This window comes from Clarias gariepinus, chromosome 23 (genome assembly GCF_024256425.1).
Source record: "Clarias gariepinus isolate MV-2021 ecotype Netherlands chromosome 23, CGAR_prim_01v2, whole genome shotgun sequence".
Classification (NCBI taxonomy): Eukaryota; Metazoa; Chordata; class Actinopteri; order Siluriformes; family Clariidae; genus Clarias; species Clarias gariepinus.
Genome location: NC_071122.1, coordinates 13,217,030 through 13,429,952, shown reverse-complemented (window position 1 = coordinate 13,429,952; position 212,923 = coordinate 13,217,030). Strand labels below are relative to the sequence as shown.

At 36.3% G+C, this 212,923-nt stretch overlaps 7 protein-coding genes across 13 annotated transcripts; 3 read left to right on the top strand and 4 right to left on the bottom strand.

Annotated features, from left to right (window-relative positions):
- Positions 1-1,689: 1,689 nt before the first annotated feature.
- vgll4b (vestigial-like family member 4b) lies at positions 1,690-34,426 on the bottom strand. Of its 2 annotated transcripts, XM_053484185.1 has the most exons (6): positions 34,271-34,426; positions 32,602-32,738; positions 10,063-10,246; positions 3,854-4,043; positions 3,469-3,583; positions 1,690-2,630 (listed from the first exon to the last, which is right to left on the bottom strand). In XM_053484185.1, the coding sequence occupies exons 2-6, from the start codon at positions 32,663-32,665 to the stop codon at positions 2,386-2,388; spliced, it is 798 nt and encodes a 265-aa protein (XP_053340160.1). In that variant the 5' UTR covers positions 32,666-32,738; positions 34,271-34,426; the 3' UTR covers positions 1,690-2,385. The 2 variants fall into 2 exon arrangements, with proteins under 2 accessions (XP_053340160.1, XP_053340159.1); XM_053484184.1 differs by lacking the exons at positions 32,602-32,738; positions 34,271-34,426 and adding an exon at positions 15,945-16,324.
- Positions 34,427-36,081: 1,655 nt separating this feature from the next.
- Positions 36,082-47,838, bottom strand: tamm41 (TAM41 mitochondrial translocator assembly and maintenance homolog). Of its 2 annotated transcripts, XM_053484180.1 has the most exons (8): positions 47,325-47,838; positions 47,054-47,236; positions 46,683-46,775; positions 45,023-45,173; positions 44,369-44,514; positions 43,085-43,250; positions 36,410-36,472; positions 36,082-36,308 (listed from the first exon to the last, which is right to left on the bottom strand). In XM_053484180.1, exons 1-8 carry the CDS (start codon positions 47,460-47,462, stop codon positions 36,235-36,237), a joined length of 1,014 nt encoding a protein of 337 aa, XP_053340155.1. In that variant the 5' UTR covers positions 47,463-47,838; the 3' UTR covers positions 36,082-36,234. The 2 variants fall into 2 exon arrangements, with proteins under 2 accessions (XP_053340155.1, XP_053340157.1); XM_053484182.1 differs by lacking the exons at positions 47,054-47,236; positions 47,325-47,838 and adding an exon at positions 46,916-46,992.
- Positions 47,839-65,058: 17,220 nt separating this feature from the next.
- On the top strand, positions 65,059-130,904 carry syn2b (synapsin IIb). The gene is made up of 13 exons (XM_053484488.1): positions 65,059-65,637; positions 99,718-99,775; positions 103,866-103,957; positions 107,426-107,582; positions 108,312-108,401; positions 116,488-116,550; positions 118,607-118,749; positions 119,303-119,377; positions 121,371-121,473; positions 124,793-124,945; positions 125,303-125,369; positions 129,204-129,780; positions 129,938-130,904. Exons 1-13 carry the CDS (start codon positions 65,273-65,275, stop codon positions 130,065-130,067), a joined length of 2,073 nt encoding a protein of 690 aa, XP_053340463.1. The 5' UTR covers positions 65,059-65,272; the 3' UTR covers positions 130,068-130,904.
- On the bottom strand, positions 108,407-115,774 carry LOC128511569 (metalloproteinase inhibitor 3-like). Its single transcript, XM_053484489.1, has 5 exons — positions 115,568-115,774; positions 112,001-112,095; positions 111,490-111,604; positions 111,084-111,205; positions 108,407-109,496 (listed from the first exon to the last, which is right to left on the bottom strand). The coding sequence occupies exons 1-5, from the start codon at positions 115,692-115,694 to the stop codon at positions 109,353-109,355; spliced, it is 603 nt and encodes a 200-aa protein (XP_053340464.1). The 5' UTR covers positions 115,695-115,774; the 3' UTR covers positions 108,407-109,352.
- A 13,001-nt stretch (positions 130,905-143,905) lies between the features above and the next one.
- Positions 143,906-179,678, top strand: pparg (peroxisome proliferator-activated receptor gamma). 5 transcript variants are annotated; one of them, XM_053483728.1, is made up of 7 exons: positions 143,906-144,097; positions 163,622-164,188; positions 164,745-164,914; positions 168,007-168,145; positions 172,627-172,826; positions 176,440-176,926; positions 178,805-179,678. In XM_053483728.1, exons 2-7 carry the CDS (start codon positions 163,624-163,626, stop codon positions 179,050-179,052), a joined length of 1,809 nt encoding a protein of 602 aa, XP_053339703.1. In that variant the 5' UTR covers positions 143,906-144,097; positions 163,622-163,623; the 3' UTR covers positions 179,053-179,678. The 5 variants fall into 5 exon arrangements, with proteins under 5 accessions (XP_053339703.1, XP_053339699.1, XP_053339702.1 ...); XM_053483724.1 differs by lacking the exon at positions 143,906-144,097 and adding an exon at positions 147,231-147,317; XM_053483727.1 differs by lacking the exon at positions 143,906-144,097 and adding an exon at positions 152,657-152,680.
- A 6,095-nt stretch (positions 179,679-185,773) lies between these two features.
- Positions 185,774-208,174, top strand: tsen2 (TSEN2 tRNA splicing endonuclease subunit). Its single transcript, XM_053483489.1, has 11 exons — positions 185,774-186,067; positions 193,025-193,091; positions 193,221-193,260; positions 196,057-196,582; positions 200,423-200,497; positions 203,335-203,385; positions 204,526-204,664; positions 205,618-205,654; positions 207,667-207,778; positions 207,865-207,954; positions 208,046-208,174. The coding sequence occupies exons 1-11, from the start codon at positions 185,882-185,884 to the stop codon at positions 208,103-208,105; spliced, it is 1,383 nt and encodes a 460-aa protein (XP_053339464.1). The 5' UTR covers positions 185,774-185,881; the 3' UTR covers positions 208,106-208,174.
- A 1,005-nt stretch (positions 208,175-209,179) lies between these two features.
- Positions 209,180-212,402, bottom strand: mkrn2os.2 (MKRN2 opposite strand, tandem duplicate 2). Its single transcript, XM_053484598.1, has 4 exons — positions 212,200-212,402; positions 212,073-212,122; positions 209,572-209,740; positions 209,180-209,426 (listed from the first exon to the last, which is right to left on the bottom strand). The coding sequence occupies exons 1-4, from the start codon at positions 212,400-212,402 to the stop codon at positions 209,180-209,182; spliced, it is 669 nt and encodes a 222-aa protein (XP_053340573.1).
- Between the last annotated feature and the right edge of the window lie 521 nt (positions 212,403-212,923).

The following is a 212,923-nucleotide window of genomic DNA, read 5'->3' as shown; positions in this document are numbered from 1 at the left end:
GAGGTCTACGAATGAAAAAGATCAACTTTTTTCTTCTTCAAAAAAGCATGATTACAATAAATGACAGGGAAAACAAATTAAATAGCTACATAATCATTAACAAATTAATTGTTCCTCAAAAAATACCTACGATTCTTTTTCTCTGTACATTCACTACGCACAGCGTAATGATGGTCTTATAGTTACCTTTTTTTTTCTTTTCTTTTTTTTTATGTGATTTACCTACATCATGTAAGGTAAATGTATGTCAAAAAGAGAAAGTGAATTTCCTACCTATTAATCCGGTAGTGAAATGTGTGAAGATTGACCTCGGTACACTTTGCTGTTCCGTCTTCGCAGTCCATGCACAAACAGGACATGACGGCCTGATGCAGCGTGTGATTTTTCTCACGTATATGTACAAGGTGAAAGAAGAGTCTTATTTATAGAGTTCGTTACTAAACATGATATTTTGAGATCAGTAATGACGCCAGACTGGCAGCAAGCTCTCCGAATTCGTTCAACGGTTTTGCTGGGAACTGACGGAATGTAAGGACAAGCTTAAGATGAGAGACACCTCTGTCTAAGCGTCAACTTTCTACCGATTAGTAGCTTCGCTCAAAATGAAAGCTGAAAGTGAGACCTGTACTAAGTTCCCTGCGGGAGGAATGTCTTTCACCTTGGTACAGGCTAGAAGTTGAAATAAAACAAAATGTTTAGGGAAAAAAAAAAAAAAAAAACAGACTAAATAGCTGCAGCCAAAATTTAACAGGTTAAAAAAAAAAAAAAGAAAAGAAAAAAAAAAGTATAGCTCTCAATATTTTCAGCAGATTGTCAACCTTAAGCTCTAAGCTGACCTTTCTGTAGCTGCAAATGTTTCAGTCATGCAAAAAAAAAAAAAAAAAAAAAACAGCATCCTGTACCACGGATTAATATCATAAACATCCACTGTATATATAATTGGCCTGTCCGGAGGCTGTCCTCTGTATCTGGCTTCTACCAAAATTGTATATTGAATAAAAAATTATAATATGGAGTACAACTGTACCAGCAGTAAGTTTATCTAGAATTGTTACTGACAAAAATAAACTACAATCTGAGGAAAAGGTTACTAATATTACGAATGAAATGTCTACATGATAATAGATACCAGCTATTAAAACAAAAGTTAGAAATCATGCAACGATAAGCAATAGTTTACCCTCAAAACCTTAGCTACTCTACTGAAACCACAGTGCTTGGAGGGGGAGAAAAAACAAAACAAATGCCCAAAATTTAACTCAACATGTTAACAGTTGTTAGCACACATGGAAAAGAGATGAAAAATATAAACACATCCCCTTTCCCCTTCCAAAGACTCTACGTCTTTTATGACGTAAAACTTCACCCGTCATGCCAACTGTGGTTAAACAATTTGGCCAAAAGAGAGTCACTCGCTCACCTTCTACAGTATATCCCTTTACCTTGTATTCAGGGTTACGGGGGCCTGGAGCCTATCTCAGGAGGCTAAGAACAAAAGGCAGGGTACACATCCATCGCAAGGCATACACACATACACACTACGGGCAATTTGGGAACGCCAATTAGCCTAACCTGCATATCTCTGGACTGTAGGAGGAAACCGGAGTACCCGGAGGAAACCCACCAAGCACGGAGAGAACATGCAAACTCCCCGCACACAGAGACTGGAATCGAACCTGGCCGGGAATCGAACCTGGACCCTGGAGTTGCAAGGCGACAGTGCTAACCACTACACCACTGTGCCGCCCAAAAGAGTCACTTAATAGTTAATAGTGCAAAAGACTTTCCGTCAAGGTTCCGCATAGAAAAACAAGGCAGCATGAGAGGGGAGAGCTGGTGGCAGTTTTACTAATCAAAATCTCTTCTCAGGATTAGGATGTCTCGATTAAAAAAAACTAACAAACAAACAAAAATTGCCTTTCTTAAAGGTATTCAGAAATTTTAGTAGAAACATAAACCCTCATGGCATCTCGCCTCTTTCCCAAGTGTACAAACAGAGAGATCATCCTTGAAAAGATGTCTGGCTATTTAAAAACACTACAGGTATAAAATATGGTGCGAGACAACCAGAGTGTTCAGGTGTGAAGTAAGAAAACTGGACAATGACTTTGCATCAGAGGTTTCTTTGGTATCTGAGGCAGGTGGTTAGGATGCTAGCTGACTCTCCTCAAAACCAAAATCACATCCTTTTTCCTCATTCTTTTTTCTTGTGGGCCTCCAAGCTAACTTTTTAAAAAAGAAAAGAAAACAAACAAACAAATGAGAAACCTGTCAGTTTATGTACACGGCTATATGCTGACGCCCAAAGCGAAGCTGAATCATGCACGGTCACTTTGAGAGGAAGCAGTTTGGGAGGAGAGCGGGATGCACAGCTGGTCCTCTATTTCAGGAAACTAAGGATGGAGAGTGATTGATGTTGACCATGTGAGCCGTAGGTGATGAGTCGGGGCTTCCAGTGGAGCTTCCCTTAGCTTTGATTTGGAGCCAGGTTTCTCCCAGCGCCTTGGTGAAGTGATCGTCCACAGACCCGGTGATGGACACAGAGTTGGTGACTGGCTCCGGCTCTCTGTAGTTTTTCCCAAGGCTGCGGCGGAAATGCTCCTCGATCACAGGGTCACATGCTGCATTTGCTAAAACAGGGAAAAGAATGGCGATTGATTAAAATGACGTGAACTTGAGAGTCAGTTGATTATAACTGGACTAAATGAGTCTACTTTAGATTTATCACACATCATAACGTCACACACACCCTCTGCGACAACCTGCAACAGCTCACACAGGTGGTGTAAGGAGTTTAAGACTTGGCTTAGAGATGACTGGAACAATTTCTATATAATTTATAAAGATGTTCTCTAGATTTACGAGACAGGTTTAAAACCTTTGTGATACTTTCTGAATTTCTGGCATTTACAACCAAGTAGGTGTTATACTCATTTTCAAAGTCCCTGTGCTGAGAGATGAATAGAAACAAGATTTATAAATCCCTGTTAAAGTTAAGAGCGCACATGAATGGATGGCCAAGTTAATAAAATGACAAAAAAAGAGGACAGGAAAGCTTTGCGGTTACATAAGCCCTTCTGGAGTAAATTACACTGTGTTCAGAAAAGAACTGCAGGCTCCCAACAGAGAAATGAAACCTTATTTCCCATGACCCCATGCTCACATTCTCCCAGTTTACTGGAATCTAGAAATCTGTTGTAAACACAGTACCAAGCACAATCTCTTCTTGAGCTGTTTTTAATGACCTTTGATGCACTTGGAGTTGGGATGCAGCGTCCACATTCACCAAAGTGCTTTCCTGCAATGACTATAGTGGAGTTTCTTTCAAGCTTGCTTAACAAAAATACCTTGATGGAAACAGCATTTCATGAACCTCCAAAACGTGGATAACGCCACCCAGGTGTCCATGTAAGGTGTACAGTTTGACAGTGGATTAAGCAGATAATAAAGACTTCATAGTGTACTCACAGTTAGAAGGTCTCCTGTAGTTTGAAGGCGAGCAGCCGTTGTGAGAGACAGTGCAGTGAGAGAGGTTACAGTTACGGTTGTTCGCAGGGGCACATGTGATCACCGAGGGCCGATTCTGCATACAGAAATAAAAATAATAAAAGTCATGTCATAACAGATACCAGCACTAGAGTTCTGTTGTATTTAGGTAAGGTTACTAGCCAATGATAGATTTTTGATAGACTTCAAAACAATTATTAGTAATGATGATCAATGTCCATTTACAAATGACATGTATTTACTGATCAAAAGTAGAAGTGGGAAAAATACAATACACGTTTTAGCAAGCAAACAAAACAATAAATGGTTCAGCTATGGCTTTGTATATACCAGTTGTGGAATTTACCTGCTGCCGCTCAATGGGACTGGCGCTCGGTGAGGTGGGGACCTTGGGGCTGTTTTTGGTGAGTGCGAGTGGCTGCTCCATGGCCAGGTTTGGCATGTGTGTGTAAAGGTGGGCGGCGTGCAGGCGCTCAATGGGGCTGCGGCTCCGTTCACGAGGCTCCCTGCGGTAATCACCATTTGTGGGCTTTCCTCTGAAATGAGAAATAGGGCGCAAAATTGGCACTGCTATTAATACTGCCACTTAGGCACTGGTACTTTATTAATACTGGAAATAGTGCTTTCAGTGGGGAGTTGGCAGGCTGTGGGCTCATTCCAAGTTTGTATGCCACCTACTGAAATATCTTGCATACATTCACCTAAATATAACTACCTTTCCATGACCACCAAGCTCATTTCAGTTCGCTTACAGAATTAAGAGCCTGTCCTTATCAGCTCTGATAAGGGCCGAGTCTACTCACCGGGTTCCTTTCGTTGGTCTTAAAAACAGAAGGAAAAAAAATGCTTCTATATTTCATTCATTTCGGACCATCATAATGGCTTGTTCCCAAAACAAACTTTCCTGTCCAATCCTGTTCATGGCTTCTTTTCCTGAAAGAACTGACACGTGTGGCGTTTTGGGTTTCAGTCCTTCCAGAAGAGATCATTTCACGCTGCCAACCAAGCTGAGGCCCAGAGAAGGGACCGAATGACTTGTGTACACTTCACAGGAAGAGAACCTAATACCCCTTAGTGAGCACAGAACAGGCCTAGACAACAGGACGGAAACAGGGGGAGGACACTTTGGCTTTAATTAGGTGGCAGTAGATTCAGGAAGTGATGCTTTTAATTTAGAATTTAGGGGGAACATTACCAATATTTGAAAGAAAGGATTTGTGTAAAATATAAATGTATAAATCAACAGATGTGTAATTGTCTGACAACATATGGCATACTGTAAACTGCATAATTTTAACTCCCTCGACATCTCTTTATACGCATATAAACAAAGCTCCAGCAGCTTTTGGTCCTGTCACATTCAGCAATGACTTCTTTAGGGCCATAGGGTCACTGCATATATAAAATGTTGGCGGTGATGCTTGAAATGGTCTGTTCCTTAGCAACTAAGCTGGCAAGAAAAGCACCTGCGAGTCCACTGTTGTGTCGGCCGGAAACGTCTTTCCCCAACAACACAAAAAAAAGGCAAGTGCTTTTAGTTCATGAATTAAATCTGCTTGCAAGTAACACACACACACACACACACACACACACACACTATTCCACTTTAGCTATTCTGAATGTTCCTCTAAACAGAGGCAACTATTTTTCTAAACAGAGGTTTCCAAAAACTAATTATACAGGTCACGGCAGTTTAGACTTTCCAGAGGAGCCAGAAAAAAACAGGCCTGGGCTCAAAATGCAACAGCAGAGTAGAACACAAATGCTGAGTTTTTATCTTTGGCCCTTACTCCCAGGTATAAAAATAAACTGCCGAAATATTTCTGAGCAGATAAGATGCAGGTGAAATGTAGCATCTTGCATGTGTTTAAAAATAACTGACAACATTTATTTAAAAAAAAAAAAAAAAAAAAAAAAAGACCACTAGAATTATCAATTACTGCTAAGGAATAAATCAGAAAAACCTGAAAGCCTCTCTAACAATGGTTTCAAGACCCTCTAAGTGTAAACACACAGGATCTTTCCAACTCACTGATCTTGTTCTTTTCATGAGAATCTCCTGGGAGCAGACAAAACAAAAAGTACATTCAGTTGTCTCCCTTCCTTTCTGAAGTTCGAACCATGAGCACTGAATAACACAGTGTAGAGAGGATTAGAAATGCTTTTCCAAACCAAAGCTAAATCTCTAGTGTCCTTGTCCCTCAGCAATGAAACAAGTTTGAATTGGAACAACGTCTGAATTGATTCCTGGCTAAAATCCTCAGTCAGAAGCAATATTTCAGCCCGTCCTTTCTAAAGCTAGGCATCTCTAAATTGTTAAAAGATGGGTGGTTTTTAAATGCCTGATTTACTAAATGAGCTCAGGCTGTTATTCTTATTGTACAATCACACTTGTTACTCTTATTGTACAATAGTTACCATTGTGACCGGGCCAAGATATGATTTGTATATCTCTGATGAATCCTTTCACACAGTGTGTACTTTATTAAACTGCTTTCTTCTGTTTGAATGTTTTTGTAAATTGCTCTAGATAAGAACATCTGCCAAATGACTCAACCCAAGTGTAGTGCTATTACACACAAAGGAAAAAGAAAGGAGTCATATTTACTTCACATGACCCTTTCATCTGTTTTGATTAAGTAAGGCACAGAAAGGAGGTGGTGCTTGCCCAACTTTAATCTCTGCCAAAAAGCATGAACACAACCCAGTGTCCTCCCACAAGAAAGCCTTGGGGCCCTGGAACTTGGCAGGCAATCGAGTGCAAAAGAAATAAATAACCAGGGCAAGGGGCATCACAAGTAACGTTTAGGGCCTGTAAGAACTATATAATTAATCAGTCATTAGGTGAGTCTCAAAAGGTGCAAACACAGAGATTATAGGAAGACGTCTAGCATAAAAGTCAAAAACCAAATAAGAGCTGTGGTCTAAGCGTAGGCACATCATGGCACATATCCAACTCTTCCTTCTTTTTTGTCTTTACAAGGTCCCGGGTTATAAACAGTATACAATTAGTGGGAATAAGTTGTGGTGTCTTAAACTGGTTATTCAAAGGCGTCCATTAATTTTAGAATCGGAGCAAAACCGCAGTGCATAAAATAATCAGATATTATCTCAGCTACAGTATTTAAACTCTTCCAATCTTCCATTTAACGCATGCTTTATTATCACTTTAAAAAAACAGCCCTTGAGTAAAAATCCAAAAGCAAGAACTCGAGCAGCCTCCTGAGGGACGTGATGATAATCCATAAGAATTCAGATGTAAAAAAGAATTCAGATGTTTTTATGATTCAGATGAATCTTGATCTGAGAAGGTCTGTGAGCCTACTGAGGTATTCAGCCTACTCAAGGTTCTCTAGAGGTGTTGTAGAGGTACACTGGGAAAGAAAACTGAGGAGACATTCATACAACAGTATTTGGGTAGCACAGTGGGAGAAAGAAGAAGAAGAAAATGCGTCAGTACAATCATAAGAGTATTGTAAATGTCTTTCCTTTTTTTTGTCGGTAGAATCCCAACCCTAGAGATACAGGAAACATCTGGGACGAATCAAGACGAAGAAGGCAGAACCACAGGATACAAACACAGCCTTGCACAAAGCAGAGATCTGGAAATCAAACTCCAACTGATGTAGGCATCAGATGAACACTGTTTCCCATCAGCCATTCTACAACTGACAAACCTGGAATTGTGTGCTGACTGGGTACAGTAACAGAGGCCTATAAAATGGTTTAGGAGACAAAGCACTAAATCTTTACTACTGTTGGTAGCATTATGTTAATTGGAGCTACCATGTGCCAAAGACTGATAAAAGAATACACACAACAGTTTTAAAAGATCTAGATATTAAGCCAAAAAGCCTGTAACAAACACTCGTAGTATTCACTGTTTTCCCTCAAATTGTGATTGATAATTTCTTTTATATGCAAGTTAAATGTAACCAACACTGACTGGTTCTGCATTTCATTAGATCATACACTGTCAGATTTTATAAACTACTTGGCCAAACTACTGCATGACCACATTTTCTGCTGTAGAATTTGTTCCTTTACCTTCACAAAAAGTTAAAACTGATTTATGCTGTCAGTCCCTCAGTGCGCGTACACCATGCCGAAATCGGCAGCTAACAATGATTTCATCAACCCAAACCACTATGGTGCTGGCTCTTCTCCACTCCCCATTTGGCTGGCTCCAGAGCATGAGAAATACTCGCTCTGAAATTTCCCAGCAGGCAGCTGAGGGCTTCCACGGCCCAGTCCTGGCTAAGAAAAAAACCTTTACGACAGCACGCTTCACTTTTTTCTTTTTTTTTTTCTTTTTTATACGACTTAAGGATAAAGCTGATTTTCATGCCTTCTTTCATTTTTATTCTGCTAAAAACATCCAAAACATTAGATCACTATTATATTTAAAAACTATGTTTCAGGTTCATTGGCTTTAATCGCATTAAAGGCTCTTTATAAGACGCTTGTTATGAAACTAATCCTGAACCATATATAACACACACAGAGTTTGTGGGCTGGAGGCTGTGTTTTAAGTGGACTGCGCTATGATTGAGGGACTTTTCCCTGCAGCAGAGGGACAGGCCAGAGCAGGCTTCCAGTACACAGTGGGTCCACAGGATAAGGGCGCCTTTGTTTTCAGCTCGGCAGTGAAAATGAGAAAATGGCCCCCGTCTGACTTTACTTTCAGTAATTCTGCAAAGGGATCTGCTGTGTATATTCTCCCTGACTTTTGAATTCTACAAGACAATTAATATTTTACAATTTGTCCTGCAATGTCTCCTCAGTGTGGTTGGATAATGTGGACTATTACTGAATTACAAAACTGAAAAAAAAATATATAAATTCGATATCGGACTGTCCAGAACAAATGAAACCAGTCTAATAAGTGTTTAAAATACAAACTGAAGGGTGAACAAAAGAAGCTAGTTAGGAAAATAACTAACTACCCCAAAGCCCCCCCCCGCCAACAACTCTAACTCTTGCTTCGCCTTGCTGCTGGGCTTGCCCTTCCTCCTAGCACACAATAACAGAAACCTGAGCTGCCTTCCTTGTTGCCTCAAGCCCATGGTGTCAGGTGTCAGAGACATACTACTCATAAATAAGGAGACTGTGAAAGAATATGGCCCATAGAAAAAGGTGAAATTCTCAAACTTGAAAAGGCACACAGAAATTAATTTCCCTAACTTTGTCTGCGCTGAGATCACAAACTAGATTAGCAGTAAACATTTCTACAGAATTGAGATAAACAAGTTTGAGAATCCTACTTCTTTTTCTTTTATACTCGGTCAGCAAGAGAGACCACAAGAAACAGAAGCAGTGTTCAGAACTCAGAACAATGCTCCTTTCAAAACTTTTGAAACAGCGACAAATCATATTTATTCATAAGCCACTGTGGCTTTGCTGAGATGTGCAGTTTTGCACACGTGCTTTATGCTCGGGCTTTAGAAAAATACCCTGCCATATTTCAAACCCACTTAAGGTGCGCATCAACAGGGACTAATTTATGCTGGGTATAAATAATTTTTTTTTTTTATTATTTTTAGCCTGGGCATTATATTGGTGAGTTTGGCAAACTCTAATATAATGGGAAGAGCCTTGCAAGTATTGCTTATTTTGGTTTATACAACCAGGAAATCATGAACCATAAGGGTATTAAAGGGACTGGTATCAGGCCTGAGCCTGAGTAACAGCAGACAGCAGCATACATGAACATGAATAAAATAAATAAATAAAAAGAAAAAAAAAACGATTTTTCAAGCCGAGACCTTTTCTCCAGCATGAGCACGGCGGTTAATTCTGCTCCAAATTTTATCCATGCACTCACTGTAAAGAACATGAGTTATCTATATGCACAATAATTAAACTAAAACTGTATTATTGACATGTGGTTTAAGAGGTTGTTGTTTAATACTTGAAAAATGAATAAAAGTCCTGACCAATTTAAAACACACCTCATTTGAAAAGTGCACGCAGAAGTGTTTAGCCATGCTGAGAATGCACCAACTGTGAGACCCTTAAGGCTCTAAGTGTTTCTGTTGTTCTCCTTCTCACACTTGTGCCCTAGTTTGTGGTACACAGATCTGCCTCGCACCGCAATGCGTTATTTGACACTAAACTGTCATGTCTTGTGTCTCATGACTGGATGTTGCTGTTCCAAAGCTGAGCAGAAATGTGAGGAATGTGTGTGTGCTGCACCACAACAGAACAGAGACACGCCACAAATGGGCCACGTGTTCCACTTATGCGCCTAGAATGAGAAGAATTCAAAAGCAGCAGCAGCAGTGATGCCATCCTTCAGTCCTTTCCCAAGCTGCTTTTCTTTTGCCTTGTCCTTTTTTCAAGGCAACAACATCGGCAACATTAACATTTACTAGTCTAGAAAATAAGACTAGTAACTCAAAGCATGACTTTAGGTTGGTGGGTAGCAGTTTTTGAAATTTAAATGCTAGAAAGTATTTATTACAGTCTGAAGACTTCAGAACCTGATGTGAATGTAAGCTAGTGTGTGCAAGCACTGAGAAAAATCAGTAGGTACTATCACAAGGTTTCACGTACAGGTGTGTAGCGAACAGGCGGCTCATCTTGGCCATGTGCTCATTGTTGGGGTCCATGCTGTCATCGTTCAGGTCAATGCTGTGTTTCCGCTTGCTGGGGCTGATGGGAGGAGGAGCTGTCCTGTGGTTATTGACTGGAGAAGATACTGGCTGCATTCTGGACTCTCCACGCAGCGCTGCCTCGCCTGCACACACAAAACACACAACATATCTGCTATTAATACATTACAATCTGTGGCCTTTGGGTAATAGCTCTGGAAAAACTTACTGTCTATTGTAAAATTGATGTTAGCCTCAATTTTTTAAGATGTACACATATATATAAATAAATAGAAGGTTCCTGAGTGGCACATCAAAGTTGTACTTTCGATCTGAACTTGACCACCAGGGTGAAGATAAGCATAACATTATGCTTCTTTAAAAAAAAAAAAAAAAACTAATTTTAAAGCATCTTCGATTTTAGATCTGAATAGCGACAGAGCTGAATTACTGGCATTTCACAGGCATTTGAGAGGAAAGCTGCCGAGACCCAGGGCTGCATATTTACAGCACAGTGTGTGGGAGGAGAGCAGGAAAATTACAACTGGCAGTGTGGAGCAACTGGGACTTTCCACTTGGGATGAGGTTAGCTCAACTCAGAATCAACTTTTTATAAGATTTACTGAGCAAAATCCAAGTTCAACAGGCCTATTCTGAGAAACCCTTGGTCTTAGATAGCAGTCTGCTATTTCCCCCTAATTTTTCTGCTCTTTGCTGAGCTCTGATGTGTATCATTCAAATGATGCATAATCTAAAAACATTCTCCAGACTTTTCTACCGTAAGTGGTTGAGGGCAAAATAAATAAATAAATCTGCATCATGCGGAGGTGCACCACAAGGCCTCTCCCACAACGAGTGCCCTATTTTCCTGACTGGCATGTTACGGCTCGTCTGTCCCTGCTCCATGGCAACAGGAATGACATCATTGTTTTTTTGGCAGAAGTCAGGAGTGGGTAATAGAGAAAAGACAGCGAGCTCATATGAGGCTTAGAGAGACCCTTGACACATGATAGCTTATTTGCATTCGCCTCCAGAGAAGCTTTTCAATAGGAGGTGGGGAGCTGGGCGGTGTCACGGGCTATTGTGATATTGCAGAGTGATCCATTAAGACCGAATTACAGTTTACAATTTGACTCATGGGTGAGGGAACAGGGAAGAAGATATTTCACACTTTTTCATTTACCTGATGGTGGCCTTTGAAAAATCCAGGTTTAGACTGTAGGGTCTTCTAGTCTTTATAATAAAAAGATTGATCATGACAGGATCTTCCATTTGGTAATACAAGAACCGATCAAGAAGCTTTGAATGTTTCATTAAATTTGCTTAAAAAAATCTATTGAGCAAATTTAATGAGTTATACTTCAGCTTTTTGTTTTGTGAATAAACTAGCTTTTTAAGTGCTTTATTCATCTCTACCAAGCATTATACAGTAATCTACCCTGGGAGTCATAAAATATCCCTATCAGTGTCAGAGGAGATGCGTTCAACCTCTGATCTGCTGAAAGGCGCTCATTAGGAGCACAAATGATCAAAGCCAAGCACTTCTAAAGACTTCAAACGTCAGGTCAGGATGGGATTTTGTTACACAAGTGATCCAACCAGCCCCCACCATCACAGTTACCACACACCTACACACACGCACAGCTTTAGAAAGTAGAAAAGAAGTTAAGCCTTCTCTTGGTGAACATAGTGAGAGGGAACAGAGACACCTTAAGTTCTGAAACATAAGTGGGTGGGTCTGCAGAGGGGGATGACGTCTAACTCCTAGATCATACTATAAAAGTTTCCAGATAATATTTCCCTTTTGCCTGAAATCTGACCTGCCCTCACAGCCAGGCCACTGCTACCCATTCACACAACCAACAACAATCAAAGGTCTTTATGTCTGAAATAAAGACCTGGAGTGAGTGCAAAAATGGGAGTCCTGGCAGGGGTGGGTCGTGCGTATCACCTGTTAGCTTTGTCGCCTTTGTTCAGCAGAAAAAGTGACAGTCAGCAATTCAGTCCGAAACAATTGGGCTTTGGTGAGCATAAGCTCCGCTTGCTGGCATACAACCCTAGCACCACATGAATTTAGTCTGCTGGGTTGCAGCTATTAAATCATAAAACCAAAAGGATCAAGACATAGCGCTTTCTTAGACACTAAACTTTAATTATGCTCTAAATTACTTCATAACTTTATCTTATCTCAGCAAAAAATAAAACCCATGTCTATGGGAATATATTAACCTCTGCATTAATAAACTACAAGTAGCATTAACAAGTACCACCTTTAAATGAAAGAAAAACATCTACAACAAGTAAACAAACAATCACACCATGAACTAATGTTTAATTCTATTTGTAAGTGAAATTAAACTCACAGTTGTGTTGCTCTGTCATTTGACGTGCAACAAGTTTAAACAAATCAATTACAAGAGCTGGCTGCGCTGAACTTAAACCCAAGATCGAACCAAGATAATGTATTACACACGTGTAATACCCTTACACTAATGATTACTGGCATGCCGCTGCACCTTGCAAATGTGTGTATATTACTGCTGTACACGTGCCTGCTCATAGTCATTGTGATTTTTACAGACACCATAAACACAAATGTACCTTTCATTTACAGATACTATTAGCTCTTGCAGCTTAGCTGAAAAGAACTGTTAGCCAGCTGCACACTATGTCAGAAGTGCTTATTCCTATTAAAAACCAACAACTTACTATTAAAAACCAACAAAATACTGACAAGCCTGGCAGGTCTCATCACAATCAATCAGCTTGTGCGCTATTGAAGTCTTGAGCAATTGCCATCTTTTTCACAGTGCTAAATCTGCCTTACAATCAGTTCATATTCTCATAAAATACTAAATCTAGAATCTATACATTGTTTAAAAAAAATTCTGGCAGATAGCTGATGCTGATTATTCGGGCTGCGGGGTCAAGAAGTTTCACAGGCCATACTGACATAAAACATGCAATAACAAACACACAGGAAGTCTAGGTTTTGCTTCATTGACATTTTAGTGGAAGCAAATCCAAAAGGCTGCTGCTAAGGAACAGATTAAGCAGTGCTAGTTTATGAATGCTGAACAAGCCAACAGACACATCGACATGCACTTCCAGTTCTTGGTGCACAAATACTTAGCATGCAGGCAGACCTATTTTAAGGGATGATGCAGTGCTCTGGGTGCACTGGAAGCTACAGTAGGTATAGCTGTGAGCTCTGGTGATTCTTTGGAATGCAACAAAAATAGCTGGAAAGTCTGCCATGCTGCAGCAAGGGAAAAGGGCCGTGACTGTGTATTTACATCCCCTGTCACTGGGTCACGTGATGCACCAACTTTACACACCATGCAAAGCTGTTCGAGCTGGACCCAGTGAACAGAATCTACATTCACGATCCAGCCTCATACTTTAGTAGCCAGACGTCTCATAGAGATATCTCAAAACAAGGATGAGTCATCAGCCGAGGAAGAAGCAGAAGCAGTTTCTTAATCATGAAGACAATTAAAGTCAGTAAGACGCCATAAAACTCAAACCAACCAGTACTATCAAATACACCAACCAGTTTATGTCGAGCTGACACACTTCGTCAAAGTGACTTACAAAGTGTGTCATGTTTCAATGCATCACAGAGTTTAGGATGAAGATTATTTTACAAGTGACCCAAAGTTGCTCTAGAGCAGTCCTAGGATTTGACCTTGCAAACTTCTGGTCATTGGTAAAGTCGGTACAACTGCCAGGCCTGCTTTCTTTTCAGGCGCTTAGAATAAAAAAGGTCACTGAGTACATCCAACTCTAAACCTGGGTACTATAAAGAGACATCATCAGTACTAGTCTGAGGATAATAAAACATTGTAGGAAGTATACAAATAAATTTTTAGACATCCAACTTTTCTCAAAGTATTAGAATATTACTATGTACTTTGGCAACAAACCTTAATATGGTCTATTTTAACTAGAAAGCAGCATGGTAAAGTCTGCCATCCTTCTTGCAAGAAGCAAGCCATATTTTGGTCACCAGATGAGCACAACATAAACATTTTAAACAAACCTTCAATGCATCACTATGAGTGTTCCAATCTTTTTCCCCCCTCATTCGGTGGCCTGCCCAGTGTCCCGTGTATGGCTCTGTTTAATTTCAGAATTTAAGGCTACAGTCTGGGAGCTGCAGAAGCCTCTGGGTCACGTTTATGTTCAAGTGAGGGCTGACAGCAGGAGTCTGGTACTGCATGTTACGCTATTAGGGGGGCTATACTGTTAGCCCGAGTGTGTCTTTTCCAGACACACTCGGTCTAACATCACACATGCCATGACTTTCTGACATGACATTTAGTTTGTGAATTTCAGTGCAAAAAATCTAAACAAATAAACTCCCATAATATCCCTTGGAACAATTTTACTTAATTTTAATTAAAACTATAAGGCTGAAATATTAATTGTCATTACGACAATTAATTTTAAAACTGCCCTTTCCATAAAGGACACTCAGCTGTTCTTATGCTGCCTTTTGAGCAAAGATGATTGGCAATTTCCTCATGGATGGACCACAAGAACATAAACAATATTTTGAAGTGTCCATGTTGACAGTATTGTGCCTGGTAAATATCCCAATAATGTTTATGCATACATTAGCTCTAAACTAACTAACAGGAAGAAAAATTATTGCTTTTAAAATTATAAGTTTTAAGTTAGCCAAGCCCCTGTAGCCCAAAGCAGGGAACAAAAAAGAAAAATCTATGAGTTCTGTAAACACGCACAAATGTGTCTCGGTGCTGATAAAGAGCAGCGTGTGTTGTGGATTTTACAGACATCTGTGAATGTCGCAGTTTCAAAACAGGAAGGATGTGGCAGGGAAACTGATCAACATCTGCACCATTAGACAGAGAATGTTACACTCTGGAAAACTGAGTGACTGCATTACATTCTGACCGACAACAATGCTGTGATTATACAGATCTGAGGAGGTTTAAAAACAAAACAAAAACAAACAAACAAAAAAACAGTCAATACAAGGTAGTAAGTACAACAAAAGTTTTATCAGGTGCGTAAAATATAAAATAATGATCTTGTTTGGGTGTTTAATAAACCATATAAATACCAAGGTAAAAAGTTCATAATGGAAGGAAAAAAAACTTTTCCCTGCAATATCATGGTGATCAATTTGTTGTTGTTTTTTTCCCTACCATATTGGACATTTTACTTTGGCATCTATTTGGCTTTTGAAGGACACAGATTACCATATTTTGCAGTAAAACATTCCTGATTGTTTTGTAACAATCAGGAATGTTTTACGGTAAAAGATGGCATATCATGAGCTTATGGTGGGTCACAATTCAATCAGAACACAAAAGCAAATGTAAGCAAAATTAAAAAGTGACTTATAGTATAGTACAGAAAAGAGGCTTAGAACATGAACACATTATTTTAACTACTGTACAGAGACCCACAGAGACACTACAGTAATGAAGACAATAATAACAGCTCTGGTGCTTTATTTTACTCAGTCTGTATTACTGCCGTGCTTTATTTCTGTAGCACCCTATACTCTTACTATTACTATTACTCTCCATCACTATGTGCTCTGGTTACAGTAACGGTACTTTAATAAGCTCACGGAGTAACTTTACCACTTTTTATCATTTCCTAATCCACGCGTGACCTAATGTGCTTCTAAAAGAACAACAAACCCGCGCTTTTATACATTATGACTGTTGTATAATGCTGTACTGTACTGGTATTAAGTTAGGTTTCTACTTTTGACTGACCGAGTTGTACAAGACTGTAAGAGCTCCAGGATAAACTGGACACAATAACAAAGCATTAAGAAACAAAACAATAAGAAGTCAACGTTACCGTCGTAGCATAAAATGCCAATGTTGTTGTTCATTTTGTCCAAGTACTGATAGTTCAACAGGTCCATCTTGGTAAATAGCATTTATCAAACCAACAGGGGGGAAAAACGCCAAAGTCGCTCTCCAACCGAGCTTAAAAAAGGCCCAGCCTTAAAAAAAAACTCCTCTCAAATATAACTTCAACCCGTCTAGGGTCGAAAACTTTACCACGAGAAATTATTCACACGACTGTCGAAATAATAGAAAGAATAGGTGAAAGTTTTAAACCCTTAAAATTAATTGTTTAGTGTCGAAAAAAATAGAAAATATAAAGAAAAAGCAGCGGATCGCGTCAGTTCTCCTCACAGCCCCGCTGTAAGTCAACTGCACACACTGACGCGGGCGCGCGCGCACGCTTCCCTCTCAACCGACCGACTCGGACACTGCGCATGCGCGCTACATCACCAAACACCTCAAAGGGTACTACGCACGCGCGCTACATCCCTCCTTCTTCCCGAGCGAAGGCTAAATCCCAAACTGCACAAAAGTGGCAGAAATAACTGAACTCAGTGAAACAGGAAAATAAAATAAAAACACTCTATATAGTGGTGCACTATTTGACCATGATAACAAGACATGAAAAAAAAATAATAAAAAGAATAAATAAATTAAAAAAGGACACGGACACAAACACTCATTTACCTCAGAGTGTACACCTGTTAAAAGCATAATATTCTCACCCTGCATGTCAAAAATACAGTATGTTTCCACTGAGAGAATTTAATACTAAACAATGCCAATAAACAGTAATCACACAGCTGTGCATAGTGAAAATAAATATGCTATTTAGATATGCTTAATAAGGTTATGTTAGCTTATTACTCTTTTTCATTTTTTAAAATGTCAAATTTCTAAAGCTATTCATTCAAATAAAAGTTTCCCAAACAAATTTTAACAGAAGTAAAATACAAAGAAATCAAGCTGTACGTGTTTACTATCAAGCCTCTAGTGCCCCCTTGTGGTTAACACGCTGTATTAAGTCAGCCCAATCAGAGCAGGATAATTGTAAAAAAAAATATATATATATAAAATTTAATCATGCCGCATTTTCACTTTGTTACATTCGTATTGCCCTATGCATGGTAAATAATGTACAATGTATCCTGTATAATGTACAAAAACAAATAAAATATGACTGCTTGAATTTGTCTTATTTGTGCACAAACTCAAAATTAGACAAGAAAGTTCCTTTATAATTAAATCGATGCTGTAATGACAAAAAAAAAATACAATACTGAGGCAATACAAACACCAGAACGAAGCAAAAACGAACCCTTAATGAAGTGTTTTTCCAGCCTCCTTGTGGGCTGTGATGGTACTGCAGATGCAGATCATTTTACAGTAAGAAGAGAAAAATCCTTTCACATATACATTACAACACAATTAAATGCTCTATTCGCATCAATTCGTCTTCTTACATTTTTTACTGTTTTCATAGAGAATCAACTATGAACATCGTTTCAGATAATCAGGTTTAACAGTTAATTATTTGTGCTTTATGTTTTTTTTATTTGTTGCTTTACATGTACTGTACTGGATTATTACATTGCATTGAACATAGAATTTTGTTCTGTTCATGAAATAATATACGATTATTGTATAGTGTTTGAGAATAATGTGCATTGATCAGATATGTGATTAAATGTTCGAGTAGCCCACAGGAGCTGTCCAAATTACAAATTGAGCCGTGTCCTACTTAAGTTTGGTAATGGCCGACATGAAGACATGACATTTAAAAATCTGAACACAGATGGTTGTCAGTCAAACCAGCAAGATGACTACATATCGCACTATACTACTGTATTATGCCTAGGGTGTGTCCATGCAGTGTTTTTGAAGCATGAGGATAAACTGTCATATTATGCCTTTCTAATTGTGCTGTGTAGTCGTTATTACATGCTTGACCGGTTAAGCTGAAAGAAGTAAAAATCTGGGTGTTACACAATTATTAAAATGCGCATGTAACTAGCAGGCTTGTAGCAATCCACAAACATAATAAACAACAAATGTATTACAAATTAATATTATTATCATTATTTTTTTACTTTTACTGTCAAAATCCCATAAAATGTAATAGATTTGCCACAAACGTAATAGCAGCTGCTGGGTTAATATAATACTTGTAAGCTATCTAAATAAACTTGTAAAAGCTACTCTGACAGATAATAATCAAAAACTGAAATCACACTTTACTGAACAATGAAAAAAATGGATCACCAAAGGAGTAAGCATATCGTGCCTATTCTAAAGTTACTATATATTAATATGGTCAATCATTGGTAGTTATTAAATAATTCTATTAAATGATAAAGCACTAATCTTTTAAAGCATGTTCTTAGGGGAGAAAAATCAGTAGTCCAGGTGCTCAGAAAGGGGCAGATTTTATGTTCAGGCTATTCTTTTTATTTTGCAGTTACCCTGTGAACAAGTGCAACCTAAAATAAATGGCTTTATTTTGCATATGATACAATACATGTTTAAACTTCATGAGCTTGGTATGACAGTGGTGAGGCGTACCACTATTATGTAACTACAGTATAACAGCTTTTTCCAAACATCATGACCTGCTGCACCACATACTGTACATATAAGCCAAGATGCAACATGGCCGACGGTCGAACATATTTACTAGGTTTACTAGACGCATTAATTAGCATGCACAGATGACAGAAGATCTGTTCAGAACCTGCACTGAGACTAAGCAAAATAAAGTATAGTGTGGAACCGTTGCGTAACTTTCTTGCTTACTACATGCAGTTGCCTCGAGGTTAAACATATCTAGAGAAAACAACAACGCTAGCCAGAATGAACTATTATCTTACATGTGGTGCCAGGACAAAACATCGAATCTCATGGCCTAAACTTGCAGATGTTATGTGGAGGGTGTGTAAAGCTGGTATGCATGGGGCATATTATGCTTAACCTCCACTTCAATAGGAACACCTGTATCCCTGCAAATTTATGCAGTTAACTAAGCAGCAGCACATCAGACCTACATACATGTCAAGAGTTAAATTAATATAAATTAAAGTTTAACAATTAAGTTCACACATCAAAAATGAAAAAAATTAAGAAAAAGAGCGCTGTTTGTGACTTTCATCATGGCATAGTTGTTGGTAACTGAAGGACTGGTTTGAGTATTTCAAATACTGTTGAGCTTCTGGAATTTTCACATACAACAATCGTTAGAAAAACACAACAGTGAAGGAAAAAACATCCAGTTATTGGCATGTCTGTGGCTGAAAACACCTTGTTAATAAAAAAATTTTAAAAAAGAATGCCCGGGCTGGTTTGGGGTGATAGCAACTTGGGTAACCGATAACGAAGTTACAAAGTAGAATTTTCAACCCCCGGCCTAAGGGCCTGATATACATAAATGGGTACAATGGAGCTATATAGTGGTGAAACGCAGTGATATACTCTCCGTATATCAGTGTGATGCGGTCTTAGGCATGACTTGGATGTGATATTGCTCCACTAGAAGCATTTGTTTGTTCATTTAACTAGTTATTGTCCTTCTTAGCATCCTTTCGCACCTGGTGGAAGTGACTAACAGTATTATGGGTAATGTCGAAAACTTTTTAAATGAAACCGAAAAAAATGTTGTACGCAACTTTTCTTTATTCTGACACTTACAGTATTTTAAGCAGATGTTTATTTAGAAGATTCAACCTGCACTCACATGAACCAGGAAGTAGCTAAATTACCCTCCTGATAATTTAATTCCATTTGAAACTTTACACCCGGTTAACCTTTAACTGCCTTGGTGTAATCTCAGGCACAGTGAAGACCAAAAAAGAACCAAAGCGGATTTATTCAAACCAATGCCACGCCTTTCATATGACCTCTCTCATCACCGGGATTACAGCTCTGTCTGTAACTTGGCTTTCAATGGCAAAGGGGATTAAAGGTCTATTCACCCCAAGGCTGTAACCCCCCCTGCACAGTCCTCCCTACATCCCTGTCAGTTTGAAGGAAAACGCTCCTCATTGGCTTCAGAGAACCATTGTGTCGAGTTTCACAAACCCAGCACAAAGGCCACACCGGGTGTGAACAGTGGCTTCATTCAATAAACTGCTTAATCCATTGTCTTCAATCGTGGGGATTTCCCCCCTTGAATGCAGCAGCGGACCAAGGCTGGAGCTTTCTCTCTTTCAAGAAGGACTACTATACACACCAAGTCCAGCTACTAAATTATGGTTAACCAACTCCAATGGCTAAATTATATATTTGAAAAAAAGAAAGAGCATATTATCCAACTGAAACACACAACTATTCCGAGCAAGAGGATTTGATGGGATGCAGTAATTTCAGTGCACATTACTTATTCCCACCCTGTTCTCTGCTCTTGGTCCAAAGCTTATAACGACACTTATGGCAATAATCTGGGATAAAAATCAAGGCTGTAATTTTTTCATGGGAAAACTTTGTCTGCTAATTCATTATCAACCATAGCCTAATGATGCAACAATTATACTGTCACTAATTCTACATTAACAATTTAAGTCCACTGCAATTACTCTCTTCATTGTTCCACGTTAAGTAAATAGGCATAGATAACGTGTATATAAAACAGGTCAAGCCATCATTAAATAGATTATATGGTACATAAAAAGACCCATGCAGTATAGTGCTTCTTTTCAGCTGCAGCTTTAGTCTGTCGTTACGTAAGCACTAAGATTATGCACACGCTTAGTCTACTTCAGAAATAGTGTAGGTCATATTATCGCGCGATCTGTTTGTGTAAATTTAGCCAAGAGTTTATAGGGATCCTCTTCATACAGTGTGAAGCAATAACATTTTAATTGCCTGCTAAAATCACACAGTATAAACCTGGCCTCAGGGGGAATTTCTGTTGATAATGATGGCACTGAACACTGGACATTGAGCAAAAACAGGTAGCTGATTTCATGGCTAACTGTAATCTCTTGTCTTCTTACGAAACAAATGGATACATCACGTGTTTAAGCAATTTCTCTCTGAGATACAACAAACAAACAAACAAAAATTCATTTGTGTAAATTCACAGCTATATGTATTGCATCTACTATTACACATCACTGCTGGTGTTGGAAACGTCAACAAACTGAAGTCACAACACTCATGCCATTTCAATTCACAACTCTTTCCACGCTTTCTCTTGTCTGACTACATACCAAGGAGTTTTGCACCAATATACATGCTGGTGAGGCAAAAATGCAGTCAGAAAGGACACAATAAGTCATATTTACTGTTTTTCTGACTTTAAGTAACTGGATGCATTTTCAAACAGTAACGTAAGTGTGAGTAAAGCAAAACACTGCTGAATGATTTAAATTTTGATTGCTTCAAAGACATTGATATTAATACAGTGGGGCAAAAAGTTTTAGTCAGCCACCAATTGTGCAAGTTCCCACTTAAAAAGGTGAAAGTGGCCTGTGATTTTCATCATACGTATACCTCAACTATGAGAAACAAAATAAGAAAAGAAAAATCCAAAAAATCACATTGTAGGATTTTTAGAGAATTTATTTGCAAATGATGGTGGAAAATAAGTATTTGGTCAATAACAAACAAGCAAGATTTCTGGTTCTCGCAGACCTGTAACTGCTTCTTTAAGAGGCTCCTCTGTCATCCTCTCTTTTTTTTTTTTTTGAAAAAACAACTTTTTTCTCATAAATCTATGAGAAGCAGGTGCAGATCATGACAGATGATCAGACCAGTGATTAGTATACTGATGTTGCTAAATGAACAGATGAGAGGGGAAATGAGGCTGCTGCTGAGGTTGTTACATAAACAATCCATTTTTAAATGGTATATTTAGACACTTTACAGTCGTGCATTGTAACATTGCAACACTGCAAAAACGTGCAACTATTCCTTACATCTTTTATAAAAATCAGTGTACTTGGGTCTTGACACAACTAAGACTGACATCTTGGTGCTTTCAACAAACTACTGTTACAATTCATAGCAAAAAAAATATAACATTCTTTTTTTTTAATAGCTTCACATCTGGATTACATGTATCCTCCTACAGTATCTTTATGTTGTTTATGTTTATACTTCTCATATCACAATGATAATCATGATTTACAAAGTACCACATTTGTGAACATTTTCCTGTATCTGTTCTCATTGGGCAACAATACATAAACTATTTTATTTACTTAATAGATGTGCTTGCGAATTTTGGAATTAAATAAAATTTTACATTTACTGAGAAGTGCGTGGAATGAAGGTGTGAAATCATGTTTATTAAGTAGATTTCAATTACTCATAAGCGCATATTAAAAATTATAAAGCGTCATGACCTGTTGAATTGTGAGATAAAGTAATGATTTTTTCAAGGTCAATTTTCGTATACAGTAATTTTACAATGCTTTTTTCCATTCAAATTTCAACGTGGCATATACAGTATTCTCTAAAAAATTATTCTCTAATAAAAACAAAGCCTATATGCTACATCAAGCTGGTCCAAATATACTTGAGAAAACTCCCCAAAATAATTCACTAGTTTTTAAGTGACGCATGCACAAACAGGCAGACAGACAAACAAAATTTCCAAAACAATCTTGATGTGTTCTATTACTCAATTTACACCTAAACAAATTTTTTTTCGCAAATGTCATTAACTTGGTTTAACGGTTTTATTATAGGTATAGAAGAAGATTTGACGGATTGTATCAGTTTGTAGATGTAAATGCATACTACTTTAAAGTCCAGTGTTCCACCAGTTTCTGTTCAAAGACTATTTAAATTATGACACAAGGTAAAGATGACACACAGAAGCATGTTTCAGCAAAGCCAGATTGATAGTTAAAGTTGCAAAAACATGTAAAGGATGTTCAATAGCTTTCTCTGACTTAATTCTGACAGGACAGAGACCACCTACTCCTTTCTGATTAAATAGTAACTTTGGATGTTCTTTCTGTTTCATCATATGCGTCAGTGAAAGAAGGACCTTGGTTTGATCATTGACTCCAAATCCACAAGCTCATGTAGTTAATATTCCTCCTTTCTTCTCATAAATGTTGCTAAAATATAAAATATCTACAAGTTGTTCATGCCTTTCAAGCCTTGACTTTTACCTTTTTTAACTTGCCTGAAAAACAAACTTACTTGTCTGGAATGGAAAATGTAGACCCATATAGAACAAGGATATAACTATTATTATAATTTACCATATAATTTTCAAGAAACAAGTGGCTGGGATGCTCCTAACAAACATTGTCCCTAGTAAGCAGACCATGCAAACCTATCATGTTAGATTTTTTTTTTTTACATTAGCTACAGTACCATGTGCTTATTACATGATGGAAGATGGCAGAGGTGGGAGATATGGACAAAATAAAAAACATGATCATGATGAATTTTTCTTGCTTGATATCCATGATTATCACAAAATACATGAAGATTACACAACACCATCAGAACTCAGTTTTTTTCTTTTGAGTATTTTCCTAAATAATACAGAACATTTAAAATATTAAACAATGTTTTTTTATCATACCATAATACACAATATATACAAATACAGGGTGCTAACTATAACACAAAACTACATCATGGAATCCTTATTTCTCCACTGAAATGTTTCTATAGCCATGAAATAAGTTACACGTTTCCACCTTTGACACTGGCAAGTAAGAGACAGCACAATGTTTTAAATAGTCCTATTTTTCTTTTTAAACAATTTCTCCACTTTTTCTACTTTGACAGTCTAATGTGTTTCATGCTTGAACTTCCACTGGAAGACCTCTTTTTCCAAGAACCATGCCACTGAGTTTCTGTAACCATGACAACAGTAACACTGACATTGAGTCTTAGAGCATGTGCACATCATTCTCTGCTTTCAGTAATTCAGAAATGAGTTTAAGCCTCTCCACTATTTATAATTACTTTTTTTTTTTCAAATGGAATGACTTGCATTATAAGAGATGTCTGCCAACTCTACACATTTTCAGGCAAACTGTGCTTTGTCATACTTCACATTTCTGCACAAAAAGTGGTGCAGCTGTTTACATACAGTGGTGGCTGAGCTTAAAAAGTAAAAACAAAACCTGCCATACTGGCAAGGTGACCTGTGCCAGTTTATCAGCAGTTCCCTTATTGTCTGACAAGCAAATTGACTTGCCTGAGCCTGAGTCTTAGGTGCCCTAGGCAAGCAAGCAAACCCTAATGTCGAGCCCAGCTTTTATTACCAATAAACAAACAGTCTTGATATATACACTAGTATTGTAGTATGTATCCCCTTTGTCTTCTCAGTGTCACATGATCACAACTGAGCCAATGGTTCTTCTTGAACGCGCTACGGCATTAAGGGAAATCGTCTCCCATTGTGGGTATATTGTTGGATTTCCCTTTGAGTCTGGTTCCTCTCAAGGTTTTTTCCTCTTGTTGTCTTAGGGGTTTTTCTCTGGCTAGCTCTTTATGGATACACTTAAAATTTGAAATTGATATTCAGATATTTTATATATTATTTCCATTGTTTAAAACACTATATAAATGAGATGAAGCACGTCTAAAATTTGTTGAGTGCTAATACAATCAGTAGAAATAATGCATAAAAGACATTCTCCCTTTACATGCTTCTCTGGTATGTGTGTTTTTTCTCTTTTTTTTGGATTGCAGGTAATTTGGAAAGTAACTAACTAGTAAGAACAAGTTTTATCTTTTAGACAGAGTAATATAAAAAAAAGAATAAAATAAATAGGATGTATAAGAAATATCTTTAATCAACAAGTATATTAGAAGCTGGAATAGAAAACTAGAACAGCATCACCGGCATCACCTCGGGGACAAAGAAAAGATGATGGAGAATGTTTAATATTTCATATACAACAATATGACTGCTGTATTTTATAACAAACTTTCCTAGCTTCATGAGGTCAGGTGCTCCACTGTTGTGCTTAATGCCATCTTGAAATGATGTTATCTGTGGTTATGCATGTGCACAGGCAGAACAACTTTTTTGACGCAAAACATTTTTAGAAACCATCACTATAAGGGTTACTAAAGTTAAAAATAAACTGAAATAGCAAAACCATAGGCAACCACAGCACCTGTAGTGTTTACAAAAGCTGGTTAAAATAATTTTGCCTACACAAAGACGCCTTTACAAATGACTAAATAATGATTCAGAAACTCTAAAGATTATTCACTTTTGGAGTGAATTAGCCTCTTGTCTGACTGCATTTTTTCCCTGCAATATCATTTCTTTCCTTAGCACTTTTTACATTGTTTCATGTCTGTTTTATGTCTCTGAAAACCTAAGTCTGCAGGAATATAAGGAAAATTTGTAATATGCTGAAGGAGCAAAATGTTTTAGTCTTCCACCCGCTTTTGTTTTCAATTCTCAAAACATCAGATTGACAAAAACAAGCTGCTTGGAGCTATACATAAAAATATGTACTTTTAGTATATTTATTTAACTTATTTATTTAATTTATCGTATTTATATAACTCTTCTCAACAAAAATCATAGTACCTAAGATAATCACATCACTCTACTACATATCATTTCTGACACTCAAAAATCTAGACAACAACCACTGTTATTCTTTGTTCAATTTTCAAGTTTTCCTGACAAGCTGTCTTGAGAATATCAAAAATCTTTTTAATAGACTGAAAGTAATCTGTGAACTTTTGACTTAGAATCAAGTGCCTGCTATTCTCCTTTCACCTTTTAACCTCTGACATTTCCCGCCAAGACCTTAAGGCCATGGTTTGTCGAAGACGTTCGATAATCTGACATCATGTTAATGATTACTTGTTAATCAATTAATTGGTGTTGTTTACACCAATTAAAACAGTGTTACCTAATACAGTTTGTTTTGAAGCCTGTTTGGTTTTTAGGTGTTTTGTAAATATTATCTGAATCGAGGGAGCAAACATTCAGAGTCTGAGTTAAAGAATTGACACTAACCTTATTCACATGCACAAGCAGCAGGATAGTGAGTGAGCATGGTGCTAACCTGGACCTGTCTCTAAGCTAAGATTAGCTTAGCAATCTTTACTAGCAAAGCTCCGTACATGCTTGTTTATAACTTATTTGAAGATTTGGGTCTTAACAAATCCTTCGTTAATTAAAAGCTCATTGTTGATGAGAAACTTGAGGCTCCTTCTGAGGTCTTGAACATCTTTGTCTCGAGCACTAAACGTCAAATTCTTTTCCATCATGGAACAAACGTGACTCATGCCTTCATCCTGTGAACCTCCTGGCAACCTTGTTACATCACATGCATATTAACTTGCGACAAGCCAAAACATAAGAAGCTTAACACCGCACAGCAGTGAGACATGAGACTTGCACACACCTCTCACAAAAGACATGGTGAGCAATTACTGACACGTCCGTCCCCCAGGAGCTGCCGGCATGTTGGGGCAGTCCGCTGAGACGATGACAAAGAACATGCATCGGTCTTTTTTAAAGAAGGTGGAAAAAAAAAATTTCCCAGGGGCCCAAAGGTCAACTTTCTTTTTGGGTCTAGGCAACAGGTGCTTGCTGAAGCAAAGCTCTGGCCAAAAATAAATACATTTAAAAAATGCTCTGTAAAGGCATGGCGTTCCGGTTTCTGTAAGTAGCTGGGTGATTCTTAGTATCACTAGCTAGCTAACCTGTAAGATAGCTAGCTAACCTGTAAGATCTACCAAAAAGATAGTAAGCAACAAAGTCAAACACTTTTCACCGTTCACCGACAACATTTCACCAGAGTCTCATGTGCACAGTTGAAGCATGTGTATGGAGGGTGTGTGGCCACCACAAATAAATCAGTAAATGAAAAACACTGAATTGTGCTGCTGGAACTGTTTAAGTAAAACTTAAACTGAGGGTGAAATTTGCATCTGCTCATTAATAAATATTAATGATTTAACAATTATAGAAATGTAATCAATGCATTGTGCAGTTTTGCATACAGTCTTCCATGAACCACTGCATCGCACACAGCTCAGGAAGGTCTTCCTGATGCCTGATCTGTGCTTTTGAGGTAGTAGGTTGATGGTGTATCCAAATACCTGATGAACTACAGCCTCCTGCTTCTTCTTCGGTTACTTTAGAGGCTAAAGCTGGTCTAGACCAGTGGTCCTGTTGGGAGCATAATTAAGGTAAACCAAGTGTGCTGGGAAAACCCTAAACTGTTCAGGACAGCAGCTCAGAGGGACCAGAGTTCGGAACAACTGGTCCATTTTAGAAAATGTGAATTAAAATGGGATGCGAGAAAGAGCAAACACATATATGCACACACCAATAACTACATAGCAATCCCTAATCTACCAAATCCACTTTCTACATAGCATGTTAACACAATTCCCATCACCCCACTTACATTTACATTTAGGCATTTGGCAGACGCTCTTATCCAGAGCGACTTACTTTTTTTTTTTTTTTACCTTATTACACATCTGAGCAGTTGAGGGTTAAGGGCCTTGCTCAAGGGCCCAACAGTGGCAACTTGGTGGTTGTGGGGTTTGAACCTGGGATCTTCCGAACCGTAGGCCAATGCCTTAACCACTGAGCTACCCCTGGCCCTAGGACACTTCCTGGGACACTGACACTCACTAAGGAAATTAGGGACTTAAACACTAGTGGTTTACTCATATGCCCCAGAAAAAGAACTCTTAAACTGGTATCCTATTAATCAGTATATTATGTTATGTAAAATAACTCGTACTTGCTGTGCAAGTACATCACATCGTTCAGCCGAAACACCTTCAAAGATTTTTTTTTTACAGACACATCTGTCCCCCAGGAGCTACCCACGTGTTGGGGTTGGGGCAGTCCGCTGAGACGATGACAAAAGAACACGGATTGGTCTTTCTTGAAGAAGGTGGGAAAAAAAGTCTCAGAGGCTCAAAGGTCAACTTCCTGTTTGGGTCTAGGCAACAGGTGCTGTTAGAAGCAGTGTCCTAACGCAAAAAAAAACGCTCTGTAAAGGCATGGCTCTTTGTTTAACTCACCTCCTGTTGGCAAAAAGCCCTCAGTGCTGAAGGTGAAACCTGAGCCAGGAGCTCTGCTGTGTCAACACCGAGCAGATGCATGGATCTCCTTCTGTTGGCTATAAAGCAATAAGCATTTCATTGACCAAAGAATTACTTTTAGTAGTCCAGTGAGTTGAAGAATACCGAAAATGTGTCATTTGTCAAATGTCTCCATTTGTGTGTATGCCAACATTTAAAAATAAATAAATAAATAAAAAACAGGGAGAACTCATGAGCAAAAAGACTTTTCAATACCCTTAGTGATCACTACAAATCTTAAGATTATACTTTAAAATGCTAGCTAGTAAAGTTGAGGAGCAGGTTGTTTATGGCAGATGACACTCCAGACATACGGTCTGCTCCACTGCACAGAGTGTATGTGGAATCCTTGGCTTTCATGAATTAACGGGTTGAATATAAGCCATGCTGTATGCAAACAGTATCAACCGGACATGTATTACACTGGTAATAAGAATAGAAATTAGCTAGCAGCCAAAAACAAATGCTAGACAGGAGTTTAAACAGGATCCCTAGCAGTTTAGATAAAGGAAAGTTTTATTTAAATAAAACTATACAGCTTTAGAGGTAGACTCTACCTCTAATTTTATACATTAATCGCTTTCCATCCTTCTTTGCTCGTTTCTGGTAATGTAGGTACAATTAGACTCAATACATCAATTCCAACAACTAGGAAATAGCCAACAAACCTGTGATATTTCACATTCTCAATCATCTAGAGATCATGAGTTGGAATGCTATCAGATCCCATCGCCATCCCTGGTCGTGGAGTCTAAGGGTGTTTCCACATTAGGCATGATTTTGCTTTGTACTATGCCCAAAAATTATTGCTCCCCCACTGACCAGCATTTACATTCGAGCACACGTGTAATATGCTCTCTGTTCTCGGGTACACTTGCATATTTTTTACTCAATCATTATGTTACATCAAAATTTTTAAGTAATGATGTTACGAGTTTTAAGTAAACGAAACTTACTTGCATTATTGAGTAGCCTAACTCATACTATTTAACAGCAAAAATTGTTGTTGGTCTTTCGGCTGCTATCGGCAATGGGTTGCTACAGCAGACAATCCGGCCCGAAAACAAGCTTGGCACAAGTTTTACACCAGATGCCCTTCCTGACACATTTTATCTGGGCTTGGGACAGGCACATCATCCAGTTGTTGGGAATCAAACCCAGGCCTTTCCCATGGCAGGCGAAACACCTACCACTGAACAACCAGTGCCCTATTGCCTTGATGATGTCAGAAACATAATCGCTAGTCTGAAAGATTTAAAGTTGGTGGAACTTTAAGGTAACAGTTACTTAAGTACTTACAGATACTGTACTTAAAAATGTCAATTTTTTTCAGCAAACTTAAAAAGTGTAATTTCTACAAACTCATAAATACCAAAAAGTTCTAAATACTCATCAAGGTCTATTAATTTGAACTAATTGTAATTATTTAAGTTAACATACTAAATATGTTTAATTACATTGAGCATTTGGCTTTACAGTGCCGTTTGTGGCTGTATGCACCTTTGTTTGTGAGCAGCTATTAAACACAAGAAGAGAAGAGACAAGGAAGTAAACTTTCATACTATGCCTAATATAACTGGTATTTCGGGAAAAGTGTGAGGAGTAATGACCTTTGGCGTGCCTTCCTACATTGTCAACTATGGATTAATAGGTCAGTCGATGAGATTGCCATGTGCTACACGCACACTAAGATTTTAGAGGAGACAGACGGCACTGATGTCGTCACTTATAAACAGCAATCTTCTTCCTTCACCGAGAGGGCAGTTAGTGTGTTCACAGTTGCACATCTGATGTAGAACAACAGTAGTTTGAAAAGATAAAACGGCTGGGTTTAGGGGTCTCAGGGGAAGCGAGTGTTAGTCCTCCACTTCTCTTTTTGATAAGAGACCTCAGCGTAAATAAAAATAACTGGGAAAAAAACTACCAAATATTACTTAATGAAGAAACTAAGTCTCCAGCATAACCTCCACCAGATTCCAAAAGAACTCATTACTACAAACTGGTTTAAAGCAGTTGATTACCATCAGTAAATACAATCTGCCCATGTTCTGTTGCCTTTAATGGTTTTCAGTCATGGGTGGAGTAAAACCCGAGTAGCTCGAGGGATTTTTGCAGTCATTTCCAAGTCAACACCTGACTTGCATCAAAACAGCGTAACTAGTCAGAAACCGCTCCTTCCAGCTAGCTGTGTGTTCTCGCTGAATGTTGTTTCACAGCCATAGATCAGAGCCAAAAGTGAACTTGAGTGAGTCAAGGCCTCTCCCTCGAAGTGTTCCAGCAAGCGAGAGCATTCCTAAGATTTGTCTTCAAAGAAACAACAGGGAAGAGCTTCAGCTGGGCTCAGCGCACTATTGTGAAAACAGGTCAAACGCATTGTGTGAGGACAAAGGAAGGACGCACAAGCACAACAAGACTGACATCACATCAGCTCAAAACAAAAACTCAGCAGGGGGACTGTGGAGGGTGAAAACGTCCACTCTCTGGCAACTTTCAGACAACCAACAGTCAGTGAAGCAACTGGGGCGAAAAACTATCCGATCCTAACTCGGTTTCCTTTGTGTATATTTAAGACTTGTTTAAGGATTATTTTACCTTTGGGAGCTGGTAAAGAAATTAGTACAAGAGGGTCTGAGGCTTTTTTCATGTCAGTAATTTTTGTTTTAAACAGATTGTGCATGCACACATCTGAAAGACATATGTTCTATGTCAAGGTCACATGACCAGCTAATTAACCAGGCACAGTGCAATGCCTCCTCCTCCAACTGCTTATAATAAAGCTGTTATAAAATAGTATATAAGATATGCCTGCAATTTTTTGTGACATGGACATCCCACCTGTTTGTGATCTATATCCCAAAATTCATCCCATCCAAAATTCTTCATTCATATTCTAGTTAGATATTTTATACATTAATATAATCAATATATTTAACTTGTATGAAAACTGTCTGAGGAAACTGTGTTATTTATCCATCTTTGCATACTCAAACCAGCGTCTTTTTGAAAGGAAATTAATTACAGTTGTACCGCTTGGTTTATGCTTGAAATCATGTACTTTTTTTCCATCACTAGCTTGTGTACACCCAATCTCAATAATCCTAAATGCCTGTTGAGCAGGATTTGTGTCAGACTTAATCTAGGAAGGAATTTATTTGAGCGGAGAAAATGCACAGTGATTATGGAGAGATTGTTGGCTGCCGAGTGAATGAATTATTGTGCAGACTGTCTGGAGATCTGTGTGTTCTAGTTCAGATTTTAATCATGTTAGAACACTGAAAAATAAATAAATAAATATCTTCCGGTTTCCTGGTATACAATGTTCATTCTCTCACTTTTTTGCAGTTTTTAGCTAGTCCAACATTTATGTCATATTTTAGTATTTTCTTTACCATGAGGAAAAGATTAGGGAATTGTGCATGTGATATAATTTTGATGTGCCTTCCTGTACTAATAATCCAGCTAGTTCCAAAAGCAACATTATGCAAACAGAGGAGCAGACATTTCTGCACTGGTTGTAAGTAAATGGAGGGGTAAAAGAAAGCATAATAGTGCAAACAAGAGTGAGTGCAAACAGTAATATAGCCTACTGAGTAAACTGCTAAAACCAGTGTTATAAACCAGTGTTATAACTATCATAAAAATGACTTTAGAACTAGGAAAAAAAATGTAAATACAACATCAATCCATTAATTAATTTATTCATTCATTCATTAACCAGTTTACAGTTAATTTGTAGTCCATACCAGAAAGACTGGTTGTGTATTTATATGGCTTATCCTTCAATTAGACCAAATGCATCCATGTCTATTGAATGCATTGAATATACATGGAAGGTTCAAGTCAAGCCGTGACTTGTAATGAAATTTCTCATGAATGAAGGTGCAATACTGATTGATATCTACCGAAGACTTCAAGCACAGTACAATGATGAGACTCTTTCGATGATGTTTTACTCCACAGTGAAACATTTAAATGGTGCAAACGTTTTAAAGAAGTATGCCATATGTCCATGAATGAAGGCAATGGCCAAGGTGGCTCGGAACCCACTGTAATCGTCCCAGGGAGTGGAACTCTTTATCCTTGAAAATTAACAGATAACTTGTCGCCAAGTTGTACAAGAGAGGCATGTGTCTGTTGGAACTGTACACACAATCGTTCTCAAATACCACTTGCAAATTACAGAAACTCGGCTGGGAGTTATTGCCACCTCCCCTGTGCAGTCCTGACCTCAATCAAAGCCATTTCCACATGTGTGGGACATGAAAGGAGTTCCTGGGAGGCCAGCATTTCAGATGTGAAGCAGACAGTCAAATCAAACTTTCTACCATTATGGTATGCAAGCACTAGTGAAACACTGGTATAAGTGCATTAGTGTACCAGGGGATTAATACAGAGAAATAAAGAGAGCTTTTTCCCACACATTACTGTGTTCTATTTTACGGCACAATCAAAACACCACTCGTATAGTATCGAAAAAAAAAAAAAAAACATAAAAAATACCAGAAAATGCATAACATTAACTTATAAAATCGTTCCATGGCTGCGTGACATTCTGGCACTTCCTTATTCAAACGCTACATTCTAATGAATGCTGGAAGTTGTGCTGAAGCAAAACTTACGTTTTTCATCATCAGCGTGCACTAAAGATGCTGCTCTTGACAAAACGTCCAAAGGCGTTTCCATCCTCTGCGAGATGTCCCTGCTGGAAAATCTCTGATTCAGATAAATCTCTGAATCCCCATGCGTGGAAATACAGCTGAAGGAGAAAAAAAATATATATTTTTTTGTTTTCTTCATCTGGCCCACTTTTTTTTATCAGACGTGCTATGGTACACAGTCATGCAAGATGTAAACAGACCCCCATAGTTTTTGATAAAATGTATGCCACAAAATGAGTTATTAATTAATTAAGCTATTAATAAAGCTATTAATACACTGTTCAGGCTTTGTTGACTTTAAAAGTGACATCTCGTCTGGACAACAACTGAAATGGTGGTTGCCCTTGGACAGCTTTTAAAACAGCAAGAAAAGTGGCAATACATTATAGGTCAATAATGTCAGCGTGTGTTGTGTGTGTGTGTGCGCATGTCGACGAGGGAGGCTTTAAACATCAAACTGTGCGTTTGAGTTTTATGAGATGTAGAACCAAAGTTATTAATTTTAAACAATAAATTAAATAATTTTTTTACTGCTACCGGAATATCGGAATGACCTCGCAACAATGTAGAACTCACAAAGCATGCGTATTATTATTATTGGTTACAGAAACAACTGACAATAACCATAAAAAACATGTTTGTGTGATCTTACGCATCTATGCTGTTTCTTTATTTATGTGACTCTTTTTGTTTGTATAATAGGTAAAAATAAAACAAAATTCAGTTCATTATATTGCCTAGGTTGTGCTGAAATAAAGGATATGTAATTTATCTATATTGCACAATCCTGAGCCCTATATACAATACACTATAGAGCTACACTATGGTTCTGTGGAACAATAGTGGAACGAGGGATTTCAAGAATTCTAGCTATTTGTCCACAGGACAGAGTGACCACCAATCTGGGCTCGTTGAAAATGTCTAGAAGTTTCACTTTGAATCACTTTTAAACATGCATATATTTCAGTCTGAAAAGAAGGAAGCAATAGTAGCTCCTTAATAATAATGGCAACATATTTTGATGAACACAATTCAAAGCATGTGTGTGTCTGTTAAAGCTCCAAAGTACTGAAAAATTTAATATTAAATAATATTAATACTACTTAAATTTGAATCAATAGTTTGGTTAATAAGGATTTCTAACTTCATTCAGGAAAACTTTGAGAGATTTCTCAGCGCTCTTCTTGCACACACACTTTACATTCCTAAAATACCGCTGCAGTGGCTATTTACACTGCAAAGGTAACATAATAGAGCAAAAATACCCCAAGATTGCTTTCGCTATTATCAACAAACTCGTTTTTTTGGCATGTATAGACATTAACACTATTTATTATATGTTGTTCATCCTTTCAGTTACAGGATATAAACGGACATGTTTTTTTTTACACTCGCTCACGCGAAGATGCACGCGCAAAGATTTCTAACTGCCCAATTGGATTTCAAACGTAATTACTATTATTACTATTTTAAATTCGTAGCGAAAATAAAAGACGTGTTATGAATTGAAAGACAGTTTAAAAATATACACAATTTTTTCATTTTAGTATTTAATCCCCTGCCTCACTGGGGAGTCTCGAGCGCTTTACATGTAAACAAACTTCGTTTAACGTCTAGCTCAGCTACATACCACTAAGTTTGGAGCGCCACTTTGGAATTGTCCGAGACCACGAAAAGTGCTGATAATGTATTAAAAAAATTCTAAAAAGCCGAAAAAACATCCACTAGAAGTGTAAACTCCGGAAAATACAGCGGTGAGAGTTTCCAGAAGTTTCCGTGTAGAACCCCAGCGGTTGCTCAGCGCGAGCGCTCTGGAAGAATGCTAGGAATGAGGGAATTCTCTTCCTGGCAGGTGGCGCGAGCTGACATTTCTGATTGGCTGATTCCGGCCCAATGAGATCAGCATATATTATGCAAATCAACTTTTTACATCATATCCTAGTAACAGGTAGTCAGAGAGGTCACGTGTGTGTGTTGAGACGCTTACTGCTGCTTCAGATCTAGACAATAGCAATGTAGTAACATTATTAGTAAAATATCACATATCTTTTGTGGATATTCTGAGGAAAGGTCATTAGATTTCAGTCAATGTTGCCAGCAATTACACTAAATGTTGTAACAAACCAATAATAAACACACACTTCTTCACCTTCTGAGAACACATGTACAGTCCTCATTCATATACAACATTTAGCCAATCAGGCAATCGTGTGTCAGTAATGCAATGCATAAATAACATCATCCTAGTACACATCAAATGCTTTGTTTTGGCATTTTAGAAAATGTAGATATACTGTAGAATTTTCATACATAAGCTCCAAGTGGCCAGAATGGTGAGGAAAAATAGTTATATTCGGGTCTGAGGAAGTGGTTTTTGATGTTAGAAAGGATATATAAGGAGTGTGCCGTCAACCCGCTGCCACTCCCCATACTCCAACAATGCTATTAGTCTGATGATGATGCTACTAACTGTTGCATTAAGTGAGGAACGCCTGTGACAGAATTACCTGTGCAAACACCAGCCAAACAGAATTTTTATGGAAATTTCTATGGACATCATCAGGGGCCACCTTATACCATATTATCAAGTTACCCAGGTCCTGATTCAATTTGTATTGCAGTTCTATAAGTATCATGATTTTATAAAATTGCCAATTTATTTAAATGTATTTTTGTTACAATTCTAAACAAACTAATTTTAAGCAAATAATTGCCTTGATACTGCACTGCCTATAACTCAAAATGCTAAAGTCTTTAAATGTATATTTTGTAGTCACTGTGGCAATATATGATTTAATGCCACTGAACAGAACCACACTACAAAATCTGGAAAATGGAAGAATTGATTCAGTGAAGAATCTTTCTCTCTCTCTCTCTCTCTCTCTCTCTCACACACACACACACACACACACACACAGGTCAGGTGGAGTCATATCTTGGGGCAGAACAAGGGGAACCTATACAATAATGGGGATAATGTTTTGCATTGTAATGTTATGGCATATATACACAATGTTTTTCCAACAGAAACATACAGAATAGAATTAACAACAGAAAACAATAAAATTAGTGGATTAATACATTGTGGTCCATAAATATTCAGAAGAATCCGGTTTTTTTTATATATATATTTTTTTATATTTTTTGTTTGTCCTTGTACACCAACACAGTGGAACTAAAATTAAACCACACGACTGTGTAGGATTTATTATGGTCATCAGGGCAGTGGTGGCTCAGTTAGTTAGGGCTGTGGATTACTGGGTTACTGATCGGAAGGTCGGGGGTTCGAGCCCCAGCATCGCCAAGTTACCACTGTTTAGCCCTTGAGCAAGGCCCTTAACCCTATATGCTCCAGGGCTGTAAGCTGGCTGACCCCAGTTTCCTAATTGGGATATGCAAAGAAGACATTTCACTGTGCTGTAAAGTACATGTGACAAATAATTGAACATTCTTCTTTTTCTTTCTAATCATAAATAAACACCAGTTCATTTAAATACATCCAGAGTGGTATGGCATTAGGTTTGGACATAATCATGTGGTAAAATAATATCAACAAAACTCATGCAGAATGAGAGCATTCATCTTTCACTATCACTATGCCTTCTTCCTCCAGCCTTTGAGCATCTTCCGCAGCTTCTTCAAACTATATGACACTGTTTTCCTGAGTCCTTTACAAAAAAAGTCAAATATTTTAATTAGACTTGTACAGTACTAGGTTAATAAGCTGCGAATTTCACATATGCAATAACACAGCAATTAAAAGCTTTACCTGCTGTAGCAATTCCTTTGGCACTTTGACTTATGCTGGAGGTTTTCACTATCATAGAGATCCCTATAAAGACAAACAAGTAGTTGTATACATAATTTGTATTACAGGTTTATGTTCATACACATATTCTAATATGTCATGGTTTCTATGGTAACAACTCATTCACCAATTAGATGGTAGTAATAATTTTTGTGTAAAAAAATTTGGTGTTATTTCACTGAGAAACGCATATAAAATTAGTGTTATAGTGAAGTTTTATGAAAAGAAAAGGTTTATATAAAGTCTCCTGTGCCAGGATCAGGAGAGTGTTCAGGAAATGGGAGTTTACTCTGAAGTCTCAGTAATAGGATAAGATGCATTATTTTGTCTAATTAACAAAAAGAGGAAGACAAAATAACTTTTGTACCTGCTAAATAATAAATCGAAATCTGGGTATAGGTTGCACAATCACACACACTCAGTCATGCTACAGGCAATTTGGAAACACTAACTGGCCTAGGATCCATGTCTTTAGACTGAGGAGGAACACAGAACACTTGGAGGAAACCCAGCATGCACAAGAAAACTCCGCATATGCAGACCGGGGGCAAGAAACCCTCAAACCCTTCCACCCAGAGGTGCTAAGGCACTACTGTAAGTCAGGATTCTTCAACTCCAGTCCAGGAAGGACAGTTTGTAATCCACCAACATGTACACACTGAACCTAATTAACAGATTAGTTGAATCAGCTGTGTTTGCACAGAAGAGTCACCAAACTGTGGTGGACATTTGACCTCCAGGTCTGGAGGTGAATATTCCTGCACATACAATAGCTGCTGCACTGCCATGTTATACATTAATAAATACATTTAGAAACTCTAAAACGTTCATTATTTTTGCTCATACGTTTAACAGGTGAGTTTACAGGTTTTTAAATGTTCTCAGACACTCCTACTATTCTCTTGCCAGACTAACGACAAAGAGAAAATAGGGTGAGGTTTCTGAAAAACCTTGCCCTGTCTCACCAAACCGGCTCGCCTAGTCATGGACATGTAGCAAAGTGGTTTATCTGGTTAAAATACAGTGGGTCTTTGCCAAGCAAAACTATCTGCAAAGACAAGAGGAAGTCATCTTTTAAGTATATGAACATGGATGTATGTATTGTAATATTGTTTTTTGCAAAATATAAACTAATTGACCCAAATACTAATGAATCGATAGACTTTTACATTGCAGTTAAAAAAAAAAAAAAAGGGTTAAAGGATATTTTGCAAGGAAGCATGAAAATCCACTTTGGTTTGTAAAAGGTAATGTGTGCTTTAAATTCTATACTATTTCTTTCCTGTACTACAGACATAAACCAAGGGGCAACCTCAATTTCTGGAAAATAAAGCCAATGCAAAAATGCAAAAAATTGCAGTTCTCCAAATGTCCACTGGGAGCTGGCTCCAATACTGAGTCAATCCCCATGTTGTTGTTGGTCTTTCGGCTGCTCCTGGCAAGGGGTCGCCACAGCGCCACAGCGGAATACCCAGTCCGCACTACAACTTGGCACAGGTTTTTATGCCGGATGCCCTTCCTGACGCAACCCTCCCATTTTATCCGGGCTTGGGACCGGGCACTGCATCCAGTGGCTGGGGTTTGGGCACTGGCTGAAAATCCAGCGCGGGCCTTCCGCATGGCAGGCGAAACATCTACCACTGAGCCACCAGTGCCCTTACTGAGTCAATCCCCACAGACCCCCATATAAAAAAAAAACGACTTAAAAAAAGCTTGCAGCATGGTAAAATAAAGCGTTTGTCTCCATAGCTACATTTCCCATTCATGACAACTGTAAAGGGGTGATTTTTGTTATGTAACTCATCAGTTAAATTAAGCCAAAATTATATTAAGCTATTAAAAAGCTGCAATGCAGGTGTCACACTGTTACCTGTCTGCTATGCCTGCTATCAATTTAGCTAAACAGCTAATTGGAATTGTTGTAGTTTGACTTACCACAAGAAATGTTGAAGATGACATGAGACAAAGTGTAGGGTGTGAATGATGAGTTCAATCAAATGCAAAGTAATGTTAACATCTAAATTAACATTAGCCACCTCGTAGCTAAGCTACTGTACCTAGCTTGTGGTAACTGAGGTAAGTAGGCATGTTACAACTAACAGCCAGGTGCTGTTTGCTCCGCCCATTTCCCGATTTTTGGATTAATATTACCATTTATCTAGCTACAGTTACTAACATAATTGAAAACACTCAAATTGTAAACAATATCCAACAATATGATTTTAATTGACACAATTGTATAGATAAATTAAATGAATAAATAAATACCTGAAGTTGTGATGGGTACACGGTTATTTATTTAAAAAAAAAAAAAAAAAAAATCTGTCAACTTGCTGTCAAAGCACACCAAGCCAATAACTGCAATACTGTAACAGTAAAGCCTATACATATGGCATTAGATAATTAATTAACAATAACACAACAACAGTCAGTTGTTATTTTAAAACAGGAAGATCAGCTGTTCTTGTGAGAACTATTCCAGAACAGTATTGTCAAGAGCATTTGTAAAATCCATTAAGCACCATGAAACTGGCTCTCATGAAGACCTTCCCAGAAAAGCAAAACCTAAGGTACCTTTGCTGCAGAGGAAAAGTTCATTTAGAGTTACCAGCCTCTAAAACCACCATCACAGCACCTCAGATTACAGCCATTATAGAGGCTTTTCTGTGCATAAGTAAAAAATGCATCTTAATATAAACTGTTCAAAGAAGATTATTGTATATTCTGGATTCCTCCAGCATTGTTTTCAAATGTAGAAAGAAATAAAAATCAGTAAAGACCATGGGATTAGGTGGTGTGTCCAACCTTTTGACTGGTAGTGTGTACAAAGTATTTCTATATATTTTATATTTAACAACAAAAGTATTTTGGTCATCGAGTTAGATTAGATTTAGGTGTAGTGTCAGGTTATTTAGCTGCATTGACAGTTCTTCCTCACAAGAACAGTGTTACGCATATGTGAGTGTGTGTGAGTGTGTGTGAGTGTGTGTGGTTGTGTGCGTGTGCGCGTGTGTGTGCGTGCGCGAGTGTGTGTACATGTGCATGCACATCTTAACATTAGCAAAAGCACAGCTGGCTGATGATAAAACAAGCCACGGAGCTCATTAAATTTGACTCATGCGACATTTGAATTGCTTTTGATTTATGGCAATGTAACACCTGCACAGTGTAAAGACACTCAGAGCAACATCTGCCTCCTCTCTATCTCTCCGAGTTAATGCCTCCATCCTGGCAGTGATGTCAGCATTAAGGGAAAAGCAGGATGTTGGTGACAAGACACTGTAGTTTTGTATGCTTATTTTTACAGAAATATCCACACCCACTCACTTTTTCACCTTAACTTCTCCTTTCCTCCCATTTATCCTTTTTTGCCACCTTCACTTTCTCTTCACCATCACTCACTCTCTTTTCCACACCTCTCTCCCCCTCATGTTTTTCCTTCTGCCACATTTTCCAGCCTTACCTTCTTTTTTCCTCATGCACTGATTTTATCCTTTGTCTCATAGGTTTTCCCTTCCTTTCCTTTTTTTCCTTTCTTTCTCATTTTACTCAGTCATCTCCTCGTCTTTCTCCTCTCAATATATATATGCGCACTCGCACTATTCCAGTAAAGTCTGAAAGAATGCAGTCTATTAAAATGAAAAAATGTGAAACACAATCGGGAATAAAAGTAAGCACTTTCGGTGTAAGAGGGAGTGCTGTATTGCTAGATATAGCACATCTGTAATGCGGTCGTAGGCACTAGAGCATACATTTATACAACAGTTCCACAAACACCATTCATCATCAACAGATTATAATTGGTTTCTTTATTTAATTAGTTACTTTGCTCCACCAACACGCATCCTTCTGAGACTGGCATAGCCGGTGAGCGACAGTTAGCAATCTACAGTTCGTATAATTACCAAGGGTTGAAATGTTGAGATTGAGGTTGATTTATAGTCCTTTAAATCTCTTTATAGTTTCTCTTTATAGTTTCACTTATTCTGCTTTACCAGCTATTATCTCTGGTAATGTCCGGGTTCCTGGGTTGAATCCCAAATAATGATAAATGGAAAGCTACAGTAGTGCACTAGGGTTTACAATCTCGCCACACAAACAAAGTAGTGTCATTGATCAGTGGCTGAAGAGCAATTTAAAATGCAGTTGCGTGTTAGGAGCTAGTTAACTTTGTAGCCATAAATAAAAGAAAACGGATGATTCAGATGTGATTTTAATCGACCTTGAAGCATTTATTAAGTGGACAAAGTGTTTTTATTAAGATGATATAACTTTATTAGACGAGTTTTCTTTCTGAAAGTGCTTCTCTGATTGGTTTTGAATAAGGTTTTTGCCAGGCAGTTGCTCTCTCCTCACTATAACAAACCGTACCGACCTACTTTCACCCATGTTGCGACCGACGGTTACTGTAATTAACGGTTATTAAAATACCTAGAACATGAAGTCATGCATGTAGTTAGACGTCCCAGTGCTGTTACTGTCCATTATCACCACTCATGGAATGCCTCGTCTATGCAGCACCGACAGATTGCTTAGTCGGAAATAACTGCTACATAATTAAGGTTTGCACAAGCATGGCTAGGACAACGTATTTACCTAATTAACAGGTTTCTGCATTTTAGTGGACAGTAACTGCAAATAAATGTATTTTGTTGCTATAATTAAGTACTTTTTTACTATCCATACTTTACTTTAGTATTTGCATTTTCCACTACATTTCAAAGTAAATTATTGTATTTTTTACTCCACTATATTATTTCTATAACATCTGTCATTTCTTCTTATTGAGTGGGAAAAGACACCTATAAAGGTACAGTGCACGCTTTATTTTAGTTGATTTACTTTGACCGGTTAGTTAAACCTATGAGAGGTAAATAATCTAATGAATACAGAACAATTTGTATAATGAGATCAGTGCAACAGTCTGACTGGAAAAAGCCTTGACATGATTGATTTCGTCAAGTTGTGGAACAAAAGAAAGAATCCTTCTGTTCTTGTTCCCGTAAACTAATGTTAGCTTGCAGCAGCGAAATCTTTTATCATGCAAGTGTATTTAATAAATACATCAGTCTATTATAACGCATGTATCTGTCAGATACTAAGCTAAATAATTGGTACTCCTCTACGATGTAACATTAGTTACATCATGTTATGATGGTTCACATTCAGATTAAAAAGTGATTTTTATCTGACTATACTAGGGATGCATCTGCCCTTTGAAGCATCACACATGTGCACATTGATACAACTTTGCTTGAGCCACCCGGACATTACATAAAAGACAGTACATGAGTTTATGAGGCACTTATTCATTTTAAACAATGTATACAATTTTAGCAAAAACATGTGTGGGCGTTTGGTCTGGAGGACAGCAAGCAGTTAGTCTACAGTACTGTATTTGTTGAGGTCCAGAAGAAGAAAAAGCCAGACGTAGATGTTTAAGCAGCTACTATGAAATCCCTGCACTACTGGTGCTGACGGAGATCAGCGTGCGCCCCACACATGCACAGAGGCACACGAATTCTGACCTGCCTGTTCTCTTTCACGTCATATGACCACATATCAGGTATGCATTTAATCTAGGGCCACATACAAAAATTACTTGAATCCGATAAAAAAAAAAAGTATCTATTTTCATTTTATTAGCTAGCTATCTTTCTATTCCAAACTTACCAAATTAACTCTCTCAGACTGTGAGATTCACTGTTTTAACATTCATTGTTAACACTTTTGACTAGTTTTGCATGCAGCCGATTAGAGCTCTACTTTAACCAACCGCGATTACTATTTACACAAATGCAGCTTCCACAAAACGTCAAAACATCCAGTGTCTCAGTATACCTAATACACACCAAACACACAAAAAAGGAAAGTCTGGCTGTTCTCAAACCTGTTTTTTCAGAGCCACCTAAATTTCCATAGTAAAAAATGACTCACCTGCACGTTGACTGCTCATGATAATGTTTATCAGAGACTAATTTAATGACCTGAACTGAGGGTGACATCACAGCCTTTTCAGATCCAATCATGAAAGAAAAAGGGCCAAAATAAATCACACTGCTTCTTCTTTTGAGATTTGAGTAAAATTTTAAAATGCGGAAACATTTCTAAATTTACTCAAGCAGAAATGTAAATAAAACACCGCAGTACTATTTTATCTCTACGTTTGTTTAGAGGTAGGTCTCTTGCCTGCCATGCATAAGGCCCAGGTTCGATTCCCAGCCAACACTCAAACCCCAGCCACTGGATGCAGTGTCGGTCCCAAGCCCGCATAAAATGGGAGAGTGGCATCAGGAAGGGCATCTGGAATAAAACCCGTTCCAACCTTGTGTGGGGATCCGCTGTGGTGACCCCTTGGCGGGAGCAGCCGAAAGACTAACACCACACTGGATTTGTGTACTTCATCCACCACTACTGTATTTACCCAAAGATTATTTATATATAATGTGACGCAAGCAAAAAGTAATTCAAAATTAAACGATACATTTAAAAAAATAAAAATAAAAAGCTTTAGAAAAGTGTGATGCTAATTTACAGTTCTATTCTTAAGAAGAAAAAGACAAAGATATTGGGTCCACACAGATTACATCTCTGAATGGCTTATGAGCTACTAAGTCCACTGTACATATCAGTTACCTTGCTGTACAAACAGGCCACAGTCTGGGTCATGGGCGAGCTGCAGCATAATCTCCTCCACATCTTGGTTCTTTCCTGGAGGATCCGCCAGCCGTGTGATCTGCTGCTGCAGGGTGCGAGGAAGAGCCATCAGCTGGGTAAACTGGCCTTCTGGACTCTTATCCACCTACCGGAAAACAAGTTCAATTCCCACAAAAACATATATTTTTAGAAATCTATAGACATCATTATAAGTCAAAGAACATGTTTACAACTGTTAGTGGAGCGAGCTTGTTGTACTCATCAGAGCTGCTTTAATAAAAAAAGAAAGAATCATCTGACCAATCAGAATCCAAATTAAACAACACATGGGTACAAATAACTAAAATCACTTATTCAAATCAAAGGCCACGCTTTGGCAGAAACCTAAAAACTTTCCACAGATTTGTCCTGGTGGCTCCTCTTGACAATGTTTAAGCAATCCTGCATGTTCTTGGCAACCGAACGCCTGGCATGTTTAAGCAGCTCTAATGCTCTTCATATCAGGCAATTTGACTTGGCACAGACTTGTGAACAGTCAACACCACACTCAGTTATAACAGTCTACAAGGCAGATACACGCGGAGCTGTCTAAACAAGTCTCTGTCCATCAGATTCTACAAAATGAAGGCCAAAATAAGATCTAAAGTCTGACGGCAAAAAAAAAAGGAGCCAGCCACACAATAAGTCAAGATTCAGAGTTATCAGAGTTTGTATTATTCTAAGAGAATTAGGCGAGTTAAACAGGCTAGGAAAAAAAAGGCTATGTTTCAAAGAGTCAAGAATTTAACTTTAAGGAATGTGTGATGATGCATCATTCACCAAATCTGACCAGCACACAGACCACACCCCCTTCACCTCACTGAATCTGACAGGCATAGACACCACACCTCCTTGACTGAGACTGACAGGCATAGAAGCCACACCCCCTTCTCTAAATCTGACAAGCACAGAGACCACACCTCCTTGACTAAGACTGACAGGCATAGAGGCCACACCCCCTTCACTAGCAATGCATGCACCTTCATCTTTCTTACTTCTCTGCTACTCCTTTTTACCACATTTATAACATATTTTGCTTTAATGATAAGTCTTCACAAAATGACAGTCTAACATAAATGTGAAAATTATTTGCCTCAAAATAAGTTACATATGTATTCAGTATAGTAGAAATCTATCTAATGTCTCAAGATGTTACTTAATCACTAGCTCCCCCTGGTGGACAAAAACTACAAAGAAAGCCTTATAAGCTGATTCCAGTCTCACCTCCAGCCTCCCTTGCTGTGGCTTATAAACCACCTGCGGGCATTCTTGCAAAATGTTATTATACAGAATCTGGAAGTGCTCCATGTTGTCCTTCACGATGTTGGAAACTTTGGCTTTATCTTCACCTATCACCATCCTGAAATCCCCTACAAGACATCACATAATTACAGAATTAAACAGAAATGATGCTACAATTCCTAAAATTAAAGCAGGTCAGCTAAAAAAAAAAAAAAAAAAAAGACTGTATTATGGCCAGCAATTGAAAAAATAACATGAGTGCTTTAGATGGTACACGCTTCCTGGCATCAGCATGCATCAGCCAACAAAATATCTGTGACAATCCTACAACACAGACTGAAAAGAATCACCAAGCACAGTTTTCTCATTTTCTACAAGTAATTTTAAAATGCTCATCATAAGCAATCCTAATGTTATGCCACAAACATCAGCTTCCTGGATTACACTTAAATAGAAGTACTTAGACAGAAGTAATTAATCTAACCTTGTTGCTCAAGCACTAAAATGATATGAGCATGCTCGCTGTAATACAACTCCAAACTGCGATCTTAAAAAGTAATTGAATTCTTATTCGAGAAACTGAATCAAAGACTGCAGTCTGATTTAGCCAATTAATAAATGGGATATTTTTGTCACCGGAGTAGGAGAGTCCAGCGATGTTGAGGAAAAGCTCTTCCTCTGAAAAACTTTCTGGAAGCATGAGGAAGGAAGCGATCACTGCACTTTTTAGATTTGCCACCAGAGCCGCCCGCAGCTTGGCGTGCTCCTTTTGCACCAGTACACGCACCTGAGGAAAATGGAACATGGTTAAGAAGATGGATTATGTACGTGCAGGATTCAGATGCATCAGTAAATGCTAAACTACTGAGATCCCTGCTGAAAAATCCAACTCTGACTGATCAATTAGCTTCCACCAGAATGGAGCAGCAAAGCTGGCAGAACAATTTACAGACTTCTGCGATCATGATCAACATTGCACTATTTTGTTTAAACATGCATTTGGCTTATCGGATTTCTTTGATCCTTTAAGATCTTAAAATAAGATGCATAATTTTTTTTTTTTTTTTTGGGGGGGGGGGGGCAATTAAAAAAATATAAATAAAGTGTGCATGGAGTGGTGCGTGAATGTTAACCGGAGTGTGTGCCCTGTAGTGTGTAAATGCTGCCCGGGGTGTGTGACCAATAGTGTGTGACCTATAGTGTGTAAATGCTGACAAGATGGGAATAAATACAATGGTCACCTTTGGCCTCCAAGGTACCTAGTTGGACTACAGAGGTTCCTAGATAAATGGATGGAAAGGTATAAATAAATTATTTTAAAAGGTCTTCAAGTCAAACCGGGACTCTTGATTGTGCAGAATAAGAACACTGTTATGAGAGTAAAAAATACCTATAATCCCCTGCTGTACTAATGCACATATCCCAGTGTTTCCCTATTGCTTGCATACCATCAAGATAGAAAGTTTTTTTAGTATGCCAAAGCCATGAACGGACTAACTGCTTTAAATCTAAAACCCTGGATTTCTAGGAACTCCTTTAATGGCCCATACATGTAGAAAAGGCTTGGAGCGAGGTCAGGACTGTATGTGGGATGCTGCAATATCTCCCAGCTGTGTTCCTGCATTCTACTCGCTGAATATCCACAGGAACAACTGGAGTGGGCTCAGAGTCATCTCGGCCTGGGATCTTCATTCATGGATGAACTTCCTTCATTAAATGTTTGTACCATTTAAATGATTTACTGCAACTAAGAGCCTCATTACCGCACTGTGCATGAAGTCTTCTGTAAATGCCACAGGTCACAAGAAAGTCCCAATTTGACTTGAACATCCCTTGTATGATGCAGACACATAAAAATGACATTTTATGTGTTTCAAAATGTGCAAAAAACTGATGGCAAACTTAATTTATGCAATTAAAATGTAAAAATTCAAATTTAGTTTGTTACTACTTTACCCCTCTTCTTAGCTGACTCCATTACTATTCATAAACATTTTACAATTATTTTGTGCAATTTGTGCAACACATTTTTTAGTGGGGAATTTATAATGTTACACAAATTGCTTAAACATCTGTAATCATTTAAACATCCCACCTTTACACCTAGTCTATGTTTATCGTGATTCTTTTTGATGTAAAATGTACAAGTCAAACACATCTTAAAAAAAAATTAACTTGGATAAACAATATAGTTTGCTTGAACCAGCTCGGTCTGGGTTTCTTTATCTACTGTATTATTAAACTTAGCATGGATTTCAACCATCACCCTATTGAAATTAAATTGAGAAATCCTTACAGGCTTGTGCAGTCTGCCTGCTATATACATAGTTTTCCAGTGAAGCAAGTCGTCAATCAGGGTGTCAGTGCTGATGATGCCATACTTGATCAGCTGCGAGGGGGAAGAAAAAAAACAAAATTTTAACACAGTTTTAGACTCTATCTAAAGAGACGTGCTAACACTGAACATCTTAAATTTGCGAAAACAAAACTAAACAACACTCCTGCTTATTGGATCGTGCTGGTCCTCACCTGTGTTATTCTTTAAGTGCTGAATGGGTGTGTAGATGCATCAGTGTAACACTCAGGACAACACACACACATAAGCACATCAGGATTTCTGAGCAGAAAACAATGAAATGAAGAAAAGCTTTAAAATGACTTACTGACCCTTTCCTCCCAGGGCACTAGGGTGTTGTAGTACACTCCGGCTCCATACTCATTCTGAATGCTGCTGATGTGCTTTGGACCCAGATATTTGAGGAGAGAATAGTGTTTCCTATTTTCTTTTAAGTTCATGGTGTGCCAGGTGATGGGATCATCCACAGCAAACACAAAGTCCAGCATGTTATTCTGCAAACACAAAGTCATGACTTTAAATAATTTTCAGCTGATCCACCTTTAAACTCATGTGATTCCTTTCAGAATTTGAAGATCTTACCCGCATCTGACCTTTACTGGTCCCTGCCTGCTTAAACACTCCAGATCCATAGGCAAAGGCTAAGCTAATGTCTGATGGAAACTGGGACAGAATCCTCCGATAAAACACACTCGTGCTTTGTAACGACGTAAGCGCCATTTAAAGTATTTTTATTACCTAATTCTCCATGCGCTGTTTAAAAACTCTAAATTAATCTGGGTCATAGTTTTAGTTAATAACTACTTCAACCTGCACAGGTTCATATGAAGCAGCATGCTAGCTCAAGGTTCAACCCCAAATCCATTTCTGCACTGCCTTTAGTGCACTACCTAAGCTGCAGCAGCCACTACGTCATATCCTATGAAGTGACCTATTAGAGAAAGTAGAAAGCTATTTGATACCCGGCCAAATTCGTATATACTAAGTAGGTATCGAACTTAAACTGTTTATAACGTCCATAATTTATTAAAAATGAATACGTCTTTTTTGTCAGGAACAAAATGAGATTAAATCTTTTAAAACCAATAAACGTTTAAATGTATTTAGCTTTCCGTTAAAAGTCCCTATTAAACAAATAAACGTTGCTATGACATGGACTCAGGCTGTTCAGAAAAACAGACCATCGCCATCTGGCGGTTAGGAGGACACCTGCACAAATATTTATATTTTATTTAATATACTTGTATTTTTTTAATATTTAAATATATTTTTATGTTTGAAGTCAGCTAATAAAACCACCACTATTGTTTACAATTACACGATTGATTATGTATCGACTAGTTGAGTTTACATAATAATCTGTAATAATCTTAACAGTTTACCAGACCACTCTTGTTTACTCTTCATGCTAGTAAACCACTCTGCTCTTATTTAAAGACAAACTAGCATTAACGCTAAATCTTTGGGAGCTGATTTATTGTGTGTGTGTGTGTGTGTGTGTGTGTGTCTATCATTCTCCGCCAGATGGTGTTGGTGTGTAAATGTGCAATAAGTTTGTTTTACCACTAGTTTGTGTTTTTTATGCAGGAGGGCAAAACCATCATATAATGAATTCACTCTATGACTAATGACTTTGGGGAATTTGTTTGTGTTGTGGTTAATTATACAAATGAACATACATTATTGTAGAGGAGCATATTCCTTTGATCATGTTTATTAATAAAAGAAAGATGGTAATGAGTAATGACTACCATTTTTACTAGAATACAATATTGTTTGTATTATACAGAAGTTAATTTGAGTCACTAAGTTGATGAATTGTACAGATCCACATTATTGACACTGGGGCTGGGGTGTGTGTGTTCTGTGGCCGCGATTTACTAAAGCGTGGGAATGAGATGGTATGTTGTGGCCACGACTTACTAAGGCATGGGAACAAGATGCAATGTTGTGGCCACAAATTACTAACATGTGAGAAAAAATAGTACAATGCATGGCCACAAGATACTATGATGACCTAGGAACATGTGGTATCGTTCATGTCCCAGATGTTACAGGATGATTGTTATAATGTGTATCGGTACGTTAATCTACAGTATGAGGTTATTAAGTTGTGGCCACAACATAGAATCTCATGGCCATACATTATATTTTGTTCCCATACATTAGTAAGTTGTGGTCACAGCATACTATCTCATTCCCACAACTTAGTCATAATCTTGGCCATGGAATATCTTTTCCCCCCTAATGTTACCAGAGGTGCTCTGTATAATTGAGCCGTGTTGTAAGATTGCCTATATAGCCTATACCCATGATGAAACATTTCACCTTGTGTATCACTCTACTCATGTGTTTACCACACAAAACACCACTTTGGGCTTAAAATATGAAAGCTCACTTGTTGAAAATGAAAAGAAATAATGGAAGTCAATTAAATGCCCATGGTAGGCTGGTCTTGTAGCTCAGCCACTTCAAGTTTGATCCTTTCTGTATGCCGAGATGCTTTTCTGTTCACCGCAGTTGTAAACAGTGATTATTTGGTAGGCACTTTCCCTTGACCTCACTTATCGACATGATGTTTCCACCTGCACACTGGCAAAAAAAATCCCTGGAGATCAGAATACTCATACCAGACATTGTTTTTGGTCTTTCGGCAGCACCCATCAAGGGGTCGCCACAGGGGACCATCTGATCCGTACACAACTTGGCACAGGTTTTTTCGCCGGATGTCCATTCTACCGCAACCCCCTCATTTAATCTTGGGACCTGCGCTGCACACAGTGGCTGGGGGTTTGGGCATTGGTTGGAAAGTGAACCCGTGCCCTCCACATGGCTGGTGCGAAACCTACCACTGAGCCACCAATGCCCACTTATACCAGACATTCTGTTACCAAATTTCTTGCCACCATCAAAGTCATAGAGATCTCACATTTTCTTTATTCTGGTGTTTAATGTGAATATAATCTGGAGAGCTTAAGATGGTAGAGAAATAATTTATTTTCCCTGTTCTGCTGGCATATGATTGGCTGAATTTATACAGCAGGAGATCAGTAGAGCAATACAGACTTCATGAATCATGAATGCAGCTGCATATTAGCCTTTAGGGGTATGTGCATAATAATTTGCCTCACATCATTATTCTTATAGCGTTGATTAGTTGTGGTGATATAACGCCTTCTCATTTCTAATAGTTCCCCTGTCAAGCTATTGACAGATATTAGATTTTAGCTTCTGATCTAATGGCATACCAGCTGTCTCTCTGTGGTATGCATATATAATGTTTAAATGAAGGAATTAGCAGTTATACTGGAATCCTTTTTATAAATCTATTCCCTTCCCTTCAGGAATTTGCTTTTGAAATATGATATGTAAGGCATGAATGCAGAAGACCTCCGTGTTATTGAGTGCATGCAAGTCTCAGATTGTATTTGTGCTTCTGCTCTCATCACCATCACGATGCGAAAAGAGAGTGCCACTCCACTACCGGGGCTGTTGCCATGGTGATACACCTCCTATTCGGAGTTTAAAGTCTCTTCTGTGAACAGAGCTCCTTAGCTGCAACACATTTCACATCGCCAGGCTGCAGTCAGAAAACTAACTGTCAGTTTCACACCACTAAAACAGGGGATTAGGTGTTAAATAGAATGTTGCTAAGCAGAAATCATGCATGTACATATACTGTATGTGCAAATATATAATTCATGCAAAATCCTATGGGAATAATGTATACCTCTTGCTATGTTACTCAGCAGATAACAGTTCTATGATCTGTATTTTGTTTTGTCTCACACTGTAGAAGATTAGCACATTTTGTCTTCCGCTATGTTTTGCACCAAGGTTCTGGAAAAACAACATTCTGTTCCAATATATCCAAGCTACTTTATATAGAGAAATGGTAATAAAAACCCACTTGACTTAATTTGATTTAACATTAAAAACACACTTTTTTAATCTTTCTCAAATGACTGGATTTATTATTATTTAATATTATTTATTTATTATTATTTATGAGTATGATAAAAAATGAGTTTACCAAAATAAATTTTTACTTAAATATATATAAACCCTAAGATAAGTATAAGACTATACTGGTATAATACAGTGGCTTCCAAGTTACACTGGGACTTGGATTGTACAGAATAACAGAACAAAGTTATAAGACTAAATACTACACTAATGCACTTGCCTCAGCGTTTCACTAGTGCATGGATATGAGCAAAGTAGTAAGCTTTTATCAGTAAACTGGAGCCATGGCAAGGCTTCCTGCTTCACGTCTGAAATACTGGCCTCCCGAAACCCCTTTTGATGGCCTAAACATGTGAAAATGGCTTGCAGCAAAGTCAGGACTGTACAAAGGGATGTGGTAGTAACTCCAAGTCGAGTTCCTGTAATGTGCAAGTGGTGAGTGATTATGTGTACAGTTAAAAAGTTAAAAAACCATTTTCTCTCTGCTTAAGACTTAGCCTGTTCTTTGCCTACTGTGTGTGTGTCTATGTGCGCGCGCGTCATTGGACACCGTGCCACACAGACAGACAGACAGACAGACACACACACACAAACAGACCCCTCCTACTTTTACCTTCACAGACACACACACACACACACACGCTCTAATTTTATTTTCACTTTATATTTTGTGGTAATTATTTTTATGTATTTATTTTTTTGGGCTGTGGAACGAATAATTAGAGTTTCCATTATTTTTTAAGGAAAATTAAATTTGGTTTACGAGTGTTTTGAAATACAATCCCGTTTCCGGAATGAATTATGCTTGTAATCCAAGGTTCCACTGTGTGTGTGTGTGTGTGTGTGTGTATATATATATATATATATATATATACACACACACACAGTCAACAAATATATATGTATATATAGTAGCAGTCAACAAATGACTTCTACACATCCTATTCAGCAGGCATCAATTAAGCAAGTGACACCAGAGTACTGCAAATGTCTTTTAATGCTATGCCAGATCCAAAAGGTTTTGAAAAATAAAAGACATCTTGCTGTCAATCACCAAATGAAATTCAATTAAAATTTGTGGTGGTGTAGTGGTAAGCACTGGCACCTTGTACCTCCAGGGTCTGGGTTCAATTCCCGGCCAGGCTCGATTCCTGTCTTTGTGTGCATAGGGTTTGCATGTTCTCCCCATGCTTGGTGGGTTTCCTTCTACAGTCCAACGACCTGCGGATTAGGCTAATTGGCATTCCCAAAGTGTGTGTGTGTGCACCTGATGATGGATTGGCACGCCATCCAGGCTGCCCTAAGTCTCTTGGGATAGGCTCCAGGCCCCCCGCGACCCTGAAAACAGGATAAAGTGGTATAGATGATGAGTGAGAATTTTAATTTTGTGTCAATACTTTGGACACCACTGTACGTCGTAATTGTGTACTATCTGTAAATGTTCCATGCATTTCAGACTTGTTCTAGGTTAAAAATTATCTGTAAAAGTTACTGTGGCTGACCTATTACAGTATGATTTCCAAAGTGAATCTGAACGCTTAAACTTCAGTCAAATTTGTGGAAAGTGGTACACAGCTAAATAGGCTTTTAGAAACTCTGCAAAACCCATTCTTGGTTTAAAGCCCTTATAAAAGTTCCTTTCAAGTGAGCACTTTGTTTTAGCAATCAAGGTGGAACTCCACACTGTGTCTTTATGTCAAATAGTCATTTTAAAAGGTTAGAGATGCCCTGTTAGTTGAGACATATTACTGCACTTCTTTGTTGTTAATGTAATAACTTGCTGAAATGATGATAATGCTTCTCTGGATGAATAATATAAGTTATGCATGCATTTCCCCAAGTGGTTTTGCTCAGGTTTATGATACTATCTCCAGAATATTCCATTCTGTCTTTTTATTTTTGTAAGTCTTGATGAGTGCATGTGTAACCCACTAAACAGACAGGCATACTGTACAACACCGGTTAATTGCAGCTATACAGAGTGCCAAAATAAATTAAAATTGATGGTGTAAAAAAATAGATATAGTTTAATAAAATGGCAGTACGGTATAAAAAATCAAGGTATGAAAGAATGTTGAATATGTACAGGATTCATTGATTGTGCATAATAATTTTTTTTTTAAATAGTTTCTGTATGTTATTACACTTCACTGGTAATTTCTAGGTAGAAAGTTTTCTCACAACACCAGAGCCATGATCCAACTGCCTGTTTCATGTCTCATACCCTGGCCTCCCAGGAACTCCTTTAATGCCCCAAACATGTGGAAATGGCTTGAAGAGAGGTTAGGACTATACGGGATGTGTGTCTATTACTCCAAGTCGAGTTATATGTTATGTATAGAATATGTTTCCTGCTTCATCGTATGACTCAAGAACAAATAACATACCTTTAGGGACACATAGTATGTTAATCAGTTCAAGTATGCCAGTAGGGCAAATATAAAATTATATATGTGTGTGCATATAGAATGTATGATCATAAACTTAAGGAGTATAATTAACAGGTATAACCCTTGCTATAGATAAAAGTATGAATAGGTATGCAAGACATAGGATGTTTGGTATCAAATGAAAGCTCTGTGAATTAAATTAACGGTGATGTGCATAAATTCTAAGTCATATGAATCAGACTCATGTTAATACACTTTACCTAAATTACTAAAACTCCACTGAGATGGCCTTCCACATGACAGACCAAACCACAGGTTAAATGCATGCACAAAAAGGAGGAAGCTATGCCCACAACCACCTCTGATTGGGACAAACGGCTGGGGGACGTTTGTCCCAAACAGTTGGGTTTTTAATCTCATAGATTTGAGATTAAAAACCCAAAGCCCGGATTCTCCATTCTACATTCAAATTTTACGACTGTGATTCGTCATTGGTATATATATATTTCCAATTCCAGTTGCTATTTTTGGATAAACTGCTTACAGTAGGTTCCCAGTATTTTCTATGTTCCGAGTGTTCCCACTATCTATGTGTCTGTGTTTTTACATTGTCTCAATATAAATCGAACAGCTACTTAAAGTAAATTATTATCCTTGGATATTAGCTAGCTTTCTCGCAGTGCATCTATATTCCCCAGTTGCCTAGCAACAGTATTCTCACGTTTCGAACCAATTGAACACTGAGTGTACTGTGTGTTCAACTCTACTCGTTCAGATCACAAATTCATGAGTTCCATTTGCACCCACCAAGTGTTTTCACCACTGTCAATAAATCACACCATTCTGCTGGTGAGAGAAAATAGTCTCATTGGTTACTCTGGGATCTCTGTTATTTTCCTGTGATCAATGCAAATGTGTAAAGATAAGAATGCATTGAGAATTATAATAAATAAAAATCCCATGACCAATACAATAATGCAGAGGCACTGCAGAGGTTCACTTATTCAATTAGGGAAATTACTAGGACGTTTTGTACACAGACTGCTTAAAAGGATTGTTCTCAGCTGTCAGTGGTTTAGTGTAAGGATCAACCGGAATGACATTGATTTAAAAGATATTAAAGGAAATGAATCAAGGTAACAGTTGTAAATAATCTATTATCAATTGTAGTGTGTTGTTATTGGTTAAAAAAATCAATTCCTCGTAGTAAAAAGGACAAACATGTCATATGTGAAAATAATCCATTCCTGATCAGTACACTGTATTCTAACAACTCCCTCCCTACATGCTTCAGACGTTTATCCACTGGTTCCTAGTCTGAGGTGAGATTGAATTCTTGTGACCAATTGTAACATAGAAGGTGGGATTTGTCAGAAAAGATAGGAAGCCTAATCTAGCCATAAAGCTGTAAAACTTCTTTTTAATGTCTATCAGATTAAACCATTTTTCAAAAGGCAGAATGACTTTGCACATGTAAAAAACATTATATTCTGATTAAATGCTTTAAGCATGTAATTAATTAAGTTGGAATTTTTAATTAGATAGAATTCAGTCAGATTGAAGAAATATTGTCCATGTAAAATTATCTAGAGAGAAAGAAAACACATGGCAAAATGAAAATTTTAACACAATTATCTGATTACAGTGGTTAGCACTGTCACCTTGCACCTGCAGGTTCCAGGTTTGATTCCTGCCTCGGGGACTGTATGCATGGACTTTCATGTTCACCCCGTGCTTGGTGCCTTTCCTTTGCATTTCTTCCCACAGTCCAAAAACATGCAGATTAGGCTAATCCACAAATTGCCTATTGTGTGTGCATGAGCATGTAAATGTTGATTAGAGGTAAAATGGGAAGAAATACAATGGTCACCATTTTTTCAATTGAACAAGGAAGTTTAGTGCAGTAACATTTTCATAATAATTTGTCCCCTACTCAGTCATTAAAGTTACTTTTGCCCTTCAGTTTTGCTTACATTTATCTTAAAATGAACTAAGATGTTCTTTTCTCCCAGTTGTCATATGTACAGAATGTCCAGAGTTCATGAGACTCCAATTAGATTAATTTAATTTTCCAATAGATCACTATCATCAACATAAAGCAGAATTTCTAGCCAACTGAGCGCTCATAGCTAAACTTTAATCTTAAACCACTGCTAAGCTGTTCAGCCAAAATGTTCCATTCTTTTTTGTTGTTGTTGTTGAACTGAACAAATATGTTGTATACTGTGGATTTTTTATTCAGTTTTTCTAATTTGTACACCAAAAGCTGATTCTATTTGTTTAGCATCCCTCTGGTCAATTGTAGGGATAAAGTATAAAATGATTATCTCACAACACTATAAAACCACAAATATTTTTTTTTTTTGCATTGACAGCATGCCAGGGGTTGTTGCAGAGCAACCTAAACTTTAAACCTTTATACCATAAAAAAAGCTTGAGTTCAACTAGCAAAAGAGTCCATTTCCAGCATGAAAATGCTGCTGGTGTGTAGCCGACAGCCATTAGCAGCTTGGGATGTGTTATTATTATGTCACTATGGCAGCAGAACATTTTGAAGTATTTACATAATAGCCTGTACAGCAGGGGTGGCTGAAAAAGAAAAAAAAAGAGTAAAATATCATTACACAGCTGAATCAGGAAAGCAAAATAATAGCAATTCCAAGAAACTAAATAAGAGCTACATTGGTAATGCTAACAAAACATCGCCATTGCAAAGATCCCCTAAAAGGAATTTTTTGTAAAAACATTGTGGAGATGTTAATTTAGCAATGTTAGAGATGTTGGGACAACATTAATATTAGGTTGTTTTTGGAAGAATTACTTGGAGGAAACGATATTGGAACAACATTGACAATGGGATAATGGTAAATGATTGCCCCTAACACAAATCCACACCCGGTTAGAAACATAAGGGATCATTAAATATGGTCTGATCAGCATAAATGCTCCAAAAATGGCAATATTAAATATCATAAACAATATTGTTTCAAGGTTTGACGTCCTCACAGCATTATTACAACATAACTTACAGTGATCATGCAACATTAGGGCTCCTGCTGTAAGGCTACTGTATATCTTATACTGTATCTTGCATATTCATTGTATAAGAATGTACACTAGGGGTACAACTTTGTTGTAAATTAAAAAAAAAAAACTTTTTTTTTTCCACAGGATAATCTCACTCACAAACAGTACTACAGATTTACTGTATACCTAAAATCTGCTGCTGCTCTATCATAATGCCTGTTTAATCCTCATCATATTTACTGACACATTCATAATCTGCTCATATTTAACATTCTTTCAAAACAATTAATCCTGTTTGTCTTTACTTTTCTCTCAGTCACCGCCTATACCTGTATTCAGGGTTGCGGGGGTCTAAAGCCTATCCCAGGAGACTCCCCCACAAGACGGGATACACCCTGGACAGGGTGCCAATCCATTGCAGGGCACACACACATACTCATTCACACACTACAGGCAATTATGGTCCAACACCAGTAAGACTAATCTGCATGTCAGCATGAGGAACCCACCAAGCAGTGGTAGAACATGCAAACTCCATGCACACAGAGACGTGAATCAAACATGGCCGGGAATCGAACCCAGACCCTGGAGATGCAAAGCGACAGTGTTAAACCCTGCAGCCCTTTTGTTCATCTGTTACCTTCATGTAGTTTTTGTAAAGCTGCATTTTGGTTATGTCTACACAAAGAATCCAATTGCTTGTTATTATTTTTTATTCAGTCTGTTGGGAAATTCATACGCCTAAAGGTATTTAATGGCTTGCCACATTAATGGAGTACAGTTCTTAAAAACCTACACCTATTACCATGAGTGGTACAGTATGTGCTCGGAGTCTAGGATAAGACAACCTTGAAAGTAAGATTAAAGTTGTCTATATTTTAAAACCCAAAGTTGTTTGTTAATGGAGTGAAGATAAATGGAAAAGTGATGCGTGCCAGGTTAAGTTAATTCTTGGCAGTATAACGAGATATCCGACAGCAGCGGATATGTCTAGAAATGTCTAGAAGGCTTAATTGAGCTATTGATGCTATACAGCTCAAGCTGGAAACATGGAACATTATTGACCCACTTTGTTTTATTATTCATTGCATTCAGATAATTTGTTAGACCTCAAAGTCCTGCTCTTTATTTTTTCTCCATGATTGCTGCTGGGTTTGTGGCCTGATCACACACTGTTTAAGAGGAATCTGTACAATGGTATGAATTTCAATTAATCTCTTGTTCCTTGCCTCCAGATACTCAACATTGATTATGAATGCCATTACCATAATTTAAATTACACATAAAACATGTCCTGCTGTGACGTTCCTTATACAATATTGGTGGTTTGATATGAAATCCTTCAAAATCATTTTTAACAAACTCAAAGCAATCAAAGCTGACATTTTTTCCGAAACCACACAAGACTTGTTCGAGTGTAAAAGCACAACATGCTGCGCTATTTTTAACCCTGCCATAAAATATTCAGGCCAGGACGAATTTTGTATGTCAGCATGTCTGCAACTGTGACATACATCAGAGCTGAGCGCAAGCCCCTAGCTCATCACATGATTTCACATTAAGCATGCTCTAATTAAGTCAACAGAGATCTTTCCACCAGAGACGGAGACGGTACATCAGTACTGTAGGTCTTTGAAGTAGAATTTTCAGAGCACCATCGTTCCATTGATGCTAAAGTGATTTTAAATGCACCTCCATCTGCCTTTTTTTCTAGATTTTAGGTCTTTGTGTTCAATTACCATCTGCGTCACCTGTTCTCAGGTTACATTGACGTATTATGTAGAGAGAAGCGTCATCCAGAGAAAGGTAGGCCATGTTGGCCAGGAAAACCTTTATAATACTCTTCTTTTCTTGGAAATTATCTCTTTTATCGTAGATGTCACCACATCCAATCATTTAAACCAAAAGATGTAGGACAGGTTTTATACCAGATGTGTCAACCCTTCCCTTTTCTAACCGGGCTTGGGACCAACACTGCATGTACTGTAGTGGCGGGGTTGTATAGGGCACAGGATAAAGAGTATTGCCCAAGGAATGGCGACATAGCAATGACTGAGCTCAAACTCCAAACCCTTGATCAGCAACCCAGAGCCTCAAGCTCCTGAGCCACCATTGCCCCAGGAAATGCTTCAGAATACTGAACAGAAGTCCACTGATTCCCAGAAGGTAATTTTACCTTTATGAAGTGTGTTTGTGCTTTTGGCAAAACTTAATAGGAGAAAGACTTTCTCTAACACAGTCTGCATTGTCTCTCTTTAATGTCCTTGTTTTCACTCTGAATGTGTTTAAATGTGAGGTGACTATGCATCAAAATGTAGTTCAAAGTAAAAACAATGCATGTAGACACTGATCAAAATCAATTTCCATTTATATCCAACCAACTAAGAATGTGCTTCCATACAAAGAGAATATGAACTGTCGTGTCAGTCTTATGGACTTTAGATGCCTTCACAATTGAAAATAAGGAACAGGTTACACAAAGGGATAAACTGGACATGGCAGTGAGTGAGGCAGAAACATCATCATTGCATGTTATGATGTCTAGGTGACTGAACAAGATCTTTAACTTAAAAGGTGATGCAGATTGTTCTTAAATTTAAATGGCCTCATATACTTTATAACCTAGCTAATAATTTAAATCTAAGTTTTATTTGTCACATACACAATCATACCCAGTATGATATGCAGTGATATTCTGACTGTTTGTGACTTTAAAAAGAGCCAAAAAGAAGTAAGGTGACAAAATGCTAATAGGAAAGAATACAATATAATAGTTTAAAATATAAAGTCTACAATTTTGTTAGAATATAGTAAAATAAAGTACAAAGAAGATATGTAAAGAATGTAAGTAAAGTAAGAACTGTAAAAATAAATTGTATTAAGTATGTGCAATATGCAACATAACTTTAAAACAAATATTTGTTTTTTTTTTTAGTTAATATTTTTACATGCATATTGATATTTGTATATTTTATCAATATACTGCATGATTGGTATTGTGGTTCACTATAATTTTCTAAAACTAGCTTATTTCACTTTTTTTCCATATTACTGTGTCTCCAAATGCCTCAAATTTGATGTTGGAGCCCATATACTGTAACTCAATTCCAATATGGTTGCATAGTAGAATATAAAGTATGATTGAAATGTGAAAAAAATAAAAAAAAATGTATTTTCTTATGGCCTTGATATAATATTTTTAGACAAGGTTGGATGACAATAATATAAAGCATAAAATCTACTTAAAATTTTTTGTTTTGTTTTGTTTCTGTTTTTTTACTTTAAGCCTAACTTCTAAAACATAGATATTTATCTTATTCAAAGTCAAATGTACTGGACAAATGTGTTTTATTTATGAATGAGATTGAATTCAGGATATTAAAAAACAACATCATTCTTATATAATTGTTGTTATTTATTGTTGTTTTCCCTAAAGCTTTGAGTAATGATGGGAAGAGAGGTTGGGTGTCTCAGAGGAATATTAAACAGCTTTCAGTGCTTGTACCGAAACTGAGTGAACAAGTAATATTAAGAAATATGGTCCAACCATGGCATTTCTTAGGACAATTTTTCATCTTGGTCAAAAAAGTATCAGCTGTCTTTGACACAAAGAAAATATACATGAGGTAAAAGTACAAAAATGTTTTCATTTTGATTTTGTTAAGCACTTTGGTCAGCTTGCTGAGAGAAATGTGCTATATAAATAAACTTTACTTACTTACTTACTACAGTTATGAATCTCTCTTCTAATATTATTAATATTGAAGTCAAGCCATGAGACTTCAGTACTTGTTCTGTGTGATATTTTAAAGGTAAAATAGAAAATTAAAATTGTGAAAATTAAGAAAATGAAATTACAATGGGGCAAAAAAGTATTTAGTCAGCCACCAATTGTGCAATTTCTCCCAATTAAAAAGATGAGAGAGACCTGTAATTTTCATCAAAGGCATACCTCAACTATAAAAAAAATCCAGAGTTGCATTTAAAGAACACCATACCTACTGTGAAGCATGGGGGTGGAAACATCATGCTTTGGGGCTGTTTTTCTGCAAAGGGACCAAGACGACTGATCTGTGTAAAGAAAAGAATAAATGGGATCATGTATCGTGAGATTTTGAGTGAAAACCTCTTTCCATCAGCAAGGGCATTGAAGATGAAACGTGGCTGGGGCTTTCAGCATGACAATGATCCCAAACACACCGCCTGGGCAATGGAAGAGTGTGTTCGTAAGTAGCATTTTAAGGTCCTGGAGTGGCCTAGCCAGTCTCCAGATTTCAACCCCATAGAAATTCTTTGGAGGGAGTTGAAAGTCCTTGTTGCCCAGAGACAACCCCAAAACATTACTGCCCTAAAGGAGATCTGCATGGAGGAATGGGCCAAAATACCAGCAACAGTGTATGAAAACCTTGTAAAGGCTTACAGAAAACGTCTGGTATATAAAAGGGTATATAAGTATTTAGATAAAATTTTGTTATTGACCAAATACTTATTTTGCACCATAATTTGCAAATAAATTCTATAAAAATCCTACAATGTGATTTTCTGGATTTTTTTTTCCAATTTTGTCTCTCATAGTTGAGGTATACCTATGATGAAAATTACAGGCTTCTCTCATCTTTTTAAGTGGGAGAACTTGCACAATTGGTGGCTGACTAAATACTTTTTTGCCCCACTGTATAAGAAAATAAATTATATAAACCTCCTGAAGCCTTTTTACATAGGAAAATGTTAAAAATTTTAACAGATATGATCGTATGATAACTTACTGATCATTTATTCTCAGTTATGGTAAAAAAAAAAAAAATTGTTGGATTGATCTGGTATTATAAGTGAAGTCAGTCATACAGGCCAGCAGTTTAGTCTAATAGCATTTGTGTGTTTTGACAAATTTACTGAATCTGATGTGATTTCCTGAATCCTTGGCAAGGGTTACATTTCAATTTAGAATATCAGAACCTTTACAGTATACAGTGCAGGGAAAATGTCTGGATCTAAATGTATTTAAAAGTATACATTACATTAAATATAATCACTTTTGACTTCACAGCCTTTGCATATACAGTATGCTAAACAAAAGATGGTTGAACATTTCTTAAAGTATCACTATTCATGATGTTTCATGCAGAAAATATTTCCTCCTTCATTGCAACCATTATTCTGGGCCGATTCTGAGTTCAGACTCTTCAGTCTAGCACATATATATATATATATATATATATATATATATATATATATATATATATATATATATATATATATATAAAACTTCAATGCTTGCTAAAGCTTACTACACAAAACACCACAATGTTACAGGAAAAAATGGCAGATGCAGATTTAATGCACAATGAGGATGTGACTGTTTGTGTACAATTAAATCTATTACTTTCTGTAACCAGATCTTAATTACATTTTGTTTGTTTGCCTTTCACACTTCTTCATGCATTAAAAACAACGATGATGCATATAGCTGACATGATTACAGGATTGGATAACATGTATGCACGGGCATAAAAACAATAAGAGCAAAAAATATAATAATAATAATAATAACAAAGATGTATTTTTCTATCAACATGTTCACCCTGACAGAGTGATCAATATTCCTTCAAAAGGCTGTTATAAAGCTTTCATCTAGACAGACCTGGATCAAATCCAGTTTATGACAAAAATAATAAAACTCTAAAACAAAAAATAAACCCAACCCCAAAACACAGTTGTTGTTTGGTCAACTATTTTTTTTACTAGAAATATTATCATCTAATTTTAAGGCAAAAGTTCACACTGTGAAAATTATCAGCTTTCTTATGACCTTTTAGAAAGCTTCAGAAAGTTACAAAAGTGACATTTCAGTGGGAGTCACATTTATGTGATTAATAGGAGGTGTAGAAGGCCACTGAACAACATACAAATGTCTGCATGTCTTTGAGAGTATGTAGTAGGAAAAGAAATGTAAAAGTAATCAACACTTGATATAGCGCATACCTTGAACAACAAAACTAATCAAAAAATAAATAAAAAAAAACAGTTGCAGCCACTAGTAAAGCAGAATATTCATAAACACATGCAGTCAGGTAGGGCTGTGGCCCAGAGATTAAGGTTGCTAGGAAAGCAAGATCAGGACTTACAGTACCAGTGCTGCAAAGTTTATTTAAAATATATAAATTCTAGATTATATGTATACAAGTAGGCAGAATGAGAAAGGCAGAACTGACAGTGGATAGAAAAAAAAACTCAATAAGACAATATTGTAAATACACTGATCACTGTGTATGATAAGTAATCAGAAAAAAATGGATAAGTGTAAGAATTTGAGTGACTTTGACACTGGCCAAATTTGTGTTTCCAAATTAATTACAGTTTTAAATTAAAGTTTATTTTATTGAAGTTATCAACTGATCAATTATGGAGACTTGCGTGCAAAATTGCTAGCAGTTGAAAAAAGAACATCCACATTTCTGGTTTCTGTGTGGCGCCATCCACAGTAACCTTAGTGATATATAGGCAGATCATATAATAGGAAGTTACAGAGAGGAAAAAGGGTCACTATCACCATTTCTAGTACCAGTACTTCCATTACCAGTACTGCAAATTTATTATGCTGGTGTCTCACATCTGGCCACCGAACACCGGGGTGCTCATATACAAAGCATGTTTTGCTTACACACAGTGCAAAAGAACAGCTTTATAAAAGTGTCTTCTCTTTCGAACAAAATAGACGGACATTCCAGCATATAAAAACTCGACTTCTAACCTGAGGAAACATGCCGCGGTAAGTTAAGCTGTTTCATAGAATGTTGCAATGTTAGCATATATAAGTATTATAATTTAATTTTAAAATTATTATAATATAATTATTAGTAAAATTATACTATGATGTAATATATATATATATATATATATATATATATTACTACTACATTGGACTACGGTTCGGAAGATCCCAGGTTCAAACCCCACAACCATTTATGTAGAGAGAAGCGTCAATAAAAAAAAAGAAATACTGCATATATATTTACTAAATGTAAATATATATGCAGTATATATTTTAATTCCTAAAAAAAAATTCTGACATTACGATTGAAACAATAACTCAGTACTTGAGTATCTTTTCACCGAACACTTTTTTACTCTTACTTTCACTTATTTTAGATGACTACTTTTTACTTCTACTTTAGTAATATTTAAACTTAAAATTTAAGACTCTGAGTTAATAAATGCTAGTTTAAAGAATTCAGCCAGAGTTAAGGAAAGAATTATATATATATAGTTTTTTATTCATTATTATTTAAAAAAAAAAATTTTTAGAAATCGAGTACTCAAGTTGATGATTTTTATGAAAAAATTTGTAAAATTAGTTTAGCATTTTGAAATGAAGGAAAACATTTCTATGTCTGATTGGATATTGTTACAGTGTTATCAACAGTGTTAGTTTCAGGAATATGTCTGGCTTTAACATATTATTATTATTATTATTATTATTATAATTATTATTATTATTATTATGCCTGGTTTTTAGTTCTTCCACTTAAAAAAAAGTGACAAAAAAGTATTCACTAATATATATTAATGATGTGCATATTTCTTTGTTTGTCTTATTCCAAGTTAATTTCACCATAATTCTAAATAAAATACATGAGTTAGTTTTTTTTTCTTCTTCTATTACAGCGGTTAGATACATTGATGTTGCTCACTAAAAGCTTTTCTAAATCTCAGGAGGCTCTCCTTGCATGTCATTTGGAAGATTTAGACACCATTTCCATTAAAATTTTACAGTTTAAAATTTTTTCAATGTTCTTCATGTTCCAATCATCATAATTACCATTAATTACTAAACCACACTCGTAGCTAATTTACATTTAGTGAAAGCAGAGCCCATAGAGACGAAAAGCTCAAAATGATGACTAAATTTTGTATCAGTGCCTCCGCAATGCAGGTAAATTCTGCCATTTAGCCCCAGCATACATTTCTACTTATTTTTTTAAGATGCTATTTTCTTTGTGTTAATTGAGTAGCTATAGTCTTATGTAGCTTAATTAAAGTATTTCTTGTGTATTGCTTTTTTAAAGAAATTAATGTAAAACTGCAGTTGAAACAAACAAGCAATTTAATCATGGTAGCAAGTTTTATGTAATTCAACATAAAAATCGTTAGGTATATGATTTAAAGTCGATCATTGGCTGTTTACATCGCCTCAATGCAAATTTATTCAAATAAAAAAAAAGACTAAATATATTTATAATTTTTCTCAAACAAGTAGATTTTTTTGTTGTTGCAAATACCAAATTTCTTGATTGCAAACAATTTAGAAATTTAGAAATGAGGCATAATGTCTTTTTAGGAAATATGTCATAATTTTTATTTTACATGATGCTAAACTGATATCCCATTTTTTGATGCTGTATTCGGTTAAAACATGCATGTATCCTGTCAAATATCTTACTACTTATTTAGTGATTCATCAGTAATTCTTCTGTAATTGTAGTGAATATAAATGGCATGCATGAAAACTATAATTCAAGACCTGTCCACAGTCCTGGAGGTTTAAGGGGTTAATTTGTGAGTGGGCTGAATATGACACACTATGTGTGTTTCCCAGAGCTACGATGCCCAGGAGGAAGGTAGGAAGGAAGAGAGGCTCCTCCCCATAAATTTTTTATTAATCTATTCTCAAGTCCCTGGAGGTCACACTGAGGAGAAAAAAAAGGGAAAAGGGGGCTGGGGGACAGGAGAAGGGAATGCCATCGTTAATGAGTAGAGGAGGGGTAGCGCCCCCGCTTATCTATATTCATTGGAAACCCCTATTGCAAACTGCAGTACGACACAACTACGTAGGTCATGACGCAGCAGAGTACGAAGGGGAGGGGGAGAGTGTGTATGTGTGTGTGAAAAGGGAGAGGGAGGGGACGTAAGAAAGAGAGGAGGCTGAGGCAGAACACGAGCATCTCTCGCTCAGGCTGTCAGAGCTCAGGCAGGCAGAGAGCTCGAGGAAGAGGAAGCAGCATTTAGTCCTCAATACGACATCTATTTCAGTAAACCCTTGCTAGCAGGAAGTTGTATGGTATAGTGTTTCAGGAAGCCCACATACATAAACACCTGAGCAGCTCTTCATCAATCTGCACCGAGGTTTAACCTTCATCAGACGCAGCTATGAACTTCCTGCGCCGTCGCCTTTCTGACAGCAGCTTCATTGCCAACCTGCCCAATGGCTACATGACCGATCTGCAAAGGCCTGATCCTCCTCCACCTCCTCCACCCAGTGCATCTTCTCAGCAGGCTCCATCCTCTTCTCCTGGTCCAGCTACAGCTACTGCTCCACCTCCCACTGCTCCGTCTGCCTCTCCAGCCCCTGAGCGCCGGACCCAGGCTGCTCCATCCAGCTCGGGCTTCTTTAGCTCCATCACCAATGTGGTGAAGCAGACGGCAGCCTCAGCGGGATTGGTTGAGCAAAGCTCTGCTCAGTCTTCCAAGAAGTTCAAGGTGCTCCTGGTGATAGATGAACCACAGAATGAATGGTTAGTACTTCCCATACTATGTTTAGTATGCAAGGTTGGGTTTTTTGCATTCTCGTGATCTCTGCTCGTAAATGACCTTTGAGAGGGGTGAAGTGGATTAAAAGCTTTGCAGGACAAGATGGCTTCAGATGCCCTTCGGCTGTTTGCATGAAATAAGCAATATAGTTTGTAAGAATGCTCTACTTAAGCTTAACAGATAAAAATTAACTGTGATGTTACATGTTGAGAGTGATAAATCTTGTGAAAATGTAACATTTGATGATTTATTTAGTGCTTGCTTGATGGCTTTAAATGCCTCCAGGCTTTTTCAATGAAATAATCTTATAAAATTGTATGCAGGGAACTTACATTTGCTTAAATGTTGTTGCCAATAAATTCTCCTTGATTGGGTTGAAGAAAATGTAAAGAGGGGTGGGGTGGAGTAGTGGAGAGTTCACACTGAGATCAATCCTGGTCAATTGGATGCTTGTCTCTCATTGGCTGGTAGGTTATTAGAAAAACAATCTCTTGGAGCTGCTTACTATGCTGTAATTGAACTGCAGCATAGCTAAATGTGATATTACAATTAAAAAATATGTTGTCCAAGGAAGGTAACTATAACTGCACAACAAGAAACACTATGTTGTATCCTATTATTGGTGATCATTAGAAGAAAGCCAGTCATCTGTCAGTCCAAAGAAACATAAACGAATGTCTTTTCCTTTTGCCACTATTGATTTTTCCTTCATGGATAATTGTAGAGAGCTTTCTACAAGATTGATTGAGCTAGCTTGCCTGCTTTCCTGGAGTAATCTCTACTGGGGTCTTTGAAGCATCCTTTTTTAATTTTCCATTAATGAAAACTGCGTAGTGTATGCGTTTCAGTTACATTTGAATAATATGGACCTGCAATCAACATTTTTGAGTCTTGCATTTAATACAGCTGCAATTTTATAAACCTCACATGCATTTATGCTTCGATTTTCTTTTTAGGAAAGATGTTTGATCTCAACAGGTGCAAGCATGCATCTGAGTTATATTCTCAGAGAGACAGACAGAGTCTAAAGGTGCCAGAATGTTCTGGGAATAAATACTATAACACTATACATATTGACATGCCTTTTATAACCCATCATTACACCAATGCATTTATTATTATTATTATTATTATTATTATTATTATTATTTGTATTATTATTATTATTATTATTATTATTAAAATATAAATAAACAGTACTGTTTTGATTCTTATTTCAGCACAGCTCTGTGTCTGATTAGAGCTAGAAATGCTTTGATTTACTCTCCCTATAAAATGGCTCTTGGCTGGATTGCTGTGTCCATGAACATTGCCAGCAGTTTGTTTACATAACTGCAATGTCATCTCAGGATTTCAAGGTAGTAGTGCTTCTCCGATATAAGGATCCCTTTTCCATATCTACAGTCATGTTTTGATGCCACTATTTTCATTAATTTAATTCTGTACCAGGTAAAAAAAACAAAACCTCAATGGATGTTATGAGGTTTGAAGGTGAAACCTTTGCTCATTTTTTAGTCACTACCCTTGAGTACCTCCTCCATGTTGATGGAGATGGACAGGGCTCTAGAGGCTTGGTCATGTGATAAAGTGATAAAAAAAGGATACGGTGAATCATCATGCTCAGCCTGGGGCACGCTGCATCTGTGCCGACTGTGTACCGTGTGGGAGGATAAATGCACAAGCATGTGCGTGTGCGTGCGTGCGACTCTAGCCTGTGCACAAGTGCATATGAGTGGGAGGGGGGGAGGGGGGAAATCGGGAATTATTCTCTCATTTTGTGTTCATCATGTGGATTAGCCTTGACGTGAATGTTGACATGCAGTCTGCTTTTATTTGCGTCTCTTTTGGTGTACACAGGGAGCAGGTGCTGAGGAGGAGCCTGTCTACCTCAACGTATCCAATATAACATAATTCAATGAAGGGTGTTTTTTTCTTTGAATTTTATAATACCTAGCCGTAATTTTCAGACATATCATTTCTCAGCCCTATTCGTGTAAAGGTGAACGAATAGCTCCGAACTGGTTTGCTGGCTCTCAGGCTGATATTCATCTGTTTTTCCGAACATTCATCATTTCGGGAGTTGATACTTAGCCTTAATTAGTTTTTGCTCTAAATTGAGTGTGTGTGGAAAAACAAAAGAAGTCATGAACCTCATTTAGGAATGAAATGCATGAGTGATGGATGGACATTCTGTGGTTTGTCAACTGCTTTAAAACCCTTAGTAAGGCCAGGTTAGCTTTTTACTTTGTAAAATGTCCAGTTCTTAGTTGTATTCTGCATGCGTCACTACATCCAGATACATTTCTGCATCTCTATAACTCTAGTTATTGACTATATCTCCAGTCAATGGTCATTTCATCATTTCAAAAAGCATTTCAGAACAAACACAGCATACTGACAGTTTGCGACTGCTAGCCTACAACAGGCAGAAGACCACATCCTGCTCTGCAACTGACAGGCAGTGATGGGAATCTGACACTACAGTGAGCACAGTGTGGAAAGACCAGGTGATGTTCAAACCTCTCTGGAACTCCTCATCTGGCAACCCCCGATAAACCCGACATTTTATGACCTTTTCATCTCTAATTCTTTGAGTTTTGCATAGCTACATATAGCAACGCAGTCACACTTACAGCTACACCTTTATGTTTATCTGTTCTGTCCAGTATTTTAAGTTTAATGCCCATATAACATGTGATATACATAATACTTTGCCTGTGTGTGCTTTTTTTTAGAGCTTGTGTTTGACGCTTTACTGGGCAGCTCTATGTCAGTGTCTGCTACTGAAATGACTCTGTCACCTCTGATGAAAAACCTATTGTAAGAAGCTATTAAATCACCCTGTTTCTTTCACTGTTGCTACATGGAATCGAAGAAAGGAAAAGCACACTACAGCCTCCATGCTGTTAACTCTCCATAAGGGAAATAAACCAGGCACATAACATATTAAATTTATTTCAACTACCATGCGGTGACCTGACTAGGCTACATTTTACTGTATGTACTGTACTTCGACAAGAAAGTCATCACTGAAGCAAGAGGAATACAATTGGGAAGCTGAATAATGCAGATTTCTTAGATGTTTTTTGGAAGTATATTTGAGCTAGGCTGGTTCGTGCATGTTTGTCCATCAGCTTTTGAAGTCAGTGGTTATGTTTGCATGGACAATATTTTTCAAATCAACTGAAATTATCAATTACATCAATGATGATCTGATAATGTGCATTTACATTCAGAAAGGATTTAAACTTTTCTGACATGCATAAAGTTGTTCAGCCTGTTCTAAAGCATTTAATCTAACTGGAAATAAAACCAAAAAAGTATTTTCTTTAACCACAGTATAACTTTAGGTTAGGCTTCCCCTATTTTTTAGATTAATCCCACCATCTGTTATGATTGTTTACAATAATTCAGTCTCATCTATAATTGGTTAGATGTTAAATAGTGAGCCGATCAGTGCTAATTCCATATATTTTTTGCAACAAGAGAGAAATAATTAAAAAAATGACTAAAAATGTTAACATGGCTAATATTTCCCTCATAAAAAAAGGCCTACAATGACCTTCTCATTGGAGGCTGCTCCATCAGAGTTGTTTACATGATGCATTTTTATTTCCATTAGGCTCCTGTTATGATCATTATTGAAATCATGAGGCTCATGTAAATGCACTGATGTGATTCAGGTGTCACCAGCAAAAAACACTAACATAAATCAGTGATGTTTATGCTTCAACAGCATCAAGGCAATAAGGAAACATTGTTATCGATACATTAATTAACTTGTAATCAACATCATAATCCTCATCAACATCATAATCATCATTATTATCCTGATCTAAGATTTCACTGGAGACCATAATGAAGGATGTCCAATTTAAAAGACAACATAAGGACAGGCATTTCCTTAACTACTGTATCTTGATCATGAATTAACTGAAGCAGCTCTGCATGTTTCATGGCATCCCTCAAGGTTATTTCAGGGAGATGTTGTTTCAGCCGCTGTCATCTTTGGCTTGCTTGCCTGTCTCTGTACATATTCTTTCTTTTAAAGCTGCATTGTAAAAAAGTCTCTTTTTATTAGTGGTATACAAACAAATCAGAGTTTGTATAATTGCAACTTCAGGGTCCGGGTTCGATTCCTGGCTCTGGTCTGTGTGTATAGTTTGCATGTTTTCCCTGAGCTTGGTGGGTTTTCTCTAACAGTCTCTAATAGTCAAAGACATGCAAATTAGGTTAATTGGCGTTCCCGAATTGCCTTAGTGTGTATCAATTACTCTTCTGTCTAGATGTACCATATGAGTATGGATGACTTCCAAACATTTGTTGTTGTTTTTTTCTGCTAAGATAATAGCCCAAAAGGTTGCATGTTTTACCCAAAATCTAAGCAAAGATAAAATATTTAATGTATATTCCAGTGAGAACTCAGCCATGAAAAACTAACATCATTAACCTGTTTTGTCTGGAGCTCATATATCCAATCAAGCCTTTTAGCCTCATTGACATTAGTGTGAGAATGTTAAACTCTGGATGATTAAGAGTGCCACTTTTCTTAACCTTTATAGCCAAGACAAATCTGGTTAATAGCTTTAAGCTTATGCTCCATGTTCATTCCTTTTATCTTTGTGTTTATTCGTTAATCATCATCACCATGGAGATATGAAATTCTATAGAAGGTGTACAATCATAATGCTCTTTTAGATCCTATAATTACATCATGTTACATATAATGTGTTACTTCTAGTGATGTGTTTTACCCTGGCAACTATTTCTGTTATCCCCTTTTCATTGTATTATCTCATTTACAAGCATACTTGAAAGTAGGGCTGGTACTGTATACCACTAAAAGATCCAGTGATGTGGTTGTGGCAAAAATGTTACTCTGTTTCAGAAGAGTCGAAATATTGTCCTTCAGCAAGAAAAGAACAGAAAAAAACGAGAAGGAGATTGCTAAAACTATTAAAATTGGATTAGGAACTGTTAAATGCATTATTAAAACCTGAAGGATAGTGGTTAACTATCATCTTCTTTGAAGAAATGTGTTTGGGAAAAAACATTTTAAATGACTATGATGTGATTATGATGTGAACTCAAATAATAAAAAATAACAACAGTGGAAGTCACAGCTATGTTTAATAGAAAAAGTAGGAACAGAACTCAATGGATTGGAACTAAATTGCTGTGTAGTCTTAAGAAAAACGGCCTTGAAAAAAGGCCTTGATTTCGAAAAAATGGACTGTGAAGCATTAAAAAAAGGTCATATTGTCAGATCTGTCCAGATTTATCCTGTTGTGATGGGCACACCAGGGTAAGAAGAAAGGCAGCTGAAGTGGTGTACTGTATCCTTCGTGTCCAGTGCCTGCTGTACAAACCTGTGTGGGCACTGTTATCATCTTCTGTTAATTAGGTCTAGGTTCAACAACGTTGTGCCAAAACATAAGGTCAGCTAATAACCTGAATATACTAAATAACCAGGTTTTTCCAAGTTGACAATGGTAGGATGCATCAGGCTTGAATTGTGAAAGAGTGCTTCAGGAAACATGAGACATTATTTTTGGATTGGCCACAACAGAGTAAACCAGACTAAAAATCTTTGGGATATGCTAGAAAAAATATATACACAGTGGTTCGACTCTTCCATCAACAATACAAGATCTTGGTAAGAAATTAATGTAGAAGCTTATTGAAACAATGCCATGGCCATAATCAAAGCAAAAGTTGGTCACAGGAGTGTGTGACTTTCTGTTTGGCCAGTCAGGATGTATACCAGTTAGGTATTTGTAGCCTGTAAAGATCCTCAATCTTAATATTGAAAAATGAAAACCATGGAACGTGTCTTTGACCAAAACTCATATTTATCTTAAATCAAATTATCAGTGACTTGCTCGTCTGCTTTTCTAAACTGGATCTTTCTTTTTCAAAACATTGACTGCGCATATGGGCCCGAAGCTAAAAACCTCCTCAGTGTGTTAGCATATGTTGTTTTTATAGCCACTGCTGATTGTGTTTAGAACAATAACGTTCAGAGCTGTCATGTTTCTTATGCTTCAATTTTTTAAAAGGCACCCTCACCCACCCAGTTTCACCACATGCTAACAATCATCTTCAGTATCCTGGAGTTTTTGCCCCACTGAGTTAATAATTTTTTTTTTTTTTTTTAAATTGGTAAAAATAAAATTAATTAAAATTAAAATCCTAGACATCTCAGACAACCCCAGAGTTGTCTCGCATGTTCATAATAACCTAATCTTTCAGCAAATTTAGCTAAGAAAACGAGCTAACCTAGCTAGCTAGCAAACATAGCCTGTAAATTGTTGTTTTTTCAGTTATTTTAAACCAATAAAGTATATTTTTACACAGATTACTGATTTATTTGCTAACCTTTTTGCAGATCACAGATTGAAATGTAACTTTGTATTGTATACAAATCTGATCTGCCCTGCTGAAAAATTATGTTAAAAAAGCTAGTTTGTTTTAGGCTGTAGGATTACTAGCAAACTGCAGGAGGACATTATCAATGGAGTTCAATGGAGTGCTGAACCAGTATTACTCTTACACCTGAATATAAATTCTTTTTAATATATGTAACTTCCAAGATAACACTAGAAACCAGGAAGTCAAGGAGCAGGCAGTACATTCTGTGCCCTTAGTCTCCAGATGAAGGTCTGGATAAAATTTGACCTTTTGTCCTTTCTTAGTACTGGTGCAGCTTTGATCCTGAGGACACTATCATTGTTTCAAGCAGCTTTATTCCTCACCTACAGCGCACTGAGAAACACTGCCATTATTCACCAGTGGCCTTTCCTTGAAGTTGTACACATGTACACACACAAAAACATCACAATCCACAACAGTGATGGTTCATACTATAGACAGTGTATTAATTTTTTTTTTTTATCAAAAAAGTGACCATGTCACTGCAGTATATGTATGGAAATCTTTGGGACACCCTGTAATCTGGATCCATAGGCATATTTCCTTATATGAAATTTACAACTTTTCATTTTATTTCAAACTCAAGGTAGCTGTTAAACTAACAACAGAAAAATTAATAGAACCAGACCCACCACTTGACCTTTTTTCTTTGGAGTCATCTGAAATCAGTAGTTCTATTTTCCAGTTAATGGTGGCACAGTGGCTTAGTGGTTAGCACTGTCGCCTTTCACCTCCAGGGTCAGGATTCGGTTCCCGTTTCAGGTCTGTGGTCGTGGAGTTTGCATGTTCTCCCCATGCTTGGTGGGTTTTCTTTTGGTACTTTGGGTACCAAGGATATGTAGGTTAGGCTATTTGGTATTCCCAAATTGGCCGTAGTATGAAAATGACTGGCAGCCCAGCACCTTAAGTAATACCCATCTTCAGAGTGGGGAGTATCTGTCACCCGATGTGCTGGATAGTACATGGTTAGACCAAAATACCAAACACCAAATGTTCCAGTGGACAGTCATCACACTAAAGGAGGAAATCATCTTTGTGTGCAACAACATTAGTTCTGAGACATTGATAGATGTTTAGCATTCCTAAGTATACACAAATGCTGATTAGTCAGAAGCCGTCAATTAAAAAGCATTTACTCTTAAATAATTTTCCAGCCTTTTGGGGCACCCTATATATATACACACACACACACACACACACACACACACACATATATATATATATATATATATATATATATATATATATATATATATATATATATAAACAAATTAACCTGCACTTTACCTTTAAAAAGTAAAAATAAATCTCGACAGATAAGTGTTTCCGTTTATGTGCGCAGGTGCTGTGTGTGTGTGTGTGTGTAATGTGCATGCACACACACATTACCGGAAAGACCTTTTTCAAGGAACATCGCTAATGACACTCGTGTGAGCGCGTACTAACGGAATCAAACAAACAAAACAAATGAACCTGCACTTACCCTTTAAAAAAAATCGCAACAGAGCAGAGTTTCTGTATAGGGCAGAGAGTGTGTGTCTGTATGTGTGTGGGAAGCCGAGTATATGGCTGTAAAGGTGATAAAGAAAGAGAAAAAATTGATAATTCCCCTCTATTAAGACTTTCTTTTGCTTTATACGCGCGCGCACACGTGTGTTATGATAAACAGTACACGGCGCTGTACACACACATGCTTACAAACACAAAATAAATAATAAATAAATAATAATAATATATGTTTTACGCGCACACACCTGGTCACAGTGTTATAGTAAACAGTACACGTGTGCATTGATTAAACCAGTAATAAACAATGATACTTAGTACTTGTAAATCAAGACTTGCTCATTTTTCCAGTCAAAATATATATATATAGGAATCTCATTGAAATATATACACACTGTATATATTATTCACAATGTTATAGTAAGCAGTACACGCGTGCACGGTTGATTATACCCGTAAGAGACGAACACTAAGACCCAGCAGGGGAGACGATTGCGCAGCGCAAGAGAGAGAAAAACCGTTGGCTCAGTTGTGATCACGTGACGCCTGGGATCAAAACAAGAAGCGTATGCGTGAAACAGTATACTCGGTACTTGTAAACCAATACAATGCTCGTTTTTCAAGTCTCTCTCTCTCTCTCTATATATATATATATATATATATATATATATATATATATATATATAGGATACTTTATAGACAAGTGTGTGCCTTTTCTAATTATATAACTGTATATATACATAGGTACTGGTTAGGCACAATGTTCCAGGTAAATTGTATATACAGTATACTGTACGTACCTAAGACTCATATCTGATTTCTAAGTTTACATCATTCTTCCATGAAAATTTGCCAAGTTGGCATTTGGGCTAGGACTGACTGTACCTTTTAGCCCAAAGACCCCAACCAGCCTCCACCAGCAGATCAAGTCTTTCAAACAAATTAGCAGTGTTAATTCAAGCGGACTACACCTGTATTACCTGTGTCTTTAAGGTAAAAAAACACATCTACAGCCATTTTGACCTTATTCTAGATGTTAACTAAAAGGTACAAAATAAGCCAAGTGTGCATTTTTAGGTGTGTGGAATGAGCAGTGCTTGCATTATGTAGCAAACACTACGATTAATTTTGTATACCGGCAACTCAGAAAGAGAAATATACAATACTGCTTCAACAGCATTGGAACTGTCAAAAGTAACACTATATGAATATATATATATATTATCCTACACTGCAAAATAGGACCAATTAAAAATATACAGAATTATAGAGAATTTGTGGCATTGGTTAAGGACAACTCCAGATGCACCAGTTTGTTTTATAGCAGGAAACATTACAAAAATGTATATTGAAAGAAATTTAGGCATTTTGGCAAGTATTTCAATAAAATTAAATTGTATGAAATCTAAGTTTCCTCAGAATTCTGCATTTACTGTATAAGTAGTTCACTGGAATGTTTATCTGACTTCATTCGAACCTATTCCTCTTTTGTTTCTTTCCGATGGCAAACAAATAAAACCTATTTTTAACCCATGTCCCTTTACACCAACAAAGTCAAGAAAATCAATGGATTTAAACGAGTAGGTCTGTGAAGTCACAAATGTAAATTGCCTCAGCACTGATAATTGTAGGCATTTAAAGCAGATTAAGGGATATTGTGTCTAACGCTGCCATAAACTGCCAGTGCAGTAGATAAAACAGTGTAGGTGTGCTTCCATCAATCTTTCAGCACCCACACAATCAACAGCTTGCTCATGGAAAGTGGATGACACAGTGGATGACACACGAGCTGGCTTTCAGAGCCACCCATACAGTAACATATATACACAAATGCAAGGCACTGTGATGTATGTTACACCCTTAGTTCAGTTGCATATGATTTTGATAGATGCCTATGAGTTCAGTTTTTTTAATCAGATTTTGGAAAATATTTCTAAGCTACAATGTGGTTTTCTGACAGCTACAGTAAGCTTGATTCTCCTGCAAGACAGCCATTTTAATAAACAGCAGACATGTTGTACAGCCCACTGATGTTTTATTTACAGAACTATAAACCATTTACATTTACAAAGTAATGCATAGAGGGCTAAAGATGGTCTTATGGGTTTTCAGTCATTCAGCCCGGTCATAGGTGTATGCTCATCTGATGGATTTTAGTCTAGAATACCATATTCACTTCTTCAAAGTGTTCAAAGTGAAAATGCTCTTGCTTTCAATACTAAACACAGCTGTGATTTTTACTGTTCATTTTTCTTAAATGAAGCAACTTCAACAAGCATTTAAATCATTTCCAACCACATTCATTTATGATTTTTACTACATTTCTTCTGCGAATATGACAGTTCAGCATAATCCTAGGTTTAAATGTGTTAGACAGTTTAAAACCCAATTCCAATCATTTTAGCAACATCCTTAGTTGTTTTTGTTTTTTTTACTTGATGCAAGTCAATAATTTGATACTTCTGAAACACAGTATATCTTTTACTTGACACGGTTTACATCTACTTACATGGTTGTTTCTCACTGCAGTGAAAGAAATGATAAATAAATAAATAAATAAATAAACAGCTGCCAGCTGAAACAAATTAATCACTGCAGTAATTGTCTTTTACAGGCTCTTTAAGTTTTTTTTATTAAAGACTCTTAAATACTTCCTTATTTATATACTAATCTTATTTAAAATTTTGTTTAGATGGCCAACATTAAATGCAAAATTAGTCAATGGATAGGTCCCACGAAAAACAATGCTGCACTACGTTCTGACACATTTCTATAGGAACCAGCAATAATCTATTCAGCAATTTAAGCTACAGTAGTTCTTCATTGGAGAAGGTTTTCTTTTTAACTCTGGATTAGTACTTTATTAGCTAACCAGCTGACAATTTTAGATACATTTTTTAAGTATATTATAGATCTGTGCTCTTTTTATTCCTAACTATTAAATCCATCAAGCGTTCTGGGATATCTTTTTATTAAACCTAGAAATATTGCTACACAGTGTATACAACAGGTGGCACGTGGTGTAGTGGTTAGTCTGTGGAGTTTGCATGTTCTTGCTTGCGTATGTTAATTGGTGTGTGTGTGTGTGTGTGTGTGTGCTCTTTGATGGATTGGCACCCTGTCTACCCTGGCTCATGCCCTAAATCTCCTGGGGCCCCTCATGATCCTGGGGCCCCTCATGATACAGCATAAGAGATATACAGTAGAAGACGAATTAACGAATAAATAAATAAATAAATTATGTGTATACAACATTTTAGGAATTACAGACAAAAATATGTTCAAAGCCTCATAGTAACAATGATACTAAGAATCATTTGCTTAATACCATGAAAGGAACATTTATACAGTACTTTGACATCTTTTAGAATTTTTCAAGTACATTACAGCTAGGTACACTCGCAATAATCACAAAACTCATTCCACACTCATGGTAATGCACTTTGAACTGTTAACTTGACTTTTCACATTATCCTGCACATGGCCTTGCCCATGATTGGACGTGGTTGCTGTAGCAGCCACCCGCGCGAAGGGCAAATCTGCGGACAACTGTGCAGATTTATAGGCAGGCAGAGCAGCGGACAGCTGTGGTTGCTAGGCAACCCGCCATGTTGTCAATCAGAGCAAACGCGATACACCTGTCCGGCAGGTTATTTAAACCCTCAGAAACCAGCACACTATGTGTGAACATTAGATAGCACCAGGTATGAGAGCGGTGCTCGGGAAGGGAAGGGAACTGAGAAGAAAAAAAAGATTAAGAAAAAATAAAACTAAAAGATAAACAATATATCTCACTAGAGATAAAGAAAAAAAGGTCTGGAAAAGAATAAATAATAAATACGCATTTTTCCCTTTCACAAAAGAAAGGGGAGCATATATATTTAGGTTTACACGCACATGGTTCACAAGACGCTCCCCTTTAATTCATGTGTTTGAGCTCCCCTTTATAACAACATATTCAGTGGTGTCATACTGGAGAATATCCCAATTCCACTGCAATTCCATTTTATTTTATTGCATTTTTATTTTAACTGTACATAATGAAATCTTTTTTACAGATTAAAGTTTTTCTATATTTTTTTTCTATATTTCTACATTTTTTAAATCTTTTTCTCCTACAAGCAATTCACTGCATATCATACTATGTATGACTGTGTACAGTATGTAACAAATAAAATTCGAATTTGAAATTTAAATTTAAAGCAACTCTACCAAAGTGATAAGTATGTAGTTAATGTTTAAATAATTATACAAAGTTCAAATAGCACTTAAAGTGGTATTAGTATGAAAGTTGAAGCTTTGGAAGCTGAGTGTACAGATGAGGATGTGATACAGAATAACTGCTGTGTCATTCTCTTTAGGCATAGATACAACAAAGCAAAGGGTAATTTAAAATGGCACCCCTATCAGGTATTAATTTTGTGGAATTTAGCAAAGCATTGACCAACATTTCATATGAAAGGAGGTTAAACAAAAAGTAAAAAAAAAAAAAAACCCTTGGAATATTTATTTATTTTAAAGAATGATAAGTCACTCAGGTGGTTTTCTGTTATAAATGAAATAAAAGTGGGCTAAACAGACTTTGCACTCGCATGATGTGTCGACAAGCAATTAAGATTTTTTTCCTGCTCATTTGTTTTTTGACCTGTTGTGTTGCATCAGTATTTCATGCACTTAAGAACTAGCGCCATGTCTATGGTTCTTTTGGAAAGTTGATTTAAAACTGAAACCCCTCAGAGCACAATAAACAAAATTAGAACATTTAGAGCCGTATTGATTGTTCGACTCTGCTGGATAAATAATTTACTTTGCACAGATAGGTCTGCCCTCTTCTCCATCACACCTAGTGTCACTCTGTGGAATCGCCCACGGGTCAGACATCGATCGGCAAAGCAAAGAGTTGAGAAGAAAGCATGAAGGGCAGATGAACTACTGTTGCCATGTGAGATGAAGATGGCTGATAGAGCATGCATGCTCCCTGAGCAAATGTCACGCCAAACAAGCTCCAGAGGGAGAGAGATGGCAGCGTCATGGGAAGGGAGTGTTGTGAAGTGGAGTGAAGTGCAATCCTTTTTTAGCTCAATCCCTTTGGGTAGCTTGGTAATGTTGCTAGAATGATATTACTAATATGTAGTGGGATGGTTTCCATGGGTAAATGATATGAAGAAGAGGAATTACGTGACTCATACGTGACAAATAAGCTGCTTATGAAAAATTTTTCACAAACAGCGTCTTTTGTCAGAGGCCTATACTGTATTTGCTCTGCATAGTAAGCATGATAATAAGCATGATTTGCTTGATTACAGTTTCACTCGTAATGCACAATCTCATGTTTGTATGCGTTTGACTAATGCCCATTTTAATTTCAGAAGAGGAGTTGGGAGTAAATGCATGCTTCTTTCTTTGGCGCAGCTTTTAGTCACGACACAGCCACTCCCTCTGCTCTTACTGGCAAATGCAGATGAGCTCAGCTAATGCGTGTTGGTGTAACAGAATTAGGGATGCTGCATAACTAATGAGTTGTGTGCTTTTCTTTGTGGGAGTCTCTGCCAATTTGATCTCTTAAGCTCATATAGTTGAGTCCTGATCTCTGGCATTATGGGAACTCTGTCACAGGCAGCTGTGTTTTTAGCAGCGGTAGTGAAAAATAAAGATAGTGACCTTGGATGAGCTGCGAGAACGCATGCAGAGCTTTGTCTGTGCTGTTTCAATGATGAATATCTTTCTCCCCAAGCTTTTCAAGATTTGTTGTTGGGTGTGTGTATTTTTCTTTTATAGACTCTAACCTTGGGTGGATTTAGACTGAGCAAGCCTTTTCACTGCCAGATGTGTGATATGTCTTCTGATAGATAATGCTTGCATGCTAATATTCGCAAGAATATTACTCCCGAATGGCAGGAATTAGATTTGCGAAAGCCTGTTTTTGATCAAATAAAATAGTCTACCTACTCTTAACCGAATCAAAGTCGTTCAGAATCAGCTTTAAAATCTCAAAATAAAAAAACCTTTTTTATCCGGAAAGTTGGTTTTCTATTCAAGATTCCATGCGCATTTTAAGCTCCAATGCCAGCAGCACTTAAGATGGGTTTGTGAAAAGATGTCCAGGTGCACATACATTATTTATAGAACGCAAACTCATGTCTACACTCTTTCATTTTGTGTACACCTTGTACTTTCCTCCATGCATCTCTCTCTCTTTCTCTCTCTCCACTAACCAGATAATCTTCAATCAGAAAGCTATTGTTTGTTGTATGGTGATGGCACATCCTCCAATCCTTCATCAGTACCAGCAACTGGCCAAAGGTTTGGCAGTATGTTATCAGCGTATCACAGTGAAGACATTAAGCAAGTAAAGGTATAAAAAAAAAAGAAAGTAATTAGAACGTCACTGAGTGAAATAGATCAGTAATTAAAAAAAAATCTATCATGCAGATTTAAGAGTGTAGACTTTTGTACAGCCTGTGAATATCAGGTGCTATGATACTGTACAGTGCTGCATTTCACCAGTAACTGTATTAAGACATTGGAATGACCATTATACTGTAAAAAGCAAGCTAATAAGCCCATTCAGCTGCAGAAATTGCCTATATTTAATGTGAGAAACAATAACAGCCTCTAATGACTCTCTGGAGATTAGGGTATTCAACTAAAAATTGTAAAGGTTACATACAATTTCTTGCTTACCACTGTTTGAATGCATAATTATTTTGACCGTATGGCAGTAATGTTTACTTATAAATGCTTACCTATTAAGAATAATGTCCATCAATTAGGATTCGTAAAAATAATTGGTGGCAAAGCTGCGTGTATCCCTATGGAGTTTAGTTTTCTCCAAAAACAAAAGCTCAATACATATTGTTATAAAATTGCTTGTATGGTTTGGCAACATCATTTGTATGGATGTGGCAGGACTGCAATATATGATAGCAAATGAAAACATCGTTAATGATTCATATTTATTAATTTCCATTATAAGACTGAAAGTTTTTAATATACACCCTCTAACATCTCTTTCAATTGCTTTTATTTTTTATTATTGCATGTAGTATTATGGCCAATTCATGTATGAAAATGATTATTCATTCATCCAAAACCACTATTTCACAATTTGGGTCATTGAATATGCCTTTCCTCCAGGAAAGATAAAACCTGGTCATTTAGTACATTCAGGGAGCCAGCTGACTTGATTTTATTGCCACGTAACATTGCTGAGCCTAGACCAGACCAACTAAAGCAACCTCAAATCATAACACAGTCTGCAGAGCAATGCTTCATCCACTTCCCTTTTTACCCTAATGCACCCATCGCTCTAAACTCACCAGACAAGACCCTTTTTTATTGCTACAAAGTTCAATCTTTATGCCGCTAAAGCAAATTGAAGCCTTTTAGTCTAAATAGTCCCATTAACAAACAGTTTATCCTATCGCAACACAGCTGTTTAGCCCAATCCTGTGATTTTCTGACACACTGTGTGTGGAAATGCCCTTTCTTTCACTTTTAAACTGGTTATTTCTATTGTTGATTTTTTTTTTAATTCTCTTATGATGCCACCTTTAACATAAGAACTTTTAGTTTTTGAGTGCATTTGTTTTTCTATCTGTATGCAAGCTGTGTTCTAGGAACTGCCGGGGTTGCGCATATGTTGATTTAGTATTCTCTCTATGCTTTTTCATTATTCAAACTTTTTTCACTTTTTGCAAAAGGTTACAAATACTGACTTTAATAGATTCTGTTCAATCGCGCTTTATGCTTGACTGAATAGCAGCAGGGAAGAAACTAATTAAAGAGGCACAGGATCACACTGCACTGTCGTCTATCAGCTCTTAATTAAATAGTTGCAGGAAAGAAGTAGCAGACTAGTGCTTTGCTTGGAGACAGGCGCTTGCAAGTTAGAGTACACGACTGGAGGCGCCGGCTGCAAATGTTTCATTTCAGTCAATAGCATGAAATAAGTGTCATTGAGCGATAGTTATGAAATAAAAGAATTTATTTTACAATTGTGCACCCACGTGTACGTGCCTTTATTTGCTGTTTGAAATATGAACAGTGCAAAAAATCCTGATGTTTATGCATTAAATGTGTAACCTACCCAATCGATTAATATAAACATGCACTAGTAACATTTACATTTTTTCATTTAAAAGATGGATGAATACAGTAGAAACCCCAAAAATTAAAGTTTGGTAAGGGCATTAAGAACTGTCTGTACATACTGATTCATTATTACCTACTGCTTAGTTTACACTGCTTTCATTTTCACTCATTAAAGCCCTATTAAGAACTGAGAAAATCCAGTTATGTAAATATAAATTAGATGGATTAGGTGAAACAAACATTTGCTTTATTATTATTAGAAGTAGTAGTAATAGTAGAGCGACACAGTGGCTTAGTGGTTTGCACTGTTGCCTTGCACCTCCAGGGTCCAGGTTCAATTCCCACCTCAAGCTCCATGTGTGTGGAGTGTGCATGTTCTCCTTGTGCTTGGTGGTTTTCATCCGGGTACTGAGGTTTCCTCCCACAGTCTAAAGACATACAGATTAGATTAGATTGACTAATTGGTGTTTCCAAAATTGCCTGTAAGTGTGTTCATAGATCACTTACCACAAATTTACCAGCTCTAGTCAACTAGAGGTTCTACTAGAGCACGCTGCAGTTCGATGTAATGCAGCAGCATGCCCCTGGTTCTTCATGGGTTCTTGGAGGGTTTCTTGAATAATTAATGGTTCCAAATGTTTTAAAAGGGAAACCCTGTGTTTTAGGGTTCTACATAAAATCTTTAGGAGTCCCTCAGGGTACAACCAAAGAACCCTTACTGAACCCTTACTCATAAGCTTGCTGAAATAATAGTACATCTCCCTACTGCCTAATTTTGTTACATTTGTATAAAAGCAACATTTAAGTTAATTTTAGCAAATTAATTGATATTCAATTAATATATAGTTTAATTAAATAACAACCTGCTTTTAAAATGCTTCAACCTTTCAACACACTCTTATATTGACCATTTAGGCTTATCATTTATATCCAGAAGGTTTGTCAAATTGCCCATATTGGACAAAAAAAAAATCATGAAATTTTTAAATATTTTTAAATGTAAAAAAAATATTGCAAAAAGTGTTGTTAGTATGGATATAAGAAAAGATCAAAAATATCTGTGCAGCTTTGCTGGCTTCAGATCTTTCTTGTTTTATCACTGGCATTTGTGTGCAAATTTATTCTTATTCAGATGAATTCATAGCCTACAGCGCTGCCTTCCTGTGTGTCGAAGAGCCAAAACTATTCATTTTGTTAATCGCTTAAGTCAGCTTTGCCAACTGAAAACAATCTTTGTAAAGTGGAGGAAAATGTCAGCCAAGAAACTACAATGCAAGTAACAACACTTCTAACATGAAGGTCAACTGCACATTTTTAAAATGACTTGCAGTTTGTGGTGGCACTTTTGGTTGGTGCTAATTATTTGGCTAAATATGTCGTATTGGACCTCCAGGGTCTGGGTTTGATTCCCGTCTCTGTGTGCATGGAGTTGTGCATGTTCTCGTCGTGTTTGGTGGGTTTTCTTTGGGTACATCTCCCACAGTCCAAAGACCTGCAGATTAGGCTAATTGGTGTTAGTGCCTGTAGTGTGTGAATAAGTGTGTGAATGAGTGTGTGTGCCCTGCGACGGATTGCCACCCTGTCCTCACTAAGTCTCCTGGGATAGGCTCCAGGCCCCCCGTGACCCTGAATACAGGATAGAGCAGTATAGACAATGAGTAAGTGAGTTGATTAAAAGAACTACACTTAACTGAAGAACTTTAAGAACCATTACTGACATAAAGCAATTATTGGAAATGAATGAATTTTTTCTACATGAAATGTAAGAAGCCACAATTTTCCACTGCAGTGGAAGAAAATACATGATTGTAGTCTATAATTAATGTTGTTCAACAATTTTTTAGAGTTAAACTACAGTATGTGGGAATGGTTGTATAAACCAAAATGAACTAAACATTTATCGCTGATTTAAAAAAGGTTCAGGAATGCTTATTTTTTCCAATTCACATTCATAAATAGATAAATGCTAATTATCCATAAATTAGGTGCGCGCACAACAGCTGCATTGTGTTTGGTGATGTCCCCAAACTCCATAAAAAAGGGCTAAGTTCACTGAGTGAAAAGGACAAATGGCTACTAAATGCCAACAATAAATAAATAAATGAATGAATGAATGAATAAATAAATAAATGAATGAATTCGTTCCTTAATTTACTCACTCATTTAATTACTCATACACTTATTCGCTTATTTATTTAATCAATAATTTACTTACTAATTCACTAAAACAGAAGTCAAGCTTAATAATTAACAAAACTTAATAGCTCACTACATCATTTACATGTTTACTCATTCGCTCATTCAATTGTTTACTCACTCGCGCATTCATTCACTTACTTATACAATAATTTACAGTACACCTGCTAACCCATACATTTATTTACCCTTTCACTCATCTATCAACAGCAGTAATTACTAATGTACAGTAAATAAAAAAATATTTTAATAACTGTTAATAGTCAAACATGTAAAGGTCAAAATATCCCCACAGGCAATATGCTTTTAGGTTATAGATCAACTCCAGCTAATTTAATGAAAATGACACGAAATATCATCTTATAGTAAGCTGTATTATATAAGTGTAGCTTATTTAAGTTCAATATATTTATACTGTATTTTACAGTAATTCTGAGTTTTATCGAAATGGCTATTTTGTTATAAGAATATTTTTTAAAAAGCAAGATTATGTAAGTTAGATCTTTTAATCATATGCTTTTAAATGCATGTAAGTTACAGCAGCTAGATTGCCAAGGTTTAACCACATGACCTTAAATATATAATGACAAGCAATACCTATATAGCAAACATTTATTTTATTCATTTTAAGTACCTCATGATTATATAAAAAAATATCTCTGGAATAACAAGAAGAGCAATTACTTCTCTAACCATTCCCCCATCTCTGCTTTGAGGTGTCTAATAGGCTACTGTAATGCTTCCACTATATAAGCATTGGTTTACATAAGCTTGGTTTTATTCCATCCCATGCTGTTTTCGTGTTCCACAGATCCACCATGGGGGCTGGTCTTTTTTTAAACTGACCGTGTCTGTCTCTTGGAGCGATCCAAGTGAACTTTTAGGTTCCACTGATTTTTGATGCACCATCATGCCCTCTGGAGAATACTTCACACAGTGGAGAGCTTCTGAAAATAACCAATAAAGAAGAAAATGTTGTCTCACCTCGGGAAAACAAAACAATGTTTGAATATTGTTAGATTTTTTTTATATCTTTCTCCACTTTAAAAAAGGATTAAAGCATCTCAGCTAAATGGAGACGCAACTTCAAGACTATAAAAACAATCCTGTTATCTAAACTGAACCCCAATAACAGAGTTCATACAGTATAAGTGGTTATTACTTTCCCCTTGGCTTATGTAAAGTACAGTTACAAACTAAAACCACCTAATATTCAAGGCATATAGCCATCTCATCATTTGGACACTTTAGCCAAATCGCTCTGCCTAATCGGCTGAAAGCTTTGTTTCAGTCAAAGCCTGTTACTTATGTAAATGCCAAACATCAAGGTTATAGCTTTATTCAACCACTGAAGGCCAACAGAAAAAATGGCAATGCTGCCGTCCAAATTGTGGATATTAATGCCAAGAGGGCCAGATGGCACCCGCTTCAATTCATTTACCGGCGCCGCAGGTTCAATACTGTAGATATGTTTACTGGTTTGGAATTTGATGGACCTCTGAGGTTTTATTATGCCATACATCTATTCAAATGCACGTGTTTTCTTTAGATCTAATTATTGTCCTTTTATGAGATTTTATGCTGCAACAAAATAAATCAGTACGTACAGTAAATTATCTTTATTAACAGGACTAATTTTAAACTTGCCTCCAGATGCTTTGTCTACAGTGACAATGGGGAGGTTAGTACTTGCTGTTCACTCTTTTGGCAACAAGGTTCAGAATCCTAAATCTTGCAATATGATGAGCTCTCCACTTCAGATTGCCAAACTTTAAATTCCAGTTTCTGGGGGAAAAGACATTTGAGACTAGTGGTGTTCTGAAAGATTCCCACTGCAGTGATCAGTGCACTCTGTTCGCATTCTTTATACTGCTCTGCTAAAGGTTATGGTATTTCTAAAAAGGAACTACTATGCGGGCTAGCTAGCTAAGTAGCTTTTTGTTGATATTTTGCTATGTGTGTCTTGTTATTCTCTAACTCCTTGGCTTAACGTAGGCACTTGCTAGATAGACATATGGTAATTTCTGCAACACTAGCAAAGCTAGTGATAGTGAAAAATTATCCATTAACCTTGTTTTAATGGTACTAACAATTTTCATATTTGTTGGTACAAAAATAATAATCAGCTCTCACATGATGCAATAGAAAAAAGTAAATTTTTCATGTAAATGAAAAATAAGTGTCTCAGGACATCATAGGGTCATATCCAGATTATGCCTCACCATCCCTGGTTGGTATTTGTCATGTAATTGATGAGAGCTACATATTGACCACATGAATATGTTTTCTCTAACAGTTTCAAAGAAACACATTATATGAAGCATTATTACACAAAGTGCAAAAACCATGTAGGTCAAAATCATCCATGAGATATAATAGTCATTTATTCATTCATCTGTAGTGACTGCATTATCCTGACCAGGGTCATGGTGAATCCAGGACTTATCTTGAAAACACTGGATGTGTGCTTGGAATGCATAATTGATGGGACTCTGGATGATTGCAGATAATCATTCACACACTCATTTATAACGTTTTTGTTTTTGCATAACCAATCCAACTACTGGCATGCTTTTTGGAGGTGTCATACAGTAAAACTCACACACAGAGAGCATTTGTAACCCCACAAAAACAACCCAAGGTGAAAATCGAATCCCCCCCCCCTCGTTATAATCGTGTGTTTTGATATTTTTGTACCAGACTGAACTACTGTATATCTGCCAAGAACCTGCTTAAACCATGAAAGTCTTTAGAATATGATTCACATTATGTAACACTACTTCCCTGACTCAGCCTCAGTGAGTGTAATTCAGAAACATTTGCTCCTCTTCGTCTTCATGGGAGAGAAATGAGTTTTCCCCTTCAGTGGAGCTGCACACCGAGAGCTCCTTTAATGCTTTTACAGTGTTCATGAACTGAAAATGGAAATGATGGTGTAGCCATTCTTTGTCACAGCTCTGTAATAAATATCTGATGTCATCGTAATAATAAGTATGGCTGATAAAGTAATAAAGGCTGCTGATGAAGGATCGCCTGCTAGGTCTGATTTCTATTACATTTTTTTTGCTCATTTTGCAAGTGGCATAAATTAGAGTCATGCATGGTTAGGAACTGGTGAATAGCTGAAGTAAAAACAAGCATAATATTTTTTTGTGGTGGGTTATAGTTACCCAGGTTAGTCACAAAGCTTTAGGTCAGTCTATGATAAATGAAACCATTAAAGATTATTTGCAAAGGATATGCTTATACACAAATTATTAGGATAAACTGAATGAGTGTCAGATGCACATATTATTAGTCTCCTGAACATGTAAGGTAAAAGAATGGCATAATTGGCATGTTCTGTAAGGAATAACAACACATGATGCAGCATGCTATTATAGTAAAGTTAAGCTTCCATTGAGTTAAATGCATTAGTAAAAAACTGCTTATAAGCCTTTTTCCTTTCATGTCTCAGCCTATGTGCTTTAAAAACATTACCTTCTTTCCATGAGAGAAAAATGATTTTTCCCCTGCTGTCATTTTTTTTCACAGGACATGCGAACTGGATATGAAAAAGTGCCACCATTTCTTATCACATCTCTGTTGAATGTCAGATATGTCATGTCAAGTGGCTCAAAATGAAATCACTCAGCTTCCTAAAACTTATTCCCCCTTGCAAAATAGAACTGAAATGATTTGATTTATTGCCTACTGTTCACTGTTCATGAAGGATTACCTGCTCAATCCCTTTCAATAACACCAGAGAACAAATATAAACTTAATAGGCTTTAAAATGTTAAGCATTGCATGAAAAACATCATTACTTAACCATTAAGAGGAAAATAGGTCAAGGAGTAATGTGAAACTTTATGGATAAAAAGGATCATTCTTGCTTGCTATGCAAGGGATATGTACAGCATGAGGTCATACAGAGTAATTTTTGTCCTCAAATGACTTTAAGGACAAATTCCCTCTTTTTTTTCCTAGTCTTTAATTTACCATAAAGACTCTGGATAAATCTTTATATAGATTAAGGTTTAGTATAATACTGTACATAGAAAACCCTTGCTGATAATAGATTTAAAGTAGGACATAAATTGTCAAAATCATTCACATGGTGGATTCTTTTATCTAACGCAAATCGCAAATGAGGCAGGATTCATGAGCGATAGTGGTGCTGTAACACTTACATTTCCAAGAACTGACAAGAAGCAAGGGCCCGTATATACATTGCAAGGCCAAAATACGATTTCATTCAATGCCCATTGCTCTGGAATAAAACCACACGTTCTTTTCTTGAAAGCTTCAAATTCCAATCTTTATCCTCCTTAGCAAATTTAAGCCTTTTTTCTAATGACCAAAACAGTTTTGGAAAAAAAGTGTGCTTTTTAACAAAGAAACAATGCACAAACATTTTATAACAACTTGTAATACTCATTTTAAAACGGCCAAAACAATATCATCTTTGAAATATCATCTCTCCTGGTAGAAGAATATAATATAATATAACTTGTTATTAGATTAGTGTTCTCAACAAGTGCAATTATAGATCTGAACATCAGATGTATTATTCTTTAATCGGTTTGTTGTTGTTGGTAGGTTGCTTATAATATTGAATGATGTATTTATTTAAGCCATCACTTCCAGTCCTAGAGTCCAGCATAGACTTTTTTTTAATATACTTACCAAACCTTAAACGAAAAAAAGTGGTTGATCAGACAAAAAGTGTTTGATCTGTGCCCCTTCAGAACTAGAATTCATGACTTTATTGGTGAAGCAGATCCTGTAATAAACAAGGACTCCAAAGAAAACTATATTCATATAAACCTAAGCTTAGCCAGTCATCCTGTAGTGTAAAAGCATTACAAATATACAGCACATACTGTAGATGCTCTGCATGCTTCCAAAAAAAGCTTAAGGCTATTATGTGGACCACTCTACTAGCCACACTGCTGCGCATTGGATATGCTGTCCAAGGAAACATATAAAAACCAAAGGTTGGTAAATTTCTTATAGTTCTCCCCCATGGGCAAGACATTGGACTGAAGCTCTGCTAGTAAAGACTAATGTGTTGAGTGTGAATTCAAACTGTGTGGTGTGCGTTTCATTTCTGGGGGTCAGTTTCTAGCGAAAGAACAGAAGGTGTTAAAGATAAAAATGGCGTTAAATTTTTTTTTAAATGCATCCATAATTTTAAAAAATTTTAAAATACATCATAATAATAATTTTAATAATTCATAATGTGTTTGTCTTTGCAAAATGTTAAGGAAAAAAACCAGACCATCAACAAAAGAATAAAAAAAAATAAGTTGAATCCCTTTGCCTTTGGTCGATCTCAGAGAACTGACATCAATCTTTGTCTCCCCTGACAAAACAACAAGAGTACATAGTGATTCATCATGTCTCCCACCTAGCTACAGAACACTTAAGCCTGGTTTTACTTTGGTTAAAAAACGGCATTAGGAATCTTTGTGTCTTATTTTCTACAGACTGCAGGATCATTTCCTGATGGGACACACATTCTATTTCCGTTAAAGTCAGTCCACTACAGAGCTGAGCAGATGGCATTTAGACTTCATTAGTACTCTGGTCACGATGTGCTGGCGATGTGGTGAGCAGTGATTGTGCATGCATCAAGTGTTCGAGAGACAACTTAACAGATAATTGTACTAGGGCAGATTTTTCTACTCTTTCCAAGCAGGTGTCAATACCACAAAAACATTTTCCTATTAAGACAGAAAAATATATATTTTTTATTATACTGTGTGTGTGTATATATATATATATATATATATATCCCAAGCCCAGATAAAATGGAAGGGTTGCATCTGGAATTGCATAAAATTTTATCGCTGTGGCAACTCCTAAACAGTGGTAGCTAAAAGACTAACAACAACAACAATAACTATTGGTTTAGTACCACTGTTAGGGAAAGTGATGTTTCCATCGCCTTCCCTGAAGCAGCTTGTCGACAAATAAACAAGTGAATACTACAATTAGTCAAATAAAAAATAAATAAAAAAACAACGGCCTATTAAAAAAATCCACAGTACTATGTGCTTTCCTTATAATACAGCGAAAGTATATTCCTCCTCAGTATGCTCTTATTTCACCCAGTATCTGAGGAAAAGCACTATAAGCTGTCAAAAGTTGATTCCATTGCACACAGAAGTTTCTCCAGTCTACTTACAAATCTTGTGTAGAGTGGGTTTGCTGTAGTTGAAATTTGAGCATGAGTCCTAAAATTTCAATCAGAGGCAAGGTGTCTTTAACGTTTTGATGTAAAGTACATTATACAGGCGCAGATATTTGATCTTAAGTGAAAGAATAAAGGGTTACAGAGTCTTGGCTCTGTAAAAGCCATGATAGGAGAGACATCGATTTGTTCTCTTGTTCCTAGAATCATTCAGAACTGTCCTTGGAACCGTTTTGTGCAGCCAGGTTGCTCCAACTACCCCAAAAGAGGTTGTCTCAAGGGTATTTTGAGAATATTTATAAAATTAGTGTGGGTGTTGGCAAGATATATTTAAAAATATCAAGACTAACCAACCTGAAACTGAATTTCTTTTTTTTGAGTGATCGCCAATTCTGGGGTAGCAGTTCTGGGGGTCCTTTCTGATGAAAGTAGTTAGAAGAGAATGGCAAGGCTTGTTCAAGCTGACAGAATTTCCTCAAATAGTCATTTGTTATCCATGGATTGTAGAATATGTTGAACCTTAAGATAAATAGGCTACAGCAGACATTCATGTCGGGTTTCACTCCTGTCAGACAAGAAGGCATCTGCAAGTGAACTGACAGTTTCAGTTCGTAAACATATCACCTGGTTGCTTTTCCCAGTATTAAACTGTCTAGCTTTGTTGAACCTTTGTCTACTAAATGTCAGAGTGTTTAGGTGGATAGAAAAATGTATGACGTATTGAAAGCAATCTATCCAGTATATTTTTTAACCAGGGCGTTGTCTAATAGGGTTTTAAATTAAGACTGGGGAACTGACTTCCATGATTACCACAGCATTAACACAGTTTAACAACATTAACGGTATGTGTTACCAGGTAATGTGTACCACTGAAAGATTTAGTCAAGAGATGCATTAACAAAATGTGGGCAGAGCAGCTGGCTGCCAAAACTTACATTCAAAACCAGCCACAGTAGCCCTTTCAGCACTTTATCTGCTTGTGTTATTCTATCTTAAACAACATTTTGTCATTCTGAATTGCTTCTAAATTATCTTTCATTACTGTTAACTGAGGTTCATTACAGTTAACTTGAGCACGAGCTTCTGCCAACACTTTGACAGAGTCATTACTCACATCACTGCTTTATTCACGAACTACAAATCTAGCTTCTACAACAAGGCTGAAATCCAAATCCATCTCTAATCCCAGAACAAGGGCACTACATTGTGTGTAACACAAGGGAATCTACATAATGCACTAGCATTCCATTGTACACTATTTGGGATTCAACCCACAAAGGTTAGTTACCTAAAGCAGAATAAGTGGAGACATAAAGACAAACTTATAAGATTTACAGGACTGTCCTCCACCACCATGTTTTGTTCTCCCCACCTTTTGACTACATACAGTAATACCAACAAGAGTTTAAAATAACTTCACCACTGCTTAGACAGTACTACTGCTGTCCAAACATATTAAGTACTGTTACTAAAAGAAGCATCCAAAGATCTGCTTCATGAATCTGGAACATGTGCTCTTTGTGGCATGATATTCTTTATGCAGTAAACAGTATTTCCATGTCTCCTAAATGAAAAACTACAGTGTTTTAAACCCATTTATATAAAGGCATGCAATGCTGCAGTGTTTTTTTTTTTGTTTTTTTTTTACCTAAAAGTCATAACCTGTAAACAGACTTTGCATTCTTGAAGAATGTGTCTGCCAAGAGCTAACGTTAGGAGACACACTGGCAATCACCGAATTGAAGGAGCCATACTCTCAACCCACTCAACACAAGCACATAATATCATATATCCCTGAAGGCGTGTTTCCTGATTTCAAGAGATTTGCCATTATAATGTACACATCTATTTTTTTAACAAAACAAAACTTACTAACTAGAAACTTTAACTTTTTTTTTATTATTAAATAAATTCATTTTTAAGGATGGTTTAAGGCTGCTTCCTAACAAGCTGACATACTGTATGTGAAAAAAACTGTAGGCAGTCTTACTTACAATTATGAGTTAAATAAGTCAGCAGGGTTGATTTTACAGCTTTTAATACAGATTTTATTGACTAAATTTTTATTACCAGTGCATTATACATTTAAGTTGACTTTAATCAAACAGATCTGTAATGTTTATTATGTATTACTTAAAAATTGTAAGGCAGCTGACTTACAATTAACATTTTCAGATTGCACAACTGCATTTGCATTAGATAATTTTTTTATACGAGGGTTGCATTTTCTTGAATAAATAGTAAAGGAACTATGGCATAAAACCCCTTTTTGCTAGAGACAGTATTTACAGAAAAAAGTTCAAAGATCAGTTTTTGTTGCTTTTCTGGTTGTTGTTGTTTAATTCACCATACAAGTCTGTACATGGATTATATAAAATAAAATAAAAATTGGCCAAGTTCCAATCTTTTGTTCTTTCAGCTGCTGCCATTAGGGTTTGTCCCAGAGGGTCATCCAGCCTGTTCCTTAGATTTTGGCACAGGTTTTATCCCAGATGTCCATCCTGATGCCACCCTCCCACTTTTTTATCTGGGATTATGACTGGTGCCCTGCAACCATGTGCTTTTGTCAGGGCAAGAAGTCTCCCACCGATTAAGTTAAAAACTTTTATATTAATATAATTCTGCCTACAGTATAGATGATTTTATGGTTAATGAGACAAAATTATGATTTATGGTTTAATGAGACAAAAACTAAACCTCATTTTTTAACCTTCTGCTGCTTTAAAAATTTTTTATTAGGACAATAAACTGTAGAGGTAGCTTGACTGTGCCATCTGGAAAATGATAAAACCAGCAACAAAAACCTTGTAATGAGAATATGACCACCAGGAACCATTAAGGACACTATGATGTTTGAATGCTCATAATGACATGGAAGTTGCATTATACTACTGCCATTATGGATTATATTACTACCATCACTTATCTTATCTCATACACATTAGGCCACATAAACACAATCTATAGTTCTTATCAGCTTGTGTACAGATATCCTGTCCTTTAAGCTGGGACAAACTCTTCTCATCTGCTATCATTGGACATGTGCTTTTTCCCCCTCGTTAAATACCTTCTAGAATCAGCTGTGTTGTTCTGCATTATTTATATGAACTTGAACTGCGTAGTTATGGATTTCATTGGCAGTGGTGGTTGGTCTAAAGAAGGTAGCTCCTCACATAGGTTGAAATGGATCGATGAAACCAGTGACACTAAATGCACTCTTTCACCTTCTACCAACGTTAAAGTTGACTATGCTGCGATGCTAAGATTTAATTAGTAGCTTTTACAGCTGGGTTGATCATTTGTCTTTAAAGCTAAAAAATAAGTAAATGTTAGTGACAAATGCCAAACCAAATTACCACTGACTTGTTAGTGAATGTTGGACTAAGTGGACGGTTAAAAAACTTAACAGCAAAGTTAGCAAAGTTTACAAAACACTACTATGGAGCACATAGCAAATACAAAACCAATTTAAGTGGCAAATGCTAACTAAGATTACTTAAGGCTTGGTAACAAATGTAACCTCCGACTTAATGAGTTGCCATACTGTAAATCAACTCAGAATTGATAGCGAAAGCTAACCTGGTTAGCTAAATTACTTGATAGATAGTGTGATTGTTAAATGAAATTACTTGAAAGTAGGTAGCAAATCTAACCTAAATCACCCTAGATTTTAAATTACTTTAGTCTAGATAGTAAATGTTACATTAAATTCCCCTAAACTTAATTTAAAAAATCCTGTCCTACAGTACACATTTGATAGCAAGGGTTATAATACTCTAATTCACCACTAAAAACATGCAGAGTATAAATGAAGGCAATTCAGTGCTGTTCAGTGATGTTGTTTGGTAAACACAACAGACTCAGGCCAGGTGCAGAGAACATAAAGTTCCTATCAGCCGCATTTAACTTACAATGAACCTGATTTGGACATCTGGCAGACCTGCAAACAGACCAAGATGGCCCACAGAACAGATTTGTTTGGTCAGCCAAAATTAATGTCTGTGCTTGGAAGGGTTTTGGATTACATTAGCAATGATCCGACAGCAGTCCCTTACCAAGCATGTTAGTCAGAGTTGCCTCAAATGTGCCTGCCATGTCTAAGCTGAATCTATAGTCATTTAAAACTTCCAATAAAACAAGTTGTTTAGCACTATAATGGCTTTGACATTAGCAATGAGATTTGTACTTTTGGAAAAAGTGTTTCTGAGGAAGACAATATGGTTTGAGTGGTGCTGCGTGACACACAACAATGCTAACTAAGCTAACCATCACAAGAAATTTAGCCTACTGGGATGTTGGGGTTAAATTTGAACAAACTTATTTATATAGTGTGTAGTTAAGCTAAAAGCATTAGGTTATCTAAAGTTATATAAGTTGTCTGCAACTGATATTGTCTCAGTGCTCCAATGATCCTGTTCTTTCTTTCTTTATTTATTTATTTAAAAATACATGTTTTCTCGGTCTCAAAACAAATTTTGAGTAGGGATCCACATTGTCAAGCAAGCATAAGCAATCATGTCTAGCAAAAATATTTAAAATATGATCAATTATTTTCCCTCTACCATTGTCTTTTCTGTAGAATCAAAGGTGTTTTTCCTTATTTTAGTGGGTATTCACATGTTCAGGCTTGGATCAGAGAAGCTTGAGCAGCTCGGATTACACCCACAGCACACAGGTTGATTAGTGCTATCCTACAACATGGCAGGATATTGGACTCGCTTCATCAGTTCGTGTTTCCGGCGTGTTTAAGAAGTGTGTGTCAGTTTGTCCGTGTTGTAGAAAGTTACTGAGCAATAAGTGAGCCTGATTGAGTCTAATAAGAAGTCAGTATATATTAGCGTAGTGTGGTGTGGGATAGGTGTCTGTATGTGGGTGGTGTTTTTGTCTCTAACTGTGAAGTCTGGGTGTGTAAGTGTATTATGAAAAGTACAGACAGATTGTGTGTGCGTGTATGTATTCTGCAAAGCCTATCCACAGCATCCCCTTGCCCGTGTCCTAATTAGCCAGACGTGCAGGTTATATCATGCCCCATTGGCTTCACATTGCATCCTTAATTTACAATAACCAACTTAAATGTTAGCAAATAATTACATTTAGATTTACAGCTCTCTAAAATAATTTGCATCAAACTTTGCAACTTGTATTTCAGTACATGATAAATGGTCCAACTACGAAAGACACCACAACCAACAAACAAGTCAATGCAATTCAATTCAGAAATGTTTCGATATAGTACTGTGGAAAAGTTTGGAGCAATCCCACTTCATTTTTTCTCATGTCTTTAGATTTTGCTTCCAAACCCTATCTTGTATTTTTAATGTAGTCTTAAGGAATAGTTTTCCAGGCTTCATGAAAGAATTTTTGGCTCCCTTTTTTTAGTTCAGTCTCAGTTCCAGAGAAATGCTTTTGTTTATGCTACACTGTGACCAATGAATCATTCAAGCATTAAAAAAAAACTTGTTTGAGGCAGGAACCAGTGAAAAACAGATGCAGATGATGAAAGATGGTTAGATTCAAGTAAGTGGTTAGTACAGTATACTGGAAATGCTGAAAGTGGTTGGAACAGGAGAGAGGGGAAATGAGGTTGGTGCTGAGGGTGTTACATAAACAACCCATTTTAAATTTGTAGCCTGTCTGCAGTCAAACATTGGTTTCCACTTCATTAATCTACATTATCTAATTCTATTTAATGTGAAGAAATGAGGGGTGGCTCACGACTTTACCACAATAATTTATAGTATATTTGATTAAGTGATTAAACAGTCAAATGGTTCAATTGGAATTTAAATCTAAAAGAGTGCAATTACTGTAACCTTCTTGTGTTGCTCCATTTATGTTACAACAAGTGTTTTTATGCAACCATGTCTTTTGAATTCATCAAAGCAAGACAAACCAAGTTAATAGGATTTTCTGTATGATTTAATCCTTGTCTTTTAAACAGATGAGGGCATTTAGTATTTTTTTAAATAAATATGGATAGAATTGTCCAATAAACGGTTAAAAATAAAGGATTATGGGGTAAAAATTAAGGGTTAAAAAAGGGGGCTGAGTAATTTAGGTAGTGGAACAAACAGAAATTTTAAAGACATTCCCAACCAGAACAATTTATGTGCATCATATCAATTATTTATCAGAGTATTTTAAGAACAGGGTTGCACTGTGGCGCAGCAGGTTTCCCAGCTTGAGCTGTGCATTGTTTTGCATGATCTTCCTGTGTCTGCAAATGTCTCCTCCGGGTTGTCTGGTATCCTTCCATGTTGTAAACTGGTGATTAAATTGTACTTAGGTTTGTGAGTGTGTGCGCATAGTGCCCTGTAATGGACTGGCATCCTGTCCAGGGTGCATTCCCAGCTCACACCCAGTGCTACCTGGATAGGCTCTGGTTTTCTATTACTCTGACCTAGATAGAGTAGTTAATGAAAATGCCTACTTTAAATCTAATGACTTTCTTTAGACCTGCTCTTTATCACTCTGCATTTAAATAACCTGCTTTCTGCTGGTGTATCACTGCTGTTCAATTTTGTATTTTACCCTGCGCCCAAATGCACTCTAGTGGGGAAGAGGAGGTTTTTGGAAAAAAAGGTCACTCTGATTTGTTTCCAGTTTTGAGTTTTTTCATTAATTTGTTTACTGAGTCACAGATGCTTTTGTGCTCATGCCTAATCAGCCTAATGATTTTACTCGTAGAACACTGGGACACAGAGCACTGAACAACTTTCTGGTTTTATACAGCATGTAACATTAAAACACATTAATCTTAGTTTTTAACATAAACTCAAAATGAGCTCTTCTTATTCTAAGGATTTAAGGTTTGGGATATACTGTAAATCTAAGGCTTTGCCAAGTGGACTGGTCCAAATCCATGCTTAATGTATACTGTCTAATGCTATCCTATTTTATTTTATACTACCATGCACTATCCTACACTATACTACACTACATACTATAGTCAAATACTTTGTGGGTACTCAACCTGGGGTCTTCATGGATTGGACTTGTTTGTCCAACGCATTCCATGGGTGCCTAATTGGGTTGGGATCTGGGAAATTTGGAGGCTAGGTCAGCAGCCTTGGACTCATGGTGTTCTGGTTCCTTTAAATTGTGGAATGCTTTAATTTTTGGATGATTTGTGCTGCATTGGATTTCTGTGGGATTAGACTGGGTGAGCTGGCCTTTGGTCCCCGTGGGCATGGGTGAGCCTTGGGTACCAATGTCCCCGTCACCAGTTTACCTTTTATACAATTGATATATTTCATACATTAAAAGCATTAAAAGTGTTCCTTTACTAAAACAAAGTAGTCAAAACCCATTTTAGCATGACTTTCCCCCTAAGCAAGGTAGAAAAGAAATGGTTTGCCAAAAAAAAGAGGCCCGGATTAAACTCCAATGCCATAACAAGAGTTATGGAAAAATTTGCTCCAGTGGACCACTTTCTAGTTTAGCCCGCCTAGCAACTATTAAAACTAAATTTAAAATTAGTTTTTAGCCATTAGTGTGGTTGTGAATGAGAGTGTTGATTTTTAAATGGACTTTCCAGTTTAGCACACCTAACAGCTTGGTACAGTTATAGTGCAGATAAATAAATCCATTAGAGGGGACTATTTTCTTGTCTGTTTGAAAAATAAATAACTACAGTACCTTGTTCATTCCATAGGAATTTTACATACAATATTATTTATATATTTATATTTCTTATACTGTATATTATTCTAACTTTTGCTCGTACTGCAAAACTGGAGACCATCTGTGACTGTTATTCATGTTTTGACTATTATGTCATAATATTTAATATAATAATAAAATGATATAATATTTTGTACTGTAGTATTATACCCCACCATACCCAACCCCTTGTAAACTGGGAACCAGAATGGACTGGTTTGGAGTTATGGTATGAGTGTACATAAAATAGTCTATAATATTGCAATGGAACAAAAAAATCAATATAGGTTTTATAAATAGAAATCATAAAAATGGCCCAGACTGTGGTTATGCTGTTCTTCCATCCAAGCTGTCAATCTCTTCAGCTTCAATCACCCCTAGCCTTCTGGATGCATTTTTTGACTAAAGCCCTTCTTATCCAATCAGCTAAATTTATTGGTTGGCCTCCTCCAGGCATACTCTTTCCAGTATTTAATAATTGATTCATGGGATGTGCAAAGTATTGTGATATCTTTTGTAAATCTGTCCTAGACAGATTTAGACAAGACTAGACTTCGTAGCTTCTTTTTCTTCATGATGGTGTTTGTGTCATTTATATTCTCTTAGAAATTTTGGGGGAGTTTAGTATTATGGAAAATTTTGTTGAGATTCATAACCAATAATCTCAATTACCTTGACATACAGTACAGTCTCCAACAAGTCCATTTTAGTTCCAGCCTCCTACACTACGAAATGTGTGAATGTTCAAGGCACTGCACTTCATACTGTACTTACTGTGAGAAAATGTGCAAATATTTATTTATGCATTACATTTTAGCCTTAGACAGGCCTGATTTTCTATAAAGCACATTGATTATTTTGCATCTCGAATCCAACATGACATAAATCCTCCTCCGTGTTAACCCTGAAATCAAACAAATTATGTTTAAAATTAGGATGTAAATCTACATGTAAGCCAACAAAATAATAGCATTTTATGAGGCACTGTATAGGGCTTAAATTAAATGTCACTCATGCGCGCGCGCACACACAAAAACACACACACAAAACACTTGCATATACATATGAAACAGTCACACATACATACATACATATATAAATATATATATATATATATATATATATATATATATATATATATATATATATATATATATATATATACTACTAACTGCTCAAACAACTATATAGGAAATGCACATACACACAAACTCTCCGCGCACACACCATGGTAACGCATGGAGGAAATGACGTCGTACTGTAGGTGTTCCAAATGGTGGAATTTTGTAGAGCGAAATCCCCTTAACAGACATTCCCTGCACATGACGTAGGGTGTAGTGATTTCAATGTATATGGACTTGTCGACTAATTCTCCCTGATTAGTATTAGATTAGTATTAATTTAATGTATTTCATATGTAGTTGTTTAAGCAGTTAGTAGTATATATGTATGTGTGACTGTTTCATATATGTGTATGCAATTGTTTCATGTGTGTGTGCTTGAGTGAATTTTTATTTAAGCCCTATAGCATTAAGCGCCTTATAGCATTGTTTACTGTGACTTTAAATTTTTATTCCTTTTTTGGGGGTAATTTGTTTATCCACTAAAATGTTATTATGCTGCTTTTATTATTTTAATTTAACTTAGCTTTTACTAAAAATTAAAACATGAAATAAATGTTTGTGGTGCTGGCAAATTATATTTACAAATAGTTCTTGCTAGAACAATATTGTCAAGTGCATTTGCAAAACCCATCAAGCATCATGATGAACATGAAATTAAAAGGCATGTCCAAACTTTTGACTAGCGGTGTATGGGCTTTATACTGTAGTGTTAGGATTAATAAAGATTTAAATGTTAAATAGGATTCATTGATTTCAAAGACATAACTCTTATTGCTGGGAAAATTATCTTAGAATCATAAGAATGTTTTTTAATCTTGTGGTATGTTCAGTTAATGGTTTTAATTTATTATTTTCTCTCTTTTTTTTTTCAGGGCAAAACTCTTTCGTGGGAAAAAGGTCCAAGGAGAATATGACATCCGAGTGGAGCAGGTAAAGGAATTAATTTCTATCATGAAAGAATGAATCAAGATATTCGCTTATTAGCAGATTCATTAGCAGTCTCGAATAAACAATTTCTCATATTTAAAAAAAAAATTCTCATCTCAGCTGTAACCTTAAGACTGTTTTTTTTTTGTTTTTTTTCATTTCCGTAAATGTATATAATTGCAACAAAAGGTAAACGGCATAGAATCATGTTAACAAATGTCGTGGGTAGTTCCAGGAAATGGACAGCATGTGGCAAACTGCATTAAGCCATATACCCATCAGTGTTGTGTAATCCATCGTGCTGAAGCGTGTGCATCTAAAATCACCTTGAAAGCATGCGGTCTAGTAAAGACGATGAGTCATGAGTGTAAATGTGTCTGAGTGTGCATTAACTTAGAGGCTGACTCTAGCTCATGTCCTAATATAGGAACCTTGTTGCTTTAAAATAAAAGCATTTACATCAACATTATGGTTAAAAATAACACGAGGTACATGAATGTTTATATGATTTGAAATAGTACTTTTAACCATGATCACTGTGCCCTCATGCCATTAGAGGATAAAATGCAAACTGTATAAACTTTCCCAGCTGCCTAATCATTTTCAGGCTTCAAGTTAATGTTTTTCTGATATGATATTCACCCTTATTCACAGTGACACAGAATAATTATCTCAAACTACAGACTAAAGACGATAAACTGGAAATCCAGTTTCAGTCTGATCGCAAATTATATGTCTGTTGTTTCTCAATCTAGCATGGAATATAGTGATTAACAAAACGCACTTTTTACAAGGAGGGAAAAAACGGACAGGGTGAAAAACAGCATGGCTTTGAAAGAGTTATGTCACATTTCCGGCAAAAGCTATAATTAAAATGACTAACTAGTCAGTGTTTCACAACTTTGACAGAAAAAAACGAAATGTGGTAGGTGAAATTACACTTCGGGATAATGACTAATGACCTAGTAGTGATTTTTCAATATAACTCCCATATAACAAATTATGTAAGTAAAAAAAAGTTTTTCATTGCTAAGTTTATTGCTAACAGCAAAACGCAACATTTTTTTTGCGTGTGTGTGAATTAAATCATTTGTATTGAAAATTAGAGAAGAATCATTTGCCATTTGTTTTTCCTTCTAGTAGCCCTAATGCAATTTGCAGCTTCAAGAGGTTGATCAAAAATGATTGAGATCAGATTACCTATTATTCCAAATAACTGTCAAGAATTTTTGTTAAAAGTACATGATTCCATTACATGATTTACAGTATTATCTGGAGAAACAGCTTCAACCTTTTTGCCTAAAGGAAAATAATAAAGGTATGTGTGTGTAGGGGTGAGGGTGTGTAGTACTGTGCAAAAGTCCTAGGAACATGGAAATAAATGAACAAGGATGCCTAAAATAAATACATGCAATTCACTGATTAATTGATTGATCGATTGATTGATGGATTGATACATGTAATTAGTAAAACAAAGTCAGTATTTGGTTTGACAACATTTTATGGATACTTCAGTCTTAGCAATTTGTGCAGATTTATAAGCAAACTACAAAGCTAGCAACTAAGTTTTACTCAGCATCCTGCAGAGGCACTCACAGTTCTTCTGAGGACTTTAACTGGTGCACCTATGTCTTTTTTGCATGCACCCAGCAGCTTCCTTTTTTTTGTCTAAAAAGTGGTTACTTAGATAATCTTTTGCTTTTTTTTTTGGCATATAAATATTTTTCTGTAATTGGACCACCTTGCCAAAAGACAAAAGTGTTAACTAAGTAGCTTGGGGAAATAAACATAAAAATTTTGGGTCCATGGCTACGAAGGACCCCAGGCCTTAATCCAGTGGTTCTCAAACATTTTCTGTCATTCCCCATTTAAGGGGGTGGACAAATTTTTAAGCCCCACTGGTCAACAAAATGATAACGAAATCATCCAAGTTTACTATTTATTGAAATATCAATTTCTAAACCAATAAGATCTTCCTACATTGTCTTTAAGCTACATCCGCCTTAAATTATACATGTTTAAAAGCATAAACACCATTATTCTCTACGGCGCAACAAGTGATTTATGGGTCAAACTGCAGCACACCAACAAAAAGCATAGAACGATATTGATCTTCCCTTCTGTTCAGCGCCTGAAGGATCAAAAAGCAACTTTGTTACCACACTTGAAACTAGAAATGCCAGACTAGTACTGCCTGATAAAATATAACATTTTAACAAAAATACAGAAACATCAGCATACACATTGGAATAAATGAAATTACATAAATAATGCTGAATGTTTCCTTATATATTGTTCCTCTGCAATTAACATGCCGACGGTAAACCGTTATTGTTGCACTATGGTTCCACTTTTTCTCTGATGTTATTTTAATTTACTTGTATTAATAATCCATTTCTTTTAGTGTGATTGTTTAGTTTCGAGTGTCCGATCTTTATTGTCAATAAAGAAAAGCATGAATTAGAATACTGTAGGTACTTTCCTTTTATTTTCCACTAATTCTATCCCGTGTCATGTCTGTATTCCCCACTAGTGGGGCGCGCCCCACACTTTGAGAACCACTGCCTTAATTCCATTGAGAACTTGTACACAATCCGCAAGAGGTGGGTGGACGAACAAAAAGCATTGATTATGCAAGAATGGGCCGCCATCAGTTAGGATGAAAGAAGCGTAAGGATCATCAGTTTTCCAAAACATTCTGTTGCACATGGGGAGTGTAAGCTGGCCTGGTCAATAAAAGAACTACTACTGTAGCTCAAATTGAGGAAAAGGTTGATGCTGGTTCCAATAGAACGGTTTCAGAACAAACAGGTCATTACTGTTATAGTGGCAAAGGGGGAGATGTACTCAATAGTAGGCGGGTGGTCGTAATGTTATGGCTGGTATATGGAACATATGGTGTATATTCCCTGTAATAAATTGAGCATTTTGTAATTAAATAACTGCACAGGTCCATATTGCAAAATGTTTTTTGTGTGCGATTAATTGTGAAACACTACCCAGGAAATGTTGTAGTTGCTGTATTCTAAAAGATTTGTTTCCTCCAACATCCTGTTCCCTAAAAAGTTTATTGCTAACAGAAATGCAGTACAGTGGGCTTCAGAAGCATGTTTTCATCACCTTGTGTGTCTGATTTATATATATTTTATTTCTTATCTAACTGGAGCACATCAGCAATAAATGATCATCTATTAGTGTTTAGTGTTGATTATTATATTATAGTATCATTATTATTAGTGGGGTTTTTTTTTTTGTTTTCTTTCACACTCCATGCATGATTCATCCTTATACTTGGATCATTTGCAATTGTAACTCACGTCCTGTTGCTGTGCACAGTCCGACATGAATACCCTTATATTCATATTGTGCAAAATTCACATTTCAGACATTTAGAAATCATTTAGGGTCTCCAGTGTGTGTGAGTATTGTACAAGTAAAAAAAAAGAATGTGCGAGAAAAACATTGCCTGCTTAAAAAAGCCAATCAGATTCCCCCTGATGTGACCTCATAAGAATATCCCCATCTCCCAGCTTGAACAGTCTAGAACCCAATCTTTGTTGGGGTGTGGCTCTGTAGTAGACATTGCATAGAAAGTGCATTTGAAGGAGAAATGGAAAAAAGGAAGTTTAAGGTATGAAAATGAACAGTCTGTAGGGTATTTCAGCTAGATTATTAACACATACTTTGAAGGAGCTCTGTGATCTGTGTTATGTTCCTAAAGATTACTTAAAAAAAAAAAAAACAAGACCCAGATTGTAGATAATCTGCAGACTTCCTAAGAACAGCTATTCTAAGTATAATGCTACAGTATGATTCTCAGACAGAACATCCACTCAAAGCACTTGTAACTGTCTGGCTTCATACAGTTGTAGAAAAGTTATTCTTTCTTACCTCCTACAGTAACTGTTTCTGTGCCCTTCTACATCTAAATCCTTTCAATTTCTCTTTCTTATGTTGTCTCAGGGAATTTTTCAGGCTTGTTTCTTAAGGTGCTACATCCTGGTTTCTGTAAAGCTGCTTTGTTTACCATGTCTGCTCTTAAAAGTGCACACAAGTTTTCAAATAAATTGAACCGTCTCTTATCATATTTCAGGCTGAATTCTCCGAGATCAACCTTGTTGCGCATGCCAATGGGACGTGCAGCGTGGACATGCAGGTTATCAGGAATGGGACTAAAGTTGTTCGGTAGGTTGGAGCAGAACACTTATTTAAGCTAGTACGTGTGATATCAATTTTTACGCGCATTTATTTTTGAACATTAAACCTGTCCGTCTTCTGTGAGACCTGATATCATGAACGTCAGTCACATGTAAAATGATTAGAATCTTCCTGTGTGTAAAGCCTATTTGGGTTCTTCAGCATGCCAGACAGACAAAGTACAGGAAACCCAAATCACAGCTTGTTCCACACACACATACACACACACAACCATGGACCAGAATGCTTATCCACTGATGTTTCTGGTGAGGTAAGATAATTATACAGGAAACATTAACAGACTGCTTTGCACAGTTGGACATACAACCAGAACATGTTCAAGCATGTGTGAAGCTCTCTTGTGTATATCCGGATGTTTGTGAATGTTTTTTCAGTATGTGTGTACTGTATGTCTGCTTGTGAATGGTCATCTTTGTACTGTATCCATGAAAGGTAGCCTGCAGTCATTTCAATATGGAACGAAATAAAATTCAATCTTGTGGTTTAAAGTAAAACTCTGTTTTAAAGTAAACCTCCTCCCTTGATGATTTGTCTCTATAATTAACATGATTTATGTTTATAATGAATTTCTGTGCATGCCTTTCTTTTTTTTTGTAACTGCCTAAACCCACACAGGCCCAACAAACTCCACTAGTGTTCTTCTTTCTGCTTGTGCTTTTTATAAAGCTTCATTGAAATTCTATGTGCACACAGTCCTTCAAATAGGCTCAGTGTTTATTCTTTTTTATCCACATGCACAAAAGAGAAGCCAACACTTGCTCGCTGACCTGAGGAGACCTAGCTCTGTGTCTTGCTTTCTTGTTCACTTTCCTCCTACTCTCTGACACTCAATATCTCTTTCTCTATCAGTTTCTTCTCTAAAGTCTGTTAAAGGCGCATATTTATTTCCCAGGCCTCATTTTCCTCCCACTTTTCTGATCATTACAGTCTTTCTCCAATTTATTATGGTTCAGATATTGAGGGCTTTCCTAAAGGAGAACAATGATTAACATTAAATATTCTTTTAAAATGAAAGCCGACATTCTAGAAGAGCTGAGCGTAAGCATTACAGTTTAGAGTTTCATTTTTATTCTAGTTAAAAATTAATATATGGGTTGATGATTCGGGTGATTTGAGTGATACACATAAGGATATGTGTGTCAACAGTATTTTTTCCCCATAAACTGTCTAGTGGACATACATGACATGATACTAAAAAAAACTTTCTAGAAGAATAGTAGAAGTATTTCTGAAATATGCGAAATGTACACAAATCTCAAGATTAATGAGATATTCACCTTCTTTTGAATCCCAATTCTTAAAATGGATATTAAATAATTTAATCAGATTTAATGTTAACAAACTATAGTTTTGGCAAGTTAGTTAGAACTTGTTAGAATCTACTTCATGCAAGACAAAAGTACATTTTCAGCAATTGTTTACAGACAAATTAATTCACTGTAAACCAATTCCAATGGGTCAAAAAGTTTCCATACACTTACTATGCCCCTTTGTTTGACATCACAAGATAATCAAAAGGAATCAGCAAAGACCTCAAAAAAATGGTGGATCTCAACAAGTCTGGTTCATCCTTGAGAACAATTTCCAAATGTCAAATTTGTACCAATGCTATGCACGTACAGTATAAATAACATGGAACCATGAAGTCTTCCTAAGGAGATGCAGGTTTTTATACAAAATGTACAAATCAATCCCAGAAAAACAGCAAAGGATCTTGTGAAGACAATGGAGGAAACTGGGACAAAAGTATCTGTATCCACGGTAAAAGGAGACTCATATTTATGTAAACCGAACAGCTGTTCAGCAAGGAAGAAGCCACTGCTCTAAAACTAGAGGAAAAAATCCAGACAATGATCTGCAGCTGCACATAAGGACCAAGATCTAAGTATGTAGACAAATGTCATCTGATCTGATGAAACAAAAATGTAACTGTTTGACCATAATGACAAATGTTATGTCTACACGAAAAGGGGAAGTCTTGCAAGCCTAAGAACACAACTGAAACCGTGAAGCATGGCAGTGGCAGTATCATGTTGTGGGGTGCTTTGTTCAAGGAAGGACAAATAGATGGCATAATGAGAAAGAAAGATTATGTGGTTATGTTTAAGAAACACCTGAAGACATAAGTCTGGACATTAAAGCTTGGTTGCAAATGCGTCTTCCTATTAGACAATGACCCAAGCATACTTCCAAAGTTGTGTCACAATGGTAAAAATAAAAATAAATTGCAAGAATAAAAAAAAGTGCAAGCAAGGATGCCTACTGTACAAACCCAATTCCGTTACACCAGTTCTGTCAGGAACTTATTGCAACTTATTGCAAGAAACGTGTGGAAGCCTACCCAAAAGGTTTGACCTGAGTTAAACAATTTTAAAGCAGTGTTACGAAAAAACATACCAAAGTGTATCTAAACCTTTGACCTACTGGGAATGTGATAAAAGGAATAAAAGCTAAAAGAAATTTTTCTCTCTACTTTTATTCTGACTTTTCGCTTTTTTAAATTATAGTAGTGATACTATCTGACCTAAGACAAGGAATGTTTACAAGAATTAAATGTCAGGAATTTTGAAAAACAGTTATAAATATATTTGGCTAAGATGCAAGTAAACTTCAGGTTTCAACTGTACAAACTGTAACTCACAGAGAAACTAGTTGCAAGTCAGATGTTTACATACACTACTCATGCATATAAATGTCATAGCAGTATCGGGCTTTCAATAATTTCTTTAATCCTAGATAAAGGAAAAAATATTGGATTGGTAAGATTAGGTTTTAAGGTTTTTTCTATATTAAAACAGGGTCAAAGTTATAAACGTTGGGTCAAAAATATACATACACGCTTGACACAATAAATACACACTAAACGTCCGGAAAGATCTTGTGATTGTCCAAGCTAAAGGCCTCTCAACTTTCTGTTATTAATCATGATGCATTACAGCTGGCCTCCCTGTACCAATACAAACCGAGTTGGTTTGACAGCACTCATTGGATTGGCCTGGCATTAACTGGAATCTGTTAAAACATCAGTGTCTGTCTTCAATCAAGTGAGATTTACACTACCATGGACTGAAAGGCTTCTGTCTGAGAAAGAAACCCCTGATTCAAATTTTAAATCTTTAAACTCGAATAAAGTGACCACATGAATAAAATACAGCCTTCTGGGGAAAAGTTGCCTAATTGTCCTCTAACTGTTCTCTCTGTCTCTCTCTTTATTCTCTTTCGAGCTACACATTTATAACTCCTGAGTTGCCAGCGATCCTGACCTCTTCTGCCTTCTGACAATCTTGTTATTATAATTTATACATATTTACTCAAACTTCTGAATAAAAGTGAATAATTATTCATGCAGTATTTGCAGTAGTATTAATACAAAGCCTTATATTAAAACCTGAGTTAAGTGTTAAAGTGCTAATGAAACCAATGTTCCTCCTGCAGATCCTTCAAGCCTGACTTCGTACTGGTCAGACAGCATGCTTTCAGCATGGCCCAGAATGAGGACTTTCGTAATCTGATCATCGGCCTGCAATATGCCGGGATTCCCAGTGTAAATTCACTCGAGTCTATTTACAACCTCTGTGATAAGCCATGGGCGGTGAGTCTGTTTTCTACATGGATGAGTTGTCATTTTGGAAGGAAAATGTCTTTCCTTCTGCTTCTTATGCTCACTTTGAATTAGTATATTTTCAATTCGCAATATGAAGTGGTCATGTGTGTTATTTGGTGGCAGTACATCAGTAGGGAGTTTTCTTATTCATTTATACAGCCGGTATTGATTAAAAAATGATAAACAAGTTAACTAAAGTGTATACACAACTTAACTTGCAAGGTTTTAGACTGTCTATTTTTTACTTGGTGCATTTGCTAAAGTGGCTTCTTACCCACAAATGATGGCCCAAATATGTAGACATGATCAAGATTTGTCTATTTGAGACAGTTACATAAATTTAAGCAGGACACTACACAATTCTCTTTAGAGAAAAATTGCCAATGGCTTTCAACATGTTTTTTTGTCAGCTTTGCAAATGCACTAGCCCTGTCCCAGTCAACTTTAAATTATGTTAGTTAGCTGTTACGGTATAGAAATGGAAGCATCTAGGACTACAACAACTAATAAAACATTAGACAACACAACCTCAAATATAATCTATCCTTTACTGCAGTGTACAAACCGTGATCTGATGTCCTGGTGTCTACTGTATATACATTGTTTTTGGCTATGTAGTATTACATTGCTGTTGTAGCAGCAGTTACAGTGCAAAAAAGAAATTATTCATTATTTAAATAAGATTTCTGATGGAAATCTTTGTTTTTGCTCTTGCAGTTTGCTCAACTGATAAGCACCTATAAGAAGCTGGGACCTGAAAAATTTCCTCTTATTGAACAAACCTTTTACCCAAACTACAAGGACATGGTAAGTGTATTTATTCCGTTTATTCCTACAGTGAGGTGAAAAACAATACATATAGATGCATTATAACTGGTATATACATGTAGATGCATAATAACTACTAATACAGGAAATATCTATACTGTGCAGTTGACATCTAGTCATGTATAGAAAAAATATGTTTATAATACATAATTATTATAATAATAAAGTCTTTCCAAATATTTAACATAACAAATAGCTTCACACAAGAATGATTTATATTAAGTAGTTCATAAAGGAAGTAGGTTCTGTGAAAAAACAAGTAATTTTGCATAATGACTTTGTATATTTTTGTTTAATTAGAAGTGTGTGATCCATACTATTTATACCAATTTCTAAAGTATGCGTGTAGAAATTAGTATTAGTGTAAATAATTTGCATAATGGTTCAAATCCAACAGTACATCTTCATTGTATAAGGAAACTGAATAATGATTTTCTTATTTTATACAGTTTATTTATTTTTTGTTTTATATACTGTACACCCTGGCTTCTAGCAATTTAAAAGTAGCATAGTAGTTAACGTAATAACTATCCTACAGAACCAAGTTATATTTTTAAAGTCTCCTGCTGTCACATATAATGATTGAAATGCTATATGGGTAATTCTCCTGTCATCTCGAAGGGTCATTTATGAAACTCACCTTCCATAAATTTTTTTATACATTTGGTTTACCACTTTCTGAGTTCATATGAGTCCATAAACACCATAGGATGTTAATTCAACACTGGGGAATTTGCTGTATACTTGAATGCAAACCCCATTCAAGACAATTTATAAAAATCTACCATAGCCAGCATTATAAATAAGTCAGGATGACAGGTGGGGATTATTAAGAGGTTGTAGTCTAGCTTACAAACCCAATCAGCACTCACTGCATGAGCGTGTCTATGGGTTCGATTTCTCTGAGCTGTAGGACGTTGGAAGTCTTTCTCACACCATTTTGTCTATGTACCAGTTACATGTGCTGTTTGTCCGCTTGATGCACACACCTTGGAGAGTTTGAGTGCTCTCCGGAAACCATACACATTCATTTGCAGAAGTGGCATGGCAGCGGGATTTGTAACAGGAGGAAATCTGGAAATTGAAGTACAAGGTCAAGGTTGAAATTTGGTGAATCCTCATACATTTAAGTGTAATACATGTATTACATATTGTAGTTACAGTCATGTTCAAAAGTTAGTACCCCCTATTGTAGTTCATCCGCAGATGAACAACATTTTACTTTTTTTTACTGTGCCATTATTGATTTAACAAAAATGAAACAAAAAGAAAAAAAATCAGCAGGTGTGTTAACTGAAATAACGGAAAGACATAAGCAATAATTTTAGAGAAGCAATTGTTGCTGCACATCAATCTGCTCCAGACCAGAAAACTTTCAAAACTTTTATAGTGGTCTGCACACCTGCTGATGATGAATTAATCAAGGGCTCATGATTAGCAGCACCTGTCTGCAACTTACCCTCTTAAATCCCATGAAAGCAGTAAGGGAATACTTAGCGTTGCAGCATTTTCTTTTTTCTTTTTGGTTTCATTTTTGTTAAATCAATTAACACACTGCAAAGCGGGAAAGACATAAGCAATAGTTTTAGAGAAGCAATTGTTGCTGCACATCAACCTGGAAAGGGTTATAAAACCATTCCTAAGCAATTTGGAGTTCAGTGTTCTACAGTGAGAAAGATTACTCACAAGTGGAAAGCACTGAAGACAGTTGCTAATTTTCCTAGTAGTGGTCATCTTATCACATTCACCAGACCCTACAGACCCTACCCTGTTAAATGTCCATCACTGCACAATAAGAAAAAGACTGAACAAATAAGGTTTGTTTGGACGGTTTGCAGAGAGGTTCTTTTGTCTAAAAGTACATGGACGAATGTCTGAGGTTCACAGAACTGCTTCTGAACAAAGCACAAGACTTTTAGTATTTCACCTAAACACCTTAACTATTATACCCACCTTATACCCACTCTCAGGCATGTTGGCCAAGGGATGATAATTTGGGTTAGTTTTGCAGCCACAGGCCCTGGGCATCTTGCAGTCAATAAGAGGAGTCAACCATGAGCTTCTCTGTATGCCAGAGTATTTTAGAGGCAAATGTGAGGCCATCTATCTGACAGCTAAAGCTTGATCAAAATGATCAAAGGCACAACAGTAAATTAACATCAGGATGGCTGAAAAATAAAAGATTCAAGATTTTGAAAAGGCCTAGTGAAAGTGTAAACTTCAACCAAACTGAAATGGTGTGGCGAGACACTAAGAGGGCAACGCATATGCAAATTCCTAAAAACTTTAATGATCGGAAGCAATGTTGTAAAAAAGAATGGGCCACAATTTCTGGGAAAGACTGATGAAGTCATAAAAGAAACACTTACATCAGGTTATTGCAGCTAAAGGTAGATCTACAATTATCATGTTTAAAAAAAACATGATTTTTTTCTTTTTTACTTTATTTTTGTAAAATAAGTAAATAATGCAACTGTTTGGCTGAGGTTGTATTTGCCTAATATTAAGACCTGCTATGTTCAGATGATTTTTATGTTTTTACAGAAAAACACCTAAAATTAAAAGAGGGGGTACTAACTTTTGAACATGATTGTATATCCACTTTAATTCTCTTTGATATGTCATTTCCTAAAAGTCAATAACAATGTTGAAAGAACATACTTTGCATTCGCATCCTTTTTGGTATCTGTACTTGAGGTTCTTTTTCTGAGCCAACACAAGATTATCCCAACGCTCAACAATGCCACATAGTTCAACTACGACCTTTCGATGCCACATATATCCTGTGAAATAATAAAAAAAAGGAAAGAAAAAAACATATGTAATGTGCACTCACAAAAGGATTCTGGCCTTGTATAGATTTTATATATAGATATTATGTCTTTTTTTTTTAAGTGTGTGATATCGAAGAGGAGATAATTTTGAAAGGCTATTTATCACTAAGCTGAAATGTTTTCCACAAAATTGTTGTCCTTCATACATCATATATAATCGTAAGACATATGATAGATTAGAGAATAAATGAAGACTACAGTATGACTGAATACCAATGAGACTGAACCTTTACCTGAAAGCAGATATTGAACCTTGTTTTTGGCATCTAGGTTTACACCACACAAAGATTCATGGATTGAGGTGTAGATGTACTGAATAGAATCAACCTTGTCAAAGCCCTTGAACATCTGCAACAAAAAAAAAAAGAGTAAGAAAGAGAGAAAAATGAAGAAATAGAAAGGAACAATGCCTTTTCCCTTTATTTATAGATTTACTAGACAGATGGTCAAATTACCATTATTTATAGGTCAATGAAAAATCATACTGTACACTTTATTTTAATTACTATACAATGAGTTTTTTATTAGGTTATTTTTTAGGCATTTTCCATTTAAACTAAGTTAACATACTGTGTTAAGCACAATTTAACATAACGGCTTCAGCAAAAAATTGCAACATTTTATCTATTTGGAAAATGGGACAGAGGTTAAAAGCATTTTTGTGAAATGTTGCAAACTTTTAGGTGCAAAATGTATATTATTTCTTACCTACAGTATGAATTCACCAGGACAAGGACAACTTACCTTGATTAATTTAATTTTGTACTCAATTAACTTCTCCCCATGTGAGTTTTTCCTCAGAGATATAATCTTCTGTCCAATTATCTTAGCACGGATCACTAAAAAAACATGAAATTTTATTTAAAAGCTGCAGTGTAGAATGTTTTTTTTTCCTCATACATTATTTTGATCCATTCACATGCCATATGGCACAACTCTGGAGATATACAGTATCTGTCATTTCCACGCCAGTTACTTAAGGAGTTGACTTGCCAGCTTGATACCCAATTGTTATTCACACACTACAGATAGTTTTGGAACACGAGTTAATCTAATCTGCATGTCTTTGGACTGAGGGAGGAAACCTACCAACCACAGAGAGAACTCTGTGGACACTGACCCAGAATTGAACCTGCACCCTGGTCCAGATGAAAGAGACAATTCAGTAAGTGCAGAAAAATGAAAGTGCTAGAACTGAAACAGGCACAACAGCCATAGGAGCCAGGCCAGTACCCTTTATGGCTTTTGCACTATGGCCAACAGAATCAGTGATCATTATTTACAAGTACTCAATATTTTATGAGGTTATTGAAGAAGAACAGATGTAGTGAGTGTTCAGCATAGGGTTGATTATTGATGGTTCACCATGCAGGCTCATCTCATTCTCTGGTATTGGACTTGGAGCCACAAATTAATGAAGGTTACAATAGATGGCTTTTGGGGGCCAGGAGGAATCACGGACTCACTTTCTACTAATCTCCATGACTAATTGCGGGTGATAAACCCAGACATATTTGTTGTGGAGGTCTTTTGTTAGCTGGAAATCCATTAGCTGGTAACCAAGCACACAGTGACGTAGAAGTCCAGTCCCCAGTCAAAGCCAATATACATTTGACAAACCAAAAGAATGAAACAGACAAGTGCTTCAGCAATCTTAAGCCAGTGGAAAGTCTGGTTATTGTCTGGCAAGGTAGACTTCCAGAGGCTTCCAGGACTGTTGGAGTTGTAGCACTTTTGGATGAGGAAGCAGGTTGGCAGGTGGTGTTGATATTAAGAGGAAGAGGATACAATGATCCGCAGCAGGTCAGGTACAGTAATCCATCTTAGTGTTCTTAGAACCTGAACAATACCATACAGTATGAGCACGATGGTATACCTGGCTTACATTTGAGACCTCATATGACATGATTAATGAGGCTGAGGCTTCCTAAAAGATTGTAAAACAGTGAAAATTGCAGGCAGAGTCTCTGACCAATTCAGACTTTTAAACCACAAATACATTTTAGTGAAATCATGGTTTTACTGTAAAACATTACTTTTCTTGGCTTAATCATGTGTACCCATATAGGTGCCATACTGTATGCGTTCCTGCAGGTCTCTTTTTATTGCTGTTGCAGCTATGACAAATATTACACAGTATAAGTATTACAAAAGCAAAATCATATGCTAGCGTTCTTGTAGGGCAATGCCATATGCTTTCCAAATGCATCCAAGAATAATTAAGATAACACACAAAAACATTATAATTTAAAATATTACAGAAATGACAATCGCACTAGACAAATCCACGATAGCACAGAGATTCACTTGACAGTAATCACAGTGATATAAACAAACATGGAAGCCATTAAAATATGCCGTAGAAACAAGAATAAAAGGTTCATTGGAAAGTTCCAGGCTATTCAACAACAGATGATCAGATTTCAAGCCAAGGTTAAATTGTATATAATAGTGAAAACTAAGGTGGGTGGTTAAGCCTCAGGGGATGTGATGGATGTTGGCATGTTTCTGTAGCAGCTGAACTGCATTTTGCAGTGGCTGTTTCCGAATGAGGCACACACGAACTAGTGCTCTAGTTAATAACAAGTGTGCAACACGATTATTTGGAAATGTAAGAATGGGCTAGGTTACAAAATAACCTCTCATTTCATCTTATTAGATTATTAGAGAAAGCCTTGGTTTAACTTAATTTGAGTTTCAAGTAAACACTAGCTACTTTGAAATGGATTTTAGTGCATTTACCAGATTAAACCTGTCACCTATAACAGTCAACAGAAGTCAAAATGTTTATCTTGCCTTAATTAAATGTTTCAACGTTAAAGGCCTATTTTGTGTGCAAATAATTTTTTAACAAAATTCACTGACAAGATATACAGAAAATTGTGTCTTTCAGAAGTGGAAAATACTTTGCATCAATTTGCACTTACTGAACATGTAGGCATTTCAACCTAAAAGTGCAAAATACATTGTATGGTATGAAAATAGATGAAGTTACTACATATGAAAGTGACTTCAGGATGGTACACACTCAACCGTCTACACAAATAAATAAATTTATGTCACAAAATTATGTCACAGTTCCTCGGATTAAAAGCTACTATTTATATATGTTTGCAGTATGTATGTATGTTACTTTTACATTTACATTTAGGCATTTGGCGATGCTCTTATCCAGAGCAACTTGCAAAAAGTGCTTTGAAGTTTCCAGCATTGGATAGATACAGTACTTACACTGGTTTACTAGGTTACTAACTGAAGTGCCATCAGTCAAACAGTTGGGAAAGAGGATTTTATTTATTTATTTATTTTTAATAATAGGGGAGTTAGTCCAAGTACTGAAGAAATCATGGTTCATGTGCAATTCTTTTTTTTATTTTGGAAGGAAAAAAAATCTTTCTTTTCCCTAAATCCTTCTCTTGGTATGTTATAGCCTGCACAGTGACTTCTTATGTAAGTGAAGAAACAAACTGGATTAAAAAAAAAACAGGATGAGGACTGCAGAGTTCAAACGGGAAGACTTTTTTAAAACCTGTCTTTGCTTGTTCTAAAAAGGCAGCCTGAAGCTTTATAAGCTTTAATAACATATTTCATATCGGAAAAATATGATTTATTGTCCTTTTTATGTTATGAAATGTTATTACATTATACAATATGGAAGGTTTTGTATGGTAAATGGTAGTCATTTATGCTTAACCTTCATTTATGCTAAAGTTTCTCAGGGGGTTCTTTTGGTAGATTTTAGACTTTTTTTAAATATGTACTGTACATTTCTACATACTGTAGAGTAACCAAAAGTTTGCCCCTAGAAGGGTAAAGCATCGAAAACTTACTGTATTAACTACAAGTTTAATGGCAAAAGATTACAAGCTGGTGCCCAGGAATCTTTAATTAAGCATTTCTCTGTTTTTAATTTTAAAATAATGTTCTTTAAATAATGTTGTTTAATCATAGATTACAAGGGCAGCTCTTTGATAAGCAATATGTGTGTCCTAACTTAGAAAAAGTTCATCTACATATTGAAAAGTCAGAAATAATACAGTGCTGGGTTAATGGGCTAAAGACTCGTGTCTGGTTCTAAATTGTGTCTGGAAAACTGTTTCACTAAATATTTATAAAAATATATATATGAATTATCTTTTTTTAAATATTATTTTTAATAAATTATTTAAAATAATATTATTTTCAAGTTTGCGCATGTAGCAATATTCACATAATGTTTTTAAATACTATACAGTACATATAGTAATGTATCACAGTCTCAACTTGACTCAGTTCTGTGTGTGTGTGTGTTTACCCGAATGTCGCACATACCTATTTCGGAATGGCAAAAATGCCACTGCAAATGTGCTTCTCCACAGCTACATCCCTCCGTCACTGGGGTTGTTATGCCTAATGCCAGGATGATCAGCAGGAACAGTTGCACGTTTACTTGCTTCATCACTTCAGAGGTTTAAAGAAAAATAAATGGTTTTAAAGAAAACTCACACACGCACCTTCTACCAAACCTCGACTGTGGCACTTTTATGTAACACTGTGCAGCCACCCCTACCCCACCCTCTGTTATGTTGCACTCGTCTGTGCCCCTCCTACCAGATTGCCTTGTGGATTAAGAAGTTTAAAAAGAAAGAAAACAGTCATGAAAAGTCAGGAGGCAAATTATTTCCAGGAAAAACTGGTGTTTTTCCACAGGGATTGTAGGAATCGTGCCAGTTATGTTAATAATAGTGCTGTCATGATTGCTTGCTGTGGATAAATGCCTGTCTAGGGTTACAGCCATACTCAAATCCCAAAGTGGTTTAGGGGAACAGAATTTGGTAGACAGGGTCGATGTTAATAGCCTAGTTTAGTTTTTGCCTTAGCTCAGTGTTCTTTCCAACGTTGAGTTTACAAAGCAGTTCATACAGTTAGCTACCGTATACTCATTATATTACTATACATTACATAACCTGTATTAGCTTAAATGTGCAGTAATTCCCAAGTAAAGACTGGATATCAATATGGTAAATTATTATATACACTACAGATCACAAAATGACATGCTGAATGTTTTCGTATTGTATGATTTTTTTTGTTAAAAGATTATGCATTTAACTGAAAATCAACTGTAATCAATTAGTTCAAGTAAAGTTATAACTGTGCACTTACTAATGATATCACTATAATTAATGTAATGTAATAGAAACCTATAAAATAAGAAATAAATTCTTCGCCTTTGCTTATATCTGTTTCAGATCTCCATGCCAACATTCCCAGTGGTGGTGAAGATTGGACATGCCCACTCTGGCATGGGAAAGGTAGGACACCATCTTAAGAGATACCTTTTTTTAGCCCAATATTGAAATGCATTGCATGTGTTGAAATATTATTATATTAGCATGGCAAAACGAAGACACAGTTCATTTGTATGGCTTATGCATTAAAACTGTAGGTGTAACAGTAGACCACTATGCCTGCACACTGTGGTTAGGAAATCTGAAATAGTTTCACTGTTAATCTTATGATTTAACTTCATGATAAAATAGGCATTCAAGTCAAATTGGGACTATTAACTTAAATTTTAACTGAAACATATTTTTAAGAAAATTTTAAGGAAGGTTATGTCTGTGAATGAATATCTCGGCCTCTGTGGCTCTGCAATCGTTCTCATATTAACATTTAGTCAGTGGAACACATGATCTTTAATTTTGGTGGTCAACTTGTCACTTACTTGCAGAACTGTACACACAATCATTTGCCAGCACCACTTGCACATTACAGGAACTCAGCTGTGAGTTATTGCCACATCCCCTGTACAGTCTTGACCTCGATCTAAAACATTTCCACACATTTGGGCCAATGAAGGAGTTCCTGGGAGGCCAGATGCTAGGCAGGCAGCCCAATCATGGCTCTGGTGTACTGAGAATACTTTCTACCCTAATTGTAACCTACTGTACTGTACAAACATTAGTTAAAAACCTGGATAATTATATATATATTTATTATAATTATTATATAGAGAGAAATTAAAGTAGTTTTACTCTCATTACTGTGTTTTGTTTTTCTAAACAAAGTAAAGTCCCGATTTTGCTTGAACGTCCAGCGTTTTTAAGGTAGTAATAGTAATATATACATATACGTATATAGAGAGAGTATATTAGGGCTTATGAAAAAGTACAATCATTAATAAATCGACTGTTACTATTAATACATTAATATGATAAATTAAATCATAAATATACTGTATTCATGTGGTGTTTTTAAGAAGATAAATGACCCAAGAACTACAAATACATAAGTTAAGTGATACAAGCCTGTTTTAAATCTGGATTTAAAAAACATATATGTAGTTGAAAGTTTTAACTTGGTGTTAATGTTTTTAGTGTTTGGAACACTGCGAATTTAGCGGTGGCTTAACAACTCATCAATTTAGAGTTAAAACATCATTAGCAAGACTTCCTAATGCAGAACATGATAGACAAGCTTAAAGGACCGGGAAATACCCTCTGACATCCTTTTCCTGTCATAAAGACAGGTGAAAGCATTTTAAACTAGCTGAAACCAGTAAGAACTTGCTTAAAAATAGGGGATCACAAACAGACACTTGAGGGACACCATATTACTCATACAGTATATTTTAAATGGATATCTAAATGTTATCTATGTAATGATCAGCAGTTATAAATGCTGTCTAAAACAGAAACCTTGCCACAATTACCAGTCAGGCTTGAATTCGTAATATGACGCTTCTGAAATCTTAACTGAAATACACTTTATGTCCAAGCATATGTGGACACCTGTGTACTGAACATCCCATTTTGCAACCATGGGTTTGCCATCAGTTGACTATAACAGCCTCCACTCATCTGGGAAGGCTTTCCACTAGATGTATTTAGTGTAGCAGTAGGGATTTGTGCTTGCTCAGCCACAGGAGTGCAAGAGGTCAGCAATTGATGTCATGTGAGAAGAACTGGCATGAGGTTGACATTCCAATTCATGCCAAAAGTCCATACCACCTTATGCCACACGCTTTGTGTACAAGGGCACAGTCAAGCTGTAATAAGTTTGCAAATCCAATGGAATTAGTTCCAATGAAAGTGCGATTTTAAAGCTCCAGCATACAAAGACATTTTAAAGAAGTGTTTCGTGTTTTTAACTTTGTGGCAACAGATTGGATATAGCAAGCATATACAGTAGAGATGTATTGGTTAGGTGTCCATATACTTTTGTCCATATAGTGTAATCATGCTTTTTTTTCTACTTAAAAAAGGCTATTAATGTAGGTAGAAACCTTTTCTTTTAGGGTCATTGAAGTCATTATACCGTTAGGATCATTATAATTGCTATGAGACATGTATTCGGGAATTGTGACAGGTTAAAGTTGACAATCACAGCGATTTCCAAGACATTGCCAGCGTGGTGGCCATCACTCAGACCTACACGACCACAGAACCTTTCATTGATGCCAAGTATGACATCAGGGTCCAGAAGATAGGCACTGACTACAAAGCTTATATGTAAGTGTACAAATTCTCCCCCCCACAAAAAAAAATTGCATAATCCTTTCTGGTTTGTATAGCCAGTGGTTACGGTGTGCATGGTCATGATAATGATAAGGGTGATGATGATGATGATGATGATGATGATGATGATGATGATGATATGTATGCATGCTGGTGTGTGTGTTTGCAGCTCATATCCAACCCATAATGCTAATTAAGAGTCAATAATTACTACCTTTGGTTGCATTGTCTCATCTAATACCTGTACTTCTGTGAACTTTACTACTTTTGTCCACATTATCTCTTTTAATTTTTATAACCCGCTGTATTGTGCCTTTGTGGTAATGCTTATAGAAATCTCGATGCAAAGAAAACAATGCTATTAATTTACACTGACGGTGTGAAATAATAATAGTCATAATTAGTGATGGCACTCATTTTTTGGTCATTATCTTTTACACAACACATTGGCAGATACAGTATTATAAATGTGTAGAGATAATCTTTGTTTTCCGGGCAGACAGATTTTTTAAATTGCTTTATTATATCACATTTGATAAATTTACAGGCGGACCTCCATCTCTGGCAACTGGAAATCAAACATTGGCTCGGCTATGTTGGAACAAGTAGCCATGACAGACAAGTAAGTGAGCATAAAATGACACACTATAAAATTTTGAGTGTCCTTTACGTATTCCACAATGGACTACAGGGAATGTTCACCTGATTTAACTTAAAGTAATTTTTTAACTGTAGAGTGAGTATTTCCAGTCCTCTTGCTCAAATGTTTAAACAGGCAGGCTAGATAAAAAAAAAAAAAAGTACAATAAAAGTGGAAAAAATACATACATAGTATACATAATACAGAGATGCATACATTTCTGGGGCAGCTACTTTACAATACTAAATTTTGTTATTGCCTATATAGGTTTAAAAAAATTATTTAATTTTTTTAATTGCTTTCTGTATTGTTGTCATTATTATTTTATAAAAGTACAAAAAAGCAGTCTTACCACTTTTGTGACAAAAACATAATTAAGGCCTTTGTGGTTTATATGCAAAAAAAAATAATCACCAAGTCTGATTACACAAAAAAAAAATATATATATATATATATATTTTTATATATATATATATATATATATATTTTTTTTTTTTTTTTACTGGAATAAATAAGATTTGTAAATGTACATTATTCTATTCAGAGTTTAACCTAAACATATTAGTTAAAAAAAAAAAAAACTGGTCATGGTCATGATTGAGTGAAAACATTAAACATATTAAAATGACCTTTAATTTTTATATGTTTGTACATGGATCATTCTTTTCAGTGTAGACTTTGGTAGATTCTCCAAAATGCTCAGTAAAACCACCAAATTAATCTACCTATGAGACTGGACCAAGTGTATCTGACACTTCCTTTCACTACTGGTGACAGGGTTGGCACAGCAAATACCAATATTGTTTATTTCATTGCTGTTTACTGCTCTTCAATGGTATTTCTAATGTAGGAACATTTTACTTGTATTTTTCATCTTTGCTTTTACATGATTTCTTTCCATTTGCCTAATGACACTGCCTAATGATGTGGATTTTTTGCAAGTGTTAATCCTCCTGAATTACACAGCTAAAAGCATTCAGTCTTTCCTCAGGAGAGTGCAAGTTTAAATGCTGACAATGCCGCCGTACTGTATCTTTGACCATTAGTCTAGAGGCCACAATTGGTTGATCTCTTTAAGTGGGAAATGTGGCATTTCTGCAAGAAACTAATAAAAATCAACTTAGATCCCATGATAAAATAGGATAAGGAAAAAAATCTAATTAAAGACTAGATGAACAAAAGGTCACTATCAATATTATGTTGTCTTAGATAGTTATTAGCAGCTAGGTCACATATGTGAGATAGCAGACTTGTACAGTATATTTTTACTACAGTACAGTGCATAATTTCCAGAAGGGTTTTCCCCCTCATTTTTGGCAAGTTTGTCTTTAAGTAGTCTAGTCCCTGTATCTAACCAGTTTCAGAGACTCAAAGGTGAAGCAATCCTTACTTTGATGATACTATGATACTAGACCATAAATAAATCCGTTCTGTAACTGTTTTTATTTACAGTATGGGCTCAGAATTGCAATAGTATAACAGGAAATGAATTTTAGTTAACATATTGGGGCCAGGGGTAGCTCAGTGGTTAAGACGAGCTACGAACGACGGTTCAGAAGATCCCAGGTTCAAACCCCACAACCACCAAGTTGCCACTGTTGGGCCCTCGAGCAAGGCCCTTAACCCTCAACTGCTCAGATGTGTAATGAGATTAAAAAAATAATAAAAATGTAAGTCGCTCTGGATAAGAGCATCTGCCAAATGCATAAATGTAATGTAAATGTATTGAGTTGAGGTTACCAACTGATGGAGACTTGTGTACAGTACAAACCTTTCTCAGTGGTAAAGCTATTAATGCAATATCATAGCACAACAATCCATTCCCAAGCCATCTTCATGGTTTTGAAGTGGAACTTTAAACAGAACATATTGGTCCATTCTTAGCAGTAGTGAGCCGTCTGTGAAAGATTTATTCAAAGATAATTTCTGCGTATTTTGACTGACAGATCTTGGTCTCTGGTCTTTTATCCCACAGGTATAAGATGTGGGTTGACATTTGTTCAGAAATATTTGGAGGCCTGGATGTCTGTGCTGTAAAAGCCATTCATGGAAAGGATGGAAAAGATTACATTACTGAGGTAAGACAGTGTTACAAGCAGTATGGGTCAATATAATTGCAGATGGGGAAAAATGCTTTTAAATCATACAGTAGATCCTGGCCCAGGGCTAGGATGTGGAATTTATATTGCCATATTAACTGTATATGCATGAGGTGGACAACCCAAACTGTAACTTGACAAAGCCACAAAGCCAATAAAGAAAGTCCCACGATGTTCATATGTTAGTTTTGCATGAGGATTTTTAGAAGGCATACATTTCTATAAAGTGGTAAACTGGAAAAAAGTTTGGGAATAAAAAAGAATTTCAAGTTCAGTGATAAGGGTGATACTGTGTTAATAAATTATAGTTATTACTACATAAACATCCCTTTTAAAATAAGTGAACAATGGTCCCAAGGCACAAAAAAGTGAAAGCATAAACACAAAGAAGGATATTTGCTCCACTGGAAGTGCCCTAGGATAGTAAGGGATGTAAGTGATGAGCTCGAATTAACCTTGTGGCTACAAAGACCAGGAAATACAAACAAACGACATATCATTTTATGTTTTTAAGAGGGAAATGAAGAAAATTAACTGTCTGTTTTGAAGTTATTAAAGCTATTATATTGTGTTTTATTACAGGAACAGACAAAAAGTCATAAAGTCACATAATAAATATTAGCAGCCATGGATTTACTGTAATAATCGTCATTTGCCTGAGTGACTTATTGTGTTTTTTTTTTTTTTTTGTTTTGTTTTTTCTTTTGCAGCATTTAGCTTTTTGCATGTGCTTTGACCTTTCGTATGTGCTTTAGTATGTGCAGCACGTTTCTGTGAAGGTTGTGTTTTCACATTTGTATGCTCTCTGTCCCTAAAGAACATAAATTTATAGAAAATGCCATTTGATTACTATACAGCACAAGACAACATTAAACATACTGTAAATGTAGAAATGTTATTCGCGCAGTTACTATTGACCACTTGTGCAATATGGCTCCTACCAGCAGACAATTATGGAAATACATTTTCATGATAGTTTCATAGGGAAAAACTCATAAAACCTGTACAAAAACCTTTTAATCTTTCAAGCAAACTTTTTTTTTATATTGTTTCATTTTAAAATGCTGTAGGCGGTATCTGCTGTGATTAAATTAGAGACATTCCATCATGATTCCTTAAGAGGCCCTGAAAAGGAGGCCCAGTGCTTATGTAACCTCCTTCATGTGACCATGTGTGTTTATGGTCCTCTGCACTTGGCAGCTGTAAGCTGTAAAAATATACATATATATAGACGAGGGACAGTAGATTGTAGATGCTGTTGAATTATCTTAATATGGTCTTTAAATGATTAAGAAAAGCTGCTCATACTTTTCATTTTTTGCTAAATATAAATTTGGGTTTTAAAGTGTTCATTTCTGTAAATCACATTTAAAGATAAGAGGACCGAAATGTACAAAAGAATGAAGGTTGATGATATCATGATAGCTACACCATGTCACAAGGCAATTACTGTCACTAACTATTTCCAGGGATATATATGACAGCAACTTGTTTCTGCCCCTGACATGCATAATCCACAGATTTCCACCCACCATCTTTGCGACAAGGTGCAAATAGCTGTTCACAGCAAGAATTGTAGTCTTCTAACAGAACATAATGATTTTGGCACGGTACACTATTACTGCATAAGTCAGCCAGCATCGGGTAAAATCCATATCCTTGTGAATCACACACTCTGACAGATAGATGTACCTAATAAACTGGCAAAGTCAATATGGATACAGTTGAGGGCTGTACAGAAAAACATAAAATCTTTGCTAGCAATCTCATTTAGGTGATCTACAGTATTTGTCAAGTATAAATTTGCCAAGACCTAACTTATAAATAGAGACAGGTATAGACATCTCAGACTGGTTACAAGAAAAAATATTTATTCACAGTACCTTTTAAACAATAATTACATTTTTGTAATTCTTAAAATCTGATCCATGAAGCATATGTGAAGAAGGAATTTCACTGTGCTGTAATGTATATGTGACAAATAAAGGCTTAGCTTAAGTGTATAGGATAAGTGGTATAGAGAGAGTGAGTGAGAAATCCATTTAGATCAGAAAATCAAAAGGCTTTGAAATAAATAACTGGCATGAATTATTGTAATTAACTTTGCATATTATATTGTCAGTTCAGAAAACTTAATTGTATTAATATTAATAAAATTTCAATAAACAAAACTATTAAAAGAAAATACAGAGAAAAGGACAAATAAGACTAGCTAATAATCAATCCATTCTTCATGCTAAGAGACGATGCATAATAATCAGGAAGCACAGAGTGTAGCTGGAGCAGGAAAAAATCTCTAAAAGAAACAGGAAACGCATGAATTATTCTATAATTTGCGGTCATTTCACATAAGTACAAAAGTACAAAAACAATGTTCTTTCTCAATAGAACTAATAGTTGTTCAAGTTGATATAGATGAATAGTTGTGCTACTGTAGATTCAAAGCTTAAACTTTGACAAATTTTACATGAATGATTATCTACACTACTGGGTAACATAGTTCCTTATTTGGACCTATTATGTCAGTGGTAGGACTTATCTGGTTGACCACTTTGCACTTGAACTTTTTTGACCACTTTTCTTTACTGTTCAACATCATATTTGAACAAAGAATCGGTAAACTGTAACCCTGTATGTAACGGCAGTGAATTAATATAATCATTGATATCAGACAAAATATAAAAAAAAATTAAGCGAATACTTATTACAGGGTAATGAAACATATGAGAAGAATGACATAATGTGATGCTGATCACTTGGTACAAACCATTTTTCAGTTACAGGACCGGAGTTCTGTTAGTTAGTTAGTTAGTTAGTTAGTTAAGGTTTTAAAATTATTTAAATAAGAAAAAAACAATTTTAAAGTAATTGTTGTTGTAAATTTTTTTAATTCATTATTTAGAAACCAAGAAACCCTCAACTGCAAAGGTGAACAATGCAAAAAATGTCTATTTGATGACATGATGACAATTTTCAAGAAAATATATATTCATCATCAATGAACATGAAATATATCACAAATTATAGAATAACTCAAGTAAACTTTGGTAAATTTTGATTTAAACAAATTGCATTCATTATTATTATTATTATTATTATTATTATTGTTATTGTTATTATTGTTATATGATTCATTTATCTTTATATATATATCTCTGAATATCTATTTAATTTTGGCCAATCATGCTACAATAAAATGGAAGCGGATATCTAATATCAGACAACTCTTTTCTTAATTAAACTTTGTAGCAAGAAATTAATAAACAAATGTATTATCTTTTGTATTATTTATCATCAGGTGATGGGCTCATCCATGCCACTCATTGGAGACCACCAGGCAGAAGACAGGCAGCTGATAGCTGATGCTGTTCTGGCCAAAATGAACCAATCAGCAACTCGGGCACCAACAAGAGTTCAGCAACGACCTCCAGCTGCTGTCCAGCAACCACAGGTAGCAAATATAATTTATCCACTTCTAATCTCTTAATAAATGTTAAGAGCCAAACTAATTCTTATATGAGGAATTATTGGTTAAAAAGTGTTTTGTTTTGGAAAGCTACTGTTATTGCATGAATGCCTATTCTGTTTCATTAGAAAAATGCAAGAATAAATTACCACCAAGTCATCATATGCATGATAAGATACTATATAAATAGCTTTACCATTTTAAAGTGGATTGTTTGAAAACGGAAGAATATCCAGTATTCTGTACAACAGGTGCCACCTGCTGTTGAGACAGAAGGACATCCGTGTACAGTATATACCCATCAGATATTTTAGGTTGTGTATAACGTGTGTGTCTCCGCAGGGCTCTGCCGTAAAGGAAGGTCCGTCTGACCACAGCAAGCCTCTGTCCCAGCGTGTCCCTCCTCAAGGTTGTTTACAGTAAATTCTTGAATGTAATGGAGTTCCTGTAGAATCAAAATCAAAGTCCAGGCAAACAGATTTCATCCACAGCTTGTCCACACACATGTATCTGGTAGAGTCAATTTCAGATGTCAATCACTGAGTGCTAATATCAAATTCTCAAATATTCAATGCAAAGATATTGTGGCATCTCCATATGATATATGAAAATACTATATGTGATGATTGTATAAAATACTGCAAGAACTAAGCATTACTTGAATACAGTATGTGCCTTAGATTTACATTTTTCATCGATTCAAAACTTCAACAACTTCAAGGATAATTGAAGCTTAATAATGACACCCTTTCCTTTCCAATAACCGAAGAAAAGGGCTTACCTGACTTGACACAGGTTTGTTCTCTTAGCAGACTTGACATCTTGACATCACTCACGTTTCTTATGATCAGTGATGATGACAAGGGGACACTTTGCGTCCTCTAGCCAGCGTCATCTTTCTCTAAAAGCTGCTTTAATGGCCAGGAGTTCCCAGTTCCCCGTGCCATAGTTTCCCTCTGCATGCATGAGTTTAAAGGCAAAGGTATTTATTTTTTTTTAAAGCGGACGAAATTAGTGAAGGTTTGCATAAGTGATAAGCAAATAGTTGCTGTTACAGTAATTCTAACTAATTTCTGCCTTTTTTGTACTTTATTAAGTTGAAAGTGCATTCTGCATGTTGAAACCAATTATTTAAACACAGAAATGCTTATCGTTCTGGAATAATTTGGAAGGTGGGGTTGGTATTTCAAACGAGGAAAGAAATGTGTTAGTCTTTGAGATTTAAAATATCCATAAAAAGCAAAGCAGTTTTAAACCTAGCCTAGCAGACCTATATATAAATGCCAACAAAACCAATTGATTAAAAAAAAAATACAAACACAACAAGCCATGTCGGTAATGTATGCTAATACTTAAAGTGATGACAGAAAGTTTTTACACCCTTTCAGGTTTTCCACATTTTGTTATGTTTCACACTCATCTTAAAAAATCTTTCAAATCTTTTTTTTCTCGTCGTCCTACAGTACACACAATACTCATAGGACATAATTAGGAAAGGCAAACACCTGCCTCCATATACAGTATAAGGTGTTACATTAGATAGGGTATGTCAGAGTAGAAACAAATCCATGAGGTTGAGAGGATTATCTGTAGACCCGCAAGAAGAATACAGGAACATTTCTGTAACATTGAAAAAGCCCAAGATCACAGTAGCCTCCAACATTCTCGAATGAAAGAGATTGGAAGCTAATAGTCTTCCCAGATGTGTCAATTTAGCCAAACTGAGTAATTGGGCACAAAGGGGCTTGGTCAGGCAGGTACTCAAAAGTTCCTATAAAAGAGATTCCCTTGTGGAGGTGGGAGAGACTTACAGAAGGATAGACCTTACTGCAGCACTCCACCAGTCAGGCCTGCATGGTAGAGTGGCCAACAGAAGGCATTCTTAGTGGGGAACAAAGACACATGACAGCCAACTGGGAGTTTACCATAAAGCACCCGAAGGACTTTTAGACTATGAGAAGCAAAATCCTCTGATCTGATGACACAAAGATTGAACTATTCGGAAACTAGATAATCAGGCACTGTGCACCACCTTATCAAAACCATCCCTGGTGATGACATCATGCTGTGGGGATGATTTTCTACAACTGCGAATGGGAAACCAGTCAGTATATTGTAAAAATTAATGCAGATAAAATAAAGAGCCGTCCTATGTGATAACCATCTCCACAGTGCTCAAGATCTTTGACGGTTCACATTTTAATCATGACCCAAAGCATAATGAAAAGAAAAGAAAGGAGAGGATTCAGAACAGCACTGGTAAAGTCCAGCAAGAGTCCAGACCCAATAGAGCATCTCTGAATAGAATCTGAAAATGATGGTGCAGCGATGCTGCCTGATTAACCTGATTTTAAACAATTCTGGAAAGTGGAGTAGAAAAAACTTCTAAAAGAAAGGTGTGGCAAGCTTTTAGCATTATTTACAAGAAAAACTGAGGCTGTGAAAAAACATTGCAGCCAAACATGTTTTAACCAAGAACTAAGCGGTGGGACTAGATACTTACAGTATGTAAATGGGATATTTACATTTATTATTTATTTATGTGTTTATTTTGTATTTATTTATTTAAGATTAACAAAAAACTCCAGCAAAGCACTATGTGTAGAATGAAAATGAATGCGAAAAATTACAAAAAGTGGAAAAATTTTAACTTTCTGTTGGCACTCAATTACTGTGACTGTTGAAAATCTTTAAAAGTGCTACTGTGAATTATTCTCACCTAGTGTAAACATAGATGGTCTTGTGATGCAGAATGATATTCATATTTTTAACTATAATCTATATTATTTGACTGTATGGCGATGTTTAGTAAATTAACAGAGTTGCATGAGTGTCCTTCACTTCACACAATGTAACAGTAGAACTAAAAAGTGCTTATTTTGCATTTCTTTATTTCCATGTTGCATGTCTACAAGTGATGCATGTTTAACAAAGTGAAAATATTTATCAAGAAATTCTTTTATGTACTGTCGGAAATTACATTTAAAAATATTTGTGAATGTTTTCCGTAAATACAGCATGTTTTCAGTAGTCTGCAGAATCATTATTCATATGTTTAAAGCATAATTTTCACTTTAATTGGGTGAGTTTTAGTGAGTTTTCAGTCATGTGTTTATCTTTAAATCCAGTACTTGAGTCACGTACAGTACAGCTTTGACAGTACACTGCAGTTTTGATTGCACTATTATACAGCCTACTTCACCCCACCCCCCCACCCCCAGTCCAAAGTAATAAAGTTCCCCTACTACAAACTTTGTGTTATTGTATCCTATTTTATTTCATTTTCTGTTCATTACTCTCAGTTGTTCTACAGATTTTACTCTCCAGCAGGAACACATAATATTGGGATTTACTATTAGGTATATGATGATGAATATAGAATACAGACCCACAATTGATGTTGAGGTTATTTTTAGCTGAGCTAATGGCTGTAAACCAAATAGTGATACTTGGTACCATTTCCTCCATAAATTAACTACGTGTGATGCTGTTGAGTAAATATTATATGTTAAACTTTTTTTTTATTGTGATAAATATTAATAACAGATTTAACCCTTATGTTCTGTTCTCATTATAGTTCTTTTTCACAATTGATGTTGAGGTTATTTTTAACTGAGCTAATGGCTGTAAACCAAATAGTGATACTTGGTACCATTTCCTCCATTAATTAACTACATGTGTTCTTAATATATGTAGGGGTTTAATAAAACTGTATTATTTTTAATAAAAAACTAACTATTTGGCCTGGGTTAGAGGGGTAGCCTTTGTTAAGTAGTGAATGGAATATGAGGGTTAATTAAATTGCCATCTATGCCAGAGAAACATCTAAGAGATGTTTAGAAACAGGCATTATATTTGTGTCTTTTTTAAATGAAGCATGTCGTTGTTGTAGTTATTGTTGTTATTATTATTATTATTATTATTATTATTACTATTATTATTACTATTATTATTTATTTTATTTTTTTAAACCAAATTAAATCTGGAGTTTTCTTTGCATTTTCACTTTTGATAATTTTGTCTTTTTGGTTGAATAAAGCATGCAGTTTCTTTTTGGATTATTTTCTTTTGTAATTTATTAGATGTTTGTAAACATCTGTTCCTTTACTTTGGTCTAAATAAGGGGTGCTTCCTTTGTGATATAGTCAATTATCATGAGCACTTGGTGCTGGATTTAAACTACTTGTCATCTTTGAAATGTAATCTAATGTAATATGTGAGTGTGTTTTGTACTAAATTCTAGGAGCCCCAGCAAAACCCAAAGAGTCCCAACCTAAGACTCAAGAGCTTCCACCTGCATCAGCATCTAGTGCTCCAGCCCCAGAGCCTGTCTCAAAACCAACTCCTTCCCCAACTCCTCCACCTACAACCCAGCAACCCAAAGCCCATCCTCAAGCTTCACCCACTCCAGCACCTGGAAAACCAACGGATTTACCCCCAAAACCCCACATTCCAAAACCACTTCCTCCTAAGCCTGTGCCTCCAGTGCGCAGAAACTCCAAGCCACAGCTCCAGCCCAAGCCCCAGACCCCACCTACAGCAAAGGCCCAGACTAAAGTCCAGCCTGAACCAGCTGATCATGGTCAAATCCAGACCGATTCAGCTCCAGCACAGGCTCAATCCTCACCCAAAGCACCTACTAAAAACCAGTCTCCCACTAAACCACAGGTCCAGACCAAGCCTGTGCCCAAAGAGCAAGCTCAGGTCGAGGCTCCAGTTCAGAATGTAGCCCCGACTGAATCAACACCTGTGGCCCCTGCACCTGCTGCTGTAGAGAATCAACCTGCACCACAACAGAAGTCATCGCATCCCTTCTTAAAGTAAAGTTTTTATTTCATGCACTGATAGAAGCTCTTAATGTAAACTAAATGTAGACTATGTAAAGTATGTAATTAGAGAGATTACACATGATTATTCTGTTAGACAACACTTTGTCCAATCCTTTCATCTTTCCTGTTGTTTGTGTCTGTTTTTCAGTAAATCCCAGTCTCTGACCAATGCCTTCAATGCCTTTGGTGAGACCTTCCGTTCCAGCAACGAAGACGAAGCCAAGGCCGAGACCATTCGAAACCTGCGGAAGTCTTTTGCCAGCTTGTTCTCTGACTAGTGACAAGTTTATGGTTAAGAAATCTATTGGCTGTGGACTTGACTGACAAGAAGTGTGTCCTGGTCCGAGGTTAAGTCTGTGTAGCTGTAATACATTGTACCCTCCTCCCAACTCCGCTGTAAATGTTCGAATGTTAATAAGCAATTGGAGTGTGATGTACAGTGATTGTTCTGGCGAGATGGTTCTCTGAAATTTGCACTGGAATGAAAGATTTGCCATGTGTATCAGGAGGAGGCCGGCAATGTTCAGATGCGTGGTTTCGAGTAAGTGGATGTCTAAGGCAATCAAGAGAGAGAAGAGCCTGATGTGTGCTGACTTCGTCTGTTATAATACCCTTTGATGTTGTAGCCTTATTGTGAAAGTGTATTTCAGTTGCCCAAAGATAAAATATCTGTGAGTAGTTTCCCCTTGTCCCTCCCATGCAGTGTGTATATCTAGTTGATCTGTTGTAATATGAAATAGTTCAACAATACCTCGACAGGACCTTTATACAAGCACTTTCCGATCCAAGTTTCCTACAGTATGCAGTGCTTGGACGGGTCTGATTTCAATGCAGTAGTGACGTTTCAGTGGAATGCCTGATTGTTCTCGGTGTGGCTTAGGTTCCTCACGTACCGACATGTTAAATTAATCATGAGTGCCATGTAGTATCCTTACATATTGTATTGTACTGTATGTTCAGCATCTCAGGAGTTAAATTTATTTCTGGTGTCATACAGTATATTGTTCATGTTGTGTTTCCTTTGGTCTGAGTGTTACTGCTTTGCATGACTCCGTGACAGCTGTTTTTCTGTACAGGTGTCAATAAATATGTGGCACTTTATTCCACTAATTCACTGTTCTTTCGTATGTGAATGCCCATTCTAAGTCGAGTAAGATGGTTTTATCAGCATCACAAGTTTCTTTAATAATGGGAAGCTTGTTTGGTTATTATTGCTATGCACATCAGCCAAATGCAAAATCCTTTCAGACAGGACATTCATTCCAAAATCCTATGTAAAGTGTACCTATGTAAAAGAAAGGACTTTTTAAATCAGTTGTGCACCAAGCAACAGTAAAACATTGGAACCAAAATCAGGAGTGACTGCTATTTAAAAACGAGCAACTCCTGCATATTTTTCCAACCAAAGTCCTGCTTTCTTATTTTGTATAATATAAAGGTTTGTGAACTCACACATCACAACTCCCTTAGATAATCTTGTTTTGAAGAAAATGTGCCCTAAAATTCATCTCTTATTTGGGTATTTATTATGACAAATTCAAACCACAGGAAATCAATATAACAAAATGAAAGAAAACTTTCCCAAAGGGAAAGGCATCAATATTTAATCAGTTATACTTAAATATAAAAAAACATATTAATAACAAAAGTGCAATTCAAGGTTTTAATGACCTTCTCAAAATTTCTGACAATACAAATTTCGGAAATAATAGCAATCAAGGTAATAAGAATAATTTGTTATTTTATGCATTGAAATAGCTATACAGCAATCAGTATTTAGTATGAAGTCTTTTATTCTTCAAAATCTGTTATGTCCGGTTGGACTCAGAGTCAAAAATACGTCTGCAGTACTCAGGTGTCGCTTGTTCAATTAAACCCTGCTTAAGTGCTTTCTGACGATCTTGTACAGAAGATGGTTTCTTGATTCCTACTGCCTTCTTTATCATTGTTAAACAGGTGTCTATTGGGTTTAGTTCTGAGAACCTGAATTCCTTTTTCACTAGATTTTCAGTTAGTTAGTACAACTTTTCAGCCAGATAGGAAAAAAACTAGTAAGTAATATCAAAAGTTGACATGGGATTAAAAAAATGACATATACAGGCCATATACAGTATATGGTTCATTCACTCTCTTATTAATTATGAGTAATAACTTTATCCTGATCATGTTTGCAGAAGGCAGTGGTGGTTACAAGGTAAGAGAATTTACCCCAAATGGAGTGCAAGTGCATCACAGATACAATGTACACACCTTCACACGCTCATTCTTACCTTGTGGAAATTTAGTGTAACCAATTCACCAAGCCACATGTTGCAGAACAATGGGAGGAATTCACATAACTCACACAGGAAGAAGGTGTGAAACCTCACAAAAACACTAACTTACAGTAAGTTCAGGATTGAGTGCAAGACCCTGGAGCTGTGCTACCCTCTACCAGATTTTGCTGCCCTGATAAAATGCTTTTATTGCTTTTAATTGTTAGTAAGCAGAAAAACTAACATTTAGCATTAGTAAGCAGGAGGCACACGTGGACCTGATTGGAGTTATTGATACAGTGAAGTCGTGTTGTGCATTTTCCAAAAGATTGTGTTTGTTAGTATAACACACAAAACCTTGACAACCTGTAACAGCACTAATTTTAAACATACAAAGTTCTGAGAATGACACAAATATCCATTTTCGTAAGGTTTATGAAAGTGCTGCATCAGTCCTGTATCATGTCAACAGTAAAGCATCCTGAGACCATTCATGTGTGGGGTTGCTTCTCAACCAAGGGAGTGTGCTCGGTCACGAACACAAAGAATTTCACAAAAACATCTCCAAGGAGCAACTCCTCCCAACCATCCAAAAACAGTTTGGTGGCAAACAATGCTTTTTCCAGCATAATAGAGCACTTGCCATAAGGCAAAATGGATAACCAAGTGGCTCGCAGAACAAAACATTAAAAATTTTGGGTCCATGACCAGAAAACTCCCCAGACTGTAATCCCATTGAGAACTTGTGGTCAATAATGAAGAAGCCGTTGGACAACTAAAACCCACAAATTCTGACAAACTTTAGGCATTGATTATGCAAGAATGGGCTTCCATCATTTAGGATGTGGCATAGAAGTTGATTGACAGCATGCCATGAAGGTCAGCACTGCAAATATTAACTCTTTAAATAAACTTAAAATAATAATACTAATAATAATATCAATAAAAGCCTTTGACATGAATGAAATGCTTGTAATTACTGTATACATCAGTATACCATAGTAACATCTGACAGAAAGATCTAAAAACACTGGAGCGATTTTAAAGAAATGCTTTTTGAGGACTGTTACAATTAAAATATTATCCGGATTGCTGAAATAATAACACAATTTAAATATGCTAATTTCAATTTAAATATCACAGAATATGTAAAATCTGGGTTGCACGGTGGTTCACTTCCAGATTTCTGGTCGAACTCTTGTCTCTGAGTGTGGAGTTAGCATGTTGTTATTGGGCTTGGTGGGTTTCCTGCAGGTTCTCTGATTCCCTCTCACAGTCCTAAGGCACGTGGTGTAGCCTGATTGGTGGTTTAAAATTGCACCAAGTGTATTATTGGAGTTGTGGGGACGTGTGCCACTTTGTGTCTTGTGCTCCCTGGGAAAGGCTCTCTGCAACCATACACAGGATAAGTGACGTAGATAAGTGATGCATGGATAAATGTTGAATCTACAATTTAAATATGTGCTTGCTTGTGCACTGAAAAAAAAAAACTACAAATATTTATGCTGAGTTGTACTGCATAAAACATGTTTATGTCTGATAAAATAACAGCCTTATGTATTATTTTAAATAATACCAAATTAATGCCTTATAATTATAACTTACTTGCTATGTATTATATATAATGATAATATTATCAATATTCATTTTATTAGTACATTTTTTGGCTGACTCGATGGATGGATGGATGGATGGATGGATAGATAGATAAGTTATAGTTAATACTATTCAAATTTAAATGTAAATTATAATGCATACAGTATGACGGAACGGGTGTAAGGTATCCACTTAACACTCTCAGGCAGTTTTTGTAATACAAGAATAACCTCCTGAATGAGAAGAGTGCAGTTAATCTCAACAGATATCTAAACTGACTGAAAACATATTTAATAATGCTGTGTATTACAAATTTGTAGCTGTAGTAGCAAAACAGATTATGGTCCTGCCTTACAATTCCAGGCTTCAAACCTGAGCACATGCTATGTTTTTTTAACCTTCCTATCTTCCATGTTCATTAATTATTAATGAAATCTGCTTCAACAAGGATTCATTATTTTTCAGTGGGTATTCAATAAAAATATTTACGAAATGTCACTTACATTCACAGCCTTGGTATCCATTGTTAAGGTATTTTTTCTAAGCCAATGAGACTTGCATTTTCCTTCCAAACTACGCATAACCTGTTAAATCATACAGAAACAGCAGATACATTTTAGTCAAAGACTTCACAAACTGCACAAAACGAAAAAAAAAAGAAAAACCCTTTGCAACCCTTCTCTCCTGTAGCAGGAGGGGGCATTTTTCAAAGCAGTTTGGCAAAGAAATGGGGATTTTGGAATGAGGTAGGAGGATAAGAGCTAATGCGGCACACTTTAGCCATGTCATAGTCCTCTCACTAGTAAGCCTGGAGAAGCAACATCAGTCTCCCAGTGAGACGGTGACACGAAATCAATAAATGTTGGTAAACAAAAAAATCTGACACCCAAAAAAGTCTTCTAAACCCTTCTTCCTCCCCTGTGAGTTCAGTGATGAGCTGCAGTACCTCTCCCTAGCCAGCGTGATGACACCCCAGGACAATGTCAAGCTGTACTTGGAAGGAAAGACATAACATTGTCTGAGAGCAGACTCAACATGCTACAGACTCACAGATCCTAGTAATTCTGAAATAGATTCCACAGCCTGTCAATTAAACTGTACATTCAAAACCAGCAATTTAGTAGAAGACTATAACAAAGACTGACAGTCATGGTTTCTAAGTGTGTATGTAATGATAGTGGAACAATAAAGTTAAACGTTCTATTTATCGCTCAAGACTGTAAGTAGTTTTAGTATGGCCTGCATTAAGCAAAGAAAACAACTAAGAGGACTGCTACAATTACTAGAATTGGGTTACGACCTGTTTAATGCATTATTAATAAGGATAGTGCTGAACCCTTAGCTTTGTGGAAGAAACATGGGAGAAATAAAATCATGAACGGCTGTGATCTGAGATTACTTAAACTCTTAGTGAAGTTCTATTATGCAAAATGTACATCAATTTGTGCAACATGTGAGGATCATAGTGCACTATTGCGCAAGTGGAAAGATAATATCTGGGCTTCCAGGTAAGCCTTGATATATAATCCATCTAATGCCCCATTTATTTCTTCCATTATGAATTTACTTGTATGAATGAAATCTGACACCCAATAAACTCCATTGTACTTAAAAGCAAATACTAAGGTTTGTTCCTGACTTAACACCATGTTCAGATTCTTGAAATGGGATGTAGATACTCTGAGCATTGTTCACTTTGTTAAAACAACTTATGAACATCTGCAAAGAATGAAAGACTGATGTAAAAATGGATGTAAGATTGATCACAGTGGTTGTTACAGGGTCTAAATAAAACTTTTACTATACTGATCAATATATTCTTCTCTTCAATTATCTTGGTCCAGATAATTAAAAGAAGCACATTTTGTTTTTAAACACTGAGACTGCAGTGGTTAATACAGACCATAGGTTTTGAGAATTCATCTCACATGATTTATGTTATAATCTACTATTGACTGTTTGTTTGTTTGTTTGTTTGTTTGTTTGTTTGTTTGTTTGTTTGTTTGTTTGGTGGTGCAAGGGTTAAGGGGATAACCCCATAAATAGGCATTTGGGAGTTGACAAGGAACAGTCATCTAAAATACAGTCTATCCACTTGTTTGGATTAACCTTAAGCCTAAAATATTTAGATTATTAAACAATTTTATCTTTCACAAACATAACCCAAAAAATGCAAAATGCAGTTTTTGAATGATGGTTTCATTCATTAAGGGAAAATTCATTACTTCTATAGCATTTTTGTCATATTGCCAAAAAAAATCCTTGCAAATTCTCTCTCTCTTTCTCTCTCTCTCTCTCTCTCTCTCTCTGTCCTTTATGTATTCTTCTCCCTTCCTCCCTACAGACAGTTAAGAAGGAATATTACTGTACATCTTAAAATTATATGAATTGTATTGCTGGTATTACATTATCTGGTAAGTGTATATGACTATTTTATTTTGAAATTGAATTAAATAAAAGCAGGTTGTTTGACACTTCTATTCACCTTTGGTGTGTAACATTTTGGAAGACCTGTGTCTAGTACTTTTTACACTGATTTATTAATATTAGTTTTGCATTGCACTTCCAGAGTTGGGGGGCTGGAATCGGGGGTCCGGTCTGTATGCATGGAGTTTCCTTGTTCTCCCCGTGCTTGGTGGGTTTCCTCCAGGTACTCCAGTTTCCTCCTACAAAAACATGTGGTGTAAGCTGACTGGCATTTCCAAATTGCCTGTAGTATATCATAGGGTGTTTAAATACAGTATGTGCTGTTTTGCCCTGTGATGATTGGGCACCCCATCCACGATGCACCCTACCTTATTTTCTGAGTTCCATGGGATAGGCTCCAGGCACTCTGCTGCCACAGAACAGGATTATTGGATGTGATAATAAAATATAAATTGTATATATTATTAAATTTAAAAAAATATTTTTCCAACATTTATCTTGCTTTCTAGGTTTCTGTTGTTATTATTAAAATTATATTAAAAAAATTATTTTAGTTCAGAAATAAATTAACAGAAAAAGCTGTTAATTATTTGATTCGTAAAATCTGGTGTTTTGGGAGCAGAGAAAGCAGTTAAATTGTTCAGGGCCTGGAGTCAAGAACCACTGCTTTAAAAAAAAAAAATTATTAAAAAAAAAAGGATTTAGTCATTATACCAGTTCATATTTTATTGGCTTCATTGCAAAACACTATTCTAAACCAGAACTGTAAAATGACAGACATTCCTTTCAGTCCAGGTTGTTGTGTAGAGCACTCTTCTACTCTTGTAATTCACAAGTGAATAGTGCACTGTCTCTATATTGTCCGGTTAGAGAGAAAAGGGCAATTTTGAAACTGAATTAGAAATTCAGTGAGATAATCACGTAATGCACCAGCCATTAAAATAATTTGTACTGTTTGTGAAGTGGTCATTTAGGGACCTCTACTGGTATATAGCAATGCTTAGTTTTTGTCCTTCATGGTTTGTACCTAATGCTTAAACCTTTTAATTAATGTTTTACTTTTTTTACACATACGGTAGCTTTTGTTTGTCTGATCACTCCCAATGTTATAATTATAATGTTTATTTCTTCCAATCCATCTAAGGGAGTTATGACTTTTTGAATCTTTTTGAGTTTTTTTATATTTGGGTAAATAAAAGTCTAAATTCAGGGTGTTTACCAAGACTTCACATATCGGTTTACAATTCAATTGTGGAAACATTTGTGTGCAAACATGAACGAAAAAGTGTGTGTGTGAGAGAGAGAGAGAGAGAGAGAGAGATTTCCACAACAATGTTCATGTTTCCTGTCGATGAGTGAGTTCCTGCTTTGGGGAATTTAAAATTGTTGAAGCATTGGTATTGTCCCCCTTGCACCCCCTACTAGAACCACCCTTGCCAATAACACTAGATGTTTCATATCCCACTTTAGTTAAACAGAGTATTTACTGAATATACATATCAGATCGGCCATAACATTATGACCATCTAACTAATATTTAATATATCTCCAACGAAACAGTGTGTTCTAACACTTTTTGATGGGAATATTTCTATGGTAATATCTAATTAAAGCTGCAGTTTTGGAGATGCCATGACCAAGTTTTAAGACATTATAATTTGGCCCAATTTATTCATAGTCAATCAAATCCTTAAGTTTTCCCATTAATTTCTGCTTCCAACACATCAATGTTAGGGACAAAATGTGTATGTGTGTGTGTCTATATATATATATATATATATATATATATATATATATATATACTGTACACACTACCGTTCAAAAGTTTGGGGTCATTTTTTAACTCCATGATGGTTCCTGATTTTTATTTCTTTCTACATTGTAAAGGAATGCTAAAGGCGTCCAAAAAATGCTTTAATCTCCTTTGAACAGTTGATATTGAGATGTGTCTGCTACTTATGCTCTGTAAAAACTTTATAATGCCTCTAATCTACGTTGCTGTTAATTGGTCATTTTTAGGCTGAAAACTCTAAATGAACTTCTCGTCTGTGGCAGAGGTAGGTTTTGGTCTCGCCTTCCTGGGATGGCCTTCATGAGAGCCAGTTTCATTATGGTGCTTGATGGATTTTGCAAATGCACTTGACAATACTGTTCTTGCAAGAACTATCACAAAAAGGCTGACCTCTGTGTCTTAAAATAATAACTAACTGTTGTTTTTCCTGTTGTTACATAATTACCTAATCCCATATGTGTTGTATTGAAATCCTCAGTATTGTTGTAGAATGTAGAAAATAAATCACTACACAAAAACAAAGAAATTTGCAAGTGACCCCAAACTTTTGAAGGGTAGTGTGTGTATGTGTATGTGTGTGTGTGTGTGTATATATATATATATATATATATATATATATATATATATATATATACAGAGAGAGAGATCAGTTCTCAGTTCCAAATAGTTCACCACAGCTTTGCCTTTACTACAGTTTTGAATATGGTTTTATTAAGCGGCTTAGCACTTTATCAGAAGGTTGTGGGAATTGCTAGATGAAGTATGTTAATTGGAGGCACAGTAGTACAGTGGTTAGCACCTAAAGGGTCAAAGGTTCAATGCCAACCTCAGATCAGCGTGCCTAAAGTTTGCATGTTCTCCCCATGTTCAGTGGGTTTCCTTCAGCTACTTTGGTTTCCTACCACAGTCCAAAGACATGCAGAGTAAGCTAAGTGGCATTTTCAAATTTCCTGTAGTGAGTGTGTTAGTGTGTCTGTTTGTGTAGCCCACAGTGGACTGGCACCTCGTCCAGGGTGTACCCTGCCTTGACCATGGGAATAGGCTCCAGGCCCCCTGTGACCCTGCACAGGATATACAGAGTAAGAGACTATGTAAATAAGCCAATATTCTGAATGTTATTTACCAGTAGGTGGCACTAGTTGATTAGAAGATTCCTGACCACAGAAATCATTAGGAGTTTGAATGGGACTATTTTTTTTTTTTTTAAAGGTGTGTTTTTTTTTTTTTTATATATATTTTTACAAAATTGATTGATACACGTACAAAAGATTACAAAAGATTGATACACGTATTTGCACAGTAACAGATGCCAAATAATAAGACCAATACTTAAATATTTAATACTAACATTACTAAATATTTTATAATAAATTACAATTTTGCAGTCTGCATAATAATTGCAAGAATTCTTTCATCACTGGTATGTGATACATACTTTCATCACTGGAATGTTATACATTTTGGGGTATATGTATTTTGCAACTATGAATGCAATAAATATTCTTCAAATTATGATTACATTTTCTATGCATTATCAATGTACAATAAGAGCATATTTAAATAAGCACTATAAATATATTTATATTAATATCTATAGACCTATGGTTATATTATAATAATTATAATGTTATACATTTTGGGGTTAAAAATGGCTCAAAATAAAGATATCAACTAACATCCAGTCAGAATGAACTGTTTCTTAAACAGCAAATAAAACACTTCAATTAGAAATATGTAAGCTACCACATGCACAGACTGTTCACATTATTACAGTGTACAAATGTATATGTAGAGTTGTATATACAGTATATGTTATATGTATGTTATTGTATATACATTATATGTATGTTTAAATTGATCAACGTGCTGCATTGTGGTTATTATACGTAGTGTAACTATGCAATCTTTATGATATGTTCTGATTAACTAATAATGCAGAATGCAACTGAAATCCATATTGTATATACAGTAGATTGACCTGGAAACTTTTAGTCATTTTTTTCTGTTTATCACAGAGGCCGAATTAACTATAACTATCTCAAGAAGTATGAAGTATGTGTACATGTATGCTGTATGTGCTGTATGTAAATTACATGGACACATAGTCTATAAACATAAAGTATATAATGTCACCAGAAGCTGAGATTGTAAGTGTTATAACAAAGTAAGAAAATACAAAATAAATCTCTTTAGATTTTGGGTGTATATGTATATATATATATATATATTATATATATATATATATATATATATAATATACCTCAATTGTTTCCATAATTTTATAAATTATATATATATACCTCAATTGTTTCCATAATTTTATAAATTATATATATATACCTCAATTGTTTCCATAATTTTATAAATTTTATAAATATATATATATATACTTACTACGTGGCCTACAAACTTTTGCTTTTTTTATGCTGAAAAAACAACTAACAATAAATCCCAGAATAAATAAGCCCCAGAATTGGTCACACTAGTCTGAGTGCATGATTCTGGCACAGACCCTGCAGCATTGCTTCATGTTTAGGGAGGAGAAAGGTCAGGGTTGCCAGATTGTACAAGTCTCCCGTCCTGTTCATGTTTGATAAGAAACACTAGCCTTGGTGTGGGTCTTGCTCTGACTCAATTAGAAAATAGCTGAATTTAAAATTGAAACCGAAAAGGTAATTTAAGAGAAGATTGTGATACCAGATAAGGGCGACAGACGCCCCACTTGAAATGTGTTCACCCACCCTTGTCTTCCTCCTCACTTCTAGGAACCGTTTGCTATAAAACAAACAGTAAATATTGCTGAATTTTTCTTTTTTTTATGCAAATGATTCTATTAGAAAATCAAAACTAGAGTTTATAGTACAGGTTTTACTTGCATATAATTGTTTCAAAGACTCCAGGAAAACACCCTGGATGCATAGACAATTTCATATTATCTTACACCAATGTGCAATGTAGCCTAACCAATCCACTTAGTAGCATGTTTTTGAGAGGTTGGAGACAACTAGAGAACCCCTTAAGAAAACCAAAGCCAACACATCAAACTTCACAAAGGATGTGCCATGAATTGAGGTTTAAACTGGCTGTAATTCAAAAAACAGCTTTCTTTTTTTATATATATTTTCTATATAGTATAACTCATACATATAGACTTGTACGCTGGCCTCTAAATCTTATAATATATTGATATTGATATCATTAAGCTTTCTGTAAGAAAAGCAAAGTCTTCAAAAAAAAGATGCATTTGCAACCAATTTTATTAAAACAATTTTTTCAGATGTTAATTACCACCTATCTCCAGCTTTTACCTAAAATGCAACAGATTTCAATTGACGAAAGAGAGGGCTAAAACATGTTTCTTCCGAGACGCTTGACATCAGCCAGCTGCATCTTTTCAAGTTGCTGAGTCATGAGGAAAAGTGCTATACATGCTCTTCCACAGAAATGAGCTCAGAAAATCCCACAATTGCCTAGTGTCACTGTGAATGCATTTGGTTCACTATTCCACCGCCGTTCTCACCACTGGACTGGTATGGGAAGATACCAGTCTTACCGACTTCTGTTTGAAAATTGCCTTTTAGTATGGTGGACAAGGACATTGCTGGAGCTTCAGTGGAAATTAGAAAAAGAAGATGTGAGTAGATGAACAATGTTGATGCTGGTAGATGAAAGCTGTACTAAAGAAGGCATTGCTGATGGTGCATGCTTATTGCATGGCTTACTGCATGACTTACTGCACACTTTGGCATGGCTTGTTGCAGTCTTTTTGATGTTAGTTACATTTCATCTCCAGTGCTTCCTACTGTATGTTGAGACATCAATGATAAAGCAAGCTCTTACCTTCCTGCTGGTTTTTGAGAGCAATCCATCTGAACTGAACATCTTTCCACTAGCCAAGGAAGGGAAAATGGTGAAACCATTTTTCCCCAGTTAAAACTACTTGGATTAGTCAAATACTGGCACCGAGTATGTTTCCTCACTGACTCGCTAAATAACTGGTTATAGCTGTTATAACACAACAGGAAGTAACTTGTGTCACAAACGTTCCACAAACCCCATCACATTACCTCATCACTGATTATTTTTCTATAACAACACACACACACACAGTCCTACCCCTAGGTGGTTTATTCTTTACATAATACATAAAACTGAGAGAGTGATGCAAAGAGATATAGAGAGACAGACAGAGAGAGAGAGAGAGAGATAGAGAGAGAGCGTTGTGGACAGAGGACTGAAAGTTCTGTAGATATAACGTAAGTGTTAACAGGAAGTAACTTGTCTCACAGGCGTTCCGCAACCTGCATCACAGCCTTTCGCTGCTTATTATTTTTTTACAGCACACACACATAAACACACAAACACACACACACATAAACACACACACACAAGTCCAATGGATGTACAAACATGTTTTTGGGAGGGGACAAGATAACAGAATATTCAGAGTATATCCAGTGGACACAGGAGGAAACATACAAAACACAACTCCCAAACTTGGTTTCATTCTAAGTTCCCATTTTCACAATTTTTGCTACAAATCAGTACAATTTCAAAAATCAAAGACATGGATAGTTGTATGCCTAGAACACAACTTAATTGGTTGTGTCAAGTTGACTAGGAATAATTCGTAACTTGTTAACAAAAACTACAGTTATTTTAAACATGCTCAAAGGAACGCCAAATCTTTCCTGTACAGTAAGAATATTTGTGGCCTTCCATATGCAAAAAGTATTTGGCTAAACCTGTATTAATATTGTATCCAAAAACATATACTTCAATATGGAGGTGGTCCCTCCTTTGCAGCTATAACAGCTTCCACTCGCAAGACTTTGGAGGTGCCCATTAATTCTGTAGAGCATTTATGAGGTCAGGCGCTGATGTTGGATGAGAAGGCCTGGCTCACAATCTCCAGTCCAGGTCGTCCCAAATGTGCTCAGTAGGGTTGAGGTCAGGGCTCTGTGTGTTCTTCCAGTCAAGTTTTTCCACAACGAACTCATCAAACCTTATCTTTATAGTCCTTTGTTTGTGCACTGGGGTACAGTCATGTTAAAACAGAAAAGGGTCTTCTTCAACCTGTTGACATAAAGTTGGAGGCATAGCAGGTTCAAACCCCACAACCACCAAGATGCCACTGTTGGGCCCTTGAGCAAGGCCCTTAACCCTCAACTGCTTAGATGTGTAATGAGATAAAAATGTAAGTCGCTCTGGATAAGAGCGTCTGCCAAATGTAAGTGATGAAGCATTAAGATTGCCCTCTACGATGGATAAAGAGCCTTTTGAAATGCATGAATTCAATAATAAACAGGTTTGGCGTGTTAATTATAGTTTCTATATAGTATAGGTAATCATAACCGGTCAAGGACTATGACAAGCTATGGTGTGCTACAAATCACCACAGCAGCAGAAACTAAACTAAACAGTCATGCCACACGTTTATAAAGGCATGGATATACGGCATGGAAATCCTGGATTTGGAAACCGTAGCGAATCACAGCAAAACAATTTAAAAGAGGATTTTGTTGTAAATATTACTGATGGTAATGGCAAACAAATGTAAAAATGATTGCATCAGTCGAATATTAGCACCAAGTCTGCATTTGAACTTTGATAAAACGGGCACTTTTGTAATGATACCCTTGATAGACTGAGTGGTGAATGTGTTGCATTCTAGAGAAGAGCCCATCTGCTATAGTGTAAGTGTTAACAGGAAGTAACACGTCTAGCAGGTTTTCCAGAATCATCACAACATCCTCACTTTACACACACACACACACACACACACACACACAAGGTGTGTTTTTTTTTTTTTTCATAAATATATAATAATTCCTTCTTTTAAGCATCTGTTGTCTGATGTAATATTTATTGATTATGTCCTTGCTTGTATTTTTTTTTTTTTTCCTGCAGCCTAGCCGACATTCTCAGCTGGGCCACAGTGTTAATACACCCCTTGCCCTGCCTCATGATTAAACTCCAAGAACCGCCCCTGTAGGGGTTGAAAGCTGGACCCAATCTGGCAACGCGCACACAAAGCTCTGCTCTCAGCATCAGCGCAGCGCCAGCACCTGCCGATCAAACCACAGCACTTCAGCTCCACACACCGACCGGGGAAGGCTTTTAACCGCCATCACGGACTGTAACCCGGCTCCCGGAGGCGGAGGAACACCGGTGTGGAGCTCCAGCAGCGAGGCGGAGAGACCAGACAGCAGAGAGCACGTGAAGCGCACGCACGCAGGTGAGCCTTTCATTTAATTAAACGCGCGCGCGCTTGGGAGCGAGAGAGAGAGAGAGAGAGAGAGAGTGTCTTTTTTAGCTTTCTCGAACTCAAACTCTCAAAAGAAAAAAGTTTGTGTATAATGAGCTCGTGTCTGTAAACACAACTTAAACAAAACTCACCTCTTTTATCTCGTATTATTTTACAATGTGTGGCATGTTACAGGTTTATAAACGTATTATTATTATTATACCTGGATGTGTTCAATACCTCAGGGGAAGGGTGCAAGTTTTAGGAGTGATTGTAGTTGGCTTGATGTTTGGTAGCACAAACAAAGCAAAGCATAAGTAAGTGAATTCTTTAACACTGCTGTGTCCATATACTTTTATATATATATATATATATATATATATATATATATATATTACTCCTGCACATTGCATTTCTCTTATGACTCAGCAGTTTACAGATTCACACCAAGGTTATAACCTGAAGTAAATCAGTAAGTGTGTTATCTGTACACCATCCAGATATGGAGTCACTGGAGGCGATCTATTAAATCCCGAATAGTTGATCGAAGCAAAGTAGTAAGTTACGGATATTGTTTACGGACACTGTGGTCACAGCGCTAAACCTTCTCTGTAAGTGACCTGAAGGTTGCAAGTTCAAATCCCAGAATGATCAGAAAGCCACTGTTGGGCCTTTGGCCAAGACCTTTAACCCCTCGGATTGCATCAAAGAGCACGCCAGAAAGGAAACGTAACTAAAGATAATGCACGAGCGGAACGCATGATGGCTCGATCGTTATTATCATATACATCAGATTTGCAAAGTAGACCCTTTTTTTTAAAAAAAAAACCCTACGTTTTCTTAGAGGGTATGGTTTAAAATTCAATTAGCTTTGTTACACTAAGACCAAAGTTTTGTTCTGTTTATTTGTTTACAAAGGATTTAGCTAGTGCTTTGTTTCTCTTTTTTTTTTCTTTGATGGTGATGAGGTGAAGTTTACTAATTTGTTTAATTTAGCTAACACGGCTAGTTTCAAAATCCCTTATGATTTGGTAAACCTTTTAAATGGTAAAAACATTTTAAACAGCTACCATTCTGCAGGTTTGTCTTTTTTATGAGATCGTTCATGCAGGATAAAAATAGGCGTATATGTAAAGGAATATTTTTTGTACGACTCGAGACCGTGTTCTTGTTCTTGCATAAAACGTGACTCACATTTACTGGCAAGGGTGAATTCTTTACCAATATCCTAGGACAGAAAGAGTGAGTGTTGCGTTCTTGCGCTGATGCCAATACTGGGGTGATTTATTTAATCTTAAATGTCATCGTAAATGACTTTTTTTAGGCACAAGGTTTGCAAAGGTCATCCTGAAATTATCGTCATTATGTTACACGTTATGTTATGTTCACATTAGAAGGATGAAGCAAGTTCTAATTTTAACACTGAGGGCAACATAAAATTGTTGTGAATCGATAATAAATTTGCGAGGTGCTTCATGTGAGCAGTGTGTGTGTGTTTGCTAGACTTCGCGTGCCCACCCATATATCCTTTTATCAGTTTCTGATAATGTGATATGATTTTGATTGTGGATGTAATAAAAGGCAATGAACATTGCAAATCACAGCAGAAACAAAGTCACTCTTGTGAAACACACTGACAATCAGGGACCATGACACTGTTTAAAGAAATTCTTCAAAGTTTGAATTGTGAAAGCAAACAAATGAAGCAGTAGTTCATGGCGGTAATATTATCAAAGGTCATTTCTTATATGGAAGTGGTCCTTGTTTTATCAGAATTAGTAAGTGCTTCAAATCAGATCCTAATTAATATTTAGAATATGATGATATTTTGAATATGACAATGCTTAAATAGTGAGTGTTAGTAATACAGTTGGCATAGATATCATAAGTACTCTAGGTATAGTTATCATAGATAAATAGATAGATAGATACTGTTGATAGAACTTTATTGTTATTGCATAATACAGAATACAGGTACTCAGCATGTGATGTAGTTTAACCTTTACTAGAAGTGCAAATAGTAGTGTAGCTCATCAGTGCCAATATTTGGATTATATATATATATATAACCTGTACTTTTAAGTTGCACAACTTATATATATATATAGTAAATGCAGTTATTATTATATAACATAGCTGGCGATGCGAAAAAAAAAAATATCTGTGAAAACATCTGTTATGTTTTGGGCAATAATACTGTGATTATTAATTTGTGTAAAAAAATAAAAAAAAAACATTTACCTAAATGATATTTTTGCCAAATAGTCTACACATAAGTACCAGCGATTTCTATGTGTTGTCATTTTTATCTTGTAAATTCAATTAATTTTAATGAATTTATGGGTTTATTGTTATGTTTATTGTTAGGTGTGTCTGTGTGTGTTGCGTGTGAAGAAAGTCACACCATGTGGAATGAGATGGTGTAGACTAAGACGTGTATTATAATTGACATGATGGATTAGAAGATGGACTTTGCTCGGCTGTTATAAACGAGCAGTCGAGGGATCGGTGTTTACATTCGGTCACATTCTAGTACAAACCTGGCACTGCAAACAAAGCTCGAGACGCTCGTGCCGCTTGCATCAGCAGATCGGACGAACTTTCTTTGAAATTTTGAATACACGTTGGTTAAATGGCAGTACGTGGGTGGTTGTGACTTGTCAAGTGTGGCTGGCCTTTGTTATAAATAAGAGTTTCGTTGCGGGGTTATAGTGCACACTTTTAAACAAGAAAGCCTTTTTTTTCCATCGTGAAAAAAAAGAAACAGCAATAAAAAAAGCAGAAAGGGGTATAATGTCCCGCCTTTACCGTAGTGTAGAGTGTAAACAGTACTGCACTAGTTCCTGATCCCAATAGTCCCGACTGTAACACACCTTACTCGACATATCATTGGACTGATATTCAGCTGATTAAGCGGATTTGACAGTTTTGATGCTATGCGTGGCCCGATAATTGGTTTTATACCTTGATACGTAGTGCACACAATATTATTATCATGACCTTCCACAATCCTGGCACTATCCCCGTGTTCTATATGGGAGGAGGCTGCCTATGTAGGTGCCTGTTTTTCACTTGTTTGTTGCGATACCGAGACGAGGTAAGCGCTGTTCAAAGGCGGCATCATTTGTTCAGCATTTAACAAAAATAATGGCAGACCGAGCTTTCATGCCGAATTTTCAGCTAAATCAACGCCCGGTGCAGACAGGCACAGGTAATGCTTTTCAGTACTGTGTTATAGTATTATCGTTGCCAGTTTTAGGCAGTTGTTTTGTTTTGTGTTATGAGTTTATTCTCGCCGCACAGGCTTCCTTAGGAGATCAATATGGTACAGTTCTGTGTTTCTAAATACATATTTAATTATAATTCTATACGCATTTAGAATTAGCATTTTCGAAAGCCTTGAAACCTTTCGAAATCTATGAAACCTAGATGAATCTGTCAACAAGGTGCAAGATAACCTTCCCTTTAAGCGTAGTTTTTTTTTGCACTAGCGTACAAAATATCAGATGTACCCTGTATTTTGGTTGGTTTGGCAGGACCGCCAAAAAAAAGCTTGAGCCGTTTCAGTAGTACTCTGCGTTCACTAGATGACTGTGCTATATCATGCCGTAATAAAATGGTATAGACTTCAGAGACCAAAATGATCTACTTGGCGAAGATTTGTACATTTTAAATGGGAGGACTTTTGCTCCTCTCAGCAATCTTGCCCTCAGACATGAATGTTTTTACCCTACAGTCTGCACTTGGCTGCTCGCTAGTGAAGTTAGGATGCAAGATTTTATTTAAATAACCAAATTAAGTTTCTAGGAAAAAAAGGATCAGCTGTTAAAACTAATATTTTTAACAATCTGAACTATATATATATATATATATATATATATATATATATATATATATATATATATATACAGTATATATGCCAGGTTTTCAAATAAAAGTTACACAACATCTGAAATGGAAGGTATAATAATGTTTTTATAGCATTGAACATATATATACGACAGTGGCAAAGCTTATTTTCTTGTTTTGTATTTAGTGTCAGCATATTTGTTATATGTACAGAAAAACTTGCATTTTTGTTATTTTAACAACCCTCATATGTGTAATAATAATTCCAGAAATAAACTGACAGAAAAATTTGCATTTGAAAAAAAAAAATAAATAAAAAAGAAATATATATATATATATATATAGAAAAAAATACTAGAAATATATATTTGCATTGAAGGAAGGAATTTAAAAAAATATATAAGGATTAACATAAATTCTCATTTTAGTTTAATTAAACCCGCTGGGAGGCTACAGTGTCGCAACTTGCTCGTAAAAAAAAGATTTTCGGATGAGCGCAGATGTGCACCTGTGGTGTGTGGTTTCCATTCAGTGTTTGAATTTTTCCTTTTTGGGTTTTGCTGCGAGATGCAGTTCGGAGATAGACATAAATATCAGTTGTGCGTAAATAAAAGATTATCGGTTGTGTGTTGTGCAGCCGCTTGTGGGGGATTAGTAGCTGTGTGTGTGTGTTTAAACATGTTATTCCATGCTGAGATTTGTAACACGTCTAACTTTTGGATGCATTTACTAAGTGGATTGCCTACGCACGCTGCATGTTTATGGTTTAATCATTATCTGAAATTTATAAAGCGCTTCATTCAGTGTGGGGTGAATGTACTTACTAATAAGCATGCATTTGTTAATTCATTAAATCTGCATGAGCAGAGATGAAAGAAGCGCTGTAAAAGTTTATCGACTTTTATCAAAACGACTTTATGATAGTGACCTGAACGCTTTGAGGCCGTGTTAATGCACATGCTTTCGCTTCAGTTTATTTGCTACAAGTGAGTTGATAGATAGTACTACATAAAACTATACACTTAGCCTTGTCTAGTTATGGGTGACACGAAGTAAAATATCATCAGCTCTATAATAATAATACTGTTAATAATACTGATCAAAACAAGAGATTAAAATAAATTATATAGAACCTTTTAGGATGCATATGGTAATGTAGCAATTTGTTACTTTCTCATCCTTTTACTTATACTTTATAATAATAAAGAGATGTGGGACCAATTGGGAAACTCTTTATATGGTGTATTTTTAAGTTTTTTGTGTTTTTTCACTATGTATAAAAAAAATTGTTTAGTTATATATCACAATATTTTTTTTGTGGCAATACATGTAATAACTCCGAAATCTTGGCATGTTCCTTAGACTTGTAACAATCAGGACATTTATGGAAACGCGACACTTACCGAATCACAGTACAAATCGAACCAGTGCATAGGTTCTCGTCTCTACCACTTTAACCTGTATTCAGGGTCGCGAGGGGGCCTGGAACCTATCCCAGGAGACTTCGTGCACGAGGCCGGGTACACTCTTGATGGGGCCAATTCATCACAGGCGCATAGGTATCGTGATAATATTGGATTGGGTGCTCCCTGATGATTCCCATTGCTAGTGTTTTTCTACTGTATATAAACTAAGAGCACTTTAAATTAAAGTGAAAAGACCCGTCGCACTGACGCGCTAACTGGAGGTTTATTTAATTTCCATTTAAATTGCCATGTCGGCAATTGCATGCCAAAATTAATCACATCATGGGCGAAATGTAGGCATAATTCATACAGTTCTTACCAAAACACACTGATAGACTAAATTACTAAAGTCCTGTATATGCTTGTATTGACTAAATCTTTGTTTGTAAATTAGACAGTAAAAGCATTGAAAGGAGGTTCAAAAATTGAAAGAGAGATGAAAAGACCCCCCCACACACACATCTATAACATGAAAATGTCGTATCCATAAAACAAGTTTATTCTAAATCATTTATTTCAGCATGTCTACACATTTTGCTTTTTATTTAAGTCTCTTTCGTGGTGTAAGTGTAACTCTTTCTGTAATTGTGTTTAGAATTTTTAAAAGCTGTTACCATTTAATAAAACGGCGGCAAGCGGCTCAGACTTTGTAACACAGCGTTGGTCAGTGACGGAAAAATTATATATATATATATATATATATATATATATATATATATATATATATGTATATGTGTGCGTGTGTGTGTGTGTGTGTGTGTGCTCATATGGAAGGCGGTATGTGTCGACAGGAAAGCTTCAGAAATAAAAATTCTGCATTTGGGGTTTCATGTCAAGTGAAACGGATCTATAATTACATTTAGAGCGTGTAAACTATTGAACCACTATTAAAATATAGGAATGAAGGTACTAAAATGTAGAACTATTATAATGAGCATATTATTATTTGTTGTTGCAACAACCGAAAACAACCACGTGATCATCTGTATCTGTGTATCTATATCTATATTTCTTTGCCTATGTGACCTATTCATACTGTACATCATACCCAGTACACACATCTTCAAATTTTTTTATTAGTCATGTGTTTGTATAGGTAAAAAAAAAAAAAATATATATATATATATATATATATATATATATATATATATATATATATATATATATATATATATATTATTGATTTATTTATTTATTTTCTTAAGGAGAACTGTCAAATTATGGTAAATAAGAAAATGTGTCATTTTAAGAATTGCAGGAACATCTGACGAAATTTTCCCAGATTGCAACACATAAATCTGATCAACTTTTCTGTGAAAGCATTCTGTAAGGGCATTCTTGTAATAATTTAAATAAAAAATGGAAGCATACAGGTACTGTGACAGTTTTTACCATATTTTTGTCTTCTAATTCATTTCTCACCACCATGGCTTTGCTTTCAATGGTTGTCTTGAATGGTAGGTATTTAGTGCACAATATAAAAAAAATATATATTTTACCTGTTTTATCCACAGAACCGTTTGTGGTCAAAATAAAAAAAAAATCTAATTAAAGGTTTAAATAAATGTCATACGTTTATACTACTAATCCCTGACCTTTAATAATTGCAGACGCTGTGTAAAAGGTGTTTGCCATGAAAACGCCCTGTTGGTTTCTCTTCTCTTTCATTGAAATAATTATCCTAATGAACTAATTGCTATGTCCTGAAAAGAGAAGTCTGTGAATGCACATCACACATGTTGGCAGTGTGGATTAAAAGTTTTGTACACTGTTAGAAAATATTTGATGTCACAAGCGTGAAAAAAGAAAAAAAAATCACAATTGTTTTGGGTATAAATATGAATTTTGTGTGATTTTTAAAAAAAAGTTATAACTCCACCTCCCACAATTTGGGCAAAATTGATAAATCAGCCTGTAGTTGTGTTTAAGGTTTAACCATTATTAATGATATGTTGGTTAAAATATTGTGCAAACTCATGCCTTGCTTGTGAACTTGTACTGAGTCAAACGGAAAGTGGTGGCATTAAATTAGATCGAGGAAAAAAAACACAAACCTTTTGTAATCACAAAGATTGTTGAAGACTATAAGAAACATTATAAGTGATACAAAAACTTGAGTTTACAGCATCGTCAGCCTCCTCCGCTGCCATTTTCTGTCTTACTTGAGTACATGAAAACAACTCTCAGGGTACAGTTACAGTACGTTTAACCATCACCTTAACCATCTCACATCTCTGGTACAAAAAACGTTCATGCATGTTGTAAATTTTGTTATGGTATTTCTGTGATGCACCACAGAGCTTACAATACAGTAAGCAACAGAGTTTTCTTAAGGATATAACATGCTGTTTGAAAGACATCCAAATCGCATGATGTCCTATTCCACAGAGCGTATCTCGGACGTAAAGTGACGCATACTGCTGGGGCAACTGCAGAAGATTGTAAAGATTCATTTCAGGGCTTAACCATTCCCTAAAAACCCTTTTAAAGACATTCAAGCACTCAAGCTAGGAGCTTTTGTGCACAGGAAGTATCTTCATATCGCTGATCACATGACCGAAAGGAGCTGCACAATTGGTTCATCACAACGAGACGGCTTTTGCTTGAAAATCATTGAGATTTGATGTGTGCAACAGTTATATTAGTTCTATAAAATGGCATTTAATTAGGTTGGAGGTAATCGAAATTCTTCATCTTGACAGCGATCCCAACGGGACCAGGAAAATACTTGACATGTTTGCTTGCCGAATAGTACATAAGGTTTCATAAGTGGATAAGATGCATTCTCAACAGCCTGACATTTGTACAGAATTGTCGGAAATGATAGTAAACATATTTGCCGGACTTAGGGAATGTCATCTGCATCATTCAGCAAGCTGACCTTTCTCAGAGTGTTTGGACAGGAACAGCATGGCCACATGGTTTTGGTCAGCACTGTAAATCCCCTGCTGAGTGTCCCTCCTTTTTCCTGTCCACCTCGAGGAACGAGGGAAGAGCCCTTCTCTGCTACGCTAGGTTTGAGGCCACTCTGACTCGCACAAGCCCCTTCCTCATCCGCTGAGGAAGCTGAGGAAGCGCGGGAACCCTCAGGAGAGGCATCAACCATTAACTCATTCCTATTAAAAGCAATTGGGGGAAAGTTCACGTCCTCAGATATTGTGCAAGACCAAATTCCCAAGGAGCTACAAAATAAAAACCGTGGTGTCCGACACACTCTCCAGAAATGCCGTTTGAGTTGGATCCGATTGAGAATGTCCAGGTAAATACAGTAATTGCTCAACCTCTGCCTCAGTTATGTCTTTTGTATCTACTGTGTTTTAAGGTTTTCTGCCAGGCTTTGGATTTGAGAGTATGAGATCATGATTACTCATTTGCTGGAAAGATGGAGGAGTTCCTACGTACTTATGTGTATATGTATGTGTGTGTGTGTGTGTGTGTGGCGTGTGGGGTGTGAAGATGCTTTGTGGTCAAGAAGTTGCCCAGGATCTTTTGCTTGAGTTGCAGTATACATATTTCCAATCAGCTGTTGTCTTAAATTTGTGAACAACAAGGGTGCAGGCCTGGCTGCTGACATTTTATTTCCTCTTAAAATTCTTTGTTTAAAATGTTTAACTGTAATGAGATTAGATTGATTCATTCTAGAGCCCTGACCAAGGTACCTGGATTGTATGGACATACTGTACTTTTGTGCTCAAAGATATTTTGACAAAATTACCCTCGAAAATGAAATAAAATGACATGATTGTATTATCCGGCTGGGTTTTAGCTCATTTTATAGTTAGCTTAAGATGTACTCTTAATTCCTATTCACAGATCCTGTTATTCTAAGTTACCTAATGATTGTTACATTATATAAGCGCTTTACAATATAGATTAGAATTGCAATACACATTATTATCCAAATAATGTAGTTTCTTAGTTGAAATGTTGAAGGCATGTTTCTCAGTCTGGCTGGAACTTATTACTTGCAAAAATACAAAAAACTGTTTATAATTTATATATATATATATATATATATATATATATATATATATATATATATATATATATATATAAGGATAGGTATAGGGATAGTGTGGCTACTGGTAATAAATGGAAACCTATTTAAGGGATTATATTTTAGGGTATTTGCACTTGCCTATCATGTATTTGGTTGTAATATATGGGATATTCACTCCAGCTGAAATACATTTTGTTTTTAAAAGTGCTTTGGTAAGTGCTCTTTGCATGATTCGACTCTCGAGCACTCTTATGTCAAGCAGTCAGCTCTTGAGCTAAATACCCAGGCCATAATCAGCTCAACATTGTGTATCAGAAAAACAGTATCTATTTCATTACAGGAGATTTGTAAATTCAAATGCAGAAGCAACACCAGAAAGAAAAAAAAAATAAATCTGACAAGCCATCTCGTGAAGCTACTATCGGTCATTATGACTGTCATGATCATAGGACGAGAGTTCAAGACCTTAGTGGTAACACTGAAAATGTCACAGTGCAGCGAAAGCAATTTGTTACGTCAGATTTACTATATAAAATTATCCTAAGGAAGAAGTGATCCGTCCAGCTTTCCGTAAAGAGAAGTGGAAAGCAGAAAAGCAGTGAGTGAAGCAACAGGAAGTCATCTGGCTAGCCGAATCACCTTACAGCACAACCACATGATGGTTAGCTGTCTGCACTTTTGCTGAGGCCATAAAGTGTAAAAAATCAAGTTCCTGTTCAATTTGGTAGAACCACAGAAATAGCCACTCATTTGCCCAGTTGGCAAAGTTGTCTTCAGTGATTGTCACAGAGAAACCCAGTTCAGTGTCTTGGGGATCAGCGCGTGAGTTTAGGGGTGAGTAAGACTTTTAGATCCTTATCTTAGACCGATTTTAGTTTTGCTTTATGCTGTTTTTCATGCTGAGTCGATACTATCACATAGAAGAAATCAGTGGAATGAACTTTCTAATACTATTAAATCATTTTAATAGCTAATAGTGAAGCGACACGACCCAACATTTGTGTTTTTGACCACACTGAATAATGTGACACTGTGTATCTACTGTTTCTCCATGTCCAACCTGGCTTTTTTAGTGAAATAGTTTCAAAATTAAATATTTTTAAGTTGCAGATCCCAGATAACTCTTTAAGGTATTATAATAGATAATAGATCTATTAAAGATATAAATAGATATAATAGATCATTAAATACCTGCAACTAAACGCAGTAAAATTTTGATTATTAAGCGAGTTTGACATTTTCATTGCTTTAAATTTTTTTTAGCTGAGTTTGTTCTTGTTTGCTTTGGTGTGCGTCAGTTCATTTTTCTCACAGGAATTTTTTTCAGTCTTTAACATTATTCTTTAAAAATACCTGTATGCGTGTAAATTTCGATGGCTTTGTATGATCTCTGTGCTGCACCCAGACGTTTTTCTTTTCATTACAGTATTCCAAATAACTCAATGTTGGAAAATAAAGACATTAAACACATGTCCCATAAAAGTCTTTATATTTATGAACTCATGCACACTTTATATCGTAATAAGACTCTATAATGAGAATTTGTGCTTTTTATTAAAGGCAGGTCTACCCTTTGGCTGTTGGATTCGTCTTAAGCCAATATTAGGCGATGTACTGTATTTGTATGACAAATAAGTCTGTGCTACAAATGTTTAAATTATAGTACGTAAAAGAGATCATTATATAAAATATTTTAGAATAAAAATAAAATAAAAGTTAATAATAAAAATCAAATTTATTTGATTTTCATATACTTTCATTATTAAATATACAATTGTTACTACTACTACCACTACTAATACAACTACTACTAATAATAATAATAATAACTAGATATAAAATATTTTGTAAAAAAGATGAGTATTTATTAATAAATTTTTTAAATAGTAAAGTAATATTAATTAAGATATATAAATAGAAAAATATGATTATTGTGATCAATTACCATGATTTTTTTTTCATTCTTTTTTTTTGTTGGGGGGGGGAACCTATTACTGCAATAAATCATTGTGTACTGTTGTATATTAAATACATCATCCCTCTTTTTCTGCCAAAAATCAAAGATGTGTTTGATCCTATGATTAAAGTGCCGTTTAATTATACCTAATTTATTTATCAGTACCTTTAAATCCATGAATGCACAAATATCATCATCCCTCGTTAGCCGCTCATAGATCTCACCATCCTCCTCGTCTTTTGAACCCAAGAGACATTTAACTTATCTTACTTACAGTACGTGTAACTGATATACTAAGAAAAAGTTTACAGAAAAGGAAAGTGCCTGTTTCCTGATTTGTTTTAACGTCAAACTCATCAGAAAGCAGCATTTAAGAGTCTAAAGCTACATCCTAATGCCTGATACATTTCAAAACTTGGAAGTAAGATGTTTCTATCCAGCAGTTCAGCATATCATGGTTTTGATTTTAAACGAAAAATTTAAAAGGGTTTAAAATGGGTTAGATGTGTGTGTAAAAATTGTCATTATTATTAAACAAACTGAATTGTAATTTTTTTTTTTTTTACCTAAAACTCCCCGTTTTAGGTAAAAAAAAAAAAATTACAATTTAGTTTGTTTAATAATAATGACAATTTTAAGACAATTTTAAGAGTAAGACTGAGAAACGCAAAACAGAATAGGAGGTTAAATTAAGAAATCTGCTTCAGGAGTTCCCCAGTGAGACGAGACATCTTTGACTAAGTCAGACCAGAAAAAAAATCAGTTCATGTATGCCATGCTAGACAAATCCATGCCAAACAGAATGTGGTTTTAAGTCTGTGTATTATAATATCTGCATCAAAGTTATAAATGTGTGCCTAGTAAGTTCAGTAGTAGCCGTGTGGGTGGCGTGACAGCTTTATTGTCTGGGTTCGGTCTCAAAGCGAGAGGGCATGGCAGAGACAACAGCATAGGGGAAGAGTTTTTGCCACTCACGCTGGCACTGATGTCAGGAAGTCACATTTCTCTTTCTGCAGCTCGCTATGACAAAGCCCCGAGGTCATGGCCTTTTCTGATGAAAGTGTTGCTGTGACAGCGGTACTCTATAATCGTAAGTCGCGTTCTGTGTTTTTCTGAGAAACCTCTCGTTTTTTTCTCTCTCTTTTTTTTCAAGGGCAGAGTGTGTTCAATAAGAGTCAGTGTGGAAAAAAAACACTTTGATTTGAACTCATGCGCACAATATGGGCACACAAAGGTGGCTACAAAGGTTTGAACCTCCATCTTATCCAGTCCCACCTACGACCTACCAACAAGCAGTACGCAAACAAAGAAAGCCGAGGAATAAATAAGCAAAATTAAAAAGGAAGTAATACCGAGCAAAATTCAACGTCTGCCGAAGAACCCAGACAAACACGTACACAAACAAAAGCCTATATGAATAAATGACCTCAATGAGCTCAATGTGAGAGGTCTCTCAGACAGAAAGGATTTCCACAGGCATATAACACCTATTCATATAATAATTACCCTTAAGCAAACACAAATAGAAATTCTTATCATTGTGATCTTATAATGTTCTCTGGGTCAGATCATGTGATGACAGCGCATATACTACAAGTGTATCACTTTGTCTATATCTAGTCACACGTGATCCAGAGAAAGTCCTTAGATTCCTATCAGTCTCAAACCATTCTGCGAGATAGAATTGCACAACATTTAAAACAAGCAATGAAGTTGTCGTTTAGCAGCATACAGTCTTCTGTGAGAATATTGGACGCGTTTTGCCGGGGTATCATTTGAGAAATTTCACCAGGAAAGACCGGTGTGCTTATCGTTCAACTAATGAATGTGTAGATGTTGCTGAATGTCGTCAGGCAGGTTCTTCTTCTTCTTCTTCATGTGCATTCTCGATTGCTTCTTTCCATGAGACACGGAGACATCTGTAATAAGTAGCATGATTCCCAGGCAGCTACGTGCTTTTACATGATCTCTCAAGTATGACGGTTTGGTAAGTGCATTTCTTTTTTTCTTTTTTTTTTTTACTGATTCGGGTTAGTGGACATTTGTCTGAGTCTCAAATCCATTCCAGAGTAGGTTTTTGTATTCTCTGTATTTAGTGCATGAAGGTAAATAAGTTGTCTATGCACTGTCTGTCTGTTGCCATTGTTTGGCAAGTACTTGGCTCTTAAAATCCCTTCATAATTACATTTATATTCGCTCATTCGAGCGAGTCAGGTGAATTCAGGCATATCCAGCTGCTAAAGAAGAGGTTCAGGATTGAAAAAGCAAGATTGACTTTTCATCACCTGAAATGAAGCAGTTGTAATATAATTGTTGGAAGAAAAGTGTAAGACACAAGTGAATGCACAAACTAAACACACACTAACAAAGGCATACTGTAGGAATCATGTGTTACTGTGAGCTGCTGTGACTCAACATTCGTACAAAGACTACACTCTTAAAGTGGTGCCAGTGTGTGGTTTCCTAAACAACATCTCTGTGGTATGTTACACAGCTAAATAATCATTTATCCAACACAAACAGTCCTTTCCCCGTGAACATTAATTTTTCAAAGTAATTCCTCATCTCTTTGTCAGACGTACTGCTCATGGCTGGTCGGAATTGGAGCTGGAGTAGTAAAAACTGATTTTACTAAAGATCAGAAACTCGCTTTCATTATTATAAAATTTATATCAAGGAGTCTGATACAGAAAAGGGCATAAATCTATTATTATTTTTTAACAAATAGCCAGTTCTTTAAACTGAAAAGCTGTGCCTGCCTTTGGGCAATTTTTTTTTATTCTACCCACACAAAAGTTACTTCTGTGTCCTTTGTTACTTCATGTAGTTTGTGCAACTTATGTCTGCGTAATCTTTTTCATTTTTTTTTTTTTTATTTTTACCCAAACCTGCCAATTCCTAACCATAAGCCAGCTTCTCCTGGTTTTTTGACATCTAGCAACATGAAGGATGAATGAACCAAAAGTTGGCCAACTGAACTGCTGCACATCCTGCTTTACAGGGAAAAAAACGATTAACGCATTTTGTATACACAAGCTCACAGATGCCCACAATTGCCGTTTTATATCTGAGTCACCTAGACTGGTTCATTTGGCCGTCTTTGGCTGAGTGTAAAATTCAATGTTTTTAATGTAAAAATAATGACAATCAACATAATAAGTGTCAGTTGTTATTTGATTAAATTGCTGTACAACAATCAGTATTTAGTATGAACTCCTTTATTTAAAAAAAAAAAAAAGAGTCCAAAAGATGTCCGCAGTACTCTGGTGTCACTTCCTCATGCCTGCTTGATTGCTGAAGATCTTGTATAGAAGATGGTTTCTTGACTCCTACTGCCTTCTTCACCAGTTTCCTACTGGGTGTAGGACTGGAGATGACCCAGGCCATGGTTCAGGTGGCTGAATATTTCATCACATATCCCGTTTTTCTTTAGGTTTACAGCCAGATAAACTAAAACTAATTAATAGAATCATCTGATTTGTGCACAACTATAATGCATTTTGTGTTAATACTTTTGGCACCCACTGTATGCATAGCTGTATGCAAGGCATTACCGGGATTCGAACTTACATTTTCCAGACAGCAGGCTGACACTGCTCTGGTAAGACACTAAGGGTGCAATGAGTTTGCTTTTGGTATTTAAAAAATTTCTGGCCGAGAAAGTGATCCAGCTCGTTCTTGTTTGTTTTACTGGCTAATGTGTTTTACGTGACCCCTTTTAATCAGTGTTGATGACATTGAAAAAAAAGTAGAGTTAAATAAATTAATATATTGGATTAAAAATTATTAGTAAACTGGTGCTAAAGTTAGGGAGGGATGTCAATGGATGGATAATGGGTGTGTTTAATAGGGTGTGTAAATCTATAGGCAAGAAAGGAAATCAGTTTTTAGTTTTAGAATACAGTCGCTGTTGGTGGTTTAACCGCCAAGTGAAAAAAAAAAAAAACACTTCTAGCCGTTTGTTAACAGCAAATAAGGTGATATGGATGGCAATTTTTTTTTAAAACAAATTTTATTTATTTATTTATTTATTTATTTGTGTAAAAAAAAATTGTCTGGTGTGAGGTATCCACAAATGATGCAATCAGGATACGGTGACATTAGCAATGCACATTAATAACACTATATACAAAGATGTGGGAGATTTACAACTTTGAAAACAAATGAAAAATTTTTTGTTACTCCTTCGCCTGCGCTTGGCCATTATGACTCTTAGGAAATATTAATGGAAAACATTACATTTCTGTTGCAATACCGTCCCTGTGGAAAGGATTTCACATCGCACTCTGTGAGCAACTCTTTTCCATAACTTTGTTGCATGAACAGAAGCAGAGCTCTCCATAGAAAATCGTCTCCGGCCTCACGCCCTTTTTTGAAGGACACTGCAGTATAAAACGTTAAACCATGCTGTATAGGAAGGTTAGTTTGCTTAGAGACCCTGGAACCACCATTATTGTAATTACTGGCTATTCTTCTTTCTCAATTCACACTATTGTCATTAGTTAGACCTCAGTCGGTTTGAGAGCTTTAATTTAACCGCTTTTCAAACATTTACGTATGAAACTTAAGTTTGGGATTAAGGAGACATGCAAAGCTGCAAGAAGGAAAAATGCTGTACTTTTGCCAATTCGAAAAAGAATTTGATAATGTTTTGTAGCATTTACTCATACTATTAAATTGATTTTCATCTTTTTTTATTGCCATTTGGACAGCAGAAGCATTGAACTTGGCAAGGTTTAGTCATTAACTATGTCTCCTAACCAGAAAATAAATGATACCATAAAAAACCAGCAGTACATGTTCATTTAGGAAAGGAGATTAGATTGCCTAATGAACATCACTCTGTTACTGTGTTGTTGTTGTTGTTGTTGTTTTTGGTGGGGGGATTGCTAGTACCCAGTTCATACAGACAGCAAAGAAGAAGCTACTGTAATAAGCATCCATGTATAAAATTTTATGCGTACATTGCACTTGATTTAATATCTCCAAGGATATTAAGAAAAGTTTTATTGCTTTTATGAGTGTTTCTCAAGACAGAGTTACTATCCACTCCTAAGCTACGCTAATCCACAGCAAAATTATTTACTGCACCAATGTGGAGCACCTTGTCTGTGTCTTGATCATGTCTTATTTGTTACGAGACAGACTTTCATTTCTTTAATTTCAAGCTTTTTTTTAAAAACTATTATGTACATACCGAAACAAGACAACAAAGCCTAGTCTCTAACTGCAAGATCAAACCAGGACGGAACAATGAATGTCTATTGACTTTATCAGTTGTTCAGATGAGCCGCATTTACTTTGTCTCGATTTGCTCATCGTGTTTTGTTATAGTCACTTCAACACCTACACAGTAAAGTCACATAACACGAGCTAAAACGGAATCTTTCTATTTAGACAAACCTTCTTGGAAAAACAGCAAACGGAGCGAATAAAACTTCATCATTTCTTTTATCTTTTTTCATAAATTTGCTCATCCGATGATAAGCCCGTGGTTTCCGCCAGAATGTGATGACTCTAAATATCACCACTGAGATTCACTGCAGATTGAGGGAAAGGGAGGCTGTGTGTCACCAAACCAAACATCTGACTCTGTATCTTCCCTGTTTTTCTCACTGGAGCAAAAGCCCTGTGAGGAACATGTTTACTGTTTACTACTTTGCAGAGTGGATACGTTAGGGACAGAAAGTCGTGCCGGGGCTAAGAAAAGACTGTTCCTATTGCCCAGCATTTCCAAAATAAGGGTCAGCAGAAGTGTGCCCAGGTGATTCTGTGGAGATTCCATTCATCCATTCGCATTCCATTAAGGTAAAAAGGGAAAAAATAAGTCGTTGAACAGAGGATGTTTGCAGCGTATAGGTATTTTGGGAACACCGCTGGGAACCATATCAACAATTTAGCTATTTTTGGAATATTGTAGAAATCCATGGGCACTGGTTGAGTCCAGCTTGACACCTGCCCTTTTTTCCCCCCAACTTCTTACACTTTTAGACTTGGAGTACGCTCTAAATTCAGAAGACTCTAAATATGTTTGCAGCGTATGGATATTTTTGGAACTTTGCTGGGAACCATGTCAAGAATTTAGCTATTTTTGGAATGTTAAGGAAATATACTGGGCACTGTTAGAGTCCGGTTTGACACCTGGTTTGTTTTCATTTTGCCCCACTTTCACACACTATACTACTTTGGGTAGCCTCTAAAATAAAATTCCCATGCAGATAAAATGTACTGAAAAAAACTTTTTTTTTGTGCTCAATTTTATCAATCCCTAGTGGAACACACAAATGCACAGCTATCTGTTTTTGAAAGCAGTTCTTACACAACAGCTGGCTTTCATTGTGTCGAATCTTGCGGATCGATATGGAGGGATCTGGGGCAATCCTCTTTTTTTCTTTTTTTTTTACTGAAAAGGAAATGCGAATGATGTCAGACTTCGGTTTATGTTCAGCGCTGTCCTCTTTACTGTAAGTGCACTCTGGGGTTCTGTATTCAGTGCGCTGCAGTAAAACAGATTTCATGGTAGCATAAACATGACCAGAGGCTTACAGTGCTCTTAGAGAACTTTTCTTAAAATGAGCAAAAATAATGTAGAAAAAGAATAACCTGCGGAATAAGTGATATTTTAAGCCACCAGTTACAAAACAGCCCCAAAGCATCAATGATTCACCCCGTATATTTTAAAGATGGGCTCGCAAATATACTATTCTTGTATGTGCATTTTGCATGACTTTATAAATTAATAAAATTCCTCACTCTCACTCACTGAGTATACCTCTTTATCCAGTATTTAGGGTCGCAGGGACCTGGAGTCTATCCCACAAGGCTTAGGGTACACCCATGGACTGGGTGCCAATCCATCACAGGGCATACACACATATAACCACACTCATACAAATTTTACATTTAGCAGATGCTCTTATCCAGAGCAACTTACATTTTTATTACATTGTTGCTCATTTTTATTACAGTGGCAACTTGGTGGTTCTGGGGTTTGAACCTGGGATTTTCCGAACCGTAGTCCAATGCCTTAACCACTGAGCTACCTCTGGCCGTGGCTCGTGGTAGAAACCCACCAAGAATAGGGAGAACATGCAAACTTCATGCACACAGAGGCCGGGAATCGAACCCGGACCCCAGAGGTGCAAGGCAACAGGGCTAAACACTACACCACCGTGCCACCTAATAAATTATTTTTTAAATATTTAAACTGAAATTAATGTATAATGAACAACTTTACATGAGGATTTCTCAGTTTACAAGCTGGACGATACCTTCAAGGCCTCAAAATATACATTCAGACATGTGACTAAGTCACATCTGAGACACAAAGAGTTTATAATCTCCTTTTTTCAGTTTATTGCATCGTATTCTGGATGCATATTCTATTTCAACCTCTGCAGGTAAATCATTATAGCTATAAATGTTGCTTCTCACAAGCTAAGCATACATGTACAGTAATGGTTCTTCTACGGAAAGTCTGCTATAAAACAGAACGTACGAACTGGCAGAAGAACTTGACCTAAGCATTACCCTAATTGTGATGTAAGAGAAGCTTTTAGAGGTCAGTGGAAATTTGGAGGAATATCATAACGAAGTACTTCTTTGCCTTTCTTTCTTATAGTTGTTTAAATCAAGTCTTTTTCTGATTTCAGTTCTAAAGTGCTGCCCCATTCACATACGCTGTCAACATTTTACAGAATAAACGCTGACCTCTCTCTCTCTCTCTCTCTCTCTCTCTCTCTCTCTCTCTCTCTCTCTCTGTCTTTCTACACTCCACACACAGTGTTAGACCAAGGCCCTCGGTTCTTGCGTCAGTGGCAGACCTCCGGGTGTTTTCATGAGCTGCGAGGCCACTTGGGAGAGCAACAATCATCTTAAGCAACTTAGCGCTCTTCTATTTTCTTCTTTATCTTCGAGGAGACATAGGGTTAAATGATGAGCTGATTCGAAATTATAAATGTAGTTATTTGGTTAGGAGAAAATATCATTTTTTTAAATCATGTTATCTCTTAACTAAGCTGTGATGAAAAGACTAGCTTCTTAGTACAGCTTGAACCAGTATTTCTTCACTCATACTACAGCATAACTGACCTTACTAGAGTAAAAAAAAAAAAAAGAACACATGATAACTAAGAGTTCAGCGACTGGGAATAATAAGTTAGTCGAGTTCTGTTGGTACGATTTGCCTTTTGCCTCATTGCCTTTTGCCTCATTCTAAATCTGTGTATGTGTCTCTTGGGTAGATATGGTGGACACACAGACGTTTTCCTGGCCCATGGGATTTGGCCTGAGCGTTTTGGACCTGGAGGGACTTGATGAAAGCTCACACTCTCCGGACATGAAGCCTTTGTCCACGATCAGTGACTATACCCCCCTCTCAGGCATGGAGTACGCACCCAGCCTGGGCCAGAGCGAGACGACGCACATGATGGATCTGACACACATGTACAGCTACAGAGCTCACGAGAACAACTACAGACTGCAAGAGAACAGCTATAGACCGCAGGAGAACAGCTATCGGTCACAAGAGAACAACTATAGACCACAGGAGAACAGTTATCGATCACAAGAGAACAGCTATAGACCACAAGAGAACAGCTATAGCACACAAGAGACCTGCTATAGAGCACAAGGAAGCAGCTACAGAGCACAAGAAAGCGGTTATAGAGCACAAGAAAGCGGTTATAGAGCACAAGAAAGCAGCTATAGATCACAAGAAAGCAGCTACAGATCACACGATATCAGCTATAGACCACAAGAGAGCAGCTACAGAACTCAGGAAGAGAACTACAAAGTACATGAAACCCAAAGTATGAAATGTCTTCTTTTTTTTCACGATACTGTTGTGTTGTTTTTTTCTATCCAGGTCAAAAAAAAAAATGTTTTTGATTCCTCAACACAATACGTTGTTTTTGGTTATGATCTCTCTGAAAATACTTCTTAATTCTGGTCCCAGAATTAAAGAATTAATTAAAGATTTCTTTCTTGAATCTTTTATGTGCACTTTAGATATGATATGAATTATATATACAATAATATCTTGTATGATATGAGTAATCATATTGTTTTGGTAGGCCAAAATGAGCTAAAAGGTTTTCAGCAACACTGATTTTCTTTGTACATGTGTTGATAAAAGTCAGTTACTTGTAGATTTATAGTACAACTGATTTATATGTAGTGACGCACACACAAATTCTGAAATTACTTTACAACAGTAAAAGGATCTGTATTTAATTCCAATACTGAATATTGTTCGTTCGCTTTAATGCATAATCATGTTGTTTTTTAACTGCGTACATATGTTATGCCAGGTTTGTAAGACACTAATCTATTCCTCATGAAGTATCTTGCGTTCTTTTCAATCAGATTCGATTAAACTTGAGCCTGAGTCTCCACCACAATACGCAGAAAACAGCCTGACGTTCACGAAACAGCAAGAAGATCCGTCCACCTCGGTATTAAACATCGAGTGTCGAGTATGCGGGGACAAAGCTTCAGGATTCCACTACGGTGTTCATGCCTGCGAGGGATGCAAGGTACACATTTAGAATCCATTTCTGCAAATATCATGCCAGGATATACACCAGTATATACCAGTAATATACCAGGATTGTAAGCTGAAATCAAATGCCAGTTGGCATCTTAAAGCCATCACAAAAAAAAAAACTTTGGTTCACTATGATTTGAGGCAAAAGTTAAACCCACTGTTGATTTTTATTTCTATAGCTGAAACTGAAAATGTATATCAGAGATGTTTTAGACGACTAAGTAACTTTTCATACAGGATGCAAGTTTTTTTCTTCTTCTTTTTCTCGAACTCCAGACACGACTCGTGTCGTTATCTACTCATTTATCAGCAGCCAGTCCCCCAAAAATCACCCTCTTGTCATTCAGATAAATTAAGTTTCATTTCACACCCAGACATATAGACAAGGTCAAAAGGTGTCTGGATATCTTTCCTCTGTCTGTCACATGAACCACAAAAGCCCCATTGCAAGTTTCCATTCAGAGAAATACATATGGGCAGAAAGATGTGTCTGAATAAGAATAATCATGTGAGTGGGTGAACCAGACTTCTCGCTTACATTTCCATTCCACGCACACTAGACACGGGGGCTCGTTAATGTAGGCAGACAGGTAGGTGCGTGGTTTTGATGATACACCTTTAGAAAATCGAATGGTACACCAACACGAGTCTAAGTGGAATTACCCACACTTGTTCAGCATAAGGTTATACAGAAGTTAAGAGGAAATGTAAAAACAGTAGGGTCGATGAGTTGTCTATTAGGACATTACCAAGTTTAGTTATATATAATTTTTTTTTTAATTTTTAGGAGAAACCTCTAATGATTGGCATTCGGGGGAGTTTGGGGGAAGAGGTAGGGTTATGGGGGTGATTCACACTACATCTAAATTTAAGGTGTAATGAGAAAGTTCCTAAACGATTATTATCCATTTGTCTTAGCAAATAACAATGCCTCAAGTTAGGTTCAGCCAACCAGGCTAATACACAAATTGTTCTAAAATACAAAAGCCGTTTGGGGTGGATTGTTATTCGGCTCAACGTCCTATTTCTATTTATAATCTGAAATGCTGCTAAAAATAACAATAAAGTGATCAAGGGGGCAGAAGGTTTATGGAAAACATCCTCTCACATTATAATGTTTCCTAAAATTATTGTAGTCATAGTTTGACACTAATAAGGAGTGCTGTGGATTGTTTAGCGGTATTCTAATAGAAATTCCACAAAATGATGTGTAATCGTAACGCAATGTAATGTGAAAAGACGTGTTTTCATTGACAATACATAAGCATTATTCAATTTGTCATTATTTTCATTTTCATTCAGTTAGATTTCATTCCATCTGCAGTGATTAGCAGTTTTTTTTATTTGCTTATTTACTGAACAGCTACATTTCTTTCTTGCTGACCTGTAGCAGAAATTGTAGATGGAGCCCAGTATTCTGACCTTAGTAATGACGAAGTCAGATATGTGGGCCAGATATGCAGCCTCAAAATGGCTCGCTGTGCAAACTTTATAAACTTAAATAAATAATATTTAAAGCAGCCAGTGGCTGTTTACACTTCCTTGAATAATTTACACCAAACCTACAGTATAGCGTAATAATTACGTGTCGACTCACGAAACACAGGGACGAAACAAGAATTGAAGCTTGTCTGCTGTGGTTAAAGATTTACATCTAAAAATGCTTCAAAAACATTGTGGGTGATTTAGTGATTGACTCCGAATCATGAAACATAGTGTAGAGATCTACAAGTACTTTAATAATGGTAAAAAAAAAAATCCAGTGGATCTCAAAACACAGGAATGATAAGAGAGTAAAGAAATTAATCTAAAAATACTAATGTGACGCAGACCCAATTCTGGTTTCAATGATTAGTTAGATAGATGGATGGATGGATGGATGGATGGATGAATAGATAGAGACTTTAGATAGATAGAGACTTTAGATAGATAGATAGATAGATAGATAGATAGATAGATACTTTAGATAGATAGATAGATAGGCGAATGAGTTGGTTTGTACTGTAGTATGAGTAATTACGTAATGAGCCTGCCCAAAGTCCATCCAGGAGATTTTGCTGATTCCAGTTATGATAGACCCATTATCTCAGACTGAATTATGCTATCCGCTCTCTGACTGTGGGCTTAAACTTCACGTGTCCAATCTTATCCAAAAAAAGGCCTTCGACTGAAGGCCTGATAGGTGGAATCACGACATACAGTATATACAAAAGCATGTATGTATATAAGAGGAGTGTTGAAGTCAAACCAGGACCTGAGTCGAGTCCTGGTTTGAAATGAATGAAACCAATCCATATTTACTGAAGGCTTCAAGCACTGAATGGTGATAAGACTCAGTAAAACGTTACAATGGTGCAAACGGTTTAAAGAATTTGCAGGCCTCCCATTAAAAAGTCATCAAGTAGAAATGCCTGATGTTTCAAAATCAACAAATAATTTGTCGCAAAGATGCAGAAAAAATGCATCTGTCTATGGGAACTGTAAACACTATAATTCATGAACACAATTTAAACACTAAAGGAACTTGGCTGGGAGTTATTGCCACATCCCTTGTACAGTCCTGACCTCGATCTAGGCAATGTCCCACATGTTTGTGCCATTAAAGGAGTTCCTGGGAACCCAGCGTTATGAAGCAAGCCGTCTGATCATGGCTCAGGCTCTTACATACTAAAAAAAACTTTATAACTGTGTTGCCTCTTGACTTTTTGATTCTGTGTCTGTAAACCTTAATAACTCAACTTTTCCAATACTTCAGTTAACTATTATGGTGTAGTGATCCATTGTAAGGACATGTACGCTACTTGGTAACACAATGTTTATTACATTTTACCAAGTTGCCATTTAGGAGTCATTTATAAATTATAAAAAAAACACTTATTCATCATGATGTAACATTTCTTGCTGGAAAAAAAGCCAAGACCTTCTTAACAAGACAAGACTTTGCGCACATTCTTAAGTAGATTGTTTTCTTAAGTGCACAAGACAATCTGATAATTAAAATGGAGTGTGTTAAAAGTCCAGGTCACAAGTTGACAAATTGAACCTCATCAGACAGTTACTAATCTTCCCTTGTGTTCTCAGGGGTTCTTCCGCCGTACAATTCGCCTAAAGCTAGTCTACGATCATTGCGACCTGCACTGCCGCATCCACAAGAAAAGTCGCAACAAGTGCCAGTACTGCCGCTTCCAGAAGTGCCTAATGGTGGGAATGTCACACAACGGTAAGATGCGTTTTTTACAAAATTTTCTCTTTTCGCAACAAATGTCCCGCTGACCAGGCCTTAGCCTCCACCTACAGACCGCTCAATGTAGCCTGTAAAGTGTATGTAGGTGGACACAGCTATCTCATAGGTGGTGTTTACTTTGGTGTGGGTGCATTTCTGTGCACAATTTTTTTTCCGAGCTCCATGGAAAAAACAAACTCGTTTTCTTTAAAATAGACATAGCCAGAAGATTTAAAAATGCTCCTGATATTTGCTCCCTACATTTACGTAGTTATTGAATTTTGTCTGCAGCAGATAGTGGCGAGGAACGGAGATGCTTTCGTCAACCGGCTAAAGTGGCCATTTTCTGTACATTTTTACCAGCCTGTTTTTGTGCGATTGCAGTGCTAATTACATAACCTCTTCCACTGAAAATAGCCAGTTATTAGTTGTGTTGAAAGATGAAGCCCATAAAACATTGGGTTTATCCGCAGTGTATGAGCTTGAAATCAACCCCAGGCCCTCCACATGGCAGGTGATACACTAATAACAATAATAATTCTAATAAGTTTAATAATAGTAATAAAATAATACTGCTAATAAAAAGCAATGTGGAGTAGTAGATTGGTTTAGTAAAAACATAAGTACAAAAACACAGTTCTACTTCTGGAAAAAAAGAAGAAAAAAAATGAAAACACAGAGGACTATTTTGCCCCAAAAAAATGGTAAAAATTGCTAATAATGAAACACCTTGCCTAGTTTCAGCATTAGCGACGTCGCTGTTTTGGAGAAGAGCTATTCCTTTGCTGGAAAGGCCTGCTGTTTCAGAGAAAACTATTTCCGGTCGAGGCACACGCTCAAGGCATGTTGCTGTAGCAGTGAGGAGCAGCCTCCTCCTCTTGTCGCTTCCTCTTTGCGGTCGCCAGCTGCATCGAATGTGGCTTTATTGTCAGAGCGTGCAGAGCGTCTAAACGTGTGCCGCCACATGACTCTCAAACAGACATCCTTGACACGTAGCAGCCTCATTCACACCTCTGCAACCTCAAAACAAAACATTACTATTCTAATATCAGCAACAGTACTGTCAAAGCTGCCAGCAGCTAATAAAGCCCAAAAGCATCTGCTGTTGTAGTAGCTTTAGCTGACCTTAAACAATATTTTAGCTAGTTGTACTCTCTTAAAATAACGGCTTGTGTGTGTCATGTGAACATGTTTTTTGTTTTGTTTTGTTTTCTAGCTGAATTAGCGGAACATTACTATTTTGGGGATGATGGTTCTCTTTGCAGGAAGGACTCGCTTCATAAACAAACTATTTCTGATCGAGGCACTATCAAGCCGGACCAGCTAGTTAGACGTTGGTACATTAAGTTACCTAGGTAATTTAGTTAAATGGTAAATGATAGTGTTAAGTCAACATTGCATTGCAAGATTAGTGGTTGTTGCTTGTGCAACATGGGGACAATGGTCAGGGGCACCAGCAGCAACATTAATCCTGTACGCACTTTGTGTAATTGTGTCAAATCCTTTTTATATATAATTACGATCAGTTTTACATCACTGGTGGTCAGTGCACTTTTTTTTTTTTACATTTAGTTTATCTTGTGCTTTTTTTTTTTTTTTTACCTGTAGCTTTTTTTTTTTTTTTGACATTTAGCTTATCTTCAAACTTGTGGAAATAAAACACGATCTGTTGTATGCAGATTCTGCAGAGGACAATAAGAGCTGGCCTTTGAAATGCATGCAATAGGGTAATCAGTGTTTTATGTTGGGGTTGTATCGGTAACATGCAAAAGAAGTTGAATCTCTCTTGCTGTCGCTCATTCACTCACTCGCTGAATAGTCGGATGTATATGCGTTGCACCTAGACATTAAATATTTGTAATAAATACACAACGAAATACAATCCTGCCGGCACCCCTGAGACTTTTTAATAATAACCGTAACAGTTTTCATAGGGTGACACAAGTTTCGCCTATTGGATGGCGGGACCTACTGTAGCAAGAGACAAAAAAGAGGAGCCAATGATCACTAAGAGAATTTAAAACAGATTCATTATGCATTATACTGGGTAAACAATTAACAGCTACTGTAGAAGATTGCTTTCGGTATGATGATTATTGAAGGAGACGTACTTAGAGTAAATGTGTAAGTTATACATTTATATGTGGAGTACTCTGATACCTAAAACGTCTAAACAATGTATTCCAGAATAAGGATAAACTAAGCTTTTCAGACTAGCAAATACAGACTTTGGGCTATACGGTACATAATTTTGAATTACATGTTTCTTAATGGTTAAAACTTTTTTTTGTATGATGTATGTATAAAACCACTGCTGACTAATAAGATTTCCATATCTAAAACAGAAAAGCCTATCTGAGCCGGAAATATTGCAAACTAGTTCAGTTGTAAGTGCGTCTTCCATGTCAGTAGCAGCTAGCACTATATCCTGAAAAGGCTTTCCACTAGATTTTGGCTTTTCAGTCACAAAAGCACTAGTGAAGTCAGATGTTGAGGTTTGGTAAGTAGGCCTAGGGTACTACAGTTCAGTCCGAAGTGGGATTGAGGTCAGCGCTCTGTGCAGATCAAGTCAAAATCCTCCTCACCAACCTTGATGACATTGGTAACATTGAAAACAAACAAACAAAAAAAATGCTATTTAAGTTAAGGGCAGAATTATCGCTCAAGGTAACAAAAAAAAGTAATGGTAAAAATTGGTGTGTTTAGGTTAAAATCAATAAATAGAACTAGGTGCATTATAAACGTAATTTATTTTAGTATAGTTGACATAATACAGTATGTAAATGCTATACGAGGTCAGTTCACTTTGTGCACGCATTCTCGTTCTGGTACATATTTAAAGCACTTAGCTCCAGTGCGGAAAACCCTAATTCTACAACACACAGTATGAAGACCGTATAAGGTTCTGTGTTTTAAACTTTGTGATACAAGTTCAGGAAAGATCCACAAAAACAAGTGTGAAGATCATGTGTCCAAATATTTTTGGGTATTAAGTGTACCTGTCAGGCATGTCCGCTTTCTCTGTTCGTGACGTGTTTATGAGCGTGCAGAATGCAGGTGGAGCTCACAGAGAGCGACAAGGTTATCCGAGTTTATCCTTATCAGCACTTCTGCCTCTCGTTGGCTGCCTTTGTTTTCCCTTTACTCGCATCACGTGCTCGCCCTCCCTCCATCCCGCATTTCACGCCGGTTGGGTAAAATCTCATCAGACTTTTCGTTTTCTTTATCAATGATTGATGAAGGCTCAGCACTAAACGCGCCGTGTCACTGTTGCTGGCTCACTGCCGCCTGGTCGTACAGCATGAGTGATATAGGGAGGTGTTTGCAGGTTTACAAAAGGTGTGATGTCCGTGCTGACTTCTTATTAATCAGGAGACTTTTGTAACAAGTCAGGGCACATGGAGGGGGGAAAAAGCCGACATCAACTTCCTACCTTTAAAAATCTTAGATAAGTGTAAGCCACTGTTGTGTTGGCTTAAAGGCACAGAGGGCTCGACGCTTCACACGTCATCTTTTCAACCACTTTCTACCCCCAAGACAAATACTTATGTGTGGGAGAAAACCCAAATTACAGGCTTGGAAAGGCTGCATGCAGCATCTGTGTTTGTACATGTAATGAAGTTTTAATGCAAAGACTAACAGCCGTTTAAAAAGAGATTTTTTATTTATTTTGACAGAACGATATTGGTTGATTGCAAATTGGCAATAATAGTAATTATTAATTATTATTAAGTATTATTATTAGAATTAAAAAAAAACAGCTGCAGCAGGAAATGGTTCCTAAATGCCAATTCAAACTAAGGACTTTTTTATGTCCATTAAGTCCATTGTCAGACATTGTCAGAGTTATCAGTACGGTGTCACATGATTAGAGTAAATGTGTGACAGAAAATCATGGCTGTCTTTTTCGGCTCTTGCCTTTGAAACAACACCCAGTCTTAAAAGTCCCAGTACTGCGTGAGGACAAAGCAGAGATTAGCCAGGTATTGCGTCTGAACAAATCTTCAATTAGAGGCCGTATAAAGTCAAGACACCTGATACTGAGTCATCAGGTGATACTAGGCTCTCCTCTCCATGTCATCATTAATGAGAATCATATCAGCATTAAAAAATTTTTATTTTTTTTAGTTTAACCAATAAAAGGCATAAAATTTTATTTTATGTATCTGATCCTTTATAATAGTTTCAGCGTGACCCAAAGCCATTTCCAAGAGAAATCCACCACTGTAAACCCTGGAATTTTAAAAGGAATTTAAGTGGATGCAGAAAACATACTCCTCAAACAGGTCACGCTGACATTCCCCAACATGCCCACGCACCAAAAAACTAACTCCCAAATTTTTTTGTTATTATTATTATTTTTTAATGCATCCCACCCACTGATCCCTGGAGTGACCGTGTCGTAAGTTGACCATGTTGGATTTGGGATTTCAGGGAAGTTTATTTGAACATTTTTGGCCTGTATGTATTTTTCCCAGCCATTCGCTTTGGCCGCATGCCCCAGGCAGAGAAGGAGAAGCTCTTGGCTGAGGTTTCCTCCGATCTGGAGCACATGCACCCGGAGGCGGCTGACTTAAGGACCCTGGCCAAGCATCTTTACGAGAGCTATCTGAAGAACTTCCCCTTGACCAAAGCCAAGGCCAGGGCCATCCTCTCAGGGAAAACCAATGACAACGCTGTGAGTTTGCTTTTTATATACACTTTATCAAAAATTGCATTTGCTGTCAAACTGCCAACATGGTTTTATCTATTAAGTCAGTTTGTATGACCAATTCAATTGTGACAGTACATTTTAAACCAAAGCAAAACTAAATAAAGAAACCTCAAGGCAGTATAGTCACTTAGACCAGTTACAGAAGTGATAATGAGTTAAATTCCAGTTTCAGGTTTCACATAACATGGATGTGATGTTAATAGTTATGTCCTGAACTTATCATGAAAGCCAGTCTAGAACAGCATGTTTTTATTAACTTTAAGGAAGACAATCAGGTTTTCAATACATGCTGGCTTAACCTTTGAAAACATCCATAATGTCCTGGGCTGATATTCAGTTATGATTTGTTTAAAAAAAAAAAAAAAAACAGCCTTGATATACCTGTATATCTGTAATCTGAAGCTCAAATTGAACTCCTGCGTTAACACGCTTGCTGGCGACCAAATGACAAGGCTTCCTGAGTTTGCTGGCTGGGTACCTTATAATTTTAGAAGACAGCAGCACACTATAATTTTAAACGCCTGTTTTTATATATATATATATATATATATATATATATATATATATATATATATATATATTAGGTTGATGGGCTCTGAACTCAAAATGAACTACAGTGTGATTTGTACAGACTGTTTCCCACAGACTTCAACAATAAATCTGGCAACAATAACAGTAAATAGAGAGAATACAATGGAGTGCGTTCAGACATCACTGAAGAGAGCAATCAGACATTACATTTACATTTACATTTACATTCAGACATTTGGCAGACGCTCTCTTTTCCAGAACGACTTTGAAAACTGCTTTGATGTTTCCGTCATTGGACAGATCCTTACACTGGGTACCATAGTACATGCAGTACATGCAGTAACAAGCAGCATACAATAAGTCCAAAGTGGATGCCCGTTAAAATGCATAGTAAAACATGAAGGTGTTGTTGGTATGAAAAATATAAAATAAGACGTGCGTGTCTATGTATATGTACATGTATTTTCATGATTTTGAATTGTACTTTTTATTCAAAAACATGCACAAGTCTGTAAAAGTCAATACAGAGACTTTTAAATGAGGCTAACCAAGCATTAAAACCATAGAGCAAAATTTTTGTAATAACATAATACATAGCTTTCAATGCAAATCCTACATATGTAATAATTTAACTGAGACAAATTGCATGACACTTTTAATGAGAAGCAAATAGTGATGCTCTAAAAAAATCGATAGAACACTTCCAAATAAATCCAAATGTATAGAATACATTCTTACTAGTGTTTTTATTATGTTAATTTAAGCATATGGTGTAAAAAAAAATTTTTTTAATACAAGCAGGAGTTATCAGTACCAGGAGATATCAGCAAGGTTGTCAGACACTTGTTTAGACTGGAATGGACTACGATGTGAGCCGAACGATACTGAACACAGTTGTGTCGAGAATGCGGAAATATTTATGAAGGCCACAAAATAGTAAAGCTGCAAACCTGTACCGCTCTTGTTTGTAAGACTAAAACATGTTCTTACCTCTTGGCTGGGTCATGAGCTCCCCCCCGGTAAAAAAACTGTTCGTACTTTAGCAGGCCCTAACATACGCCCGTAAACCATTTTAGGACAATTTCTAATTCACTTTTACTGCCGTTATATAAAATATACAAACATGTCCACTCCTGCAAGAGCTCACACAGCATGCTCAACCCAGAGGTGATTAACTTAAGGAGAAATATGTCACCTTGGGATTTCAGACAATCAGATGCTTTTTTTTCTCTGCTTATACGAGAGTAAACACCTCAGGGATGATTTGTCTAGAATCCCAGACACCATTTCAACAACTAATCCCTACCTTGAATGCGATCGTCTGCTCTAGTTCAGGTTAGAAACCTCGCCTAATTTAGCATGCGACAGCACAGAGAGGACAAAAGGACAGTAGAATGCTGCTTGTCTTGAAGTGAAGTTACTGTAGATCTCTTAGGCAAGAGTTAAAACATAAAAGTAGTGATACGACTCTCTCGCGTCTCTGGTGTATTACTCTCGGCTTTGACAAGACTCTACATACGCATTCCGTTCCAACGTAATGTGAAATTCATCACTATAGATTTGTCTCTATAAATCTGTTTGGTGGATTTTGAAAGCTTGATAGTTGACTTTTACAGACTGATCAGCTGCTAAATTTTTATTTATACTGCAAGGGTTTTAGTTTAATGGCATAAATAAAGATGGCCATGTTTGGAAGGAAACACTGATTTATTGTCAGCGTAGCGTTCTAGCTCTCTAAAGGGAAAGAGTGAACAGAAAAAAGATTCCCTTAAGATAAATTAAAGTATGTGAATTAATGTTTTATGTCAAATTCACAGTGTATTTGAAGCATGCACGGATGTCCTTCCTGTCTCCTGTCAATACTAGTTATATATTTTACTAGTTGTAGTAAATATGGTTGGATGGATTTGGCACCTGAGTAAATTAGCGTTGCATTTAAAGGTCCAATATTTTACTTTTTCTTTAACAACACATGTCTCAGTGGTCCCCTAAGTGTGTGTTAATGTTCCAACTAATATTCCCCTCAAATTATGTTTTTTTTTTCATATCGCAAACTACATTTAGTTCACTCCTCCTTAAAATGTGTCATTTCAGTATCTATGTAAATGAGATACAGCCAAGACATGACTCGTCAGAGAGCATCAGAGATGATCAACAGGAGGGGGAGGTTATCTTCTTATATGGGGTCACGTAAGGGGAACATCTGATTAGTTTTTTAAACCTTAGCCAATGGCAAAAAAACATTTTTTTTTGTTTTTTGTACCTGCACATTAAAGACTCATCTGAATGTCTAAAAATAACTTAAAGGTGAATAGGTCCTCTTTGGAAATCTTACATGAATATACATTATTTCTATATTTTGAAACAACTATATTTTTAAAAAATAGAAAATTTTAACACAGATCATAGATATTGCAGATAATTTTATTTCAAATGTTTATTTCTAATGGTGATTAGCAAAATGATAAGCCAATAGAACAAAACAGTTTTAAGCTTAATCCCACAAAACTCCTTAAACGAGTTGACACTCTTCTGTTATTAAAAGCATTATTTTGTTTTTTTATCTGCATTTTTTTTTTTTTTTTTTTAGTTTTTTTGCTTTGGAATCCCATTACCCTTGTATTATAACATTTAATCTCAAAGTTATTTGTGATTTCTGTTTTATATATATATATATTTATACACACACACACACACACACACATCAGACATGATCAGCTATTTAGCATTATACAGTATTTTGTGAGATTTTTTATTTTTATGAACTCTTAATACCAATTTTACACAACGTTTTGACGTTTAGCATATGTCGATTTACAGATAATACTAAATTTAAAATTTAATAAATCCTAAATGCTAAATGTTTTTGTGTTATCCACATAATCCCTAAAACCAATATTGCGATTATTTCTGAAACCTATTAAATACTGAAACGTAGTTTCTTTTAGCTCACAGCTCTTGTGTTATTGACATAATACCTCATCACACAAGTGAAATTTTATGCTCATAAGCTCATAAGCTTAAAGCTGTTTCTTCTTCCCCGCAGCCATTCGTTATCCATGATATGAAGTCTCTGCTAGAGGGCGAGCAGTTCATCAACTGTCGTCAGATCCCACGGCAGGACCATCACAGGCGTCTGAACATGAGTTCAGTTCAGTCAGACCTGCAGCGTGAGGTGGAGCTGCGGTTCTTCCACAGCTGCCAATCACGCTCGGCAGAGTCGGTCAGCGAGGTCACCGAGTTTGCCAAGAGTATCCCGGGCTTCCTGAACCTCGACCTCAACGACCAGGTGACACTGCTCAAGTATGCCGTCATCGAGGTCATCATCATCATGATGGCACCCCTCATGAACAAGGATGGCACGCTGATCTCGTATGGACAGATCTTCATGACGCGCGAGTTCCTCAAGAGCCTGCGCAAGCCGTTCAGTGAGATGATGGAGCCCAAGTTTGAGTTTTCTGTCAAGTTTAACATGCTGGAGCTCGACGACAGCGACATGGCTCTCTTCTTGGCCGTCATTATTCTCAGTGGAGGTAAGGCACAAGAGCAGGAAGCAAACCTATTCAAATCCAAGGCGAGGTTTACCGTGGCGTTGCATTATGTAAATGAAGAGGTCTCAGGGACATCTTTTGGGTGTTTGCTGATTTAATAGTAAAAACAGATTGAATTATCCAGCAGCAAAACAAGAACTGATAAAAAGATTCACTTTCTTCACCTGGGTTAAATAAACAACAAGTAAAACCTCAGTAAACACATGATTCATGAGGAATTACTTAATACATGTACTTGCTTAATGTCACATGGTAACAAGAAATGGAGACGTATGACAGTTTGGTTTGTAAATAACTGTCATGCTGCTGATTATATCTTACTCAAGCCGTGTGACTAGCGCTGAGCCTGAAATCACAAGAATGACGAGCAAACGATGACAGTGCAATTAATTCCGTCTTTAAACAGCTGATTGAAGCTTAGCCTGTCTACTGCAGTAACACATTTACTTGTCATTAAACAGCATTTGGCCTAGTAAAATGAGATCCCGAAAATTTAATCAACTTGTTTTACTCTTACAGATTACCTGATATTTTTCGATGAAGGTATTAATGAACACTGGATGATAAATTTGATGTGCTTCGTCATGGGAGCCTCATTCAAACATCTTAATATTTTTATATTTATATTTTATTTAAACCTCTTTTCTGGTGAAGAATGCTTATATGAGGGATGTTCAAGTAAAACTGGGATTTGATCGGACTCTTAGCCGCAATAAAATATTTGAAAGGGGCGAACATTTTAAATGACGATCCCGGCCAAGGTTGCTCCTGAGCCCATTGCACTTATCCATTAGTGATTGGAATGCATGACTCTTGAAAACCCGATGTATAAATTATTACCAGGTTGTTGAAGAGACACATCTGACTGTGGGAACTGTACATACAATACATTTGCACATTATAGGAACTCAGCTGAGAGTTATTGCCACATCCTCTCATACACTCTTGACCTCGCGTCTCCACATGTTTGGGCCATTAAAGGAGTTCCTGGCAGACCAGCGTTTCAGGCATAAATCAGGATCCTGGCTCCGTCGTACTGAAAACTGTTTTACCTTAATGGTATAAAAGCAGTAGTGAAATGCTGCGATTAGTAATAAGTGCATTAGTGTAGCGGGGGATTATATAGAAAAATTAGGGTAGTTTTTACTCTCACAACTGTGTTCTGTTATTCTGCACAGTCAGAATCCCACTTTGACTTGAACGTACCTTTTTCTTTATTGTGCCAACAAGTACCCTGTTATCCTGTTGAAGTCTGTCAGGGCAAAAAATTTCTAAAATAAACCAAGCACACCGAGCTACCTATTTCAAAACCTGTTCTCTTTTTCGTGTGTAGTCACTCATAATCCTTCACTATTATTTGGGTAAGAAACATTTACAGTACATACCCATCATTTCACCTCAAACAGTTTCTCTTCTCAACTCCCACACATGTACAGTATGACTCAAAACATACAGCTCATACCAGTCCAGGTGACAAAAGTTTATATGGGTTGCCATTTTATTTGACCTCGTATTGAACCAGAATATGCAGATTTCTATTTGGCTGATTCTGCATATTGTTAATCATTATTGTTGCTTCTCATCTCTGCGTTAACAAGATGTCTTACAGAGTTATCGCACAGATTTATTGGTCACTGCTTTGTGGCAATTTAATAACCTGTTACCCTTGAACTTTGATTATTTTAGGTTCACACGAGAAAATTTAACCTCACTGACCTCACAAAACAAACAACAACAAAAAAAAAACTTACTAATATACAGAATAACTTGTTTAAAGTAGGAAAGTTTAGATATTCTGAACAATTGTGTAAAAATATTAAACAGTCATGTAACCTGATTACTCTGTGTTAACTCTTCCAGATCGTCCAGGCCTGCTGAATGTGAAGCCCATTGAGGATCTACAGGAGAACGTTCTTCACTCAATGGAGCTCCATCTTAAAATGAACCACCCGGACTCCCTCCATCTCTTCGCCAAAGTCCTCCAGAAGATGACTGACCTGAGGCAGATCGTATCCGACCACGTTCAGTTTATTCAGTTGCTCAAAGATTCTGATCTCAACATGTGTTTACATCCACTGCTGCAGGAGATCATGAAGGACCTGTATTAGTGTATTAGCTGAACATTTGTCATTATGCTTTGGTTTACTGCTTGATTATTTCACCCAATCTGTGAACAGTTGAGGAAGATGGAGAAATATGTGTTAGCAGTATCAGCATGGTAGACAGTGAAGGTCACTTTTTCAGTGAGTGAAATTGTGCCATAATGGAAAAGCAAATAAGTTCTAGTTTTATTGGGTTAAATATGCACAGAAGTATTTGGAGAAAAAAAAACTGCCTTTAAACCTGGATCAGAATAGTTTTTTGTTTTTTGTTTTTTTTGCCAAAGAGTGTGCGCCTTCATTTATATTATTTGCAAAGCGAGCTGGAGAGTTTGAAGAGTTAGCAATAAAAATGTGATGTGTGTTAAAGCCAGAATAAACCTAAATGATATAACATTTAAAATTCTTTGCTGACACGAACAGCTAAGAGAAATATTATCTGTGAACGTTTTTGTACAATGTTCTCACTGGGGAATTATACTTGTGAAAGCTTTAATTTTTTGATCTATAATGCCTTTTGTAAATACAATAAACAGATTTTTAATGCCAGCCTCGGTGCAGGCCCTGTCATGGCTGTTTTGCATTGAATGGTTGATGAAATGCTTGAAATTGTAAATAAATATTTTCAAATAATATCTGCCTTAGCTCTGACCCTGCTTGACGCATGTGCAAGATGTAGCATGTTGTACTAAGTCCAACTTCTCATTTTGCATTTTTTTTAAATGCCTTACTTCTGATTGTTGGACTGGCTGTCTCAGTTACACGCAAAGCCATTTCCCAGGCATTACGTCAGCCGTTTATTGTGTGTCTCTGCGAACACACCCTTTAGTGATTGCAAAATCTGACCTCCGCCGCTCCCCACAGCAGCTTCACTCACATCTGCCACTTGTACTCATAGAATTACAGCTGACAGCCTGAAAACAGATTTTATTATTATTATTTTTTAACATAATTTCTTTTCACTGATTTCTAAACTCCGTGGAGGTGTTGGGTAATATTGGAGTAACAAGTAATGGATTGTTTGCAAATGTTAGAAAAGGCTGTTCGAATCTATAGTTTGACTCTGTATGTTAAGCTCTAAGCAAACTGCATTCCTCAAAGGACAGTAGCAACGGAAAGCTTCATAAAGCAGATTATACAACAGTTAGTGCCGACTGAGTAACCTGATTGGATGAGAGACATTTGACGAGTGGTGATAATAGAGCATAGCAGCACTGCGACACTGCGGCATGACAGGTGTTCTAACAATTGTTAATTCAACTAAGAGTCGCTCGCCAGCATTAGGTTTATACAGTCCACAGTACTGGAACGAGGGGAGAGCAGTTGCCTGCCAAAACCCATGTTCAAAACCGGAAGCACTTTCAGCAAAATAAAACGCATCTGATAATGTTACGTCATCTTAAACAACACTTTGTCTCCTTAGTAATTGCTTCTAAGTTGGTCCAAAATGCCTCTGAGCCGTCGGGTTATTTTGTTTATGATTAACGCGAGCTACAAAGCTAACTAGCATCTAACACAAGGCTGAATCCTGAATCCCTCTCTAAACCCTGATTAAAGGTACTACTTGATGTGTGAAACAAGGGATTTTATACCTTAACTCACTAGTTTTCATTATACTCTGTGTTAGCTAACACGGAAGTTAGCTAATATAGTAAAGTTACCGGAAATATAAAGTAAATTTGAAGTTTCTCAGGACTGTCCAACATCTTCATAGTTTATTCTCCTTACCTTTTTTTTTTTTATATCATAGTTACACGCAAAGCCATTTCCCAGGTATTTAAAAAAGAATTTACCCATTACATACTTTACACTTACCGCCAGTCACCAGCTCAACCAGTTGCAGATTAATATCTCTTGGTGGACCAAAATAACATGTTTGTGGAACTGATATGCAGCACAACAGCACTCAGCGAACACTTTTTCAAGAACACCTGTAAACCTCCTTGTTTATACAGATATCCAATGAGCCAGTCATGCAGATACTGTATAGATCAAGAACTTCACTTAATGTTTAAATTAAACCTCAAAATGGTGGAAAAGTGTGATCTTAGTTTTGTTTGTTTTTTTACTTTGGCTGTGGCAATGAGTATTTCACGAACTGCAGATCTCCTGGGATTTTTACACACAACAGTCTCTGGAGTTTACATGCAATATTGCGAGAAAACTAAGCAAAAAAAAAACTTCCAGATGTAAAATGGTTAGCCTGCTTTAAGCTGACAGGAAGGGTATGGTAAATAACTACTTTTTACAACAATGTGAATACAAAGAAATTAGAGAATACATACACACACACACCCTGGGGTGGATGTGCTACGACAGCAGAAGACCACGTCGGGTTGTGCTACAGCCAGCCAAGAGCAGGAATGTGAGGCTGCAGGAGGTACAGCTTGACAGAAACTGGACACCAAAGACTGATTTTTAACTAGTCTTTAACCGCTCAGTTTAGAGGAGCCTGTGTCCACTGCAAAGGCCACGGCTTAGGTTATGTTTTATATTTTAGGTTATCTACTAGTTCGTAAATACAGTTGATTTAAACAGTAACACTAAACTTATTACTGATTATGTTTATGCAGAGACTTCGGTTAAAGTCCTGCCCCCCTAATTTGAAGTTAAAGATGCCTTACAAGCTTGGATTATATAATATATATATATATATATATATATATATATATATATATATATATATATATATATATATATTTACAGTGGCTCTTTGCAACTTGATCACTAGTACTTCCTTTGGACAAAAAAATTATATATATAAACTGTGTGTATATATATATATATATATATATATATATATATATATATATATATATATAATTTTTTTTTTCCAAAGGAAGTACTAGTGATCAAGTTCCAAAGAGCCACTGTTGGGATTTAGAAGAAGACAGTTAATCCTCTACAGCTCAGCTCTTTTCCTAAATTCTTCCTTGATATCACTTTGGATGAAAGCATCTGCCAAATGTCAGATCCAACAAAAAAACAATAGAACTGTAAAACAAATAAGAAATGTCTGTAACAAATTAGAACTTGTATAACGATGAGGTTATTTCATAATCTCATAAACTTGTTGAGTGAGAAGGGGTCCAGCCTATTCTCCAAAGGCCTGAGTGGGAGCACGCAGCAAACACACAGAGCTGCAGAATATTCTGGAACGAGCCCTGACGCCTGTTTTGATGATGAAGATTAAATGTGCTTTTTCGCGTTGTGTCAGCATATCCTTACTTTGTTACTACCGAGTCTCCAATGACCGACTCCTGCCAAGATCCTTTAGGGATGCTGCCAAATCCCTTCGAAAAATACATTTCCCTGCTTTAAAAGTCCGTAAAGGAACAAGGCCAAAGATGGCGTTTGGTTTAGGAAACAATACTCTTGTGCTGTTTATGGCGTCTGAAAAACAGCAGCTTTCATCAGCGCTCCAGATACTGCTTAGGAATATGAATGGGCTCGTGTGTGATGTTTGTGACAACAAAGTTGTAATATACTACTATTACAAAAAAGGCAGCTGAATGCGTAGGGGTGAAGTTATTATTGCAATAAATCATAATGGCATTAATAGCATTTAATTAGAATAATATGATTTTAATTCATTTTAATTGTCCAGTAAAATATATTTACTCATTCCAGAATTGTTTTTGGAGAAATGTATTAAATGAAATGAAATTTAAAAGAATTGTAAAAGAATTACATTACAAAGTAAATTATAAAATAAAATATTTTTTTACATTGTAATAATTAAATTAATCTGAAGTAATGCATTAAATACTTTAAATAATAGTAATACATTAAATGCATGAGGGAATTACTTTTAATAAAAAAATTGACACTAAAATTTAACTTTCTTTATTAATATTTTTTTTATGTAACATATAACTCAGTAAAAGATTGTATATTTTATTTTATTTTTCAATCAAGTGCTTCATAGATCCGTCTTTTACATATAACATAACACAAAGCAACACTTAATAAAAGTTTCAAAATGAATGAATAATCTTGATTTTTTTTTTAGGTGCTTGCGTGAGAATGGTGTACTGGTTATCTCAGGTTTTGTGACTCATGTCCTTTCTCCATAAGTTTACACCTTTTGAGATATTTTGTTTGTTGAGTTTTAACTGAAACAACGGAAATCTTCTTATCAAAAGTATTATCAAATAAATAAAAAAGAGATAAATATATCAAATAAATAATAAAAAGAGAGATAGAAAAAATGTATTATTTAAAAAAGATGTTTATGTTTATATATATATATATATATATACTGTATATATGTGTATGTATATATATATATATATATATATATATATATATATATATATATATATATATATATATACACATATATACAGTATATATATATATATATATATATATATATATATATATAAACATTCTATGATCTATTCTATTCTATGATCCGTCTCTATCAGTATTATATATAGTTACATATGTTCATATTTATAAATTAACAATATTTGTTATATAAGATAGATAGATAGATAGATAGATAGATAGATAGATAGATAGATAGATAGATAGATAAAAATGTTAATTTTTAAAAACAATTAAGACAATCCTTTCTATAAAACAAAATTCTGCACAGGTTTTCAATTTTTTTTTTTTTTTTAGCCATGAGGGGAAAAAAAGTTACTGTACTTAGATGACTGACTTTTGTGTTCTGAACTTACCGAAAGTCTGAAGAGTGTTCCAGAAATTGAAATGCACTTTAGAAAATTCTAATGTGTAAACTCACTACATCATCTAGGATCTAGAAGTATGTACTTCTGCACTTATTCTTTCCACAACTGATTGCATGTAACCACACAGTGGTTTCACACTGAAAGGCTCATGCTTCTAAAGATAACCACAATGGAAAAAAGAGATGCTGTTTAAACAAATGCTGATTACTCAGTCTTTAGACCTGATCATCAGAAATGCTTAAGGATTTTTCATTGCTCGTATCCCTGTATTCCTGACTGAATGCATCCTTTAACATATGCATAGGATGAGCACAGAATGTGAATTGCTGATTATGTCAAAGTCATAGTAAAAAGGCCTGGTCTTTGTGTTTATAATAAATTATTTGTAACCTACGATGATGCCTTGCTTTACCAAAATTTGTCTTCTTTTCACTTTTTTCAGAAATGCACACACTTACTTAAACATTTTCCTTTTTTAGCTTTAACTATGTTTCCACTTATTTCAGTGATTATACTAGTAGAGTCACAGATTGTCTACATTCTGTAGTCTGTCTGTGTGCATAATAATGTTTTTATTTAAAATTTCATTCTTTTTTTGTTGTTTGTTTTTTGTTTTTTACTGTACATGCATTTCTGTTTTTTTTGTGTCTTGTAAACACTACATATTAAAGAAGCACTTAAATTAACTCTTCATATAAACTAAATATACTTGTCAATTCTGGTAATAGATTAATATTATTAGCAATCTTTCTACATATATTTCATATATTTTTCAAATAAATTCCAACAAATGAATGCCCAACATGATGCCCACAGTATCTGACAAATCCCTTAAGACAACAGATTGGTATACAATACCCCCTACTGGCAGATTTTTCAGCTTTTCTCTAGACTATACACTGTATGCGAACATGAAAGCAATATAAAGTTCCTTTTTATACATTAACATTGCAAGGATTGTTTCTAACCCTATTATTCCTTGGATTATCATAATATTGCTGGATAGTGGCTTAGTGGTTAGCACTGTCAACTTGTACCTCCACGGTCCGGGTTTGATTCCTGCCTCGGGGTCTATGTGCAAGGAATTTGCATGTTCTCTTCATGGTTGGTGGGTTTCCTCCAGGTAGTCCAGTTTCTTCCCAGTCCAAAGACATGCAGATTAAACTAACTGGCATTCCCAACTAGCCCGTAGTGTGTGAAGGCCCATGTGAATGTTGACCGGAATTCCTTTTACGGTCGTAAAAATGGGAATAAATACAATGACCACCCTCGGCCTCCATGGTCCCTAGTTGGAGTACAGAGGTTCCTAGATAGATGGATGGAAATTATATCATCAATGTTTATTTTACAGAATACCAACCACAATTGTTTAAATAAATTATTTATTTAAAATTATAACAAATATATTTCTTAAAATGCCTTTCTTAATATTAATAATAATATATTTTATATCTTTGGGACAAAACACTTCACACTAAAACCATTCATGTTAGGACATGATAACACTTCAATAAGCTTTTCTGAAATTATATTAATTTAAAATGTAAAGATAACAAAAAACAATTCAGAATTCTAATTTTACATATTTTTATGGATTATAAAACGTTTATACTCTGGTGCTTTTCTTGTAGCTAGAAACTTCATTATTAAATGCACCGGAACTAAATAAATGAAACATTTACGGGCTCGGACTATTTTCACTGCAACACAGGAAATAACTACTGCCAGATTTCTGGCAGTATATTTATTCAGATATTTATTAATACAGGAAGAAATAGTTTTTACTTTGTAAAAAAAAAAAAAAGAAACTTGTTTTAAAATATTTTAAAGGGTGTATTTAATATCAAATGTACTTTGCTAACTCCTTCTTCTGGCTAGGTCCTAGGAAGCGCGCATGCACCGCCTTCTTTTATGAGATCGCCTAACGCTGAGCTATGATTGGCTAATATACTCACAAGGTGAACGCTGATTGGACAGTATAACTAGCAAATCTTGCCCCTAGAAATAAGGCTTTCTAGTTGGATGAGAGCGTGCTGTACTCAGGTTGCTTTGTGAATCAAAACAGCATGCTCAGTGTTTCTACCATAACAGTTATATTTTATGTTTATGCCTTAGTCAGTTGAACTGTAACTTGACTAATGGAAGCGATATTTCACGCTCCGAAACGCAGGCCAAAGGTTTATGAATCTTTTGAAGCCCCACTTCCTGTTCTGTTTTGCAAAGACTCTACACCAGAACAGCAGATAAAAATATACAAAGCTGAACTCGTACAGCAGCATGTCATAGTCAGAGAAAGCGAGCATATTCAGGCTCTTTATGAAAAGGTAAGGTTTTTTTTTTTTTTAAATAACCAGAGAAACTAATCAAAGATATCTGCTTTTAGAAGGGAGACGAGCACGTGCACAGTAAACACATTCACGTGCGTTGCCAGTGCATTAGAGAGAGGCACACTAAGGTAGATTAGATCAAGATGTTCTGCCTTATCAAACTAGGAAGGAAATATATTCACCTTTGCAGAATTATTGCACTCTTTTAATTTTAATCCCAAACGATTTTTTTGTTGTTTTCCTTTATCATGACCCATTCGAGACACCAGTAGCCCAAAGAAACTGATGACTTTAGTCAATATGCTGTTTTTTTTTTTTTTTTTAAAAAGTGTACTTTTATTACAATCCTATTGTCTCTACTCCACATAATTATATCTTGAAACAAAGCAAACAACAACAAAAAAGCATTAGTTGAAAAATTTTTCTGATAAATTTTTACGTCAATAGGTAATTTGTTTACCAAAGCCAAGGAAATTTCATATAATCTTCATTATTGCATGTATTCGGTCAAGCTGACTCCTGTGTAAATCCCACCCTGAGACTCACTACCATTTACTTCTGTCTTGCAATCAGACGCGACAGTTTCGACACAGGATCTCCGGCTTTATTTTGAGGGCAAGCCACAGAAAACCAGACTTAAAAAAGTTACATTCACAGATTTAGAAAAAGTCACATTCATTTTTTACATGTTAAACTCAACAAAGTTGTTACAAAGTGCTGTAAAATCCTACAAATGGCTGCAGAAATAATAACAGACAATAATAAAAAAATAAAATAAAATCCAAATAAAACGATAAACAAACAAAAAAGTCCAATTTTTTTTTTTAATAAAATCAGCTATAAATAAATAAATTATAAAATAAATAATAAGGGGGGGGGAAGTAATGTATTATTTGGGTTACTGGTTATGAGAAATGTATTTGTAGCATTCTGATTGTACTAGCAAAGGCAAAAAAACCAAGTAGATTAAAAATTAGAAAAATATATGGAACGCTATTTGCACAAATTAACCAATCATACCAAAAGGAAACTGTTAAAAAATGGAGTTTGTGCAAATTATGCGCTTTTATTAATTTTAAGCCATGACGTCAGTCACAACAGTGGATGGTACTGTTAACTTGCATTAGGCAAATTTTCATTGATAATTACGCACGAGGTGTGGTTCACAGCTCCCAAAAATACAAACATTACCACATAATTACCTGATTACCTAATGCTTTGTCACACAGATAAGAGTGACCTAGCACTTGATAGCTTCCTCTGATTATTTTCATAATTGTAGTAGACTTATTAACTTATTCAACAAAGACACAGGCTTTTTAAAGTGGGTTACGCAGGTAATTAGGACATTCATTTGCAGAAGGTTGATCTGTTATCAAAAATATGTGACTCATCCAAAATAAGACGAGGCAGTGGAATATGCTGTGCTTTATTCTTCAAACAATGATGTGCATGTAGTGTTAATTACACTAAAGTTTCAAGCTTTTTAATTAACAGCTGTTCCATAATTAAATTCTGCATAGTGTAAAATGGAAAGGTAGTGCACTATGTAGGGTGTGCAATCTTATGTTTCACGCACCAAGTAGTGCGTTTGATCATAGGATGAGTGGGATTTGGGATTTAGAATTACTTCGAAACAGTTACTAAGGAGACAAAGTGTTTAAGTTGACAACTTTATCAGATGTGTTTTTTGCTGAAACTGGTTCCAGGACTAGTTTTGTCCCTGGCTTTTGCACTGGCATCTGTTAGGTAACGTACCTTTTGCAGACATGCAGAAGTGGGCAAGACCATAGCAAACAGACGTCATATAGTATGAGTTCAATAATAATATGCTTTGATTTTATTTTATGAATGTACACTACCAGTCAGAAGTTTAACTCTGTATGGTCTTTCCTGATTTTTATTTCTTTATACAGTACATAATAAAAAAAAGTGCTGAAGGCTTCCAAAATAGGGCTGGGTGATTAGTCGAAAAGTAATCGAACTCGACAATTAGAACCTATAATCGATAAAAAAATTTCCAGGTCGATTATTTCGATTACTTTCCCTTTAAAAACATTACCGCGTGTGGAGTCACGTGACCCCGCTTCATTACGTTATTTCGCCAACATGTCGAGCATGGAGAGCTTAAACACTGAGACAACTGAGCAACAAGAGCAGCTTGTACCAAAGAAAAATGCAGTCTCCGTTATTTGGACACATTTTGGCTTCAGTAAGGATGACACTGAACAAAATGAAGTCAGATGTAGATACTGTAGAAAAACAGTTTCGACGCCCAAAGGTAACACCACCAGTTTGTTTTAACACTTAAAGCACAATCACGTGTTATGAGGGCAAAAAAAATAAAAAATAATAATCGTTCATTAATCGTAATCGAGTTAAAATGTTCAATTAATCGAGATTTTGATTTTAGGCCAAATCGTCCAGCCCTATTCCAAAATATGCAATAATCTCCTTTGAACAGTTGATATTTAGATGTGTCTGCTACTTATGCTCTGTAAAGCCTCATAACGGCTCTAATCTGAGTTTATGTTTAATTAGTGATTTTTGAGGCTCTAAATGAACTTCTCCTTTGCAGCAGAAGTTTTGGTCTTGCTTTCCTGGGATGGTCTTGATGAGAGCCAGTTTTATCATGGTGTTTGATGGGTTTTTGCAAATGCACTTAACGCAATAATGTTCTTGCTAGAACTATTTCAGAACAGCTGACCTTCGTGTCTGACTGTTGTTGTTACTGCTTACAGTGAGGTCATTAAGTATTTGATCACCCTGTGATTTTGCAAGTTTTATTACTTAGAAATCATGGAGGGATCTACAATTTTCAGAATGGGTGCATTTCCACTGCGAGAGACAGAATCTAAAATGAAAAATCCAGAAATCACATAGTATGATTTTTTAACAATTGATTTGTGAATTACTGTGTCAAATAAGTATTTGATCACTTACTTATCAGCCAGATTTCTGACTCTCAAAGACCTGTTATTTTGCTTTTAAATAGTCCATATGCTTCTTACGGAGCCACTTGGTTTTCCTGGCTGTGTGCTTTGGGTAATTGTCATGTTGGAAGACCCAGCCACAACCCATCTTTAATGCTCTGACTGAGGAAAGGAGGATTTTTGCCCAATATGTCACAATACATAGCCTCGTTCATCCTCTCCTTAATACAGTGCAGTCGTCCTGTCCCCTGTGCAGAAAAACACCCCCAGAGCATGATGCTTCCAGTCCCATGCTTCACTGTAGGTATGGTATTATTGGAATGTATTATTGGATCATTCTTCTTCCTCCAAACACGGCGAATGGAGTTAAGACAAAAAAGTTCTACTTTGGTCTCATCTGACCAGAGGACATTCTCCCATGACTCCTCTGGATCATCCAGATGGTCCCTGGCAAACATAAGATGGGCCTGGACATGGGCTAACTTAGGCAGGGTACCTTCCGTGCGATGCAAGATTTTAAACCATGACGTCTTAGTGTATTACTGATAGTAGCCTTGGAAACGATGGTCTCAGCTCTCTTCACGGCATTGACCAGCTCCTCCCGTGTAGTTTTGGGCTGATTCTTCACTATTCTTAGCATCATTGATACCCCATGTATCCACTTAGACTTTGACTGATTGTGGGGTGCACAGGTGTCTTTATGAGGCTTTATCAGGCTACTAATTTAGAACCAGAGTGTAGCTGGACTATTTAAAAGCAAAATAACAGTTTTTTGAGGGTCGGAAATCTGGCTGATAAGTAAGTGATCAAATACTTATTTGAAACAGTAATTCACAAATACCTTGTTAAAAAAATCATACATATGTATGTGATTTCTGGATTTTTTTTTTGTTTCTCACAGTGGAAATGCACCTGCTGACAATTGATTTTTAAGTAGGAGAACTTGCAAAATCACAGGGTGCTCAAATACTTATTGACCTCACTGTAATTCCATAATTTCATGTTATTTCTTAGTTTTCTAAAAGAAAATCCAGCATTGTTCTAGAATGTACAGTAGAAAGAAAATCACTACAATAGATGGCTAATATGATGTCATGATATATGAAGTCAAATTATACTTTTCTTATATTGTGGGTTTCTAGTTCTTTGGATTTTTCGTTACATTTTTTAAAGCACACTCAAAATATTTTAAAATACATATGTATTTTAAACTATTTCCTCATTTTTAGTTTAGTTTTAATTTTTTACACGTTTTTTTTTAAATATCAACATTATTTAAAGGTTTATGTTTAACCTATAGTCTCATACCTGCTGTACACCTGCTCGTTTATGCAGATATATTTTCAGCCAATAATGTTGCAGCAGTACAAATGCATAAAATGCATAAAATCATGTAGATGCAGGTTAAGAGCTTTACATAATCAAATCAAACAAAACATGGAGATTGGGGGAGGGTGTGAGTTCTCTGACTATAACCATGGCCTGGTTGTTTGTGGCAAATAGGCTGTTTTCCTGTAAATTTCATATGCAACGCTTTGTAGAGAATGTTGCAAAAAAAAAAACATCCTGTGTGAACAGGGTTTGCAGGCTAAAACAGTCGAGCTATAATGGGAGAATAATCAGACTGGCCTGAGCTAACAGGAAGTTTATAGTAACTCCAATAAGCACATTTTATAACGGTGGTGGGCAGAATATCAACTCAGAATGTGCTATGACTCAGACCTTGAGGTACGTGCGCTACAACATAGAAGACCACAGTGGAACCCACTTAAGTCAGCCAAAACGAGGAGTCTGACAGAAAGATACACTCATGAGCAGAGGTGCTAACAAACTATACCGTTGAGAAACAGAAAAAGATCAGGGTTCACACGCTCTTTCACACACTACGGGTAATTTGCGCACGCCAATTAACCTAACACAAATGTTTTTGGACTGTGGGAGGAAACCCACCAGCCTCTGGGAGAACATGCAAACTCCATGCACACAGAACCAGGATTCAAACCCTTGACCCTGGAGGTGCAAGGTGACAGTTCTAACCACTAATCCACCATGATGCCTAAGGTTATCCAATTGTTTTATTTTGGGATTTTTTGCACATGCGGATATCAGGCTATTTTTTGCATGTTGAAATTCACTCTCATGCAAGCAAATTTTTGTCTGCTCAAACGATTGCCTTGTGCTCACCAGGGTTGTAAGATCACACTGAAAAACTTGCATGGGCAGTACTGCAAACCTACTCAGTTCTAAATAAATTAATGGAAAAAATATACTAGTACTAGAGCTTGTGTACTGTAACTCGATTATTTATGAATAAAATTAGAGTAAGCACCTTCTCCCTTAAACAATTTTTTTTAGAAAAAAAATAAAGATCATTATGATTTATATTGCACGTTAACATTATTTAATATTTTAATCAAAATCTAATTCAAACATTGAATGTTTTTATTTAAAACCCTGAGCAAGAGTTCCTTTAAGTGTTTCTAAATCCTACAAGTACTAAAAGGAAAGCAATATTTTATGATTTTATATCTGCAGCCATGTGCAGGTGTATAGGTGTTTCTAATAAGGGATCTATAGTGTTCGTATTAAAATATCTTTGTCTTTGTATGATGATGATGATGATGTTGTTTATAAAATAAAACAAAGGCAGTAAAATGAAATCAGCTGATCGAAATCGATTGAAATTCATGCTCAATCTCGATTATCGAATCAAAAAATGGAATTGGCCAAGCGAAAAACTTGAAAACTTGCCAAGCGAAAAAAAAAACACGCTTGTTGAAGTGCTGCGAGTCAACCTAACAGCTACAAAAGCCAAAAGATAGTATGGCAACTGCAGACGCAGGAGACCCGTCAACAAAACTTGAACCCCCTCTTCATTCACTGAAGTCGCCGGTGTGGAAGTATTTTGGATTTCCAGTGAGTTATGTTGACAACGTTCGTATTGTTGACAAAAAAAAACACAGTTTGCAAGCTCTGCTATGTACGTATACCACATTATTCCACCGGCAGCACGACTAACATGGCAGGGCATCTCCGCAGGCACCACAAAAACATAGATTTGTCTGTTAAACCGACAAGTGTAACACAAACTACTCTCCCATCTTCATTTGGAATAAAACTTCCAAGTAAATCAACACGTGCAAAGGCAATTACAAGCGCGGTAGGAGTATTTATAGCCACGGACATGCGACCTTATTCAGTGGTAGAAAACTCCGGTTTTAGGCATTTAATTAGCGTGCTAGAACCGCGCTACGAAATCCCAAGTAGGACGCATCTCACAACTACGGTGATACCCTCCATGTACAATAATGTGAAGGAGAAAGTTATTGAAGGTCTTAGCAGTCCACATTTAGTAGCCTTGACTACAGATTGCTGGACCTCCAGAGCAACACAGAGCTTCATGACTGTCACAGCGCATTACATTAATGATGACTGGGAAATTCAAAATGCGAACAAAGGTCAGATATAATTATATTGCATAAAATTCTTAAAATGGCATACCTTGTGCTTTTAAATTTTTCTTTTTTAAATCGAGAATCGAATCGAACCGTGACTTTAGAATCGAAAATGTAATCGAATCAAGGTTTTGGAGGATCGTGACACCCTTAGGTAAGAGTGGTTCTGGGAATCAGTTTCACACATGAATTGTGCTCATTGAGCAGGCGATATAGTTTACATTTTTGGGTATGTTTATATGTCATCTTCAATTTGTTGATCTTTGCAGCATTAAAAAAAAATCATAAAAAATAACAGATTTTCTGTAGCACACGTCCACGAAAGTGCCTCCGTTTTAAGATATACATTATTGACGCGCAAGTTAATTGATGTGAGCGTTTGAACATTAGATGTTGATGATTTTTTTCACATAAATGTATTTTTTTAAATTATGTATAATATATACAGTACATATACTGTATGTATGTTTTTTTACTTGCAAAAAAAGTGTAACATAAACTACGCTACGTTTAAAACATAAACTAACAACGGTGCATTTCAACCATGGACCTTTGTGTCTTTTCAGGGTTATTTTGGTAAAGGAGTTCTGTCCAAAAGCCGACCACAGCACAGTATTTCTGAACGCTGGGAATGTGGGTATTATTGGAAAACTATTCACATGCTGCTTCCTGTTCATACAGAGCCTAGTCTCAAATATTAAAATACCATATGATAAAGAGTAAATGGTTTAAAATGTTTTTCCTTTTTGTCCTTTTATCCAGATGTAGGTGACAAATGTTTACCCGTCATCCCCTTTGCTAAGTAAGTAATTTAAAAAAATTGCTATTGCATTATTGTATGTCTAATTTGTTTATTCTTGAATGAATGTCATACCTCTCAATAATTTTAATGGTACACAGGTTGTTATGCCATATCCTTCGGTCAATTTTATATCATGATTGCCGCATATGGATACAGTTCCAAAAAAACAAAACATTTCTGATCATTTTAATTTTTTGCCCAGCCAAACATTTAGTGTTTACTAGCGTTATTACCTGTTGTTGATAGGTAAAAAGTTTGTAGAAATAGGTAAAAGGTTAAAGCTAAAAATAAGCTGATCAGCTTTAATGTAATCAGTGATATTTTTATTTCAGGTTGAAGCCCATGTACACGTCCTCCTGTCTTTCTGTCTCTGCCTAACTTATTAATATAAAGAAATTTTGTAAGCTTGAGTATCTTTGTACTTATTTTGTAGTCAGCCAAATACACTTAGTGTTTAAAGTAGATTACTAAATCTGGCGCATTGTTCATAACATCACTTTTACTCAACATTTTGATTTGGACACTGTCAGTTCAAGTATTTTACTCACCCATACCTCGGATTGCTGCGGATTTGTTTGCTCTAACGACCCGTGTTTTATCTCATAGTGGCGCTTCACTTCATTGCTTTAATTAGCACCACAGTTTCAGAACATATGAGACAAACTGGTTTTAATCTTCCCACAACCTTTGAAGGTTCAGTTGTCAAAAGTTACATACCTTTTTTTTGAAGTAAGCCATGCTGTGTTGTGCGTTTGTTTGTGTTTCGTGAGGTTTAGCTCGCTTTGTAGATGCTTTAAGATCGTTTCTGTGTCTTCTGCACACTGTGTATTTACGATAAGCTATCGCGTTGATTGGCTCTGTGACACGTATAGCCATGACCACTTGAAGGGCAAAAGCGCAGGTCCAAAAAAAGCACTGGCTGCGGTTACGAAATCTGGCACAAAACTGCTCGTATTGTCCCTTCTACTCCACATTTTGACTAAATAAACTCGCTTAACATATTAAAAATCACTAAAAATATGCTATGATATATAATAATAATAATAATAATAATAATAATGCACAATGGTAAATAAAAATTTTTTTCCAGTCTAGCTGTACGTTTTATTTTAATGGACTTTTGGAAAAGATAAATACATAATTTTTCGACATAATCTCTTGCTGCTCAATACACTTTGTCCATCTGTCAACAAGCATTTGTATTCCCTCATTAAAAACATGTTTTGTTAATCCGAACTGAATCTTCGTCATTGTAGGGCTGCGTTCTGCTGGACGCCAGATGGAGCATTATCAGGACTACAGGGAGGATGCTTTAACACCTCAAAACATAGTTTATGCGGAGTACCGGCAGAAGTGCGCAGACGTGAATTTTCATGCGAGGTCCTTTTTGTTTAATCCAAAGTTTAGGCTTCAGCTCTTAAATAAGCATCTCACTGTAACAAGCATTGTTGAGTGATGAACCTTTTTTCTCATAGTGTTCTAGTACTTGCCCTTAAGAATCCCAGAAAACTGTAAGCGTTAACTTTTCAGCTGATGGTTGACTTTGGGATTTTTTTTCTTGATCGTGATTGAGGATGTTTCCGTTTACTTTCAGGCTCGTAGTCATGAATCCTTGTCTCGTAATGATTCTCTTTAAGAAACTTTCACCTTCCTTAGAGTATCTGTGTTTGCAGATATCCAAATGCTTCTGTTTATGCATTCCCGTGAGTTGTTTCGGCACCAGGTCCCCCCTTAGACCACAAAAAATGAATCACTGCACGCTACTCTGCTTTCGAGCAAATCACATATGAGGCTCATCACTTTTGCTCATCACCATGGTTAGAAGTGAATGTAGCACATCATTCATCCAGAGCAGTGTCTAGGGAAACAGTAGCCTTGAACAGAAAGTGTTAATGAGAGAGTGCAGCCAACAGAGGTTTTAATACAACCAGAGTATGGATTATTTTGGACTTGCTCTCATATATCTGCAGCAATCATCATACAGTTACGCTGTGGATTGATATAGAAATATATCTTTAACAAGTTGACATGTCTCCAAATATGTGTCTGTTAATGCTCCATCTGAAAAAAAACCCCTCAAATAACACATTTTTATACTTCTACTTAATTTATTCCTCCTTAAAACGTGCCAGTTTGGTGTCGATAGAGAACAGCAGAGTTGAACAACACGTCAGAAGAGGGGAATCGTCTTATTGTCTTCTAAGAACAAAAAAAAAAGAAATGTTTAACCCCGACCACCATGATTTGTTCGTACACACATTGGCAAATCCATCTGAATGCCAATAAAAGACTATAAAGTGAATTTTAAATCTTTAAAGTTGAACATTTACAAATAACATTTACAACTCAAACAAGGGTAGAACTTGAGTTCTTTTTGTTCTTTTCACAATTTTTTTTCCTTTGATTCCTCAGCTAATTATTTCACTACACTACTTACTTCTGGTAGATTTCTTCTTAGGTTTGCTTGTTTCAGTTCCCTAAATATAAATTAAACCACCAATTTCCACACCCTTCCCTCAAAAATAGTCACTGCTATTGCTGTCCTTTATTGTTGGTTTGAATGATGACGTGGGTTGATAAAAAAGCCACATGAATTTAATTCTGGTAAGATCATGAGATCTGATATTTGTGTCAACACAATGCTAAAAAAAAGTTACATCTGTGTTAAATCGAAGCAGAAAATCATATTTGTATTGCGTAATGCTGGTAACATGAACGCTGACTTTTTTTTTTTCTTTTTTTTTGGACGTGCGTCATCACTCTGTTAAGCATTAAACCACATTATTATGTCCTCAGATACGAGCAGCATGTGAGGTGGGCCCGCTCTGCTCTCCTGGCTCAGGGACTGGATGAAGAAGCTGTCAGTCAGGTCCTGTACGAGCTGACCCATCCTCTCGAGCTAGAAAAAGAACACAACGTCTCTGAAGAATATCGGGATTTGTTAGAGAGTCCGATGCCATCTCAAGATCAGAACCAGGAGATGGAAGATGTTGCAGCTGCAGAAAGTGGAGAGGAAGAAGGATTGCCAGAGGCTAAAAGACCTCGTAGACAAGGGGATTCACGCTATGATCCTCTAGCTGAAATATATCCTGAAGAACCTGACCAAGTCGATCCAAACGTGCTCGCCAAGATCAAATGCGGACGGCATGATGACTGGATCGTTCATTGTGGGTGTCGAATAGATGCGAGTGAAATGATGAGTGGTGGGTCAGCGTCAGATACGAAGGCTTGTGCTCTGTCTGTAGCTCATGGTTATGTTTTGGTGGAGGAGCCTGAAGAAGAACCTGAAGACGGAGAGACTTATGAGGAGGACATCAAAAGTGTAAATAAAAAACCTGTTCACTTTCTTGGCTTGTCCTTTCTAGGACTCTGACCATGCTACTGAATACTGCTACAACTTTTGGTTGCTCACTACAATTTCAGAAAGTTGATGTAAACATATATTTAAACCCTATGCATAATAACTTGATGAACAAGGCTTCAGCCTTATCCATGTAGGTACTTTACCCACCTTGGAAGACATCTTGAATCGATGTCCTCCTGATTATTTAATTTTACATCCTTTACCATCTTTTAAGGATGAAAAAGTTCTTCCATCCAAATAGAGACATTTTTATTTATTTTTTTGCCTGGCCACAGATGGGTGTAGTGGTTAGCAGTGTCACCTTGCACCTTCAGGGCCAGGTTTCAATTCCTGGCCAGGGTCGATGCCCGTCTCTGTGTGCATGGGGTTTGCATGTTATTCCTGTGCTTGGTGGGTTTCCTCCCACAAAGACCTGTAGATTAGGCTAATTGGCATTTCCAAATTGTCAATATTAATTAGTCTGTCAATATGGGTGTGCCCTGCGATTGATTGGCACCCTGTCCAGTGTGTACCCTAGGATAGGCTCTAGGCCCCCCGCGACCCTGAATACAGAATAAAGCAGTATAGAAGATGAGTGAGTGAGTGAGAGGGGTCACAGATGGCATTTATGACTGGATGAAAGAGATGGCATAATTTCCTTTTTCATCAGAACAGTATTAGCCAGTGTGTGCTGTGTAGATTATAAGCTCATGTACGCAAACCAGGGCATGTACTGTAGCACTGTCCTCTGTAACTTCTTCTTATTTTTTTCCTTTAAAGTGTTAATATATTGTCTTGTTTACTTTTCTTGCATCCTAAGCTAAGGGGCAAAAAAAAGTAATAAAAGATGTGCGGTTTAAGAAATAATCAGCACCCAGGTGTCTTACCATAACGTTTTTTCCATCATATCTCCCTGGCTTAATCAGTGTTCAGTTGGCACCACTGGCTTAAATTATGTGACGAGGGTGTTCAGTTCAAACCAGGACTTTGACTAACTGAAGACAATTAAGTTCTTATTGGACTGGTTTGTTTCAAGTGTGATGTTTGCCTCCCAGGAACTCCTTTAATGGCCCAAATGTTGAAATGGCTTGGAGCGAGGTCAAGACTGTGTGGGGATTTTGCAATAACTCCCACCTAAGTTCGTATAATATACAAGTGGTGTTGATGAACGTTTGTATGTACAGTTCTCACAAACATATTTATCTTTCCTGCAAGTCCCAACAAGCCATCCGTTGATATTCAAAGTCCAGCCGTTCCACTCACTGAATGTTCTCGGGCATGACAGCAGTGTACTCACAGCAACCCCACCCAAGATCGTCATTCACAGACTCCTTAAAAAATGTTTGCACTATTCAAATGTTTTACGTGGCTAAGAGTCTCATCACCGTACTCTGCTTGAAGTCTGTAAATGTCAATACAAGAAATTTCTTCATAAATCCTGGTTTGACATGAACGCCTCGTTAACACCCATATATAGGTCCTCCCCCAACTGTTGTTACAAAGCAATTGTTCAGAATATCTTTGTATTCCATACCATTAAGATTTCCTTTTATTTTAACTGAATGTCCAAAACCTGTTCCAGCATGACAGTGCCTTTGTGCCAAGGTTGGTGTCGAAGACTTGAGTTGAGTGAATTGCTCAGATCAAACCCATTAAACACCTTAGGGATAAATTGGACCAAGAATTGAGAACTTTACAAGAGGCTTCCTTGCTAGACATTAGTGGCCAACCTCTTATGCTCTTGTTGAGGGAATAACTCAATATTAATGTTCCAGGTTTTTGGTGAATCCTTTAGTGCCCACATACTTTTGGCCATATAGTCTTTATGGGTGCATTTGAGGTTTAATATATAGAGAGGGTGTTTGTATGAGCATAGCGCTAATGTTAAAGTGCTGCATTCTTGCAGCATGTCATATGCATCTATAGTGCTTTCAGCAGCCTTCAGAAGGACGCCGGTTGGTCGAGGCAGGGAAGTGCGTTCAGTCATGTACCTGGAAATGTTGTCACAAGATGTTCTGCACATTTTGGCAACAATTTCAAAGTAGTTTTTTTTTTTTATCTTAAATGTGTAAACAGTTTTCTCCTAGCAACGGCATTCATTTCTATAATATTCTGTTCGTATTGACAATGTTTTTAGGGTGGTGCCGTAGTGTCTCATTTCTCATTGGACAGCTTTAAAAAACAACTCGAGCGAGTCGATCAGGTTTTTCTTTCACTGTATATCATGTTCGTGCCATACACAGCAACATGATTATATTATCATGTAACAGATTTACTGTAGCCTACGCAAATGTACAATGTAAGGAGCACTAGTGTACAGGCTTATAAATCACAGGTGTAGCAACGCTTTTAAACATTATAGACTACACTATTAAACCAATATTTAAAAACAGAAATGTACAGGATTGTGCAAAAGTCTCCACATAAATGCTCTAGAGTAAGTATGTCTGTAAGGGAAAAATTACAAAGCCCAGTAAACAGCAATAAGGGAGCCAAAGTCTGTATTTTGTGTGACAGCAATGTCAATGTCAGGTACAATTTGTGCAGTTTTATACCAAAATTAGCTGCTTTATGGAGCTAACCTTTAAGTTTTATGGAGAACTGTCTAAAAATTGGTTGGTTAAAGAAATGTGCTGCTTTCTTTTTATGGCATCCAAATATATTTCTTTATCTTTAAATTTTGTAGTGGAATATTGATGTTTAAACATCATATATGTTTTTGTACTTAAGTCCAAAAATAAACAAAACAAATAAAAATAAATAAATAATGCATATGAAAGTTTGCACATTAAAATTTGGCATTGTAATTGGAAGTCTAAATAGAATTTCAATTGTAGCGATCATTTATATATATATATATATATATATATATATATATATATATATATACTCAGCAAAAAAGGACCATCCTCTGACTTTAGTAAACTTAATGTGTAAATATTTGTATGAACACTAAAAGAGTCAACCATAAGACAGAAACTAAAAATGTTTCACAATGAGGCTCAAAATCAGAAGTACCAGTCAGTATCTGGTGGCCACCGGCTGCTTGAAGTACTGCAGTGCATCTCCTCCTTATGGACTGCCTATTGCGGACAGTCTGAGCACTGATGGAGGGATTGTGTGGTCCTGGTGTGACTCGGGCAGTTGTTGTGGCCATCCTGTACCTGTCACGCAGGTGTGATATTCGGATGTACCGATCCTGTGCAGGTGTTGTTACACGTGGTCTTCCACTGCGAGGATGATCAGCTGGCCTTCCTGTCTCCCTGTAGCGCTGTCTTAGGCGTCTCACAGTGCGGACATGGCGATTTATTGCTCTAGCCACATCAGCAGTCCTCATGCCTCCCTGCAGCATGCCTAATGCACGTTCACGCAGATGAGCAGGGACCCTGGGCATCTTTCTTTGGGTGTCTTTCACAGTCGGTAGACAAGTCTCTTTAGTGTCCTGCGTTTTTAGAACTGTGACCTTAAATGCCTACTTTCTGTAAGCTGTTAAGGTCTTAACGACCATTCCACAGGTGCATGTTAATTAATTAATTATGGTTAATTGAACATGCATGAAAAACATTGTTTAAACCCTTTACAATGAAGATTTGTAAAGTTATTTGGATTTTTTCAACATTATTGTTGAAATACACAGTCCTGAAAAAGGGACGTTTCTTTTTTTGCTGAGTATATAGAAAATGTTAATATGACTTGTAGAACAAAGGGAACATATAATTTTCTTAACATATAGTTGTGTTTTCCAAAGCCAATCTGACTGTTTTAATGCATGCATTTAATTGTTTACATTTTAATTTTTTAAGTATTTTTTTCTTCCAGAGCAGAAAAGGCAAATTGGTGTGCAGAATCAATCCGTTTAACATGATGGAGTATCTACAGCTCAGTTATGAAGAGGTAAGGGAATTCTCCAAAGCACAAGTTGTTGGTTTCAGAATGAGTGGTGGAGGAAAAGGTGTGTATTACACAAGTACGAAAGACTTAATGGATGGGTTAGAAAAAGCATGTTTGATGCCTGTAGCAAGGAATGTATTTTATCACCGTTAACAATGAATCAGTTACTTAACAGAATTCTAAAGTGCAAAGTTTGACTTTCGTAAGCATATATTGAAATTCCAAACTATTTTAATTTATTTTTAATTTTATTTAATCTGGTCAAATGCCAAACGTATTAACTTATTTATATTGAAACTACAATTTGTTTAGTGATTCATAGTGTTAATTTATTTGTTAATGCTCTGAAAAACAGATTTTTTTATTTTTTAATGATCTTTAAATGTAGTTTTAATAAAAATAATAAAAACATATCAATTCAGTAGTAAAGACAGCAAACGCTGGAGCCAAAGTCCGATAATGCAGCGCAGTTAAGTGACCGTTGCACCGAGTTGCGGCAAGGGCTTGCCTCTTTAGCTAGCCATCTACGAGATGAGCGTCATGGCACTGATTTAACTGTGGGCCAAAACATGAAATGTTCAAGCAGTGTGTACAGATGAGAAGCAGAGCTTTACTACATAGATTTTAGCAGTTCTGTTGTGTTGCTCTGTTATAGCAGATATGAAGTGAGGACAAACTAAAACTGGTGCCACTAAAAGTGAAAATAGACTAACATGTCGATGGTGCTACTATAAAATTATTGAAATTGGATTTTATTACAAGATAAATTTTGCATGCCATGAAATATGACATGAGATTAACATGCAAGCAATTCTGGCAGAAATTTTTCTTTATTTCCTAAATTCTTTTTTTTATATATTGTTCCAAAGTGGTTTCTGTTTAATACAAGGGCTGTATCAAAAAAAATGAAATGCAGGCATAGCTTTTTGTATGAACTCCCAGATCGTTCATATTACGCATGTGGATAGAGTAACTCTTCTTCTAGACCAAGATGCTAGCGATGTACAGTATTTGAACCCCATGCTCAGATCCTCAAAGAAAATCCTCTTTTGGTCTCCCACTGTGTGGTTTGTTGTCAATGCTGGTTTCCTCTTCTTTAAACTTCTTCATCCGTCTGTGCTGTCTTCTGTTAACACAGTAAGAAACCACCAACCACCTCAACAAAGATAAGATAAGATATCCCTTTATTCGTCTCACAGCTAGGAAATCTATTTGTTACAGCAGCGACGAAGGAATTGTGAAAATTTTGTGGGACAGTCCAGTGTATAAATACAAGAGAAAAAGTAAAGACAAAACAATAATTGCACTTTCGAACAAATTAATTGCACTAGTTTTAACAAATTGCACAGGGGCAATATTGCACAGTTGAGTGTACTACTCAACATGGTCTCTATTACAAGCCAAGTTTTGTATAAAGGAAGAGTCTGTAGTGCCAAACCTTCAGTGGAGTTTATCATAATTATACTCTTTAGTTGTACTGTAGCAGGTATACTCCTTAAGCACTGCAAGCATACTGTGGGTGTTTTTTAATCAGTATCAAGCGAATACCTGCTCAGTCTCGTTCCACCATTATCCTCACCCTTTTCAGCTTTATCTGGCTGGAAAAAGAAAGTAAGCAAGACCAACACACATGCAAAGTCGTAGCTTGACGTTTATCTTTTGTAACAAATATACCATGAAGGCAACTATTCACCTCTTATGCTTTAAAATCCTGTAACCACAAAGTGTTTACTAACTAGCTAGCATTGTTTAACAGTAAAATCAAGGAACTGGAAATATGTATCTTTGCATTATATGAAAGTACTTAAAAGAACATTCTTATGAAGAAATTATTATATTCGAATGTACTGTTTAATGTTTAACTTTTAATTCCTGCTAGCAGAACTAAGTTATAACTAACATTTTTTTTATATTCAACCATAAATGCTGGACAGGCATGCATCTTGAAACAGATTTAATTAAATTCAATTTTATTTGTGTAGCGCTTTTAACAATTGTAATAGTCGCAAAAGCAGCTTCACACAATCAAAGGAAATTTATGGAAATTTGTACTAAATGTGAAAAATGTCTATGAATCAAAACCATTAGATAATCCATGATAAGCAATCAGATGAACAAATCAACAATAGTTATATAAAATTAATTCACATAAAGGGATTCTATACAGCACTGGTTTTTCATTTATTTTTTTTGTCCTAAATTTCTTTGATCTAAAAATATTGATATTTTGCTGTGGTATTAGCGATAGAGATTATTCACAGCTGCATCTCGTTACCTCAAACTGCACCATGCTGTTCCAGCGCATTGCTATTAATACTCTGATTTGTTTTCTTATCAAGGTGGAGACGTTAAAAACTTCAGTTAAGCCATATTTTCACAGCTGGATTTGATCGAGGGAATTCAACTCCTCGAGCCAGTAGAAACAGTTAAAGAAGCCGCGAAAGTGTTCGAATGTAGCCGTTTTGTGCACTCTCTCTCTTCACAGGCTAATATTAACACAAACCTCCCTGTAGGATAAACATGGCCGGCGTTAATATTTCAGCCGATAAAGACGGATAAACCCGGTTCTATCAAGCCGCGTTTACCCAAGAGTATCGTTAAAGAGTCAGAGGGGGTCGAAGGTGATCGCATGCAGTTTTGTAAGTCGCTGTTTACAATCCCTGTGCTTTTTACCTCTCATTGGTAATTGATTACGAAGGCCATCAAGTTGAACTTCAGGCAGCGTGATCTTAGTGAACCCTTTTCCAACCACACATCCCAGCATTGTGAGAACATTTATTTTTAAGTGTTTTTTTGGCTTTTTTCCTGTATTGCTTATGCACTATATCTTTGCCTTGCAGGCTTTCTTCCTGGTTTATGCCCTCGGGTGCTTGTCAGTTTTCCATGATGGGGTATGTTTTCCTTCATTTTAGGGTACAGTATTTGCAAGTTTTTATCTAATTTTATTAAAATTTATCATCTTTTGACAGGGTCAATAATTATCTGCAACTTGGCTGTAGAATGTATTTTTATTAACTTTTAGAACAGTCAAATGCATAATTTTTCACTATAATCTCTTTACTTTTCATACACTTTGTCCATATGTCAACACAGTTGCATATTCCTTCATTGAAAATGTTTTAGGCTGAGCTACAAGCCACAAATGCAACATCATCTTCATTTCTTTATCAGATGTGAATCGTTGTCTCCAATGTGTCAGGATCAGGAGTATAGGAAGGATGCTTTAACACCACAGAACAAAGTTTTTGCAGTGTGTTGACAGTGTGGGCAGATGTGTGCAGACATTACTCTCAAGCTCCTAGTGATGTCTCATCACCAGTAATTATTCTCTTTAAGAAACTGTCACCTTCCTTAGCATATTTGTCCAAATGTTGTTTGCAGATATAATAATGCTTTTGTTTATGCTCTTCAGTGAGTTGTTTCGGCACCAGGTACACCCTCAGACCACAAAAAAAAACAAAAAAAAAACACTCACTCACACATCACTGCACTATGCTCTTCTTACGTGCAAATCACAAGTGGAACATCCATTTTTGCTTGCACCGTAGTTGCAAATGAACTGATGTAACACATTCACACCTTTACAGCAGTGACTGGGGAGACAGTAGCCTTGAACGGAAACCGCTGAAATTGCGGCCACCAGAAGTTTTATTATATCCAGAGTAAATAAATATTGAACTCACCCTCGTGTATTTTGGTTCCTATCCATTTTCGCCTACCTCACACACCGTTTCAGCCACCCAAATAAATCCACCACTTCTCTAATTAACATTGTTACTGAAGATGAAAAGCAATTCTGACCACTGTAACGAATTACTAATATCACTTTTGTTTGCCTAATGTACCAACCATCTATTATCTGCACCTACAGGAAATGTACCAGACACCTTTATCTCCCAAAAAGATATTAGGACCTTTAATGTTATATTTAGATTGTTGTCAAATATATTACATGGTACTATATTACTCAAAATTGTGTTGGCTGCAAGGTACAAAACACCTCTTGTATTCTTGTGATGTTTGTTTTTCAGGAAGCCTTGTCAGTCCTTCAGCTCTGGAGAGTGTTTTGTTCAGCACAGCCCAACTTTGAGATAACATACGCAGCCTATCACCACTTCCGTAGTAAAGGATGGGTGCCCAAGTCAGGCATTAAATACGGCACTGATTTAAGTAAGAAAGCTCAACTACACCACCTCCAAAAGCTTACATTGTTTATATGAATATTCATCCAACATATAAGGAATGAGAAAGCACAATGAGGGGGTTGTTTTAAATACTTGGAGTAATGGGAATGTTCACACAATATCAGAAAACCTTACTTCAATGAAGTCTGTGCCATAACTGAGAGGAACAGAAGCTCTATCACTGGAGAGCATTTCGAGTTCTATCTGTACAACAATCTGCTGCTGCTGCTGAATTGGGATCACAAGTTCTTCTAGTTCATTTTGAATTTTGCTAGTTTTACCACTATTAGTACTAGTTTTACTAGTTACATTTTTACTTTATTTACTTTGTAAATTATTAGAAAGCTGATTAAAAAAAAATTTTTCAAAAAAAATATTCTCATATTCTCAGTTTTCAGAATGCTGATAAGATAATGATTAATAGTTCTCCTTTAATTAAACACATGCTTAAAAAAAAGAAAAATTCGTCTTGAAAAGACGAGTCATTTCAACAAAGTTATTTTTTGCAGAAAATGCATATTGTTTTCTAATAATCAGTTAATTCATTTCTGATCATCGGTATTGGCCCTAAAAACAAAATCATATCGGTCGACCCCTAATCGATATCAATATTGTTATTATGATGTTTCATTTCCAATGTGTCCCACTTATTCTGTTCGCACAGAGTAAGAATATCCAGTTGGTGTAAGTGGAACTAGATGACAGGTGAATTATTCAGCCGGACTAAGCATTGCTTTCCTTGATCTCCTTACCTTTTCGTCTGCTGCGTTTGTGTCAGGGCCAGGAAAGTGACTCTTGGCTCTGAGTTTGGAGCATGAGACTGAAATCTTGGCACCAGAGCAGCTATGTTTCTGACATACGAGTCTGATGTTTGGAGCTGTATAGAGTTACGTCTCCTCAGTTCTGAGATTTTCCTTAACGTTTGCTTTTCTTCTGCAGTGCTGTATCGGAAGGGACCACCATTTTATCATGCAAGGTTGGTATTGGTTTGATTAATTTTAATGATCGTTGCAATAATAGCTCTTAGGCTAAACATTATCACTTTGTGCTTGGACCCCTAAGAATTACAGTAGTAGTAGAATAACATCAAGTCATCATTTTCCCTATGACCAACCCCACCACCTTTGCTGCAGCTATAAATATCAGAACTATGCTGTAGGGATAGGGGTTGCATATATTACATATTTTTTTTTATCGATTGTTGAACACCTTAGCAATTAATAATCAGTTTGTTATTAATAATAAAATAGACATTCTCTCTCATTTAAACATTTCTAGCAGCACAATCCAGTGTTTCCCATGCATTGATTTATTCATGCTGGCTCACTACAACATCAACAGTGTCCGCCGCAGATTACTTTGACATTTTTTGTTATTACAAATGGGAGAAGTCTTATTTAATTGTAAAAATGTGTTCAGCACAATGATTTATTCAGCCCCTCTCTCCCATAAGCGCACAAACCTATCTGTGAATAGCACCGCCTCTCCATGCAAACACATTAGCCAAGTTCATGAAGCGCTGACAGTCCAAACAGTAAGTTTGCCAAAAATGTTTTTACGAAAACCATAAACGGTTGTAAGACGTAACTGTGGGTAAAAAAATAAAGATGCGGGAAGGGGAAGTGTATTTTAAGCGGGCCAAATCAATCTAGAATTCATGAAAGGAAGCGTGGAAACTCTGCCCTTCAAATGAGTTATTAACAAGCATGTAAGGAGTCTAGCTAGTTAGCATAGAATTCACCTGGGTTGTCAAGGTTAGTGCAGTGTTTGTAGCTGATAGTCAATATCAACTGCCTGGAAATAAATGTTTGCTCCGTCAATCCAGATGAATATTAAAAAATCTTAATAATTAATAATTAATAATTTAGATTAATAATTATTTTTTACAAGGCTGAGGAAGCACATACAGACTGAACTGCAGGAATTAGCAAAACAGAGGTCAAAAAAAATTTGAGAATTATGACGGCATCAGAAAATATATTTCTTTTAGAATCCCAGTAAAATAATGATTAAACAATGCGAACTTACTTAGGTCGCTTAGGGTTAACTAAAAGCACTTTACACTTTTTTACACTTTATGTAAAAAAAAACAATAAAAAATAAATCTATCAGGTTTAGTTTCTTTCTATCTTCATTGAAATACCACGCAGCATCGCCTGAACTGCAAGTGCGCCCTCTTGTGGTGTGCAAGTTAATAGTGGGCAGTCTGTGGCAAAATGTGAAGCAAAACAAACATTGTTTAATAAACTTTTAATCGGTTAAATTCTTAACAGCGATTAATTGATTATTGATTAATAATCATTAACATCCATGATGGGGAAAGAAAAATGCAATCTTGCCATACAATTTTTTTTTTTTTCTTTTTTTTTTATTATTTCAGGTCATCGTATGTCATATGTAATGTCAAATTCTTTGTTTGCATAATAATAAAACTAAGTATTATCATATTAAGTGTAGACACCAAACAACAGTCCATTTAAAAAAGTTAAACTTTTAAATTTCCCATGCAGTTCAAGCGTTTATTAAAATGGCAATAATCATAATATCTGTTGAAAGGTTTTTATTAAAAGGGGAAAACCTGCCAGTGTTGTCTTCGTAAACAGATATTTTTACCCCATAATATTGACAACAGTTTGGTTGTCTCTACCCAATATTACACTACCATATGACTTTTAATGATTTTACTCCAGTTACAATATATTACTACAATATATTACTAAACCTGCTTTGCATAAAACCTCTGGAGTGAATGCATATACCAGTCAATACAGCAAAAGAGACTCATAGAATCTGCACTAAGATTAAGGCAATTAAGAATAATTCTTATAAAAAATAAAGCAACCTACCTTATTAATGCCCTTATTAATTAATAAATTAATTAATGCCCCATTTTGTTGCATGTATTTATTTTTCTGCTTATGTTGAGGTCTGTATTTGAATGTTTGTAGTACATACGGTTGTAAATTCCCTCCTGCTCTTGGTGTACAGCTACTCCGTGGTGGTGGAAAGAGAAAACGAGTTGCTCCAAGGTCCTGCTCTGAGGCCTTTTACCTGGAGAGCTTTAGCTGCTCTCTGCCGAACCACTGCTAACGTCTCAAAAGTAAACCTTTTCCCTTCCTACGCTTCTCATTAGTATTCATTAGTATATTAGGTTTGCACATTGTCATGTCCGTGTTCCATGTGTAGGAGCTGATGTTTTGCTACGTCATCGTGCCGTCGGATCTGACCAAGCAGGACATCTTCTCACCCGAGTGCCTGAGAAGGCTGAAAGTTCAGGTCAAACATTTGTCTCAGGCTGTCTTAATTAAATTTTTGTTTAATTGCATTATTTTAGCCATGTTTGACTCTGTGGGGCTTTTTATTTCAGGAGATTATTGTGAGCCGATGGATATCATCACGAGAACGAGCAGATCAGGAGGAAATCTAGAAATGATTGTGCTCTTGAGTAACATTCGGTAATAATGGGACTAATAAAAATTCTTTGCACTTTCTGTAATGCTGATTTTGTGTGTGTTTATTTCTTTGCATGAAGCATGCAACTGGTAGGCATATCTTATCATGCAAAGACAGTAAAAAGAGAAATGGGGCAAAATTTTTACATTGGTGGCCCTGCTCTTACACTACATGAGTCTGCACCTACAAACACATCCAACATCCAGTAGGTAATTTTGTCAGTTTTAATATGTGTACAAATAGTCCCCAACTTACAAACATTTAAATTACAAATTTCCGCAGATACAAACGGAACACAATCGCGGAAGTATCTCATGTGTTGTACAAAAAATAAACACTGCAGTGTTGTATACTGTACAATATTTTCACTGTGTAAGTAAATGTATAAAATGTCTAAAGTCCGGTATGTGTGTGCGAGTGCGGGAGAAATGAGTCAGCCTCGTCCGTTTGAATGAATCAGTCTGGAAGCACGCTGATACAAAATGACTGTCTTTTAAAGCTGTCCTGATGGTGAATAATCCTAAATTTGGAAAATCTTCAACAAAACGAAGTACATGGTCCAATACAGTGGAAAACTCTAAGAAAAAGTTGCATTCCGGGATTCCCCTCGCAATTTAAAACCACAGAGAAAAAAAACTTGTATTTCACGTGAGATTCGTTTCTTTAGGCACAATTTTGTTTTTTGGCCACATGATAGCAGTGTGGGGGGACTTGTCTGGACCAATCCTACTGTAAACCCAATGCTGAAAAAGGTTAATGCTGGCTATAATAGAAGATTTTAGAACATCCAGTGCATTGCAGCTTGCTGTATATTCAGACAAGAAGGTACACAGGAAGGAATAACTGTTTATTATAGCCCAAGTTTAATGCAAGATCCAAGAGTAGGTTTCTGACGTGAATCTTTATACATACTTACATATATTGTTAGTAGTTTATTAAAAGATTCAAGTCAGATTCAATAGCATCATTTCACCGATTCATAGTTTTGACTAGCATCAAGTTACATAATTGTTTTATTTTAAAGCTCAATGTCATAAACCTGAAGACTTTAACCCTCTTTATCTTCATCATTCTTTCCTTCCTGTGCATTTCTCTTTGGACTGTCCACAATGTAGAAATGGTTTTTGGAAATCTCCTGACACAGCATGGTGTACTTGGATGCTCGTTTGACCCGTGGCAGAACAAAAGTCTGAGTGAACTCGTCTTTGCTGAGCGCTCGCTTGGACTGCATGGCCAGCACACAGTTTATAAACATCAGCGTGTAGCTGTAGCAGTTGTGGTTCTCCTCATTGAAGCTGGGGAAGAAAAATAATCAGCAATAAACCAGAGCAGAGGGGCATAGGGAAAAATATCTAGTATTTTGATACACGAGAAGTTCAGGCTCTAAGAATCTTTCTGGATTATATCACATGTATCTAGATATTAAAATTAAATAATAACCTTTGCCAGAGTGGATCCCATATCTCGGCTGAGGAGAATTTTTCCAGGTACTGATCCCACTGATTGATGAGATTATACATGTCAGGCTGGACTAACATGATGCTAATGCAATGTTCCCAGCCCTCACGGTCTCTCCGCACGCCAGACTTGATGTAGTTATACACAACGCCTTCACAACAAAAAGAAAAGAAAGAGAAAGAGAAAGAGTGTTGCACTCAATTTTTTCAGACAAAATTAAAAATGCAATCTATGAGCAAGAACATTTCTGGTACAGTATGTGAGATTTGCTTCATTTGGTTTGCACTGCAGATACGAGGTAGATAGTGATTGGTCTGAAATTGGTTTGATTTATTTCATATATCATCAGATCTAATAGTTATTGTTTCTATAGTAACATTGTTTTCAGAGTTGTTTCTGGCAACAGACGGCATGTAAATTTTCTAATAAGAAATAAAAATATGTTGATATTTGATAAAGAATTTAAAATCTTTGATATGATTAAGGTTTCTGTAAGGAGAAGTTTATTGAACAGTTAAAGTAGACTTTCCAGTATCTACTATGAGGAAAGTCTTTAGAAAAGTGGAGTTTGAATAAAAGATAAAATATAGCTACTATAATAAATAAAAATTGCTGTAAATAAATAAACCATAAATAAATAGATTGCGAATGCTGTTATTGAAAACTAACCCTCTCTTGGTGTTAACAGTAACTCCCCATGACAACACAATGCATTACAACACTACAATATAGCACTGACCATTTTCTTAAAACATCATGCCTTGTTCTGTTATATTCCTTAAATGCAAATTAAATTAAAAATAATATAATACTTATAATTCTATAATATAATTATAGAATTCCACTTTACACCATGTACCTGTCAGTAAACACTTTTTCAGCAAAAAAAAATTTTAAACTTAATTTTTTTTTAAGTCACAAAAACACTAACAAAACATTAACAACTTGACTCCATAGTGGCTAAGTCTGTGATTACTATAAAGATTATGATGCAATAACTCCTTCGGCACTACAGCTTATCACATTACAATCTTCACTGTAACACCCCGGAAGGGGTGCCAATCCATCACATGCACAAACACACAGAACTAGACTAATCTGCATGTCATCGGACTGTGGGAGGAACCCAGAGTATTCAGAGGAAAATGTGCAGACTCCCGAAACAATTTTCTGTCAGGATTTATTTTTACTTGTAAAGGCGAGTGTGTGTGAAGGGGCACGGTGTCAAATTACATGCGCACACATAACGACAGGCTGATACAGAGAGGGAGAAAATGAATCTTTAACCTCTCAAATAAGACTCTCTTTTGCTGTACACGCACACACACGTGTTTTATAAGAAACGAACACAAAATAAAATGTTTAGCACACACACGAGGTCACAGTGTTATAGTAAACAGTACACATGTGTATGAATGTTAATTATATCAGTGAGAGTCACGCAACAAACCCAGCAGGGGAGACGATTACCCACCATGCGTGATGCATGATACTCGGTGCTTGTAAACCAAGACTTGCTCGTTTTTCAAGTAACAAAAAAAATTAATCTTTGCTCGCCTTGTGGAACACAACAAAAACGTGTTACTCGCAATCCGAGGTTCCACTGTACATATCTATTAACATGTAGATACATTGATCAGCCATAACACTAAACCCTTAAAACCACCTAGGATTTAGGTTCCCCTTGTGCCCCTAACAGAGCACTGACCTACTCTGACTTCACAAAACCTTAGAAGGTTTGCTGTTGTGTGTGGCACCGGGATGTTACCAGACGATCCTTCAAGTGCTGTAACTTGCAAAGTGAGGCATCCACGGATGTTTAATCAGATTGCGTTCTAGGGAACTTGAAGACCGAATCAACAACCTTGAACTCTTTGCCTGCTAAGTCCCGTATATATATATATATATATATATATATATATATATATATATATATATATATATACAGTAGCAAGCTGATGCACTGTGAGAGTTTTGATTGGATACCAAATGCTTTTTTTCAGCAATTTGTGCTACATTGGCTTTTCTGTGAATTCGGACCGGACAGACTGAACTTTGGTCTTCACAGGCATAAATGAGTCTTTGGTGCCCATGACCCCTATTATTTAATTAATTAACACAGAAACTTTCTTAATCTGTGGCGGTGGTGGTACACTTAGGCATACTTTTGTACATTTTACTTACAAATATGAATGAAGAGTACATATATAGCTTTAAGGTGCAATTATGGACATCATGTGCACATTTTCACATTCAAAGTTTAGAAAAGTAAAGATTAGACAGTAAAAGCACAGTGTCTACAGACAAGGAAAGATACAGTTTAGTGTCCTTTTTATTGGAAACAAAGATTATTTAAAACACACAAACTGATATTTTCATAATAATTCCATAAATGTGTAGTTACCATTCAGAGTACTTTCTTTAAATTTAACCTCTGGATTTTATGTTGGTTTAGATGATATAGAAAATCATGACTGACTCACCAGTCGTGTCAGTAATTCCAGTATGCAGATCTGATCCGCCATCATATTCTCTGCAAATTATTTCACATTAAAATTTTTTTATAAATAAGCAAATTAAAACCTTTGTGATAAAAGGTCAGACCTTTACCTGAGCTTGTTCTCCTCTGCTGGGGCGATCAAGAAAGCGCAGGGTGTTTTGTGCCCGTTGGTGAAGGGGTTGGGGATGCTGATGGGCGCCTCCTCCAGCCTTCTCCCGCTGAAGCTCGTGCCACACTCGGGGCATTCCTCTGGCACAAAAAAACAAAAAATATCTTTGCCACAGTGACTGAATTTGATAATGCTCTTATCCATTGAAGATGAGCATTGGGAGCGTCTAACTGCTCACTCTGCTCTCCCGCACCTTCCGCTTCATTCTGGCAGCTTGTCTGCGGCAGAAATGGAGGCCAACAGGTGTGTTTCAGCAGTCTGACGTCTACTGATCATTTGTAACGCACCTATCAGGTTGCGCCCGGCCTTACACCTGTGGAGCAGTGCTGTCTGCACAGCAACGTGTAATGGACAGTTAATGCTCAGATGAACACGAGCAGGACCTCCTACATTACTTTTATCAAAATACTTCTCTGTTCGTTTTGTAGAATATAATGTTTGGATTAGCATTTAAAATTACGTCTTTGATTTCATTGTTAGACATATTTTAAATGGAAAGAAGGAGAGGTGTGTTTCTACAAATAACAGAAAGAAATAAAAAGAATACAAGGAAAAGAGAAGCAAGGAAAGGGATGGACGAATGGAATCAATGACTGATGAATGGATGAAATTATTAAATAAAGGGGGGAAAGAGGTAGATGAATAGATGGCAGGAAGGAAAATGA

Coding starts and splice junctions, on each gene's coding strand:
- vgll4b (XM_053484184.1), bottom strand. CDS start 16,026: ATGCTATTTACCAAGATGGACCTGTTGAACTATCAGTACTTGGACAAA. Junction 4,044..10,062: donor CGCCTGTTCGCTACACACCT/GTACGTGAAACC, acceptor TTCTCATTTCAG/AGGAAAGCCCACAAATGGTG. Junction 2,631..3,468: donor CTACAGGAGACCTTCTAACT/GTGAGTACACTA, acceptor TCCCTGTTTTAG/CAAATGCAGCATGTGACCCT.
- tamm41 (XM_053484180.1), bottom strand. CDS start 47,462: ATGGCGCTTACGTCGTTACAAAGCACGAGTGTGTTTTATCGGAGGATT. Junction 45,174..46,682: donor CAGGCAGACTGCACAAGCCT/GTAAGGATTTCT, acceptor CATTTTCCTCAG/GTGCGTGTACTGGTGCAAAA. Junction 44,515..45,022: donor CGCTGGACTCTCCTACTCCG/GTGACAAAAATA, acceptor GATGTCTTGTAG/GGGATTTCAGGATGGTGATA.
- syn2b (XM_053484488.1), top strand. CDS start 65,273: ATGAACTTCCTGCGCCGTCGCCTTTCTGACAGCAGCTTCATTGCCAAC. Junction 116,551..118,606: donor CCCACTCTGGCATGGGAAAG/GTAGGACACCAT, acceptor GAATTGTGACAG/GTTAAAGTTGACAATCACAG. Junction 125,370..129,203: donor CCAGCGTGTCCCTCCTCAAG/GTTGTTTACAGT, acceptor ACTAAATTCTAG/GAGCCCCAGCAAAACCCAAA.
- LOC128511569 (XM_053484489.1), bottom strand. CDS start 115,694: ATGAAGCAAGTAAACGTGCAACTGTTCCTGCTGATCATCCTGGCATTA. Junction 112,096..115,567: donor TTTTTGCCATTCCGAAATAG/GTATGTGCGACA, acceptor ATGTTTTTTTAG/TGATCCGTGCTAAGATAATT. Junction 111,206..111,489: donor GGTTCAATATCTGCTTTCAG/GTAAAGGTTCAG, acceptor ATTATTTCACAG/GATATATGTGGCATCGAAAG.
- pparg (XM_053483724.1), top strand. CDS start 147,254: ATGGCAGACCGAGCTTTCATGCCGAATTTTCAGCTAAATCAACGCCCG. Junction 164,189..164,744: donor CAAAGTACATGAAACCCAAA/GTATGAAATGTC, acceptor CTTTTCAATCAG/ATTCGATTAAACTTGAGCCT. Junction 168,146..172,626: donor GGTGGGAATGTCACACAACG/GTAAGATGCGTT, acceptor TATTTTTCCCAG/CCATTCGCTTTGGCCGCATG.
- tsen2 (XM_053483489.1), top strand. CDS start 185,882: ATGGAAGCGATATTTCACGCTCCGAAACGCAGGCCAAAGGTTTATGAA. Junction 204,665..205,617: donor TAAATACGGCACTGATTTAA/GTAAGAAAGCTC, acceptor TTTCTTCTGCAG/TGCTGTATCGGAAGGGACCA. Junction 205,655..207,666: donor CCACCATTTTATCATGCAAG/GTTGGTATTGGT, acceptor CTTGGTGTACAG/CTACTCCGTGGTGGTGGAAA.
- mkrn2os.2 (XM_053484598.1), bottom strand. CDS start 212,402: ATGGATAAGAGCATTATCAAATTCAGTCACTGTGGCAAAGATATTTTT. Junction 212,123..212,199: donor GCAGAGGAGAACAAGCTCAG/GTAAAGGTCTGA, acceptor AATAATTTGCAG/AGAATATGATGGCGGATCAG. Junction 209,427..209,571: donor TGGGATCCACTCTGGCAAAG/GTTATTATTTAA, acceptor TTTCTTCCCCAG/CTTCAATGAGGAGAACCACA.